We start from the raw sequence: 261,444 nt of genomic DNA on the forward strand, positions 1-261,444 counted from the left end.
AGTTAGGATGCTGGAGGCTGGCCCAAGTTCTGGTCTCTTGGATAACCTCGGGCAGGGCCTTTCTACAACGCCCTTGGGCTCAGTGTTTGACAGGGGAATGTCTGGCAGAAGATTCCAGACAGAGCTGCACATTTTCCAGATGACAGAACTCCTGATGCCATGGAGCGAGGCTCACTGAGGTCTTACTGTTCCATCTGGGAAACATCCCCGTGAAAGTCAAGATAAGGCCTAGATATGCGGAGATGGACTCCGACAGAGTAGCCACAGTCGTGGGGCCTTTCCTCCTGGCCTGCCAGGGATTGGCAGAGGCTTCCTGAAGGAGGTGGCCCTGAAGAGGAGTTTAAAGATGAGTCAGGGGCGGCTCACCTTCCAGGGTCTACCTCAAAGTAGATCAAGCATCTGGCTGCTTCACCTCCATGTCTACACTCTGGTACAAGCCACGTCAGATCATGACAGTGACCTCCAACTGGCCTTCCCACCTTCACCTGGGCCCCTAAAACTGCTTTTCTACAGAACCTTTAAGAAATTTTTTTTTTTTTTTTTTTTTGAGATGGAGTTTCGTTCTTGTTGCCCAGGCTAGAGTACAATGGCACAATCTTGACTCACCGCAATTTCCACCTCCCGGGTTCAAGCAATTCTACTGCCTCAGCCTCCTGAGTAGCAGGGATTACAGGCATGTGCCACCATGCCTGGCTAATTTTTATTTTTAGTAGAGATGGGGTTTCTCCATGTTGGTCAGGCTGGTCTCGAACTCTCGACCTCAGGTGCCTGCCTCGGTTTCCCAAAGTGCTGGGATTACAGATGTGAACCGTCACACCCGGCTGCCTTTAAGTAATTCAAAGAAAGAAAAATTATTAGGCCATGTCCCTTTCCTGCTGAAACTGTTCAATGTCTTCTTTGTCCACTCAGAATAAAACCCAGAGATCTACAAGGGTTGACATGTGTGGTTCCCAGCCCCAGGCTGCACGTTAAAATCACTGGGGCATTTCAGACGCGTTCAGAGGTGTTCTGATTGAGTGGGACTGGAAGGAGGATTCAGCCATCAATTTCTTCTTCTTCTTTTATTATTTTAATAGGCCCTTGCTCTGTCACCCAGGCTGGAGTGCAGTGGTGTGATCATAGCTGACTGTAGCCTTGAACTCCTGTGCTGAAGCGCTCCTTCCACCTCAGCCTCCTGAGTAGCTGGGACTACATGTGTGCAGTACTAGGCCCGGCTAATTAAAAAAATTTTTTTTGTAGAGACGGGGCCTACTATGTTGTCAAGTTGGTCTCTAACTCCTGGGCTCAAGCAATCCTCCCACCTCAGTCTCCCTAAGTGCTGAGATTACAGGCATGAGCCACCACATACAGCTAGTCATCAATATTTTAAATAACAATAATATAGTTCCCTGGCTGGGTGCTTCTCGTGTGCAGCGAGGGTTGCAAACTCCACTCTTCATGACTTAGCCTTACTAGATTGAACCCTGCTGGCTTCAAGTTGGTGCCTTCCTGCCCAGGGCTTTTGCACTGCTCTTCTGCCGTTGATACAGGCCCCCAGAGTCTCCTCTGATGCATCCCTTCCTTCCTTCAAGGTCTATTCAAGATTGCCTTCTCAGGAGGCCTTCCCTGATTTATTTTTGGTCATAATGGAAATATTATCTTGTCATAGGTTGCTGCGAAGATTAAGTGAGATAATCTAGGTAAAACATTTAGAACAGGGCTGGGTACATGGAAACCAACAAGTGGGAGGAATTTTCATTTGTGGTATTTACCACTTCCTGATATTGTATAGCTACTTGTGCATTTGATAGCTGTCTATCTGCTCCTGTGAACTATAAACTATGTGAGGGCTGAAATCATCTTGGCAAATAGTAGGAGCTCAATGAATAACTTTCCTTTTTATTTTTTATTTTTAGAGACAGGGTCTCACTCTGTCACGCAGGCTGAAATGCAGGGGTGCAGTCGTAGTTCACCACAGCCTCGAGTTCCTGGCCTCAAGCAATCCTCCTGCCATAACCTCCCAAAGTGCTAGGATTATAGGTATGAGCCAATGCACCTGGCCTCAGAGGCTGTAAAATAATCAATCATTCATTGTACAGGATTCCCACACCTGATTTAACCATTCTCTGCATGTGGGTGTTGCGGCTTTTTCCATTTTGGGCCAAATAATGTACAAATAATGCTGAGATGAGTATACTTGTAAGTGGATCTTTCTCCGCAATCTGATTACTGTATTTTCTGAGAATAAATTCCTGGACATTGAATTACTGGGTCAAAAGTATGAAATGTTTTAAAAGTAGCAATCCATTTAATAATATGTCTTTTGTATTCATAAGTAACAAAAAGGCCCTAAATTCTTCAAAGTTTAAAACTAGAATACAAAGCGGGAGGATCACTTGAGGTCAGGAGTTAAGAGACCAGCCTGGGCAACATGGTAAAATCCCTTCTCTACAAAAAATACCAAAAAACATTAGCTGGGTGTCAGGCCGGGCGCGGTGGCTCACACCTGTAATCCTAGCACTGTGGGAGGCCGAGGCGGGCAGATCACCTGAGGTCGGGAGTTCAAGATCAGCCTGACCAACACGGAGAAACCCCATCTCTACTAAAAAAATATAAAATTAGCAGGGCGTGGTGGTGCATGCCTATAATCCCAGCTATATGGGAGGTTGATGCGGGAGAATTGCTTGAACCCAGGAAGCGGAGGTTGTGGTAAGCCAAGATTGCACTATTGCACTCCAGCCTGGGCAACAAGAGCAAAACTCCATCTCATAAATAAATAAATAAATAAATAAAATTAGCTGGGTGTCATGGTGTGTGCCTGTAGTCCCAGCTACTTTGGGGGCTAAGGCAGGAAGATCACTTAAGCCTGAGAGGTCGAGGCTGCAGTGAGTCAAGATGGCACCACTGCACTCCAGCCTGGGTGACAAAGTGATACCCTGTCTCAAACAAACAAAAAGCCTGCAATACAATTCAGAGAAACAGGTGGCAACTTTAACTTATTCAAATAGCAGATTCTGTTTTTTGGGGAAGTTAAAACACCTCTCTTGGAGAATCTTTCTTTTTTTTTTGGTTCCATCACTTGGCTATAATATAGGGTATGAATTTTTATGTATGTATTTATTTATTTTGGGAACGAAATTTTGCTCTTGTTGCTCAGGCTGGAATGCAATGGTGTGATCTCAGCTCACCGCAACCTCCGCCTCCCAGGTTCAAGCAATTCTCCTGGCTCAGCCTCCTGAGTAGCTGGGATTACAGGCATGTGCCACCATGCCCAGCTAATTTTGTATTTTTAGTAGAGACAGGGTTTCTCCATGTTGGTCAGGCTGGTCTCCAACTCCCTACCTCAGATGATCCGCCCACCTAAGCCTCCCAAAGTGCTGGGATTATAGGCGTGAGCCGCCACGCCAGAGTCTCGCTCTGTCGCCCAGGCTGGAGTGCAGTGGTGCGATCTTGCCTCACCACAACCTTCGCCTCCTGGGTTTAAGTGATTCTCATGCTTCAGCCTCTTGAGTAGCTGGGATTACAGGCGCACACCACCACGTGGCAAATTTTTGTATTTTTAGTAGAGATAGAGTTTCACCCAGCTGGTCAGGCTGGTCTTGAACTCCTGATCTCATGATCCTCCTGCCTCAGCCTCCCAAAGTGTTGGGAATACAGGCGTGAGCCACCGAGCCCGGAAAACCCTCCTTTTTAGCGGAACAGAACTCACTTACCCTGAGAGGTGAGAGGATAGAAGGATTCAGAAAGCACATTCACAGCAACTCACAGATGAATGCACCACAAGGCTGGGCTTGAATGAATCCGGGTCCTTGGGGCAGCATATCCCTCCCGTCCAGATGCTGCCTTTAGAGACAGAGCCCTGGGCTGATATGGCAGAAGGTTCTGGAATTCAGGGACAATCTAGTCCAGTCTGTTCCTTGGATGGCCATTCTCCTCCTAGTTCAGACAAGTCTCTCCCAAAGCACCTGGCTCTCTGCTCAAACAGGCAGGCAGGGCTTCCTCGATGAGTCCTCTCCTCTCAGAGGGTTCACATAAGCAGAGAGGGGCACACTTGCCCTGTCTAAATGAGAGAACCTTTTATGGGAGGTAGCTGGGCATTCCATTTTGTGGCCTTGAAAATATGTGCCCTTGCCGGGCGCAGTGGCTCAAGCCTGTAATCCCAGCACTTTGGGAGGCCGAGACGGGCGGATCACAAGGTCAGGAGATCGAGACCATCCTGGCTAACACGGTGAAACCCCATCTCTACTAAAAATACAAAAAACTAGCCGGGCAAGATGGCGGGCGCCTGTAGTCCCAGCTACTCGGGAGGCTGAGGCAGGAGAATGGCGTAAACCTGGGAGGCGGAGCTTGCAGTGAGCTGAGATCCGGCCACTGCACTCCAGCCTGGGCAACAGAGCGAGACTCGGACTCAAAAAAAAAAAAAGAAAAAGAAAATATGTGCCCTGCCCAACACAACAAACGCACCTGTAGAAGTAATCTAGAAAGAATCAGGGATGTGGAAAATGATCTAAGGGCTAAAGCAGTGCACCACAGTGTCATTCATAATCACAACAGTGGGTGACCTGAATGGCCAATGGTGGAAGATCGGTAAAATAAACCATGGCACAACCACAAATGGCATGCTCTGCAGCCCTTAAAAACCGTGTGCTTGGCCAGGTGCAGTGGCTCACGCCTGTAATTCTAGCACTTTGGGAGGGTGGATCACTTAAGGTTAGGAGTTCGAGATCAGCCTGGCCAACATGGCGAAACTCCTTCTCTACTAAAAATACAAAAATTAGCCAGGCGTGGTGGTGAATGCCTGTAATCCCAGCTACTCAGGAGGCTGAGGTGGGAGAATCGCTTGAACCTGGGAGGCAGAGGTTGCGGTGAGCTGAGATCGTGCCACTGTACTCCAGCCTGGGCGACAGACAGAGTGAGACCCTCTCTTTCTTTTTTTTTTTTTTTTTTTTTTTTTTTGAGACGGAGTCTCACGCTGTTGCCCAGGCTGGAGTGCAGTGGCGCGATCTCGGCTCACTGCAAGCTCCGCCTCCCGGGTTCCCGCCATTCTCCTGCCTCAGCCTCCTGAGTAGCTGGGACTACAGGCGCCCGCCACCACGCCCGGCTAATTTTTTGTATTTTTAGTAGATACGGGGTTTCACTGTGGTCTCCATCTCCTGACCTTGTGATCCGCCCGCCTCGGCCTCCCAAAGTGCTGGGATTACAGGCTTGAGCCACCGCGCCCGGCAACCCTCTCTTTCAAAAAAATAATAATAATGTACTCAAACAATGTTGAGAATGTTTACATAAATGGGGAAATGCTTAGCGCGTAACACTTGGTTAAAACTGCACACACCAGTGCAGGCCGATACGACTGTGATGATGGAAACGTTCTGCACCTGCCTGGTCCCTTATTCCATAGACAATAACCATAGGCTACTAATGAACACATGATGTCTTGGGCTAGCACAACTGCAGAACTGAATTTTACATTTTAACAAATTTAACATTTGAAGAGCTGCATTTGGTTAGTGACTTCTGTATTGAATTGCACAGGTACACTAAATCCCAAGTATGTTATGAAAAGGTGTGGGTGGCTGGGCGTGGTGGCTCATGCCTGTAATTCTAGCACTTCGGGAGGCCAAGGCGGGCAGATCACTTGAGGCCAGGAGTTCAAGACTAGCCTAGGCAACATGGCAAAACCCCATTTCTACAAAAAAATACAAAAACTCGCCACGTGTGGTGGTGCACACCTGTAGTCCCAGCTACTCAGGAGGGTGAGGCAGGAGAGTCGCTTGAGCCAAAGTAGAGGACGCAGTGAGCTGTGATCACAGCACTGCACTGCAGCCCAGGTGACAGACCCCGTCTCAAAAAAAGAAAAGAAAAAGGTATGAAAAACACATGAAACACATAAAAAATGGCTGAAAGAGTATTCCAAAGTGTATACAGTAGTTTTCTCTGTTAGGCAGGTTATAGGAGTTTTAAATTTTCTCTCATTTTCCTGCTTTCAAATTCTTAGACAATGAACAGATTTCTTCTCCATCAGAACAGCAGAGGAATATCAGGAGGAGAAAAAAAGGAGGTAAGAGGAGTGCCAGTGGAACTCAGGTTGGCAGGAAGAGCCCAGCGGGGCTCCCCTGGCTGAGCTGGCAGGAGTGGGAGTGGGGAGAATCCGCCTAGCACAGGGCTTGTTTTGACAGGAGTGTGGTGCGTGGGAGCTGGGTCTTCTCCAAGAGGCAGGGCAACCTAGCGGACACGCTGCAAGCTCGGCTTCGTCGGTGTGAGTGCGCGTGCACGCAGGTCCTACCATCTGTTGCCCATCTGGCAGGAAAGTGTTGTCTCTTCAGCTGTATTTGTTGGGTCTTCAGTGGATTTTGTTGTTTGAATTTCTCACTTGCTTCCTAGCCTGACTTCAGCTGCTTCTCCCAGTTACCAACAACTTTTTCTTACAAAACACTCGAGGCAGTCTCACTGTGTCACCCAGGTTGGAGTGCAGTGGTGGGGCAATCTTGGCTCACTGCAACCTCCACCTCCTAGCTTAAGTGATCCTCCCACCTTAGCCTCCCAAGTAGCTGGGACTACAGGTATGTGCCACCATGCCTGGCTAATTTCTTTTTGAGACAGGGTTTCACTCCTGTCACCCAGGCTGGAGTGCAGTGGTGCGCTCTCGGCTCACTACAACTTCTTCCTCCTGGGCTCAAGCGATCCTTCTGCCTCAGCCTTCTGAGCAACTGGGACTACAAGCACATACAACCACACCTGGCTAATTTTTGTATTTTTAGTAGAGATGGAGTTTCACCATGTTGGCCAGGCTGGTCTTGAACTCCTGACCTCAGGTGATCCACTGGCCTTGGTCTCCCAAAGTGCTGGAATTACAGGCATGAGCCACTGCACCCGACCTAATTTTTGTATTTTTTTGCACAGACAGGGTCTCACTATATTGTTCAGGCTGGTCTCACAACTCCTGGGCTCAAGCGATCAGCCCACTTCCGCCTCCCAAAATGCTGGGATTACAGGCGTGAACCACCATGCCCGGACGCCGACCCCAACAACTTTTAGGAGACTTCAGCCAAGCTTTGGAAAGTAGGAGGAAGTTCCTACAGGTGAGTCTCAGCAGACATCGGGGATGGAACCTAGGCTAGCTTATTCTTTGTGGCTTTGCTGGTGCAGCAGTTTAGGAATTTGAGTTATTTGAAGTGGCAAGGATAAAGAAAGATGTAATTTTCCTAAATACATAGCTGGAGGCCTTTTAATTATTTTACTGCCAAGGAGGTCATAAGCAGTGGTTCTCAAGCTTTGGAGTGCCGAAGAATCACCTGGCCGCTTGTTAGAAGTGGAGATTCCTAGTGTTAAGCCCCAGGGATAATTTAATCAACCCCCTCATTTTAAAGACAGGCCAGGGGAGGCAGAGGGCCAAGCCATGTGCCCAAGGGCACCAGCTGGTCAGCAGTGCCGGGATTAGGATCTGGGCATCTGATGTGGGTGTCTTTCACTAATTGCCTTGCCTCTCAATTTGCCTGTGTCAGTTGTTTGCCTTAAAGGAAGTGTTAGACAAAAAGGGCTCCGAGGTTTTTTCCCACCACCAACCAATTCTCCATCACCAACTGGATGTCCAACAATTCAATTCTGACACTACCCAGAATTAGCATACACCCCACAGGCTAAGGACTTGGTCCTACAAGACTGCCCACACTTCTGACACCAGCTACAAATGGGGTGTCCAGGCTACCCATACTTCTGCCCAGCTGGGTATAAATTTGGAGGTTCCCATGAACCCTTCTTCCTATTGGGCTTTTTTGAGACAGGGTCTTGCTCTATTGCCCAGGCTAAAGTACAGTGGTACAATCTTGGCTCACTGCAACCTCCACCTCCTGGGCTCAAGCAATCCTCCCACCTCAGCCTCCTGAGTAGCTGGGACAACACAGCTACCATGCTCAGCTAATTTTTAAGTTTTTTGCTAGAGACAGGGTCTCACTATATTGCCCAGGCTGGTCTTGAACTCCTAGACTCAAACTGATCCTCCTGCCTTGGCCTCCCAAAGTGTTGGAATTACTGGCATGGGCCACTGAGCCCACACTCCTATCAAGTTTGATAATTTGCTAGAATAACTCAGACTCAGGCAAGTGCTCTACTCACCACTGCCGTTTATTATGCAGGATGAGAATGAACAGCCAGATGAAGTATATAGGTGAGGTCTGGAAGGGTCCTGAGTGTAGTAGCCTCTGTCCCCATAGACTTGGGGGGCAAGGGGGTTTGGGGTTTTTGTGAAGGTTTCATTACCTAGGTATGATAGATTAAATCACTGGTCCGTGGCGATTGAACTCCATCTCTGGCCCCTCTCCCCACCCTAGAGGCTGGGAGGGTAGGGCTGAAAGTCCTGTCCCTCTAATCATGTGGTTGGTTTTCTGGCACCCAGTCCCCATCCTGAAGCTATCTAGGGCTCCCCTATGATAAGCCATGGTCTCTCATTAGCACACAAAAGACAGTAAATTCCAAGGGTTTTAGGAGCTCTGTGCCAGGAATACAAAAGCCAAATAATTAATTAATAGTTAATTGAGACAGGATCTTGCTTTTGCACACCCAGGCTGGAGTGCAATGGCATGATCCCAGCTCACTCCAGCCTTGACCTCCCAGCTGTGATTCCCCTGCCTCAGCCGCCTAAGTAGCTGGAACCACAGGCACGCGACACCACGCCCAGCCAATTTTTTGATTTTTTAGAGATGGGATCTTGGTATGTTGCCCAGGCTGGTCTTGAACCCCTGGGCTAGAATGATCCTCTTGCCTCAGGCTCCCAAAGTGCTGGGATTACAGGGGTGAGTCATATTTTTTTTATTACAACACATGGGGTATTTGCAATTTTTTTTTGGAAAATACCACTGCACAGCAAAGACAAAATAAGCCTTTATAATGATAATGCTTATTCCGGTCGTCTCTAGCTCAGTTGTCTACAGACGGCTCAAGGGCACACGCCGGACCCTGTTGGTACAGGAGCGCTGGGATGTGGGGGGAATGGTGACTGGGAGATGGGCAGGTTTTCCTTCCCATGACTCAGGACCTTGAACTTCAAATTCAAGGAGCCAATAATGGAGCACAATTGCAGAGTGGTAACAAAACTGGGACCCTGCTAGAGACAACCTGACGGGGTGTTCGATACAGGGAGGGCTCAGCCTGCTGCAGACAGCGCCCTTAGGCATCCAGTGAGCTTAAAAAATGTGTTCCATTTGTCAGTTGGGGTGCCTCAAACTCTGGCAGGCCCAGGTTATAATGCAAACGTGTTCAGTGGAAGAAGGCATGAAATCATTCAGAGATGAACAGGGCTGCTCAGTGGGCCTGGGAGAGGAGGGCTCTGCCCAGTAAGACTCCTGCACACCCTCAGGAGATCTGGCCACACCTCCTACTGAGATAAGGCACTCACAGGAGGTTCAAGGCACAGCCTGGGCCTACCGGCCCAGGGACAGCTCAGCATATGGGGCAGTTTGAAGACAGGCAACTCCATAACTTCCGCCAGAAAATACAGACATTGAGTGTAATTCGTTTTGGTGTCTTCACATTTCAAGCTCATTTATCCAGGTCAGGAACCATTTATTTTGCATCTAACAAGTCGAGGCCTGTGCAGCATCCTTCTAACATATGGCCTGTTCATGCCCTGCCTCTGAGCATCTGTCATAGCCATGTTTTGGGAGGAGACTGACTCAGCCAGTTTCGCACTGTCAGCTGGCGGGGCAATCCCACTGTGCAGCTGCTTGAGGAGGGGCACGTGGCCTAGCCCAGCCCCCTTGGCTTCCCCGGCCCCTCAAAACCTGCTTTTTAGAGAAAGAAAGGGGGGCACCTGGCAGGCTACTTGTGAGTCACTCATCTCCTGGGAAATGTTCCAGACGCCACTTGGAGGAGATCACTCTGGAAAGCTCCCTGATGCCCAGCAAGCCCATCACCATGGCAACCTATCCATCCTGAGCTGCTCTTCCCTGGGGCCTCCAAAAAGGAGGCTGACTGGGGTGACGCACGTTTCTCTGAGGTGAGGCTCATCTCTCATCGAAACAAAGCTATCTTGAAATATTTCAGATAAATAGATATAATGAATAATATAAGAAATACCTGTGCCACGGCTGGGCATGGTGTCTTATGCCTGTAATCCCAGCACTTTGGGAGGCCGAGGCGGGTGGATCACTTGAGGTCGGGAGTTTGAGATCAGCCTGACCAACATGGAGAAACCCTGTCTCTACTAAAAATACATAAAATTAGCCGGCCGAGGTAGCGCATATCTGTAACACCAGCTACTCGGAAGGCTGAGGCAGGAGAATTGCTTGAACCCGGGAGGTGGAGGTTGCGGTGAGCTAAGATCGTGCCATTGCATTCCAGCCTAGGCAACAAGAGGGAAACTCCATCTCAAAAAAAAAAAAAAAAAAATCTGTGTCACTACCTCCCAATTTAAGATATAAAACCACAGCTGTAAATAAAGCTCCTTTTTTGTTTGTTTAACAGAGGGTCTGGCTCTGTCGCCCAGGCTGGAGGGCGGTGGTGTGATCTCAGCTCACTGCAACTTCCGCCTCCTGGACTCAAGCCATCCTCCCACCTCAGCCTCCCCAGTAGCAGAGACTACAGGCACACACCACCATGCCTAGCTAATTTTTTTTTGGTATTGTTTTTAGCGATGGAGTTTCGCTGTTACCCAGGCTGGTCTCAAGCTCCTGAGCTTAAGGGATCCTCCTGCCTCAGCCTCCAAAAGTGCTGGAATTACAGGAATGAACCACTGCGCCTGGCCCAGAGCTCCTTTTTTTAGGGGGGGGACAGGGTCTTGCTCTGTTGCCCAGGCTGGAGTACAGTGGCGTGATCTTGGCTCACTGCAACCTCCACCTTCTGGGCTCAAGCCATCCTCCCACTTCACCCTCCTGTACCTGGGACCATAGGTGTGCACCAGCATGCCCAGCTTATTTTTTGTTTCCTACTTTTTTGCAGAGATGGAGTTTCACTATGTTGCCCAGGCTAGTTTTGAACTCCTGAACTCAAGGGATCCTCTTGCCTCGGCCTCCCAAAGTGCTGGGATTACAGGCATGAGCCACACACCTGGCCCAAAGCTCTTTTTTGATCTCTTATCATATGGCCTTCCTTACCCCACAAGAGACTTCCTCTATGCTGAGCTTAAGGTTTATCACTATATATATACATACATGCATGTTCTGACCCACAGAACATAAAACCATTTTAAAGTGTATAGAATTATACATCACAAGGGTGGGCAACCAATACCTTTATATTTGCATGTTTTAAAATCTGTACAACTGGGATTGTACAGCAGGTCTTTCACAATTTGATTTTTACATCAATGCTGCTTACAAGGTTCGTCTGTGTTGATGCACATCGCCGCCAGCTTGTGCGTTTCACTGCCAAATCGTATACCATTGTGTGACTGCTTTACAATTGACCCATTCTCCTGGCAGGCATTGGGCTGTGAAGGTGTTCACAACATGCCACCCCAAAATATGCCACTCTGGCCTATTGACTATTTTGAGTTAAAGGCACCTGTGGCCTGGTGAAGTGGCTCATGCCTGTAGTCCCAGCACTCGGGCTGAGGTGGGAGGATTGCTTGAGTTTGAGACCAGCCTGGCCAACATGGTGAGACCCTGTCATTAAAAAGAACAAAAAAATTATCTGGGCGTGGTGATATGTACCTATAGTCTTAGCTACTCAGGAGGCTGAGTGTGAAGATCACTTGAGCACAGGAAGTTGAGGCTACAGTGACCGATGATTGCACCTCTGCACTCCAGCCTAGGAGACAGAGTAAGAACCTGTCTCTAAGAAAAGGCACCTGAAAAACAGGTGTAAGGACACTCTGACCGTCCTTCTTTTTCTTTAAAAACAGATGAAATTGTCATGTGAAATGAAACCTTTTTTTTTTTTTTTTTTGAGATGGAGTCTCACTCTGTCACCCAGGCTGCAGTGCAGTGGCGTGATCTGGGCTCACTGCAAGCTCCACCTCCCGGGTTCACGCCATTCTCCTGCCTCAGCCTCCCGAGAAGCTGGGACTACAGGTACCCGCCACTACACCCGGCTAATTTTTTGTATTTTTAGAAGGGGTTTCACCGTGTTAGCCAGGATGGTCTCGATCTCCTGACCCTGGGATCTGCCCACCTCGGCCTCCCAAAGTGCTGGGATTACAGGCGTAAGCCACCATGCCCGGCCTATTTTTTTGATATGGAGTGTGTCACTCTATTACTCAGGCTGGAGTGCAGTGGCATAATCTCAGCTCACTGCAACCTCTGCCTCCTGGGTTCAAGCGATTCTCCTGCCTCAGCCTCCCGAGTAGCTGGGATTGCAGGCGTGTGCCACCATGCCAGGCTAATTTTTGTGTTTTTGGTAAATATGGGGTTTCACCATGTTGGCCAGGCTGGTCTCAAACTCCTGACCTCAGGTGATCCGCCTGCCTCAGCCTCCCAAAGTGCTGGGATTATAGGCATGAGCCACATGCCCAGCCAATGTATCCTTCTTTTTTTCTTTTGAGATGGAGTGTTGCTCTGTTGCCCAGGCTGGAGTGCAGTGGCATAATCTCGGCTCACTGCAAGCTCTGCCTCCTGGGTTCACACCGTTCTCCTGCCTCAGCCTCCTGAGTGGCTGGGAATAAAGGCGCCCGCCACCACGCCTGGCTAATTTTTTTGTATTTTTAGTAGAGACAGGGTTTCACCCTGTTAGCCAGGATGGTCTGGATCTCCTGACCTTGTGAACCACCCGCCTCGGCCTCCCAAAGTGCTGGGATTACAGGTGTGAGCCACAGCGCCTGACCCAATGTATCCTTCTTATACCAGAAGGAAAGAGACGCTCTTATCACCGAGGAGGGGAAGTTAAAGGCTGAGAGAAATCTGTACGAACCTTGTTAACAAACCTGTATCTTCCCACTTTTCCAACCAATGTAACTCCCCTAGCTCAGGCCCTTTCACCTTGTCACACTTACTACTCTTTGCCCAACCCAGTATATGAGCTTTCAACTCTTGTTTCTTTGGGTCTTCATGTTTCTTGTGAGGACACCTATGTACATGTAAAATAAATAAATAAATAAATAGAGTAGAAGAAAAATTTTTCCTCCTCTACAGTAGTTGCCAAGTTTTTATAATTATCAATACAGGTTAAGCTTTCAAATCCAAAATGCTCCAAAATATGAAACTTTTTGAGTGCCAACATGATGCTAAAAGGAAATGCTAATTGGAGCATGTTGGATTTCAGATTTTTGGATTTGGGATGCTGGATCAGTCTAATGCAAATATTCCAAAATCCAAAGAAATCTGAAATCGGAGACACTTCCTGTCCCAAGCATTTCAAGTAAGGGATACTTTTTCTTTTTTTAAATAGAACGCTTCATGAATTTGCATGTCATCCTGTATTAGTCCATTTGCACGCTGCTGATAAAGACATACCTGAGACTGGGAAGAAAAAGAAGTTTAATTGGACTTAACATGGCTGGGGAGGCCTGAGAATCATGGCAGGAGGCGAAAGGCACTTCTTACACGGTGGAGGCAAGATAAAATGAGGAAGATGCAAAAGCAGAAACCCCTGATAAATCCAACAGATCTCGTGAGACTTATTCACTACCATGAGAACAGAATGGGGGAAACCGCCGCCATGATTCAAATATCTCCGACCAGGTCCCTCCCATACACATGGGAATTATGGGAGTACAATTCAAGATGAGATTTGATTGGGGACACAGCCAAACCATATCACATCCTTGTGCAGAGGCCATGCTAATGTTCTCTGTATCATTCCATTTTTTTTTAGTATATGTGCTGCCAAAGTGAGCACCAGACGAGGGGTACTTAACCTGTACTCCTGTCTCTTTGTGCACGTGCTGATGCTTCTCCAAGATGTATCTCGGGAGTACAGTTGCTGCATCCGGGGTCAGGTACAACTTCGGATTTATTAGACATTGCCAAAGTGCTCTGTAAAGTGGCACTAATTTATACTCCTGCAAGTTTGGCTGTCTTGGGGAAGGAGGACTCACAGGCACAATTTAATTACAGTAACGTGGATGGTGTATTTCACTTAATAAAGTGTTGTGAGCTAGGCAGAGCAGGATTATTCACCATCCTCAGCAACCTTTCCAAGGTGAGGAATCCAAGACGCAGGGGTGGAGGGATTTAGCTGGATCCTGGAGATAGGAGGGTTAGAGGCAGGATGTCAAGTCATGTGTCTGACCCCACAGCACTCTCCTTATGTTAGTTTCTCTCCCTCCTCCTCCCTAGCACAGCCACCTTGTACCTTATATGAGCACAGACTCAGTCTATGCATCAGCTTTCTGAGACCACAAACAATGAAAGCTGGCTGCATAGCAGGGAGAGAGGCCCAAAGGAGGGGCTCTGTGGTGTGACCCTGCTGGACTTCTCCATCCCAGTTTCCTTGTTGGGGTCAACTTGCTGTGCACGAAGATTGCATCTGGTAGTATTTTTGGACTTAAGTTGCTCTAGGAGGGCATAAACAAAAGCAATAGTAAAAAAGACTTAGCAGACTGGGCGTGGTAGCTCACACCGATTGCTTAAGCTCAGGAGTTGGAGACTAGCCTGGGCAACATGGTGAAACCCCATCTCTACCAAAAATATAAAACTTAGCCAGGCGTGGTGGTGCATGCCTGTAGTACCATCTACTCAAGAGGCTGAGGTGGCGGGATTGCTTAAGCCCAGGGAGGCTTAGGCTGCAGTGAGCTGAGATCGCCCCACTGTACTCCAACCTGGGCAACAGAGCAAGACTCTGTTTCAAAAGAAGAAGTAGCAGAAGAGGCCAAGACGGGAATCTCTAGCTCAGAGAAGGCGGGGCAGGGGAGTGGCACTCAATGTCCCTGAGTTGCTGAACCTCCCACACACCAAGTGGCTGCAGTTATCTGAGCATCTCCTCTCTTCACTCCCTAACCCCAGGTAGTGTCTCAAAGCGAAGAGGGCAACACCCTTCACTCAGAAACGCTCAGCACAGAAACGTGACCATGGAGCAGAGCTTAGACGTGGGTGACACCTGGCCACTAGGCCTGTCTGAAGCAAGGCTGGAGTCCTAGGTAAGGACTTCTCAGCAGCACCCTCTCCTCTGCAGAGAGTGGGTCAGAAGCTGCCCTAGACTGGGCAGTACCAGAGCTGAGGCCAGGGTGCCTCAGCTGAGCTCATCTCAGTGAACTCTTGACACAAAAATTCGGTACCAGCAGGGAGGTGCCATTCTCTTCATCTGCAAGAACCTTCTCAACCTTTGGTTTTTCTCTCTCCTTGAGCTCAGGTCTTTCCTTCCCAACATGGCGCTGGGATCCAGGGGGTGAAGAGAGGCTGTTTAATCTTGCTCCCTCCCACATCCTGCCCCCCAGCCATGCCATGTGTGTGCAGCCCTGGCTGTGTTACCGGATGACCTCAGGAAAGTTTCCTCCTCTGAAAGGGCAGAGGATCTAACAAGATAGCGTGCCAGGAAGCACCTGGCACGCAGGACCAACCGATCATTTGCTGATGAAGCTAAAAGCTTCTGATCCTTCCCAGGAGCCCACCATTCTCAGCCCAATTCCTGTTTGTTCACCTGTGCTTTTTGGTAATTAAAAAAGTCGTTAAGTCTTACCCAATATGCCTGAGCATTTCCAGATCTGGCTAAGGACTGATACCAAAAAGCAGAAGACTGCTCTTGAAAGCCTGTTCTAGGCCCTTTCCACCACCCCGTGTCAGACCGCAGACCACATCACACCACACCACATTAACTACGCCACACCACACACTCCCATCTCGCCACACCAACCACACCGCCTCTGTTCTCCTGCCACGAGGCAGCATGGCACCTGGAAAGCCTGTCACTGGCCTTCCTGGTCCCTGCCCAGATGCCAGAAGCACCATCACTCCACTCCTGCCCGGGAGGTCTCCTGGCCTTTGCAGTGCCAGCCACTCAGTAACCTGCACTGCCCAGTTCTGAAGTCAGGTACCAGCTAAGTGTCTGTCAGGCCTTAGTCCAGCACCTTTTTATGGGCGCTGACAGTGTACAGCTCACTCAGGATTTCCTTCTTAATGTGTCCCCTTTTGCCCCTAGAGACCTTATGCAGAGTTCCTAATTAGAGCACTGCGTTCCTCAGAAAATAGGTGAGCAGAGCACATCAAGAGGCTTATTTTATTTTTGACATTATCCTGTTTTAGGACAGCTTTTTTCAGTAATGAGAAGGTGCCAGATGCCCTGGAAATCTGACACACCCATTTGGGACTTGAAGAGGACAAGAGCAATGCCAGGAAAGTCAACTCCAGGGGAGTCTCTGGACTCCGCAGGACCAGCTAAGGTATCCTTGGACTGTCGTTGTCAGCCATTCACACCACAGCAGGGGACAAGCACTGTGCCTTGCAGAAGGCTGCCAAACACCTCTTAGCACTGACTCACTCTTTCCACTTCCCACTTCCTGCAAACAGTTTCCTTGACAATTTCCAACTCCTGGATAAAGGGACATCACTTCCTTTGGGAGTTAGATAGATGAGTTTTCACTAAATGTGGATGTGAGAGCTAGATAAAATATTAGTCACTTTGGGCAGGATAGTGTCTGTCATGGTTCAAATCAGACTTGTAATTAAAAAAAGGTGTTTTTTTTTTTTTTTTGAGACGGGGTCTTGCTCTGTCGCCCAGGCTGGAGTGCAAGGGCACAATCACAGCTTACTATAGCCTTGAACCCCCGGGCTCAAGTGATCCTCCCACCTCAGTCTCCCAGGTAGCTGGGATCACAGCCACGTACCACTATGTGCAGCTAATTTTCAATTTTTTTTTGTAGAGATAGGGTCTTGCTATATCTATAAGTATATAGCGCCCAGGCTGGTCTCAAACTCCTGGCCTCAAGCAATCTGCCTGCCTCAGCCTCTCAAAGTACTGGGATTACAGGTGTGAGCCACCGTGCCTGGCTGAAAAGGTGATTCTTGATTGAAGGCAAACACACTTTAATCAGTCCCACCCATCAGCCTGGTCTCAGTGGGTCCACTGAGAAAGGCTAGACATTTGCTGAGGAGGCTCAGTCCTTTGAGCATGAGGTAGGAAGAGGGTGGGACAGGTAGCAATGCTGGCAGAGAAGGTAGGTCCACTGAGGGCACAGATGGGCTCAGGCAGCACAGATGACCAACAGGAATACCCAAGAGTGGCCCATCCCCATCTTGGCACCCCCATGGACACCCACCTGCTTGGTCCTCTGCCTGGGTCACTGGCTGGTGCCAAAGGCCTGCTCCATTCTGCAGCCACAGCACCCAGCCCTTGGGGATGGTCAGGCAGGGCTTGAGAAGACTCCTGCCTCCTGGGGCCTGGCTTACACGTACAAGAAACAGCCACCCATTTGCAGATACCCACTGCCAATGCCCAAGGACCCTGTCTTGCTGGCCAGTTCCCCTGTCCCTTGAACTTGATCCACACCAGTAAGGAGTAAAAAGAAGGGGCCAAAGGAAGTCCTTCAGAGTCTGGGAAGATGAGGTAACATAGAATTTGTAAAGCTTGGTTTCCAAGTTGTTAAAACAGGCATAGTTAAGACCAGCCTGGGCAACACAGTGAGCCCCCATCTATACAAAAAATTAAAAAGTTAGCTGGGTGCAGTGGCGTGTACCTGTGGTCCCAGCTGCTTGGGAAGCTGAAGTGAAAGGATCTCCCGAGCCCAAGATGTCGAGGCTACAGTGAACCACGATCATGCCACTGCACTAATTGGGCAACAGAGCAAGACCCTGTCTAAAAAAAAAAAAAAAAAAGAAAGAAAAGAAAAGAAAAAAGAAAAACAGGCACAGGATCTTAGGAGCCAGAGAGGACCTCCTTCCTGGACCAGGGTCCCCTCTACCACACTCATGGCCATTGTGAGACTTGCAGGGTGGGGAGGTGAGCCCTGGGAGGCTGCCCACACTCTCCTAGAACAGCCTGAGCACATCAAAGTCCTTCCTTAGAGCCTCTAACAATCTTTTTTTTTTTCCAGATGGAGTCTCACTTTGTCACCCAGGCTGGAGTGCAGTGGCGCGATCTTGGCTCACTGCAGCCTCCATCTCTCGGGTTCAAGTGATTTTCCTGCCTCAGCCTCCTGAGTTGCTGGGATTACAGGCGTGCAAACCACATCTGGCTAATTTTTGTATTTTTAGTAGAGATGGGGTTTCACCATGTTGGTCAGGCTGGTCTTGAACTCCTGACCTCAGGTGAACCACCCACCTTGGCCTTCCAAAGTATTGGGATTATAGGCGTGAGCCACTGTGCCTGGCCTCCCTGTGACAATTTAAAAAACATGAAAAATTCAATCTATATAGAAGTAGAGAGAATAGTATAATAAATCTAAAATACTCCTCTCTCAGCTTCAATAAACCCCACCCACTCCTCTGGGGACAATTTTATTTATTGAGATGGGGTCTCACTCTGGGACCACCTAATCTAATCTAACCTATCTAGTCTAATCTTATTACCTACGTATCTACCTACCTAGTTACCTATCTGCCTCTCTGTGACCATTTTTTGTTTGTTTGTTTTAGACGGAGTCTTCTTTGTTGCCCCGGCTGAAGTGCAGTGGTGTGACCATGGCTCATTGCAACCTCTCAACCTCCTGGGCTCAACTGATCATCCCACTGCAGCCTCCCGAGTAGCTGAGACTACAGAAATGTGCCAGTGCAACTGGCTAATTTTAAAAAATTTATTTTTTTTAGAGATGAGGTCTCACTATGTTGCCCAGGCTAGTCTCAAACTCCTGGGCTCACGTGATTCTCCAGCCCTGGTCTCCCAAAGTGCTGGGATTATAGGCATGACCCACTGTGCCCAGCCTGGGACAATTTTAAAGAACAAATAGAGAAAAGCCCGTTGGTTTATAACAAAGACTTGGGTGTGCCAGGTACACTGGTTGGCTGACCTACTACATACTCCTAATTACCCCCATCCTTGCCTGTTTTCCATGACACTCACTTTTCCAGCCTTTCCTACAGGTAGAGGTAGTTCAGTGACCCAGCTATGGGCACTGAGACATAAATGAAAGTCTGATATGAACTCTCATTGTAAGATGACACACGTGTACATAATACATACACACAGATGCATATGTATCAGCCAGAGGAAGCAGTTCATTAGTGAGATGAAGTGAGGTCAGTACAGGAGGCTTTTAAAGAGGTTCCATGTAGATCAAGAGAGTGACAGCTGAAGTCAAGGCAAACAGCACAGTTTAAAGTGGCAAAGTGTGAGACTCTGAAGTAGGGATCTACAAATTGGGAAACAGGGCACCTGTAACAGGATTGATGCAAATAGCCATGTATTCCCTGACAGGCAGCCAGAATCTGTCAAAAAAGATTAGACTAGAGGGGCTTTCTAAAAGACTCATGGAAAGGTAATGGGTGATTGTGTGGAAGTCAGATGTGGGCAGCAACCCTGCTGGGAAAAGGGGCACCAGTCAAGAGACAGCAGAAAGGAACCAACATTTCTCCAGAATTGTGACATTAACTGAACACAGGTACAGATGGAGAAACCTGTGTGGGGGCTGGATCCTGAACAAGACAGGCAGGGCCCAAGCACACAGCTATGACTTTCACTGACACACCTGACTTCTCTCTTCATGGCTTGGAGCAAAACAGGAATAGCAAACCCACCTGTAAGAAGAACCCAGCAGGCTTTGCAGCTTTTGTCTTAATCCCTTAGGCTTCACAGGTGTTAACACTGGCTAAAAAGAAAAACCCTAACTTACCACGAACTCAGCACCATTCATTCTATTGGATTCCAGATCATTTTTCAAACAGGGAGAGCGCCAGCTCACGTGTTGCTGAGATACTGGCTGCTAAGATGAAGAACTTTGTGAAACGCAATGGAAGAGGGACTCAGAACTCCAGAGAAAAGTTAGGGAAACAGTTGCCAAATGGTGGTGAATGACGGATGATAAGCCAGAGAGTACCATATGGGAGGACGTTCACATCAAATCTTGGCTGCTACCTCCTGAAGGTCTGGATGTCCTCTCATCAAAATACTGGCAGCTCTTAGGTTATTCTTTTTTTGTTTTTGAGACAGGGTCTCACTCCCTTTGCCCAGGTCGGAGCGAAATGGCATGATCTTGGCTAACTGCAGCCTCAACTTCCAGGGCTTAAGTGATCCTCCCACCTTAGTTGCCTGAGTAGCTGGGACACAGGCACGCACCACCATGCCTGGCTAATTTCTTTTTGTATTTTTGGTGGAGACTGGGTTTCATCTTGTTGCCCAGGCGGATCCTGAACTCCTGAGCTCAAGCAATCCACCTGCCTCAGCCTCCCAAAGTGCTGGGATTACAGGTATGAGCCACCTCGCCCACCTTCCTCTGTTATTCTTATGTCCCATTTGGGACCATAACTAAGACCTCTCAGGCTGCCTGTTGTGACGCTGGCCTGAAATGCTCTATAATCACTTAGAATTATTTATCAGAGGGGATGTGAATAGACACTGTGTTCAAATTTAACTTGTCAACTACCTTTCTGAGTAATAAGATCCATAGCCCATAACCATCTACTGTTGACAGTCGGGTCTTTGCTGCTATGAATTCTCACCACATTAGAGGCCTAGAGTGGGAGACCTGCCATAAACTAGCACTCATACCCGCCGGGTGTGTTGTTAGCTTACGCCACCCGTTGGAGGTACTGGTGTTATTCATGCCATTTGCAGACCAGAAAATGGAGGCACAGAAAAATGACCTGTGGTCAGGGCCACAGAGCTGGTCCAGCAAGAAATGGAATGCAGTCTTAGGGATCCTGTCATCACTCAAACCTGTCATGTTACTCGAGTAACACACGTGCACATGCAGGCACACACACCAGGAGCAGGTTGTGGGGTTTCCTGCTTTATTAATATGAATGCTCTCTATCACCCTTTCCCTCTTCACTGAAGATTTGTTACTCTCCTCCCTGCTGTTCTGCAAAGAATGTCTGACTCTAAGCAGGAAGTCTGGAATTTACATTTTCTTATGAGTATAAAAAAGAAAATCCTTCAGAATATTCTCCGACAAACTAAAAACTAATGAACTATTGAAGTGGGAGCGTATCTGAATTTAACTTTTCTTTGGGAAAAGGAAAAAGGCTGAAGGGAAAAAACAGCTAATTCAGCAATACCATATCCTTCTTTTCAGCCTTACATGCCATCAGTAGGAATCCATTCAGGAGACAGACAGATCAGGAGAGAAGCCCGAGTGGAAATGAGAACAAGCTGCAAAGGGGCCTGGCATTCCAGTCACTCTAGTGAGCCACCTCCTCTAGCTCTTCGGGACAAGGCTGGCTGCAGAAAGAGCCTCTTGGTCCCAGAAAATTCACACCCGGGTTGGTCAGCTCTCTTCACCATGCCTGGCAAGACCTCTGCCAACCTGGACAGACCTGGAATGTGCTGTCTTGAACTGGGTGGGACTTTGCAGCAGAATAAAAGGAAGGTGAGTGAGGTCGTCATCTTCATCATCCTCTCACAGGACCAACTTTTATTTTATTTATTCATTTAAGGACAAATTTTTAAAAGTAAAGTGAATGAAACCATTTGTGATTAAGATACATAGACAGAACTTCAATGTAGAAAAAAAAAAAAGACCTTGCTGGGAAACAGATGATGAGAAACACTGGAAAACATTTCACAGACGCACAAAAAGCTCACATTGTAAACAGGATTAAGCTGCTCTTGATTTTGTCCGTAACATCAAGGTTTCATTTTGCTCAGCCTGAGATCTCGCTCAATTTCAAACTGCCTGTGATCCACTCGGTCGAGGAAGGCTTTCCGTTCAATGTACCTAGAAGAAGATGAAAACAGTGTTTGTCAGTAGAATCCAGTAGGAGAAACTCCTTCTCTGCATGGTCCCGTGCCCCAGGGATAAACTAAGTTACAGTAAATGGTGCCGAGAGTGACCACCCATGACTCTTCCAGTACAATCCAAACCACTCACATTTGGTCTAAACAAGGATGGTGAAAATAAAAGGAAGGCAACAGCTTATCAAAGGGAAAGTATATCAGAGGCTGGGTGGCAGGAAGATGCTGCAATTTTCTAACAGGACTTTAAGGTAAGAAGAAAGAATACAGGTTTACACAAGCATGGGTTCAAGTCCTAGCTCTAGCTCACTTATTAGCTGGGCAAAGGAATGAACATCTTTGAGCCTCACTTTTCTATACAGCAGCATGGTGATGCTGTATTTCTTGGCTTTAGTGGTGTGTTGAATTGGTGGGTAAGAGAAAGCTATGCCTCTTGCGTACATACATCAAAACGTGAAAAGGGGGCATGTGGTAATGAAAGAAAGAAGACAGTAAAAATGACCTCACAGGGCTGCTGTGAAGATGAAGTGAGCTGAGGTTCATAAACTGCACACTTCAGAAGCGATTTAACTGCTCTGAGCTCTTTTCTTCCCCCCTCACCCTTTTCTCCTCTCCGTGGTATCCCCTCCACCCTGTTTGGATCTAGGTTGCTTCTGCTAAGATGACAGGAGAACTCTTTCCCTAAATTCCTCTAAGAGAATGAGGTTAAGGGCCTCTGTGGCCTGTAGTCCACATACAGGATCCCCTTGAAAGGTGGACACTCTGCTCCCGAATCTGGTTGGGTTCAGCAAACTTTCCCTCTGTCCTCCAGGCAGGACGGGAAAGCAGCAAGGGCTGAAGCACAGGCGTGCTTGCTGGGAGCGAGGCTGGCTGCTTAATGAGACACAGCTGCATCTTAATGCACCTCCTCGCCATAAAGTGTGCTGCGATTTGCCTGGGGGGAGGAGATCTCTGCCGCTAATTAATCTATCGAGAGAGCAAAAATTGCCATCGAAAATGGGAGACATAATTGAATCTCTGCACTAATTTTTCTTTTGTTGCACTGTGGAAAATGTGCATCTGTCATTACAAAGTCATTACATTTATAGTGAGAATGCTACTGGGTTCAGGAACCTGTGTTCCCCTGCTGAGTCCAGGGCCTTGCTTTCCCTCCTGGCGGCATCCTGGGAAGTACTATCCATCATCCGACCTCATTTCCAGCTAGGCCTGACTACTTTGACCCTTCTGGAGGGCTGGCCAGAAATGTACAGGCTCTGAGGCCAGAGGGCTGGAGGTTTGAGTCCTGTCATTTGCTGTCTGTGTGACTCTGGACAAGTCACTTAACCTTGCTAGTTCTGTTTCCTAATTTGTAATAATGATGATAAATAATGGCTAGTCGACTCCATTCTGAAGGACTGTTGTGTGGATTAAATAAAATAGTGTCTACATCACACTGGGCACAGAAAAGATGCTCAATAAAATGGTAGGTAATGTTGTCACCATGGTTTTAGGAAGCCAGCTTCCAACAGGCTCCTGACGATAGTAGATGGCCCAAGTCTGGACTTATGGTTTCAGCAGTGAGTAACCAAAATACCTGGTCTGGCTCAGATATTAAGCTGCTGTGTCAAAACCATCCATGAGGCCAGAATGGCTGGAAACACAATGACAGGGCCTGCTCTTAGGTTTGATAAAAGCCCCTGGGGTCAGGGTTGTCAGATTCAACAAATAAAAATACAGGCTGCCTGGTTGAATTCGAACTTCAGAGTCCCTGGCAGTCAGGGAAGCTGCAGACAGTGTGGACCCCTTTAGATAAAAAGAGAAAAAGAGGAGACAGGTAGGGAAGTGTAGACATCTAACAACAAACTCACTTCCCACCTCCCACTAAGAGACCTGTGATTCTCAAGTGGGGGCTGCTAACCAAAATGGCCTGAGAGGCCATTTTGAGGTTCACATTTTGAGGTTCACTACAACTGGTCATCTTTCCACCCCAGCCCCACCAGCCCCAGGGAGGCTCACTACCATGGGGACCAGGATTTTGACAGCACTGAACTTTAACTGTCCCTTGGAAGTGCCAGCAGAAAAAAGAGAGGTGAGCCTCAGCATGAGATCTTGCTGTGCTGTTGTTGGCCCAGGGGTGTAAGAGGAATTTAGGGTATGTTTCAAGAGCCATCTTCCAGTGCTACCTGTCTGGGAGATCAGGTGGAGGAAAGGAGTAAGTATGTGGCTTTAAGCATTTGGGGTCTTTCTTCCTGACTTTATTTTTTTGAGACAGGGTCTTGCTTTGTTGCTCAGGCTGGAATGCAGTAGTGCAAACACAGTTCACTGCAGCCTTGACCTCTCAGGCTCAAACAATCCTCCTGCTTCGGCCTCTCAGGTAGCTGGGACCACAGGCACATACCACCTGGCTAATTTTACTTTATTTTATTTTATTTTATTTTTTTTTGAGATGGAGTCTCGCTCTGTCACCCAGGCTGGAGCGCAGTGGCCGGATCTCAGCTCACTGCAAGCTCCGCCTCCCGAGTTGACGCCATTCTCCTGCCTCAGCCTCCCGAGTAGCTGGGACTACAGGCGCCTGCCTCCTCGCCCAGCTAGTTTTTTGTATTTTTTAGTAGAGACGGGGTTTCACCGTGTAGGCCAGGATGGTCTCGATCTCCTGAGCTCGTGATCTGCCCGTCTCGGCCTCCCAAATGCTTGGATTACAGGCTTGAGCCACCGCGCCCGGCCAAGGCTAATTTTAAATCTTTTGTAGAGATAGGGTTCTCTCCATGTTGCCCATGCTGGTCTCGAACTCCTGGGCTCAATCGATCCTCCCACCTTGGCCTCCCAAGTGCTAGGATTACAGGTGAGAGCCATCGGGCCCAGCCCTGACTTTCCTGAAAATCAGAAGTGACACTTAAATAAGGATGCTAACTGGGTATGAATAAAGGTCCTGCACGTTCCCAGAAGCTGTGTTGGGTCCAGCTAACCTTGACACTATCAAGAGTGAAGCCCAGGTTGGGTGCTAAACAGGCAGGTGCAGTCGGAGTTCAGGTTTAGGGAGGCCTCAGGCAGCAATGAGGGGCACATGTGCAGGATGCAACTGAATTCTCAAGGGCAACCCAGACAAAGGCCATCAAGTCAGGTCTGGCAACTATCCCCCGATTCACAGCTATCTGCAGCTGCTAACAGGATGCCTGTGACGGCCTTGGTTTACTGCCAAGAGCTGACCATGAACAAAACTCTTGATATACTCTCCCACTGCCAAGAGACAGAAAAGGTGCTAAGGATGACAGTAACTCTGACATTTAGTTTTTGTGTGACTTTGGGCAAGATACTTATTTTTCTGTGCCTTTTTTTTCCTTCTCTGTAAAACAGGAATAACAATTACAATAACCCTCTGGCAATACAATGAAACTGTGAGAAGTGCTTTGTATACAATAAAACAAAAAAATAGACATGGGATTTGTCACGGGCTTGGGGTTCTTGCTTCCCGTTTCTTCTTCTTCTTCTTCTTTTTTTTTTTTTTTTTTGGCATTTTTAGTAGAGATGGGGTTTTGCCATGTTGGTCAGGCTGGTCTTCAACTCCTGGCCTCAAGTGATCTGCCCGCCTCAGCCTCCCGAAGTGCTGGGACTACAGGCGTGAGTCATTCTGCCCGGTCTTGCTTCACATTTCTTCTGACTTGACTTTACCTCTACAGACCCTCAAAACCCAGGGCAACTGGAACAGAGACCGAGAGACTAAATGTTCCCAAAAGAGGAAGGGCTCATTAGGAAGGCCACCTCCTCAAAGGTGGCCACTGAGACTCAGGACGTTTTCATGCACTTTAAGTGGGTCGTGGCCCCAGAACAGACCCACCTGAGGACAAGTGCAATGGGAATCATGGCTCTTGCTCTTCATGTGTCCAGGTGCTTTTCTGGCCTGTGAGCAGCCCTTTTGGGGGCCCAGCATGACTCAGCCCAGTCCACAGGGAAGCCCAGTGGTGGGGGGTGCATCATCCCTTTCTGCTCCCATTGCCTTCTGTGGCCCAATTAAGAGGCTCTTCACTTTCTTTAATAAAATATGCTAAGAACCTAAGGGATTTTCTAGTTTTTCCTTTTAGAACCAGGTTAGGCACAAAAGGCTCTGACATCTTTTGAATCTTTCAACCCAAATTATTTATCTGCCACCAATTTCCCTGAGATCTAGGCCAATGAAGAGGGAGGGAGAAATGGAAGAGGACAAGAGAAGGGTAGAAAATGCTACTAGCGAACATGTCAGTACAAGGTGAGCATCCCAAATCCAAAAATCCGAAATCTGAATTCCTCCAAAATCAGAAACTTTAAAGCACTAACAAGACACAAGTGGAAAATTCTACACCTGACGCCTTTGCTTTCTGATGGTTCAATGTACACAAGCTTTGTTTCAAGCACACAATTATTTAAAATACTGCATAAAATTACCTCCAGGCTTTGTGTATAAAGTACATATAAAACAAATGAATTCTGTGTTTAGACTTGGGTCCCGTCCCCAAGATTGCTGATGATGTAAAAGCAAATATTACAAAATTGAAAAAGGTATGAAATCCAAAACACTTCCAGTCCTAAGCATTTCAGATAAGGGATATTCAACCTGTATCTGGGCACCCACACTGCAGGAGGACAAAGGGCCTCTGAGGGTGGTAAGGTCCAAGAGAGTGCTGATCAGATGTAGTCACCCTGGCTGAAGTCCCTGAGATGCTTCCTGCACTGCTGGTCAGGAAAAGGGAGAGCACAGGGAAGCGGAGGGAAACCTGAGGCAGTCACTAAGGACACACTAAGGCTGCATTACCATCACGCTGCCCAAAGCTAGCATTCTGTTCCCCAAGTGAGTATTCAAGGCAGCACAGACACAGGACAAAAAGTGGGTAAACGCATTTTCCAACACCACAAAGCAATGGGCTATGGAAGCACGCCGAGGCTAGAATAAAGCTCTGGGAATGATGTACAGAGATACAGACTTTGCTATCCTGAGAAATGCAATTGAAAGAAGCAGTTTGCCCAACAGTACATCTCCCCCCTTCCGGAGGATTTAACTTGCAAACATCTCAAGGGTTAGACTGGAAGGGCGGTGATTCTAATTAAGTTTCTTCTCCACTGCCTTCTTCCCCTATCACCTCCAGGTTGTGCTGGTTCTGAAAGAGTAACTCTGAGGGGTCATGAAAATAGGTTTTTTTGGAGAAAGAAAATTATTTTCTCCAGTCCCTCCTTCATGCCTCTCCAACTCACAAAAACACCTGGTCTCCAATCGTAACTTCAATCGATTGGTCAGACAGCAGCAGCTGGCATTAGCCAGTATTTCTCTTCTCTGTGCATTGATTCCTCCCCCTAAGTCAGTCGGCCCCTGCCTTAGCACTGCTAGATGCCAAGCTGCTGCTGCTGATCACAACCAAGATACCTGTGTAATGGGTTACAGGACTGCAGGGCTGACTCTGATCCTGGAATGCTGTACTGGGCCCTGGGAGTCTGGAGCTCAGAGGAAAAGCAGCAGTTCTTTGCCGGACAGATGACTGTCTCCAGTACAGGGACTTCAACCATCTCTGCTGACTGAAATGACGCCTGGATGGAAACATCATTCTGATGTATTATGCTCTTCTTTTCTGGGCGGTTAATTCTAATCCTACTAGACTGCCAAACAAAAGCCATGACTATTTGCTAGCTAGTGGGATGGGTGTTTAGACACTGCCATGGTGCAGCACCTGCTCTGGGCTGGTAACAGAATAGGGAACAAGATGTTGCCCTCAGGGGCTTACCATAGATGAACAAAACATGACAACATGCATCAGATGATAGTAAATGTCACGGAGAAAACCAAACAGGGTAATGTGACTGAGGGTTCCTTGGGTTGGGGTTACTCTAGAATGCCACCCGTGTAGAGCCCTGGATGACAAACCAGAGCCTCCCGGGGGAGGAGCACTACATAGAGACAGTGAGGATGGCCTGCAGCGAGCTAGGGGAGAAGAGGACAGAGGTAGGCAGGGGACAGCTGGGAGAGGGCCTGGCTAACACTGATTTGAAGGGCTACCGGGGGGCGTTCCGCAGGGAAGAGATGAAAAATGGTATTTTTAAATGACTGCTTCTGCTGCTGGGTGGAGAATGGATGAAAGGGTACAGAGGTAGAAGCAGGGAGCGGAGGAGATGTCTGCGGCCTGTACTGGGGTGGCGGTAGTGGGGCTGCACGAATATAAATGAGCTGAAGTATTTTGTGATGAAACCATCAACTGGAATTGTGGGACGTTGGTGGAAAGACAGGAAATCAAGGATGAAGCCCAAGTTTTTCTTTTTTTTTTTTGAGACGGAGTTTCGCTCTTGTTGCCCAGGCTGGAGTGCAATGGCATGATCTCGGCTCATTGCCACCTCTGCGTCCTGGGTTCAAGCAATTCTCCAGCCTCAGCCACCCGAGTAGCTGGGATTATAGGTGCCCACCACCATGCCCGGTGGCATGAAATACAAAAAAAAATAATTTTTGTATTTCAGTAGAGACGGGGTTTCACCATGTTGGCCAGGATGGTCTCAAACTCCTGACCTCAGGTGATCTGCCTGCCTCGGCCTCCCAAAGTGTTGGGATTACAGGCGTGAGCCACCATGCTCAACCCCAAGTTTTTCTTTTAACAGTAGGGTACACAGTGATGTGCCATTTTCTAAGAATTCTGAGGAGTGAGGGTTCTGTTTATGGAGGGAAAGCAAGTATTTGGTTTTGAAAGTTAAGTTTGATGTGTCTTGGACAACCAGAAGGAGATGTCAACTAACAGCTGAAATGTAAGTCCGGACCTTAGTGGAATGGTCAGAGCAGGGGATACTTTTTTTTTTTTGAGTCTTCTGTTAAGAATGGTAGCTGCAACTTGCAACTTGTGAGCTTTCCTGGGGAGGAAGAGATGGCTGCCCAGGGCCCAGCCCTGGGACTTTCCAAGTTTAAAGGCCCAGGGAAGGAAGAAAAGCCAGCCAGGGAGTCTGGGCGGAGATGCCACCAAGCTCTGCTTCCCACCACTGTGGTAAATATTCCTGAAGAGTTGGCAGGAACACATCAAGAAGAAACTTAAAGGAATAAAGCATCTAGTTTTCCAGTAAGGCCCGAGGTATGGTGGGGTCAGTAATGGCAGGTGGGAGAAAGAAAAGTGAGCACAGGACTCATGGAAAAGGGAGAGGACTCCTATTGAAAAACATGCCCGGCCTTTCCTCTACTTATATAATTCCCACAATAATCATGAGAGGTATATTAAAATGTTTCTACTTTACAGATGAAGAAAATGGGGCTGGTACCCATGGTATGGGAAGACCCAATATTTGAATTGCTTATTGTAAAACATACATACAGAAGAGTGCAAGAACTGGGCAAGGGCAATGAATCATTATAAAACAAGTGCTCGCGTGGCTCTGACTTGGTTAGAAGTAGAAGGCTGGAGCCCCGAGGAGGTGCCTGTATAATTCTTCCCCAAAAACCTGCAGCTCACTCAGGTGACAGCCTGCCCAGAGCCTGTGTCTGTGTGTTCATTTCCTTGCTTTAAGTTTCTTTTTTCTCAACATTAGAGTTTCGTTGTGTCTTTTTTTTTTTTTTTTGTAAAGAGACAGGACCTTTCTCTGTTGTCCAGGCTGGAGTGCTGTGAGTAGCTGGGACTACGGGTGCATGTCACTGCACCTGTCTTATGCCTCTAGAATTTTGAACCTGTGGTCTTGTGATTCTCAACCTTGGCTGTGCATGAGAATTACCTGAGAAATAAAATTTAAAGATGCAGATATTTGTGACCTACCTGTTCTAGACTCTTGATTCAGCAGCTCTGTACAGAGGTGGTCACCTGAACTTTGGAAAATGTCACCAGAGGATTCTCATGCTCAGCCAAGGTGAGGAACAGAGCTCCAGTCCCTTCACTGGCCTAGGGGCTGGGCTCCCTTAAACCATCTGCGGGAGCCAGAAAAGGAGAGTGAGTGGAGGTATGGGGCTGGGCACTCAAGAAAGCAGATGAGAAGGGCTGAGGCAGAGCACAGAGCCAGTAGATCTGCACTGAAAACACAGTCACATCTGTGGAATCTGGCTGGGTGAATGAGGGGAGAAGCCTCAAACAAAGGAGGGAAAAGCAGAGCATAAAGGAGAACAGTATTAGTTAGTTGTTCCCTAACCCAATTGTGTGACTTTCCCCTCCTGAAAAGTTCTCACTAGGCAGATGTTATTTTTAATCTTGTCTTCTCTTCTAGTCTACATTTTGTTAACTCTTCCTATCTTTAACAGCACCACTCCTTACCTTTTTTTAATTGAAAATTTTTATTTTTTGGGACAGAGTCTCACGCTTTCACCCAGGCTGGAGTGCACTGGTGCGATTAGAGCTCACTGCAGCCTCGATCTTCTGGAGGTGAGCGATCCTCACACCTCAGCCTCCCAAGTAACTGGGACTACAGGTGTGCACCATGCCCAACTAATGTTTTGGATTTTTAGTAGAGGCGAGGTCTTGCTATGTTGCCTAGGCTTGTCCTGAGCTCAAGCAATCCTCCTGCCTTGGACTCCCAATGTGCTGGGATTGCAGGAGTGAACCACTGCTCCCAGCACTCCTTACTTTTCTAAGACCGCTATTAACTCAAGCAGAGTCAACACTGTCCAACTCAAATAATCAATATTCAGAAAAGCAATAATGTGTAGCACACACTGATAGTTCCTCTGCTGTCTCAGATCACCGTGCAAGAGTGGAGAACAGGACGGAGCTGCAAGTTACTAGAGCTGAATCTGAATGGAGAGGTTTGGGGTGCATGTCAGAGCTGCCACTCGTGAAGAAACAACACTGCACTTTATGCGGAGCCTTCCCCTGATCACTCTGGCTCCTTCTCCCTGTCCTGTAGCATTCCAGCTTAGACTGACCTAGAAGTCTGCTAGTTAAACAAGCTCATGAAGCTGTTTAAAATGTTTTTTTTTTTTGGGCTGGGCGCTGTGGCTCATGCCTGTAATCCCAGAACTTTGGGAGGCCGAGGCGGGTGGATCATGAGGTCAGGAGTTCGAGACCAGCCTGGTCAACATGGTGAAACCCCATCTCTATCTACTAAAAATACAAAAATTAGCAGGCATGGAGGCGCATGTCTGTAATCCCAGTTACTTGGGAGGCTGAGGCAGAAGAATTGCTTGAACTCGGCAGGCGGAGGTTGCAGTGAGCCAAGATCGCGCCACTGCACTCTAGCCTGGGTGACAGGGTGAGACTCCCTCTCTAAATAAATAAATAAATAAATAAATAAATAAATAATGTTAAAAAAAAATACTGGTCAGCTTCCAGGTTCATTTAGATAATCTTGAAGCCTAATTTAGAAATATGACCCCTCCCAAAATAAATCCTTTGCCTATCATTAATAACCTGAATGAGCTAGGTGCAGGGATGTGCCCCTGTGGTCCTAGCTCCATAGGAGGCCAAGGCAGGAGGATTGCCTGAGCCCAAAAGTTTGAGACCAGCCTGGGCAACATAGTGAGACTCTCTCTCTTAAAAAAAAAAAACTTGAATGACTTGGACTTAATGCAAGCCTTTATGTGACAGGTGTTCCGTAAAGTGCTTTATGCATATTACATATATGTAAGCAATACATGTATTATCTCATGAGATCATCACAACCACATAGCGAGGATGGTATCATTATCCCAATTTTATTGGTGATGGAGCTGAGCCTCAGAGGTGTCCAGCATGCTGCTGGAGAAGAGCTTACTGGTGAGGGCAGAGCTGCTGAGCAGCCAGGGCTCTCTGAGTGGGACACTCAACATTTCCTTTCATGGCTAGGGGTGAGGACTATTGATTTTGAGCCATGAAGTCACTTCTGTGGTAACTTCCTTGGTGCCTTCTGAGGTCCCTAAGTACTTATGAACACCATTTCTTTCTTTCTTTCTTTCTTTCTTTCTTTCTTTCTTTTTGAGACAGAGTCTTGCTCTGTCACCCAGGCTGGAGTGCAGTGGTTCAATCTTGGCTCACTGCAACCTCCGTACCTCCCGGGTTCAAGTGATCCTCCTGCCCCAGCCTCCCAAGTAGCTGGGATTACAAGCGTGCACCACTATGCCTGGCTAATTCTTGTATTTTTAGTAGAGATGGGGTTTTGCCATGTTGGCCAAGCTGGTCTCGAACTCCTGACTTCAAGTGATCTGCCTGCCTCAGCCTCCCAAAGTGCCGAGATTACAGGTGTGAACCACCATGCCTGGCCACCATTTCTTTCTTGATGTTTTGTTTAATCACCAGTAAGACAAATATGACAAGGAAAGGACCCTTTTTACAACTGAATACATAGGTTATGAACATCCTCTTTGTATTCCACAGTGAAGAGAAAGAGGTGCAAGTGATGGCCTGTGGTGCTGTCTGAGGGCCTGGCCTATCACACAGGCTATAGCCAAGGGTAAAGCCCCACCCTGGGCCATGATGACACAGACCAAAAAAAAATGTCACAATAATGCAACATCTAGGCACTCCAGTGGCTCTGTTTTTGAAAGATTTGAACTAGTTTGGCTTCTCAGAAGGACAAATGATTCAGATAAGGCCAAGGCTGCTACCATGGGCCAGATCCAACCACTAGGCAACTTATAGTTCACTGGAGCTGTAATTCAGCAAATTCAGCTTGGCAGACGTGACTGGCCCTGAGAGTACTCCTCACATGCCCCGCCTTCCCTCCATCTGCAGTGGCCTTCCCAGTGACGGGCCCTGCCCCACATTGGAACAAAGCCTTACTGACAGAACAAAGTGCTCACATTTTTAGTTCCATCATGAGAAGCTCCTGCTTGCTTACAGTGGGCAGTCTGTCTCCAATAAATCATTTGATTTCAGGGTTCTGAGGATTTTTCAAGGCATATAACCTACTCCTTCTTACCCCTCTTTCCCTCGATTATGGATGGCCAGTTCTTCACCAATCCCCTCTTCCTCCTTGAAGCTCTCCCAGTCCAGTTTGGACTTCTCGAGGGTGCTCATTTTCTGTTTCTTGGCACCAATTTTCCCCAAAAGGTTGCTCATGCCACTTGATCTTTTTAACCTAAGGAAAGAAAATATGAAAGAGGTAGCAGGTAAAAACTCTGATCTCTAGATTAACACTTTTTCTGCTGCACATGGGAATCCCCTAGATTGTAGCCATTTATCTTAGTGGAAGTCATGTTCATATTTGGGGCATTTCCTTCCTGGTGTGGAGAGCACTGTAAGTAAACTGGAATTCTAATGTGCTTTTCCTGCTTAACACCACTGTCTGCTCTCCTGAGCTGCGAACAGGAAATCCTGCCTCCTTCAGACCTCTGTGGGCTCTGTGTGGCAGGTCTCTGCTTGCAAGGAGGGGAGGAGCAGCACTTCAGGCAGGGCTTTGGAGTCACATGCCAAGGTCCAACTTCCAGCTTAACTGTGCGACTCTAGGCTAGTTATTTACTGCATGTTCCTTGGTTTCCTAATCTACAAAGCGAATGCTTACTCACAGGCTGTGGTGTATTTTACATGTAAAGGGCTAAAATTGCACTTGGCACAGCGTCAAGGTGCAATAAGCATGAGCCACTCTGAGTCACTGTCATCGTTTAAGCTTAAAGCCCCAGGGGATTCTTTTAACAGAAAGAGAACCAGTTCCCAGCACTGATGAGTGAAAAGTCCCAGTACTGTAAAAGGGTTCTAAAATCAGTTTCCTTTCAACTCCTGTGAATTGGGCCCTGGTTTTTCCCAGGAGGTGGAGAACATTCCTCACTCTGAAAGCTCACATGCGGAATGTACAGCCTGTGCTCCACTTGCTGGTGATGCTATCATGGACAGTGGGAGAAACCCCAGATGCCCAAATTCAAGTCTTGGCAAGTCAAATATTTCCAGTCATTGTTAAACATATGAGATAATGTAAGAAAAGCAAAATGCAGTTAAGAAGATGGTATGAGGGAAAGTTTGGTCTCTTTATGAAATGAAACGAAATCATCTACCAGCATGTAGGAACTTGGAAGTTATTTTCTGCCTCATGGGGATATGCAAGAAAGTTAAACATTTAAAAACTATAAGCTAATGTCAAATGGTCTACTGATAATAATACCTTTACTTGTCTAGAATGTTTGTTCTCCAAGTGCTTTTGTAGCCATGATCTCATCTAACTCTTACTAAGGCCTGTGACACAGGACCCAGTCTCAGAGTTGGAAGGGATCACCTTTGAAATAACCTAGTATCACCCTAACCCATTCCGAAACCCCACATCCCTGCCGCACAGCACGGTGAACAACCACTCACCCCCTGTGCCTGGGGTGAGCCAACAGGCCAACGTCCACACTGAACACCAGACTGCTGGGACTGAACAATGACCCTAAGCATTCTCATTCTATTAACTTTAGTAGAGAGGATGTCAGCTTCCCTGCTTGGGTCACACCCCAGTACATGCTGAGCTTAAGATCAACTCAGAATAGGCTGGGCAAGCTTCATCATCTTTGTATTAAGTTGGACAAATAAACAAAGTTCAGAGAGGTTAAATGAAAAAACACGGGTCAAAGCAATAGACAACAGAGATCCGGGACAAAGCAAGACCTCTCCTGACTCTCAGTCTGCACTGCACTATCTCACCTCCAGATGAGAAGTGACTGGAGAGATTTTCTCTTCAGTTACTTTACTTCCCAGTGTGCTTAAGAGAACTCCAATAGCTCTTTATGAGCTTTCAATTCATATCTTCTAAGCGCTGTTTTCTAGACAACTCAACTCCTACAATGTCATGTGCGCACACACACACATACTCTTTCTCTTTCACCATTTTACCAGGAATGGACCATGAGTGGGGATATGGAAACTTACTGTGTCTCAAATCTTTTTCCTTCTCATCTTCCTTACTGCTACTGCCCGACTTCTCATTCTTATATCACCTGGATAACTAAACAGCCTCTTTACTGGTCTCCCTAACCTGTTTTTCCCCATCCTCACTCAGTGGTCCTATCCTGATATCTACTGACATGCTGTAATTAGACTGAATATTCCAAAACACAAAGCTTATCATGTCTTTCTGCTTAAATGTCTCTTCACTGACTCCTTTTTATTTTATTTTTATTTTTTGAGATGGAGTTTCTCTCTTGTTGCCCAGGCTGGAGTGCAGTGGCATGATCTCGGCTCACTGCAACCTCCACCTCCCGGGTTCAAGCAATTCTCCTGCCTCAGCCTCCCAAGTAGCTGGGATTACAGGTGCCCTCCACCACATCTGGCTAATTTTTTGATTTTTAATAGACAGGGTTTCGCCATGTTGGGCAGGCTGGTCTGAAACTCCTGACCTCGGGTGATCTGCTCACCTTGGCCTCCCAAAGTGCTGGGATTACAGGTGTGAGCCACTGAGGCCAGGCCCATTGACCCTTTTTAAAAATATAATAATTAAAATAAATTTTTATGTATTTACTCTTTTAGAGACAGGTTCCCACTCTGTTACCCAGGCTGGAGTACAGCAGTGAAATCACAGCTCACTACAGCCTCAACCTCCCCGGGTCAAGTGATCCTCCCACCTCAGCCTCCTGAGTTGCTGAGACTACTGGTGTGTGACACCACGTTCAACTAATTTTTTTATGTTTTCTAGAGCTAGGGTCTTGCTATGTTGCCCAAGGCTGGTCTCAAACTCTTGGACTCAAGCAATCCTCCTGCCTTGGTCTCCCGAAATACTGGGATTATAGGCATGAGCCACCATATCAAGCCTTATCTCAGCTTTAAAAGAGGAAGCCTTCCCTAATCTCTGGGTTAGGTGCCCCTGTTGGTATTTCTATCACACCAGTTCTTTTCATATGGGAACACTGATTTCTCTTTAGATGCTTGTGAACTCTTATTTCAGCTGCAGCTGTACTAGATGGTTCTGGGCAAGTGCAGGTTCATTCACTGTTGACAACACCCCACCAAAAGCACATGCCTGAAGACTTTCCATTTCTGGCTGCAGGATCTCCTCTGAGCCTGCCTGCATGCCACAAGTACTGCCTGCACAGGTGGTAGAGCTCAAGCCATTGGGGCTAGCCAGAAAGAACACAAAAGCTGGTGGTTAAATGGCCAGCCTCCTACCCCTCACAAGGTAGTTGTAGGAGGTGCCCTGAATGCTTCTCAGAAATTCTGGTGCCATCAAGTCCTTGTGGCCTTGGAATTGTACTCTTATATTAACTTTTCCTTCTTCCTTATCTCATTCTTTCCACTACTTACACCTGCTCCCTGGGATCATTTCCCAAATAAACTCTCTGCACTCAAAATCCTTGTCTTACGTTCTGCTTTGAGGGGAATCTAACTAAGGCTGTTAGGAGAAAAATTATTTTCCTCGTGTAGTCTTTATCTTTCTGTGGCTATTTAAGTTCCTGGGTCTCCAAACCTCTCTAACCATTGACAGAGTTCTGTGAACAATGGGCACTCAATAAAGTCAACCATGTCACCTGGATTACAGAACCAATTCATGGAAGAGAATCAGATCTTTGTAGAACAAAATATTTTTTAGAGCACTTCTACACTGAAGATTTTACAGGGAACAATTCACTTTTATTCTTCCATCAGCTCTCAACAGCCCAGGGTTTGCCATTTAATTTGGGCAGCACCACAGGCCATGTATGCCACCTCTCCCATTCAGCCTACAGCTCCAGTGGTATTCCTGGGTTAGGCCATCTTTTTGACGAATTACTTTGAGAAGTCTATGAGAAACTTGATTTTTTGATGGACAGCAGTGAGAAGGTTTCCAGAAAGGAAAAAAACCATAATACCCCTTTGGCTTGCTCACCATAAAACATCAGTAAAATGTCAACTGTGCTATTATGCTTTTGGGGAAGGCTTCCAGCTCTCCTTTCACTGGGTCATCAACATGGTGTAAGATGTCCTAATGTGATAGTCTCTAAAGCAAAACGATATGTCTTTTATTTGAGGCTAACTCAAAATGAATGACACACTGATAGCAGCAGCCAGAACACACAGGGGGGCTCATCATAATCAGGAGACCAGCAGCTTCTTCCGAGAACCTGGTGTGTGGGCTCCCTCAAGATTCTGAGCCCTCCCACTTACCCTCCCACCCTGACAGGGGTTTCAGTGTCCTAATCCTGGCGTCATTTCAGCACAGCTTTCAGAAAGGCAGATTTACTATGACCTTGCCCCTTTCTCTGCCACAAAGGTACATCAACTAGGCTTTCAGGAAGCCAAGGCAGGAGAGAATCAGTCTCTGGGCAGGGGCCGCTGACCTTACTCTGAGAAAGAACACAGGAAAACCTACTTCAGCCACGTACTTAACCTCTGAGAACTGTGGCTAGCAGGGGACAAACCAGCATTGGCTCTCCAGGCATCTGGCAGCTGTGTATATTGGAATGGGGAAGTCAGAATTCCCTTGTAGATTTGTTTTCATCAAGAACCAATCCAGTTCCAGACCAACAGAACCACTGGTTTCTTTGTTCTGGATCCTAAACCGTAGGGCAAGGTACTGCCAGAAAGTCTGTTTTAACAGACCACCCTTCAGATGACGGTACTTCATTGAGTCAAGAGACTCCTCACCCACCTGTTGCAAGTCAAAGTTCAAAGAAATGCACCATGCACTTGCTCACCCAGATTACATCCCGAATGTTATGCTGAGGGACTCTGGAATGTTATTACCAAGATGTTTCCAATGTCACAATGACATTGCAACCACCTCCTCCTGAACATAACGAGACTTTGTTGACCTTACTACCATAAATTTGATGTAAAGACTAATCCTGGGCCGGGCGCGGTGGCTCAAGCCTGTAATCCCAGCACTTTGGGAGGCCGAGGCGGGCGGATCACAAGGTCAGGAGATCGAGACCACAGTGAAACCCCGTCTCTACTAAAAATACAAAAAATTAGCCGGGCGCGGTGGCGGGCGCCTGTAGTCCCAGCTACTCAGGAGGCTGAGGCAGGAGAATGGCGGGAACCCGGGAGGCGGAGCTTGCAGTGAGCCAAGATCGCGCCACTGCACTCCAGCCTGGGCAACAGCGTGAGACTCCGTCTCAAAAAAAAAAAAAAAAAGACTAATCCTGTTCAAGGAATGTGGCCTTTGCTTTCACCAGCCAGCTTCCATGCCGTAAGAGAGCGTGGCTGAGTGCAGCTCATACTGGTGAAAGAGACACTTATTTTCCAAGCTTATCTTTCTTGCGTATTTTGTTCAGTTATCCATCAATCAGCAATTATCTTCAACTCCCTTCCCACCATGCCAGACCAAGACCTACCATAACATCAGACACCAACCAAGACCTTGATTAAGAAACTAAGAAAAGTAAAAGAGACACAGAATGTAAAATGACAAGTCATGTTTTTCCCTTCTAGGTTCAAAGTTTATAATGATAATTTTCTAGAACTTACTCTGCTTCTCTTTAGCAAAAGAAATGTAATTTTAACAAAAATGTCATTGTAACTAAACAATAAACTTCATCCTGTTGAGTCTGTCACAGAGATATTATGGTAACTTGTTTACTTTGTTCCACGTCCATTAGCATGGACTTGGATTTGTCCAACCGACTGATTTTGTAGCAAGAGCACTGTTCTATCTGACCACCCTCAGCAATGCCTGCTGTTTGCTTAAAAGAGGCAGTGGAAAGGAGCTGGGAGAGTAACTTGCCAAGTGGAAAGGCTGACAGGGCTTACCAACTGTTTGTGAAGGACGGTAGGAAGATCTTTCCTGGTGATCTTTAAAATCATCCCCAGGTACCCAGCCATCTCACAGAATAGAAATTTAGGTTTGGAAAGGAATTCAGAGTCATTCATTCACTGTATTTATCCAACAGAGATTACTGAGAACTTACTCTCTACCAGACACTGTGCTCAGAATGGGGATATAAAAATATATAAAGCTTAATTTTCGGCTTCAAAACAAAAATCCAGTGGAGGACAGATCAACATACAGGCAAACTGTAACCACATATTATAAGGGCACAAAAGAAGAAAAGCTGAAGGGATGTTTAGTCCAACCTCCTTATTTTATAGATCAGTCAACTAAACTCCAAAAGGTTAAGAAACCTGCCCAAGTTTATAGCAGGAGACTTGGGATTAGTACTCAGTGTTCTTGATGCCCAGACTACTGTCTTTTCTACCTTGCCTGGTGCTAGATTTAAGTCCAAGTAGCTGGGACTATACACATATGTCACCAAACCCAGATAATTTTTTTTTTTTTTTGAGACGAAGTCTCGCTCTGTCGCCCAGGCTGGAGTGCAGTGGCCGGATCTCAGCTCACTGCAAGCTCCGCCTCCCGGGTTTACGCCATTCTCCTGCCTCAGCCTCCCGAGTAGCCGGGACTACAGGTGCCGGCCACCTCGCCCGGCTAGTTTTTTGTATTTTTTAGTAGAGACGGGGTTTCACCATGTTAGCCAGGATGGTCTCGATCTTCTGACCTTGTGATCCACCCGTCTCGGCCTCTCAAAGTGCTGGGATTACAGGCTTGAGCCACCGCGCCCGGCCTCAAACCCAGATAATTTAAAAAACATTTTTGTACAGACAGCGAGCTTGCTATTTTGCCTAGGCTGGTCTTGAACTCCTGGCCTCAATCATCCCACTTTGGCCTCTCAAAAGTGCTGGGATTACAAGTGTGAACCACTATGTCCAATCTATTACATTTTTAATGGACTAAATCCCCATGATTTGACAATGGACTTACCCAAACACTATTTTTCTCATAACAAAATATTCAACACTACACTTGAACTGACAGACCAGTACCAAAAGTGGACCGCAAGGATAGGGTTAACACGTGTACAGAAGCACCACTGACCTTTACTCTAAACTTCAACAAGTGAAGGCTGGATTAAGTCTATGCCTTCCATCTAATAGCCTGGATAATTACTAAAATGCAACTTATTTGGAACAAAAATTCTTTGGCAGAGATACGCAGTTTCCCTAGTATTTGTCATCTGCTTACAATGTAGGAATGGACCTTTACAATTTTTTTTTTTTTTTTTTTTTTTTTTGAGACGGAGTCTCGCTCTGTCGCCCAGGCTGGAGTGCACTGGCCGGATCTCAGCTCACTGCAAGCTCCGCCTCCCGGGTTTACGCCATTCTCCTGCCTCAGCCTCCCGAGTAGCTGGGACTACAGGCGCCCGCCACCTCGCCCGGCTAAGTTTTTGTATTTTTTTTAGTAGAGACGGGGTTTCACCGTGTCACCGTGGTCTCGATCCTCTGACCTCGTGATCCGCCCGTCTCGGCCTCCCAAAGTGCTGGGATTACAGGCTTGAGCCACCGCGCCCGGCCAATATTTTTTTTTTTTAAAAAAGAAATAGAGTCTTGCTATGTTGCCCAGACTGGCCCCGAACTCCTGGGCTCAAGCAATCTTCCTGCCTCAGCTTACTAAGTAGCTGGGACTATAGGCTCACACCACCGTACTCATCAGGAATGAATCTTTTTGTAGCTCATTCATGAACTATTAATATTGTCCAGAGTCATGGAAGGTCTGACACTGGCCTGGAACTCTCTGAGAAACAGGAAGAAAGCAAGCTTATGAAGCTAATTCTTCGTTGAGTGTTGTCTGTCTGGAACCAAGGTTTCTCTTTCACATTTTCTCTGGAATTAGCTAAAATCCGTAAGACTAAAAAGTACAACTCAAAGCCCTGGGCAAATTTCACTACCCACCTGTATAAATCTCTAAGTAATCTCCCCAAAGCCCAAGATTAGACCACTCAAGGAAATGGACTGGAAGCCACTGATGGCATATTAGGGAGCTAGTTTAACTCCTGTTCACTTCTCAACACTGTATTGACAGTACTCTACGGGCCAACGGCCTCAGGAAAGCAGAAAACCAGAAGTATGACAAGTTCCAAAGATTTTAAACCTCTTATGGCTTGAAAAATTGTCAGTACTTTTAAATCTATTAATAAAGTTGATAACAGTGCCAGTAAAAAAAGTGCCATCTATCAGCAAAAGGCAAAAAGAAAAGCTGGCAAATAGCAACAGCTTTACTGTTTTTATACAAATAGAAAAGGATTTATTCCTCAGTTCTATTGTTCTTTGCTAAGCCAATAATGAAGGGCACTTACATTTGTCTGATTTGATTTCAGCTGCTCTACATCTTTATAACGTGTGTCTGAAACATACCTATTTTAGTGACAGAAGTCCTGAATTCTAATATCTCCTGAAACACGTTACAGAAAGCCCTTGCCAACCCTTCCTTCCATGTGTTGTTGAGCGGAGGTGTGTTTTGCCCTGTTCTGGCCTCTCAGCTGACTGCCAGGGAGAACTAAGAAATTTTAGCTGACTTTGGTTCTATTTAAATGAAGAGCTCTTCCTATATAAGATACCACCATCCGTTTGTAATTACTAAGACAAGGACTGTTTTCCCAAAAGCAGTAAAGGTACTCTAAATGCACAGACTCCTGGTCTCTATTATAATCAAGGGCATTCATTTTGAGAATGTCAGATGGGGATTGGGGCTCTCAAGTGACACTGAAATGGAGTTTTTCTCTGGGACAAGCTAACTGACCTGCTGGGCAGTCTCAGTACAAGGACCAAGAGAAAGCTAACATTCTTCTCTATGAAGAACAGTCCTTTACTGGTCTATTGTTCCACTGCAACCAACCAACTCAGTGGCTTTGGGTCTCTTGCCACAAACAATAATGTGTTGTTTGTGTTTATTACTCTGTTTATTTCAGAACTTTCAGAGACGCTCTACATTTGATAAGTGTTAGGAAAGTGCAGATCCTCTTCCACACCCTTCCTTGGTGCATGTAAAACATCTGTGATGCTTGGTTCACACCATATAATGCAGAGAGAAATGCTGCAGGAAGATGTAAAAGAACTTGTGCTACCAGGTAAACATGTGAGAGTTTTTTTGTTTTTTTTGGGACAGGGTCTCGCTCTGTCATCCAGGCTGAAGTGCAGTGGCGTGATCTCGGCTCACTACAGCCTCTGCCTCCTGGGTTCAAGCGATTCTCCTGCCTCAGCCTCCTGATAGCTGGGATTGCAGGCACCCACCATCACAGCCAGCGAATTTATGTATTTTTAGTAGTGATAGGGTTTCACTATGTTGGCCAGGCTGGTCGCCATGAGGCCTGGCCTCAAGTGATCTGCCCGCTTGGGCCTCCCATGGTGCTGGGATTACAGACGTGAGCCTCCCTCCGTGCCCAGTTGGCATGTGAGTTTTAATGTGTGCGAGTGTTCATTCCACTCTTGCCTCTGAGGGAAGTTATATGGTGAAACATGCCTTAGTTCTTCAGAAAGCAAAATATCATCAAGCCGTCTTCTCTCTTTGCATGTATTCCCTTGAATTACATAAAATAAATTCCACAGAGAATCTCACGTTGAAAGTTTGAGTTGCTGCCCCTAACCAAAGCAAATGAGATGTCTTAAAGTCAAATGAGTGTTGTTTTTGTTTTTTTTTTTGTTTGTTTTTTGTTTTTTTTTGAGACAGAGCCCTGCTCTGTTGCCCGAGCTAGAGTGCAGTGGCATGCTCTTGGCTCACTGCAACCTCTGCCACCAGGGTTCAAGCAACTCTCCTGCCTCAGCCTCCGGAGTAGCTGGGGTTACAGGTGCCCGCTACCATGCCTGGCTAATTTTTGCATTTTTAATAGAGATGGGGTTTCACCATGTTGGTTAGGCTGGTCTCGAACGCCCAACCTCAGGTGATCCGCCTGCCTCAGCCTCCCAAAGTGCAGAGATTACAGGCGTGAACCATCGCACCTGGCCTTGTTCATTGTTATATTTGTCTATTTGAACAGAAAGAAAAGGAAGTGAATAACTACCTTCAATGGCAGTAAGATAAGTTACTTAATGGGCTACAACAAGGAATACCAATACATGGAAGTGCCAATACATGCTACAACATGGATGGACCATGAAAACATTATGCTAAGTGAGAGAAGCCAGGAGCAAAGGACCATATATTGTGTGATTCAATTATATGAAATGTCCAGAATAGACAAACCTACACAGAAAGTAGTTTAAGGGTTGCCAGGGTCAAGGAGAAATGGGGTTAGGAGTTGGGGGTGGTAGCTGCTGACAGCTAATGACAAATAAAGGGTGCAGGGTTTCTTTCTGGAATAATGAATATGTCCTAAGTTGTAGTGATGCACAATTCTGCAAATATACTAAAAGCCATTTAACTGTAGACTGGTATGGGAATTATACCTATAAGCTGTTTTGAAAGATGATAAGTGACTATTCTTTCTCTAGGTACTGGATTTATACGCTCAATTTATCTTTTATTATTCAGGAAAAATAAAAGGAAATAAAGGAAATTTTTATTTTTATTTTGACACGGAGTCTCGCTCTGTCACCCAGGCTGGAGTGCAGTAGCACGATCTCGGGTCACTGCCACCTCTGCCTACTGAGTTCAAGCAATTCTCCTGCCTCAGTCTCCCACATAGCTGAGATTACAAGCACCTGCCACCATGCCTGGCTAACTTTTGTATTTTTAGTAGAGATGCGGTTTCACAATGTTGGCCAAGCTGGTCTTCATCTCCTGACCTCAAGTGATCCGCCTGCCTCAGCCTCCCAAAGTGCAGAGATTACAGGTGTGAGCCACCATACCCGGCCAGGAAAATGTTATTAAAGCAAAAATGTGTTTCCTGGACTCACAAAAGCATCACATAATTGGGCCATCGTTTGGCCAACCTAAAGAAAGGCTTTAGCCTAGGCGACATGGCAAAACCCCGTCTCTACAAAAAATTTGCCAGATGTGATGGTGTGCGCCTGTAGTCCCAGCTACTTGGGGGGCTGAAGTGGGAGGATTGCTTGAGCCTGGGAGGCGGAGGTTGCAGTGAGCCGAGATCATGCCACTACACACCAGCCTGGGTGACAGAGTGAGACCCTATCTCAAAAAAAAAAAAAAAAAAAAAAAGAGAAGAGTTTCCTAGCAGAGCAATTTATAATAATGATATTCAATAATGAGAAATGGGTGCTGGCATTAATCAGCCTTGAGGCTGGCTCTTGCTTTTTCTTCTTTGTTTTTGTAACCTTAAGGTGGTATCTCGGAAGGGTTATGTACAAGAATTCCATTATCGTCTGGTGAGGAATTCCAGTATGGTCTGGTTCGAAATTCCCCCCAACTTTATAGTTTGAAAAATGTCAAACTGAAAGAAAAGTTGAAAACAGAACCACTATTTATCTAAATATGCTTCACTTAGATTCAATTGTTAACATTTTGCCACATATAACTTTTCTTTCTATATATAAATTTACTTTTTAGCCGGGCGCGGTGGCTCAAGCCTGTAATCCCAGCACTTTGGGAGGCCGAGACGGGCGGATCACGAGGTCAGGAGATCAAGACCATCCTGGCTAACACGGTGAAAACCCGTCTCTACTAAAAAATACAAAAAACTAGCCGGGCGAGGTGGCAGGCGCCTGTAGTCCCAGCTACTCGGGAGGCTGAGGCAGGAGAATGGCGTAAACCCGGGAGGCGGAGCTTGCAGTGAGCTGAGATCCGGCCACTGCACTCCAGCCTGGGCGACAGCGAGACTCTGTCTCAAAAAAAAAATAAAAATAAAAAATAAATTTACTTTTTTGTGGCTGTGTACAGTCATTGCATCACTTCACCTCTACACACTCTAGCATGTGTCTCCCAAGGACACTTTCCAACATACACCCAAAAAATTTAACATTGATATAATGACACAATATATAGTCCAATATAAAGTCCAGGTTCAAATTTCCTTCAATGCACCTCCCAAAATGGCCTTGTCAGTTGCTCCCCATTCTCTCCCATCATGCATCACATTTGAAAGTTTCTTTAGTCTCTTTTAATCTTGTAATCTAGCGTCTCTTGCCTTTGGTTTTGTTGTTTTGATTTTTGGTCTTCGGTGTCTTGTTCATTTTTAAGAGTCCAGTCTGGCTGACCTACAGAATGTTGCTCATTGGATTTGTCTGTTTCCTATGACCAGATTCAGGTTAAATATTTTTGCCAAGGATGCTAAAAAGATGAGGTTGGGTACTTCTTACTGAACTATCATCAGGGGCACTAGTGTCAGGTCAGCCCATCCTGGCGATGCCAAGTGTGATCCCTTTGGTAAGGTTCTGACTGCCAGAACTCTCACTTGTAAAGGTATACTTTCCCTCTGTAATTAATTTGTAATTCATGTAAAATATGTGGGATAATACCCTCAGGAAGTTCAGGAAGTTCTGACCGCTTCTTACTTCTTACGCCTCACTCTATAACGTCTTTGGTTATGTCTACAGACAGACTAGAGTGAATTAATAGTAAAGAATCCTATTTGAAAGGCCAGGCAGTGTGCTGGCTCACACCTATAATTTGAGCACTTTGGGAGGCCAGGGAGGGAGGATCGCTTGAGCCTAGGAGTTCGAGACTGAAGAAAGCTGTTATTGTGCCACTGCACTCCAGACTGGGTAACAGGATGAGACCCTGTCTCAAAAAAAAAAAAAAAGTCCTATTTGAAGGACAAATATACAAATATTCAGGAAATCCCCAAAGGAGAGTAAAGCTCTAGCTGTAAAAAAGTCTTTAAAAAGTAAAAGAGCAGTTAACTAGAGAAAAGGCAAAGGGCTATGGGATCTTCAGCAGAGTCCTAGATTGGACAGGCAAGTAGTGAGGACAGAGGCCTCTCTGGTCAATATGGAGGCCCTCACCTAGATGAGTGGAGACTCTTCTCAAGGCCTGGTGCCTGGTACGCATGAGGGTTAAATCACATGAAGTCAGCAGCAAAGAAAACCTCTTCTGACCTGCCGCCAGACCTCTAAGGAAATAATACTTCTGAATTTCCCTTCCCCTTTGTCCACTCAAATGTGGTTTCATCTCCTCCCCGGGAAAGAGATAATGCTGCAAACCCTTCCCGCCTCTGCTCTAGCAATTTCCTTCTTTGAACCACTCCCATGGTGGGGGAGTCCTGGCAAAGCAGAGAAGGACACTCCACCATTTCACAGCAGTGTGGGAGTAAAGAAGGCCGGGGGCTCTCCAAGGAGGAAATGTTGAGTGTAATGGAAACTAGATTCTGCCTGGGGAGGAGATGCTTTGCCCCTGAGGTGCAAACTGCTGTCGCTTTAATTTGTATGATTAGACACAGCTGGGAAGAATAATTTACTGACCAATACAGACAATTTACATTTCTGAGACACAATTTTAAAGGAATTATTAAATACAGCTTCTAACAAAGACCATAATGACATCTTTCTTTATGCAGAACCCTGGGAGCTCAACAGAGGAAGACACAGCTTATTTTCCAGATACTGGTTCCATATGGGCTACCACCAGTTACAGTTGCAGAGGCCAAAAAAAGCTGAGGTGTAGTGAGCATCTGGCATTAAAAGTCAATGACCTGGCCAGGTGTGGTGGCTCACCCCTTAATCCCAGCACTTTGGGAGGCCGAGGTGGGCGGATTACCTAAGTTCAGGAGTTGGAGACCAGGCTGGCCAACATGGTGAGATTCCTTGTCTCTACTAAAAAAATACAAAAACTTAGTCAAGCATGGTGGTGCCCGCCTGTAATCCCAGCTACTCAGGAGGCTGAAACAGGATAATTGCTTGTACCTGGGAGGCAGAGGTTGCAGTGAGCCGAGATTGTGCCACTGCACTCCAGTGCACCACTGCACCCCAGCCTGGGCAACAGAGCAAGACTTCGTATCACAAAAAAAAAAAAAAAAGTCAATGACTCCTTTCAAGGAGAACTGTGCTGTGCTGTGCTGTGCTGTGACTGTGACTGGTCTGTGCCGGTCTGGAGCCACACATTCTCATGAACACTCCCCTGATCGTTCCCATCAGGGACAGCATGGCCAGGCAAATAGCACATCTCTCCAACTAAGTCAACAGGACAGACAAAGCACTGGGCAGAGGATCAATGTGCCTCAGTGGTGGGTTGTTTGGCTGACTGCTGATTAGGGAGTTGGCATGCTTTCTTAAACATCAGCATCCTGCTTTTAGACATTCAGCTTTCTTTTTTCTCCCACGGATGCAAGTCTCTGTCTCTTCATAACGAAACCTGAGGATGTTAACATAAATTTTCAATTCTTGGGCACCTCTCAGGTTGAGACCAGGCTAAAGTTTCAGGACACAGGGGTGTCCTCAGTCAAATCAGAAATAATTCCTTACATCATAGACACCTCTCTTAAAACGAGCCATGCCTGCCCCTTTCTAGAAATGAGTAGGCACATTAAGCACACGGTTTTAAATGAAACTCATATGAGCTGAACACATTTTGCAAAATTACTCCCTCTCAATACCAAACTTATTTATTTTTTTGAGATGAAGTCTCTGTTGCCAAACTGGAGTGCAGTGGCGCGATCTCGGCTCACTGCAACCTCTGCCTCCCGGGTTCAAGCGATTCTCCTGCCTCAGACCCCCGAGTAGCTGGGACTACAGGCACATGCCACCATGCCCAGCTAATTTTTTTGTATTTTTAGTAGAGACTGGGTTTCACCATGTTGGCCAGGATGGTCTCAATCTCTTGACCTTGTGATCTGCCTACCTCGGCCTCCCAAAGTGCTGGAATTACAGGTGTGAGCCGCCATGCCCAGCCCCAAACTTCTCACTGCTACTAAATAAGCATGCAAAATTCCAAATGAGGACGAGAGATAGACATTGGACACAGCTGTGATTCTTGACACCTCAAAGTTACGTCTGGGGTTGGAGGGGAGCGTGCTTTATGGTCCTTGCATTACAGGAGGCTGAAGTGGTGAAGGTCATTTTTAAGCACTTGGCACTCCTGCTAGGGTCCTGACTCCCAAGTCTATTTTCTCAGTGGCATCCACAACATCGCTTGCTCATTCAGTTGCCAGGGTAGCATCTCTGGCTTCCTACAGGCCACAATTCTACTAACATCAATGGGAAACTTAATGAGGCTCAGATCCCAATCTGCCTCTCTTCCTCCAGAGGCAGCTCCCACCTCTCCTTACAAAGCTGGGATACGGCATCATCAGCGTTCCCCCTGTGGTGCCACGCCTTACAACCCAGGATTTAAAGAGCCCTTAGGAAGCAATCTATACAAGGGTGATCACAAGAATGGGGTTACTTAAGCATTTGAGCCCTAAGTGTCACTACGCTAAGGCAATGCAAGGGATTTCAACAAAGAAATATTCGTTCTCACGTAGTTTGATACTGAAAGCAGAAAACTTTCTTTTTACTGCATACAGGAAATGGTTTTCATAGATGCTAACCACAGCTGAGCCATCTGTAAACCACAACATTGTTTCTCTTTAACAAATGAAAGATTTTTACCCATGGCATCACTGACCATCAAAAAGAATTCCCATCCTCCATCTCTAGAGCAAGAAAAAACAGTAAGTAGAGTTTCTTTCCTTAATCTGCTAGCCAGGGGTTGCTAAAACAGCCTTTTCATTCAGAAATGTAGTTTGTCCTCCAAGGTTCATGTCACCCATCCCTACTGCTAGGTGATGTACAAACCCTTGAACAAGTCCAGTTTCTTTGCATTCTGAGAACCCCTCGGAGCATGCGCTTTTATGTGACCATGACTCACACTGGGTCATAATGTAAAACGTATAACTATGATTGAAGGCCAAAAAGTTTGAAAGAGATGCTTTAGCATTCACTGGCTGGCAGACGAAGGTCTGTTGAAACAAAGCTGGCTGGCTCTGCCAGCATAGACTGAAGGAATACTAGTTAAAAAAAGAAAAAAAATCAAGTGCAATCAACGAAAGTAGGGCAGACCCTTCTATTCCTTGATTCTTCCCTGTGTATTATTCATTTGTTTTGGGAAACTTGGCATCACAATCTCCCTGCTGTGAGAGCAAGGCCTCTGACCTGGCGCTCCTCACCCCAAACTGTGAGACTGTGTGACTAACACCCTCTCCTGGGGGACCAGTGGCTTTGTTATGGCCTTCCAGTCACAGAGAGGCTCAGCTGGTAACTCTGCAAGGATTGCATGAGCGTGTTCATTGTTCTCAGTGTTCAGATGAAGGAACGGGGCTCAGAATATGGGACACTGATGGTCTCATGTGAATGAAACAACTGAAAGGAGGGAGACTCATGCAAATAAAAGAACAAAATCCAAAAACATGACCTCAGTCACACCAAGGAAGAGTTCCCTCTAAGAATGAAGAGAAACAAGAACCTAAATATAAGCTACTAAATTTACTTGTACTCTGGAAGAATGCTGGAAAATCTGATGACTTATTATTTCTTATTCTCAGCTAGCATTTTTTTTTTTAAGAGATGGGATCTTGCTGGTTTTGAACTCCTGGGCACAAGTCATCCTCCTGCCTCAGCTTCCTGAGTAGCTGGGACTCACAGGCACATGTCATCATGCCTCACTCAGCTAGCAGCTAATACTTTAATATTTTAATTTATTATTATTATTATTATTATTATTATAAGACAAGGTCTCACTCTGTTGCTCAGGCTGATCCTGAACTCCTGGGCTCAAGGGATCCTCCTACCTCGGCCTCCCAAAGTGCTGGAATTACAGGTGTGAGCCACAGCGCCCAGTCTGGCTAATACTTTTATAATAGCTTTACTGAGATGTAATCCACATTCTAAAGATTTCACCTATTTAAAATGGTACAACTCAGTGGTTTTTAGTATATTCATTACCACAATCTCATTTTAGAAAATTGTCACTACTGCCAAAAAGCCCCTTATATCCAGTAGCAGTTACTCTTCATTCCCCCAACCAACTCTTGGCAACTACTACTTTCTGCTTCAACAGATTTACCCCTCTCTCAGGCAATACTTTAAACCAACCTTGTCCAACTTGCCTTATTCTGTTGTTATTGTTTTGGGCTTTTAGCAGCCTGAAGCCATGTTTTTTAGTTTCTGTCTGTAGTGATAAGCGGAAAAGAGGGGTGAGGAAGGGGCTTTATTGGCCCACCCAGATATAGAAACTAAGAACCCATGACTGGTCTTATTTTCTCCCTTGGACACCCCTGTTTAAACCATAAATTTAAGATTATATATAAGCATCCAGAAGAAACAACACATCTCTCAATTGGTATCTATCACAGCCTCCTATAGGAAACACATTTAAACTTTCCTAATTTGTTTTCTACATGATGGTCATGCATACATTTTGTAAGAAGAATCAGAAATCTAGTTTTTACACAGGAATATTAGAATATCTGAGCATTGCTTGAAAAGTGAAGTCCCAGATATCACCAACAGTATTTCGGATCTGTGTTTTTAAAGCACTTGGGTACAGTGGCTTTGCAGTCAGTGTAGAAACCTGTCCCTTCTGCTTAATCAATTTTTATTTATAGTCATGTGTTGCTTGTGTTCTGAGAAATGTGTTAGGTGACTTCATTGCTGTGCCAACATCATAGAGTGTACTTACACAAACCTAGATAGTATAGCTTACTACACGCTTACATTGTATGGTAAAGTTGATTGCTCCTAGGCTACCAATCTGTATAGCATGTTACTGTACTAAATACGGTAGACAACTGTAACACAATGGTAAGTATCTGTGTGCCTAAACACATCGAAACCTAGAAAAGGTACAGTAAAAATATGGTACAGTTGAGCATCCTAAACCCAAAAATCTGAAATCCAAAATGTTCCAAAATCTAAAACATTTTGAGCACTGACATGACACTCAGAGGAACATTTCAAATTTTGAATTTCCAGATTTGGGACGCTCAACCACTAAGTAAAATACAAATATTTAAAAAAAAAAAAATCCCAAATCTGAAATGTTTCTGGTCCCATGCATTTTGGGTAAGGGATACTTAACCTGTGCATAAAAGATTAAAAAAATGGTACAGCTGTATAGGACGTTTACCATGAATGGAGCCTGCAGGACTGGAAGTTGCTCTGGGTGAGTCAGTGAATGAGTGGTGAGTGAATGTCAAGGCCAAGGACATTACTGCACACTACTGTGGGATTTTATAACCTCTGTACACTTAGGCTACAATACATTTATTTAAAAATTTTTTTCTTTCTTCAATAAAAATTTAACCTTAGCTTACTGTAACTTTATAAATTTTTTAATCTTTTAAAACTTTTTTTTTTTTCTTTTTTTTTTTGAGACGGAGTCTCGCTCTGTCACCCAGGCTGGAGTGCAGTGGCCGGATCTCAGCTCACTGCAAGCTCCGCCTCCCAGGTTCACGCCATTCTCCTGCCTTACCCTCCGGAGTAGCTGGGACTACAGGCGCCCGCCACCTCGCCCAGCTAGTTTTTTTTTTTTTTTTTTTTTTAGTAGAGACGGAGTTTTACCGAGTTAGCCAGGATGGTCTCGATTTCCTGACCTCGTGATCTGCCCGTCTCGACCTCCCAAAGTGCTAGGATTACAGGATTGAGCCACCGCGCCCGGCCCTTTTAAAACTTTCTGACTGTTTTGTGGTAATGCTTAGCTTAAAACATAGCACAGCTGTAGAAAAACTTTATATCCTGTTTCCATAAGGTTTTTTCTATTTTAAAATGTTTTCATTGTTTTTACTTTTTAACAAAAAAAAGGAAAACTAAGACAAACACACACATTAGTCTAGGCCTACACAGGGTCAGGATCATCAATATCACTGTCTTTCACCTCCTTACTTTGTCCCATTGGAAAGTCTTCAAGAGCAACAACAGGTCTGGAGCTGCCATCCCCTATGACAACAATGTTTTCATATGGAATCCTTCCTGAAGGACCTGCCTGAGGCTGTTTTATGTTAACTTTTTTTTTTTTAACAAGTAGAAGGAATACACTCTAAAATAACAATTAAAAGTATACTATAGGGCCGGTGCGGTGGTTCACACCTGTAATCCCAGCACTTGGGAAGGCTGAGGCAGGTGGATCACCTGAGGTCAGGAATTCAAGACCAGCCTGACTAACATGGTGAAACCCCATCTCTACCAAAAATACAAATTTGCCGGGCCTGGTGGCACGTGCCTGTAATCCCAGCTACTCTAGAGGTTGAGGAAGGAGAATTGCTTGAACCCAGGAGGTGGAAGTTTCAGTGAGCCGAGATCATGCCATTGCACTCCAGCCTGGGCAACAAGAGCGAAACTCTGTCTCAAAAAAAAAAAAAAAAAAAGAAGAAGAAGAATAAGTACACTATAAATACATAAAACAGTAACACAGCTGTTTATTCTATTTTATATGACTGGCAGCATGGTAGGTTTGTTAACACCAGCATCACCATGAACACACGAGTGGTGTGTGGCTGTATTTATTTTTACTCTGGGCAAGTTAATTTCTCTGAGGCTCAAATAAGTAACCAATTAGTAAAATGAAAATAAGAACTACCTTGCAGGGTGATGATTAAATGAGATATTCATCAACTCAGCCCTTATCCTTGAGTGCCTTCAGTGTGCCAGACTCTTTTTTGGCCACTGGAGATAGACAGATTTCTTGTCCTCATTTAATTTAGTCACAAGAGACAGATACACAAACAAGCAATTACATTAGGAGAAAACCACTACACAGGAAGTGCAGTAGAGCATGAGTCTGAGATGGGGAAAGCTATAGAGAGGGTGGGGGAGGTGTCTGAGAGTTGAACGATGAGAAAGAATTTGCCACAGGGACAAGGTGGGATAGAGAAGTCCGGAATAAGGCAATAGGCACTGAGATGTGTGTGAATGCACTTAGCATAATGCGTGGTGCACAGCAGATCATCAATACCTCCCGTCGTCCTCACTCTTATCCTCGTGTTATGAAAAAAACTCACTCTAGAATCCAGAAAGAAATTTTAAAAATTGCTGTTGCTGGCCAGGCACAGTGGCTCATGCCTGTAATCCCAGCACTTTAGGAGGTCAAGGCAGGTGGATCACCTGAGGTCAGGAGTTTGAGACCAGCCTGGCCAACATGGTGAAACCCCGTCTCTATTAAAAATACAAAAATTAGCCAGGAGTGGTGGTGGCAGGCGCCTGTAATCCTAGCTACTCAGGAGTCTGAGGCAGGAGAATCACTTGAACCTGGGAGGTGGAGGTTGCAGTGAGTTGAGATCATGCTATTGCACTACATCCTGGGCGACAGAGTGAGACTTTGTCTCAAAAAAAAAAAAAAAAAAAAAAAAAATTGCTGCTGCTAGGAAAGATTAGTGCATCTGGGACTTAGAAGTTGCTTGTTCTTTTTCTGAGGCTAAGTCATCTTTGGCAGCAAAGTGTATTTTAAATTTAGATGGCTTCTTTCCCCACAAACTTTTAATTTTGAGAAATTTCAAGCCAAGAAAAGCTGATGTCCTTTAATCAAGAATAGTCCCCCTACCTGTAAAATGGCCTGCTATTTGGACTTGTCTGATTGTTAATTTGAGCTTCTTTGACGGCATCTGGGAGTCTTCTAGCATGGAAAAAGTCCTTGAACTTTTCTCCATCTATACCCACTCTTTGGGTGACTGCATCCAGTCCCATGGTTTAAATACTATTTGTATGCCTATGACCCCCAAATGTCTTACCTTCAGCCCAGACTCTAACTCCAGCTTTATATATATACCCAACAGCTTTGAGTGCCGTACTCTGCTCTGCTTATAGCCTTGCACATCTTAGTTGTGGGGGACAACATCTGTCCAGTCCTTACCTCCCAGACCCCCTCTCCTAGTACAGCCCCTTGTACAGTCCCCTTCAAGCATGCATCCACCTTACAGGCCTTGCCTCAAGCTACCCCTTCTCCCCAATGACTCTCTGCCCAGTTATCACCTTGGCTAACTTCCTGACCTCCTTCAAGTCTTTGGTCAAATCTCCATTTCTCAATGAGGCTTACGCTGACCATCCCATTTAATACTGCAAGCTTCCTCTTCATCCCACATACCTGATCCTCCTCCCCTCCTCTGATTGTCTTTTCTCTGTCACACTTAGCATTTTCTAATGTACCCCATGATTTATTTGTTATGCTTATTCTTTTACTGTCTATTTCTCTGCTGTAGTGGAAACTCTACAATGGCTGGAACAAATGTCTATTTTGTTCACTGATATAACCCAAGCACCTGGCATGGTGCCTGGCACTTGGTAGGCACTCAAAAAATATTTGTTGAAAGAATGTATGGATCTTGGGAAACCATATCAATGTCACACATAAATCCCAGTGAAGTGATACTGATTAAAGTAACAACTCCGCATTGGCTAACCTCTTAGTTGCTACTCAAGCTAGCTAGGTTTTCTACAGGGGAACTAAGTATTTCAGAGCAAGCACAGGGAACCATTTATTAATTGCAACAGACATTCTTGAATGGCTGTCAATAGCCTAGAATTTGTCCTAGGCTGGCTTAGGCACCTCTCATGAGAGCCTGCAGAATGTTCAATGATTTTGTCATAAACCGTAATCTGAGGTACAGGGTATAAGATATCTTAGTTGACAAACAAATAAGGAACAGAATTAAGGAGAAGTCTGGACAAATTTTTCTTTGTTTTTTGGTCCATGAAAACAGAATCTTGTGATATTGGAGTCATTTTATGACTTTTTATGATCAAAAAGTGATATTGGAGTCATTTTACGTGAAAATGAAGCTCTATAACAACCAAATCAGGGGATCTACTGAAAGACTCTGGTGTGCCAAATGAGTTTTTCCCCTTGTCACTGGCTACACTGCAGCCGGGTTGCTTTTGTTTGTTTGGTTTTGGAGGGCTAGTTTTAAAGTCATGTACACTACCACGTTATCAGCCAAGAGCAATGCCTTAGTCCACTCTGGAAGCTAAAAACCAACAGTGGATGGACATAATTGGAGCAATTATCTCACTCAATACTCAGTCAACTGAACAACTCCTTGTCAGAATCTGCCAGAAAGAATTAATTTAGGTGTACAAATTTGCTACAGGCAGCAAGCTAAGCTGCAGAAAAGATGGCCACTCCCTAAAGCTGTCACATCCTGCCATGGCAAGGTAAGAGAATTATGCAGACACAAACTTCCTCTCTCGTTCAGTGGTCTGAGCTGGGAAGCACAGTGAACAGGTAAGGCGACTAACAGCAGCTGGAAAAAGATGCAAAAAGGAACTGGTGCTTCTTACCGCTGGGGACCATGGTGCCTGGTAGGAATGTCAGGGGTAAAAAGAAGAGCCTAAAATCTTCCAAAGAGAGGGGTAAAATGAGGTCATATATACAGATTCAAGACATCCAAATGGCTTCAGATTTCTCAACATTAGAAGCTAGAAGACTGACGAAAGCATTTTCCACCTATAACGCTATACCCAGAAAACCACAAATAACATGTGAAGGGAGAAAAAAATCATTTCCAGACATGCAAAGTTTCAAAAATTTAGCTCCCATAAACCTTTTCCTGAGGAAGTTATTAGAGGATGAGTTCTATCAAAACAGGGGAATAAACCTGGAAGAGGAAGACATGGAATCCAAGAAACAGAGCTCCACAAAGAGGAAAAAAAGGCAGTCCCAGAACAACAGCTGTACAGAAAGCAAAGAGAACAAAGAGCCCAGACTTGTGCAGGAGGATGGAAGGCTCCAGAGGGATGTTATGGGAAATGGGACAGAAGGGGAAGGATGGGACTGACAAATTATAGAATATAGTAGAATAGTATAGACTATAGTCGAATATAAAGTATGGTAGAAAGAGTATTCGGAAGGATTTTATGGCTTTGTTGAAGAGTTTGGAAAAAAAATTTGTGATAGGGACAGAAAATCATCCAGCCAATCAAATATACACATATATACATAAAAGGAAATATAAAAATAGTCCATGCCATGGCTCAGTAGTGAACAATACCGGATAATCAGGTCAATGCCAAATTATTATTATTATTATTATTTTGAGACAGAGTCAAAATACTCTTGTCACCTAGGTTGGAGTGCAATGGAGCATTCTTGGCTCACTGCAACCTCTACCTCTAGGGTTCAAGCGATTCTCCTGCCTCAGCCTCCCAAGTAGCTGGGATTACAGGTGCTCGCCACCACGCCCGGCTAAATTTTTTGTGTGTATTTTTAGTACAGATGGGGTTTCACCATGTTAGCCAGGCTGGTCTCGAACTCCTGACCTCAGGTGATCCACTCGCCTTGGCCTCCCAAAGTGCTGAGATTACAGGCATGAGCCACCGCGCCTGGCCTTTTTTTTCTTTTTAAGAGACGGAGGTCTCACTATGTTGCCCAGGCTGGTCTCAAACTCCTGGCCTCAGGCAATCCTCCTGCCTTGAACTCCCAAAGCACTGGGATTATAGGTGTGAGCCAGGAATTAGTACATTTTAAAAACTAGAGTGATGGCCAGGCATGGTGGCTCACGCCTGCAATCCTGGCACTTTGGGAGGCCAAGGCAGGTGGATTGCCTGAGGTCAGGAGTTCGAGACCAGCCTGGCCAACATGGTGAAACCCTGTTTCATAGAAAAATACAAAAAAAAAAAAAAAAAGATAAAAAATTAGCTGGGCGTGGTGGCAGGTGCCTGTAATCCCCGCTACTTTAGGAGACTGAAGCAGGAGACTCGCTTGAACCCTGGAGGCGGAGGGTGCAGTGAGCCAAGATCATGCCATTGCACCTCAGTCTGGGTGATATGAATGAAAGTCTGTCTTAAAAAAAAAAAAAAAAAAAGCTAGAGTGAAGAGGAAGTCAATAAATAATGATAAATAAAGAAACAGCAGTACAATAAGCACCTTTTTTTTTTTTTTTTTTGAGACGAATTCTCACTCTGTTGCCTGGGCTAGAGTGTAGTGGTGTGATCTTGGCTCAATGCAACCTCCACCTCCTGGATTCAAGCGATTCTCCTGCCTCAGCCTCCCGAGTAGCTGGGATTACAGGCACATGCCACCATGCCCAGCTAATTTTTTTTTTTTGAGATGGAGTTTCGCTCTTGTTGCCCAGGCTGGAATGCCCTGGCGCAAACTCGGATCACCGCAACCTCCACCTCCTGGGTTCTGGCGATTCTCCTGCCTCAGCCTCCCGAGTAGCTGGGATCACAGGCATGCACCACCATGCCTGGCTAATTTTTTGTATTTTTAGTAGAGACAGGGTTTCTCTATGTTGGTCAGGCTGGTCTCGAACTCTTGACCTCAGGTGATCCGCCCGCCCTGGCCTCCCAAAGTGCTGGGATTACAGGCGTGACAGCCACTGCGCCCGGCCAATTTTTGTATTTTGTGGAGACAGGGTTTCCCCATGTTGACTGGGCTGGTCTCGAACTCCTGACCTCAGGTGATCCACCTGCCCCAGCCTCTCAAAGCACTGGGATTACAGGCATGAACCACCATGACCAACCTAAGCACAGAATTTTACAATATGGACAAAAATACCAAAAGAAACAGCTAAGAGTTTAAAGTGAATGCCCCTGGCAAGTGGACCCTGGACTGAGTCAGGCAATTGTATAGTACATTCTGACTTTTCAAATTATGCATCTGCATGATTTTGATGTTAAAAAAAAATCCCTGATAACCAATTTGACTTAATCAATATCAGTCTCTTGGCTGCTGCTGCTTCTTTTTTTAAGAGACAAGGTCTCACTGTAATTAGGCTGGAGTGCAGTGGCATGATCGTAACTCACAGCACCCCTGAACACCTGAGCTCAAGCAATCCTCCTGCCTCACTGACTTCCCTAATTTTGAACATGTGCTGTTTTATCTCTGCTACTGTTGTCACTTAACATGTTTCTTATTTATTCATAATAAAGATTTTCTACATGTGCAATCCTTTTTATAACATCAAAGTACCTGAAGAGAGTTGTATTTGATAGCATCCTATGTGTAGGTCATTTATCCATTTGTTTTAATTAATTTACTCACTCAAAATGTCTTACATTCTTACTCAGTACTAGCAACCATGCTGATGCCAGGGATACAGAGAGTAAGCATGGTTCCCGTTTTTGGGGAGCTATGGCCCCTGACAGTCCCTGATAAATACCAAGAATGAATTCCTCTTTCCTCCTTCTCCCCCAAACACCTGCTATATTTTTTAGTGTTTTTCAGTGCTAAGAACCACTTGCTTTAGAATCCCCAAAGGTTATTAGAAATGCAAACTCTAGGGTTACTTCCCTGACCCCAAGATTCTCAGGGAACAGGGTCCCAGTATTTGCATTTCACTAGCAGCACACTAAGGGTTGAAGGCCACTGTTTAAGTTCCTGATATTCCTCAATGACCCACATGACCACTTCAGTAATTATCCACACATTATGGCTTGGATATAAACTGAAACAGGCAAGGCTGTGGACTCAATTTAGGTCAGCTGGACCTAGTCATTAAGACAGCCTGAGGCTAGTTTTCAAAAATAATGATCAGCCTGGGATGGTGGCTCATGCGCATAATCCCAGCACTTTGGGAGTAGGCAAAGGCGGGTGGATCACTTGAGGTCAGGAGTTCAAGACCAGCCTGACCAACACGGTGAAACCCTGTCTCTACTAAAAATACAAAAAAATTAGCCAGGTGTGGTGGCACATGCCTGTAATCCCAGCTATTCGGGAGGCTGAAGCAGGAGAATCACTTGAACCCAGAAGGCGCAGGTTGCAGTGAACCAAGATAGCACCAGTGCACTCCAGCCTGGGCAATGAGAGTGAAACTCTGTCTCAAAACAAAAACAAAAACAAATGATGAAAGTCTGGCTTTAGGACAGAGGGAAGGCCAGGATGGAGAAGTTTTTCTTCTACAGCTGGTTTTGAACTCTCTAAAAAACACTCAATTTATTGCTCTTTTCCATTGGAAAAGCTGATGCAGAATCATATTTATTTCTTGGTAATTCTGTATGCTGTTAACTAGACATGAAGAGTTTACAACTCTTGTAAATGAGAATGTCCTTCATTTTACTAATTATCAAGTTCCACTGTACATCCCCAAGTACACTGAGTCCAAGTAGCACAATTTGCTATTATTCTGAAGGCTGCCTCTGAGGCAGACAGGCCAGTCCTTATGATAAAATGAAGCAAATTCCAATTATTTAAAAAAAAAAAAAATGTGAGCCTTATTCACCAGGGATACTTCAATGGGCAATGGGACTTATTTCACAGCTATTCAGGACAGGCCTCCTCTGCCACAAGGTGCTGCTTGCTTCTGCACCTGCCCTGTTCCAATGGGGGCTAAATGCAGTTTGTGTCCCTCTCTCCACATCAGGATTCGTGCATTGACAGCAGGGGAGAAGGATGAGTGGCCAATGGCTCAGTCATTTCCATCTTTCCCAGGGTACTCTCCTCCCTTGACTTGGCATCAAAACTTACATACAGTGAAATGCACAGATTTTTTAAAATTTTGATTTTTATTTTTGTAGAGACAGAGTCTTGTTATGTTGCCCAGGCTGGTCTCAAACTCCTGGACTCAAGCAAACCTCTCACCTTGGCCTCCCAAAGTGCTGGAATTACAGGCGTAAACCACCATGCCCAGCCTGAAACTCACGGATGAAAGGTACTGTTTATCTTCCATCAGTTTTGGCAAATGTATACCCCTCCACAGTCAAAATACAGAACATTTCCACCATCACAGAAGTTCCCTTCCCAGTCAATTCCCCACCCTCCAGCAATGACTATTCTGACTTTTATCATCATAGGTAAGTTCTACCTTGTTTTGAACTTTATATAGATGGAATAATAGGGTATTTTTTCTTTTGTGTCTGATTTCTTTCATGCAGCACAATGTTTTTGAGTTCATCCATGTTGTGTGTATAATGGGTTGTTCCTTGTTATTGCCACACTTTGTTGATCCATTCTCCTATCGATGGACACCTGGTTGTTTCCAGTTTTACACTATCAGGCTTGTATAGCTTTTGTAGAGATGTTTTCATTTCTTTCAGATGAAAACTTAGAAGTAGACCACAGCCTGGGCAACAGAGCAAGAAAACCCTGTCTTGGGGGAGGAGGAAAAAAAAGGTTGGCTATATTTTTTTATTACTAAGTCAGTTCTATATATATATATATAGATATATATATAGATAGATAGATATATAGATATATATAAATATATATAAATTCTTTATATATTTATATATTTACAATTCTATATATATATATTTATATAAACATACTTCAGATATATATTTTACAATTTTTTTTCTGTCTGTGGCTTGCCTATTCATGTTTTTTTTTTTTTTTTTTTTTTTTTGAGACAGAGTCTCGCTCTTTCGCCCAGGCTGGAGTGCAGTGGCACAATCTCGGCTCACTGCAACCTCCGCCTCCCCGTTCAAGTGATTCTCCTGCCTCAGCCTCTGGAGTAGCTAGGATTACAAAGGCCCCCCACCATGCCTGGCTAATTTTTGTATTTTTAGTAGAGATGGGGTTTCACCATGTTGGCCAGGCTGGTCTCGAACTCCTAACCTCAGGTGATCTGCCTGCTCTGGCCTCCCAAAGTGCTGGGATTACAGGCATGAGCCACTGCGCCCAGCCAACCTATTCATGTACATTTTTTTTTTTTTTTTGGAGACGGAGTCTCGCTCTCTCACCCAGCCTGGAGTGCAGTGGCACGATCTCAGCTCACTGCGAGCTCCGCCTCCCAGGTTCACGCCATTCTCCTGCCTCAGCCTCCCGAGTAGCTGGGACTACAGGCTCAGGCCGCCACGCCTGGCTAATTTTTTGTATTTTTAGTAGAGATGGGGTTTCACTGTGTTAGCCAGGATGGTCTCGATCTCCTGACCTCATGATCTGCCCACCTTGGCCTCCCAAAGTGCTGGGATTACAGGCATGAGCCACCATGCCCGGCCTATTCATGTGCTTAATGACATCTTTCGATGGGCAGAGGAGAATTATTTGCATGGCTACCAAGTCAACAAACAAGGAAAAAAGTAGTAATGTTACAGATTTGAAGAAACAAAACGATCAGCATTTCTTCTTTAAACTATTTGCTTTTAGAAGCCAATTCTCTATCTTAGCAAATGCAGAACCATTATACTTACTGCAGGCTAAATTTTAAAAGACAAAAATATTTGATGGATGCCCCTTTCAGATATACGCTGTGCTGCTGAGCCAACGCCGATCCCAGGAAATGGCTCTGTCAAATGAGAATTAGGAAGGGAAGTCCTGAAATGCCACAGATTGTCATCAAACCAGAAAGCTGTTATTTTTTGAAATAGAGGGAAGTAAAAAAATATGAAGAAGGAAGTCTGTAAAGCCTTTCATACCACATTCTGGTTTTTAAGACAGCCCATTACTTTTTTTGCTCTCTCCACAAGCAATTCAAAAATAAGGAAGGAAGTTATGGTGGTTAGAGCAAGGCATGAAGATGCCAAGACTTCTGGGCTGCACTCCTAATTCATCTGCTGTGTGGGCTGCCCCCACCCTGGATATATCACTCCTTCACATTTTCTACTTCAGTGACTGAGACACAGAGAGGCCAGTGTAACTCTGTGAGAGGCTGTGAGCATTATTAATCATTAATGTTTTGCCAGAGCCTTTGTGCAACAGAGGTATGGAAATACCAGCTACCTCACAATCATCTGCAAGGGCCAGTCATTGCCAGCCCCACCCCCTCCCACACATTCATGACTTGACTTGCCTCCTCCTCACAGCACCTTACCCCCTGCAGCTAAGCAAACGTTTGCCTCTTTTCCCTTCTGTAATTAATCACAACAAAACCCTTTAAAACAATGGGTGAAAAGGACCGGGAAAGACGATGGTTAATGAAGATAAAACTGCACAGTCCCACCTGTCGAGACAATCCGGCCAGCCCGAAGTGCTCTAGAGAATATCTGCACTTCCCTGGGATGCAAGCCCCAGAAATAGGCTACTAGATGGCCAGCTGACCTAGAACCAAGCAGAAGCCATCAGTTGGAGGCAGTGCAGAGGGTGGAGGAGGTTTCTATCAGAATAAAGGAGGAAGGAAGGGAGAAAGGTGACTTAGGCATAAACCCCTTGCCCCTCTTTTACTATTCATGTTGAAATCTGTCAAGACAAGACTTACGAAGAAACCAAAGCACAAGCTAAACCTTGTGAAATTGAAGTCTAGAAGCCAGGTGCAGTGGCTCACATCTGTAATCCCAGCACTTTGGGAGGCTGACAGAGGCAGGTAACTGGAGGTCAGGAGTTCAGGACCAGCCTGGCCAACATGGCAAAACCCAGTCTCTACTAAAAACACAAAAATTAGTCAGGTGTGGTGGTACATGCCTGTAATCCCCGCTACCTAGGAGGCTAAGGCACAAGAATCGTTTGAACCCTGGAGGTTGCGGTTGCAGTGAACCGAGATCATACCACTGCACTCCAGCCTGGATGACAAAGCAAGACACTCTGCCTCAAAAAAAAAAAAAAAGAAAAGAAAAGAAAAAAGAAAAAAAGAAAAAGTCTGGAGACAAAGCAAAACATCTATTCGGCAGGTCAACTGATAGACTAAGGGCATGTGTATGGAGGCAGAGAAATGGCTCATGTACCCCTAAAATTATTCTTCATGTGGGTTACAGTCCATGGACCTACCTAATCCTGTGATCATTCTATTTCAGGTTAGTCTTGCCAGCTCATAAATGTGGTAAGTTGCCTCCTGGTTGGGCTTCAAATGCCCTCAGGTATCTTGATTTACAATTACATGTTTGAGCTATTAGAACATGACACAGTAACTTGTTAGATGTCTTGTCAGTGCCCTTTTGCCCTTAGGGGGGAAAAAATAACTTAAACCTTAGGGGGGAAAAAGAACTTAAACCTTTATTTGGCTTATGCTCATGGTCAAAATTCAAAATGATCAAAAAAGGACCCACTGAAAAAAATCTCCCACCTGTTTCCTTCCCCACCAAATTATTTTTTCTCAAAGGCAACCACTGTTACCAGTTTCTTATGTGTCCATCCAGAGAGATTTTCTGCATACATAATCATTAACAGTTCATAGACTATCTCCCCTTCAATTGATTTCCTACTTGATCTATAAGCATTTGTGACAAATCTCCATATATTTAGCTTACATTTGTGTTTGGAAATAAAGCTCTGCAAGCAAGAATAAAAAATACCAACGATATAGTAGGGGCTTGATCTAACACAAAAAATAGATGACTGACTTCAAAATGATGACAGAATTGGGGGGAAGACAATTAGAAGGGGATGAAAATCATCTAAATGAAATTAATATAAGCCTCTCCCAAATAAGTGGGGGAAAAATTGCAGCTGCCCCTCTGCCCTTTTCTTGTCTTCTTTCCTCCCACCATCATCAGAATCACTATCACTTAGGATTTTAGTTTTTATTAAGCAAACACTGAGCACTTTCTCTGAGCCAGACACACTGTGCTAGGAGGTGGAAATACAGCAGAGAACAAGACACTTTGCCCTCAAGGAGCAGAATCCTTGTGGTGCAGACAGGTAGCACAGGAACCTGTGTGAAGATGCTAGACCCTGGCAGGCACACGAGTTAAGGGGGCAGGGAAGTTGTGCTGCAGCTAGAGTGCTTGGGGAGGCCTCTCTGAGAAGGGACAGTTGAGAGCTCAGTGATGAGAGGTAGGTAGGGAGCAGTATGGAAACGAGAGAGATGAACATTGTAAGCAGCAAGAACAGGCAGTGATCCTGAGCACAACCTGGTCAAAAACAGAAAAGAGAGTTTGGCTTGAGCCAGGAGAAGGCCCTCCACTTCTTCCTTTCCTGCACATACAACAATGCATATATGCCTCTTTAACAACTTAAATGGCTGTATGCCCCTTCACTATTCTGCTCCTAGCTTATTCAATTATCTACTACGTATTTCAGGGATCATTCCTGATCAGCACAGAAAACATGTCCTCATTCTGTTAAAGCTTCATGTTATTCCATTGTAGGGAAGAGCCATAATTTATTCAACAGCGGTTACTGCTGGACTGCCAATGGCAATCCTGTGCCACTACAAACATGGATAGCCACACCCTTGTCAAAACAGTGTTATTGTAGGATTTCTGCCAATAGGTGAAAAATGGCACATCCTTGTCATTTAAATTTGTCTTTTTATTTGCAAAATTTAAGCATCTTTTCTAATGTGTAAGAGTCATTTGTATTTCCTTTCTTTCGAGCTTTTGGTCCCTTGCCCTTTAAAAACTGGACAGTTCCCATGTTTACTGATTTGCAGGGGATCTTATGGAAATCTGCACCTTGTTTGGCTCTGAGTTGCAAATAGTTTTCTTCTGGTTTGCTGTCTTTGTTTATGGCGGTCTTTGACATGCACAAGTTTTAAAAAAAATTTATGAATGTATCATTGTTCTAAGCCTTTGAAGGATGTTGTCTCAGTTGAAATGAACTTCCTACTGAGGCGGTGGAATCTGCTCGCTGATGCGAATAATCCAGCTGAAAGGGAGAAGACAGCAATGTGAGAGGGACTAAGTGCAGGAATGACGACACTGGGAGAGGGAGTGAGTCCCGGCACAAAGGTGGAGCAGTGGCCACAGGCAGTACCACAAGGCAGGCAGGATCCACGGGTACTGGCACTGTAAGGATGGTGGAGTCGCTGCTTCCAAACTCTCCCTCCTCTTTTCTCAGCCAAACACAGAGCAACTTTGAGGCGCAGGCCATTAGGCTTTACTGCCCTTTGCCCCTCCTTATTGCTGCCACAACTAACTTCTCCAGTCACTCAATCCCCTGTCACTGACTGTATTAGTCCGTTCTCACACTGCTATCAAGAACTACCAGAGACTGGATAATTTATACAGAAAAGAAGTTTAATTGCCTCATGGTTCTGCAGGTTGTACAGAAAGCATGGCTGGGAAGGTCTCAAGAAACTTTCAATCATGGCAGAAGGGGAGGCAAGCGCGTCTTACATGGGTGGCACAGGAGGAAGAGACAGAAGTGGGAGGTGCCACACACTTTTAAACAACCAAATCTCATGAGAACTCACTATCATGAAAACAGCAAGGGGGAAGTCCACACCCATGATCCCACCAGGCAACTCCTCTAACACTGGGGATTATAATTGGACATGAGATTTGGGTGGGACACTAATCCAAACCGTATCACTGACTGACGACTTCAGCGCTTGGGAGGGGTTTGCTCTTGTTTTCCTTTTTCCTCTTTCAAGTGACTTCAGCATCCACAGATGATCCAAACCTGGCCTCAATTTTTTCAACCTTCTCAGAGCCAATCAACTTTGTCTTTCACCCAGCTCAGCCACTTATTCACACAGCATTCTCTCATACCCAATGAAACTGCTGCAACTTTTACTTCAAAGGTTCTGTTCTCTGTTCATTTCCTCATACCCTTCTTAGCTTGGATACTTTTGTACTTCCACTGAACTCAATGGCAAATCCAGGAGAGAGAGAGAATTTGTAAGCAATGATGGGTTACAAGGGAGACATTTACTTCACCTCTCACTCTTCGGGAACGTGAAGCATGGGAGAAAAAAGAGCCTCTGCCTGAGGCTCTTTTTCTGAGGCAGGTGGCAGTGTTTCCAGGGAACCACTGGGCCATTTCAGAGAAGGCAAGAAGGTAAAGGGATCATTCATCAAGGAAGCAGAAACTGAAAGGAACCAATGGGTTCTAGTGTGTACACAGAATGAGAGGATAGGGAGGGGTCGATTCAGGGAATGTTCAGGACAGAATACAGATGACATCTTAAAGATGAGCATGATCTGGAGGACTGGATTTCTGGTGACAACTGCGATGGATATCAGAGCACAGCACGGATGAGAACTTCTGGGTGGCTGTTTCTACGTGTGTCTAGAGATGTCACTGCTGTTGAGAGCGTGCAGCTGCTCACCTTCCAGACGGTTACTGACCTAATGCATTTTCTGGTTTTTTGCTCATCAATTCTTTTTGACCCCCCCTTTCATTTTTCTGGAAAACATCCCTTTGATAATTCTATAAAATAGGGATTATGAGTGAGAAATTGAATTCCTTTACACCTGAAAAATGTCTTCATTTGCCCTTAATACCTAAGGGATAGCTTCTGTGGGTACAGACTCCTGGGTTCTGGACTGTGCTGTTTCAGAACTCTGAATATGTTATTTTATCATCCTCTTGTGTGTTGCCAGAAGACTCTGATGCCCGCTTGATCCTTGATACTTTATAGGCTGGCCAGTTTTCTCTCTCTGGAAGCTTCCATTATATGTGTACAATTTGAGTCTTCTTAAATTCATAACTTCACAGTGGGCACTCAGTGGTCTCTTTCAATCTACAAATTCTTGCTTTTCTTTTTTTTAATTATTATCATTTTTTTTTTTAATTTTTTTTGAGACGGAGTCTCGCTCTGTTGCCCAGGCTAGAGTGCAGTGGCCGGATCTCAGCTCACTGCAAGCTCCACCTCCTGGGTTTACGCCATTCTCCTGCCTCAGCCTCCTGAGTAGCTGGGGCTACAGGCGCCCGCCACCTCGCCCGGCTAGTTTTTTGTATTTTTTTAGTAGAAACAGGGTTTCACGGTGTTAGCCAGGATGGTCTCGATCTCCTGACCTCATGATCCGCCATCTCGGCCTCCCAAAGTGCTGCGATTACAGGCTTGAGCCACCGCGTCTGGCCCAAATTCTTGCTTTTCTTACGTTCTGGGAAATTTTCTCCCATTATTTCGTTGGGTTATTTGCTCCTTCCTCCACTGTCTCTGTCTCCTCCTAGAAGTCCTACTAGATGAACACTGGAACTTCTGAAATGAGCCTCCTTATTATATTCACTTTTCTGTCAGCCTTTCTATCTCTTTGTCTTATTTTATATTCTAGGACAATTCTTTGGCTCATTCATCCTGCTCACTTACTTCCTTTAGTTGTATCCGTTCTGCTACTCAACCCTTTAACAAGGTTCTAACTAAAGGATCACGTTTTATTTCCAAGGTCTAGGAAATAAAAATCATTCTTTTTTCTTATTTCATGAGTGCAGCATTCTCTTTTTATCCCTTTCAGGGATAAATTCACTTCTCTTAAAGTCTTCTTTATGTTCTACTTATAAGGATCCTCCAATGTGAGCTTTTCAGTTTCTTCAGTTTGGTGTTTCTTTTATGATGATGATTTCCCGCTAATGTTTGGTGACTGTTATGTGCTTGCTCATGGCTGTCTAGATTCTCGGTGTGTAAATGCTGCATTACTTCACCACCACCAATCTCCACTGGTTACAGGGGAAGGGCAGGATATGCAGGGCTTCTGGACTCTGACTTCCACCTTTAATCTGATTCCCTCAGCCTTCTGCCCTTTAAGAATTCCTCAGATTTCTAGACTTCTCAGGATGCTTCTTTTCTTCTAGCATTGCTAGGACATACACCTAATATATTAGGGATTTGGGGCATACATATGACATGTCTTCAGCCTGCCAACTCGAGAACCATCTTAACAGGAGCCCTTTAGCACTCACCAGGTAGAAGCTGTTCTAGATATGAACCACTAATACCAAGGATCTTACAGTGGAAGACAAAGATTCCTTAAAAATCTTTAAATGGCACATGGAGAAGATGTCTTCAATCCATTTTCTTTGCTTTGCTTACCAAACAAATCTTCCTGTTACTTTTTATGATTTTTCTGGTTTTGTTTCTTTATGATTTTCTCATACTAGTTTTGGGATGCCTCAATAGGACAAACTCCTCTAGTTAGTGAAATAGTAATTATAAGTTAATAAGCAAGCATTTGAGTTTTCTAAAACAAATGTAACATCAGCCTTATGATTGTCATGAATCAACCACAACCTAATCAACTGATAAAATCACATTTCCAGAACCTCAATGTTCCTATGATGATCCTGTAACAGAGATATGGACAACAACCCTGGAGCCTCCTTCAAATTATGGGACATCACCAACAATCAATCACTAAGAGAAGAAATAATTTGGAAGAAGAATTCATTTTTGGTTACTCAAATATAACCCAATTTAAAGGAGATTGTTCTTTCTTTTCTCTAGTAAGCTACAGACAGGATCTGCTTCCTTTAATAAGATGCTTGGTTAATAACACTTATTTACCAAAGTAAAAATTTCTCTTTATTTCCCTCCACACTAAAATATTTACATAAACTCAAACCACTTATGTTGCTCTATTCCAAAAAGTTTCTTGTCAGAGTGAGGGGAAAATTCTTCAATAAATGTCATTGCCTTGAGGGTAAATAGAACATAAATGAAAAACCAGTTTTATTAAGGTTCTGCAATAAGAGGAACTATTTTTTGGATGAAATTTGTTTCTGCAAGTGAAGTTAAAGTTTTAAAAAACTTAAGAAAGAAAAGCCCATTGATAGACACTCTACTTCTCTGTCACAGATTCTTTTCTGTTTTTTGTTTCTCATTTGCTGAGTAAGAAAAGAGTTAACTCATAAATGAGAGGAATGTTGTTTCAGCTCTACAGAAAGCTTTTAAGGATGAGGTCAATGCGAGGACCAGCTTCTTCATTAACTCATTAATAAGACAGGTCACTGTGGCCTCAGGGTTCATTTATCAGCAGGAAAACCTCAGCTGGTAATGGCTGGTTGTTTCCTGCACATCTCAAAATTCCAAGCAGAGAAGTAGACTCCATTGTGAGTCTGTTTCCTGACTTGGAAGAAAAAAAAATATTTTCATGATGATCATTCTTTTCTCAGGCCGGCGTTACATTTGGCCCAAAGACACACTGGGCATGCACAGTGCTTCCAATCCCAGAGCCCTTTCTAATGCTTTTTTCCCTCTCCAGTTAATTATTCCTAATGATGTTATGTGTATCTCATTGCGTTTTACTGACAAGGCACCAGTTTTTAAATGAATTTTTATGTAAATATTAATGGATGTAAATTAGGCAAGTTGCAATAAATTAGGCAAGTTGCAGCAGTAATGGCCCACCCGTCCACCTGCACCACATACCACCAGCTACAATTCTCCTTGACGGCTGCTGTTCTTCTCTGGGACCTACTATTCCTAGTCCACAGTGGGATTCAAAGTTATTAATAACCCTATGGCAACCCAATTGGCTTTGCTATAATGTTTGGAAAGGTTTTCTTTTGTAATCTTGTTCCTAGCATCTACCATGGAGGAAGGAAACTATGAATAGATTATCTTGAGGCTGTCAAGAGAAGATTGGTAGTTTTTCTCCAAATAAGAGATTGGCAGATTAACAGAGAGTTTAAAGCAAACCTTCGAGGGAACCCTCTCAGTGAGGGGATTATAAATGGAAATCCTATGTTTGCCATTGCTCTGGCAATTTGGGAAGGCTTCTTTGACAGCAGAAGGTTTCAGCAGAGTATAGAAGAAAACAAAAGGCCTGACCCTGCAATGCTGACACACTTTCCACAGCTCCAGCCATAGCATTTCTAGGGGAGGCTAAGCTGTCCTGTTCTCTTTCCCCTTCCTGTTATGGCATTTTCCACCGTTTCTAGGACTCCCTTTCTGTGCTTAGTTTATTGCTGTAGTCAAGCAGCCAGGTAACGAGGCAGCGTGGTTCCACAGAAAAATAACTCTAACTGGAGCAATCAAAAGACCTAGGTCTTTTGACGCTCTTCTGGCCCTTTGCCTCTCTGAACTTCACCTTCTGGCAAAAGAAGCAGGTCCCTGTGGTCTCCTTCTCTTCTAAAACTCCAATGGCATTTTATTAATTCCAAATATTTGTATAGTTCACACATTCCATGTTAAATGCTTTAAGGATGTACCTCATACCTGAGTATCACAGGCCACACCAACAGATGTTTCCAAAGGCCAGCACACTGCCAAAACTTCACTGTCAGGATTGATTTGTGGTTTCTGCTATGCCAATGATTTTATAACCCTCTGTTAACATTGAAGTTTACTTTTTACTTTAAGATGTAGAGAACACTGGTTCTTTTGAATGATCATTGCTGGAAAAATCTGGGATGCATTGTTTTAAAAAACTACTACTTGCTACAGTCACAAATCCTTGCTGGCACTCCTGTCTGCACTAGTGTCCTTCCTCATTCGCCAGGAAGAAAAGGTCAGTAAAACAGGAACTTATGTGTCCAAAACGCTGCCATGTCTCAGCTTCAGAATAGCTTTGGAAAAGGAGATTGTTTTCTTTACCAGCTGACTCATTAACAGAAAGGCTGTAAAAGTTTGTTTACTTGGAACAAGAGGGGCAGGTAGTAAGGAGGTCACTGCTGGCTCATCACTTCCCATCCCTAGTGGTAGCCAAAGCCAAATGCAGAGTTAGAGTTCTGCCTGGTCCTGTACATCCACACATGTGGGCTCTATCTGCACACTACAGTGGAAAAGACATCCTTTTTCTAGGTTCTGACTTGGGGGAAGAACAAATATTTTGAGGTTAGGTGGCTAGGTTAAGAATCAGGAATCTTCCTCTTGCCTTTGGAAGAAATCAGAGGGCAGTGATTCTCAACCTTAGGTGATTCTGCCCTCAGGAAACATTTGGCACTGTCTGGGGAAATTTTTGGTTGTCACAATTTGGGGAAGATATTACAGACATCTAGTGGGTAAGGCTAGGGATGCTGCTCAATATGCAGTAATGCGCAGGCCAAAGAATTATCCAGCCCAAATATCAGTGGTGCTAAGGTTGAGGAGTCTGCCCTAGGTGAGATGGCATACACTCCATCCAATGGGGTCATTGCCGATCTGCTGCAAGAAGGACGGCAGTCTCCCTAGTAAGGCACTCTGAGCTCCCTGGAAGAAAACAACTAGATTTAAGGTCAGGACCATCAGTGAACAAACCCCATAGGTACCAACTTCTGGTTGTTCTTGGGGAAGACAGAGACTTGCTTAGTCCTCAGAAAAATGGACAAAAGTCCCTGGGCTAAACTGAAAGACTCTATTACATGACACTAAACATGTTAAAAAATGTTCCAGCAAAAACTCCTTTACATTTTAGCTGTCTAGAGAACAAAATGCTGCTGGCACTAGATAGCAGGCTTCTCCACACACACATGTTCTCTCTTGCTTAACAGCAGTTCCTTTGTTGAGGATTCCACCTCTGAGCAGTCCTCAAGGGGTCTGGGAACAGCCAGGCTATGGTTTCTTTACACTAAATGTGTGGACTCCATTTTTTTCCAGCAAAAAAGGTGCAGTTCCACATGATGTAGATGAGGAACAAATGCTAATGGAACAGTTCCAAGATGGAAAGGAATTGTAGAAAAAATGTATGTATATGACAAAACAGCTAGGTCAATTCCCAGTCATTTGGCGGGTTGGGGGACACAAGGCCCCAGGGCACCTAAGGAAGCCTGGGAAAGAATTCATGACTTCATCACTAGCTCAATTATTTTACAAACTTCCAAAAATAAACTAGGCATTAAGTTTCAGAACCGCCTTGGCCAGTAAACTGAAAATTGTCAATATCCTAGTACTGACTAGCCCTAGTCTCTTTCCTGCCATACCATTCACTGTAACTCAGTTAATCAATGCAGGGTCATCTCGTGCATGAAAGACTGATTTCCTAAGAAGGCAAAGAAAAGGAAGTAATTCTGTAGATGATTTGATAGTTGAGTAGACTGGGCAATACATAAGCATGCAACATTTTATGCAGAATTTTTAAAAGGCATTTGCAGCCGGGCGCGGTGGCTCAAGCCTGTAATCCCAGCACTTTGGGAGGCTGAAGTGGGCGGATCACGAGGTCAGGAGATCGAGACCATCCTGGCTAACATGGTGAAACCTCGTCTCTACTAAAAAAAATTTTAAAAAAATACAAAAAATTAGCCGGGCGCGGTGGTGGGCGCCTGTAGTCCCAGCTACTCGGGAGGCTGAGGCAGGAGAATGGCGTAAACCCGGGGGGCGGAGCTTGTAGTGAGCTGAGATCTGGCCACTGCACTCCAGCCTGGGCGACAGAGCAAGACTCCGTCTCAAAAAAAAAAAAAAAAAAGAAGGCATTTGCTTCTAACATTTTAAGAATCTCTAGTAGGGTACTCGCTTCAGCAGCATGTATACTAAAATTAGGATCTCTAGTAGGAATGAGTTTCCCCCCATTCCCAAATTAAAGCAGCATGAATAATTTTAGAGGTCTTATTCAGTGCAATTACTGTATGACAACAAGCTGTAATAAACCAGTTACTTAAAACCCAACCGATGAATTGCTTGGCTGCTGGATGAAACTAACTTTGGCGGTAGTGCATAAATTCTGAAACTGATGAAAAGCTTGCTCTGTCAGTGCATACAAGGCTTTGAGGGACTATGCATGTTTTTTCACTGCTATACACAAACATAAAAAGGAACCAGAGTGATGGCTACACAACGTTGTGTATGTACTAAATGCCACTGAATTGTACACTTTAAAATGGTTAATTTTATGTTAGGTGTATTTCACCACAGTAAGAAAACAAAGGAAATCAGGAGTCAAATCACTTTAATTGCTTTAGAAAACAAAATCGTGGGACTTATGCCCATTAGAAAAATATCTATAAAATATAGGTACAATTCACTGAACCACCATATTATAGCTTATGTTCAGTAGACGTGTATTCACCTAAGAAAAACTAAAATAAGAAGAAAAGCTGAATGAAAAGCTACTCAAAACAAATCTTCAGAAAGGGAATAATAACCCTTATGAAGAGCCCAGAAGTAACATAATTTAGAAAGAACATCCTGGCCGGGCATGGTGGCACACACCTGTAACCCCAGCACTATGTGAGGCCAAGGTGGGTGGATCACAAGGTCAGGAGTTTGAGACCAGACTGGCCAATATGGTGAAACCTTGTCTCTACTAAAAATACAAAAATTAGCTGGGCGTGGTGGCACATGCCTGTAGTCCCAGCTACTTGGGAGGCTGAGGCAGGAGAATCACTTGAACCCAGGAGGCGGAGGTTGCAGTGAGCTGAGATTGTGCCACTGCACTCCAGCCTGGGCAACAGAAGGAGACTCCATCTCAAAAAGAAAAGGAAGAAAGAAAAAAAGAAAGAACATCTTCAGGCTGGGTAAAGTGGCTCATGTCTGTAATCCCAGCACTTTGAGAGACTGAGGTGGGAAGATTACTTAAGCCCAAGAGTTGGAGACCAGCCTGGGCAATCCCAGCACTTTGGGAGACTGAGGCAGGAGGATCACTTAAGCCCTAAAGTTTGAGACCAGCCTGGGCAACAAAGCAAGACCCCATCACTACAAAAATAAAACAAAGGCTGGGCGCAGTCGCTCATACCTATAATCTCAGCACTTTGGGAGACTGAGGCAGGCGGATCACTTAAGGTCAGGAGTTTGAGACCAGCCTGGCCAACACAGCAAAACCCTGTCTCTACTAAAAATACAAAAATTAGCTGGGCATGGTGGTGCATGCCTGTAGTCCCAGCCACTCAGGAGGCTAAGACACGAGAATCGCTTGAATGTGGGAAGTGGAAGTTGCAGTGAGCCCAGACTGTACCACTGTACTTCAGCCTGGTTGACAGAGTAAGACTCTGTCTCAAAAACAAAACAAAAAACAAAACATTATCCGGGCATAGTGGCTGTGCACCTGTAGTCCTGGCACTTGAGAGGCTGAGCAAGAGGAAGGAGACTTGTTTAAACCCAGGAGTTCAAGGCTGCAGTCAACTATAATCATGTCACTGTTCTCCTCCCTAGATGACAGAGACTCTGTCTCTTAAAAAAGAAAGAAAAGAACATCCCAAAATCTGTGAGAGACTTTGGTAGTAAGAGATCAAGATCATGTGTTTTTTTTCATGCCATGAGTTATTAAACAAAACATCATTTGTTTTCTTACTGTGATCAATTAGACCACCATGAGGAATATAATTAAGTCAACTTTAAAACCTTGAAAAATGCTGAAAACCTTGAAAAATGTTCAAGGCACATGATAATGGGTCCTACGTTGGTGCTCATTTGCTGTAAGACCTGGTCATGTCATTGGTGACTAAGCTGAGGCTGCACCAGAGGATATAATCAAGGTCTTCTAGATATGAGCTCTGAGGCTTCCTAGTCTCTACTCAAGAAGAAATCTGAATGTATGCAAAGTGAAAAATAATAGAATTGGATGGCAGTGTGAGCAATACGGAGTAATGACTCAAATGTCAACGTTCAGTACTTCTAATGCATCTCCCATTAGTACTTCACCGTGCTTAAATTCTGCTGAATCCTCAGTGCTTACTAGCACACGCGTAATGCTAGTAACAGAAAGGTGTCCTGGATTCTGACACCAAAGCTGTAGGTAAATGTAAATGAAGTAGCCCAAGGACCAGGAATGTCAATGTGCTGAAGTTCTCTAGGGGTAAACTCTCCACTGTACAGAGTATCAGGTGGACAGACAGGATGAAGGAAGCAACAACAAACTAAGTTTTATATAATCAATACTGCATATACTTTGATTTTCCAAGATAGCTCTAAAATCTTCCACTAAAAAAAAAAAAAAAAGTCAACACCTATTATAAGGAACTGATATGCCATCCAAACTCTGAAAATAACCCTGCCCTATTCCTCTCCTATGAGCTACCTAATCAAAACTTGAAAATCTATTTAGTCAACAGGACTCGCCCACCTCACTCCTGAAAAACAATTCTGCTTTGCTTGGGAAAACAGAGATGGTCTCGTCTGTCCTTCCATGTGACAGCAAGTAGTTGCTGCCACAATGCATCCTGGGAGCTGGAGTTCAGTAACAAGGGTCTGCATTTCTTTATTAATACCATGAAAATGCATCCAAAGTGACCTTAAAAATAGAAGGAAGAACAGGCCAGGTGCGGTGGCTCACACCTGTAATCCCAGTACTTTGGGAGGCCGAGGTGGGTGAATCATGAGGTCAGAGTTCGAGAACAGCCTGGCCAACGTGGTGAAACCCCGTCTCTACTAAAAATACAAAAATTAGCTGGGCATAGTGGCGGGCGCCTGTAATCCCAGCTACTCAGGAGGCTGAGGCAGGAGAATCATTTGAACCCAGGATGCAGAGGTTGCAGTGAGCCAAGATTGCGCCACTGCACTCCAGCCCTGGCAACAGAGCGACACTCCGTCTCAAAAAAAAAAAAAAAGAACAAAGCAATATAAAACCATAAATTTAAAGGGAAAACTTTACAGTGGTGACATCTGACAAACTCCATCTTGCCAAATGATTAAAGCTAACATCAGTAATACATCAGTAATACATTGATATATGAGATAAGAAGGGCAAGTCCCCTCTCTGGTGGTCTCTCCAACATCCATAACCTCATTCTAATGCGAAATCACGAAGCAAACCCAAATGAAGAGACATTCTACAAAATACCTGACCAGCACTTTCCAAAGGCAATATCATGAAAAATATAGGCTGAGAAACTGTCATGGGACGGGAGGAGACCAAGGAGACATGACAATTAACTAAAGGTGGAAAATGGGTTTGGGTCCTGGAACACAAATGATTATTAGTGGAAAAACTGTCAAAATCTGAAGTCTATCATTTAGTTAATGGCACTGTACCAATGTTAATTTCTTTCTTTTTTAGAGACAAGGTCTCGCTCACTATGTTGCCCAGGCTGGAGTGCAGTGGTGATTCACAGGAGTGATCACAGCACACTGCAACTTCAAACTTCTGGCCTCAAGCATTCTTTCCTTCTCAATCTCCAAAATAGTCAGGACTGCAGGTGTGAACCATGCTTGGCTCCCAATGTTAATTTCTTAGTTTTGATAAATGTACTAAGGTTATATAAGATGTTAGCGTTAGAAGAAGCTGGGTAAAGCGGTTATGGGAACTTTGTGCTATCTTTACAACACTTCTGTAAATCTAAAGTTATTTCAAAATAAAATTTAAAAACAAGAAACAAAAAAATCAATTTTAAGCCCAAAGCCTAAAATTTCCTGGGCTCTGCTTTTGTGGCTCATCTTGAATGGGAAAGAAATGCTCATTTAATATTAAAAACCTGCAGTAGACCATAAGTTGTTTTTTCCTCTTTCGGCTCACTTTATAATTTTTTTTTTTTTTTTTTGAGATGGAGTCTCGCTTTGTCACCCAGGCTGGAGTGCAGTGGTGCGATCTCAGCTCGGCTCACTGCAAGCTCCGCCTCCCAGGTTCACGCCATTCTCCTGCCTCAGCCTCCCCAGTAGCTGGGACTACAGGCACACACCATCACGCCTGGCTAATTTTTTGTATTTTTAGTAGAGACGCGGTTTCACCGTTTCAGCCAGGATGGTCTCGATCTCCTGACCTCGTGATCCGCCCACCTCGGCCTCCCAAAGTGCTGGGATTATAGGCTTGAGCCACCGCGCCTGGCCCTATATTTTTAAAATTCAAATTTTACTGCAGTAATTATTTACTGCAAGCTTTTTTTTTGTATTGATATAATTTGCACATCATAAGATACAGCTCTTATGTGAATCATGTCTGTGTTGCCATATTATCTTTCAATTCATGAACATTAAATGTCTTTACTCAGATTTAATTTCTTTGAACAGTATTTTGTAGACTTCAGCAAACAATCGTGCACATCTATTGTCAAACTAATTCCTATTCTTTTTGATGCTTTTGTAAATGAAACTGTCTCCATTTAATTTTTGTTTTCAGAGACAGGGTCTTGCTGTCTGCCATCCAGGCTGGAGTACAGTGGTACGATCACAGCTCACTGCAGCCTCAAACTCCTGGGCTCAAGCGATCCTCCTGCCTCAGTACCCTGAGTAGCTGGGACTACAGGGGCATGCCACCACACCTGGATAACTTTGTTTTTTTGTTTGCTTTTTGGTAGAGTTGGAGTCTCACTCTGTTGATCAGGCTGGTTTTAAATTCCTGGCCTCAAGCAATTCAGCCTCTTAGAGCCTCCCAAAGTGCTAGGATTACAGGCATAAGCCACTTTGCCAGGGCTGTCTCCTTAATTTCATTTTTGGATGGTTCACTGCTAGTTTACAGAAATATAGTTCCTAGGCTGGGTGTGGTGGGTCACACCTGTAATCCCAAGGCACTGTGGGAGGCCAAGGCAGGTGGATTACTTGAGTGCAGTTCAGGACCAGCCAGGCCAAAATGGTGAACTCCCATCTCCACTACAAATACAAAAATTAGCCGGGCGTGATGGCAGGCGCCTGTAATCCCAGTTACTCAGGAGGCTGAGGCAGGAGAATCACCTGAACCTGGTAGGTGGAGGTTGCAGTGAGCTGGGATCGTGCCACTGGACTCTAGCCTGGGTGACAGAGCAAGACTCCGTCAAAAACAAACAAACAAAAGACATATAGTCCCTAGCACTTTGGGAGGCTAAGGCAGAAAGATTGCTTGACCCCAGGTTGAGGCTGCAGTGAGCTGTGTTTGTGCTGCTGTACTCCAGCCTGAGTGACAGAGCAAGACCATCTTTAAAAAATATATATAGTTGATTTTTACATATTGATCTTGTATCTTGTAACTTTGCTGAATTGTTTATTAGTTCTAATCATTATTTAGTGGATTGTTTAGGATTTTCTACATATTAGATCATGTCATCTGTGAATAGTTCAACTCCTTTCTCTCCAATTTGGATGCCTCTTGTATCATTTTCTTGTCTAACTGCCCTGGCTAGAAGCTCCAATACAAAGTTGAATAGAGATGGCATGAGTAGACATACTTGTCTTTTTCCTATCTTAGTAGAAAAATATTCGGTTTTTCATGATTAAGTATGATATCGTGGTGGATTTTTCATCAGATTGAGGAAGTTCCTTCTATTCTAGTTTGCTAAGTGTATTTTGTTCCTTTTTATAGCTGAATAACATTCTACTGTTTGGACATATATTTTCTTCATCTGTATTTATCAGTTGAAAGTCATTGAGTACTTCTACTTTTTGGATGAATAATGCTGCTATGAACACGTGTGCAAGTTTTTGTGTGGATATATGTTTTCATTTTTTGTGAGTATATGCATAGAATTGTTAGGTTTAACTTTGAGAATCTGCCAAACTTTTTTCCTGTGTGGCTACACCATTCTCCATCCAACCAGCAAGGTATGAGAGTTTCAATTTCTCCATACCCTTGCCAACACTTGCTATTTCCATCTTTTAAAACTATAATCATCCTACTGGGTGTGAAGTATTATCTCACTGTGGTTTGATTTGCATTTCTCTAATGAATAATTATGTATTATAAGCTCTTTTAAATTAAGTATTGTTATTTTAAAATTATTACAGACATTTAATCAGACACTTAATTGGCCATAACTTAAGTAGAGGATAGCCTTAAATTACACTGAACTCCTTGCCAGAAACCACAAAAACATACAAGCATAAGACTATTCATTGCAAGACTGTAATAACAAAAGACTAGAAGCAACCCAAATGTTATCGAAGAAAACTAATTGAACAAACTCTGGTAATTCATACAATGAAATACTTTGCATCTGAAAACGAAATAAATGAGGAAACTCTCAAATGAAATAGAGAAAACTATATATGCTCTACTACCGTTAATCCAAGATACGCAAGACAAATAAAAATTTAAATGGAAACAAAAGCAATTCCCAAAAATAAATGAATCTAATGTGTCCAACTGGTAACATTACTACAAACAGAAAAACTACTTCAAGTGACTTTAGAACACAGAAATTTGACTATACATTTCTAATGAAATAAAATCTAATGACAAAAAAAAAACTGCAAAAAAAAAAACAACAACAAAGCACAACAAGCCAATTTAAACCATTTGTACTAATCATACATAAAACAGGTGAGTGTATGTATTGTGAAATAAAATAAATGGATATTTATGTGACATTTCGTCATTCCAGTGTTTTATTCTTAGGAAGGTAGAAGCTGCAGATTTAAGATAACCTGAGAGTTCTAAACTTGACTTGGAAGTAGCTGTACTGTTTCTAAAGTGAAGAAATAAACATAGGACAAAGCAAAATATAATTCTTTGCTCTATGTATTGATAAATCTTTGAAACAATGACCAACTCAGTAGCAACTGGCACTCTTATCCCTAATGTCTTGAAATAATGTTTCCCACAGAAAGAGAGCAGGGCTTCCAGATTAGATGACTAATGCCAGGTCTGGGACAGGAAATGTACAAAAGGAGCCTGGAATGTTTTGTTACGCCATACAGGCATGGAAGCTAGCAAAAACTATTAAGGTCACTATCAAAATAACTTACTAATTTGAAGAACTTATTTGTCAAATATAAAACAATTTGAGAATCAATGAGGATAATGACTGCAATGGACTGAAACAACATCAAATGTTTAAATTCATGAGTTCATAATAAAAAAATACAAATTGGTTACTACGGAGGTTAGTGTACCAACTCATTTTGAAAATGAAAGGAAAAATATTTATCTTTCCTAAATGAATTGGGAAAATAAAAGGATACGAAGGCCGGGCGCGGTGGCTCAAGCCTGTAATCCCAGCACTTTGGGAGGCCGAGACGGGCGGATCACGAGGTCAGGAGATCGAGACCATCCTGGCTAACACAATGAAACCCCGTCTCTACTAAAAATACAAAAAAATTAGCCGGGCGAGGTGGCGGGCGCCTGTAGTCCCAGCTACTCGGGAGGCTGAGGCAGGAGAATGGCGTAAACCCGTGAGGCGGAGCTTGCAGTGAGCCGAGATAGCGCCACTGCACTCCAGCCTGGGCGACAGAGCGAGACTCCGTCTCAAAAAAAAAAAAAAAAAAAAAAAAAAAAAGATACGAAAAGGTAAATGTCCAAGCTTGGTTGCTCACTCCTATAAGCCCAGCACCTTGGGAGGCTGAGGGAGGTGCATCATTTGAGGTCAGGAGTTTGAGACCAGCCTGACCAACATGGTGAAACCCCGTCTCTATTAAAAATACAAAAATTGGCCGGGCGCGGTGGCTCAAGCATGTAATCGCAGCACTTTGGGAGGCCGAGACGGGCGGATCACGAGGTCAGGAGATCGAGACCATCCTGGCTAACACAGTGAAACCCCGTCTCTATAAAAATACAAAAACTTAGCCGGGCGAGGTGGCAGGTGCCTGTAGTCCCAGCTACTCGGGAGGCTGAGGCAGGAGAATGGCGTGAACCCGGGAGGCGGAGCTTGCAGTGAGCTGAGATCCGGCCACTGCACTCCAGCCTGGGTGACAGAGCGAGACTCCGTCTCAAAAAAAAAAATAAAAATAAAAATAAAAAAATAAATAAATAAAATAAAATAAAAATACAAAAATTAGCCGGGTGTGGTGTCATGTGCCTGTAATCCCAGCTACTCAGGAGGCTGAGGCAAGAGAATCGCTTGAACCCAGGAGGCAGAGGTTGCAGTCAGCCGAGATCACACCACTGCACTCCAGCATGGGCAACAGAGTGAGACTCTGTCTCTCAAAAAAAAAAATAAAATAAAAAAAATAAAAGAAAAGAAAAGGTAAATGAAAGTATTTATTCGCTGGGCTCTGTGGCTCATACTTGTAATCCCAGCACTCTGGGAGGCTGAGACGGGTGGATCACTTGAGGTCAGGAGTTCGAGACCAGCCTGGCCAACATGGTGAAACCCCCTCTCTACCAAAAATACAAAAATAAGCCACGCATGGTGGTGCATACCTGTAGTCCCAGCTACTGGGGAGGCTGAGGCAGGAGAATCGCTTGAACTCAGGAGGCGAAGGTTGCAGTGAGCCGAGACCATGCCACTGCACTCCATCCTGGGCAACAGAGTGAGACTTTGTCTCAAAAAAAAAAAAAAAAAAAAAAAAAAAAGAACTTAAAAATCAACAAAAAGACCACCCAATTAAAAAAAAAAAAAAAGAATTTTTCTTCCTATATGAATTGGGAACCAAACAGAGGAGGAGATGAGATTTATTATCTTTAGAAGCATTATAACAAATAAATGAAGAAATGATAAAATTAGACTGCCATCATTTCATAACCATAAGTGTATCTAGGATCATCAACAGCTACTAACATCACAGAAAAAGAAAACCAGACTTTATGTGTCCCAAAATAGAACATCACTCTAATACAGTCTTGATAAGAAAAAATATGTATGTGAAACTGAAATCTAGTCAAGTCTTTAGATAAAACTACCAATTTACAAGAAACACACAGGACAGAGGAACATGTTAAACTCTACCATGAGGATGTAACCAGCAAAACCCATGAGGATGTGGGCAACATCCTCAGTTTCTTCAGCTCAGTTACTTCAACAAATACATTCCAAGTAGAAAAACAAAAAAAAGATGGAATAGAAATCTGATGATTAAAAAGGACTGAGACAGTGTCAACCAACTGCCATGTATGGACCATAATAGATCCAAACAAACTGTAAACAATTAACCAAACGTATTAGACTAATTAGATATTTAAACACTGACTGGGTATTTGGTCATATCATGAAGACATTATTTTTTCTGGGGTATGCCAATAGTATGTAGTTATGTTTAAAAAGAAGAGATACATACTGAAATGTTTATGGGTAAATATTTTTAGATATATATCAAAAATACATGGGTAAAATTATATACAATATCTGAGATTTGCTTCAAAACCATATGGCTGGGTAGGTAGGAATTCAGGTGATAGTCATAATGGTTAATTACTGAAGTAGATTTTAAAAATGGACCATGGTATTAAAAGAAATAATGACAAAAAATTCCTTAGCAGAGTTTTCAAACCATTTTCTCCTTCAGTTTTAAAGCTTTTTGTTATTTTACTGAATCTCTGTTCTAAGCCCTTTTCTGGGAACAGAAAAGACTATGTCCCTGACTATGGTTTGACTTACAAATTTTTGCCTTTATCGTGGTGTGAAAGTGATATGCATTCAGTAGAAACTACTGTGAGTACCCATATACCCATTCTGGTTTTCACTTCCAGTACAGTATTTGATAAATTACATAAGATAATCAACACTTGATTATAAAACAGACTTTGTGTTAGATGATTTTGTCCAACTACAGGCTAATATAAGTGTTGTGAGCACATTTAAGGTAGGCTAGGCCAAGCTTTGATGTTTGGTAGGTTGGGTATATTAAATGCATTTTCAACTTACAATGCATTTATTGGGACATAATCCCATCATATGTCAAGGAACACGTGTAGTTACTTGCTGAGTACCTGCCACATACTCGCACATTCTCTCACGGCTCTGCATTTGTTCATTTGTGGAGAAGGAAGTTGAAGGAGACCACACAGCAGTATATGGCCAGGGACGAATGTGAAGTCCTGGTCTGCCTAACTCCAGCCTTATAGTCATATGAGCATGAGTCTCACAGCCTTGGTGTTCCAAAAAAAAAAAAAAAAATCCAAGACGTATCTCCAAGAGAAGTGTCCTCATGATGTATAAAAATGTGGTGGCACTGTTAGTCTCTCAGTTGTGACAAATGCACCATGGCTATGCAAGATGTTGGGTAAAGGTACATGGCACTCACTGTTCCATCTTTCCAACTCTTCTGTAAGTCTAAAATGTACTTGTTTTCTTAAATGTGGTGGGGAAAGGGAAAAAGTGCTGTTTTAAAAGTTACTGCTTAAATGCAACAGGGTATCCTGAACTGGATCCTGGAATAACATGCTAAAAGACACTTGTGGGAAAAAGGGAAATTATAATAAAGAGTGGAGTTTGGATAATAGTACTGTCTCATTGTTAATCTCTTAATTTTGACAAATGTACCACTGCCAAATATAAGATGTTAACATCAGAGAAAGCTGGGTGACACATGCAGGCAGGCACACCTAGGAGATATTTTGGGTTCAGTTCCAGACCATAGCAATGAAGCAAATATCACAGTAAAGTAAGCCACACAAATTTTTTTGATTTCCTAGTGTATATGTAAGTTATGTTTACACTGCACTGTAGTCTATTAAGTGTGTAACAGCATTATGTCTAAGAAAAACAATGTACAGATCTTCATTTTAAAATATTGCTAAAAATGCTGATGATCATCTGAGCCTTCAGTGAATCAAAATCATTTTGTTGGTAGAAGGTCTAGCTTCAATGTTGATGAATGATGACTGATCAGGGTGGTGGTTGCTAAAGGCTGGGGTAGTTGTGGCAATTTCTTAAAATAAAACAACAATGAAGTCTGTCACATTGACTCTTCCTTTCATGAAAGATTTCTCTGTAGCATGCAATGCTGTTTGATAGCATTTTACCCACAGTAAAGCTTCTTTCAAAACTGAATTCAATCCTCTCAAACCCTGCTGTTGCTTTATCAACTAAATATGCACTATTCTAAATCCTTTGCTGTCATTTCAACAATGTTCACAGCATTTTTACAAGGAGTAGATTCCATCTTAAGAAACCACTTTCTTTGCTCATCCATAAGAAGCCACTCCTCATCTGTCAAAGTTTTATCATAAAATTGAAGCAATTCAGTTAAATCTTCAGGCTCTGATATGGTTTGACTCTGTATCCCCATGTAAATCTCACCTTGAATTATTATTATTTTTTTTTTTTTTTTTTTTTTTTTTTGAGACGGAGTCTCCCTCTGTCCCCCAGGCTGGAGTGCAGTGGCCAGATCTCAGCTCACTGCAAGCTCTGCCTCTCGGGTTCACGCCATTCTCCTGCCTCAGCCTCCCGAGTAGCTGGGACTACAGGCGCCCGCCACCTCGCCCGGCTAGTTTTTTGTATTTTTTAGTAGAGATGGGGTTTCACCAGGTTAGCCAGGATGGTCTCGATCTCCTGACCTCGTGATCCACCCGTCTCGGCCTCCCAAAGTGCTGGGATTACAGGCTTGAGCCACTGCGCCCGGCCACCTTGAATTATAATAATCTCCACGTGTCAAATGCAGGACAAGGTGGAGGTAATTGAATCATGGGGGCAGTTCCGCCATGCTGTTCTCGTCATAATGAGTGAGTCTCCTGAGATCTGATGGTTTCATAAGCCTCTGGCATTTCCCCTGCTTGCACTCATTCTCTCTACTGCCACCCTGTGAAGAGGTGCCTTCCGCCATGACTGTAAGTTTCCTGAGGCTTCCCCAGTTATGCGGAACTGCGAGTCAATTAAATCTCTTTTCTTTACAAATTACTCAGTCTTGGCTATTTCTTCATAGCAGCGTGAGAATGGACTAATACAGGCTCTACTTCTCATAGTAGCTCTCTTGATATTTACATCATATCTGCAGTTACTTCCTCTACTGAAGTCTTGAACCCCTCAAAGTTACCCATAAGGGTTGGAATAAACTTCTTCTAAACTCCTGTTCCTGTGGATACTTTGGCCTCCTCCCGTGAATCACAGATGTTCTTAATGGCATCTAGGATAGTGAACTCTTTCCAGAAGGTTTTCAATAAACTCTGTCCAGATTCATCAGAGAAATCACTATCTATGGCAGCTATAGCCTTATTAAATATATTTCTTAAGTAGTAAGACCATCACAGTTTGCCAGGAGTGAAAATAAACAAATAAACAAGTAACACTTGAAAGCTGAAATTACTCCTTGATCCATGGACTGCAGAATGGATGTTAACAGTAAACAACACAACATTAATCTTCTTGTACACATCCATCAGAGCACATGGGTGACTGGGTACATTGTCAATGAGCAGTAACATTTTGAAAAGAATCTTTCTGTCTGAGCAGGATGTCTCAAAAGTGGGGTTAAAATATTCAGGAAACTATGCTGGAAACAGATGTGCTGTCATCTATGTTTTGTTGTTTCACTTAAAAAACACAGAGTAGATTATAATTCTTAAGGGTCTTAGGATTTTTAGAATGGCAAATGAGCACTGGCTTCAACTTTAAGTCACCAGCTACATTAGCCCTTAAAAAGACAGCCAGCCTATCAGTTGAAGTTTTGAAGCCAAGCATTAACTTCTCCTTCCGAGCTAACAGAAGTCCTAGATGGCATCTTCTTCCAACAGAAAGCTGTTTAAAAAATATAAGAAGAAGAAAGGAAAAAGAAAAGGCTGTTCCATTTACACTGAAAATCTGTTGTTTAGTGCAGCCACCTTCATCAATTATCTTAGCTAAATCTTCTGAATAACTTACTACAGCTTCCGTATCAGAACTTGCTGCTTCATCTTGTACTTCCATGTTATGGGAACAGCTGCTTGCTTGCTTTCTTTTTTTTTTTTTTTTTTTTTTGGAGACAGAGTCTTGCTCTGTTGCCCAGGCTGGAGTGCAGTGGTATGATCTCGACTCACTGCAACCTCCGCCTCCCAGGTTTAAGCAATTCTCCTGCCTCAGCCTCCCAAGTAGCTGGGACTACAGTCGTGTACCACCATGCCTGGCTAATTTTTGTATTTTTAGTAGAGATGGGCTTTGCCATGTTGGCCAGGCTGGTCTTGAACTTCTTGCCTCAAGTGATCCACCCGCCTTGGCCTCCCAAAGTGCTTGGACTACAGGCGTGAGCCACCTCAACCAGCCCGGAAACAGCTTCTTTCTTTTTTAAAATTACTTTATTTATTTTTAGGTTTTTTTTTTTTTTGAGACAGAGTTTCGCTCTTTTTGCCCAGGCTGGAGTGCAATGGCGCGATCTCGGCTCACCGCAACCTCTGCCTCCCGGGTTCAAGCGATTCTCCTGCCTCAGCCTCCCGAGTAGCTGGGATTACAGGCATGTGCCACCACCCCGGCTAATTTTGTATTTTTAGTAGAGACGGGTTTTCTCCATGTTGGTCAGGCTGGTCTTGAACTCCCGACCTCAGGTGATCCACCTGCCTCGGCTTCCCAAAGTGCTGGGATTACAAGCATGAGCCACCGCGCCCGGCTAGTTTTTATTTTTTTGAGACGAAGTCTCACCCTGTCACCCAGGATGGAGTGTGGTGGCGCAATCTCAGCTCAGCGCAACCTCCACCTCCCGAGTTCAAGCGATTCTCCTGCCTCAGCATCCTGAGTGGCTGGGATTACAGATACATGCCACCATGACCAGCTAATTTTTTGTATCTTTAGTAGAGATGGGGTTTCACCATACTGGCCAGGCTGGTCTCAAACTCCTGACCTCAAGTGATCCACCTGCCTCGACTTCCACAGTGCTGGGGTTACAGGTGTAAGCTCCTGCAGCTGGTGAAACAGCTTCTTTCTAAGGGAAGAATCTCATGAACAACCTCTGCTAACTTCAAACTTTTCTCCTGCAGCTTTCTCTCCTCCCTCAGCCTTCACAGAATTGAAGGGTTAGGCCCTTACTCTGAATTAGGCTTTGGCTTAAGGGAATGTTGTGTGGTTGGTTTGATCTTCTTATTCAGACCATTCAAACTGTCTTCAGATCAGCAATAAAGCTGTTTCACTTTATCATTTGTATGTTCACCGGAGTAGCACTTTTAGCTTCCTTCAGTAACTTTTCTTTTGCATTTACAACTTGGCTAACTGTTTGGTACAAGAGGCCTAGCTTTTAGCCTGTCTTGGCTTTCAACATGCTTTTCTCACTAACCTTAAATCATTTCTAGCTTTTGATTTAAAGTGAGAGATGTGACTCTTCTTTTTACTTGAACACTTAGAGGTCACTGTAGGGTTACTAACTAGCCTAATTTCAATATTGTTTTGTCTCAGGGAATACAACATTTACCAATTAAGTTTGCTATCCTATGTGGGTGTGGCTCATGGTGCTCCAAAACAATTACAATAGTACCAGTAAGGATTACTGGTTGCAGATGGCCATAATAATAATAATGACAAAATTTGAGATATTATGAAAATTACCAAAATAGGACAGAGACATGAAGTGAATACAAGCTGCTGGAAAAATGGCACTGGTAGACATGCTCAACTCAAACCTTCAATTTGTAAGAAACAGAGTATCTGTGAAGCACAGTAAAGCACAGTGCCATCAGATGAGGCACGTCTACATATGGGAACTCTCCATGTCATTTTAGCAGCTTTTCTGACATAATAATCTCTTCAGATATTCAATACAACATTATTCTAAAGTTTTTTATTAAAAAATGAAGCAGCAAGTTATTAAGTAAAATAAATATTTTACATAAAATGAGGTAATTTATTAAATCTTGATTCTTAACTAGGTATCTTGTAACTATTTTTTATGAAAATGAAAGTGATCATAAGCACTTCTGCCAAGAGTGGGAGTCTCCAGGACTCCATTTGCACAACTGAATTGCAAGTTGAATTATCTACTTTTCCTCATGAATACCATTTTTACCTGAAAAAATGACTGGCAGATAAACTATAGTTATTCATACTTAAGTATTTGACAGACATTTTCTCTTTTCTCGAAACTGAACAATGTCTGTCTGTCCAAGACCTGACAGTATCTGTTGGCAGTGATAAATTCTGAGCTTTAGAATTTTGGAAAACTTGTTGCCTACCACCGTGAACTAAACAGCTTCCCTGTAAAGACGTTTCTGATTGGCACTGATATTAATGAATGTGACTTGTTGAGAAGGTCTAATGAAAGTAGTCAACGTTAGAAGAGCTGTATAACCCAGTAACCAGTAGTTTTGAATGCATGCTGTTACATCACTGTTCACATTTTGGTGTAGTATCACTAAAGGATAATCAAAATTATCAAAAACAGCTATTAAAATACTCCTTCTTTTTCCAACTACATATCTGAGTGAGAGTAAATTTTCTTCATATAATTCACCCAAAACAACTGATTAAAACAGACTGAATGGAAACGAAGATCTGACACTCCAGCTATCTTCGATTAAGCCAGACATTAAAGAAATTTACAAAATCACAATGCTATTCTAGATTTTAAAAATATACTAGTTTATTTTAATTTCTTATACTATAAATAACAACAGTTATAATCCAGTCAATAATTTTGAAGAGTGTAAAGAGATCCTGAGAACAAAAAGTTTGAGAACTACTGAGTCAGAGTAACATGCACATGAGCCTCTTTTCCAATAAGAAAAGAAAGCCAGATTCTTATTAACAGAGAATAATTCACACCTCTGGTTCCAAAATAGCAAAGCTCTGCAGAGGTTAATATGCTGTGAAGCAGATTAAGTGCTGAATTTTTAGTCAGTCTATTCAATGATGTTGTTTTCCCCTAAGACTCTTAAAGGATGGAAAAATAAGACAAAACAACAAAACCACCCAAAACTCATGCCTCGGATTTGCCAAATCAGTAAACCAATCTTTCCTGAGACTCCAATGTAGTCATAACCTGTATGCAATTGTCCTAACCATGATCACCTCCACCTTGCACTAAGTACCAGTGCTCGCCTTCTATCAGATTCTATTTTCCAGGATAACAGCCCTAAGCAAATTTGGAGACATATCAGGTTTTGAATTCAGAGCAAAACGATAACAGCCTCCGGCCCAACAGGGAAACATTTCACTGTCTTCTTGACCAAACTCAATTTCTTTGAGTACCAGTGTTTTATAAGTAACATCTATAGTTTTCAGTGTTTTATTTGTTGTGCTATCAAACTTAACATTTGCATTGCTAATGGCAACTCTCCAAAGAAAGCTGAAAATGATCCACTGAGAGACAACAGCTTTCTGCTTGGTTGAATCATGTATACTTTCTACCTGTTAAAACACTCCCAATAGAGATTGGAATACTTAGTTTTGTGACTTACCCACACATACCTCTTAACAAATCAAAAGATCGCTTCTGGAGGGAGGTAATGTCAGAAAGTGAACACAAGAGTCCTTATAATACAGCTTTATTTCAGACTTGTGGACTCAGCTGGAAGGTGGGGAAGAGCTAGGGGCATCTCAGAAGACAGTATTGCATCTAATTAAGTGTCATGCCCTGACTGGGTATTGAGTCAAACTGCTTGTAGTGAATAAAGTTCCTTGGACCAAAGCAGTGGGACAGACTCTAAAACCTGGCATGAGATGAATAAAAGAAGCCTTAGGGAAAACAGCTGAAAGATTCTTGTGGCAGATAAAGAAAGCATAAACAAATTTTGTTTTAAGATCAATTTACAGATGTGAAATTATAACCACCTATTAGCTGTATCAGTAGCATGGACAAATTAGGTTGTGTATATCTGGAGTCCACGTAACTCGTATCAGTTACCAAGGTGTCACCAAGGCCTCAAGGCTACTGGATTAATCTGTCCATTAAGACATAAATAAAATTGGTTCAATCTACCATTTCATACGTAGGGAAAACAAGCATCCCATCTACTCTATCTGGGTGGTCTTAGGGTCTTTCTTTTGCTAGTTGCTTCCAGCTTCATTTTTGTTGGTTGTGACAAATTCCTAATGTTAGCTCTGTGACTCATGGCTCTGTGACACATCGCTCTCTATGTTGGGGACCCATGATGGACACCAACTCTATTCTGCCACCAATGCAAAGCTGCAGGCCATATGGAATGTCTATGGAAGGTTACTACGTTGAGGGGTGTGGGGGCAGAGGTCTCAAGCCAGCAGAGTAAATAACCCAGACTTAGATATAACAAAGTAATAGCCGTCTCTTTTGTTAAGAGTCCTTGGGAACTTTTCATTGACTATCCACTCCCTGGAAGGTCCTAGAATGACCAAGAACATGCTGAAATTTTATGTCAAATTTACACAAACACAAACACAAACAAACACACACACGCACAATATTTTTCTGGGAGGCAAGTCCATAATTTTCATCAGATATTCAAAGACCTCTCTCAAGATCCAAGAAAAGAGTTCCAATTTACCTTGTATTAGATAAACACCACAGAATACTCTAATAGTAGAAAGAATTTTACCTAGGAAGAACTCAGGTCAGAAATGACTTCTGAAATTCTAAACGCCTTCTTATAGCAACCTTCTGAAAGCCCTTATTTGTAGAACTCTCCCTGACTGCCCCAGGATCAGGGAGATGCTTTAATCTCTAGTTTTCACAAACACCATGTGCGTACCTCTACCACTACACTGTAATACCACCTGTGCTTCCTGTCTCCTCACTAGCTAATCCAACTAGTAATGGGAAAATACAAATTCAAACTCTAGGACATGCCATTTTATACCCATGAGACCCTCAGAACAGCCTGCCAACAGCAAGGATCGGGACAATAGGAACTCTCACCTGATGTTAAGACTAGTTCAACCACTTTGAAAAACAAATCAACATAATCTTTTTAGGTTAACATTTAAACGTATTCTACAGCCAGCAACTTCGTTCTTTTTTTTTTTGAGACGGAGTCTCGCTCTGTCGCCCGGGCTGGAGTGCAGTGGCCGGATCTCAGCTCACTGCAAGCTCCGCCTCCCGGGTTTACGCCATTCTCCTGCCTCAGCCTCCCGAATAGCTGGGACTACAGGCGCCCGCCACCTCGTCCGGCTAGTTTTTTGTATTTTTTTTTAGTAGAGACGGGGTTTCACCGTGTTAGCCAGGATGGTCTCGATCTCCTGACCTCGTGATCCGCCCGCCTCGGCCTCCCAGAGTGCTGGGATTACAGGCTTGAGCCACCGCGCCCGGCCAGCAACTTCGTTCTTACAGTAGTTTTGCACATTGCTGGTTGTTACTCAATGGGTCCCAAATCAATTTAGAGGATCATAGCCATATTTTAATGAAATAGTGTTATATTTTTACCTCATTACACTAAGTACTGCATTTCATTTTATTATACATTAAGTATAATAAAATTTTTGTTTCAGTCATGTGTAGGTTAGTGTGTGTGGGTATATTGGAGTCATGATGAAACTATATTTCTTACTATGGGCTCATGTAAAAACACTTTGCAAACATGGCAACCTGGAGAAACCCCTACACATATGCACAAAAAAGCATGTATGGGAATGTCCACAGCAGTATTTTTCCAATAGCAAAAAACTAGAAATAATGCAGGAAAACACAAAAATTGTGGCATATTCATACAACAAACTATAATAAAGCAGTGGATGCTACTGTGCTACTGCATCAACATAAATCTCAAAATAACGTAAAGTGAAAAGTCAGTCACAGAAAAATACATGCTGCGAGATGGCATTTATTTCAAGTTCAAAAACAAGCAAATTCAAATAACAACTATCTAGGGGTACTCGCATAAGTGGTAAAAAAAAGAAAAAAAAAAACTATAAAGGAAAATAAGAGGCCGGGCACAGTGGCTCATGCCTGTAATCCCAGCACTTTGGAAGGCCGAGGTGGGTGGATCACTTGAGGAGTTCAAGACCACCCTGACCAACATGGTGAAACCCCATCTCTACTAAAAATACAAAATTTAGCTGGGCGTGGTGGCACACACCTGTAATCCCAGCTACTTGGGAGGCTGAGGTAGGAGAATCTCTTGAACCCAGGAGGCAGAGGTTGCAGTGAGCCAAGATTGCGCCCCTGCATTCCAGCCTGGGTGACAGAGCAACACTCTGTCTTAAAAAAGAAGAAGAAGAAGAAGAGAATGATAAAAAATTTAATATGGTGGTTACTTTCCTCTTTCGGGATGAAAGGAGATGTAAAGAAGGCTGGGTAATAAGTGCATGGGTGTCTGATTTATATTTTTTGCATGTAGGAAATATCTTGTAATTAAAAAAATAATAAAGTTGTCACTAAAATTAGTTTAACAGCAACAACAGAAGTTTTACTGATCACCACCCTTCGTGAGTTTCCTTGAACCCAGATTTTGTGTGTTTTTCTTTTTGAGACAGGGTCTCACTCTGTCACCCAGGCTAAAGTTTGGAGTGCAGTAGCACCTTCTTAGCTCACTGCAGCCTTGAACTCCTGGGCTAAAATGATCCTCCTGCCTCAGCCTTCCTAATAGCTAGGACTACAGACGTGTGCTCGTTTTTAAAATTTTGGTAGAGAAGGGTGTCTCACTATGTTGGGCAGGCTGTCTTGAACTTCTGGCCTCAAGCAATCCTCCCATCCTGGCCTCCCAAAAAGTGCTGGGATTACAGGCATGAGCCACTGTGCCCAGCCCAGATTTTGGTTTCCAATATTACCTACCACTAAAGGAACCAGGAACCTAGATGGGAGATGACTCCATGTCTTGGGCAAAAAAACCAATAAAGACCATTCTGGTATTTTCTAGTACCGCCAGAAAGTAAGAATACTTTTCAAAAAAAAAAAAAAAAGAATACTTTTCAGACTGCCAGAGTCAGTGTCAAAAGGACAAAGGAATCAGCTCAAAGATAATGCCATTAGCCAATCTATGACAATCTGAGCTTCAAAAAGAAAATAACTATGGTTAACTGAAAGAAACCGAAACAAAACTAATTTTGTAAAAATAATTTAGCACCAGAGGGTCTAAAATGGGTTTTTGCACATGGAAAGGAATACTAGCCCTCTTCTTACATCTCAGTAACTCCCAATGGGAGCACAAGTTAAAGACAAAAACAGAGCATACATAACAATAACCTTTCTGTGGCTGAATAAAATCCCTTCTAGTAGAAATTGTTGAAAATCAAGATAACTGGAAATCTGCCACTAGTTTACCCCAAACCACACAGAATAAGTCTTATTAATAATTGTATTTATATTTTTATCTGTTAAGATGTTTAAAGTGCTTAAAAGAACAAGCCACGTTAAATTAATTTGTATGTAATATTTAAGCAACGTTAATTTTCAAGACAAATTCAACAACTGACCATTAAACAAACCATAAAAATATTACAGGTAAGATGTTAAAAAGATTCACATAAGAATTCTTTTTTAAAAAGAAATAGTAAGAAACAGCAGTTAATCTTCCACACCATCTCTAGAAACGTCACCCAATGTTAAGACACATTTTTGGCTATCCTTTCAAACATTCCACCCATTCACCAATTTTCTTTTCTTTTCTTTTTTTCTGAAGCAGGGTCTTACTCTGTGGCCCAGGGTGGAGTGTAGTGGTGTGATCTTGGCTTACTACAACCTCCACCTCCTGGGTTCAAGTGATTCTCCTGCCTCAGCCTCTGCAGTAGCTGCGAATACAGGTGCGCACCACCACACTCGGCTAATTTTTGTATTTTTTGGTAGAGATGGGATTTTGCCAGGTTGGCCAGGCTGCTCTTGATTTTCTGGCCTCAAGTGATCCACCTGCCTTGGCCTCCCAAAGTGCTGTGATTACAGGCATGAGTCACTGCACCCAGGCAAGCCAGACACTGTTTAAGCTTAAAGCCGGGTGCAGTGGCTCATGCGTGTAATCCCAGCACTCTGGGAGGCTGAGGCAGGTGGATCACTTGAAGTCAGGAGTTCAAGACCATCCTGGCCAACACAGTGAAACCCCACGTATACTAAAAATACAATAATTAGCCGAGCATGGTGCCGCACGCCTATAATCCCAGCTACTCAGTAGGTTGAGGCACAAGAATCACTTGAACCTGGGAGATGGAGGTTGCTGTGAGCTGAGATTGTGCCGCTGCACTCCAGCCTGGGCAACAGAGTAAGACTCTGTCTCAAAAAGAAAAACAAAACAAAAAAACACAAAAATCAACTTAGGAAGGGATAACCATGTAAAAAGCTCAAAGAATAAAAAAAATTGTTTTACAACACACAATAGAACTGTCAAAAGGCACTTGTACCCTCCATAAATAAACTGTAGAAAACAACTCTGAACACATGAACATGTTCTCTCCTTGTCTGGTTTCTTTTTGAATTTCTCAATGTCTGTTTCCTCTTTGGGTCGCAGGTTTCCTTGTATTTGTTTTCAGAAGTATTTTTTATTATTTTTCGCTCTCTTCCTTCTCCTATTCTGCAGTAAGCAGCTATGGCATGAGCTGAAAGCATGGCCTCAGGAAAACAAAGCAAAAGAGCCTATCTTGACCAATAATTCCCATACCTACAGGAAGTCATTTGTACAAAATGAAGGAACTCAGAAAAACCCAAGAATTCAATGAAGTTATTCACTGGGAGATGCTTTTCCCGCAATCGAATGCTTGCTAGTTCCTAGACTGCAAGATCTACACAAATTGGGTAATATGTCAGATGGGACAGTCCTGGGTCAGTACTGTCATCTCCTTTTCCATGTCTGCCCTACAGTCTTCAAGGCCAGGCAAAAAATATCCTTTATACTAAAAATCAAGTCTCCATACAGATCAGTGGTCTTGCCTATGGCCTATGGTGTTGCATCCTACTTTAGGCAGAGAGGCGGGGCCCAGCTGCAGCTGTAGGAGGGCTGATATCAACACTGTGCTCAAAGGCCAGTGGAGTGAAGTTTAAAGTTCAGCATACTCCTCCTTTAAGGAGTCAAATTCCTGTCTTCCAGGCAAGGCATCCCTATGTTCTGGGTTTTCCTGGACAGTCTCAACTTTTAATTTTACTTCTAAATGTATAATTACATTTGACTTTAAAAAATATTGTCAGAATAGGTGTGTTGATTTTTGGTTTGGAAAATATGCTCACCATAGCTCAAGAAACCATGTAACATCATAATGCAGCCAATCTCGACCTACAACACAAGCTGTAAGTTAAGGTACCCTCTAGAACACTACTCTTTGCTCTTCATTCCTTGAGTTGTTTTTTTTTTTTTTTTTTTGACAATTGTTACTTAGTTTTTATTTCATAATCATGAACTTAACTCTGCAATCCAGCTAGGCATGGGAGAGAACAAGGAAAACATGGAACCCAAAGGGAACTGCAGCGAGAGCACAAAGATTCTAGGATACTGCGAGCAAATGGGGTGGAGGGGTGCTCTCCTGAGCTACAGAAGGAATGGTCTGGCGGTTAAGATAAAACACAAGTCAAACTTATTCGAGTTGTCCACAGTTAGCAATGGTGATCTTCTTGCTGGTCTTGCCATTCCTGGACCCAAAGCGCTCCATGGCCTCCACGATATTCATGCCTTCTTTCACTTTGCCAAAGACCACATGCTTGCCATCCAACCACTCAGTCTTGGCAGTGCAGATGAAAAACTGGGAACCATTTGTGTTGGGTCCAGCATTTGCCATGGACAAGATGCCAGGACCTGTATGCTTTAGGATGAAGTTCTCATCTTCAAATTTCTCCCCATAGATGGACTTGCCACCAGTGCCATTATGGCGTGTGAAGTCACCACCCTGACACATAAACCCTGGAATAATTCTGTGAAAGCAGGAACCCTTGTAACCAAATCCTTTCTCTCCAGTGCTCAGAGCACGAAAATTTTCTGCTGTCTTTGGAACCTTGTCTGCAAACAGCTCGATGCAGACGCGGCCCAAGGGCTCGCCGTCGACAGCAATGTCGAAGAACATGGTAGGGTTGACCATGGCTAGTAGTACAAGACTTTCCTCGGCGGCAGCGTCTGCAAAGCCCCTTCAGTTGTTATAAAAGCAAGCTTAAGTTAAATTTCTATTTCCTAAGAGGGAAAAGAATTTGCTTTACAATGAAACTGTAGTTCGCAGTGGCCCCTCTTACTACTGACTGCAAAGCTTCTGCCCCACAGTGTTGTTTTACACAGAACAGATGCTAATTCTTTTTATAAACAATATTACATGGAACCAGAAGCGAGAGCAGGAGGTCTACGAACAGACCTCAATGGCTGCAGCACAAGTTCCAGCTGAGGTTTTGTTATTATGGCAGTGGCAGATCTTACGGCAATGGAGGGCCTTGCAGCTTAAAAGCAAACTGTTGGCTCTGAAATCCAGATACTTGTCTTCTGACGACCCAGTGGTATGTGAACTGAGAATACTGAAAGAATCACCACCAGGAAACAGATGTAAGCATTTGGCCAACTTCATTCAGACACAAGTAAGTGTTGTTAGTATAATGCTCTTTATCCTGGCACTGGAGTCAGGTTTGACAAATCCAATAGGGTCTTAAGAAAAAAATACTATTTTGTTTTTCTACAGAAAAATGGAACAACCAAAGAATGACAAAGAATTCTTTGAAATAGTAAAAAGACTTAATGTATGAAAGTCTGAGCACCCAAAAAAAAAAAAAAAAAAAAACAAGCATTTTGCCATCCCCTCTCGTGACACTCCTAAATGGATTATTAATATTTACGGATCGTCTAGTGCACAGTCTAAGAGGAATGAGAACAAATGCAAGAAGCATCTTTTCTTTTTTTTTGAGATGGTGTCTTGCACTGTCACCCAGGCTGGAGTGCAGTGGTGCAATCTCGGCTCACTGCAACCTCTGCCTCTTGGGTTCAAGGGATTCTCCTGCCTCAGTCTCCCGAGTAGCTGGGATTACAGGTGCCCGCCATCACACCAGCTAATTTTTGTATTTTTAATAGAGATGGGGTTTTACCATGTTAGTCAAGCTGGTCTCAAACTCCTGACCTCAAATGATCAACCCACCTTGGCTTCCCAAAGTGCTGTGATTACAGGTGTGAGCCACCATGTCCGGCCAAGAAGCATTTTTATCTACGCAAAAAAAGGTGTTTGGTCAAGAACTGTCTTCTGGCAACTGTCCAGAACTGCTCAGTACTGACACAGGAAATTGGTAGGAGTTTCCCAAAGATCCTCATTCATTAATTCAATAAATACTTACTAACAAACTATTATGAACCAAGTACTGAACTGAGAATAGTGAGCAAAACAGATTTGATTCATGCCCTCAGGTAATAGTTTAGTGGGAGAGAAAAGAGGTGACACACACACACACACACACACACACAAACACACAGCCATACAATTATAAGTTGAGGTAAGTGCTACAGAAAATAATTAGGGGCTATGAAGGTTCATGCCAGTGGGAACCTAATGTAGATTGGAGATGTGTCCTCTGAGGTACTTCTCCCCTCTAGATCTATGTGTCTAAAGTGAAATTAAAAAACAAAAACAAAAACAATTACTTTAAGCACCTTTCTGCCAGAAGGAAGATAAGGGCTTTATTTAACAATTCACTTTCAATGTACCAAGTAAAATACTCAAAAGGTATTTTAAAATAAGCCTCCATTCTACCCTTTGCTGTCTTTTAACTGCCAAATTCCCCTTTCCCCAAGACAAACACTGTTCTTAGTTGCTTGAGTATCCTTCCAGAGATATGTTAAACCTGCAGTTCTCAGTGTGGTTCAGGGACCCCAGAGAGACGGGAGATACTTTCAGGGAGCTGAAAAGGTTAAAACTATTTTCATAACAACACGAAGACATTATTTGCCTTTTTCTCTTGTATTCTGTCACAAGTGGATTTTTCCAGAGGCTACATGGTAGGTGATGGTATGGTATTATTGCTCTGACAGCTAATGCAATGTGAGAAGATGCAGAGTCGGCTATCTTCAATTAAGACAGATATTTAAAAGATTTGTAAAAATGTAAAACAATGCCACTCTTCTCACGACATTTTTTTTTTTTGGAAAATATACTTATTTTTCACAAAAATATGCTATTTATGTTAACATGTAATGAGTTTACCACTGTTATTTGAAAATAAGTTAAAGTTTTAAATTTCTCAGTTTTAATTTCTTTTTTTTTTTTTTTTTTTTTTGAGACAGAGTCTTGCTCTGTCGCCCAGGCTGGGGTGCAGTGGCCGGATCTCAGCTCACTGCAAGCTCCGCCTCCCGGGTTTAGACCATTCTCCTGCCTCAGCCTCCCGAGTAGCTGGGACTACAGGCGCCCGCCACCTCGCCCGGCTAGTTTTTTGTATTTTTTAGTAGAGACGGGGTTTCACCGTGTTAGCCAGGATGGTCTCGATCTCCTGACCTCGTGATCCGCCCGTCTCGGCCTCCCAAAGTGCTGGGATTACAGGCTTGAGCCACCGCGCCTGGCCTAATTTCTACTACTGTAAATATCAGTAGGTATTAAGAGCTCTTTGGAGTCCTCAATCATTGATATGGATGTAAAGAAGTCCTAAGACCAAAGAGTTTGAGAACCACTAAACATTTATAAATGTATGTCAAGTGTTAAACACTGGTCATTAACTGTATCATTTTGGGAGATGTTTTTTAGTGTATTTTAAATAGATGGATGCTGATAAGGAAATCAAGTTACTTATCGGTGGCTATAATGTGTTGTGGATTATTTGGCTATCAACACAAAACAAATTTCACCATGGTGAATGGCTAGTTGTTTTTCCATAGCATCTTAAATATTTGGTATATTAATATGTGGAGTTACTCCAAGCCCATAAACATCTTACAAATCAGAAAGTAATTATAACTTTTATGTGATAACTGAAGTTGAATGGCAAGGTTAAACACATCTGTATTGAGTCAAAAGAGAAGCTATTATTAAATGAAATAACATAGTAACAAAGCAGTTTTTGGGACTAACCCTCCCTCACACAGATAACAACCATATACTCTGGCCAATATATAGAAAATTCTTGCCTATTTGAAGGCACTGGAGAGCAACCAAAGCCAGGCAGAAATTGGAGTGGATTCAACCTTTGAGAGAAGGGGACGGACTGTGTGAGATTAGTCAGTCTCTGTGGCACAGAGGGACTAAAACTTAAGCAGAAAGATGCTTCTCCATGGGTTAAGGAGACGACTAAGTCTGGCTGTCAGAACAGCTGGAAAGTGAGGGAGGAAGCCCCAACTCAGTAAGATACACAGTCAGGCATAGTAGCCTGTGCTTGTAGTACTAGCTACTCAGGAGGCTAGGGTGGGAGGATCACTTGAGGCCAGGGGTTCAAGGCCACTATACCTCACTATACTCCAGCTTGGGCAATACAGTGAAACCCTGTCTCAAAAAACAAACAAAAAAACAAAGAAGATATACAACTCATAATTCATCAGAGAAGATCCACAAGTGGCCAGTACGCACATGAAAAGTTACTCAACATCATTTGGCATTAAGGCAATGCAAATTAAATACAATGAAGTACCACTACCCATCTGCTAGATCAAAAAGGCCAACACTACCAGCTGTTGATGACGAAGTGGACAAATGGGAACCCTCATGCACTGCTGGCAGGAATGTAAAATGGTGTGACCACTTTGGAAAACAATGAGCAATTCCTTAAAATTTATTTGAAAATAATTTACCAGTCAGCATATTTCATTCCTAGGTATTAACCCTAGAAAATGAAAACATGTCCACATAAAGACCTGTACACAAAATGTTCACAGCAGCATTATTCAAAAAGCCAAAAAGTAAAAACAACCCAGTGTCCATCAACTGATGGATGGGATAAGTATAATGTGGTATATCTATAAAATAGAATATTTAGCCAAAAAAAGGAATGAATTATTGATATATACTACACAAGAAGACATCTGTCTTCTGGCAATTGTCCAGAACTGCTCAACACTAACAAATGGGAAACTGATGAGTTCCCCAAAGATCTTCATTCATTCATTTTTGGAAGAACTTCAAAAACACCTTATAGGGAGCACAGTCGCTCACACCTATAATCTCAGCACTTTGGGAGGCCGAGGTGGGCAGATCACTTGAGGTCAGGAGCCCGAGATCAGCCTGTCCAACATGGTGAAACCCTGTCTCTACTAAAAATACAAAAATTAGCCAGGTGTGGCGGCACACGCCTGTAAGCTACTGGGGAGGCTGAGACAAGAGAATCACATGAATGTGGGAGGCGGAGGTTGCAGTGAGCTGAGATCATGCCACTGTACTCTAACCTGGAGTGGACAGAGTGAGTGAGACTGAGTGAGTGAGACTGTGTCTCAAAAACAAACAAACAAAAAAACCATTATAGGAAAAATAGACACTGAAACACTATATAGTGAAATTTCCAGACAAGACGAATCTACAGAGACAGAAAGCAGATCAGTGGTTGTCTGGAGGGCTCCCATCTTTTGGGGCTGAAGATGGGAGCAGGAACTGACTGCAAATGGGCAGCACGGAACTTTTCGGGTGACGGAAGTGTTCTAAAATGAAATCGTACATGATGAAAGTTACTACTTTAAAAAATTTACTATAGGCTGGGCGCAGTGGCTCATGCCTATAATCCTAACACTTTGGGAGGCCGAGGCAGGTGGATCACCTGAGGTCAGGAGTTCAAGACCAGCCTGGCCAACATGGCAAAACCCCGTCTCTACCAAAAATACAAAAATTAGCTGGGTGTGGTGGCGCATGCCTGTAATCCCAGCTACTCGGGAGGCTGAGGAAGGGGAACCACTTGAACCTGGGAGATAGAAGACAGAAGTTGCAGAGAGCCTGAGGGACAGGAGCGAAACTCCACCTCAAAAAAACAAACAAACAAACAAACAAAAAAAAACTGTAAACTATTAAACTATACATTTGCATTTGGATGAATTTTATGGTATGATAAATCCCCACCACCACCCAAAAAAGCTGTTTAAAACAATAGAAAAATTTAGGGAGAGTATTAACAAAAATAGCTAACGCATGCTGGGCCTAATACCTAGGTGGTGGATGGGTTGACAGGTGCAGCAAACCACTATGGCACACGTTTACCTATGTAACAAACCTGCACACATACTCCAAAACTAAAAAAAAAAAAAAAATTGCTAGGGATGAGGGGGCAGGGTGGGAGAGATAAAATGAGACTTAAAGACTTAACAGTCAGCTGGGTGTGGTGGCTCACGTCTGTAATCCCAGCACTGTGGGAGGCCGAGGTGGGCAGATCACCTGAGGATAGGAGTTCAAGACCAGCCTAGCCAACATGGTGAGACCCCATCTCTACAAAAAATACAAAAATTAACTGGTCGTGACGGCAGGTGCCTGTAATCCCAGCTACTTGGGAGGCTGAGGCAGGAGAATCACTTGAACCCAAGAGGCAGAGGTTGCAGTGAGTCAAGATCCCGCCATTGCACTCCAGCCTAGGTGACAGAGTAAGACTCCATCTCAAAAAAAAAAAAAACTTAACAGCCAGACCGGATACAGTGGCTCATGCCTGTAATTCCAGCACTTTGGGAGGCCAAGGCAGGTGGATCACTTGAGGTCAGGAGTTCGAGACCAGCCCGGCCAACATGGTGAAAACCCCTCTACTAAAATAACAAAAATTAACTGGACATGGTGGTGGGCACCTGTAATCCCAGCTACTCAAGGGGCTGAGGCAGGAGAATCGCTTGAACACAGGAGGCAGAGGCTGCGGTGAGCCAAGATCGCACCACTGCCCTCTGGCCACAGAGAAAATTTCATCTCATACAAACAAAACAAAACAAAAAGATTTAACAGTCAAATGGAGTATGTGGACCTTGTTTACATCCTGACTCAAAGAAAGTAGCTATAACAAAAACTTATGATACAATTAAGGAAATACGAACAATGACTAAATACTTGATATCAAGAAATTACTGTTATTTTTAGATGTAATAATGGGAATTGCTTTTAAAAGAATACTTACTTTTAAGGGATATACACTTGAATATTTACAGCTAAAATGACATCACGTTAAAGTTTTGCTTCAAAATATTCAGTGGAGGTTTTGGTGGTGGAGTGGATGGAGAGCTATCATAGATGATGTAAAATGGGACATGTGTTAAGTACTGAAGATGGGTTACATGCATATGGAGATTCATTATGCTAGTCTCTCTATTGTATGAAATTTTCCACAATAAAAATAAAAGGAGTATAGTAATATCTACCTGCAAAGATTTGAGTATTCAACTTGATAACACAAAGGACTTAATATAAAAGACTGGCAAAATACTGATAACTGTTGAAGTTTAGTGATGGGTACAGGGATTGGATTCATTATACCTTACACTTTACTTTTGTGTGTATGTTTGATATTTTCTTTTCTTTTTTTTTTTTTTTTTTTTAAGACAGGGTCTCACTCCAGCCGAGGCTGGAGTGCAGTGGTAACATCTTGGCTTGCTGCAGCCTCAACCTCCTAGGCTCACACAATCCTCCCACTTCAGCCTTCTGAGTACTACAGGCACATGCCACTACGCCCAGCTAATTTGTGCATTTTTTGGAGAGATGTAGTTTTGCCATGTGCCCAGGCTGGTGCAATTTTTCATAATAAAAAGTTTTTTTGCTTTTTTAAGGAGTCTGATACTTACACATTTTCATTACGGGTATCAGCACTTTCCTTTTTACATTTTTCAACAATTTAAACGAAGTAAGGATAAAATGGAATAAAATATTCCAATATTAGCACAAACATGTCTTGCTTTATGAAGACCCAAAACATTTATGTGGCCAATCAGCTAATGTATCAAATTCAAGATTTGGTTAAAAATAGGCAGATCAGAAATGTAAGTGTAATATGTGTAAGTGAGTCGCTCAAAAGTCCAAAGTAAATACAGTCCTCCTCTCTTCAGTATAGTTTTTGAACGTAAATAAGACTGATTTCATCAGGCATAGGAGAAATTCTTTTTATTTAGGGAATAATAAAAAAAGTAGCTTAAAATACATATTGCAGGCCAGGTGCAGTAGCTCACGCCTGTAACCCAAGCACTTTAGGAAGTCAAGGCAGGATTGCTTGAGCCCAGGAGTTCAAGACCAGCCTCAGCAATATAGCAAAAGTTTGCTTCAAAAAAAACAAAAACAAAACAACCCACAAAAAAACAAAAAGCCAAAAAACCCACATATTGCTATGTAGAATTCTAGCTAGATGCAGGCTTCTGCTTTAACTATTATATACATGTAGATACAAGGTTTTGCAGTGGGCTGCCTATTTATTCTCCAATAATCTAAACAGACTATGATAGAGATGTATGTGCCCACACTTATTTCTTCTGATGAAACTGGAAAAGCAATTTGCAAACCTGTCTACCAGAAACAAAGAAAACTAAGTAAGACCAGGTTATTCTCTACTGCTCAGAGTCTCAACAATAGGTTAAGGAACCAGAGTTTCCAAACTGGCCTCCTTTTGTTTGACCCACACTTTACTTACTGTATTTATTTATTTATTTATTTATGAGACGGAGTCTCACTCTGTCACCCAGGCTGGAGTGCAGTGGAGCAACCTTGGCTCACTACAACCTCCGCCTCCCAGGTTCAGGTTCAAACGATTCTCATGCCACATCCACCCCAGTGGCTGGAACTACAGGCCTGCACCACCAAGCTCAGCTAATTTTTGTTTTTTTGGTTTTTTTTTAGTAGAGACAGGGTTACACCATGTTGTCCAGGCTGGTCTTGAACTCCTTACCTCAAGTGATCTGCCCACTTCAGCTCTCAAAAATGCTGGGATTACAGGCATGAGCCACCATGCCTGGCCTTGAATTTTTTCCATTATTTACTATTTTTTTCTTTTTTTTGAGACAGAGTTTTGCTCTTGTTGCCAGGCTGGAGTGCAGTGGCGTGATCTCAGCTCACTGCAACCTCTGCCTCCCAGGTTCAAGCGATTCTCCTGCCTTGGCCTCCTGAGTAGCTGGGATTACAGGTGCCTGCCACCATGCCCAGCTAATTTTTGTATTTTTAGTAGAGATGGGGTTTTGCCATGTTGGCCAGGCTGGTCTCGAACTCCTGACCTCAGGTGATCCATTCACCTCGGCCTCCCAAAGTGCTGGGATTACCAACATGAACCACGGCGCTCAGCCAAATTTTTTCTATTTAAAAAATAATGAAGGGGGAGGGATAGCATTAGGAGATATACCTAATGTAAATGATGAGTTGATGGGTGCAGCACACTAACATGGCACATGTATACATATGTAACAAACCTGCATGTTGTGCACATGTACCCTAGAACTTAAAGTATAATAAAATAATAATAATGTGTGGCAGGGTACAGTAGCTGACGCCTGTAATCCCAGCACTTTAGGAGGCTGAGGAGAGCGGATCACCTGAGGTCAGGAGTTCGAGACCAGCCTGGCCTACATGGCAAAACCCCATCTCTACTAAAAATACGAAAATTAGCTGGCATGGTGGTGTGTGCCTGTAATGCCAGCTACTTGGGAGGCTGAGGCACAAGAATTGCTTGAACCCAGGAGGCAGAGGCTGCAATGAGCCAAGATCATACCACTGCACTCTAGGCTGAGTGACAAAGCAACGCTGTCTCAAAAATTTAAAAGAAGAATTAAACAAAAATTAAAGGTCCATTTGCAGAAATCAACTCACTTGCAAAAGGACTTGTTTACTACAAAATTCAGGTTGAGATCTATCTTACTTTGTTAGTTTATTCATTCATCCAATATGCCCTATATGAGCATACACTGTGCCAAATGCAGAAAAAAGCCAATTCCAGAACTGTAAAAAACAAACAATCACATGTTCATGTGGACTTCACTGTAGTGTTTCGCAGGGCTTCTTAACTCGGGAACTACTAACATTTTGACCAGGACAATTTTTTGTTTTGAGGAGCTGTCCTTTGTACTGCAGGATGTTTAGCAGCATCTCAAACTTTTTACCCCCTAAATGCCAGTAGCATCCCCTGCCCTGCCCAGGTTATACAACCAGAATGTCTCTAGACACTGCCAAATGTCCCCTAGGACAAATACAAGTTAAAACATTTTAAGTAATGTCAACATAATATGATACAACTTCATAATCAATTATGTATCTCTCTAAAGATGATTAAACACTGGCTAATGTCTTAAGTAAATAAAACTGCGGACATTAAAAAAATAGTAATGTCAAAGCAGACTAAGAAACTTGAATGGGGGCAGGGTTAAAAAAAAACTGAACAAAGTTCTTACATATTCATATGTTTTTTAAAAACTAATCTCTAAGCCCTTTGGTTACGCTTCGTTTGTAGTTGGGAAATTCCTGTTCTGCTAATTCAGGCTCTTTTCTGAATACAGATTTATATATTTTAGTGCATGAAAATATTACTATAGCCTAACATTCATAGGAAGAATCTCTTGGTCTTTTTTGAGAACCTCTCAAGTGTTTTGTTACATACTAGAATAATCAGAGGAAAGAAAAGTAAGTGAATTTCAGTCTTGGTATATTCTCCTCTAATTCAAAGGTTTCATTTAGTAGGAAGAGGATGAAAATATTGATTAAATCTATACAGGTTTTTAATAGTTTTAAGTTTCATTTATTTGTTAAGTCTGCTCTCTGTTTCCTTGATGATTTCATTTCTTTGTCCTAATATGAACTAGTAAGTGAAGATTAACTTTGTTATTTAAAAAGGGGAAAAAGGGAAAAATTACTAATTTTCATTGTGTCCTTCCGTACCAGGAAGTGTAGTAAGACACCTTATTTCATGCTCAAAACAGCTCTATGAAGTAGGAATTACGATCCCTATTTTACAGCTAAAAGAATTAAGTAAAACTATTATTTTGCACCAGGCAAGCCTGTTCAAGTTAAAGGTATACATAATACTCTACCTATTTCTAAAACAGGAGCCAATAATATCCATGACAGCATTCTCTTCCCTATACTGTAAACTAGAAGAAGTCCAAAGTAATAGCTATAAGAAGGGTTTTAATCTGAAGAGTTTGACAACAAACTAAGAATCCCCAAATAATCAAAAAGAAAAACTCATCACATCTAGTGGTAACAAAATTTGAATATACATGGTTTTCATATCTGTTCATGAATAACTCAACAATGGGCAGCAAAAACACACCCACACAATTTCAAGACTCTGGCCAGGAGTGCTGACCAGCCTCAATAAAATGTCAGCTTGCTGCCAAAGGATCCAGATCAGTGGAATTTTCCAGTTCTCTAAGGAGACAATGCAGAGTTGCCTGCAGACTGGTTCTGAAATCGAACCAGAACTAGAACTTAAAACCAAAAAAACAGACCAGGCTCTAGGCATCAAATTTCTTCTTCCTGAAAGAATCAACAGAAAACCTAAGTGAATTACTCTAGATGTACTTAATCCAGGGTTTCGTCTGGAAGCCAATTTACTTGCTCCACTGCTTGCAAAGTTCATTCAACTGTTCCTCCCAGGTTTTGTTTCATGAGAGAAAAATAAAACCATCATCTTTTGGCAAGATGAAGTATTAACTTTTCTCGTGGTATTGCTGTCACTCACAGAGGTAAAAGAAAACGCACACACACACAAATACATACCCTTCGAATGTCTAATTTAAATCCTAAATAACCCAGAGTACATGTGAGGGAGGGGAAAATAAAAGCCTTAGCAAGGAATATTTTAGTTCCAAAATTCTAAAGGCAAACTGCTAACTGAAAAGGGAAATTAACTTTATCAACTGTAAAAGAAAAAAATTCATCATCTTCTTGTTTTAAAGGAGTTCCCGGCGTGGAAGCAGATCATACACTTGATTCCTGGTGTAGGAACTGAAACAACTCTGGCCCAGAGATAAAAGGGTGACAGTTTGCTTGACACACCTATGCTCGAGCAGCTACTCCCATCTGTCTACTTTCCCTCCTTCCCCTAAAAGCTACTTAAATCTCAGTTTATCCAGTTACATGTGCTAAGTGAAAAGAAGGCATAACTCCCAAGCCACGTTTTTGGAAGTAACATGGTGACCCATTTCAACACTTACACACACAGATGTTAAATTGGCCAAAGTATATTTAAATAATCTCATCTCATTCACTCTTGCTAATGCTCACAGATTCATTCTCTTAGTGGACTTTCTTCCCACAAAATGACTGGCCTTATACCAAGTTTTATAAACATGAAAAAGGTTGTTTTGTACTAAAAAAGAAGATAACTGCAGGAGAGGGAAGCTTTTCAAAAGAACTTTCACATAGTGGGCAATAAAAATGTCTCCAAGATAAGAAACAGAACACTGGGATCTTTTTCTCTATGACTCCTGCCCACCCCCCTTCTACCTAAACTCACTGAGTATCTAATCATGAACAAAAGAGGGGCACAGTTTGAATTTCAGCTAGAGGTATACACTACATTCAAAGGGTTTGCTTCCCTAAAGACTGTATTTTTTTTTTTTTGTATGAATGGTATCTCCCTATGTTGCCCTGGCTGGTCTGAAACTCCTGGCTATGAAACTGTATTCCGCTCTAGATATGAAGCCATTTTGTCCCTTACGAGGGAAGCCTTGACTTCCTCTACACAACTTACTCATCCTAGTTGTAATAAGCATTTTCATTTGAGAAAAAAATTCTGATAGGCATTGTATCATCTTTCTTAACATGAGGCAATCTTTATAAACATACTGTTTCTCAGAAAGAAAATGATAAATAACCTAAATGTCCCCATAGGGAGTCAGTTTTGAAAATTACAGAACTGGCCAAGCTCAGTGGCTCATGCCTGTAATCCCAGCACTTTGGGAGGCCGAGCCAGGTGGATGACCTGAGGTAAGGAGTTCAAGACTAACCTGGCCAACATGATGAAATCTCATCTCTACTAAAAATACAAAAATCAGCCAGGCGTGGTGGTGGGTGCCTACAATCCCAGCTACTTGGGAGGCTGAGACATGGGAATCGCTTGAACCTGGGAGGTGGAGGTTGCAATGAGCCGAGATCACACCATTGCACTCCCGAGACTCTGTCTCAAAAAAATAAAATAAAATAAATTGTAGAACACTATGCTAGCCATTAACAAGAATCAGATAAATGTATAGGAAATAAGATGAAATACGTTAATATACATTTTTTTTTGTATTTTCAAGCAAAAAATACAAACTTCAGGAAAATAGGCTTAGATGACTCCATTTATATAAATTAAAAACACTTATATGTGAACATAAAAGTAGCTCATACAGATACACATTCATATACATAGATTACTAAATGCTTAGGGAAAGGTCTAGAACGGAGCTGTCAAATAGAAATAAAATGGGCGGGGCATAGTGGCTCATGCCTGTAGTCCCAGCATTTTGGGAGGCTGAGAAGGCAGAATCACTTGATCCTTGGAGTTTGAGACCAGCCTGGGCAACATAGTGAGACTCCATCTCTTAAAAAAAAAACATGGAAATAAAATGGGAGCCACATACATAGTTTAAAAATGTATTGTCGCCCTATTAAATATAAAAATAAATCAGTGAAATTATTTTTAATACATTTAACCCAATATGTCAAAAATGTTACTATTTCAACATTGTAACTGAAATAAAAATTGACTGATTTTTTTCTTACTAATTCTTCAAAATTTAATGTGTATTTACACCTATAGCACATCTCAATTCAGACCAGTCACATTTCAAGTGTTCAACAGCCACATATAGCTAGTGAATACTCTACTGAACAGTGGTGACCTTACAAAAACCCCACCAAATTATTAACTTTCATTTTGTCTTCTATATCTCTGTGTTGTTTGAATTTTTAGAAGAACATGTATATATTACTTCTATGTTTCTAAAAAAAAAAAACCTAAATGTGTCCATATATGAAAATTAATTCAAGGTAAAACAAAAACCTATGCATCAAAGCCAGGACCATTAAAAAAAGGCAAAATCTTCTCAACTTTATAGGCAGATTTCTTAGGACACAAAAAGCACTAACTGTAAAAGACGAACTGAACATCAAAATTAAAAGCTTTGCTTATCTAAACACACCACCAAAAAAAAAAAAAAAAAGGCAAGATAAACACTAAGAAAAAATTCACAGCATTTACATCTGACAAACTATCCATATTCAGAATATACGAAGAACTCCTACAAACCAATAACAGAATGAAACAACCCAATAAAAATGGGTAAGACTGAAAAGTCACTTTACACATGAAAAGATGTCATTATTATTAGTTTTTAGAGCAATGCAAACTAAAATCAGAGGAGATACCATTTCACACTTACCAAAATAAAAAAGACTGACAAGGCTGGGCACGGTAGATCACGCCTGTAATAATCACAGCACTTTGGGAGGCCAAGACAAGTGGATCACCTGAGGAGGTCAGGAGTTCAAGACCAGCCTAACCAATATGATGAAAGCCCATCTCTACGAAAAATACAAAAATTAGCCAGGTGTGGTGGCATCCACCTGTAGTTCCAGCTACTCCAAGGCTGAGACAGGAGAATCATTTGAACCCGGGAAGTGGAGGCTGCAGTGAGCTGAGATCACGCCACTGCACTCCAGCCTGGGCGAGAGAGCAAGACTCCGTCTCAAAAAAAAAAAAAAAAAAAAAAAAAAAAAGACTGACAACATTAAATGTGACCAAGGATATGGACGGACCAAGTAGAACCCTCATACGTCACTGGCAGAAATATAAAATGGTACAACCATCTTGGGGAACAGTTTGGCAGTTTCTTATAACATTAAGACTGAGCATTGTGGCTCATGCCTATAATCCCTGCAGTTTGGGTGGCTGTGGCAGGAGGACTGCTTGAGCTAGGAGTTTGAGACCAGCCTGCAACATGGGGAGACCCCATCTCTACAAAAAAAATTAAACATTAGCCAGGCACAGTGGTGTGCACCTATAGTCCCAGCTACTCGGGAGGCTGCGGTGGGAAGATCTCTTGAGCCCTAGAGTTCGAGGCTGCAGTAAGCCATGATTATGCCACTGCATTCCAGTCTGAGTGACAGAGCAAGATCCTGTCTCAGAAAAACCAAATCAAAACCCAAACAAAAACATTAAACACATATCTACTCTATGACCTAGCAATTCCATTCCTAAGTATTTAGGTACCCAAGATAAATAAAAATATATGTCTTCAAAAAGATTTGGAAATAACCCATATGTTTATCAGCAGGATAGATGGATAAACTGTGGTATATATGAACAATAAAAATAAAAAGCAATGAACCACTGACATACACAGCAACATGATGAGTCTCAAATACATGTTCTTCCACTGTAGGTAAAAAAAATCCAGGCACAAAAAGTTTAAAAATGTATGCTTTGATTTCCATGGCGTTCTGGAAAAGCAAAACTAATCTATCATAATAAAAATCAGTAGTTGCCTGGGGCAAAGAGCATAGGGCAAAAGCAACTGGAAAGGGGCATGAAGGAACTTTCTGGGATCATGGAATCATACTATACCTTATCTTGGATAGTGGCTATGAAGTAGTAGGCAGGACAGGACTCCGGAGGCGGGGCTTGGACACCAAACCAAATTGATGACTAGCTAAAACAGGTATGGGGCAGAAGCAGCTTTCTGCAAGACACACCCACCAGTGTGCCATGTTTACCATTGCTATGATAACACCTGAGAGTTACCGCCCCTTCCCATGGCAATTACTTGATGATCCATAAGTTACAACCCTTTTCCTAGAAATTTCTGCATAAACTGTCCCTTAATCTGCATGTAATTAAAAGTAGGTACAAATATGACTGCAGAAATGCCCTGAGCTGCTACTGCTACTCTCAGCACAATGCCTATGTGGTAACCCTGCTCTGCAGGAGCAGTCAAGGAGCTGTAACACTGCCGCTTCAATAAAGCTATTTTCTTCTACCACCAGCTAGCTCTTGAATTATTTCCTGAGCAAAGCCAAGACCCTCCAGGGCTAAGCCCCAACTGGGGGCCTGGCTGTGCCCTGTATCAGTTATACAGATGTAGGCAATTGTGAAAACTCATTGAATTGAGCACTTAAGGCCCCTGTGAAAATGAACCTACCTACTGTCATAAAAGTCAAATGCTATGGAAACCAAAAAACAGTACTTAATGAATGCTGTTTGATACATGATGAATAGATGAATACATGAAGACTGAGAAAATATTGAAGTGTGGAGTATAATTATTATTAAAATGCTCTCCATCATTCTTCTACCACTATATTGGTGTGAGTCCACACAAATCTCTTCAATTTACTTGACCAATCACAATTAAGATGATATCCTTGTCTCTCTGAAATGCTGCTCTATTTATAACTCATCTCTTTCTCGAATATTTCCAATGAATGTCCATATAACAAGGTTTCCAGCTGAAGTAACAAAAGAAATAAAAGAAAATGGTGGCAAAGAAGACACTAAGTGTGAGAGAAGATATGAAAAAGACTCCTTGTGTTCAAGTACAATCTAGTCAATTTAGTTCCAAAGGAAGAAAAACATGAAGTCACTAAATATGCTCCTAGTTGAAGGTCAGGGAAACCACTCAGAAAGGCCAACGGTTTGCTTCTCCACTTCTCCAGATTCAGTCAGTTCTACTGTGTTCTCACAGGCAGTAAAAACCATAAGAAAATCCTCCAAAGCAACAAACAGGCAATTGCCCCAAACTGCCTTAGCAATAAATAGAATTCCACGCTGAGTGGCAGAATGTTTAGCTCACATTCCTGTAATGTCCCCTACATCTATTCCATGCAGCAACTTTGCTAGCAGTCACCAGCCACAGCCTGAACACTGTAGTAACAGGGTATATTATACATCAAAATCCCTTAGATACATTTTAACCCAGCATCTATGGTAGAAAACAACCAAGAGTTTCTTGTTATCCACAAGGCAACCCAAAGTTAAGTGCAGGAAAGGCTGAGGGAATACCATGTGCTTCCTTTCTGACTGGAAAACAAAGCTTCCAGGCAACATAGCAGGGTTTCTGCACACTCTGACAGGCATGTGCATTGTAAACTGCATTGCTATAGAAACAACACTTCCACAACTAGAGGACAAGTCAACCTGAAATAAAGGAAATAGCAGGAGTTGCAAAATAGGTCTTGTGGAATGAGTAAGGAACTTCTCACATGTCTCTACTTGAACTATGGCATGATTAAGCCGAAATAAAATGTCATTCCAATCATATAACAGACATTTACAGTCTGTTTCTGGGGTCAGTTACTTGCTGAACACAAGCTATGAAACCAAAACCACCCTGCTTTTAAGATGAAAACTGACAAAATACACAAAACTAAAAGGATAAGAATTAAATCTCCACAGATCAAAGTTTTAAAAAACGGTGATCATTAAAAAAAGCTATTCATTTACTCCTTAATCAAATACTATAAATTATTTGCCACGTAGCAGGCGGGACACATACCAAAAAGACAAAATCTATGCCTTTAAGCTCACAGTGTAGTGATCGAGACTAGGGTGTAAACTGACGATTAGAGAGTATGGGATAGTTAGTGCTACAATAAAGGCTATTAAACAAATGCAGTTGCAAAGGGGTAGTAATTAGAGTTTTTAGATACAAGATACAGACACTGACTGGATGACAGAAAAAGAATTTATTTAAAAGATATTGGGGTAAAAGCAAAGATACTGGTCTTTCCAAATGTCCATAGAATATACAAGACATAAAATTAACATCAATGGCCCATTAAATTAGTATCAACAAATTTAAAAGAGTTGAAATCACAAAGAATGTATTCACCAACAACGTGATCAAACTAGAAAGCAACAACAGAAAGACAACAGAAAACTCTCTGAACACTTGGAAATGAAACAATACACTTCTAAATAATGCATGGGTCAAAAAGAAAGTCTCAAGGGAAGTAAAAAATAATGAACGGGATAAAATCATACACGTATCAAAAATTGTTGGACATAGCTAAAGCAGTGTGTGAGGGAAATGTGTAGTAATAAATACATACAGTGTAAAGAGGAAAAGTCTCAAATCAATTATCTAAGTTCCAACTTCAAGAACCTAGTAAAAAAAAAAGGGCAATATACAGGCAAACCAAGCAGAAGCAAGGAAATAATTATAGAAGTGAATGAAATTGAAAACAAAGACAATAGGGAAAGATCAATGAAACAAAGAGCTGGTTCTTTGAATGGATCAATAAAATCAACGAATGTCTAGCAAGACTGACCAAAAAAAAAAAAAAGAGAGAGAGAGAGAAGGCACAAATTACCACTATCGGAGGGAATGAAATGGGATATCACTACAGGTATCAAAAGGATAAGAGAATATTATGCAGAATTCTACCCAAATAAATTTGACAACGTAGACCAATTCCTCAAAAATGACAAACAATAAGACACTCAATATGAAAGAGCCCTGTAACTATTAAGGAAACAATTTGTCATTTAAAAACTCCCAAAAAGGAAATCTCTAGATTAGTGATTACCAGAGGTTAAGGAGGGGGTGAGGGCAGGAGGAAAGTGTATGTAACTATAGAGAACATGAGGAATCTCAGCAGATATGAAAATGTTCTACAACTTGACTATATGTGTCAATGTCAATATCCCAGTTGTAATATTATAAGATAGTACCATAGGGGGAAACTGGGTCAAAGGTACAAGGAATCTCTGCATTATTTTATATGACTACACATGAGTATACAACCTCTCAAAATGAAAGGTTTATTTATTTGTTTTTTTTAAAGTACCCTTTAAAAAAAGGGATCGCTGGGCATAGTGACTCATGCGTGTAATCCAAGCACTTCGGGAGGACAAGATGGGCATATTACTTGAGCCCAGGAGTTTTTGAGACCAGCCTGGGCAATATGGTGGAACCCTGTGTCTACTAAAAACACAAAAATTAGACAGGCGTACAGGTACACATTGGTAGTCCCAGCTACTTAGGAAGCTGAGGCGGGAAAATTGCTTGAACTCAGGAGGTGGAGGTTGCAGTGAGCTGAGATAGAGCCACTGCACTCCAGCCTGGGCAACACAGTGAAACTCCACCTCAAAAACAAGAAAGAAAAGCTACATAGGGTATCTGCACTTAAAGCCAAAGAACTTCTATTTTAGGCAAGATGAATGCTTAAGATAACCGAAACATTTTCCAGATAAAGATCCAGAAATGCTAGATAAAATATACCAAAAATTATTTTAAGTGTATTGCTAAACTCATAAGGAAGAACGGGCAACCCCCGGGTGTTTGGATCAAAGAAGGAACTGAAAACCACAGTAGAGGACATGAGCTGATATAGTGGTTACAGCGGGCGGATGGGGTGGGGGAAGACAGTTTCAATAACTTCCAGTCTGGGTTTTATTTGCCACGTGATAATAAAAATGGTCTTGAGCTTACAGGCAGTAGAAAACTAGAACTAAGACTGAAAGTGGAAAGTCTACGCATCCTCAATGAAAGGATCGAGTTAGAAAAAAAAAATAATAATAATGTAACAGCCCAAGGAACAGAGAAGAAAGTGCATCTAAGCTTTGGGCTGTAGGGGGTAGGAAAAAAGGTCTCTCTTAAGAATCAGAATGATGCCGGGCGCGGTGGCTCAAGCCTGTAATCCCAGCACTTTGGGAGGCCGAGACGGGTGGATCATGAGGTCAGGAGATCGAGACCATCCTGGCTAACACGGTGAAACCCCGTCTCTACTAAAAATACGAAAAACTAGCCGGGCGAGGTGGCGGGCGCCTGTAGTCCCAGCTACTCGGGAGGCTGAGGCAGGAGAATGGCTTAAACCCGGGAGGCGGAGCTTGCAGTGAGCTGCGATCTGGTCACTGCACTGCAGCCTGGGCGACAGAGCGAGACTCCGTCTCAAAAAAAAAAAAAAAGAATCAGAATGAAACCTTGGGCCTGCAACCCACATAGATTTGGGCTTCAAAATTATACTTTCAATTATAATATCTGAATGTTCCAGGCACTCCAAACCAAAGAATTAACATAAAAATCGGCCCAGGCAAGAGCATCTAGAAGAAGCAAATTCATCCCCACTTTTAAGAAAAACAAGTTTAACCCCAGGTCATAAAAGATCACACCACAGATAAAACCTCGCTAAAGAGTAAAAACATATTAAACATAAAAGGAAATACTGACAGTGAACTGAAGGATTTTTTTGAGAGTTAGCAAGACAGTAGCAGCTAAATCAACTAGAACTTACAGACAACAAAGATAAAATTTTTGAGCATGTGACACTATCTAAGCTAAATCTCTGCCAAATTACCCTAGCAGTGGCACGTAGAGAGAGGAAGAGTGACTACAGGCTTTATGTAAACTTAGGAAATGATTACAACAGTCCAAGCCTTTCAAAAGACTTTAGAAAATATTTTAATTACATAGCAACAGATGCTTCAGAATGTAAGACCCAGGGCCAGGAGCAATGGCCTATACCTGTAATCCCAGCACTTTCAGAGGCCAACACGGGAGGAATGCCTGAAGGCAGGAGTTGGAGACCAGCCTGGGCAACAAAGTGACCCTGTCTCAATAAAAACAATTAAGATTAACATAGTTTTTTTAAAAAGGAAAGAAAGAATGTAAGACCCAGAAAAAGGCAATGAGAGAGGAGAGAGAATGAGAGGAGGGGATATGAATGAATACTTAGAGGCATCTTGAAAGTAGAGTTAAACTCACTGGATTGGGCAGTTAGGGGCTAGGGCGAGAGACAAGAAAGGGAAAAACTAAAGGTGACACTGAGGTTGGGACTCAACTACTATTGAGGAAAATAGTGGTACATTCTCCCTTCACCGACAATGGCAGTTTTGGCCCAGCAGATGAGAACACTAGACTGGAAAGAAGCCTCAGATTCCAGTCCAGGTTCTCTTTCTTTGGCAAGCTACTTAATTTCACAGGTTTGGTTTCTTCACTTCTGTAATATGGGAGGATTTAGGGAAAATGAGTTAAATATTGGACCAGTTGTGGATCAAGGGGTTTCAGAATAAATCGCTTGCAAGCAGCAAGAGATATGGGTCTGGAGCTCAGGAGAAAAGCAATACTGAAAGGACAGAGCAGAGAGAGAATCATCAATGTTGAAAAAATGGTTAAAGCTGCAGCAGGAGATGACTTTTTTTTTTTTTTTTTTTTGAGACGGAGTCTAGCTGTGTCGCCCAGGCTGGAGTGCAGTGGCCGGATCTCAGCTCACTGCAAGCTCCACCTCCCGGGTCCACACCATTCTCCTGCCTCAGCCTCCCGAGTAGCTGGGACTACAGGCGCCCGCCACCTCGCCCGGCTAGTTTTTTGTATTTTTTTTAGTAGAGACGGGGTTTCACCGTGTTAGCCAGGATGGTCTCGATCTCCTGACCTCGTGATCCGCCCGTCTCGGCCTCCCAAAGTGCTGGGATTACAGGCTTGAGCCACCGCGCCCGGCCGATGACATTATTAGATGCATAAAGACAAGAGGCCTGTGAATCTTGAGAAAACCCTAGACAAATACAGAAAAGGCTCAGAGGCAATAAGGCAGGCATGGTGGTGCATGCCTGTAGTCCCAGCTACAAAGGAGGCTGAGGCAGGAAGATCACTTGAGTCAGAATGCAGAGGTTGTAGTGAGCTGAGACCTTGCCACTGCACTCCAGCCTGGGCGATGGGAGTGAAACCCTGTCTGAAAAAAGAAAAAAAGAAAAAAAAAAAAAAGCTCAGAGGCATACCAGTCTTACCGAGAAGGGGTATTCTGAGATAGAGTACCACAATTAGATGACATACTATACTGGCACAGAGTTGTGTTCCATTTTCCATTGCCAACTAATTTCCTGAGTGATTGATAAAATATAAGCAAAATAAAAGCCTTTGTCACAAACCTTCCCTAGTATCCCTTGAAAATACTGATTTCATTATGGTGTTAAAAGTTCTTTCATTGTGGTGTTAAAAGTTCTACTTCAAAGGGTTTAAAAAATATATTCTATAAAGACAGATAGATACTTCATAATCTAAGCCTTTACACAGCTGAAATTCTGCCTGGCTTAGGCTTGCAGGATACTGTGAAACACACAGCTGACCCAAGTTAGCCCAACAGGAAAGCTGGTTTCACCACATCTAGACAGAGAAATCGAGGTCACATTGGTCCAACACAGGCCAAATCAGTGTGCCCTTCTAAAATGGTATCAAAAACTTGGATTTAGTTAACCTCATAGCGCAAACAGAAACATGGCTGAAAAGCAGACGTGATGCTTGTGGTTACTGTTCTAAAGGAAACTTCCTCCAAGTTTTGCTTTGAAGCAAATAACACTATACTAGAGACCAAGATCAAGAGCGTTTTGTACATGATATTCCTTGGACCTTCCTAATTCTCACTTCTGGCCAAACAAGTCATGTCATGCTGTATCTGACTGTAGGGAAAACTCTTCTCCTTTTGTTTCCACTTCCTACAGGGACATCATCTCACAAGCAGCTAGGACTATAGGATCTCAGTTTAAAGCAGAAGCCGATGCAAAGCATGAGTTTTTCCTGTGCATTCTCAAATTAGCAACTGTTGAAATTGTACTACATTTCAAATTCAAGGAAATGCTAATAATCAAAAGGTTATGTTTTATGGTCTTAAGCATCCAGAATTACTAGGTCTAAAGACGAGTGTTTGATTAGAATCTTCCATTTCCTCAATGATGGGAAAATATTAGCCTGGCTTTAAATTATTTCAGCTTAAATTTATCATAAGTTCGCTTGGGTAATAGGGTTGTGGCACAATCCAAAATTCAAGTAACTGAATATAGTTAAGTGCTGGACTTCAGACTAGCCTGATTTTCAGTCCTTGACCAAAATAATTAAAACACAGCTGCTCAGCCTCTCCCAAAAGAAAAATTCCTCAATCCAAATTAAAGTATTTATCTAATATGAATCTTTCTGTACAGTTAGAACCACTCAGGAAATGGCAGCAAGTTGCCTTTATAAGAACCTTAATCAGAACATAAAAATCACTGATTGCTATGATTAGGATGAATGACATTCTTCCCTGATGTTGAAACATTTTGAAATAGTACCTTCCAACACAAAGAACCTAAGAGTGAAGCAGCACATAGCATTTGCAAAGGATCAATAAGATACAGCCCCGGCTGGGCACGGTGGCTCAAGCCTGTAATCCCAACACTTTGGGAGGCTGAGGCGAGTGGATCATGAGGTCAAGTGATTGAGACCATCCTGGTCAATATGGTGAAACCCTGTCTCTACTAAAAATACAAAAATTAGCTCGGCGTGGTGGCAGGCACCTGTAGTCCCAGATACTTGGGAGGCTGAGGCAAGAGAATTGCTTGAACCTGGGAGGTGGAGGTTGCAATGAGCCGAGATCGTGCCACTGCACTCCAGCCTGGCGAAAGAGCAAGACTCCGTCTTAAAAAAAACAAAGATACAGCCCCAAATTTGGCTCACAATTTATCTCAGTGTTTATAAAATTTAGATTTTTTTTAACCTGATCTCTTAAATGACTGAGGATTAATTAACCTTGATAATTTGATACAATATGGAAACTACCTACAGGTAATATGCAAACCTTAATTTATTCATTCCATAACATTTGACAAATGCACAAAATAGTATTACTTTAATAAAAAGTCTGTTTTGATAACGGTTTTCAAAAGACGAAAAATTTTGGCTGGGTATGGTGGCTCACACCTGTAATCCTAGCACTTTGGGAGGCTGAGGCAGGCGGATCACCTGAGGTCAGAAGAGCAGCCTGGCCAACATGGCGAAACCACATCTCTACTAAAAATACAAAAATTAGCCGGGCGTGGTGGCACATGCCTGTAATCCCAGCTACTTGGGAGGCTAAGGCAGGAGAATTCCTTGAACCCAGGAGGCAGAGGATGCAGTGAGCCAAGATCACACCACTGCACTCCTGCCTGGGTGACAGACGAGACTCCATCTCAAAAAAAAAAAAAAAAAAAAAGAGGAAAAATTTTAAACCACCACACAAACCAACAGGTTATAAAGATACAGTTACTACAATTATTGTGGAGAAATGCAAATAAATACATATTGGTAATTGTATGGAAACTGGTCTTCTCACATAATACTGGCATGACTTCAAATTGCTACTGCCTATTCAGCAGCAGCTATTAGAATTTAAGATGCACATACCCAATGACCCAGCAATCCCACTTCTAAAATTCTGTCCTTCAGAAATAACAGCCTGAGAACATGAAAAACTTACGTGTAAGAATTACCACAGAATTATCAATAACTGTAAAATTTGGAAAACTAGTAAATGTTCATCAATAAGAGAAGGGGCACTCAAATTATGGAACAGTCACAAAATGGAGTACCAGGCAGGCATAAACAAACATAGATGTTTATACTGAACCTGGAGAGATGCACAAGATAGACTGTTAGGTAAAAATATAAGTTGCAAGAAGAAACCAAATATATGTGTGTGTATATATACTGCAGACCAGTACAGACAGGGCAAGTCCATTTTTGTTTTAAGTATATACGAATGCAATACATATGTATGTATACAATATATATGTATATATTCTTTTTCCTGATCATTGATTTTAACTTCTTAATTTATTTTTATATAAACCTTGATAGGTATTGCAGGTACAGCGTATATAGATTAGAAATTGAATAAGGAAAATAATTTTTAAAAGATGTTCCCATGAATACTTGGAATATTTTGAATGTATTAAAGGGAATTTCATTCACATTCTTGATTCAAAGATATTATCCCAGGCCAAGCTAGCTAGTAACTGAGATAAGTATGAATGGAGAGTCTTGTGACTAACATTAATATATATGAATACAATATATTATCATAGCACAGGGAAGGATCTGCACAAAACTGATCATCAGTTAACAGCTATCAGCTTCTAGGGATGAGAATTAACAACTGGACAGGCAGAAAGGAACTTTCACTGCTTTCTCTCTGAAAAAATTTAAGTGGTGGGACTACAGGTCATTGTTACTTTCTTATTTGTAATTAAAAAAAAAAAAAAACTGAAAACAACAAGAGTTTTTGTATCCCAAAGAAAAAAATGAGAGAAGAAAAATCATTTCTCATTTTCTAAGCACAATGGTAGAGTTGAAAAAAATAAATTCTAATAAAAGAAAAAAAATAGAAACTGCAGAGTACATAGAAATCTCATACCAAGAGACTAATCTAATTAGGCAAAGAAAAATGTACAACACTCTTTCACCCAATCTTAAGAATGCTGCTTAATGCTTCCTGGGATCTTGGCCAAGACGAGCTATCTTTTCAGGTGGAATTCTGCCCTCTAGTGTACACGAAAAGAAGTTAAAGTCCTATGAAACAATAATAAATTACTGTTTTAAAGTTAACCAAAATATTTTCACTTCATTCCTAGAGTACCATAATCATCTTCTTAAATGAAGGTCTTCCTTTTCTTGTTCCCAAATCAATTTATATTATCATACTAAGTAAACTGTATGACTATCGTAACTTCACATACCTATTCTATTCTTCCCTACACTTCCAAGAAGAACCTAAAGCATTTAACTGACTCATTTTTCTCACCAAGACAATTTGGCACAACCAAGGGTACAGGAATATGAGAAAATAAAGTTTTAAAAGTCTGTGATCCTAGCAAACCACCATGGCACATGTATTCCTATGTAACAAACCTGCACGTTCTGTACATGTATCCCGGAACTTAAAGTAAGATTAAAAAAAAAAAAAAAAAAAAGTTTGTGATCCTGATAGACATCTGGGTCTTAAAATCACAGATGTTTGAAACTTACTGGCACTATAATTTGAGGCTAAGAGCAAAGGAAAAAGGCTGCTGTGTGTAATAAAGTTCATCTCTTCATAGAATTTTCTAAGAACACTAGAATTTATTTAACTCCAGGCAACCTTGAAAATCACTATAGATAATTCCTAGGTTCAGAGTATTTGCTGTAGGTATTCAATCCAAACTGACAGAGGTTATGTCATCCTGGTGACCATAAATGAAAAAAGTTTTTGCTTTGAAAACTTTTTGGGCCGGGCGCGGTGGCTCAAGCCTGTAATCCCAGCACTTTGGGAGGCTGAGACGGGCGGATCACGAGGTCAGGAGATCGAGACCATCCTGGCTAACACGGTGAAACCCCGTCTCTACTAAAAAAAAAAAATACAGAAAACTAGCCGGGTGAGGTGGCGGGCGCCTGTAGTCCAGCTACTTGGGAGGCTGAGGCAGGAGAATGGTGTGAACCCGGGAGGCGGAGCTTGCAGTGAGCTGAGATCCGGCCACTGCACTCCAGCCTGGGCGACAGAGCGAGACTCCACCTCAAAAAAAAAAAGAAAACTTTTTGGCCGGGCACAGTGGCTCACGCCTATAATCCCAGCACTTTGGGAGGCCGAGGCAAGTGGACTGCTTGAGGTCAAGAGTTTGAGACCAGCCTGGCCAACATGGTGAAATCCCGTCTCTACTAAAAATACAACAATTAGTTGGGCATGGTGGCGGGCGCCTGTAACTCCAGCTACTTGGGAGGCTGAGGCAAGAGAATAACTTGAACTTGGGAGATGAAGGCTGCAGTGAGCCGAGATCCCGACACTGCACTCCAGCCTGGGCAACAGAGCGAGACTCCATCTCAAAAAAAAAAGAGAAACCTTTTCTACGTTTGGAGTCTCATTTAGATGCTCAGATTGGCAAGGACTTTATTTCATGATCCGAATTGTCAGATATCCTCTTCCCTCCCAAAAGGATATCACTAGACTCTCCATTCATACTTATCTCAGTTACTAGTTTAGCCTGGAATAACAGCTTTGAATCAACAATGTGAATGAAATTGCCTTTAAAAGATTCAAAATACTCCAGATATTCATGGGAAAAATCTTTAAAAAATTATTTTCCTTATTCAATTCCTATTTACTCTGTACCTGCAATACCTATAAAGGCTTATTTTAAAACAAATCAAGAATAAGTTAAAAATAAATGAAGCAGGGTATTAATATCCACTGAAGAACATGAAGGCGAGCTAGGTACAGGATATTCTTACTTCTACACAAACCACATCATTCTGGAGTCGATAAGTAAGATAACAACAGTACCACCAGAGCTGCTAAAATCAATCATTTCCATTGTCACCACTAGTTTCTGTAACATCCTATTAAAAGCTATCTCTAGCTAGTCCTATCCTGGAACAAATGATCACTAGAAGAAATGCACTTGACACAAGCTGGACAAAGATACTCCTACCTGGCTCTCCATCAACATATAAGTTGCCCACAACGTAGGATTCACACCTCAGTAGGAGATGATTACCCTCTAGAAACAGTAATAGCCACTATTCCCCACATCACATCTTGTCCACAGCTTCACTGTTGCTGCTGACAGGTATCAATGTACAAACACACTGGAACTCTTTTTTTTAATGTGCTAGGCCTTCACTTTCTTGAGACAGGAATGAAACAAAAGTATAGAAAATGGTTATATTAATGAGGAAAAGCTTACAAAGGAAAAGGGGAGAAACAGTCCTCTCACTTTCTTCAAAAATAACAAAATAGCTTTCAAAGAGTCCCTCACCAGTTATGAAACTGAGGAGAGATTCTTTTTAACAACAACAACAACAACAAAATCTATCAGGAGGATAAGAAAAAGCAGTGGCAATGGCAAAGTGGCTGAGAGCCCAGGCTTTGGTCTCAAATAGATTTGGGCTGAAATCCAAGCTCGACCAATCATCAACTATGTAACTTCAACAAGTGAAGGGTGCCTCTCTGAACCTCAGTGTCCTGATCTGTGAAATGGGCACAAAGTTAGTGCCTACATCTTGGAATGTTTATGTGGGTTAAGTGAAATAATATATGTAAAACATTTAGAATTGTGCCTTAAATGTGGTGAAGCAGTCAATAAATAGGAGTTATTTATTCTTTCAAAAAGGGTAAAGAATATTTAACCCGCAGTCTGAGAAGATAGTAGGTTTGGTATTTAATCCAGAGAACAAATTGTTTCCAAAAGGAAATTGACATGGTCATCAAAGGGAAACATGTTACCCTAGAGTGGGAAAAACAGTTGCCTACAGGAACCATGCAGGTAATATAAATGAGTAAAGCCACTGAGTAGGGACCACAAAAGGGCAAATCTCATCTACTCTGTGTCAACCCAGTGTTACCATAGGTGAAGAGGGAAGGTAGTGGCAGAAATTTTCATTTCTCAAGAAAAGCCAGTAATCCAGATTTTTATGTCAACTTTCTAGAGTTTAAAATATTGGCCAAATGAGGAGACCGGGAGAGATCACACCATTAGCTGCTCAGACAGGAAGACTCTGCTCAAAAACCAAAGATTGCTGGTGACTGATTACATACACTGAATTTTGGCAAACCACAATGGTCAGCATTACTGTCTTCTCAGTCCTTAGTCTGGGTCTTGTATCTTCAGGATGGTACTGTGAGGGATTCTGTGTCTTCCATCTTTGGGGAAAACATTGCTACACTGACATCACCTATGATGTTGTTTGAGACTCAAAATGAAGGCCTTCTTTTTTTTTCACTCCATAGATCAAGAAGGCTAAAACTACACGGGAAAATGATATCTTTCCCTCTTAAGTTATATTGCTTTAGGTCATTCTCAATCTATAAAGAGGCAGCTAAACAGCAGGCCCTTAATTAAACAAGTCAATGCCTAAGGGTAGGATTACAAATTTTAATGACACTGATGGTGGCCTGCTGTTGGAATAAAGTAAATAGTAAATGTTGGCTTGAAAATAGATAGCAAATGTGGGGTTGAAGCCTGGCCAGCCAGATACCAGCAAATGTTGAGAAAACTGGATGCAAGTAGCTAACAGTACTGGTAGTAAGGACTGGGGAGTGAGGGAAGAGGCGGATCAAGAGCATGGAACGACAAGACCATGAGAATTTAGACACACTAAGCTTTGTGCTTTACTACCAAATGTAGGAGAGTAATTTTTGTAGTCTCATTCCTGCCTCTAATTAAAATTGGGCTTATTCCATTCCCAAAACATAAACTTTGGCTTTTTATAGCCTAAGCAGTGTGCTATTTTAAACACATGGAGGAAATGCATTTTCAGTTATAAACATTTGCTCCTCTAAATCTGTTCTTATTTCTGAATCTGTGCTTATGTTAGCAAAAGATGTGGGACAGGATGTTTTACTCTCCTGCTCTGGTTTTCCTATATTGCTTAAATCTGTTTAGAGGAAAATAAACAAATAAAGTGTTTCTTTAGGACAATTTCTATAAACTGAAGCAGCTCCCAAAATGAAAAAAACTCTGTGGGAAAAAAATTTGACTGCATTAAGATAATTTTCTTTTAATATACTAGATTATTCCTGTAGATCCTTCCCTTGAAAAGACTTTCTATACCCTGCATGTGGAGTGTGTTGACAGATACTAATATTTACACTGATAAAATGTGCCCACTCAGTTACCCTAGATCAGCTGATTTCCTCTTGGCCCCGTCTTTTCCCAAGCACAATTGTAATTGTAAAGCTTTCTGAGATGCATTTCATAAAAATGAGCATACCAACCTTGAAGGTCATTCTGGATTTACTCGGAAATCCAAGGTTCACAGTATCATACTTAAACATGTACATTTTAATGTACAACTCTGAAGACTTTTACTCAGGCACTTGGCAGACATATCCTTGTAATGTGTTATGTTCCATCAGGGCTTTCAAAGAAACTGATTTTGGTCAAATTTCACTTTACCCTGTTTATAAGGGAGTCAGCATTCTTTACTGAAAAATATTTCACTTGTATAGCTCCTGAGATAGCTCCTGGTTGGCCCCTAGATTCCCTCTATACCCTTCCCCACATGGCTCTCTGCTCTAGGAGCTGTTCTGTAAGGACGGCCTGATGAAGACTCTCCTTAAACCAAACTTTAGTCAGACTCCAATGAGCCTTCTTCTCAACCAAGGCTTGAAATTGGCCCCTGCCCTTGCTGGGCCTGCACGGCCCAGTTTTAGAAATAATTCTGCACGGCCGGGCGCGGTGGCTCACGCCTGTAATCCCAGCACTTTGGGAGGCCGAGGCGGGCGGATCACAAGGTCAGGAGATCGAGACCACGGTGAAACCCCGTCTCTACTAAAAATTACAAAAAATTAGCCGGGCGCGGTTGTGGGCGCCTGTAGTCCCAGCTACTCGGGAGGCTGAGGCAGGAGAATGGCGTGAACCCGGGAGGCGGAGCTTGCAGTGAGCCGAGATTGCGCCACTGCACTCCAGCCTGGGCTGGGCGACAGAGCGAGACTCCATCTCAAAAAAAAAAAAAAAAAAAAAAAAAAAGAAATAATTCTGCGCTAAGTCAGTTTAGAGAGAATCCCCTACCCTTGATATCTGATCACACTAGACTGCCTTGAGCAAGAATACCCCTATCCTTGATGTCTCTTAGTAATTTTCCATCCACTGACCACCTGCCTCCCGATTCTGCTAAAAATCCCCAGCTGTTTTTGCTGTATTCAGAGTTGAGCCCTCTCTCTCTACCCTAGAGATAGTCTTGACACCCACTGCAATAGTTTTGGATAAAGTGTTCTCACAGTTTCAACAAGTGTGGGAATATTCTTTAATAAGTCTCAGAGGGCAATGGGCTGCAGAGAGAGAAGAAACAGATCTGGGTATTTATTCCCTTGGCTTCCCTCTGGGGGAAGTCCATTACTGAACAGAAGGTCTCAGCTCCTGTCAGGAGGTCCATTCTACCTAACCCTGTCTTCCCCTGCCATTAACTGTTCCCATTCTTGCCCTTTCAGGCCTAGGGTAGTAATAGAGTCTCATTATTACCAGCCCCAGGGAGGCCACACCAATATTTGTATCCCCATGGTTTTCCACCACTTTGTGAGTTATTAAACTCTCCTCAAAGTACTGTATTTGAGAATGCCATCTGTTTCCTGCTGGATCTCCCTAATACAGATATCATCTCAGCAGATTTCTTATTCTAAAAAGGCTATTAGCTCTAAGAAAGGCAGGCACAGATGTGACAAGCAGTGAGATTTCTATATGAGTGACTTAAATAAGCTGATTTTAAGCTGCCATTTCTCCATTCTCTAGTTATTTTTATAATTATAGTAGCAGAGTATTTTCTGAAACATATAGTTTCCAAGTAGAATCTCTAAGCATCAACAGGGATTATTTTAAGAAGAAATATCCAAGGAAACTAGAAGTAAAAACTGTGTTATCGCCGGGCGCGGTGGCTCAAGCCTGTAATTCCAGCACTTTGGGAGGCCGAGACGGGCGGATCACAGGGTCAGGAGATCGAGACCACCCTGGCTAACACGGTGAAACCCCGTCTCTACTAAAAAATACAAAAAACTAGCCGGGCGAGGTGGCGGGCGCCTGTAGTCCCAGCTACTCGGGAGGCTGAGGCGGGAGAATGGCGTAAACCCGGGAGGCGGAGCTTGCAGTGAGCTGAGATCCAGCCACTGCACTCCAGCCTGGGGGACAGAGCGAGACTCCGTCTCAAAAAAAAAACAAAAAAAAAACTGTGTTAGCTAAAACTAACCAGAAACCTAAGAAGAGCTTCTTTGCCTTTATTTCCAGCTGGTGGTTATATCCAGCGGTAATGTTCATAGTAATACTTTTAATAAGTGCAAGAAACACCTTAATAATACCACATACAAACCTGGCAACTCTTAATCACCTGCTGAAGGCTAATTCCATACATAGTCTAGAGCAGTATTTGTCAAATTCAGGTTGTAGTTGATTGTGAAATCAATTCAGCAGGTCCTAACAGTTTTTTAAATGACACCTCTATACACAATAATGTAAAACAGAAAATCAGAGCATATTATACATAGTAAGCATAAATATTTCACCAAATTTTTATCTCACCTTTTTACATACCTATTTTTATAGGTGTACAAGGGCATAATGTAAAATGTATTCCTTATGATGGGTGGCAGTCAAGAAAGTTTGAAAGCTACTGGCCTGGGCGGCCAGTCGTGGTGGCTCACACCCGTAATGCCAGCACTTTGGGAGGCCGAGGTCAGGAGTTCAAGACCAGCCTGGCCAACATGGTGAAACCCCGTCTCTACTAAAATTACAAAAATTAGCCGGGCATGGTGGCGGGCGCCTGCAATCCCAGCTACTCGGGAGGCTGAGGCAGGGAACTGCTTGAACCCAGGAGGTGAAGGTTGCAGTGAGCTGAGATCCTGCCACTGCACTCCAGCCTGGATGACAGAGCAAGACTCTGCCTCAAAAAAAAAGTAAATAAATAAAGGTACTGGTCTGAAGAGAACCCCCTTCAAACAATACAAAAAAGCTAAAAACATGTTTCAGCCTACAGCTTCAAATTTTAAAAATCCGAATCTTTATTAAAAATACAGCTTGCTGGATGGGCGCAGTGGCTCAGGCCTGTAATGCCAGCACTTTGGGAGGTCGGGGGAGGGGGGAAATGGATCACGAAGTCAGGAGTTCGAGACCAGCCTGGTCAACATAGTGAAACCCCATCTCTACTAAAAATACACAAAATTAGCCAGGCATGGCGGCGCGCACCTGTAATCCCAGCTACTCGGCGGAAGGCTGAAGCAGGAGAATCACCTGAACCCGGGAGGCAGAGGTTGCAGTGAGCCAAGATCGCACCATTGTACTCCAGTCCAGGCGACGGTGTAAGATTCCAATTCAAAAAAACAAAAAATAAATACAGCTTGTTGCCAAACATAAGCATATCAGTAACTGAAATAAAAGTTCTATAAAACAGTATTTATTTATTTATTTTTCTTTTGAGATAAGGTCTCCCTCTGTCACCTAGGCGGGAGTGCAGTGGTGCAATCTCAGCTCACTTCAACCTCTGCCTCCTGGGTTCAAGCGATTCTGCTGCCTCGGCCTCCCAGGCAGCTGGGATTATGGGTAAGTGCCACCAACGCCCAGCTAATTTTTGTATTTTGAGTAGGCATGGGGTTTCACCATGTTGGCCAGGCTGGAAAACAGTATTTACTCTTACTACATGTGATGTGCTCTGATATTTTCTCTTAATTGATGATTCCAAACCACAGTGTACAAAGTACTTGCCTAGAGTAGTAACAGGGCAGGTCTGTAGAATTCTGTTCTGCATCTGCCTTCATCTGATTTTATGTCATTTCTATTGTGGTAGCAAGCAATCAAATCCTCTTCCTCCTTAGGTTTCTGTGTAACTACTACATGACTTCTGCTCAGTGGGAGAGAAATATCTTGAGTATGAAGCAGATAAAGATGTAACAGTTGAGGAACTAGCCCCATCCACATGTCCTGGCATTCAGTGCCATGGTACATGCTGAGAGCAGCATCTTACTGCAAGCACCTGCAGCTCCCAGCCTGAGGACATAGGGCAAGGAATGTGTGGAAGCAGCTCTGAGCCAATGTCCGATGAGCAGTGGAGGTTAAACATTCCACCCTCCTCAGCCCTCACTGTGTTCTTTCCAATCTCTAAGTTTCCCAGCAGGAATGAGTGCCAGCCACAACTAGCAGTCACCTGCTTGATAACTCAACATTTACTGGCTTCTTTCCTCTCTTGTACCTCTCTACTGGGGCTTCCTGGAATCACCTCTCATATAAACGACACGCACTTAAACCTTTATCTCAGGGTCTATTTCTGGGTATATGCAACCTAAGAGAGTACACTAGTATAATTCTGTTGTTTAGAGCCAGGGCTGCAAAGATGGGGAGGGCCCACCCTAAAAAAGCTCACGCTCCAATAGGAAAATCAACGCTCTTTTTAAAAATGTGGGGCCGGGCGCGGTGGCTCACGCCTGTAATCCCAGCACTTTGGGAGGCCAAGGCGGGCAGATCACGAGGTCAGGAGATCAAGACCATCCTGGCTAACATGGTGAAACCTAATCTCTACTGAAAATAAGCTGGGTGTGGGGGCCTGCCACCACACTCGGGAGGCTGAGGCAGAAGAATGGCATGAACCCAGGAGGCAAAGCTTGCAGTAAGCCAAGATTGCACCACTGCACTCCAGCCTGGGCGACAGAGCAAGACTCCACCTCAAAAAAAAAAAAAAAAAAAAAAAAAGAAGTGAAACAAAACTTTACTGCTCATAGCAATGACAGGTATGCTCAAGGAGGGAAGGAAGAGGGGACAATATCTGACTGAAGGGCCACAGAAGCCGCAGTGTAGGAGACTGCAGAATTCCCTACAGGAGTCAAGATGGGTAGTCAGGGCTATCCATAGTATGGGTCTATGTTCACTTCCCTGTGGTAAGTCTTAAAGCCTCTCTGATTTAGTGTAATACTTTACTTCTCACATTTAGGTTAAGAAAATAATTTTTACTTCTTCCAAAAAGAAATAATTCTACCCTTCAGCTAAAAATAACTCAAGTAATATGAAAAATATGAAAGGAGAAAAATGATTAAGTTCCTGACAATGTGTTAAGAAAATTATTTGTAAATCATCTTTGATCTTTTTATGTTCCTCTGAAATCATAGACGATGGGAGTGAGTGTTCAACCCAAATCTTCATGAAAAGTTCTAAAGAAGGCTGATATTTTCATTTGAAAAGCATTATTTTTAAATGTAAAGTTTACATGTTCAGCTTTGTGTTCAATCCTATAAACCAGGACTTCTTTAAGGCTGGCAACAAATAAGAAAGCTACAGCTAATTTTCTCCCTTCTTTTTTTTTTTTTTTTTTTAAGAGACAGGATCTCTCTCTGTCACCCAGGCTGGAGTGCAGTGGCACAATCACGGCTCATTGCAGCCTCAACCTTCTGGGCTCAAGTGATCTTCCTGCTTCAGCCTCCACAGTAGCTGGGACACAGGTGCAAGCCACCATGCCCAGCTAATTTTTTTTCTAAGAGACAGGGTCTTAATGTATTGCCCAGGCTAATCACAAATTCCTGGGCTCAAGCAATCCTCCTGAGAAAGTTATGGCTAATTTTCCTTTGCATCTTCCATTCTGGTAAACATTGCAGCAAAGGCAAAGCAGCATCATAACTCTCTCTCTCTCAGGCAAGGAGTTTGATCTGCAGCGAAAGCAGGTATTTGCACTGAAAGCTTCTCCAACATGCCAAGTACATCAGGGACTGAGACTCAAATACTCACCCTGACCCAGCAGGGAGTGACGGCAGAGCTGAAGGGACATTAGCTGGTGGTTTTTCTTTCTCATTCTGCTTGAAGAAGGATTTGGCCTCTTTAGATGTAGCATCCACTTCCTTAGTCACCCTGTGCCAAGGAAAAAGACATCAAGCTTACAAGAAGAATAAAGGCAAAGAAACAAGCTAGAAAAGGAAATAAAGACAACTAGAAAAAGATCCACTGGGCTTTCAATAAATTCTGGATGCTCAGCGTTATGATAAAAGTTTACTACAATAACTTTCAATAAAGACATTTTCCCGGCTGGGTGCAGTGGCTCACGCCTGTAATCCCAGTACTTTGCGAGGCCGAGGCAGCCGGATCATGAGGTCAAGAGATCGAGACCATCCTGGCCAACATGGTGAAACATAGTCTCTACTAAAAATATAAAAATTAGCTGGGCATGGTGGTGGGAGCCTGCAGTTCCAGTTACTAGGGAGGCTGAGGCAGGAGAATCAGTTGAACCCAGGATGCAGAGGTTGCAGTGAGCCAAGATTGCGCCACTGCACTCCAGCCCTGGCAACAGAGTGACACTCCGTCTCAAAAAAAAAAAAAAAAAAAAAAAAAAAAAGGAAGAACAAAGCAATATACAACCATAAATTTAAAGGGAAAACTTTGCAGTGGAGACATCTGACAAACTCCACCTTGCCAAATGATTAAAGCTAACATCAGTAATACATCAGTAATACATTGATATATGAGATAAGAAGGGCAAGTCCCCTCTCTGGTGGTCTCTCCAACATCCATAACCTCATTCTAATGCGAAATCACGAAGCAAACCCAAATGAAGAGACATTCTACAAAATACCTGACCAGCACTTTCCAAAGGCAATATCATGAAAAATATAGGCTGAGAAACTGTCATGGGACAGGAGGAGACCAAAGAGACATGACAATTAACTAAAGGTGGAAAATGGGTTTGGGTCCTGGAACACAAATGATTATTAGTGGAAAAACTGTCAAAATCTGAAGTCTATCGTTTAGTTAATGGCACTGTACCAATGTTAATTTCTTTCTTTTTTAGAGACAAGGTCTCGCTCACTATGTTGCCCAGGCTGGAGTGCAGTGGTGATTCACAGGAGTGATCACAGCACACTGCAACTTCAAACTTCTGGCCTCAAGCATTCTTTCCTCCTCAATCTCCAAAATAGTCGGGACTGCAGGTGTGAACCATGCTTGGCTCCCAACCTCTGCCTCCTGGGTTCAAGCAATTCTCCTGCCTCAGCCTCCCAAGTAGCAGTGAGCCGAGATCATGCCATTGCACTCTAGCCTGGGCGACAGAGCAAGGCGCCATCTCAAAAAAAAAAAAAGACACTTTCCCTCACTAAAATTAACAAATGAAACAACAATGTGTATAAATTGTATCTCCCTAAAACAGCCCAAAGATGAAACAAAATCCCTTAAAACTGGCTAAATTAGCAATAATTTGGGAATGGACAAAAGCAACATGACTGAGAATTTTGTCTAATTTCAAATCTGAAACAATTATCTTCATTAAAACTGAGTCCTAAAGGATCAAATAAAGGTATTTATGGTACCTGAGAATTCAGATAAAGAGAGAAGGAGAAATGTCTAATCTCTCCCTAGGTTTTCCAGGTTAACAAAAACACCTGAGGAATGTTGTTTAAATGTAGTCTATCTCCCCTCCATGACTTCTCAGCATGAAATACACTGCAGCAGTCAATACTAAATCTCCATGCTGGGTTACTGACGTGAAGGCTGAAAAACGCCCTCACACTGCACCCCACATGCAGATTAGCACTCAGACTTAAAGGTCCAGTGAAAGCTGAGATGGGGAGATGGAATATTGGGAATGTGGGTGATAGAACTGGGAAATGCCTAGGCTGGCACTATTTCAAGGAGAAAAATAAGAGTTTAAGAAAAAAAAAAAAGAGGCCAATGCAGTCTATTATGGCCAGCAGCGGTGGCCTCTTTTGTAGCCCTCTGATAAGTTTTTTCTTGTTTTTTTTTGTTTGTTTGTTTGTTTTTGTTTGATACGGAGTCTTGCTCTGTCTCCTAGGCTGGAATGCAGTGATGCGATCTAGGCTCACTGCAACCTCCACCTCCTGGGTTCACGCCATTCTTCTGTCTCAGCCTCCCAAGTAGCTGGGATTACATGTGCCTGCCACCACGCCTGGCTAATTTTTTTGTATTTTTAGTAGAGACGGGGTTTCACCGTGTTAGCCAGGATGGTCTTGATCTTCTGACCTCGTGATCCACCTGCCTAGGCCTCCCAAAGTGCTGGGATTACAGGCGTGAGCCACCGCACCCAGCATTTTTTGGTTTTAAAACCAGGTCAGGTACAGTGGCTCATGCCTGTAATACCAGCACTTTGGGATGTGCTATAATAGTGAGCCCAGGGCCAGGCACGGTGGCTCACGACTGTAATTCCGGCACTTTGGGAGGCCGAAGTGGGCAGATCATTTGAGGTCAGGAGTTCAAGACCAGCCTGGCCAACATGATGAAACCCCATCTCTACTAAAAATACAAAAATTAACTGGGTGGTGCGTGCCTGTAATCCCAGTTACTTAGGAGGCTGAATCGCTTGAACCTGGGAGGCAGAGGTTGCAGTGAGCTGAGACAGCATCACTGCACTCTAGCCTGGACAACACAGCAAAACTTCGTCTCAAAAAGACAAAAACAGGCTGGGCGCCGTGGCTCACGCCTGTAATCCCAGCACTTTGGGAGGTCAAGGCGGGCAGATCATGAAGTCAGGAGTTCAAGATCAGCCTGGCCAACATGGTGAAACCCTATCTTTACTAAAAAAAGTACAAAAAATTAGCCGGGCATAGTGGCAGGTGCCTGTAATCCCAGCTACTCGGGAGGCTGAGGCAGGAGAACCACATGAACCCGGGAGGTAGAGGCTGCAGTGAGCCGAGATCCCACCACTGCACTCCAACCCAGGCGACAGAGTGACACTACATCTCAAATAAATAAATAAATAAAAATAAAAGGACAAAACCAAAACAAAACAAAAAAAATACTTCCCTACTCCACTGATGCTGAGCTTGGATACATGACTTGCTTCAAAGGCCAATGAAGTATTAGCTGATCTGAGAGGAAGAGAAGTTTAAACATGTTTGTGCTGTTTCTCCTGCCCCTTGAATTCGTCCCTTGAGTCATAAGGAGAATGAATACACCTCAACTAGCTGCTGGTCCAAAATGGCAGAAAGACATGCTGCAGACCTGAATCCAACAAACAAGCAGCTTGGAGCTGAGCTGAGCCGAGTCTAAATCACTCAATCTCAGATACTTAGAGGAACACAGGCAACAAGTAAACGCTTATCATTGTATATCACTGAGTTTTGGAATGGTGTGCCACACAGCACTAGTGTAGCAAGAGCTGACTGACACATTTACATTTTGTGAGTAAGAAAACCGAAATATAAGGTTATGTTACTTATTCAAGGCTATCCTGAGATTAAGCAGCAATGCTAGAGAGAACCCTATAGCAGAGAGTATATTCCAAAGATGGTTGCCACAAATTTCCCATCCCCACATGCTCTTCCAGAAATCTGATACTACCCCAGTTAGAGGGGGAGTCTGTGTCATCACCCCTTGACAGTGAATGGGCTTTCGTGGCTGTCTCAACTCAAAGAGTTCTGTGGAAGTGGCACGACATGACTTCTGAGGCTAGCGAATAAAAGATGATATAGTTTCCACCTGGCACGCTCTGTCTGTCTGTCCCTGTCTCAGTCTTTCTCAAGAATGTACCTTTGAAACTCCAAGCTACCACAAAACAAGTCTGGTTACTCTGCAGCCACTATGTTGGAGAGATCATATAGGAAGATCACACAGAGACAAGACGTCTGAGAAGCCTGTACCAACCCCCAGGTGTTTGACCTAGCTCTGGCATCAGACATGGGAGTAAGGAAACTTGTGAAGTGGTTCCATACTTAGCCACTATCTGATTACAACTGTACAACAGACCCCGAGTAAGAACGGCCTAGCTGAGCCCAGCTACCCCTGGAATCAAGAGAAATTAAAATAAAACAATTAGGCCGGGCACGGTGGCTCAAGCCTGTAATCCCAGCACTTTGGGAGGCAAGACGGGCGGATCACGAGGTCAGGAGATCGAGACCATCCTGGCTAACACGGTGAAACCCCGTCTCTACTGAAAATGCGAAAAACTAGCCGGGCGAGGTGGCGGGCGCCTGTAGTCCCAGCTACTCGGGAGGCTGAGGCAGGAGAATGGCGTAAACCCGGGAGGCGGAGCTTGCAGTGAGCTGCGATCCGGTCACTGCACTGCAGCCTGGGCGACAGAGCGAGACTCCGTCTCAAAAAAATAAAAAATAAAAAATAAAAAATAAAAAAAATAAAACAATTATTTTTTAAAGTCACTAAATTTTGAGGTGCTTTCTTACACTGTTTTAAAAATTACAAAATAGGCCGGGCGCGGTGGCTCAAGCCTGTATTCCCAGCACTTTGGGAGGCCGAGACGGGTGGATCACGAAGTCAGGAGATCGAGACCATCCTGGCTGACACGGTGAAACCCCGTCTCTACTAAAAAATACAAAAAACTAGCCGGGCGAGATGGCGGGCGCCTGTAGTCCCAGCTACTCGGGAGGCTGAGGCAGGAGAATGGCGTAAACCCCGGAGGCGGAGCTTGCAGTGAGCTGAGATCCGGCCACTGCACTCCAGCCCGGGCGACACAGCGAGACTCCGTCTCAAAAAAAAAAAAAAAAAAAAGAAAAAAAAAAATTACAAAATAAACCCACATCCAAATCTCCGGCTTAATGCAGTGTTCCAGAGTATTAAACTAGAAAGGGTACCTTTAAATTTCCTTGCTCTGGGTAGAATCTGGGGCAGACCAGCTAATGAAGAACAAGCAGAAGCTGCCATTTACATATAGTAATCTGAACACATGCTTTATTCCAATCCTGCCAAAACCCTACTAAATAGTGGCAAGTTTAAAAAGATGAAACTACACAAGGATAATGAGAAGAAATGTAACAGAAAAGGGATGTCAATAGAATTTTCTTCTTTTTTTACGTTTTAAAGACAGGGTCTCACCATGTTGCCTGGGCTGGATTCAAACTCCTGGGCTCAAGCGGTCCTCCTGCCTTGGCCTCCCAGTGCTGGGATTACAGGCGTGAGCCACCGTGCCCAGTCCAAATTTTCTGACAGTAGAAAGCAGCCAGGTGCAGTAGCTCGGGCCTGTAATTCCAGCACTTTGGGAGGCCAAGGGCGGGAGGATTACCTGAGCCCTGGGCAACACGGCAAGACCCTGTCTCTACAAAAATTTTTTAAAAATCAGCCGGGCGCAGTGGCTCATGCCTGTAATCCCAGCACTTTGGGAAGCTGAGGTGGGCGGATCACCTGAGGTCAGGAGTTCGAGATCAGCCTGATCAACATGGAGAAACCCTGTCTCCACTAAAAATACAAAATTATCCAGGCCACCGTGGTGGCACATGCCTGTAATCCCAGCCGCTTGGGAGGCTGAGGCAGGAGAATCGCTTGAACCCAGGAGGCGGAGGTTGCAGTGAGCCGAGACTGTGCCACTGCACTCCAGCCTGGGCAACAAGAGCAAAACTTCATCTCAAAAAAAAAAAAAAAAAAATTAGCCAGGCATCATGGTGTGCACCTGTAGTCTCAGCTGCCTGGGAGGCTGAAGCAAGAAGATCGCTTGAAGCCAGGAGTTCAAGGTTACAGTTGGCTATTATCGTGGTACTATATATAGCCTGGGCAACAGAGTGAGACCCTGTCTCAAAAAAAAAAAAAAAAAAAAAAAAAGAAAGTAGAAAGCAAGTAGACAAGTAATAACTAGATTTGGTTTTTGTTTTCTCTGATCTCCTAAGCCTATAGCCATGTGGAATGGCCAAAAACAGGCAAGCCAATGTGTACTACTGTACCCTAGAAAGGCTCATTAAATTGAGATACCAGGAACCTTTCGAGGTAGAGGAAAGGAATAGGGCTAAAACCAGTTAGAATTCTCCATCAGGAGCAACTAGGTCCCAGATCTCCTTCAGCAGCACCTCATACCATAGGCTACTGCTCTACCCCATCCCCAATTCAGCAGAACCCATTACTCTGGAGAAATGAAAACCACAGAAGTTCCAGACTCAGAAGGCATGGCTGAAGTCTATTCTGAAACCAGAGGAACTACATGAAAATCTATGTATTCATGCTTCCTTTGCCAGAGCAACCCTGAAGCCTAGGTGTTCTATACAATTGAGTTACAAGATAGAGTGCTACCCACCTCAAACTGGACTTTACACCAGTAAGAAATAATGTACTGTATTATGCTACTGAGTTGCTGAGTTTGTTACCTCAGCCTAGCCTGCCCTGGCCTGTCGTATCAATTCTACCAATATGAATTTCACAAAAACAGAAAATACGGGGAAGTTAAAAACAATAAAAGAAAACATCCTAGAAGTGAAGGATGAGCTTCCATAAAAAGAGCCATAGAACAATGGATGCAGCCAATTTAAAAGCATCCGGCTGGACGTGGTGGCTCACACCTGTAATCCCAACACTTTGGGAGGCCGAGGTGGGCGGATCATGAGGTCAGGAGTTCCAGACCAGCCTGGCAACATGGTGAAACCCTGTCTCTATTAAAACATACAAAAATTGGCTGGGCACGGTGGCTCACGCCTGTAATCTCAGCACTTTGGGAGACCAAGGCAGATGGATCATGAGGTCAGGAGATCGAGACCATCCTGACTAACACGGTGAAACCCTGTCTCTACTAAAAATATAAAATATTAGCCGGGCGTGGTGGTGGGTGCCTATAGTCCCAGCTACTGGGGACGGTGAGGCAGGAGTATGGCGTGAACCAGGGAGGTGGAGCTTACAGTGAGCCGAGATCATGCCACTGCACTCCAGCCTGAGCAATAGAGCAACACTCCGTCTCAAAAATAAACAAACAAACAAAAATTAGCTGGGCGTGGTGGAAGGCACCTGTAATCCCAGGTTCTCGGGAGGCTAAGCCAGGAGATGTGTTTGAACCCGGAAGGCAGTTGTTGCAGTAAGCTGAGATCGTGCCATTGCACTCCAGTCTGGGTGTGACAGGGTGCGACTCTGTCTCAAAAAAATAAAAAATAAAAAGATTCACATCAAGGCAAATCACTGTGAAGTTTTAGAATGTCAGTGATAGAGAAGATGAAATCCAATGACCTAAGTGATAGCTTAAGGAAAAGTAGCCTCTATGTAATTCATGTTTGGTTTTGTTTTTTTACTACCTTTATAGAAATGACAAACCTGGAAAGAGTCACCTAAGACAATCAGGTCAACATTTTCTGAAAAGTGACCTAGCTCCAAGCACTGTTAGATGTTGAACATAGGCCGGGCGCGGTGGCTCAAGCCTGTAATCCCAGCACTTTGGGAGGCCGAGACGGGCGGATCACGAGGTCAGGAGATCGAGACCATCCTGGCGAACACGGTGAAACCCCGTCTCTACTAAAAAATACAAAAAACTAGCCGGGCGAGGTGGCGGGTGCCTGTAGTCCCAGCTACTCGGGAGGCTGAGGCAGGAGAATGGCGTAAACCCGGGAGGCGGAGCTTGCAGTGAGCTGAGATCTGGCCACTGCACTCCAGCCTGGACCACAAAGCGAGACTCCGTCTCAAAAAAAAAAAAAAAAAAAAAAAAAAAAAAAGATGTTGAACATATAAAAAAATACAGCATAACCTTTGTTTTTAAGGAGCTCACAGTTCAGCAGAACAGTCAACCATGAAAGCAGGTCATGGTAATACATGATATATAGTAAGTGGCATAAAAACAGCATGGAAAAAGTATAAACTGTGGGAGTATCTCTCATAATTTCTTAGTGCCAAAGTCCCATCTATATTCACTAGGAAACTCTGGTATATTTATCTCAGGAACTTCAGTAATTGACACCAAGTAATACTAGCAGAGGCTACTATTACTAGTATTGCTAGTATGCCTAGAACAACTCCACTTTTAACAAGCAATAAGGGATTCAACTATCAAAATATCTTCACAGTTCTTTTATAACTGTGAACACTTAAATTATTATAGACCACCTCTAATGCACAAGAGGGAACCCTGAAAGGAAAAGGCCTATTATTAGCAATAGTTAATTCAAGTGTTCTCAGCAGAAATTCCATTTTAACTTTATTTTCTCTTACTCAGAACTTCCTGAAAGTCTTTATTTGGGCAGAAACTTTCCATGACTGGCTTTTTCCAAAAGGTGAATCATTTAGGAAAGTCTGAGCTAACTGGCTCAGCTAGTTATGTGATAGGGCAGAATACAAAATACTATATTCCCCCATTCCCCTAGGTTAATAAGCTAAACATTTTTCAAGTGGGGACAAAAACAAAACGAAAAGACCAAAGCCCAAAATTTAACATTAAAATACAGTTAGAAAACCCAAGACTAACTTTCTGCTAACACTACCTTACACTTAGACCTACAAATTCCTTCCATCATCACTAGCTCTTCTCACATTTCTTAAAGATGTAGTAATGTTCTTAACTTGATACAGACACAAAAATAATTACATGAAGAAATTAAAACGTAAGCTCAAATCCATACAACAAATTTGTATCTGGTTATCAATGAAAATTCAGATCTCATAAGTCCCCTCATGAGAATTCCTTATAATGCCTAAATTTAAGTGTAAATAATTTAAGTTAAAAAAAAAAAATCCTGTCAACATGCCCACTATTAACAGGATTTTTTTTTTTTTTTTTTTTTTGAGACGGAGTCTCGTGCTGTCACCCAGGCTGGAGTGCAATGGCGCGATCCCGGCTCACTGCAAGCTCCGCCTCCCGGGTTCACACCATTCTCCTGCCTCAGCCTCCTGAGTAGCTGGGACTACAGGCACCCGCCACCGCGCCCGGCTAATTTTTGTATTTTTAGTAGAGATGGGGTTTCACTGTGGTCTCGATCTCCTGACCTTGTGATCCGCCCGCCTCGGCCTCCCAAAGTGCTGGGATTACAGGCGTGAGCCACCGCGCCCGGCCGGTTTTTGTTTTCTTTAGGGGAAGGGAGTTACAGAACTTTCACTTTTCATGTTATATATCTCTGTAACGTATGAATTTTAAAGTAATAAGCATGCATCATTTTGAAATATAATGTAATTTATATGAAAAAACGTGCTTCCATACTCATTTGTTTTTTTATAGACATGGTGCTGCCCTCTCCTGGCAAATTATGAAAACAGCCAACTCCCTGAATACCCATCAAATACATTTAAAATTACCATCCACTTGTTTTCAAACCTGAAATAGGAAATTTATGGCACAAAACTATCTTAGTATTTATTAACAAGTCCACAACATTTAATTTGACTGAAAATTTATGACTTTTTTTTGAGACAGGGTCTCACTCTGTCACCCAGGCTGGAGTTCAGTGGCACGATCTTGGCACACAGCAACCTCTGCCTCCTGGTCTCAAGGGATCCTTCTACTTCAGCCTCCCGAGTAGGTGAGACTATAGACACACACCACTTTTGTACAAATGGAGTTTCTCCACGTTGCCCAGGCTGGTTTTCAACTACTGGACTCAAGCAATCCTCCTTCCTTAGCCTCCCAAAGTGCTGGGATTACAGGCATGTGCCTCTGCACCCAGCCTAGTGACTTCTTACAGCAACAGTTATTCACCAGCTTTTTGTACACTCTGTGTGAGCGCCACTGGTGAAGTTATAAATAAATATTTCTTAGATAGTCTACATAACACATAGAAAATAATTCAAGCCAAAAAAGACTTAACTTCAAAAAAACTTTTAAACCTATATTCCTAATGGTACATTAATATACTTTCTATATTATGTTTATAGGACTTTCAAACTATTAAAAGTTTATACTGTCAGTGTTCTGTTGGTCCCCTACTGGATGGACAACTCAATAGCTTCCGGAATGATTTCAGGCAGTAAAATACATTACTAATTCATATCATCAATAATTATTTATGGGGCCAGGCGTGGTGGCTCACGTCTGTAATCCCAGCACTTTGGGGGGCCAAAGTGGGTGGATCATTTGAGGTCAGGAGTTCGAGACCAGCCTGGCCAACATGATGAAACCCTGTCTCTACTAAAAATACAAAATTTAGCCAGGCGTGGGTGGCAGGTGTCTGTAATCCCAGCTACTCATGAGGCTGAGGCAGAAGAATCGCTTGAACCCAGGAGGCGGAGGTTGCAGTGAGCCGAGATCACACCACTGCACTCCAGTCTGGGCAACAGAGTAAGACCTTGTCTCAAAATAATAATTATTATTAATATTTATGGATCATGAAAACAACTAATTACCAAGGAAAAGGATGCCTTACAATGAAGAATTCGGGAAGGTACTGTCTTAAGATACTAGTGGCCTAACTTATCCCCATCAATGTTGAGTCTCTTTTTTTTTTTTTTTTTTTTTGAGACGGAGTCTCGCTCTGTAGCCCAGGCTGGAGTGCAGTGGCCGGATCTCAGCTCACTGCAAGCTCCGCCTCCCGGGTTCACGCCATTCTCCGGCCTCAGCCTCCCGAGTAGCTGGGACTACAGGCGCTGCCACCTCGCCCGGCTGTTTTTTGTATTTCTTAGTAGAGACGGGGTTTCACCGTGTTAGCCAGGATGGTCTCGATCTCCTGACCTCGTGATCCGCCCATCTCGGCCTCCCAAAGTGCTGGGATTACAGGCTTGAGCCACCGCGCCCGGCAATGTTGAGTCTCTTGATGGATGACAAGCATCATCAATGTAGTGTTTTTGTCTAACATAATTAATCTGAAGCTCATCATAAACAATGCAGCAATCCAAATTGAGGGACATTATGCAATACAAATGGCCTGGACTCTTAAAAAACAAAAAACAAAAAGTTTAAAACCAATGTTGTGAAATACAGAAAAGGCATGAAAAACAGTTCTAAGTACAAGGAGTTTAAAAAGACCAAAAGCAAAAACAACAACAAAAGACCAATTACGGTTTCCATCTTAGATTGGATCTTAGAGGTGGCTCCACAGCGCAACGGATAGCACATTGGACTTCTAGATTGGATCTTGGATTGCACAAGAAATACAGCTATAAAGTATATTATTGGGATAACTGGGGAAAAACTGAATGGAATCATTTGCATATAGTGCTATTCAAGTTTTGACTGCAAAACTACCTGTTATTGGTCCAAGATGAGATGGGCACAGAAACTGGGAGTATTTAGAAACTTGTACAGCAATTTGACAATGTCACAATACTCAAGACATGAGCAGTCGGCCCTTCCATTAAACAGAGTATAAATTCAGTTATGTCACATTTGTAAGGTGAGTCACATGTGATATGAATTATCAATCACATGCAGTAGGACATTACAATGTGTGTGATATTTTAGAATTATTTTGTCAACTAAAGCCTAAAAATGTAATAAAATGTAAGCATTTATTTTTATAACTTATTTTTACAATCATTTCAATTGTTAATCAATTGTAATTTTTTAAATTTATACAGGTGCCAGGCGTGGTGGCTCACGCCTGTAATCCCAACACTTTGGGAGGCCGAGGCAGGCAGACGGCTTGAGCCCAGGAGTTTGAGACCAGCCTGGGTAAACCCAGCTATACAAAAAACACAACAGGCTGGGCATGGTGGCTCATGCCTGTAATCCTGGCACTTTGGGAGAATGAGGCAGGCAGATCATTTGAGGTCAGGAGTTCCAGACCAGCCTGACCAACAAGGTCAGAGAAACTTCTTCTCTACTAAAAATACAAAAAAAATTTAGCCAGGCATGGTGGTACATGCCTGCAGTCCAGCTACTCAGGAGGCTGAGGCAGGAGAATTGCTTGAACCCAGGAAGTAAAGTTGCAGTGAGCTGAGATTGTGCCACTGCACTTCAGCCTGGGTGACAGTTAGACTCCATCTCAAAAAAAACCAAATGAGCCAGGCGTGGTGGTATGCATCTACAATGCTAGGTACTCAGGAGGCTGAGGTGAGAGGATTGCCTGAGCCCAGGAGGCATGGGCTGCAATGAGCCAAGACTGCACCACTGTATTCCAGCCTGGGTGACAGAGCAAAACCCTGTCTCAAAAAAAAAAAAAAAAAAAAAAAAAGAAACGAAAAGAAAAGAAAAAAAAATTTATGCAGATAGTCAGGTGCGATGGCTCACACCTGTAATCCCAGCACTTTGGGAGGCCAAAGCAGGAGGATCACTTGAGGACAAGAGGTCAAGACCACCTTGGGCAACACAGCAAGACCCCATCTCTACAAAAAAATAAAATAGGCCAGGTGCAGTGGCTCATGCCTGTAATCCCAACACTTTGGGAGGTTAAGGCAGGAGGATCACTTGAGCACAGGAGTTCAAGACGAGCCTAAGCAACATAGGGAGACCTCGTCTCAAAAAAATAAAAACAAATTAGCTAGGCATGGTGGCCAATACCTATATTCCCAGGTGTTGGGAGCAGGTCCCCCGAAATCTGGCCATAAACTGGCCCCAAAGCTGGCCATAAACAAAATCTCTGCAGCACTGTAACATGTTCATAACGGCCCTAACGCCCAAGCTGGAAGGTTGTGGGTTTACAGGAATGAGGGCAAGGAACACCTGGCCCGCCCAGGGCGGAAAACCACTTAAAGGCATTCTTTTTTTTTTTTTTTTTTTTCCAGTTTAGAGAATTTATTACGAAATTAGTTCTTCATTTATACATTGTAATTCACTTGTTCATGAAAGGCAAAACAGTGGGTTACAATGAATAACTTTTGAAAACAAAATGGCATCCTAGTATTTCCAATGTTAAGATAATTGGTTGCCATCTATTGTTCAATTTCTGCAACTCTTAATCTTACACATTCTGAATTACTACTCAAAACTGCCACACTTTAAAAACTGTGTTGGATATATTCTTTTTCCTTAATAACTAGTGCACAAAGGACAAAAACAATTTATAAACTATCAATGTTACTATAAAAATATATATGGTTAGATATATATGAAAAATGTCAATTTTTTTTCTGATTCTAAATGGAGATTTCTGTATTCAAATTTTATCAGAAACCTTACGAGAACATGTAAGTAACTGAAACATACAGAAAGACTATAAACAGATTAGCTGGAAGTAGGGCTTATTAGAACCCAGCATGATTATAAGGCAGAAATGTATTCAAAATATCCAATTACTTGAAGTTATTAGAGTAGGAAAGGCATTCGTTTATTTCTTTTAATGGTAAATATTATGGTCTTTTATTCCTAAGTTCCATTACATCGAAACAATAAAGTATTAACATTTAACAAGATAATTCAGGGTCATCAGCTTCCAAAGAAATAAATACTTTAAAACATTGAAAATAAATCAGTTTGCTTTCAGAAATGACACACTAAATGAATTTCTCTTCTTAACTGATGACGGCCAAAATCCCAACTGTAGAACAATCCTCAGAAAACTTGTCATGTAAAAACACTCAGTTCAATTTAGATATCATCAATGTCTTCATCGTCATCTCCAATATCATCAAATTGGATTTCATCATCATCTCCAGGACCAAATGTGTCTGTTTCATTGATTTTAGCATGCTCTGGAAGCTCGCCATATACCTTCAGGCTTCTAGCTTCATCTGCATTGTACTTTAAAATTACATCAGTTTTGTTATCCTGATAGTCTCGTAGACCAACCAATATAATGTCTGAAGTATTTATCCAAACCTTTTTTCTCAATTTCCCTCTGATATGGCATAACCTCTTTACACCATCAAAACACAGTGCTTCCAACTGTCCATTTCCCAACATTTTGATTACCTGAGCATACTCTTGTCCATCCTCTTTAAACACCAGCTCTCTTTTTTCAGATTCATTCTCATTTTTACCCCTGCGCCTGTTTTTACCTCCTTTACCTTTATTCTTGGGCATAGCGGTGAAGACAGCCTCGTGGGACCTCTTCCGACTGCTTTCTGGCGGTTACTACTACTCTAAGAGCAGGCTGACCTAAGATGCCTCAGGTGGGTGCGCACAACAGACTGGCCACAGAGCTCTCTAAAAGGCATTCTTAAGTCACAAACAATAGCATGAGCAATCTGTGCCTTAAGGACATGCTCCTGCTACAGTTAACTAGCCCAACCTATTCCTTTAATTAGGCCCATCCCTTCGTTTCCCATAAGGCATACTTTTAGTTAATCAAATATCTGTAGAAACAATGCTAATGACTGGCTTGCTGTTAATAAATATGTGGGTAAATCTCTGTTCAGGGCTCTCAGCTCTGAAGGCTGTGAGACCCCTGATTTCCCACTTCACACCTCTGTATTTCTGTGTGTGTGTCTTTAATTCCTCCAGTGCCACTGGGTTAGGGTCTCCCCGACCAAGCTAGTCTTGGCACCAGGTAGCAGGGAGGCTGAGGTGAAAGGATCTCTTGAGCCTGGCAGATCACGGCTGTAGTGGGCCATGATGGTACCACTACACTCCAGCCTGGGCAAAAGAGTGACACCCTGTCTCAAAAAATTAAATAAAATATGAAAAATAAACAAATAAATAAATAGGCCAGGCGCAGTGGCTCACGCCTGTAATTCCAGCACTTTGGGAGGCCAAGGCGGGTGGATCACAAGGTCAGGAGTTCAAGATCAGCCTAGCCAACATGGTGAAACCCCATTTCTACTCAAAATACAAAAATTAGCTGGGCGTGGTGGCGCGCACCTGTAATCCCAGCTACCCAGGAGGCTGAGGCAGGAGAACGGCCTGAACCCGGGAGGCGTAGGTTGTGGTGAGCCAAGATCACACCACTGCACTCCAGCCTGGGTGACAGAGCAAGACTCCATCTCAAAAATAAAAAATAAATAAATAAACAAAAATAAACAAATAAGCCGGGCACGGTAGCTCACGCCTGTAATCCCAGCACTTTGGGAGGCTGAGGCGGGAGCATCACTTGAGGTCAGGATTTCAAAACCAACCTGGTCAACACGGTGACCATCTGTACTAAAAATACAAAAATTAGCCAGGTGTGGTGGCAGATGCCTGTAATCCCAACTCCTCGAGAGACTGAGGCAGGAGAATCACCTGAACCTGAGAGGCAGAGGTTGTAGTGAGCCGAGATCATGCCACTGCACTCAAGCTTGGACAACAGAGACTCCGTCTCAAATAGACAGACAGACAGACAGATAGATAGACAGACAGAGAGACAGATAGATAGATAGATAAACAAGCAAACAAATAAATGAAATAAAATAATTAGCTAGTTGTGGTGATGTTCACTTAGAAGGCTGTGGTGGGAGGCTGAAATGGAAGGATCACTTGAGTCGGTGAGTTCAAGATTACAGTAAGCAATGATTGCACAACCACACACCAACCTGGGTGACAGAGTGAGATAGCTCCTGTCTCTAAAAATCAAAAAATAATCCTAGTAGTTCCAGGCAAGAAAGTAATTTAACATGTTTTTCAGTAGCAAATAAATTATATGGGTAAAAATGAAAGTTAGAAAACTAGTGTTTCTATAAATTAATATGTTTCATAGAATGTTTTGAATTGTATTTTCTATTAAAAAAATATTCACACATGGCTGGGTGTGGTGGCTCACATTTTGTAATCCCAGCACTTTGGGGCCAAGGCAGCAGGATCGCTTGAGCCCAGGAGTTCAAGAGCAGCCTGGGCAACACAGTGAGACGGCATGACTACAAAACAATTTTAAAAGTTAGATGGAGGCCGGGCGCGGTGGCTCAAGCCTGTAATCCCAGCACTTTGGGAGGCCGAGGCGGGTGGATCACGAGGTCAGGAGATCGAGACTATCCTGGCTAACATAGTGAAACCCCGTCTCTACTAAAAATACAAAAAACTAGCCGGGCGTGGTGGCGGGCGCCTGTAGTCTCAGCTACTTGGGAGGCTGAGGCGAGAGAATGGCGTGAACCCGGGAGGCGGAGCTTGCAGTGAGCCGAGATCACGCCACTGCACTCCAGCCTGGGAGACACAGCGCGAGACTCCGTCTCAAAAAAAAAAAAAAAAAAAAAAAATAAAATAAAATAAAATAAAATAAAATAAAATAAAAAAATAAATAAAAGTTAGATGGAGGCCAGGCGCGGTGGCTCAAGCCTGTAATCCCAGCACTTTGGGAGGCTGAGACGGGCGGATCACGAGGTCAGGAGATCGAGACCATCCTGGCTAACACGGTGAAACCCCGTCTCTACTAAAAATACAAGAAAATTAGCCGGGCGAGGTGGCGGGCGCCTGTAGTCCCAGCTACTTGGGAGGCTGAGGCAGGAGAAATGCGTGAATCCGGCAGGGCGGAGCTTGCAGTGAGCCGAGATCGCACCACTACACTCCAGCCTGGGGCACAGAGCAAGACTCCGTCTCAAAAAAAAAAAAAAAAAAAGTTAGATGGGCACGGGTGGCATATACCTGTAGCCCCAGTTACTCAGGAGGCTGAGGTCGGGGGAAATCAATTGAGCCTTGTAGTTGGTTGAGGCTAGCGTGAACGACAGAGCAAGACCCTGTCTCAAAAAAAAAAAAAAATTCATGTATAGGAAATTCGGGCTTCCAGAATTCCTTTTTTCTTTCACTAAAATATAACTTAAATTTAATTATAACTTGATGGGATAAATTATTGAAAATGGCTACTAATGAAGCATTTAATATAAACTTTGAAAACACAGTATCACAGGCAGGGTGCAGTGGCTCACACCTGCAATCCCAGCACTTCGGGAGGCGAAGGCAGAAGGATCACTTCAGCCCAGAAGTTCGAGACCAGCCTAGGCAAAATGGTGAAACCCATCTCTACAGAAAATACAAAAATTAGCCAAGCATGGTGGTATGTGCCTGTAGTCTCACCCACTCGGGAGGCTGAGGTGGGAGAATGACTTGAGTCCTGAAGGTTGAGGCTGTAGCAAGCTGAGACTGTGTCACTGCACTCCAGCTTGGGTGACAAACAGAGACTCTGTCTCAAAAAAAAAAAAAAAAGAAAGAAAGGAAGGGAGGGAGGGAGTCTGAAGGAAGGAAGGAAGGAAGGGAGGGAAGGAGGGAGGGAGGGAGGGAAGGAGGGAAGGAAGGACGGGAAGGAAAGGAAGGAAAGGAAACGAAACACAGTACATTTTTTACTTTTATCCAGATTCATTCTGGATAAAGGCAAAAAACGAAAACTCTGAACTAAATGAAACTGCTTTAAAATGTATACTTCTGATCCCATGAAAATATCTCTGTGTTACACCCTGGCAGATCCCACGTTAAAAAAAAATTGTGTGAAAGATGGAATGGTGGACAGAAGGCAGGAAGGAGAAAACCAACAAAGAAATAATTTACATATAAATTATCCACCAGGAGGAGCAGAGTCATCAATACAACTTAGATTAACAAGAAAGAAATAAGGTCTTTCATCACAATTAAAACTTTAAATATTAATATAAACAGTGGGCCGGGTGCAGTGGCTAACGCCTGTAATTCCAGCACTTTGGGAGGCTGAGGAGGGTGGGTCATAAGGTCAAGATTTCAAGATGAGCCTGGTCAACTCGGTGAAACCCCATCTCTACCAAAAACACAAAAATTAGCCAGGCATGGTGGAAGGCACCTGTAATCCCAGCCACTCGGGAGGCTGAAGCAAGAGAATCACTTGAACTGGGGAGGCGGAGGTTGCAGATAGTCGAGATCATGCCACTGTACTCTAGCCTGGGTGACAGATCAAGACTCTATCTCAAAAAAATAATAATAATAAAAACAAAATAGTGCTCATTCAAAGTGTGTGTCTGACATTTAATACTGAGAATTGATATTTTACTCAGCTTTTTGTTTTTTTGTTTTGAGACAGTCTCGCTCTGTTGCCCAGGCTGGAGTGCAGTGGTGCGATCTCGGCTTACTGCAACCTCTGCCTACCGGATTCAAGCGATTCTCCTGCCTCAGCCTCCCAAGTAGCTGGGATTACAAATGTGCACCACCACACCTGGCTAATTTTTGTATTTTTAGTAGAGATGGGGTTTCACCATGTTGCTCAGGCTGGTCTCGAACTCCTGACCTCAAGCGATCCACCCACCTTGGCCTCCCAAAGTGCTGGGATTATAGGCATGAGCCACCATGCCAGGCCAGCTTTTTGTCTTAATAACAGAATAAAAGGTAACAGTCATTCCCCGTATATTAACACTTTCAATGAACAGCCTGTATAGTTACATAATTCTTTCCTTTTTCCTGTCTGCGGTTTGTTTTGACCACATGCATTGAAATGTAATGTTATGTCTATTAAATCCTTTTTCCCCCCCACACCCGTCGACAGAGGTTAAAAGGCCCACACTTGGAGGGGGCAGGTGGCCCCAGTTATACGCACACAGTGCTGTGGTGCTGCAGCCTGAGCCCCATGGCCACAAAGACAGGTAGTAGGGTAACTGCTGAATCTTAGTAAAACATTAGTTAACTTTTATATTTGTTCTTCTAATAATTCCTTTGTATTGTGTTTTTAGAAAAGTACTGGTCTGCAATAGATTGAAAATTTTAAGTTGGGGTCCTTCATCATAGATAGCAATCTGCTCTAATGTTAACTTTACTGAATATGAGAGTTATACTGTGTTACAATGGAGAATGCCCTTGGTTGTAGAAGACATGTGCTGAAGTATTAAAGGCTGAGGTGTCACAATGTCTACAAGTAAATTTCAAATGGTTCAGCCAAAACAAAAGAAAAACCCAGATACAAATGGTGAGAGAGAGGCAATACATTAACCAGTGGTGAATCCGGATGATAGGTATGTAGGAGTTCGTTATAACACTATTCTTGCAACATTTCTATAAGTGTGACTTTTTTTCAGAAGAAGATGTCAGAGAGAAATTTTTAATAATAAAAAGTTTTGTTCCATACCATTTATAAAAGTGATAATGGCCAGGGAGAGTAGTTCAACCCTGAAGTCCCAGTTACTTAAGAGGCTGAGGCTGGAGGATCGCTTGAGCCCAGGTGTCCAAGAACAGCCTAGGCAACACAGCAAGACCCTTTCTCAAACAAAAACAAAAACACAAAACAAAAAAACTGATAGTCAATTTTTTCATAAATATACCTTCACTAGATAAATAATTGTTGAAAACATTATTTTTAAGAATAACAATTTTAGGGAAAATTGTATTTTCAGAGAGCCTACAGGTCTAATTAATTACTGCCAATGAAAATCAATGTGACCGCCTATAAATTTATTGATTGGCACTTTCTCTGTTCTCATTTAGTTCTAAATTACAAATCTGCTATTTTCACATAATAAAATTGAAATAAATGGGGGAGGGGAAATTAGAGGTATGTGGCTCTTACCTAACAACCAGGAGGCTAACCTGGTCAAGGCATTAAGCCCCTACTTAACCTATGGTAAATAAACCTTATTACTCAATCAGAAAAATATCATTAAGGTAAGAAAATAATATTGAGGCAGGGCACGGTGGCTCACGCCTATAATCTCAGCACTTCGTGAGGCCGAGGCAGGTGGATTACGAGGTCAGGAGTTCAAGACCAGCCTGGCCAACATGGTGAAACCCCGTCTCTACTAAAACTACAAACAAATGGCCAGGCACTGTGGCTCACGCCTGTAATCCCAGCACTTTGGGAGGCCAAGGCGGGCCTCGGTCAGGAGATCCAAAATCATCCTAACACAGTGAAACCCCGTCTCTACTAAAAATATTAAAAAATTAGCAGGGCACGGTGGCAAGCACCTGTAGTCCCAGCTACTCGGGAGGCTGAGGCAGGAGAATGGCGTGAACCCGGGAGGTGGAGCTTGCAGTGAGCCAAGATCGCACCACGAGCCAAGATTGCACCACTGCACTCCAGCTTGGGTGACGGAGCAAGACTCTGTCTCAAAAAAAAAAAAAAAAAAAAAAAAAACAAGGCCAGGCGTGGCACCAGGTACTCGAGAGGCTGAGGAATGAGAACTGCTTGAACCTGGGAGGTGGAGATTGCAATGAGCTGAGATCGCACCCTGCATTCCAGCCTGGGCAACAGAAGTGAAACTCCATCTAAAAAAACACAAAAACAAAAACAAAACAAAACAAAACAACTACAAAAAAATTAGCTGGGTATAGTGGCGTGTGCCTGTAATCCCAGCTACTCGGGAGGCTGAGGCAGGAGAATTGCTTGAAATGGGATACGGGAGGTGGAGATTGCAGTGAGCCGAGATCATGCCACTGCATTCTAGCCTGGGCTACAGAGCAAGACTCCGTTTCAGAAAAAGAAAATAATACTGAAACCAAATTTGTCTCCTTGCATTTTCTTATCTGATTTCAGACTTCAATGGGGCTCAGATTGCAGTCAAGGAAAGTAATAAAGGGAAACATGACTTACCAAAAGTCACAAAACACGGCAATGATCAAGTGGAACAAAATACTTAACTCTTATATTCCCTTGCTTCTGTTCAGCTGACCACTTCGTAAAGCTCAAAAACTACACTGCTATATGTGAAAGGACCTTTCTCATGCTCCCTGATAATTTATAGAGCCAGTTTTCCTTGAGTTCAAATATAACTCTCCCAAAATATTATGATGGATTGAAATGAGGATAGATGGCTAACACCAGTTAGAGAGAGATGCTCACACTAGTTTCAAAGTTTGCGAAACTTACCGTACTTCTTCACCAGCAAAATCAAACACCTTGGTGATTTTAACTTTTTCTGTTTCTTTAGGTTTCTCTAGCTCTTCTGCTTTTACCAACAATTTACTTGAACTTGTCTCTTCAGTCTCCTCTCCTTTCTACAAAAAAAAACAAGAAACGTAATCAGTTTCACCAAAAGATGAACCATATTGTTTATAGCTACTTTTTATTATTTTTTTTCTTTGAGACAGTGTGTCACTCTGTTGCCCAAGCTGGAGCACAGTAACACAATCTTGGCTCACTGCAACCTTCCCACCTCCCAGGTTAAAGCGATTCTCCTTGCCTCAGCGTCCAAAGTAGCTGGGATTATAGGCAACCGCCACCACACCCAACTAATTTTTGTATTTTTAGTAGAGACAGGGTTTCGCCATGTCGACCAGGCTGGTCTCAAACTCCTGACCTCAAATGATCCACCTGCCTCAGCCTCCCAAAGTGCTGGGATTGTTGGTGTGTGCCACTGCACTCAGCCTATAGCTACTCTTAAATGTTTCATCTCTAATTAGTTAAAGGCCTATTGGAAATTTATATGATTAGAGAAGCTTATTCTCCTACCATAGGAAATGCTTTGCTTTTCACTTAGTACAATTGTTAACAAAAGGCATCTGGTCGATTTCCGTAGGCTTCAAATGTCAGTAATGTAGGGTATTTCTGGAGAGGCATTCACCTTATTAATCTCTCAACTTACCTTAACTTGTGTACTTGGGGGCACTTTTGATTTTGGTCCCACATCATTGAGGAAGCTGGCCCACAGTTCGTCTTCCTTCTTTTTCCTTGCATCCTCTGATCCAATGCCTTTTTCCTGCTCTGCAGCTTCATCTTCTTCCTCACTACTGCTTCCCTCAGATTCTGAATTGGCATCCTCCTCTTCCTCTTCTTCTAATGAGAGGCCACCTTGTTTTCTCTTCCTAATCACCAGCAGCCACAGGCAAAAGGAAAGACAGACAGCACAAAATGATTTCAGTTATCCCTCTCCCAATCCCAAACACAATCTTGTAAACCCGAGAACATTTTAAATTCTGGGACTACTGATTAATGAGTACAAGAGGTGAGTGGAAGAAGTAAGCTGAAATTTTGTAGAAGAAAAAAAAAAAATTGGAAAAAAAAAAAAAAGAACTGAGCTCTTATTGCTAACTTTTCTCCAGTCACTTAAAATCAAAGTATGGCGTTCTCCTTCTAAATCAGGACCAGCTGTTTTCACAACGAAAACATCCAAATCACCTAATCACATAATTAATCTGCCCGGGAGGAACATTCTAAGAACATACTTTATGTGCCAGACATTGTTGACTTTTTAAAGCTACTCCATTTGTAGAACAAGTTCTATTGAGAAGAGCCTCAACTTTATTTGCACTATTTCTTCCAAGAGTTCTCAAGGAAAAAGAAAAAAATCCATGTTTCTTCCCACTTTCGGAAGACATGAGAGCTGGAATACAGAAAAATTCAAGGACAGGCCAGGCGAGGTGGCTCACGCCTGTAATCCCAGCACTCTGGGAGGCCAAGGCCCACACAGATATTCCACTACCTTTTTTCTCTTTTTCTTCATATAAACTTTCATCACATCAAGATGAGACAAGGTCAGCACTTCAAGACCAGCCTGGCCAACATGGTGAAACTCCGTCTCTGCTAAAAATACAAAAATTAGCCAGACGTGTTGGTGGGTGCCTATAATCCCAGCTACTCAGCGGCTGAGGCAGGGAATTGAACCCAGGAGGCGGAGGTTGCAGTGAACAGAGATCACACCACTGCACTCCACCCTGGGCAACAGAGCGAGACTCTGTCTAAAAAAAAAAAAAAAAAAAATTCAAGAACAAAAAAACTGGGCCCAAGACTTATAAGAGTACATTGCTTCTTAGACTATTTTGACTTTAGGCAAATCCATCTAATATCTACAATTCTTTTTTCCTTTTCATAAATGATAATCTGCTTTTTGCTTCAATGCCCAGGAAGACAGAAACACCCAAGTGAGGTAAAAGACTTCTATGGAAGATGCCCTTATCTAAGTTAAATAGCCTGTCAGAATTTTCATAATTTTCATGGGAACATAAGCCCATACCAGGCCTATGTGAGGCAATTTGCTAAATCTGTATTTTTTAAATTTAATTGCATATATAACCTTAGATCAAACAATTCCACTTCTAAATGTTTCATTTACAGATATATTTATACATGTATACATTATATACATTTATGTATTTATGTATACTTTGTATACATGTATAAAAAGAATATTCACTGCAGTCTTGTTTGTTGTAGTAAAGACTAGATACAATCTAAACATCCCTCAATACAGGAAAGCCTAAATAAAGTAAGGCCTATTCATATACTGTAATACCATGTAAAAGAGGAGATACTGCCATGGTACCATCTCTGAGATGTGAAATAAAGAGAAATGAAAATGAGAAAATGAGTATGCTACTATTTATATTTTTTTCTTAAAAAAAAGGAAGAAAGAAAATATAGACATATATGCTTTTACATGCAGACTATCTCTGGTAGCATAGTTCTTCAGAGGCAAAGCAACAAGGGCTAGGAACAGGGTAAACATCTTTTTAGGGACTGAATTTTCTGTTTTAACCATATATACATATTACCTATAAACATGTTTTTTACATTAAAGCTCAAAATGTTTAAAGCTTTCCAGAGACCAAGAAGTTAATCCTAAAATAACAGCAAATGTTTCCCTCAAAGAGAAAAGGATTAGAAACTCTGGCTTCATTAAATCTATCATCAGATAAATCTTAGCAATCAGGATGGTTGTGACAATAGCCCCTAACTTCTAAGGGCCTTGAGGGCAGCATCACCTGGCTGGAATGCTCTGGGCCTTTCTTTTTTTCCCTTGGGTTTTCTGTGTCTGCTCTTCACCATCCACTTCATCTTCCTTCACTAATTCATTTACATCATCTTCACTATACTCTCCACCTGAAATCACATTAACAGGGTGATCAGACAGGAATAAAGGTTTTCACATCAAGATGAGACACTTTCATCAATACAAGCTTTCACACCAAGATATTTTCATTAAGAAAAAGTGAATTTTCCCCTATTCTTCCATTCTTCACCTAACGAAAACATCATTTCCTTGGGGAAGTCTTCTCTGCCCCTGAAGACTACCCTATGTTCTTCTATCCTAGGCTTGCATGGCAGTCTCTATTTCCGCTCCATAACTCATCCCACTTATATTTAATGTTGGTAATTTCTGCTGTGCTTTATATACTCCAAGAGGACATAAACCCTGTTCAACTTGACTTTTAAGTATTCGCTGAATGAATGAGTGAATGAACAGAAATTCCAATTCTACTAATGTGTTTCTCAAAGAAGATGCACTACCTCATCTTGGGTATCTTTCAAATCTAATTTAAAAAACACTTTGTCGGCCGCGCGCGGTGGCTCAAGCCTGTAATCCCAGCACTTTGGGAGGCCGAGACGGGTGGATCACAAGGTCAGGAGATCGAGACCATCCTGGCTAACCCGGTGAAACCCCGTCTCTACTAAAAAATACAAAAAAACTAGCCGGGCGAGGTGGCGGGCGCCTGTAATCCCAGCTACTCGGAGGCTGAGGCAGGAGAATGGCGTAAACCCGGGAGGCGGAGCTTGCAGTGAGCTGAGATCCGGCCACAGCACTCCAGCCTGGGCTACAAAGCGAGACTCCGTCTCAAAAAAAAAAAAAAAAAAAAAAAGGCCGGGCGCGGTGGCTCAAGCCTGTAATCCCAGCACTTTGGGAGGCCGAGACGGGCGGATCACGAGGTCAGGAGATCGAGACCATCCTGGCTAACACAATGAAACCCCATCTCTACTAAAAAAAAAAAAAAAAAACAAAAACACTTTGTCTTCTCAATAAAAGAGGTTTAAAAGAAAACCTAAAGACTTCCAGTTAAACATAGCAGAAAGAACAAAAACACCCATGTCCCATCTTCAGACACTGACATTCAAGGGTCCCCAACAAAAGAGTGTCGCTTGGATGTCTGACCACATGCTGTGGTACCAGTCAATAAACCAACCCTGCCCACAAAGAGATTCCACTACCTTTTTCCTCTTTTACTTCATATAAACTTTCATTTGAAGTGTACACACCAAAAAGCACACAAATCTAGTATGTAGTTCAATGGAATGACACACAGTGAACACGCTTGCATAACCAGGGCCCCAGCTTGAGGAACTGAACATTATCAGCATCCCAGAAGGCCCCTTGTGCTCCCTTCCAGTCACTAACCACTAATCTACCCTTAAAGGGAACCAATATCCTGACTTCTAACGTCACGGGTTAGTTTTGCCAGCTTTTCAACTTTCAACAGGAGCCTGCGGTGTGCACCCTTCTGTGTCTGGCTTCTTTCATTCAACATTTTGTTTGTGAAAGTCATCCACATTGTTGCAATGTAGCTGTAGTTTATTCATTCTCACTCCTAAATAGTAAATAGTATTTCATTGTATGACTATACCACCATCTGTTTATTCATTCTCCTGTTGATGCACAACTAGGTTGTTTCCAGTTTGGAGTCATTACAAACAGTACTGTTTTGATACTCCTGTACATCCAATCAGCTTTATTTATTTATTTATTGAGACGCAGTCTCGCGACCTCAGCCCACTGCAACCTCTGCCTCCCAGGTTCAAGTGATTCTCCTGCCTTGGCCTCCTGAGCAGCTGAGATAACAGGAGTGCACCACCATATCCAGCTGATTTTTATATTTTTAGTAGAGATGGGGTTTTACCATGTTGGCCAGGCTGGTCTGGAACTCCCAACCTCAGGTGATCCACCCGCCTTGGCCTCCCAAAGTGCTGGGATTACAGACATGAGCCACCACACATGTCCTACAACCAACTTTTAAATACTTCACTCATAACGTACCAAGGACCACCAAACACTTGAGAAAAACCTCCAATATGAAAGGCAAGTTTCAAGATAAACAGAAAGGAATTCAGAGGAAACAAAATTAGTGCAGAAAGAGGGGGTGGGGAGGGGGACAGACTAAAAACTTAAGGAAAAAGGCTTTGTAATTACTATCCTTAAAGATATAAGAGAGACTGTGGTACCCATGGAATAAAAATAAGACTTTTAAAATAATTAAGAAAAACAACAAAACAAACAAAAAAGCTCGTGAAAACTAAAGCAATGATAAAAGAAATTAAAAAAAAAAAAAAAAGACCAGTGGCTCACGCCTATAATCTCAGCCTTTTGGTAGGCCAAGGCAGGTGGTTAACCTGAGCCCAGGAGTTCAAGACCAGCCTGGCCAACTATGAAACCCTCTCTCTACAAAAAAAATACAAAAATTAGCTGGGCTTGGTGGTACACACCTCTAGTCTAAGCTACTCAGGAGGCTGAGGTAGAAAGATCACTTGAGCCTGGGAGGTCAAGGCTGGAGTGAGCCAAGATCACACCACTGCACTTCAGCCTGGGTAATAAAGCAAGATCCTGTCTCAAAAACATAAATACATAAATTCAAATTTTTTTAAAGGCAATCAGAAGGAGCCAGCTGTGTAAAAATCTGGAGAATGAGCATTTGAGGCTGAGGTGGAAACAATCAATATCCAAAATGGAATTCTGTTTGATATCCCAAACACCAAGGACTAAGTGACAGTGTTTCATGAAGAGAGCAGTGAGTTCCTGGTTAAGACAGCAGTCTGAACACACAGATGTTAATTTTACTTCCTCCAGAACCTCAAGTAAAATCATCAGCACAAGGCCGGGCACAGTGGCTCATACCTGTAATCCCAGCACTTTGGGAACCCAAGGAGAGCGGATCACTTGAGGCCAGGAGTTCAACACCAGCCTGGGCAACATGCTGAAATTCCATCTCTACCAAAAATACAAAAAATTGGCCAGGCATGGTGGCGTGTTCCCGTAATCCCAGCAACTCAGGAGGCTGAGGCAGGAGAATTGCTTGAACCCAGGAGGCAGAGTGTGCAGTGAGCCAAGATGGCACCACTGCACTCCAGCCTGGGCGACAGAGTGAGATTCTGTCTCAAAAAAAAAAATTAAGCAGCACAAAAGGACTTTTGAAACATGTAAACCTATAATGCTGGAAAGAAATGGTAAGGAGACAACAGCAACACATCTCCGGAACCTGGAGAGTAAGCAGCAATTGCTTACAGACTTAGGGAAAGAAAAAGCCTAAGTTGATATGCAACGCAAAATCCTCAAAAGGCACTGGGACCAGAGGTAAAGGTGAGTTCCCCCAAATCAGGGGAAAGCTGTAAGAGAGGCAGTTGGCTCTCCACAGGTCTAAGCCATGGGCAACTAGTTCTACCACAGCACCCACCCCTAGCCCCCACCCCCAAGCAAAATCTGAAGGTTGTATCCTGGAGGAGTGTGGATGAGGGAATGCCAAGCATAGTTGGAGGACATATAGGTACTTTAAGGAAATCAGGAATATTAAGTGACCAACATAAATACTAAGGCTAAATACTAAGATTCCCAGCACTACTACCCTTTCCTTACATAGCTAGTTTTGCTTGCTACTCATATTTTGAAACTGTATTTAGGTAGGTGGTAAATCTATAAAGAAAAGCAAGGCAGCCGGGCGCGGTGGCTCATGCCTGTAATCCCAGCACTTTGGGAGGCCGAGGCAGGCGGATCACGAAGTCAGGAGATCAAGACCATCCTGGCTAACATGATGAAACCCTGTCTCTACTAGGAAATACAAAAAAGTAGCGGGGCATGGTGGCGGACACCTGTAGTCCTAGCTACTTGGGTGGCTGAGGCAGGAGAATGGCATGAACCTGGGAAGCGGAGCTTGCAGTGAGCCGAGATCGCACCACTGCACTCCAGCCTAGGCGACAGAGTAGACCCCATCTCAAAAAAAAAAAGAAAAGAAAAGCAAGGCACATGTCAATGTCAACAGTACAAATATTCTAGTTATTAAATTGGGTGGTAGGTACATAAGTATCATTTGATTAGTATTCTTTAAACTGTACATGCGATACTCTGCCATATATATATATACACATATATATATATATTTCACATTTTTATAAATATAAGAAAAGCTCAGAGCTGGGCAAGGTGGCTCATGCCTGTAATCCCAGCACTTTGTGGGGCCAAGATAGGAGGATTTCTTGAGCTCCGGAGTTGGAGACCAGCCAGGGCAACATGGTGAAACCCTGTCTCCACAAAAAATACAAAAATTCAAAAATTAGCCAGGCCTGCTGAACTGTGCCTGTAGTTCCAGCTACCTGGAAGGCTGAAGTGGAAGAACTGATTAAGCCCGGGAGGCTGAGGTAGCAGTGAGCCATGTTTTCATCACTGTACTCCAAGCCTGGGTGACAAAATGAAACCCTGTCTCAAAAAATAAATAAATAAAGAAAAATAAAGAAAAAACTCAGGGCCAGGCACAGTGGCTCATGCCTGTAATTCCAACACTCTGGGAGGCTGAGGTGGAAGGACTGCTTGAGCCCAGCAGTTTGAGACCAGGCTGGGCAACAAAGTGAGACCCTATAACTACAAAAAATTTTTAAACATTAGCCAGGCACGGTGGGCATGCCTATGGTCCCCACTACTTGGGAGGCTGAGGGGAGGATCACTTGAATCCAGGAGGTCAAGGCTGAAGTGAGCCATGAACATGCTACTGCATTCCAGCCTGGGTCACAGAATGAGACCCTGTCTCAAAAACAAAAACAAAAACAAAAACCACCCCAAAATACAAAGAAACACAAATGTATTTACCTTTTTATCCAGCAGTCCCACTTTTATCCCAGAATATATAATAGGTTATTCACTCAGCACTGTTTGTAATAGCAAAAAATTAGAAACAGCTCAAGTTGTCTCACAGTAAGTGACTGGCTGAAAAGACTATGGTCTATCTAAAGAATGGAATACCACATATTCATTACAATGCAAGGTGTAGAATTTCTATGTATTTACCTCAAAGATATACTCTTAAGTTAAAGAGAAAAAAAAGGAGAGGAAAAGCAAAAGAACAATGTATGAAATATGTCAGCTTTGGATGAGGAAAAAGGAAGAATTAAGAATATGCTTATATTTGTTTGTATACGGAAAAATCGACACTAGAAGGATAAACAAGAAACTAATGAAAACAGCTCCTATGCCGGGCGCGGTGGCTCACGCCTGTAATCCCAGCACTTTGGGAGGCCGAGGCGGGCGGATCACAAGGTCAGGAGATCGAGACCACGGTGAAACCCTGTTTCTACTAAAAATACAAAAAATTAGCCGGGCGCGGTGGCGGGCGCCTGTAGTCCCAGCTACTCAGGAGGCTGAGGCAGGAGAATGGCGTGAACCCGGGAGGCGGAGCTTGCAGTGAGCCGAGATTGCGCCACTGCACTCCAGCCTGGGCGACAGAGCGAGACGCTGTCTCAAAAAAAAAAAAAAGAAAAAGAAAACAGCTCCTTATAAGGGTCAGGATAAAACAGAGTACAAGCAAGAGTTCACTATGTTTATCTCTCTACAGAACTTTGAAAATCCCTTAAATTCAAAAGTTTGAATAAATAAACATAACTGTATACCAAAATAACATAACCACATAAACAAAAGATTCCCAGGACTTTAAAAACAGTATTCTGACTATACATCTTCATCAAGATGCATTCCAAAGACAAAAAAAAGTTCTACTCTGTGTAGTAACATCAATGTTGGTATTTTGAAACTATTTCCTTTATATCATAGGTTAAAGCAAGTAATCAAACATGTTAGGAATCTAGATCTTCAGAATAAGAGAAATGACACAATTATAAAATCAAAGAAATAGGACGGGAGTGGTGGCTCACGTCTGTAATCCCAGCACTTCGGGAGGCTGAGGTGGGTGGATCACTTGAGGTCAGGAGTTCTAGACCAGCCTGGCCAACATGGCAAAACCCCATCTCTACTAAAAATACAAAAATTACCAGCCGGTCACAGTGGCTCACGCCTGTAATCCCAGTACTGTGGGAGGCCTAGGCAGGCGGGTCAAAAGGTCAGGAGTTCGAGACCAGCCTGGTCAGTATGGTGAAACCCCATCTCTACTAAAAATACAAAAATAAAAATAAAAATAAAAAAATTAGTTGGGCGTGGTGGTGTGCCTGTAATCCCAGCTACTTCGAAGGCTGAGGTAGGAGAATCGCTTGAACCTAGGAGATGGAGGTGGCGGCAAGCTGAGATCACCCCATTGCACTCTAGCCTGGGCAACCAGGCTAGACTCCATCTCAACAAGGCGAAACTCCATCTCAAAAAAAAAAAAAAAAAAAATTACCAGGCATGGTGGTGCACACCTGTAATCCCAGCTACTCAGGAGGCTGAGGCAAGAGAACTGCTTGAACCCGCGAGACAGAGGTTGCAGTAGGTCAAGATCACACCACTGCACTCCAACCTGGGCAACAGAGCAAGACTCCATCTCAAAAATAAATAAATAAGTGAAAACACAGGCCGGGCGCGGTGGCTCAAGCCTGTAATCCCAGCACTTTGGGAGGCCGAGACGGGCGGATCACGAGTTCAGGAGATCGAGACCATCCTGGCTAACACGGTGAAACCCCGTCTCTACTAAAATACAAAAAAAAATTAGCCGGGCGAGGTGGCGGGCGCCTGTACTCCCAGCTACTCGGGAGGCTGAGGCAGGAGAATGGCGTGAACCCGGGAAGGCGGGGCTTGCAGTGAGCTGAGATCCAGCCACTGCACTCCAGCCTGGGCAACAGAGCTAGACTCCGTCTCAAAAAAAAAAAAAAAAAAAAAAAAAAAGAAAACACAGATGTTAAATTAAAGGCCGGGCATGGTGGTTCATGCCTGTAATCCCAGCACTTTGGGAGGCCAAGGCTGGCAGATCGTCTGAAGTCAGGAATTCAAGACCAGCCTGGCCAACATGGTGAAATCCCATCTCTACTAAAAATACACAATTAGTTGGGTGTGGTGATGCATGCTTGTAATTCCAGCTACTGGGGGGCGGGGCGGGGGGGGGGGGGTGGCTGAGGCAGGAGATTCACTTGAACCTGGGAGACGGAGGTTGCAATGAGCTGAGACGCATCATTGCACTCCAGCCTGGACAACAAGAGTGAAACTCCATCTCAAAAAAAAAAAAAAAAGAATTAAAAATATCAATATGAACTTGAACCCTTTTTAAGATAAATATTTCCTAGTTTTGTCCACTAGACAAACGGCATACAAACTACATCATTCTGGTAACATCGAGCATCTCTAAAGTTCAAAGTTGAGACCATTTACCACAAGAAGGCTCCCTGAGAAAAAAAAAACTCATTTCAGGTCTGAGGCAAAGAAAGCACAAGGTAAAACCAGACATTTTTCTGTGCCAGAAAGCCAGGAAGCTATTTAAAAATAATAGATCAAGGCCAGGTGCAGTGGCTCATGCCTGTAATCCCACAACTTTAGGAGGCCAAAGTGGCTGAGTATGGGGTGGGAGAATGCTTGAGCCCATGAGTTCGAGACCAGGCTGGGCAACAGAGGAAGAGCCTGTTTCTACAGAGATTTTTTAAAAATTAGCCAGGCATAGTGGCACACACCTGTAGTTCCCATCTACTGGGGAGCCTGAGGCAGGAGGATCACTTGAGCCCAGGAACTGAAGGCTACAGTAAGCAAGACGCTGACTCATAAAAAATAAATAATAATAAAAAAGATCAAATTAAAAGGATACAGGATCCAGCTTGAAAGAGCTCCTACTGCCGGGCGCGGTGGCTCAAGCCTGTAATCCCAGCACTTTGGGAGGCCGAGACGGGCGGATCACGAGGTCAGGAGATCGAGACCATCCTGGCTAACACGGTGAAACCCCGTCTCTACTAAAAATACAAAAAAACTAGCCGGGCGAGGTGGCAGGCGTCTGTAGTCCCAGCTACTTGGGAGGCTGAGGCAGGAGAATGGCGTGAACCCGGGAGGTGGAGCTTGCAGTGAGCTGAGATCCGGCCACTGCACTCCAGCCTGGGTGACAGAGCAAGACTCCGTCACAAAAAAAAAAAAAAAAAAAAAAAAAGAAAGAGCTCCTACTGGCCAAAGCAGTGAAGACTTGAACATTAAAACAGGTAATTGTTAGAAAATGAAAACACACTGAATCAATAAAAATCTGTGAGCCCCTCATGATATTAAAAGACAGAAAAAAAAATTGTACCATTTTAGACTGCTATTAAAAATTACTACCTATTTTGAAAACTGTAATTTAGGGAAAAGAATTAAACATTTATACTGTTCCAATTGATAAAGGAAAGCTACACTTTACAGAAAAATGTCAACTAATAAATATACAAGAACACAGAATTAGAAAAACACTTCTCAAACTCTAATGACAGTAGTAGTTTAGGCAAGGGTTATCAAGTGATGTCAAAAAGCAATTTAAGAAGCTGGGTGTGCCAGAGGCGTGTGAACCAGAGCAACTCTATCCTGAATAGCGACTGGATAAAATGAGGTTGAAATCTGCTGGGATGCATTCCCAGGAGGTTAAGGTATTCTAAGTCACAGGGTAAGCTAGAAGGTTGGCACAAGATACAGGTCATAAAGACCTTGCTGATATAACAGCCTGCTGTAAAGAAGCCAGCTAAAACCCACCAAAACCAGCGCCATGACAGCTTACAAATGCCATGGCAATGTCAGGAAGTTACTCTAAATGGTCTGAAAAGGGGAGGCACGAATAATCCATCCCTTGTTTAGCATATAATCAAGAAATAACCATAAAAATGGACAACCAGCAGCCCTTAGGTCTGCTCTGTCTATGGAGTAGATATTCTTTATTCCTCTACTTTCTTAATAAACTTGTGTACTTTTCTGTATGGATTTCCCTTGAATTCTTTCTTGTTCAAGATCTAAGAACCCTCTCTTGGGGTCTGGATCTGGACCCCCTTTCAGGTTAACAGGTAGTCTCAGCTGCCTGAGAGGCTCTCTTGAGCTCAGGAATTTGAGTCCAGACTGAACAACACAGTGAGACCTCCAACTCAACAACAACAGCCGGGCGCGGTGGCTCAAGCCTGTAATCCCAGCACTTTGGGAGGCTGACATGGGCGGATCACAAGGTCAGGAGATCGAGACCATCCTGGCTAACATGGTGAAACCCCGTCTCTACTAAAAAATACAAAAAACTAGCCGGGCGAGGTGGCGGGCGCCTGTGGTCCCAGCTACTCCGGAGGCTGAGGCAGGAGAATGGCGTAAACCCGGGAGGCAGAGCTTGCAGTGAGCTGAGATCCGGCCACTGCACTCCAACCTAGGCGACAGAGCCAGACTCAGTCTCAAAAAAAAAAAAAAAAAAAAAAAACAACAACAACAAAAATTAAAAAGCAATTTAAGTTTTAACCATTAAGTATACTGTCACATGGAATACTTTCCAGTTCTAAAAGTTCCAAAGGAAAAAACAAGTATACAACATAGGGATCAGACAGACTGTCATCACCCTGATTTAGTAGTCACCACTATAGTTATCAACCTGATAGTATGTCTTCTGACGCTATTCAAACATCAGACATCCATCAATAATGCATTCTAGCCAAAATATTTCATTGGAACCCATCGAGCATTTAGATCTAACTTCTGATTTATAGAGAACTAAAGGAACAAAGGAACAACTAAAACAACACCATGAGAGAATAACTAGACAAATCCAAGAGGTGAGATATGCTGCAGGACGTATGGCTTGATCTTTTCAGCAATCTATGTCATTATAGACAGGGGAGTGTGCTAGATTAAAAGAGACTCAAGGATGGAACAACTGGATGATATGTGTAGTCTTGAACTCAACTGTGATTTGAACACACAAGCTATAACCATTTTGGAAAATTTGAGTATGATCTGTATGTAAGATAAAACATTTACTAAAATAAATGGGTAGAGACTGTCCACTGAAAAGAGCAGGTTGAAAAGTGATATGAGTAAACACAAGTGCAGGCTGAGGAAAAAATACAAATATCTATACCTAGGTGTACAAAAAAAATCAGAGTGAGTATTCACTAAGGGATTGACACTGATGGTCTCTAGGTAGTTCAACTGTAATTATTTTTATATTTAACTGCATTTTCTAATTTTGTACAAAGCTCTGCACTAGTTTTGAAAACTTTTGCCTGTTTTCATCATAAAAACAGGCAAATGTTGTAGACAGTTCAGTCAAGTAGATGCACAAGGCTCTGGATCTTAAACATGTAAAAAGATGCTTAATCTCATTAATAATGAGACAGCCATGTGGGAGAGGGTCTCCAGAGAGTCCCCAGCCAGCCAGCAGACTGGGAGGAATGCACCCTGGGGTGGAGCCACAGAGGTTCCTGCTCTTTGTAGCGGGAAGAAGCCTGGCCCCTCTTCTTCCTGTGTGGAACCTGGGATTCAAAGCTGTGAGGCAGGAAGCGCAGCAGCAGGAATTCTAGCCTCGCAGAGTCTGTTTCCCCTTTTTTCCCTTGTCACCCAATAAAACCCTGTTTTACTCACGCTTCAAATTATCTGCGAGCCTAAATTATCGTGGCTGTGAGACAAGGACTCCATCTTTAGCTAAACTATGGAAAAGTCCTGCAACAATAAGAGATAAGCAAATTTTAAATTATACACACAAAACCCCCCAAAAACTCAAGATCAAATTCCATGCAGTTACTATGAGGGGAAAAAAGACAGTAAGAAGCAGAATAACATCCCTGCAGACAATGTAGGCACAAAAGGGACAAATCTTGTCCAAAGACTCAGCACTTCCAATCACCTTTTTAGTGCCCCAAACGTAAATATGAGCCAAAACAGCTAAGAATCACTATAAATCTGAGAAAGCCTCTTACATAATAAAACCCTAAACAAGCATACAGGGTGAATAAAAAATCACCCTAGAAGAAACAAAGACTATATTTCCTTATTTTACGAGGCTTGCATTATCTGATACTAAAACCACACAAGGAAATTACCAAAAAACTACAATCAATATCCCTCATAGGCCGGGCGCGGTGGCTCAAGCCTGTAATCCCAGCACTTTGGGAGGCCGAGACGGGCGGATCACGAGTTCAGGAGATCGAGACCATCCTGGCTAACACGGTGAAACCCCGTCTCTACTAAAAAATTACAAAAAAACTAGCCGGGCGCGGTGGCGGGCGCCTGTAGTCCCAACTACTCGGGAGGCTGAGGCAGGAGAATGGCGTGAACCCGGGAGGCGGAGCTTGCAGTGAGCTGAGATCCGGCCACTGCACTCCAGCCTGGGCGGCAGAGCAAGACTCCGTCTCAAAAAAAAAAAAAAATATCCCTCATAAACATAGATGCAAAAATCCTCAGCAAAATACAGCTGTCCCTCCATATTTCTGGGGAATTGGTTCCAAGATCTCCCCCACCCCAAACCAAAACCCACAGATGTTCAAGTCCCTGATATAAAATGATGTCATATTTACATATAATCTAGCATACTTTAAGTCATCTCTAGATTACTTACAACACCTAATATAACCTAAGTGCTATATGAATAGCTGTTCTACTGTATTGTTTAGGAAATAATGACAAGGAAAAGTTTGTACACATTCAGTACAGATATAACCACCCATTTTTTTCCCAAATATTTTCTTTTTTTTTTTTTTTTTTAGACAGAGTTTTGCTCTTTTTGCCCAGGCTGGAGTGCAATGGTGCGATCTCAGGTCACTGCAACCTCTGCCTCCCAGGTTCAAGCAATTCTCCTGCCTCAGCCTCCCAAGCAGTTGGGATTACAGGGGCTTGCCACTATGCCCAGCTAATTTTTTGTATTTTTAGTAGAGACGGGGTTTCACCATGTTGGCCAGGATGGTTTCGATCTCTTGACCTCGTGATCCACTCATCTTGGCCTCCCAAAGTACTGGGATTACAGGCGTGAGCCACCGCGCCCGGCCTCTTTTTTTTTTTTTTTTTTTTTTTTGAGGCCAAGTCTTGCTCTGTTGCCCAAGCTGGAGTGCAGTGGAACGATCTTGGCTCACTACGATCCTCCCTGGTTCGAGTGATTCTCCTGCCTCAGTCTCAACAATAGCTGAGACTACAGGTATGCACCACCACTCCCAGCTAATTTTTGTATTTTTGGTAGAGACGGGATTTCGCCATGTTGCTGAGACTAGTCTTGAACTCCTGGCCTCAAGTGATCCACCCACCTCAGCCTCCCAAAGTGCTGGAATTACAGGTCTGAGCCACCACACCCAGGCTCTTAGAGAGTATTAAAACTGTGAATAAAAAAAAAACATGTTTTCGGAGGTTAAGGCAGGAGGATTGCTCGAGGCCAGGAGTTCAAGGCTTCGCTGAGCTGTGATCTTACCACGGCACTCCAGCCTGGGTGACAGAGCAAAACCCTGTTTCTTTTAAAAACAAACAAATCCAGGTTTTTCTTACACCTGTAATCCCAGCACTTTGGGAGGCTAAGGCAGGAAGATGGCTCAAAGCCAGATGTTTGAGACCAGCCTGGGCAACATGGTAAGAGACCTCGTCTCTACAAAAAATAAAAAATTAGATGGGTACGATGGTGTGCATCTGTAGTCCCAGGTACTCGGAAGGCTGAGGTGGGAGGATCACTTGAGCCCAGGAGTTTTAGGCTGCAGTGAACTGTGATTGCACCACTGCACTCCAGTCTGGGTAATCAAGCGATTCTCGTGCCTCAGCCCAGTAGCTGGGACTAATTTTTGTATTTTTAGTAGAGACTGGGTTTCACCATGTTGGCCAGGTTTGTCTTTAACTCCTGGCTTCAAATGATCCACACTCCTTCGCCTCCCAAAGTGCTGGGATTACGGGGGTGAGCAACTGCAGCCAGCTTTTTTCCAAATATTTTCTACCTGCAGTTGGTTGAATCCATGACTGTGGAAACCACAGATACAGAAGGCTGACTACATTAGCAAACCAAATCCAGCTATGTATAAATATATCCTAACCAAGTGAGCTGTCTCCCAGAAATAAGTCTGTCAGAAATTTGAAAATCAATCATTGTAATCCACCATATTAACAGACAAAAAAAAAAGGAAAACCACACGTAATTAAATCAATAGATGGAGAAAAAGCATCTGACAAAATTCACCTCTCTGAAAACTGGGAACAGAGGGGAACTTATTTAACATGATAAGGAATCCTGAGGGACTATATATGCAGACTGCCAAGGTTAACATTCCAGCTCAGTTACTATCTAACTGGATGAATTCCAGCAATTTGCTTAGACTTTGTGCCTCAGTTTTTTCATCAGTAAAATGCAGAGCACAACTGGCACATACCACATAGTGTTAGGTGACTGAGTTAGTAATAAGTTACTCAATGCTAAAGTGCTTAAATGGCAGGCAGACAGACACACACGGCATCTATGAAAAACCTATAACTAACACCACATGCAGTGGTAAAACACTGATTTCTTTTCCCCCTTAATATTGGGAAAAAGGCAAAGATGTCTCCTCTCGCAACTCTTATTCAACATCATACTGGAAGTATAAAATATAACAAGGCAAGCAAAATAAATATAAAAGGCAAACATATTGGAAAGGAAGAAATAAAACTGTTTCTATTCACATTTGACATCACTGTGTGGAAAATCCCACAGAACCTACAAAAACCTCCAGAACTGGTAAATGAGTTTAGCAAGGTTGTAGAATACAAGGTTAGTATGCAGAACCTGTATTGTATTTCCATATGCTAGTTACAAACAACTGGAAATAAAAACTTTTTTTTTTTTTTTTTTTTTTTTGAGACGGAGTCTCGCTCTGTCGCCCAGGCTGGAGTGCAGTGGCCGGATCTCAGCTCACTGCAAGCTCCACCTCCTGGGTTCACGTCATTCTCCTGCCTCAGCCTCCCGAGTAGCTGGGACTACAGGCGCCCGCCACCATGCCCGGCTAGTTTTTTGTATTTTTTTAGTAGAGACGGGGTTTCACCGTGTTAGCCAGGATGGTCTCGATCTCCTGAACTCGTGATCCGCCCATCTCGGCCTCCCAAAGTGCTGGGATTACAGGCGTGAGCCACCGCGCCCGGCAATAAAAACTTTTTAGACAAAAAAAAAAGATACAGACTGTATTCATAGTGTAAAAATGTAAGATTGTTAAACCGTCAGTTCTTCCCTAAATGGTCTACAGATTCAATGGAATTCCAAACAAAATCCAAGTAGGATACTTTTTGGAGAGATGAACAAAGTGATTCTACAATGTATATGGTGGCCAGGTGTGGTGGCACATGCCTGCAATCCCAGCTACTCAGGAGGCTGAGGCAGGAGAATCGCTTGAACTCAGGAGGCCGAGGTTGCAGTGAGCCAAGATCATGCCATTGCACTCCAGCCTGGGCAACAAGAGCAAAATTCCATCTCAAAAAATAAATTAAAAAGTAAAACTATATAACTTTTACATAGGAAAATACAGTTAGGCAAAAAAGAGTTCTTAGATATGATTCCAAAAGCACAATCCATAATAGAAAAATTTGACAAACTGGATTTTACCAAAGTTTAAAAATTTTGCTCTGCAGGCCAGGCATGGTGGCTCATGCCTGTAGTCCCAGCTACTACAGAGGCTGAGGCGGGAAAACTGCTTGAGCCCAGGGTTGCAGTGAGCTGAAACCATGCCACTGCACTCCAGTCTGGGCAACAGAGCAAGACTCTGTTTCAAAAAAACCAGTAACAAAAATTGCTCTGCAAACACTATTAAGAGAATGAAAAGACAAGCACAGAAACAAAACACTGCAAAACAAATATCTGACAAAGCAGCCAGGCGTGGTGGCTCACCTGTACTCCCAGCACTTTGGGAGGCCAAGGCGGTTGGATCACTTGAGGTTGGGAGTTTGAGACCAGCCTGACCAACATGGTGAAACCCCGTCTCTACTAAAAATACAAAAATTGGCCGGGCGGGGTGACTCAAGCCTGTAATCCCAGCACTTTGGGAGGCCGAGACGGGCGGATCACAAGTTCAGGAGATCGAGACCATCCTGGCTAACACAGTGAAACCCTGTCTCCACTAAAAAACACAAAAAACTAGCCTGGTGAGGTGGCGGGCGCCTATAGTCCCAGTTACTTGGGAGGCTGAGGCAGGATAATGGCATAAACCTGGGAGGCAGAGCTTGAAGTGAGCTGAGATCCGGTCACTGCACTCCAGCCTGGGCAACAAAGCGAGACTCCGTCTCAAAAATAAATAAATAAATAAATAAATAAATAAATAAAAATACAAAAATTAGCTGGGTGTGGTGGCAAGCACCTGTAATCCCAGCTACTCGGGAGGCTGAGGCAGGAGAATCGCTTGAACCCGGGAGGTAGAGGATGTGGTGAGCCAAGATTATGCCACTGTACTCCAGCCTGGGGGACAGTGAGACTCTGTCTCAAAACAAAACAAATATCTGACAAAGGACTATATCCAGAATATGTAATTCCAAAACTGAAAACAACCCAATGTTTTAAATGGACAAATAATTCAAAAGACACATCACCAAAGAAGATAAAATGATGGCAAATAGGCACATGAAAAGAGAATCAACATCCTTAGGGAAATGCAAACTAAAGGAAAAATTAGCTAATTTTTTTCTTCTTTTTTTTTTTCGAGACAGTGTCTCGCTCTCTTGCCCAGGCTGGAGTACAGTGGCGCGATCTCGGCTCATTGCAACCTCCGCCTCCTGGGTTCGAGTGATTCTCCTTCCTCAGCCTCCCAAGTAGCTGGGACTACAGGAGCACACCACCACGCCCAGCTAATTCTTTGTATTTTTTAGTAGAGACGGGGTTTCAACATATTGGCCAGGCTGGTCTCGACTCCTGACTCTGTGATCCGCCCCCTCGGCCTCCCAAAGTGCTGGAATTACAGGCGTGAGCCACTGCGCCTGGCCCGAAATTAGCTAATAAAAAAAAATAAAAAATAAAAAAAAAACCTGACCACCCCAAGCGCTGTTGAGGATGAAGCACTTCGAGAGTTCGAGAGTTGCTACTCGAACTCTCAAACATGTTGCCAACAGTAATTACACCACAAAAATTTTAGCAGTTTCTTGTAAAGTTAAACATACACATACTACAAAACCCAGTAATCCCACTCCTAGATATTGACCCAAGTGAAATGAAAATCCATGTTCACAGAAAAAGCTGTGTGTAAATATTTACGAACAACTTTATTTGTAATCATAAAAAAACAGGAAACAACCCAGTGTCCTTCAAATACAGAATAAACTGTGGTATATTCATATAATGGACTACCACACAACAGCAGAAGGAGCTAATTATTGACATGTGCAACAACACAGGTGAATCTCAAATGCATTAGGCTAAACGGAAGAAGCCAGACACAAAAAGCTACCTACTGTTATGGTTCCATTTAGATTATATTCTGAAAATGGCAAAACTATAAAGATGGAAAACAGACCAGCGGTTGCTAATGGCTGAGGCCGGGGGTTAGGGAGAGTTGTCTGACCACAAAGAGTAGCAGGGGGAATTTTTTTTTTAGAGGGTTGGAGGCTTGAAACTGTTCATTTTGGTGGTGGTTACACAATTCTAGGTGTTTGACAAAAATCAGAGAACATTACATTGAAAACAGTACATTTTATTGTATGTAAGTTAAAAATTGTATGTGAAATGCTGATACTGCATTTCCAAAAGAAGAAAGAACATAATGCTATAAAAATATTCAAAGTTGGTTGGGCTTGGTGGCTCACACCTGTAATCCCAGCACTTTGGGAGGCCGAGGCAGGTGGATCACGAGGTCAGGAGATCGAGACCATCTTGACCAACAAGGTGAAGCCCCATCTCTACTAAAATACAAAAAAAAAAAAAAAAAAATTAGCCAGGTGTGGTGGCACGCGCCTGTAATCCCAGCTACTCAAGAGGCTGAGGCAGGGGAATCGCTTGAACCCGGAAGGTGAAAGTTGCAGTGAGCCGAGATTGTGCCACTGCACTCCAGCCTGGGTGACAGAGCTATATTCCATCTCAAAAATAAATATATAAAATAAAATAAGAGAGAAAAAGAAGGGCGGAGAGGGAGAGAGAGACAGAAAGAAAAAAAAGAAAAGGAAGGAAAGAAAAGAAAAGAAAAAGAGAGAGGAAAGAAAGGAAAAAGAAAAAAATTCTAGGAAAAAAAGTTCTCAGAAGGCTCAGCAAAATGGCTGAAAACACTCATACCAAGATATATCATGGTGATATATTAGAAAATGGGAACAGGCCAGGCATAGAGGCTCACGCCTGTAATCCCAGTACTTTGGGAGGTCGAGGCAGGCGGATCGATCATCTGAGGTCAGGAGTTTGAGACCAGGCTGGCTAACGTGGTGAAACCCCATCACTACCACAAAAATACAAACATTAGCCAGGCGTAGTGGTATGCACTTGTAGTCCCTGCCACTCGGGAGGCTGAGGCAGGAGAGTCACTCAAACCTGGGAGGTGCAGGTTGCAGGGAGCCTAGATGCTGCCACTGCACTCTAGCCTGGACAACAGAGCCAGAGTCCATCCCAAAAAAAAAAGAAAAAAGAAAATGGGAATAAAGAGAATATTCTACCAGCTTCCAGAGACAAACAGACCTTATACATTGAGCAGAAATCAGTAACAAAACATTTATTAACAGCAACTTGGGAATCTAGAAAGTAATGAAGCAACACCTTTAAAGTTCTGATGGAAAATTATTTCCAGCCTAGAATTCTGTACTAAACAGACAATCAATCAAGCCTGAGGGGCATGGTTACTTTTAGACATTCAAGGTCTCAGAAAAATGTTCCTGACCAGGCATGGTGGCTCACGCCTGTAATCCCAGCACTTTGGGAGGCTAAGGAGGGCAGATCACTTGAGGTCAGGAGTTCCAGACCAGCCTGGTCAACATGGTGAAACCCTGTCTCTACTAAAAACACAAAAATTAGCCACGTGTGATGGCGGGCACCTGTATCCCACTACTTGGGAGGCTAAGGCAAGAGAATTGCTCAAACCCGGGAGGTGGAGGTTGCAGTGAGCCGAGATCACGCTACCGCACTCCAGCCTGGGCAACAAGAGCAAGGCTCCATCTCTAAATAAATAAATAAATACACTGGAGCACTCATAGAAGGTAACCAAGACAAAGTGGAGGCCAGAAGGCAAAGACCGTTTCAAAAGATTAAAGTGAAAATCTAATGAATGTAAATATTTTGGGAGATGATTTAGACAATTCTAAAAGTTTAGAGTCAAATTAGTAGAGTTTGACAAAAAGAGTCAAACTCTGTAAAATATTTTAAGAGACTTATTCTGAGCCAAATATGAGTAACCATGACCTATCACGCAGCCCTCAAAAGGTCCTGAGAGCATGTGCCCAAGGTGGTCGGGTTGCAGCTTGGTTTTATATATTTTAGGGAGGCATGAGACAGCAATCAAATACATTTGAGAAATACAGTGGTTTGGTCCATTAAGACGGAACAACTGGGGGTGGGAGTGCTTCCAAGCTATAGGTAAATTTAAACATTTTTTGTTGGCAACAGATTGAGTTTCTCTAAACAGAAAAGAATATCTGGGTTAAGATGGAGGTTGTGGAGACCAGAGTTGCTGTTGTTGTTGTTATTGTTGTTTTCAAGACAGACTTTCACTCTGTTGCCCAGGCTGGAGTGCAGTGGTGCAATCTCAGCTCACTGCAACCCCCATACCCCTGGTTCCAGCAATTCCCCTTCCCCTCCCGAGTAGCTGGGATTACAGGCGCAGGCCACCATACCCGGCTAATTTTTTTATATCCTTAGTTGAGACGGGGTTTCACTATGTTGGCCAGACTGGTCTCGAACTCCTGACCTCAGGCAATCCACCCACCTCAGCCTCCTAAAGTGCTGGGATTAAAGGTGTGAGCCACCGCGCCAGGCCACTTTTATTTTTTAAATGGAGTCTCACTGTGTTACCCAGGCTGGAGCGCAGAAGCATGATCTTGGCTCACTGCAACCCCCACCTGTTGGGTTCAAGAGATTCTCGTGCCTCAGCCTCCCCAGTAGCTAGGATTACAGGTGCCCGTCACTACACCTGGCTAATTTTTATATTTTCAGTAGACACGGGGTTACACCACGTTGGCCAGGCTGGTCTTGAACTCCTGACCTCAAATGATCCACCAGCCTCTGCCTCCCTAAGTGATGGGATTATAGGCTCGAGGGCTCGGCTGAGAACAGAGGTTTTTTTTTTGTTTTTGTTTTGAGATGGAGTCTCGCTCTTTCACCCAGGCTGGAGTGCAGTGGCCGGATCTCAGCTCACTGCAAGCTCCGCCTCCCAGGTTCACGCCATTCTCCTGCCTCAGCCTCCCGAGTAGCTGGGACTACAGGCGTCCGCCACCTCGCCCGGCTAGTTTTTTGTATTTTTTTTTAGTAGAGACAGGGTTTCACCGTGTTAGCCAGGATGGTCTCGATCTCCTGACCTCGTGATCCACCCGTCTCAGCCTCCCAAAGTGCTGGGATTACAGGCTTGAGACACCGCGCCCGGCCGAGAACAGAGTTTTATCATACAGATGAAGCTTTTAGCTGGCAGGCTTCAGAGAGAATAGGTTGCAAAATGTTTCTTATCAGTCTTAAAGTCTGTGTCTATGTTAATATCGGAGATGTATAATGAGGCAGGTTCAGCCCCCACTTCCCATTACGGCCCAAAACAGCCTCACAGGTTAAATGTTAAGAGCCCTGGCTAAGGAGGAAGCCCATTCAGATGGTTGGGGGGCCTTAGAATTTTATTTTTGGTTTACAGCAGTAAGTACATAGGCAGCTACGTAACAACAAAAAAAGGCAATTATTAGCACCAGAGAAAACAAGAAGTGCAGGAAAAGTAATCTGTATAACATACGGTTCAGCTGTAACAGGATGTTTATTCACACTATCATTAGGAAAAAAAACACTGGGCCTGGCCCGGTGGCTCACGCCTGTAATCCCAGCACTTAGGGAGGCCGAGGTGGGCGGATCACTTGAGGTCAGGAGTTTGAATCAAGCCTGGCCAACATGGTGAAACCCCGTCTCTACTAAAAATACAAAAAAATCAGTCGGGTGTGCTGGCGGGCGCCTGTATTCCCTGCTACTCGGGTGGCTGAGGCAGAAGAATGGCGTGAACCCGGGAGGTAGAGCTTGCAGTGTGACGAGATCCCGCCACTGCACTCGGCCTGGAAGACAGAGAGAGACCCTTATCTCAAAAAAAAAAAAAAAAAAAAAATCAGTCGGGTGTCCTGGCGGGCACCTGTAAGCCCAGCTACTTAGGAAGCTGAAGCAAAACTGCTTGAACCGGCGAGGCGGAGGTTGCATTAAGCAGAGAGTGCGCCACTGCACTCCCGCCTGAGCAACAAAGAGACACACTGTCTCAAAAAAAAAAAACAACCCTGCATACTGATCTAACCAAAATTGAACACAGGTACAATGGCAGATTAGGGAGCTGGGGAGGCCCCGAAGGTGGAAGTCTGTGGGTGTGTTGGGGGTGAGGGGAAAGAGGTCAGGAGGTAATAAAAATGATACCTACTATACATGGGTTAAATCAATAGACCACAATAGTACAACACCAAATTCACAAAGTGGAAAGAAGTTTCTCCTGAGGAATATTAAATTAAATAGGGATGAGGGGTGATGGGAATGCATAGCTTTTTTTTTTTTTTTTTTTTTGAGATAGAGTCTCGCCCTGTCATGTCACCCAAGCTGGAGTGCAGTGGCGTGATCTCGGCTCACTGCAACCTCCGCCCCCCGGGTTTAAGCGATTCTCCTGCCCCAGCCTCTTGAGAAGCTGGAACTACAGGCGCATGCCACCACGACATCCAGCTAATTTTTGTGTTTTTGGTACACACGGGGTTTTACCATGTTGTCCAGGATGGTCTCGATCTCTTGACCTCGTGATCCGCCCGCCTTGGCCTCCCAAGGTGTTGGGATTATAGGCGTGAGCCACCGCGGCAGGCATGGAATGGCTAGTTTTCAACGTGCCTTTTAGAAATACTTCACCAGCCGGGGCGCGGTGGCTCAAGCCTGTAATCCCAACACTTTGGGTGGCCAAGGTGGGAGGATCACTTGAGCCCAGGAGTTCGAGACTAGCTGGGCAACATAGTAAGATGCCATTTCTACAAAAAAAAAAAAAAACTTTAAAAAATTAGCCGGGCGCGGTGGCTCACGCCTGTAATCCCAGCACTTTGGGAGGCCGAAGCGGGCGGATCACAAGGTCAGGAGATCGAGACCATGGTGAAACTCCGTCTCTACTAAAAATACAAAAAATTAGCCGGGCGCGGTGGTGGGCGCCTGTAGTCCCAGCTGTGGAGGCTGAGGCAGGAGAAATGCGTGAACCCGGGAGGCGGAGCTTGCAGTGAGCCGAGATCGCGCCGCTGCACTCCAGCCTGGGCGACGGAGGGAGACTCCGTCTCAAAAAAAAAAAAAAAAAAAAAAAAATTAGCCGGGCGTGGCAGCCTGCACCTGTAGTCCCAGCTACTCCAGAGGCTGAGACGGGAGGATCGCTTGAGCCCAGGAGTTTGAGGTTGCAGTGAGCCAAGATCGTGTCACTGCACTCCAGCCTGGGCAACAGCAAGACCCTGTCTTTAAAAACTAAATAAAACAGAACATAACGAAATTAAACAAAGAGAATAGGGACGACTCTTGGGTTGGGTTTTGTTAGTCTGTTTGTTTCTGGTTTGTTTAGTCTTTCAACTGAGGATCTGAATGGGTGAAGATACTTTCAATGAGATGGGTATGTCTGGGAAAGACCAAGAAGGGGTAACAGGTAGGTTTCTTCAGTTAAGATTCATTGTCGCCCCGTTCGGGTTGAGATCCCTAAGGAAAGAAAGTTCTGAGAGAAGAGGATGGGTGGACGTCACAATAAGGCAAAAAGCATCACAGGGGGAACTTCCTATCAGAACTTTCTAACAATCAGGCGGGGAGCAGACAGCTCCATCTTGGACGGGGTGGTGGCCAGCAGCTCTCTCGGGCCAGGGCTGAAGAAAACCTCCAACGCTCGGACTGCCTCCCCGACTTCCGAAGCAGCGGTGTCGTTCGGGGCTGACCGACGAGCATCCCTAGGGACAGGGCCATGTTCAAGTGCCGGTTCCCGCGCTGCAAGAGGGGGCGGCGGCCGGAGCTGGCCCAGGGGGAGGGCGGCACGGAACCGCCACGCGCACACGCCTCGGGCCGGGGCGGCCGAGGATAAGGGGCCTGAGGGAGCGGACGCTCGAGAACGGGCGCCCCCGGGACCACCTGGGCCACCGGGCCGACGCCCGTGGGGGCAGAGCGCGCCTCACGTGAGGCGAGGGGCGGGGCAATCCGCTCCTCGCCTCAGGCGGAATCGCTCACCCGACGGCACGTAGTCCTCGTCCTCCTCCGACGTGGAGAAGTCTTCGGAGTCGAATTCCTCCATGTTGCTGCCGCTTGATGCCGGTCAAACTCGCAGGACCGCAGCAGCTGCCTCCAACGGCAAAGCTCTAGGGAGAGACCATAGAGCCCCGGCAGCGACGACGGCAGCTAGGGCGGCCCCGACAGCGCTTTGCACATGCGCAGAGAGTACTACGTGGTTTCCTTACGACACTTCCGGCCGATGCCTGCGGGCTGGCGTCCCGGAGCCCCTCACTGGGAGCCCGAACCCGCCCGGACGCGGTGCATGCTGGGACTTGTAGTCTTCGGCGCTGCCTCGCCGCCTTCATTTACTAACTCTGCTTAAATAAAATTACATATCTGTGGAAATACAGGTGACCTTCATTAATCATTAGTTCGTAATGTCAAATTCACTTACTTGCTAAAATGTATTTGTAACCCTAAAATCAATCATCACGGTACTTTCTGGGGTTCTTCCCGGGCATGCGCAGAGGGTGAAAATTTGGACTTGGCGGAGGTACAGGTTCCCAGCTGAGGTTTGAACTAGGCAGAAGCCCCGCCTTCTAATTGCACCTCCCGTGCTGTAAACAAAGAGTCCTTTCTGCAATCTGTTTACTGACACTTTTTTTCCTGCTTTTTGTGGGTGCTTTTGCTGTTTAAAATGGCCCCCAAGCGTAGAGCTGAAGCTCTGGCCGGTGTTCCTAAGCAAAAGGAAGACTGACGTGCCTTACGGGAAAGTCCACGTGTTGGATAAGCTCCGATCAGGAATGAGTTACTTTGCTGTTGGCCATGAGCTCAATGTTAACGAGTCGACAATCCCGTACATCAAGAAAAAGGTAAAGGAAATTCACCGATCTGTCCGTGAGGCCGCTCCGGATAGTGCGGAAGTGACCTACATCGTGCGTGATGAAGCTATGGAAAAGATAGAAAAGCGGCTAAATTTGTGGATTCATGAGATGTCGACGGATTAAAAACAAACAAACAAACAAACAAACAAACAAAAACGTAGTGGACCGCACTGTTGTGAGGCTGAAAGCCAAAGTTATCTATGGTCACGTTACCCAGGGTCAGAGAAATGCTAAACCTTTCTCGGCGAGTGCTGGCTGGCTCGCGCGTTTCCAAACGGCGATACGGGTAAACAATGTTAAACTTGCTGGTGAGGCGAGTTCTGCAGATCAGAAGGCTGCGGAAGAATTTTTAAAATACTTGCTAAGTGTTATACAGGAAAAGCGTTATGTGGAAGAGCAGGTTTTCAATGACGATGAGACTGGCTTATTTTACAAGGATGTTGGCAAACGAACCTACAGAATGCAAACGGCCTCCAAAGCCCCTGGCTTTAAATCATGCCAGGATCATGCACCCTTGTTATTGTGCGCCAATGCCAAGGGCGACTTTAAGTGCAAACCCCTAATGGTGTACAGAACCCTAAATCCACAAGCGCTTAACGGGAAATACGGGAACCATCTGCTAGTCCACTGGAGTTGGAACAGAAAAGTGTGGATGATGTCCAATTGGTTCCACAGCTGCTTCATCCCAGAAGTTGAACACTATCTCCAGGGCAGAAACCTTGCCTTCAACGTTTTGTTTGTTTGTTTGTTTTTTAACGGAGTTTCGCTCTGTCACCCAGGCTGGAGTGCAGTGGCGCGATCTCGGCTCACTGCAAGCTCCGCCTCCCGGGTTCACACCGTTCTCCTGCCTCAGCCTCCCGAGTAGCTGGAACTACAGGCGCCCGCCACCTCGCCCGGCTAATTTTTTGTATTTTCAGTAGAGATGGGGTTTCACCGTGTTAGCCAGGATGGTCTCGATCTCCTGACCTCGTGATCCGCCCGCCTCGGCCTCCCAAAGTGCTGGGATTACAGGCGTGAACCTATAATCTGCGCCCGGTGCCTTCAAGGTTTTATTAATTTTGGATAATGCGACAATCCATTGCTGCAAAGAACTTGAAAATGCACAACCCAACATACAAGTTCTTTTTATGCCCCCAAACACTAAGTCTCTCATTCAACCCCTCAGTCAGGGCATAATAAAAGTGTTTAAGGCACACTACACAAGGGAGCTTTATACGAAGGCCTGTGAGGCTCTCAGGACCAACAAGGAAACCGCCATGCTGGACTATTGGAAGTCGGTCACTATACTCAACGTTATTCATTATGTCGGCACAGCCTGGGAGCATTGGTCAGGCTACTATCAATAACTGTTGGGAAAATGGCCAGACTGCGTGGAGAATTTTGAAGGCTTTTAAGGTGTTACACAAAGTATAAAGAACAGTGTCAGAGACATAATGCATATGGCACAGCAGATAAGTGGAGAGGGCTTTGATGACATGAAGGAAAGAGATATGGAGGAGATTTTGGCAGAGAAGGCAGTGGAACCAATGAAGATCTGGATGAGATGGCAAAACAAGGCATTGGAGTTGACGAAGAGGATGGCCATGAAAGTCGGCCCGAGACTTCCAGAATTGTCCCTCTCACAGCAGGCAAAATACTGGAATGGAGTTCTGCCTTGGAAAAAACTTTTATCGACATGGAAGAGTGTGACTCTATGCTTGATCGAAGCCTCAAATTTAAGCGCCTGGCCTCCACTGCGTTTGCCCCTTATACCGAGATGCTTAAAGATTTCAGGCAGAAAAGCCAAGCAGGTGGCCGGGCGCGGTGTTTCAAGCCTGTAATCCCAGCACTTTGGGAGGCTGAGACGGGCGGATCACAAGGTCAGGAGATCAAGACCATCCTGGCTAACACGGTGAAACCCCGTCTCTACTAAAAATACAAAAAAATTAGCCGGGCGTGGTAGCGGGCGCCTGTAGTCCCAGCTACTCGGGAGGCTGAGGCAGGAGAATGGCGTGAACCCAGGAGGCGGAGCTTGTAGTGAGCCAAGATCGTGCCACTGCACTCCAGCCTGGGCGACAGAGCAAAGACTCCGGCTCAAAAAAAAAAAAAAAAAAAAAAGCGCCAAGCAGGCAAGGCTAATGCAATTTCCCAAGCCAGTTTGGGAGGGAAGATTGCCCACTCCTTCAACAAGTGTCAAGAGCCGACTCCTAAGGTAGAAATGCCAGAGTTTCACCTGCCACCCTCTTCCTCTTCTGCAGAATAAATTTCACTCACCCCTCCCCTGGTTTCTGTGGCACAAGCCAAGGTCGAGAGGTTTAACCACATTGTGCAGGTCCATCAACCATAAGATTTTAGTTGATATTTTTATAAAACTTAGGATGCTCCGTCTTTTTCACTTTATTTGTATTGCTGTACTGTAGCGTATACAGTATGTGTGCGAAGTAGTGTACGTGTTTACTGTGGGAACTGTACGGTATGTTATGCTGTTTACTGTATATGGGTACTATATGTGTGTACTCTGTGCGTGACAATGAAAAGGTAGTACAGGCCGGGTGTGGTGGCTCACACCTGTAATCACAGCACTTTGGGAGGCCAAAGTGGGCGGATCACAAGGTCAGGAGTTCAAGACCATCCTGACCAACATGGTGAAACCCTGTCTCTACTAAAAATACAAAACTTAGCTGTGCGTGGTGGCAGGCGCCTGTAATCCCAGCTACTCGGGAGACTGAAGCAGGAGAATCGTTTGAACCTGGGAGTCGGAGGTTGCAGTGAGCCAAGATCATGCCATTGCACTCCAGCCTGGACAAAAGGGCAAGACTCTGACTCAAAAAAAAAAAAAAGTAGTACAATCTCAGTATACTAGAGTACATTACACCAAACTACTGTCATTGAAATTTTATTGTAAATACTGCAGATTATTTCTAAGAAAAACATATTAAATAAGGTGTCCTTGAACGGAAACACACATAAAACAAAGTTACATACTGATCAGTTGACACAAGTGTTGACCAGAGGTTCACAGGAACCTAACCCTGTATTTCACCCAGGAGCCATGGTTCAGTTTTTGCTAATTCAATGTTCTCGACAACTTTATAGACATAACTACTGTGAATACAAAGAATGGACTATTCAGGAATGCAGTTATCATCCACACGAACTCTTCAAGTTAAATCATATGTAAGTGCAACCATATATAATCTTTACCATTTCTTCAGATTAAAACATTTTAATGATCTATTTATGAGGTAACAATCAGAAGCAAATTCAGAAGAGACATCAATGACTACCATACTATTTGGTTTTGTTTGTTTGTATTTGAGATGGAGTCTCGCTACCTGGTTCAAGCAATTTCCCTGCCTCAGCCTCCCAAGTAGCTGGGATTACAGGCACACGCCACCACGCCTGGCTAATCTTTTTGTATTTTTAGTAGAGAGGGGGTTTCATCATGTTAGCTAGACTGGTCTCAAACTCCTGACCTCAGGCAATCTGCCTGCCTCGACCTCCCAAAGTGCTGCGATTACAGGCGTGAGCTACCGTGCCTGGCAACTATTTGCTTATCCTATATACAGATAGGAGTTTTTGTCAGCAGAAATTGCTCCTCATTGATACTCTGGACTAGACTGGGTCTGTAAATCCAGGAAATCAAGAAATAAATCTTTTGTGAATCAAGGCATAGACGAGACATGCATGTGATTAATAAGACATTACAGTGGCTCTATACCAGCAAATTTAAAAAAATAGCCTTATTGAGACACAATTCACACACCATAAAATGTACCCATTTAAAGTGCACAATTCAGGCCAGGTGCGGTGGCACTCTAGCCTGGGTGACAGAGTGAGACTTCGACTCAATAAAATAAAATAAAATTTGAAAGTGCACAATTCAATTGTTTTTGGTATATTCAGACTTGCACAATCATCACTAAATCCATTTAGAACATTTTCATTGCCCCAAAAATAAACCGTTTCTCACTCCCCATTCATGCTCATTCTTCTCCTCAAAGACCATCCTCTATAGATTTGTTTATTCTAAACATTTATTTCATATGAATGGAATCAGACAATATGTGGTCTTTGAGGCCTGGTTTCTTTCACTTAGCATGACATTTTCAAAGTTCATTTCTCTTAGGTATATTGTATAATTAGCCTGATCATATAATTGCCTTACGCCTGTAATGCCAGCACTTTGGGAGGCCGAGGTGGGCGGATCACCTGAGGTCAGGAGTTCAAAACCAGCCTGGTCAACATGGTGAAACTCCATCTCTACTAAAAATACAAAAATTAGCCGGACGTGGTGGCATGCACCTGTAATCCCAGCTACCTAGGAGGCTGAGGCAGGAGAATTGCTGGAACCTGGGAGGCAGAGGCTACAGTGAGCCGAGATTGCACCACTGCACTCAAGCCTGGGCAACAGAGCAACGCTCCGTCTCAAAACAAAAAAAAACCTTTTGAAGAACTGCCAAAGTGTTTTCCAAAGCAGTTGTACCATTTTATATTCTCACCAGCAGCATGTGAGGGTTACAATTTCTCTATCCCCTTGCCAATGCCCTCTTCTATTCTAGCCATCCTAGTGGGTATGAAGTGGCATCTCACTGTAGTTTTGATTTGCACTTCCCTGATGACTAATGGAGTTAAGCATCTTTGCATGTCCTAATTGGCCATTGTATATGTTCGTTGGAGAAATATCTTTTGAGATGTTTTGCCCTTTTTATTCATATTTATTTTTTTGCGACGGAGTCTTGCTCTGCTGCCCAGGCTGGAGTGCAGTGGTATGATCTCAGCTCATTGCAAGCTCCGCCTCCTGGGTTCCAGCAATTCACCTGCCTCAGCCTCCCAAGTAGCTGGGACCACAGGTGTGAGCCACCACATACGGCTAATTTTTGTATTTTTAGTAGAGATGGGGTTTCATCATATTGGTCAGGCTAGTCTCGAACTCCTTACCTCAAGTGATCTACCCACCTCAGCCTCCCAAAGTGCTGGAATTACAGGCATGAGCCACCATGCCTGTTTTGCCCATTTTAAAATTGGGTTGTCTTTTTGTTGATTTTTTTTTTTAATGGGGGCTCACTGTCGCTCACGCTGGAGTGTAGCAGTGCCATCATGGCTCACTGCAGCCTCGACCTCCCTGGTCTCAGGCAATCCTCCCACCTCAGCCTCCTGAGTAGCTGGGACTACAGGTGCACATCATCATGCATAGCTAATTTTTTTTTTTTTTTTTTTTTTGAGACAGAGTCTCGCTCTTGTCGCCCAGACTGGAGTGCAATGGCGTGATCTTGGCTCACTACAACCTCCGCCTCCCAGGTTCAAGTGATTCTCCTGCCTCAGCCTTCCGAGTAGCTGGGATTACAGGCATGCGCCACTACGCCCGGCTAATTTTTGTATTATTAGTAGAGACCGGCTCTCACCATCTTGGCCAGGCTGGTCTCGAACTCCTGACCTTGTGATCTGCCCGCTTCAGCCTCCCAAAGTGCTGGGATTACAGGTGTGAGCCACTGTGCCTGGCCACGCCTAGCTAATTTTTATACCTTTTGTAAAGACGGGGTTTCACCATGTTGGTCCAGTTGGTCCACCACCAGGCTGGTCCAGTCCTTTGTGACTTGAACATATTTCCTCGTATTTTGTGAAGTTTGCACTTTTTTTTGAAAGACAGCATCCTGCTGTATTGCCCAGGCTGGAGAGCAGTGGTACATAGCCCCACTGAAGCTTCCAACTCCTGGGTTCAAGCAATCCTCCCACCTCAGCCTCCTGAGTAGCTAGAACTTCAGGTGCACACAACCACACCCAGCTAACTTTTAAAAATATATATATTTTGTAAAGATAGGGTCTTGCTGCCGCGAGCAGTGGCTCATGCCTGTAAGCCCAGCACTTTGGGAGCCTGAGGCAGGCAGATTACCTGAGGTCAGAAGTTGGAGATTAGCCTGGGCAACACGGTGAAACCCCATCTCTACTAAAAATACAAAATTAGCTGGGCGTGGTGACACATGCCTGTAACCCCAGCTACTTGGGAGGCTGAGGCAGGAGAATCGCTTGAACTTGGGAGGCGGAGGATGCAGTGAGCCGACAAGAGTCAATCTCTGTCTCATCACAAAAAAAAAAAAAAAAAAAAAAAAAAAAGAGTCCTGCCATGTTACCCAGGCTGGTCTCAAACTCATGACCTAAACCAGTCCTCCCACCAGGGCTTCCCAAATTGCTGGGATTACAGGCATGAGCCACCGTGTCTGCCTATTCACACTTTCTTGAAGGATCCTTCAAAGTCGTTTTTAATTTTGATGAAGTCCAATTTATCTATTTTTATTTTCCCTTGTGCTTTTGGAAATGTATCTAAGAAAGCTTTACCTAAGCCAAGATCATAAAATTTACCCTTGTTTTCTTCTAAGAGTTTTAGTTCTTGCATTTAGGCTTATGATCTATTTAAGCACACTTTTTTTTTTTGAGACAGAGTTTCGCTCTTGTTGTCCAGGCTGGAGTGCAATAGTGCGATCTCGGCTCACCGCAACCTCCACCTCCTGGGTTCAAGCGATTTTCCTGCCTCAGCCTCCCAAGTAGCTGCGATTACAGGCATACACCACTACATGTGGCTAATTTTGTATTTTTAGTATAGACCAGGTTTCTCCATGTTGGTCAGGCTGGTCTTGAACTCCTGAGCTCAGGTGATCCACCTGCCTCGGCCTCCCAAAGTGCTGGGATTACAGGCATGAGCCACTGCACCCGGCCTAAGCACACTTTTCTTATGGGAGAATAATAGAAAAATAGATGTAAAATTTGAACCCAGTATTTGAGAGTTGACCATTCTTGGCCTCATTTACCTTGGACAGCATAAATGGTGTCCTACAGCAACAAATCAGAATGTAGCCTTTTGCCCCGTCACTGTGAGTCTGGGGAACAGGAGCCATTGCCTTCTCTGGCAGACACTCCCCAGCCCCCATTTCTCCTAGCACTCCATGTGATTGTTCAGATTTACAACTAGAGTTTCTGACCACTTTAAGGGTAATCAGAGTGGGAATTATTTTCTAATAGTTGAGATGAAAAAAAAAAAAAAAAAGATGGCAACCAGGTCAAATCCAGCTTAAAATCATGTATTGTTTGACTTAAGTGTTTTACAGCCAGGCCCACAATTACAGGTGGCTCCCAGCTGTAATCCCAGCACTTTGGGAGGCCAAGGTGGGCGGATCATTTGAGGTCAGGAGTTCGAGACCATCCTGGCCAACACAGTGAAACCTTGTCTCTATTAAAAATACAAAAATTAGCTAGGTGAGCAGGCGCACATCTGTAATCCCAGCTCCTCGGGAGGCTGAGGCAGGAGAATCGCTTGAATCTGGGAGGTGAAGGTTGCAGTGAGCCGAGATAGCACCACTATACTCCGGCCTGGGCAACAGAGCGCGACTGTGTCTCTAAATAAATAAATAAATAAAGTGTTTTACACAAGTTTAAATTAGTTGCTAACACTTAAAAATGGAGAGATTTCAAACAGTAACCTAGATTTCCAGCTTCTCTTGAAAATGAGTATCTGGCAAGATTGGGTTAATGACTGAACAAAGCAGAAACAGGCTGGAGCCAAGCAACAGCTGACTCCCTGGGACAGAGCTCTCCACTTGGCCACAGCACAAATCCCTCCAACTCCCTAAAATTCCTGGCTCACTGTTCTGTTTTCTTGGCAATTTAGGGTATCCTCCCTGCCAAGCTCAGCACCTTTGGTCCCCATCTTCCACTGTCTCTTTCCACTGTCCAACCTTAGGTTATCACCATTTTTTGGAGACAAATTCCTCCTCTTTCGGGTCCCAGATACATATACAGTCTTGGGGGCTTCTGGCTGAACTCTGCACGTATCTTTCTGGGTGCTACAAACACTCTGTCTCTTGATCTGTTAGTCACATAAGCATATATATATATGTAAAATACATTAAGCTATACATTTTAAGATTTGTACACTTTACTGCATGTTAAACCTCAATTTTAGAAAATTAGAAGGAATGAATGGGCAATCTCCTGCCAGACATTCACTGTATATGTCTGCAATGGCTGAAACTGCAGCAATCTTGTGACCATGAGGTAAACTACCCAACTTAGTCCCATTTGTTGAAAATGGCATACTAGTGAGATTTATGATGTCACCAAGGGTGTTAAATTAACCAAACATGAAGCTTCTCTTCATGTGGACTTACTATTAAAATAATACATTTTCACACCCTGTATCAATACTCACCTATTCCTGCATAGAATCAAACAAAAGCTTCTTGATGGGAATATACGGCCCAGCAAGCAGTTAATAAAAATTTCACGTTCACATGTAAGTACTGTTTAATCACAACTTTGAATAAGAATTTTATCATAAATTAGTAAGAAGTAGAACATAAAAAAAAGTTAAACATGTTAGACATTATTTAAAAAATGAAAACTGAAGTCAATTTTATTACAAAAGATTAAATTCATTAGCCATCAAAAAAGAAATATAATTCCAACTCAGAATTGAAAGTAATTTTTTATTGATAAACATTTACACTAGAATTAGAAATGTCAGTAGAAAAATAAAATTTAAATAATTTTCTATTGTACAAAGATTTGATCATTTTGACTGTAGCAATTAGTGAAATAACATAATATAAAAAGTTAAGCTGATTTTAGTCACAACCAGCCTTACAGAGTGCACAAAAAATAAATGCAAGTACAGGACATTTCTGCGTATGGTCTGCTAATGGCACCGACGCTTCACATTCCAGGAAATGGTCACTTAGGGAAGGTTGATGTGTCCTGCAGCATAATAGGAACTTAATTCAAACCAGAGCAACCAGAAAGGATACTGGAGGCAAAAGCCAAAATACAATTTAAAATCTTAAAAAAAATAAGGAATGGTTTAAAGGTAATTAATGAACTTTTCCTCACCTAGTGTAAACATTTCATAAGAAGTAATATTTTGTGGCCAAAAAAAAGCACAGACACCTCTCTTAAAATATTCATGATGCTCTTGTGTATGAACTTAAGTTTTCATGAAATGCTTTCACTACAAAACCCCATATTCAAGAATCAAGGCCAAGCATGATGGCTCATGTTTGCAGTCCTATCACTTTGGGAGGCTGAGGCAGGTGGATCACTTGAAGTCAAGAGTTCAAGACCAGCCTGTTCAACATGATGAAACCCTGTCTCTACTAAAAATACAAAAATTAGCTGGGCCTTGGGATGGGTGCCAGTAATCCTAGCGACTTGGAGGCCAAGGCAGGAGAATCACTTGAACCAGGGAAACAGAGGCTGCAGTGAGCCGAGACCAAGCCACTGCACTCCAGCCTTGGAGACAGAGCAAGACTGTATCTCAAAAAAAAAAAAAAACAATCAAGAAATCAGCTTTTATGGTTAGAAGGCTGCCTCCCTCCCTCTCTTGCATTTATTTTTTAAAAAACAAAGCATAGGCTGGGCGTGGTGGCTCACGCCTGTAATCCCAGCACTTTGGGAGGCCGAGGCAGGCGGATCACGAGGTCAGGAGATCAAGACCATCCTGGCTAACACGGTGAAACCCCGTCTCTACTAAAAATACAAAAAATTAGCCGGGCATGGTGGCACGTGCCTGTAGTCCCAGCTGCTCGGGAGGCTGAGGCAGGAGAATGGCGTGAACCTGGAAGGCAGAGCTTGCCGTGAGCCAAGATCACGCCACTGCACTCCATCCAGCCTGGGCGACACAGCAAGACTCCATCTCCCAAAACAAAACAAAACAAACAAACAAACAAAAAGCATAGCTGGGGGAAGGATGTTTCTAAGAAATCAGTTTTTGGCAAAAATTTTCAAAACTATATAAGGTAAAATGTTCAACACAATTGCCGATATTCTCCCATCTGAGTGACCACCCCCAAATAATTATACATTTGAGACATGAAAAAGAAAATCAAAGATATTCCCTATCATTCAAATAGTCTCTCCCTGAAAACATTTCAAGCTACACTGCTCAATCTATTTAAAGTCTATATATTTATTTATTCACTGGAGAATATTTCACTTACTGGGATGGATGAAACATTCAATAATTTGAAGATACCTTTTATATGTGAAGTTTTTAAAAAGAATAGATAATCAAAATATATCAAACAAGAAACAGAAACAAAGACACCTTTCAAAATGCCCTAATTTTTGGTCTTACCTCCAGTGAAAAATGTCTAACATTTTAATCATGTATCAGTATTTCAAAACTTAGCACTTAAGAGGAGGTGCCCACTACCTACTGGCCCATATATGTAGTGTATGAAATTATACCCAAAGAATGTTTTAGGCAAGAACTCCTTCAACAGGCATTTTTCAATAAGAGGCATCCTTCAGTAGAGATGATGGAAATCGTTTCCCATAAGAAAAGATATCAATTCCCCAGACTTCTTAAACTGAAGGGATACTTTTGAAAATCACAGCTCTTTAAACAAAAAACTAGAATTTTTTACAATTTGCTTGGAAGAAAGATTTGAGCTTCTTGTTAGGGAATCTGTAAGAATATTTGGCTGCATTATAACTCATAAGTTTCTGCCTGTGTATATGTCACTATAGTTTTGATAAGTTAATTACCAAAATCAATATTATTTATTTATTTAGAGACGGAGTCTTGCTCTGTCACTCAGGCTGGAGTGCAGTGGCGCGATCTCAGCTCACTGCAAGCTCCGCCTCCCGGGTTTACGCCATTCTGCCTCAGACTCCTGAGTAGCTGGGACTACAGGCGCCCGCCACCTTGCCGGGCTAGTTTTTTGTATTTTTTAGTAGAGACGGGGTTTCATCACGTTAGCCAGGATGGTCTCGATCTCCTGACCTCGTGATCCGCCCGTCTCAGCCTCCCAAAGTGCTGGGATTACAGGCTTGAGCCACCGCGCCCAGCCAATAATATTATTTTAAGACAGGGTCTTGCCCTGTGGCCTAAGCTGGAGTTCATTGGCGTGGTCTCGGCTCACAGCAGCCTGAACCTCCCAGGCACAAGTGATCCTCCCACTTTGGCCTCCTGAGCAGCTGGGACCACACCCAGCTAATTTTTTTAAATTTTTCAGTAGAGTCGAGGTCTCACTATGTTGCCCAGGCCAATCTTGAACTCTTGGGCTCAAGCAGTCCTCCCACATCGACCTCCCAAAGTGTTGGGATTACAGGCGTGAGCCACTGTGCCCAGCCATAAGTGGTCTAATTAGTCAAAAGAAAATGTCCAGTTTTTGTGATCTCTTCGTAATTCTTTTCTATGAGTTTCCCTGGCAAATTGGTCCTCCTGACTTTAGATTCGGAGACTCTCCTACTGGCTATTTTTAATCAGAAGCCAGAGTGCATACTGCTTTAAATGGAATAGATATGTTCATGTGCATATGACCTCATGGGCTGTTAAGCCTTAATCTCACAATGAAAACTTTCCTTTAAAGATGTCAGATTTATGGCCAGGTGTGGTGGCTCACGCCTGTAATCCCAGCACTTTGGGAGGACAAGGCGGGTGGATCACGAGGTCAGGAGTTCAAGACCAGCCTGGCCAAGATGGTGAAACCCATCTCTACTAAAACTACAAAAATTAGCCAGGCGCGGTGGCAGATGCCTGTAATCCCAGCTACTCAGGAGACTGAGGCAGCAGAATCACCTGAACCCGGGTGGCAGAGGTTGGAGTGAGCTGAGATTGCGCCACTGCACTCCAGCCTGGGCGATAGAGTCAGACTCCGTCTCAAAAAAAAAAAAAAAAGTAAGATTTAATTACCAGAAACTATTTTGAAGACAGATAACCACCACCACTACCACCACACTGATTGTATTCCATACAAAACAGTTTAGGTGGTAAGGATCACATTAGATACTTAATTTCTGTGATCCTTTCCCTTTCAAAAAGTCACAGTTTTCAGGCCTTTTAATGAAAAAGAAAGTTAGGCAGTAGAATAAAAATTTAAATAGCTAAAATTAAGTTTTAAAAAACTCTTGATATTTAAATCTCTTTAAAGGTATAAATTCTTTTGAATAAAAATGTAAAGGGGAGAGGGGTGCGTATCTGAACATTAAATTTTAGGCACTTTCTGGGAGTTGATACCCAATACTGTAAAAGTGGGCTGAAGAGTCACCACCAGGTAAACACATTAAGCTAAAAAATCAATAACCACTACCTCTAGTTTCTTTTTTTTTTTTTTTTTTGAGACGGAGTCTAGCTCTGTTGCCCAGGCTGGAGTGCAATGGCCGGATCTCAGCTCACTGCAAGCCCCGCCTCCCGGGTTCACGCCATTCTCCTGCCTCAGCCTCCCGAGTAGCTGGGACTACAGGCGCCCGCCACCTCGCCCGGCTAATTTTTTTTGTATTTTAGTAGAGACGGGGTTTCACCGTGTTAGCCAGGATGGTCTCGATCTCCTGAACTCGTGATCCGCCCGTCTCGGCCTCCCAAAGTGCTGGGATTACAGGCTTGAGCCACCGCGCCCGGCCTCACTAACTCTAGTTTCAGATGCACTTCTATAGTTTCTCAAGGGTCATTAGTATACCAAAGTCACTAAGAAAAACTGTGATAGAATGCTTAAAGTATCTTATTTGTGCCTCAATGTCCAAACCAATCTGGCTCAAAATTTCCAACTTAAGCCATTTAATAGGGTATGAATGTTTCCAATTAAATGGAATAAAATTAAGAGAAAAGGGATAGGGAAAGGTGGTACAGAAAATCTTCTAAAAAGTCTAAATTAGCTAGCTTATTTTGATAAAACATACAAAATAACAAATTCACATCTCTTAAAATATCTTAATCAGAGGTCAAGACAGTTGTCCAGAAAATGTCACATTATTCATTGTTATCTACTTTTTCTTTAAACAGTGGAACCAAAGCCTCTACTTGAGTTATACTTAAATTTTTTTTCCTGTTTTATTTCACCAAATTTGTTTTTAAAACTATACTTAACTATTTGGCATTTACTGTCACTAAGATTTAGTAAAGAAAAGAGTTTGCCAAATTTTAATCAAGATTAGGTAAGATTTTAATACAACATACTCTGCTCATTTGAAATAAACCAGTATCTTCCATAGTTTCTTTAAAATATACAACATCTCACAGAATACTGTAAATTTCAGTGCAAAGGATGCCACCCCAGAGACACTGTTGACTTGGCTTGGGTAAAGGTACATGTGAAAACTGCTTAAATTAAATATCTACAAAAAAGAAAGCCAAAAGACTTGTTTTGGTTGAGAACGATAGGAGTCCACATAAGTCTTCAATTCCAGGAGCTTCAAAATGAAGAAAAGGCTGAGATGTTGTTCTTCACGTTCCTGTTCATCCAAGTTGCTTCCCTTTGAAGAACTAAGAAAACACTACACTCCATAATGTATTCTTCTGGAGGATTCCATAAAGTTTAGGTTCAACATCTCAGCATAAGGATGTATGCTAAAGAGTAGCTAAAATCCGTAAAAAGGAGACCACCACGACGCAAAACGTCTGTCCAGTGCCCAGAGTGAGGGCTTCAAATGGTATCATTTCCTTCCCTGCTGCTCGGTAAACTCCAGCAATAGCTGCACCTGATTTAAAACGCAAGAATGTTAAACAAAAACAAAAAGCCAAGATTAACAAACTCATGAAAATACAACATTTAAAATACTACTGTAAGTAGAATGTTCTAGATTTTTATATTGAAATCTAAAACTTACAGAAATGTTAGGTCTTCCCTATTCTTTCTGTGGACTACTCTAGGCTTTGAGTATTCATTACATGGCTTGCAGATCACTTTTAGATGCTGACTCCTTAAAACCAAGAGTCTCCTAGATTTATTGAATAAAATAATCTAGAAGAAATAATCAAAATCACAAAGATAGCAATTCCCACATGACTGGATTATGAACTCAAAAATATCTGTGTATTCCCCTACCAGTTACCCCATGCCTAGCCTTTAACAGGGATCTACTACATTTTTGGTAACAAATGAAAAACAGTCTTTTGAGTTACACTAAGCAAGAAATGTTTCAGGCCACAGGGAACCCCCGCGCCACCTTCTGTCATACTCATAGTTCCCTTCAAGAAATGGATGGAGGAGGGAGTAGAGGGGTGAGAAGGGAAGACAGGAGGACTCTAAGTCATATTGTTATTAATTCACAGGGCATGAGAGGAGAGATTCAGGGATTCCTTCCTGTTTCCCAAGTCATTAATTGTTTTTATTATGTTAGTCACTATAACTTCCCACAAATTGAGAAAACAAAACAAAAACCCCTGTATCTATGTAGATACCCATCTAAGTTACTACAGGAGTTCAGCATTGTACCAAGAAAGTTAACATTTCATTTGTTTGAAAAGAACAGATCCGGCTGGGCGTGGTGGCTCACGCCTGTAATCCCAGCACTTTGGGAGGCTGATGTGGGTGGATCATCTGAGCTAAGGAGTTTGAGACCAGCCTGGGCAACATGGCAAAACCCCATCTCTACTAAAAATACGAAAAATTAGCCAAGTGTGGTGGCATGCGCCTGTAATCCCTACTACTCGCGAGGCTGAGACCGGAGAGTTGCTTGAACCCAGGAGGCTGAGGTCACTGTGAGCCGAGATTGCGACACTACACTCAAGCCTGGGCAACAGAGCCAGATCCTGTCGCAAAAAAAAAAAAAAAAAAAAAGATCTGGCCAGGTACAGTGGCTCAAGCCTACAATCCCAGCATTTTGGAAGGCTGAGGCAGGAGGATCACTTGAGCCCAGGAGTTTGAGACCAGCCTGGGCAACATGACAAAACCTTGTCTTTACAAAAAATAGAAAAATTAGCTGGGTGTGGTGGTACGTGCCTGTAATCCTAGTTACTTGGGTGGCTGAGGTAGGAGGATCACTTCAGCTTGGGAGGTCAAGGCTGCAGTGAGCTGTGACTATGCCACTGCACTCCAGCCCAGGTGACAGAGCAAGACCCTGTTCTCAAATAAAAATACATAAATAATAAAAATTTTAAAAAGAAAAGAATAGATCCAGATTTCCCATATGACCTTCCCCCCAAAATGCACCAGATAAAATTCTCCTTGGTCATAGCGTGTTCATTCACTCAAATTTTCTTCTGCAGATCACTTCTGTGTTTTATAAGGTATGATCCCTTTTCTCTAGGTACTTGGAATCTAGCTGGGGACACAAGACAGAAACAGATTTGCAATAATGCAAAATAACATACAGTGTCTCAATCACATGTTTACAATTTTTTTTTTTTTTGAGACAGTATTTCACTCTTTCGCCCAGGCTGGAATGCGGTGCCATGATCACAGCTCCCTGCAGCTTCAATCTCCAGGGTTCAAGTGGTCCTCCTGAGCAGCTGGGACTAGAGGCACATGCCACCATGCCTGGCTATTTTATTTATTTATTTTTTTGTAGATACAGGGTCTTACTATGTTGCCCAGGCTCGTTTTGAACTCTTGGACTTAAGCGATCATCACAAGCTGGCCTCCCAAAGTGCTGGGATTACACGCATAAACCACCATGCCTGGCACATTTCATAAATGTGATATGAAGGTATATTAACATATTTTAACAAGAAGAAAGAACAGTATTAACCAAAGGTTGGCTGCCTTGAACATTTAGTGATTTAAAATGCCCACCAAGGCCGGGCGCAGTGGCTCAAGCCTATAATCCCAGCACTTTGGGAGGCCGAGACGGGTGGATCACGAAGTCAGGAGATCAAGACCATCCTGGCTAACACGGTGAAACCCCGTCTCTATTAAAAACTACAAAAAACTAGCCGGGCGAGGTGGCGGGCGCCTGTAGTCCCAGCTACTCGGGAGGCTGAGGCAGGAGAATGGCGTAAACCCGAGAGGCGGAGCTTGCAGTGAGCTGAGATCTGGCCACTGCACTCCAGCCAGGGCGACAGAGCAAGACTCCGTCTCAAAAAAAAAAAAAAAAAAACAAAATAAAATAAAATAAAATAAAATGCCCACCTCCACTGGCAATGCATACGTTTTGTTACTAACATCTGAAAGACATGTTTCATTGGGCCCCTCCAAAATTTAGGACACAGAAAGAGTGGGTTGGGTAGAAAGAAGCTTAAGGAACTTGAACTGGGCCCTAAAGTGGGATTGCGATAATGAAGTGAAGAAAGGAAAAAGTATATCCAAGGGAGCAGCAAATGGAAAGGGAACAGATTATTCATAGAGCCTTAAAGACAGAAATGAATACAATATGTATTTGACAATTACTATGCGTCAGGGATCATGTTTAAGTACATCATATACACATTGGCTCAATCATGCAAGGGTATGAGTGGGTAGTTTCATCCCTATTTTACTAAGGAACAAACAAAGACAGGCCCTAGGAGCCAGTCATCCTGGGACATAAAGTCTCCAAAGAAGCAGTAGGTGACACAGAACACAAAGAAACTAGGCCACTTTCTCTCAAAAAAAAAAAAAAAACCTCAAGTCAAAGACACAGAAGGCAAATGATTTCTGCTTGACGCTAAGGTTTCAATTCACGGTGAAAAAAAGTTACAAATCAGTAGGAATATTACATTTCTGTATTATAAGAATATATTTATATTTACATCTATACCTAAAAAAAAGAAATACACACCACGATGTAAACTGTGGCTATTATTTAGGGATGGGAAAATGGAGGATTTTACATTTTAATTACTTAGAAATGTTAGTTTATATAAAATACACATTTATATTTATGTATGAGCTTTAAAATGATTTAAACTTATTGTTCTCATTTCTGTAACTGTGTCTTATCCCATAAGCAAAAGCCGTAACAAAACAAATGCCCCAAAAACAGGCCTGAAAATAATTAATAACATCATGTTACTCCAATTCTTATTCAGAAAATCCTAAGGGGAAAAAAATAACCAGAGCACTAACCAGGTACTTTTCTAAACAAGAATTCTTTTTTTTTCCCCTCAGGTCTTGCTCTGTGGCCCAGGCTGACGTGCTGTGGCGTGATCACGACTCACTGCAGCCCAGCCTGGACCTCCTGGCCCCAGCAATCCTCCCACGTCAGCCTCCCACGTAGCTGGAACCACAGGCACACACTACCACACTCAGCTACATTTTTTATTCTTATTTGTAGAGATGGGGTCTTGCTGTGTTGTTCAGGCTAGTCTCAATTTCCTGGGCTTCAGCAAGCCTCCCACCTCTGCCTCCCAAAGTGCTGGGATCACAGTCATGAGCCACTACATCTAGCAAAGAATTCTTGTCATCAGAATTTGTCTCCTATCTTTATAGCAACCACACCCACATGTATGGAAGTAATTCACCAACTATATTGCAGGGCCAACGCTCAAGTGCTAGCTGATCAGAAAGGAGAAGTAGCTTCCGAAAAGATATATTTTCCTCTTGCTGGTGGCGTCTCTCACAAGATATATCTCACAAAGTTTAACATGACTTCCCTGAAGCCACTGAGATGAAATCTGACTAAATAAGTCAAAGATGTTAGCCAAGTAATAGGGCCTTGAGGGTGGAAAAAAAAATCAATACATTAAAAAAACTGGGCCAGGCACAGAGGATCATGCCTGTAATCCCAGCATTTTGGGAGGCTGAGGTGGGCAGATCGCTTAAGCTCAGGAGTTCTAGACCTGAGCAACATGACGAAACCCTGTCTCTAAAAAAACACAAAAAAATTAGCCAGGCATGGTATGGTGGCACACCCCTGTAATCCAAGCTTCTTGGGAGGTTGATATAGGAGGATTATTTGAGTCCAAGAGGTTGAGGCTGCGGTGAGCCAAGATTGCGACCACTGCACTCCGGCCTTGCTGACATAGGGAGACCTGTCTTTTAAAAAAAAAAAAAAAAAAAAAAAGACTTGTGGTTAAACGTCACTCTTTCCTTCATCCTACTCAGATATGTTTCTAAAATAGGTCCTGAAATTGACTAGTCATATTAAACATTTTTGACTGGTATTTTAATGTCTAACATACTTGTCAAGATTCCAGCAGTAATTGGTCCCACGATGCCCATCAACAGGATGCTTACAGACATGAACCTACCATATTTGTGATGTCTGAGGGTGAAGAGGGCCAGTAATCCAGCGGGGACATGGAAGAAGAGAGAAGACACCAGTGCCCACAGGAACACACCATACCACATCTCTACGAGGGAAGACAAAGAAAAGTTGTGAATCACTGCCTTTCCCAGGACAATCATTGCAGAGGGTACTCATCATACTCATGATTTCATTTTCAACACCATTTATTTTTTCTTTTTGAAAAAATTTTTTTAAAGACAGGGTCTCACTCTGTCATCCAGGCTGCAGTACAGTGGCACCATCATGGCTCACTGCAGCCTTGACCTCCTAGGTCTGGGTGTTCTCCCACCTCAGCCTCCAGAGTAGCTGGAACTACAGGCGTGTGCTACCATGCCTGGCAAATTTTTTTTTTTTTTTTTTGTATTTTCTTTTCTTATGAGACAAGGTCTTACTACTCTGTTGCCCAGGATGGAGTGCAGTGGCACGATCTCAGCTCACTGTAACCTCTGCCTCCCCAGTTCAAGTGATTCTCCAGCCTCAGTCTCCCAAGTAGCTAGGATTACAGGTGCATGCCACCACCCCTGGCTAATTTTTGCATTTTCAGTAGAGATGGGGTTTCGCCATCTTGGCTAGGCTAGTCTCAAACTCCCGACCTCAGGTGATTCGCCTATCTTGGCCTCCCAAAGTGCTGGGATTACAGGCATGAGCCACTGCGCCTGGCCTGTATTTTCTTTAGAGATGCGGTCTCACCGGGTTGCCCAGGCTGGTCTTGAACACCTTGGCTCAAATGATCCGCCCACCTTGGCCTCCCAAAGGGCAGGGATTACAGGTGTGGGACCACCGCCCCCGGCCTTCAACATCATTTACTTGCAAAGTAGGGTTCATCAGTCAAATATCCAAATATTGATGGTTTTAGAGGGTTCAACAAACTACTGCCCACAGACCTACCACCTGTTTTTTACACAGACTTATCTGAACCCATTCATTAATACTTTTATACATACACACTTATCTGAAAGCATTTACTTTTGTACACATATACTTATTCAACCCATGCCCTTTCATTTAAGTATTGTTTATGGCTGCTTTCCAGCTTCAAGTGCAAAGCTGATAACAGTGACACAGACCACATGACCCCTAAAGCCTAAAATATTTACTATCTGGCCCTTCACAGAAAAAGCTGACCAATCCCTGTACCCTCAAACTGAAAAAAAAAAAAAAGGTTCACCTAGATTTCAAAATTGACCTAAATAATGTCCCCCGACCATGGCTGGGCACGGTGGCTCACGACTGTAATCCCAACACTTTGGGTGGCCAAGGTGGGAGGTCGCTTGAGCCCAGGAGTTTGAGACTAGCTTGGGCAATACAGGCAAACCCTGTCTCTACAAAAAATACAAAAATTAGCCTGGCATGGTATTGTATACCTGTAGTCCCAGCTACTCGAGACGCTGAGGTGGGAAGATTGCTTGAGCCTGGGAGGCAGAGGCTGCAGTGAGCTGAGATCATGCTACTGCACTCCTGCCTGGGCAACAGGGTGAGACGGTCTCAAAAAAAAACCCCCAAAAAACAAAAAGCCCAAACAAAAATAATCCCCCCATAAGAGGCACAAGCCCAACTGCCAATTGGTAGGGTACTATGCAATCAATGCCTGTTGATCTTTCCTGACTTTTTGATCACTCAGCCTTCTACAATGGATAGCTATACAATTACATTCATTCCACAATCATTTTAAAGACAATGCAGTAAACATCAAGCCATCACCTCCTATTAGGATTTCAAAGCTCTTTAGGATATGAAATAAATACCAGAAAATATAAAAGTTTGGCTTGAAGACAAATGGCAGGTAAACAACAGGGCAGGTTAGGAGAGCTGGCTCCTACAAAACTCTAATCACTGGTAAGGTGTCTGTAATTCAAGCAACATTAAGATTCATATAATCAACTATGTATGAAAAACTATGCATGAGGCACCCTGGAAAATACAAAGAAAACAAAAGCGTCCTGCTGGAATGTGACTTTACAATTTGTTAAATGGTCCGTGTAGCATTTCCCCGCAGTGAACCCAAGGCAAGGCCTTAGAATCCTCAAGGTAGCTCTCTAGCTACCCATAGGGAGGGATTGGCGGTGACATGTTAGATAAAACCCACTGTCCATCCTTGGCTAGAGGCAGGCAAGTAGCAACTGATTTTTGAGATCAGTGAAGAGCTTAGCTCAGCAGGGTTTCTTGACCACCGCCCTCCGCCCTATTGACATTTGGACCAGATAACTTTTCATTATGGGGGCTGCACTGTGCACTGTAGGATATGGAGAGGCACCTCTGGCCAGCAGCACTCTCTTCCCAGTCGTGTCAACCAAAATATTTCTAGACATTGTCAAATGTCCCCGGGGGGGCAAAACTACCCTGATTAAAAACCACGGGCTTTACCAAAGCACAGAGGCTTTATAAGAGCAATGATGGCCGTGCATGGTAGCTCATGCCTGTAATCCCACCACTTTGGGAGGCCCAGGTGGGTGAATCACGAGATCAGGAGTTCGAGACCAGCCTGGCCAACATAGTGAAACCCTGTCTCTACTAAAAATACAAAAAATCCCACAAAAACTTAGCCAGTCATGGTGGGCACCTGTAGTCCCAGCTACTTGGGAGGCTGAGGCAGGAGAATTGCTTCAACCCATGGGGCAGAGGTTGCAGTGAGCCGAGATTACACCACTGCACTCCATCCTGGGTGACAGAGAATGACACTCCGTCTAAAAAAAAAAAAAAAAAAAAGAGCAATGACAGTTAAAGCTATAAAGACAGATGAGGGACACCCTTTGGGGAATCTGACACCAGACTAAGGACTTAACAAAAGATCTGAAGTGCCAATGAAGGTTTTAAGCAGTAAAGGGCTGTCACAGCATTATTCCATAGGCCCCACCTGACACTCCTAGTTGGAATACAAACTGGAAAACCACCTTTTTGCAGGGTAATTTGGAAGTCAAATGTGCATGGCCCTTGCTGCAACAATTTTACTTCCAGGGATACCCCCTACAGAAAAGCATAGGTAGGCAAGGACAGACGTAACAAGAAGGTCCCAACAGCATTGTCTATAATAGCAAAAACTAGAAGTCACCTGCATGGCTATCACTGTAGGATTTGGAAAACACATTCTGTGCACGCACGTAATAGAACACTACACAGTTCCATTAAAATATGCAACAGATGTATATATACTGAAAGGGCAAGATGCCCAAGCCACATTGTGAAGTAACAAAAGCCAGCTGCATGTAGAATAAGATCCTGTTTTTGAGAAAATAAACACAACAAACACGCATGTGGAAATGCTTCTATGAACTGAGCATGTTTACTTAATAAATATTTATTAGATAGGCCAGGCGCAGTGGCTCACGCCTGTAATCCTAGCACTTGAAGCCAGGAGTTTGAGATCAGCCTGGCCAACATGGTGAAACACCGTCTCTCCTAAAAATACAAAAAAATTAGCTGGGCGTGGTGGCGAATGCCTGTAATCCCAGCTACTCCGGAGGCTGTAGCATGAGAATCGCTTGAACCCTGGAGTCAGAGGTCGCCATGAGCCAGGGAAAGAGAGCTAGACTTTAAAAAAAAAAAAAAAAAAAAGGTAAGAAAAAACAAAGCTTTTGTTTTCACAAGAACTGCTCAGGAAGAATGAGCCTATTGGGATGAACAATTTAAAAGAGACCAGTTAGGGGCATCAATCGGCTTGAGGGGATTAGAAAGGGGGAGGAGGGGAGGACCAGAGGCTTTACTGGAAGCTGTATTAGGGCTGTAAGCACACTGTTAGGGTGTGTGTGTTTTTCCCCAGACCAATGAAAACCACAGTTTTACGAAGGTATTTTTATTCCCTTTACACAGGCTTCTTAATCTTGTTGGGAAGCTGGATTTAAGGGGCTATTGGAGATAAGGGGTGGAGCCAAATCCCCTTAACCCTCCCTTGGCATTTTCACAGATGACTGCTCAAATTCTTTGCTCATTTTGAGTTTTAATAAAGCTTCAATTCACAGCATATTCTGAATACTTTCAGTGAGAGTGCTCAGGTCTTGTTTTGGATAAATGGTTCTCAGGGAAAACATCAAGGATGCCCCAATTAAGTCTCAATGCTTATTAAAAATAACAAATGAGGCCAGGCACAGTGGGTCATATCTGCAAGCCCAGCACTTTGGAGGCTGAGGCGGGTGGCTCATCTGCGGTTAGGAGTTTCAGATCAGCCAGGCCAACATGGCGAAACCCTGTCTCTACCAAAAAATATAAAAATTAGCGAGGTGGGGTGGCGCACGCCTGTAATCCCAGTGATGCGGGAGGCTAAGGAACGAATCTTCCTCCACCAATGAAAAAAGTCACCTTTAGTCAACAGTGTCAATCAGAAATTGAGGGCAGGATTCTTGGTCCTCAGGGTTTCAGGCCTCACCTCTTCCACAACAAACCCATATCCTCCTGCACTGCAGTTTCTTTTCTGGCTGCCATTAGGCCAGGAGCTATTCCTGCCTTCCACTGCCAAGAGACTCGCCCTCCCTGGCTGGCAGCAGCTCCAGAGGGGGAAGTGCCTGGGTCTGGATACTGCTTCTCCCTAACAAATGTGCACCCACCAGAGCTGTGGCACCCACAAATCCCTCCTGCCTGGGCAGCTACTGTGGCTCCTGGCTCAGTCAAGAGCAGCCTGGCCTCCCAGCTGAGGCCTCCTGTCCGCCACCCACCGCCAGCTCATCCCCAAGCCCCAGCACAGCACCATGCCTCTCTTCCAAGGCAGAAAGACCATCTTCTATCCCGAATCCTCACCTGCCACTCCCAAATCAATCTGACCCTCTGACCACCCAAACACCTAGTCTGCAGAAAGTTCTAGGATGGCACCAGGAATTCACTGGTCCAAAGTGGACAAATGAGATGCAAACCTGCCTCCAAGAACTCAGAACAATCTTCACCTGGCTGCTGTCTGCCCCTACCGACCTGAGACCAGCCCTGGGTCCCCGCTATCCAGGGCTTCTGCTGGAGATGCCAGAGTTTTAGAGATAAGCTCTGCTTTCTGCAGTAACTCAAGGCACTGCTGGAGCCTGGCTTCCTACCAGCTGCCCCAGAACCACTGAGGCCTTGAACTGGGAGGCAAAGCCTTAATATGCCAGAAACATATAAAGCTGGTAATTTCCAGGAAGGCGGGTTGGAACACAGGTGTGCCATCCAACTGCTAAGGGCTGAATTATGTGCCCCTACTATTCATGTGTTAAACCCAACAGGACTATGGTCTTATGAGAGGAAGAGATTCTCAGTATCTTGATACCTGTCTCTCTGTGACATGTGAAGACATGGTGAGAAGGCAGGTCAAGAAGAGGGTCTTCACCAGAACCCAACTATCCTGGCACCCTAATCTCAGCCTTCCAGCCTCCAGAACTCAGGAGACGATGTCTGCCATTTAAGACAGCTAGTCTATGGTACTGTGTTATGGCGGTCCATGATGAGACAAAAATGTCACCCATCCCCACTTCCCTAGGAGCACAGCCCCTGCCCCAGGAGGCCCGCTCAGTCACCAACCCACATCTCAATTTTCCAAAAAGCTTAAAGGCCAATTTGTAAACAGTGCCTGGCATACATACCAGGCCAACACCTCTCTGTGGTTCTGAGAAAGGGATGCACACTGCACCCCCTACAACCCTGAGCTATATCCATTAGCTCCTTCACTATGTATTTTATACAGCATCACTAAAGTCATTTCAAGTAGGAAAAAAAGGTTTTATTATAGATGAGTAGAGGAGTATGCTTATAAAACACTCTCACATGAGGTTATTACAGGACTCTAAATAGCAAAGGCAAACCTGGATCTAAAAGGCTTCTTAAAAAACTAAGTGATTTCCCTTTAATCTACTGCACCTTAATTTGCCATCTATTTAATAGCTGTTTATCGATCGTCATACAGTACTTTTCATTTCGCTGGCTCAAAACTCTCTCAGAAATCTTTGTCTACATATCTTACAGTATTTATTTGTTCACTGCTTTAAAGTAAGTATATTGCTTCGGGTTTGTTTACTTTGGCAGCTAAAGGCACATCATCTCCCTATGGTGAAGTTAAATCAGGTAACTAATCTGTAATACAATATGATATTGGAAAATGAGATTAAGCATTGTGGTAGAATGGGCTCCCAAAGGTGTTCGCATTCCCATCTCCAAAACCTGTGAACAGATTACCTTTCATAGGTAAAAGGACATTGTGGTGACTAAAGTAAGGATCTTGCAAAAGGAGATTGTCTTGGATTTTCCAGTTAGGTCTAATGTAATCACAGGATCTTTGTAAGAGGGAGGTGGGAGATGAGAGTCAGAGAGATTTGAAGATGTTATGCTGCTGGCTATGAAGAAGAGGAGGAGGCCAAGTATCAGGGAACGTAGGTGGCCTCTAGACGCTGGAAAAGGCAAGAAAAGAAATTCTTACTAAAAGCTCCAGAAGGAACACAGCCCTGCTAAACCTTGGTTTTAGCCCACACGCACCCAATTTGGACTTCTGACCTTCATAATTGTAAGACAATAAAATCTGTATGGCTTTAAGCTGCTAAATTTGTGGAATTAATCACAGTAGCAATAGCAGAGTCATAAAAACACTAAGAAGTTAATTGCTGATCAGTCGAATACATATTGACCTTATTCTATATGCTGACATATCAGTAAAAAGACTAAGATCCCTACCCTAAAAGATATTTGAGGATTTCCTTGAGTATATATTTTTAGACAGATATATCTTTTTTTTTTTTTTTTTTGAGATGGAGTCTCACTCTCTTTTCCAGACTGGAGTGCAGTGGCATGATATCAGCTCACTGCAACCTCCGCCTCCCGGGTTCAAGTGATTATTCTACCTCAGCCTCCAAGTAGCTGGGACTACAGGTGCGTGCCACCACGCCCAGCTAATTTTAGCATTTTTAGTAGAGATGGGGTTTCACCATATTGGCCAGGCTGGTCTTGAACTCCTGACCTCAGGTGATTCACCTGCCTTGGCCTCCCAAAGTGCTGTGATTACAGGCGTGAGTCACTGTGCCCGGCCTAGACAGACATATCTTTAAGATAGATATTCAGAGAGATATTGCAGTGAAAGAGAACAAACAGCAGAATCCTCTAGTGGACTCTGTATTAACAAAAGGGGTCTATAATGGCCGGCTCCCTGGCCTCTAACCGCCACAGCAGAGTCACCTAACTTCCAACCAAGGCCTCAAGACCAACCTGGCCCCAAATGGCAGCAATGGAAAGAACCCGAGCCAAGTGAGCAGCGTGAGGCTCAGCACTCAGCCCTCCTTCCAGCTGGCCCCACTCTCATCTTGTGTTCCAGTGAACAACTGGGTCAACACAGCCCGTTCCTCTGGGGTTCTAAGCAGACCACATGAGTCCTCCTCAGGATTAAGAGTCTTATGCAGTCTGGGCAGGGCTCAGTGGCTCATGCCTGTAATCCCAGCACTTTAGGAGGCCGAGGTAGGTGGACCACCTGAGGTCAGGAGTTCAAGACCAGCCTGGCCAACATGGTGAAACCCCGTCTCTGCTACAAGTACAAAAATTGGCTGGGTGTGGTGGCGCCGGCCTGTAATGGCGCCGGCCTGTAATCCCAGCTACTCGGGAGGCTGAGGCAGGACAATCACTTGATCCTGCAAGGCAGAGATTGTAGTAGGCCAAGATCACACCACTGCACTCCAGCCTGGACGACAGAGCTGAACTCTGTCTCAAAAAAAAAAAAAAAAAAAAAAAAAAGTCTATGTAGTCCTGCAACTCCAAGCTAAAGTTGGGCTATCTTGATACTAATCACCCATCAGCCTACAGCTCTGCACGTTGTGCTCTGGGAGGCTCCTCTCTTGCCAAATCCCACCTCCCTGCCTGGAGGTCCAACTGTCCCCTCCACTTCTTCCTAACAAGAGGATGTGCCCACTGAACTACCAACTGTAGTCAACCACCTATCTCTGGATACTGCCTGCCTGCTCCTCCCTGGTTCCTGGGTGTGCCCCTGGCCTGCCTCACCTCAGTCCTAGCCTGACCAGACCCTGTCCGTCCTGATGGGGCCTTCTATCTATTCTCCATGCAAAGCCATTATTTCCTAAGTTTCTTCTTTGTACAAAGAAGGTTTCTTCTCAAGATGATGCAAATATTCTCAAACTAATTGTGATAGTTGTATAACTCTGTAAATATACTAAACACCACTGGATTGTACACTTTTTTAAAAAGTCAGAATCATCCCATCTCTGCTCAAAACTCCCCAGTAGAGCTCTCCAGGATCTGCCCTCCCCTCCTCTCCCCCTTGCCCACATAGTCCCTCCAGGCACCCTGGGCTCCTCAGTGTTTCTTCTGCAAGCTCCTGTTCCAGGGCCTCTGAATCTGCTGCTCCCTGGCCTAGAATACTTGCTCTTCCTCCAGTAGCTGTTGGCTCATTAGCTCACTACTCACTTTCTTCAGATTTTGACTCCAATATCATCACCATCCAGGGCCTCCCCATCACTTTACAGCAAACGGCATTCCACCTGAGCCACACAGGCCCTGCCCCCTTCCTAGGCCCCTCACCACCAGCTGTTTTGTTTGTTTTCTCTCTCCCCATTTGAATGAAAGTTCCACGTGGGAAGGGGCTTTGTTTTGTTATGATGGCATCTTGACTTGGTGCTTAGAAAACAACGGGCACACAATTAACACGGAGCAAATATTTTTTGAGTGAATGAATAAATGACCGGTTCAAGTGTGACCAGTCTTGACTTCCGCAAGGACAACACAAAAATATTACTGGGTTTTTAATTATTTTAATAAGATCTAATTTGACTCTGATTTAGTGAAATCTGTATCTTCCGAAGATGAATGTCATTCCTGATACAAGATAAAGATCTCGGCCGGGCGCGGTGGCTCAAGCCTGTAATCCCAGCACTTTGGGAGGCCGAGACGGGTGGATCACGAGGTCAGGAGATCGAAACCATCCTGGTGAACACAGTGAAACCCCGTCTCTACTAAAACTACAAAAAACTAGCAGGGCGAGGTGGCGGGCGCCTGTAGTCCCCGCTACTCGGGAGGCTGAGGCAGGAGAATGGCGTGAACCCGGGAGGCGGAGCTTGCAGTGAGCTGAGATCCGGCCACTGCACTCCAGCCTGGGCAACAGAGTGAGACTCCGTCTCAAAAAAAAAAAAAAAAAAAAAGATAAAGATCTCAGTTTCTCGGTTTTGAGGTTAAAAATGACAATGGTAAAGGAAAAAATTTTAACTGCATTTGTAGTTTAGCCATTTACTTATAATTATTTATTTTTGAAACAGAGTCTCACTCTGTAGCCCAGGTTGGAGTGCAGTGGCATGATGTCGGCTCACTGAAATCTTCCCCTCTCAGGTTCAAGCTATTCTCCTGCCTCAGCCTCCCGAGTAGCTAGAATTACAGGTATGCACCACCACGCCCCGCAAATTTTTGTATTTTTAGTAGAGATGGGGTGTCACCATGTTGGCCAGGTTAGTCTCGAACTCCTGACCTCAGATGATCCGCCCGCTTTGGCCTCCCAAAGTGCTGGGATTACAGGTGTGAGCCACCGCAACTAGCCGATTTAGTCATTTAGATGTCTACCTAACCCTCCCTAGGTAAATGGCTAAACTGCAAATACAGGTAATAAAGAAAAAATCAGGCCGGGCGCGGTGGCTCAAGCCTGTAATCCCAGCACTTTGGGAGGCCGAGACGGGTGGATCACGAGGTCAGGAGATCGAGACCATCCTGGCTAACCCGGTGAAACCCCGTCTTTACTAAAAAATACAAAAAATTAGCCGGGCGTGGTGGCGGGCGCCTGTAGTCCCAGCTACTCGGGAGGCTGAGGCAGGAGAATGGCGTGAACCCGGGAAGCAGAGCTTGCAGTGAACTGAGATCCGGCCACTGCACTCCAGCCTGGGCGACAGAGTGAGACTCCGTCTCAAAAAAAAAAAAAAAAAAAAAGAAAAAATCAATTCAGTGCTTCCTCATATACATAAATACGTCAGCATACTTCAGAATAATGATTCTGCCATAATGAGTTGGCATAAACTGCAAGTAACCTTTTCTGTGGGGCCAAAATAGCAATACACAAGATTCAGGATAATGAATGCCACTCCCGTTAAGCAGACCTAGTAGTAAGAGAGGATGCAGATACCCTTACAGTAGAGTTTTCAGACACCATCTTCACCAAATGATCAAACTTAGTAGTACTATCAATGAAGATACAAACTGACATTAAATGTCTCTTTTTTTGTTGAGACGAAGTCTCGCTCTGTCACCCAGACTGAAGTGCAATGGCACAATCTTGGCTCACTGCAACATCTGCCTCCTAGATTCAAGAGATTCTCGTGCCTCAGCCTCCCAAGTAGCTGGGATTACAGGTACACATTGCTACGCCTAATTTTTGTATTTTTAGTAGAGTCAAGGCTGGTCTTGAACTCGTGACCTCAGGTAATACGCCTGCCTCAGCCTCCCAAAGTGCTGGGATTCCAGGTGTGAGCCACCGCGCCGGGCTGACATTCAATGTCTCTTGATGTGATGTACTGGTTAGTGGACATCACCTAGCTAGGTGGCTTTCTGACCAAAAATGTTTAATCTACATCTAATCATGAAGAAAATCTAATGAACCTAGATTGTAAAACAGTCTATAAAACAATTCACATGGACTCTTCCAAAATGTTCATCTGAAAAAAATTCAAACAAGGAAGGAGTTGCTTCAGCTAAATGAAACTAAAGAGATGGGACAACTTAATGTAATGTGTGAACCTTAGATCATGGAATATATATATATTTTTTTTTAAGGAAAAAAAATCTATGTGGACAATTGGGGAAATTTAAACAAGGCCCATACGTTAGATAACATTATTCTATCATGTTCAATTTCTTGGAAGTCATATGGTTTTGTGGATGACAGAAAATGGTTTTTAGAAGATACATGCTAAGATTACTAGGCATCAAGTGTTATGACTTCTGCAACTTCCTATTGAATAACTCGAGTTTAAATGGGACATGTGACATACATCTAAGTGTTATAGGTAATACATGTGATTAGATATATATGGAAAGAGAAACCCGAAAAACCAAAACATTACTGAATCTAGGTAAAGGGTACATGGGTATTTGTTGTACTGTTCTCTCAACTGTTCGGCAGGCTCGAAATGTTTCAGGAAAGGGGAAAATTAAGGAAACAAAAATTAATCTGGTCCCAGTAGTGCCTCCAGATTGCAAGAACATTTCATTTTTCACACAGCGTCCCCAGAATACCATCAATTTTTTGATATCACTGTCTAAAGGGATCCCAGCACCTTCTGAAATGACGTGAGCTGCCAGACTCTCATTTCAGGCATGACCACAAGCGAACATCTGCATCTGACCCCAACCTGCCTGATGACCTTTACCTGCTACTTCACAATCCCTCCAGGAAAATCTCTGGGCACATTATGACACTGCAAGTCCCAGGTGTGCGCTGAAAGGCACCTGGCAGTCGCTGCCCAGGGGAGGAGAAATCACAGGTGCCTTGTTTGGAACTAGAGGCTGGAATCTCGTCCTCCTTCCCTCTGCTCTGGTCCCTCATTGTTTATGAAGATCTCAGTGCCCTCTACTGGGAGCCCCACCTCCCCTTCCAGGGCCAGGGGCCCCAGTCTTCTTGCCTTTCAAGGTCTACATAAATAACTGTGCCTCCCCTCAAAACCTTTCTCCTCCTTCCCAGGTGAAGTCCTCTCTCCTCCCTCCAGCTTTCCGCGCACGGAGACTTCTTCCAGGCGTCAGAAATCTGAGCAACCCTCCTAGCAGGCCCACCTCACGCCGCAGCGGGGAGGAAGAGTTCAAAGGAAGCTGTGCCAAAGATCTGGAAGGCTTAGTGGGAGAACCGGCAACAGGTGGCACCAGGTCTGGGAGATTCCTAGAAAGCGGAGCGGGTCTTGGAGCGGGTGGATTTGGCCCGAGGCGCCAGCGATCAGCGAAGGCAAGGGGAGCGCGAACTCTGACCCCTCAGCCGAGCCGGGCCGGGCCGCTCCGAGGCACCTCGAAGGAGGCCGGGCGCCGTGCGGCAACCCAGGCAGGGCAGGAATCACCGCCTCCCGGGCTCGTGGGGTGCAGCTCTGAACCTGAGACGCTCGGGTGACGGCCGGGCGCCCTCCAGTCCCGGGCCCACCTGCGGCCGTTCCCTGCACCTCACGCCCAGCGGGACTCCGGGGCCCGGCCTCAGGGACTGGCGAGGAAGTGACGGGGAAAGGGGCTCCGGACAAGGAGCAGGACCCAACTCCAGGAGGACAGCGCCCACCCAGCAGATCAGCGGCGCACCAGGGACCCCGCCCAGACTCGGGGCGCCCACAGCCTTGCCGAGGCGACGGCGGGGCGCGCAGTGCGCAGGCGCGGGGCGGGCCGTACCTGGGAAGGAGCAGAGGGAAGTAGAGTTGGGGCACAGGGTCGCGTTGCCCACCCGCGGCACAACCTTCAGGCTCAGGATCTGCTGCAGGAGCCCGGCCGACCCGCCGCTGCCGCCGCTCCCCTCGCGCTCCATCCCGTCGCCATTCACCACAGAGAAATGAGGGATGAGCACCCGAAGTGCGGCAGCGGCCGGCCCCCACTCACCCTCGCCGTCTCAGCGTCACCTCCAGCCGGGGCCCTCTTCCCCCAATCCCAACGGCGCTGCCAAGTGACCGTTGCCTCCTCCAATTACGAGGCTCCGCAGCGCGCGGGCGCAGGGCCAGGGTTGTTCCCGCCCCCAACGTTGCGCAGGGCTCGCACAGATCCAGCCACACGGACGCGCCCCCTCCTGGACGGCGCTCTCTGGGACCGCGCGCCCAGCTCTGCCCTTCTCCGCAGCGCCCCCTGTGACAAAGTATGGAATTGCATGCGCCCCACCAGACCCGAGATATGGATTTACCAGGGATCTGGAAAAATACAGTGATGGAACGGATATGTTAAGTTCTAGTTATGACTGAACTCCAGCATTTATGAAACCTTCATGAACAGAACAAGAACGTTCTCTATTTAAAACTGATAGTAGAAAGGGCCCATGCAAAGGCTGGTGTTGGACTGGAATGGGAGGGAGGCTATATAGCCTCTATAGTTTTAAATAAAATAAAATTTAAAGAGATTCGGTTCAGAGCAACAAAATTGGATCACAGTTTTTTTGTTTGTTTTTCTTTTTTTTTTTTTTGAGATGGAGTCTTGCTCTGTAGCCCGGGCTGGAGTGCAGTGGCCGGATCTCAGCTCACTGCAAGCTCCGCCTCCCGGGTTTGCGTCATTCTCCTGCCTCAGCCTCCGGAGTAGCTGGGACTACAGGCGCCCGCCACCTCGCCCGGCTAGTTTTTTGTATTTTTAGTAGAGACGGGGTTTCACCGTGTTAGCCAGGATGGTCTCGATCTCCTGACCTCGTGATCCGCCCGTCTCGGCCTCCCAAAGTGCTGGGATTACAGGCTTGAGCCACCGCGCCCGGCCTTCTTTTTTTTTTTTTTTTTTTTTTGAGACAGAGTCTCGCTCTGTGGCCCAGGCTGAAGTGCAGCGGCGCGATCTCAGCTCACTGCAAGCTCTGCTTCCCGGGTTCACGCCATTATCCTGCCTCAGCCTCCCAAGTAGCTGGGACTACAGGCGCCCGCCACCACGCCTGGCTAATTTTTTGTAGTTTTAGTACAGACGGGGTTTCACCGTGTTAGCCAGGATGGTCTCGATTTCCTGACCTCCTGGATCACACATTTTTGTCTCACCTCCCTTCAGAGAGCCTGTTAACATGAAGGCAGAGAAATCGTAAAAAGGAATAAGCTAATGTTCCGTCTGTTTGCACTGCTGTAACAAAGTACTTGAGACTGGGCAATTTATTAACAACAGAAATGTATGTTCTTGCAGTTCTGGAAGCTGGGAGGTCCAAGATCAAGGTCGCAGCAGGTTCCATGTCTGAGGACCGCCCGTTCCTCACAGATAGCACCGCCGAGGCGTCCTCACATGGTAAAAAAGGGAGCCACTCTCCGAATCCCTTTTATAAGAGTCCTAATCCCATAATGGGGACTCTGCTCTTCTGACTTAATCGTCTCCTAAAGGCCCCTCCTCTCAGTACTATCGCATTCCCATGAAGTTTCAGGACATGCATTTGGGGGAACACATTCAGACCATAGCAGCCAATAACAATGCTGTTCTGGAAGGGAAGTTACCAAGGATAACTGATGTCCACAAGGTTCCAGGTGATGAAGAGGCTTCTGACGAATAATAATGTTTTTGTTTGTTTGATCGGTTTGTTTTGAGACAGAGTCTCACTTTGTTGCCCAGGCTGGAGTGCAGTGGCAGGATCTCAGTTCACCGCAACCTCCGCCTCCCAGGTTCCAGCGATTCTCCTGCCTCAGCCTCCCCAGTAGCTGGGATTCTAGGCGCATGCCACCAGGCCCGGCTAATTTTTGTATTTTTGGTAGATACAGGGTTTTGCCATGTTATCCAGGTTGGTTTCGTTCCTGACCTCAAGCGATCCGCCTGCCTCGGCTTCCCAAAGTGCTGGGATTACAGGCGTGAGCCACCGTACCTGGCTGATAAAAATTTTTTTTTTGAGACAGAGTCTTGTTCTGTCGCCCAGGATGTAGTGGAGTGGAGTGACGCAATCTTGGCTCACTGCAACCTTTGCCTCCCAGGTTCAAGCAATTCTCCTGCCTCAGCCTCCCAAGTAGCTGGGATTACAGGCACATGCCACCGTGCCCAGCTAATTTTTGTATTTTTAGCAGAGACGGGACTTCACCATATTGGTCAGGTTTGTCTCAAACTCCTGACGTTAAGTGATCCATCCATCTCAGCCTCCCAAAGTGCTGGGACTACAGGCGTGAGCCACCGTGCCCACCCTGAAAACTTCTTTAAGAATCATTGAATCGTACAGTTAAAATAAATGAATTTTATGCTACATAAATCATACCTTTTAAAATCTTTTTAAAAAGTGACCAATTCACTAATCTGCCAAGCAAGGTGGCTCATGCCTGTAAACCCAACACTTTTGGGAGGCCAAGGCTGGAGGATTGCTTGAGCCCAGGAGTTTGGGACCAGCCTAGGCAACATAGGGAAACCTTGTCTCTACTAAAAATTCAAAAATTAGTCGGGTGTAGTGGCACACACCTATAGTCCCAGCTAACTCCAGAGGCTGAGGTAGGAGGATCCCTTGAGCCCCGGAGGTCAAGGCTGCCGTGAGTGATCATTGTTCCACTGTACTCCAGCCTGGGCAACAGAAGAAGGCCCTGTCTCAACAAACAAACAAACAAACAAGCAAACAAAAAAACCCACAAGACTTTAAAGATGGCTCAGGAATTTGGTAAATAATTAAAGCTGAAACTTGTTGTCATATCAGTTGAAATGGAAAGACCTGTGATTTACAGGTATTTCCCAGTGGAGCTGGACTTCTCGTTGGCATTTCAGATTCTGTAGGATTATTTTTGTGACAGTGATTAGTGCTGACAGCTTTTTTCCATTCACTGTGTTATATCCAGTGCTGGTCCTGGAAATAAATGGTGTTGCTCCACCAAATTAATCATAATAAAGAAAGAAAGAGAAAGAAAAATAAATAGAACAAGAAGAAAAAGATAGAAATAAGAAATTCCACCAAGCACAGTGGCTCACGTCTATAATCCCAGCACTTTGGGAGGCCAAGGTGCGGATCACGAAATCAGGAGTTCGAGACCAACCTGGCCAACATGGTGAAACCTGTCTCTACTAAAAAATAGCCGGGCGTGGTGGCAGGCGCCTGTAATCTCAGCTACTTAAGAGGCTGAGGCGGGGGAATCGCTTGAACCCCGGAGGCAGAGGTTGCAGTGAGCCGAGATCTCGCCATTGCACTTCAGTCTAGGCAACAAGGGCAAAACTCCATCTCAAAAAAAAAAAAAGAAAAAAAAAAGAAAGAAAGAGGAAATTCCTAAAACAAAGGGAATCTATAGGTCACCTACAAAGAAATGAGAATCAAATGGTTCAGTTGCCAAGTGAAGAAGGCTGGATGACAATGCACCAACACCTTCAGTATTTGCAGAGAAAATGATTTTTTTAAAGCTTTTAAAAAAATTTTTTTTAAGAGACAGGGTCTCACTATGTTGCCCAGGCTGGTCTCAAACTCGTGGGCTCAAACAATCCTCCCGCCTTGGCCTCCCAAAGTACTGGGATTACAGATGTGAGCCACTGCATCCGGCCGTTAACTTATTTTACACTCAAAAGTATTGTGTACAAAATACATATTTTTCTTTTTTCTTTTTTTGTTTGAGACAGAATCTCGCTCAGTTACTGAGGTTGGAGTGCAATGGCACGATCTCAGTTCATTGCAACCTCCACCTCCCGGGTTCAAGCAATTCTCCTGCCTCAGTCTCCTGAATAGCTGGGATTACAGGCGCCCACCACCACGCTCAGCTAATTTTTGCATTTTTGATAGAGACAGGGTTTCGCCATCTTGGCCAGGCTGGTCTTGAACCCCTGACCTCGTGATCCACCCACCTCGGCCTCCCAAAGTGCTGGGATTACAGACATGAGCCACCACACCCGACCCATATTTTCCTTTTAATTCAAGAACATTAGCAAGACTGTTAGAATTTTCTCTTGAGCCGGGCGCGGTAGCTCAAACCTGTAATTCAGGCACTTTGGGAGGCCTAGGCAGGCAAATTGCCTGAGCTCAGGAGTTCGAGACCAGCCTGAGCAACATGGTGAAACCCCATCTCTACTAAAATAGAAAAATTTAAGTGGGTATGGTGGTGCATGCCTGTAGTCCCAGCTACTGAGGAGGCTGAGGTAGGAGCATCGCTTGAACCCGGGAGGTGGAGGTTGCAGGGAGCCAAGATTGCACCACTGCATTCCAGTGTGGGCGACAGAGCCAAACTCCGTCTCAAAAAAAAAAAAAAAAAAAAAAAAAGAAAAAAAGAAACACAATTCTCTCTTGAGACCTCCGTTTAGGAAGCTTCCTTATGCCAGTTCCCTACCACTACAATTGACATTTTGCATCAATCAAGAAACCTATCTAAAATAAAAATAGGAAGTATAAAAAGGGTCATGAAATACTGACCTTTTAACCATGCTGTCTTTTTGGTGCATTTCCCAGACTAGTAGAGTCTATTAGAAGTGGAAGAAGGCTCATGCCTATAATCCCAGCACTTTGAGAGGCCAACTTCAGGAGTTCGAGACCAACCTGACCAACATGGTGAAACCCCGTCTTTACTAAAAATACAAAAATTAGCCAGGCATGGTGGCATGTGTCTGTAATCCCAGCTACTCAGGAGGCTGAGGCAGGAGAATCGCTTGAACCTGGGAGGTAGAGGTTGCAGTGAGCCGAGATCGCACCATTGCACTCCAGCCTAGGTGACAGAGCGAGACTCTATTTCAAAAAAAAAAAAAAAAAAAGGCCAGGTGCAGTGGCTCACACCTGTAATCCCAGCACTTTGGAAGGCTGAGGCGGGCGGATCACGAGGTCAGGAGTTCGAGACCAGCCTGACCAACATGGTGAAACCCCGTCTCTACTAAAATTACAAAAATTAGCCGGGCCTGGTGGCGCACGCCTGTAATCCCAGCTACTCCGGAGGCTGAGGCAGGAGAATTGCTTGAACCCGGGAGGCGGAGCTTGCAGGAGCCGAGATCGTGCCATTGCACTGCACTCTGGGCAACAGAGTGAGACTCCGTCTCAAAAAAAAAAAAAGAAAAGAAAAAATTAGCTGGGCGTGGTGGCAGGCGCCTATAGTCCCAGCTATTGGGGAGGCTGAGGCAGGAGAATGGCGTGAACCCGGGAGGCGGAGCTTACAGTGAGCAGAGATCGCGTCACTGCACTCCAGCCTGGGCGACAGAGCGAGACTCCATCTCAAAAAAAAAAAAAAAAAAAAAGAAGTGGAAGAAACCAATTATTGTAGGGTTACATAATCAATTATGTATTACATTACGAAACATTATTTTGAATTTAGAATTCTATCTTTAGTTCAATTACGAATTGACAGGTTAAAAAAAAGACATTTAGCCTTGCAGTACTCAGAAAATGTAAGTTTCCTGGGCCCTAAGGAAGCTGACGAGATGGTCCAGCACACCAGACCCCCTGGCCCCTTGCTGCTCTTCCAACAAGCCAGATGCCTCCCCTTCTTAGGACTTTAGTGTTAGCTCTTTTCGCCTCCCAGACAGGCTACCCATGATTGCCCTTAACATAATCCCTCACCTCCCGTAAGACTTCCCTCAAATGTTGCTTTCTCACTGAGACCTACCCTGATCACCCCATTAAAAAGTACAACTCACACCCCTACACACATACATTCCTAATCCCCTGATCCTTCTCCACTTTAATCCTTGGCACTTTCTAATATGCTAAATAAGGTAGCCATTTATTAAGCTTCTTTTTCGGCTATCTCCCCACCATCAGAATGCAAGTTCGTGAAGGGCAGGGTTTTTGTTGTTGTTGTTAGGGTTTTTGTTGTTGTTGTTGTGGTTTGAGTCGCACTCTGTCGTGCAGGCTGGAGTGCAGTGGCGCGACACTGCAACCTCCGCCTGCCAGGTTTAAGCGATTCTCCTGCCTCACCCTCCTGAGTAGCTGAGATTACACGTGTGCATCACCACCACCATGTCCGGCTAATTTTTGTATTTTTAGTAGAGATGGGGTTTCACCATATGGGCCAGGCTGGTCTCGAACTCCTGACCTCATGATCTGCCTGCTTTGGCCTCCCAAAGTGCTGGGATTACAGGTGTGAGCCGCTGTGCCTGGCTGGTTTTTGTTTTGTTTTGTTTTGTTTTGTTTTGTTTTTGAGATGGAATCTCGTTCTGTTGCCCAGGTTGGAGTCCATTGGCGCCATCTTGGCTCAACGCAATCTCCGCCTCCTGGGTTCAAGCAATTCTCCTGCCTCAGCCTCCTGAGTAGCTGGGACTACAGGTGCATGCCACAACGCCCAGCTAATTTTTATATTTTTAGTAGAGACCGGGTTTCACCATATAGGTCAGGCTGGTCTTGAACTCCTGACCTCAGGTGATCCACTTGCCTCGGCCTCCCTAAGTGCTGAGATTACAGGTGTGAACCACTGTGCCCAGCCTAGGGCAGGGGTTTTTGCTTTTTGTCTGCTTTTGGTCCTGCTGTGTCTCCAGCTCCTACAACAGCCTGGTGTCTGATTGGTGCTCAACCCATAATGTGTGTTGAATGAATGAGTGGAGTTCTTGAGGACTGGGAGCAGAATAACATAAGACTTGCAGGACAGGCCAGGTTTTCTGGTCTTACCCCCAAAGGAGAAAATGCTCGATTGGCTGGAATGAATTGCCATCTTGGAAAAATGGATAGTTCGCCAATCCTTTCCATTTCATCAAAACTTTAGCTCTGGTTCTTTTGTTTTTTGTTTGTTTGAGACAGAGTCTCACTCTATCACCCAGGCTGGAGTGCGGTGGGGTGATCTCGGCTCACTGCAACCTCCACCTCCTGGGTTCAAGCAATTCTCATGCATCAGCCTCCCAAGTAGCTGGGATTTCAGGCACACACCACCACGCTTGGCTAAGTTGTTTTGTTTTGTTTTGTTTTTTGTTTTAGTAGAGACCGGGTTTCGCCAAGTTGCCCAGGCTGGTCTTCAACTCCTGAGCTCTAGCAATCCGCCCACCTCGGCCTCCCAAAGTGCTAGGATTACAGCTGCGCCCAGCCTAGCTCTGGTTCTTAAGGAACATGGTCCGAATTGAGTCACTCACAGAATAAGGATTTGCGCTGTGAGAGGATATCTAAATTGTAAGAGAATCTGCTGGGGGAGGGCGGTGCTTAAATCTAAATCCATTAACTTGTGAAGGTAGGGGGGATAACCTACTGAACCTCAGCATAGGGGTCATTCGACCTAAAGAAACTGCTCACCTGATCCACTGGTGTGGAGTGGGCCTGTGGGTGAGGGACAGATTCCAGCCCATGGTAGTTTGAGTGTGTGATGAGCGAGATAATTCAGTAGAGGGCGCTGGGAGAACTGATGACTCGCACCGATCAGGAATATTCCATGCAACTTAGATCCAAACACTAGACTACTGAAGTACTGGAAGCCAGTGTGAAGACCATTTTTATCATCGTAGGAGGACAAAGTCGTTTGAACAAGACATAAAATCCACTGACCATAAGGAAAGGATTCACATCCAACAATATGATAAACTAGGTGAAACTTTTTGGAATTTGTGATGAGGTGGTGATTTGATTTCACAGGTATATACAAATGTTTAATCAAACTACACTTTAAGTGTAGATGTTGTATATCAATTATATCTCGAAGCTTTTCTTTCTTTCTTTTTTTAAGAAGCCTGAGGGGAAAATGCCATAAAGTAAGTTAAAAAAAACAAAACAAAACAACAATAACAACAACAAAAAACAGATGACAAGTTAGGAGGAACCATTTGCAACAAAAATAACAAAGCACACTCAAAAGAGCCTGCAGTAAGTCGACAGAAACATGGGCAAAGGCCTCGAACAACGAAAGAGGAATACAGCTGATTGGCCGGGCGCGGTGGCTCACGCCTGTAATCCCAGCACTTTGGGAGGCCGAGGCGGGCGGATCACGAGGTCAGGAGATCGAGACCATCCTGGCTAACACGGTGAAACCCCGTCTCTACTAAAAATGCAAAAAATTAGCCGGGCGAGGCGGCGGGCGCCTGTAGTCCCAGCTACTCTGGAGGCTGAGGCAGGAGAATGGCGTGAACCCGGGAGGCGGAGCTTGCAGTGAGCCGAGATCGCGCCATTGCACTCCAGCCTGGGCGACTAAGCGAGACTCTGTCTCAAAAAAAAAAAAAAAAAAAGGAATACAGCTGATTAATAAGCATGAAAAAATGTTCAGGTGCCCCAGGAATTAAAGAAGTACAGATTGAAACATCGAGTAATATTTTTCACCCATCAGGTAGGCAAAAATTAAAACAATTGATTTAACCCTGTAGAGGTGATGGGGCAGTTGTGGCGGGGGCGGTCTGTAGGAGTGGGTGACAAAGGCACTGCAAAGGCAAAGCTAGGGGACACAGGGTCTGTGGTGGCCATGAGGAGTTGACACAGTGTTGATGTGGATAATATATCTTCTTGATTGCAAGATAACAAAAATAAGGCCCACCATTGAGGCCCCAACAGCCTCTTGATAGTGGGTGGGTTCTCTACCTATTCCAGGCAACACTGTTCCTATGCACCCATCAGCACATCTAGTGCTTTGATTGCCCCTCCTGAGCTCCCACAGCCACAGCAGAGGCAGCAAGCATGCCTGCCCCTAATTGTGGGTGGCTGCTGGGCCTAGACACTTCCAGCTGCATCACAGGGCCTACAGGTAAAGGGAGAGACTAATTCCAGCCCTACCAGTAGGGAGGGAGCCTGGACCCTCGTGGAAAATTGGAAGCTGCACGTGCCAGGAGCCCTCTGTTCTCAACTGTATGGGTTAGGCAATGCTTTGTAACAAACCACCGCAACACTCAAATGATTGAAACACAATAAGCACTTTTTATTGCTCCTAAAGTCTTCGACTTGGCCGGCAGTGCTGGGCTCAGCTGGTCTCGCTCATATGTCTTTATAGCTATTCCTCTCAAGTGGTGGACTCAGTTTCCCCACCTCTGAACCTGGGTGAGCCCTGGGACTCGCTTTGGCCAGTAGAAGGTAGCCGAAGTGGCTGCATGCTGATCAGCGGGGGCTGGTGAGGGGCTGGCGGGTCTAGGATGGCCTGGATTGGGACACCTGAACTCTCCCTCCCATAGTCCCTGCTTGTCCAGCAGGCTGGCCGGGGCTTTCTCGGGGCAGAGGTGGAGGTCCAAAACAAAGGAGCACACGCGGGTTCTCTTCAGGTGGAGGAAAGCGGAGGCGTCAGCTCAGATTATGCCTTTTTCACGTTAAAATGATTTTCAGCTGATGGCAATTAAGAAGCAGAAAGTGCAGGAAAAGGTCAGGTTTCCCTCCCCTTTTCTGCCTAAAGGCACAATATAAATTCTCCATCACTGGAGACAGCCATTAACTCTGCCCAGCCAGAGGCGGTACCGGAGGCTGCTACAGACAAATCCTGCTGCATCAGCTTCCTCTCGGATATTTACCATCCCATAGTTTACTACCTTTGGAAGCCTAAAACTGTTGTCCTTGGTTGTCATTTCTCTACAAATTTACTTTTTAAAAAATGCTGTGTAAGACAGTGTTCCAAGCCATCACTTTGTTACTTTTTGTTGAGGCTTATCCCGAGTGATGTTGGCTGCCTGTGTAAATAAACTGTTTTTCGCCGGGTGCAGTGGCTCATGCCTGTAATCCTAGTACTTTGGGAGGCCAAGGCAGGTGGATCACCTGAGGTCAGGAGTTCCAGACTAGCCTGATTGACGTGGTGAAACCCCGTCTCTACTAAAAATACAAAAAATGTAACCGGGCGTGGTGGTGTACACCTGTAATCCCAGCTACTCGGGAGGCTGAGGCAAGAGAATCGCTTGAAACTGGGAAGTTGGCTGGGCGCGGTGGCTCAAGCCTGTAATCCCAGCACTTTGGGAGGCCGAGACGGGCGGATCACGAGGTCAGGAGATCGAGACCATCCTGGCTAACACGGTGAAACCCCGTCTCTACTAAAAACTACAAAAAACTAGCCGGGCGAGGTGGCGGGCGCCTGTAGTCCCAGCTACTCAGGAGGCTGAGGCAGGAGAATGGCCTAAACCCGGGAGGCGGAGCTTGCAGTGAGCTGAGAGATTCGGCCACTGCACTCCAGCCCAGGCGACAGAGCAAGACTCCGTCTCAAAAAAAAAAAAAAAAAAAAAAAAAAGAAACTGGGAGGTGGAGGTTGCAGTGAGCCAAGATGGCTCCACTGCACTCCAGCCTGGGGGACAAGAGCAAGACTCTGCCTCAAAAAAACAAAAACAAAAAAATTGTTTTTCTTTGTGAATCTGTCTTTTCATTAAAAAGTCTCTTAATCTGTTTTGTTTTGCTATAACAATACCACATATGGCGTCATTTATTTAGAGACAGGTGTCTTGCTCTGTCACCCAGGCTGGAGTGCACTGGTATGATCATGGTTCACTGTAACCTCAACCTCCTGGGCTCACACAATCCTCCCAACTCAGTCTCCCAAGGAGCTAGGACTACAGGTGCACGACACCATGCCCCACTAATTTTTTTTTAACTCTGTAGAGATGGGGTCTCACTATGTTGCCCAGGCTGGTCTTGAATGCCTGGTCTCAAGTGATCCTCCTGCCTCAGCCTTGCAAAGTATTGGGATTATAGGCGTGAGCCACTGAACCCAGCATGGGTCATATATAATAAATAGAAGTTGGCAGGCCGGGCGCGGTGGCTCAAGCCTGTAATCCCAGCACTTTGGGAGGCTGAGGCGGGCGGATCACAAGGTCAGGAGATCGAGACCACAGTGAAACCCCGTCTCTACTAAAAATACAAAAAATTAGCCGGGCGCGGTGGCGGGCGCCTGTAGTCCTAGCTACTCAGGAGGCTGAGGCAGGAGAATGGCGTGAACCCAGGAGGCGGAGCTTGCAGTGAGCCGAGATCGCGCCACTGCACTCCAGCCTGGGCAACAGCGTGAGACTCCGTCTCAAAAAAAAAAAAAAAAAAAAAAAAAAAAATAAATAAATAAATAAATAAATAGAAGTTGGCTTACAGTTCTGGAGGCTGGGAAGCCCAAGATCAAGAAGCCAGCCTTCTTGCTGTGTCCTAGTACAGTGGAAGGCATCATATAGCAGAAGGGCAAAGTGAGGGCGAGAGAAAGACAGAGAATGAAATCCTTCATTTATAAGGCACCACTCTCACGATAACCAACTCACTCCTGAGGTAACGTTTTTTTTTGAGATGGAGTCTCGCTTTGTTGCCCAGGCTGGAGTATAGCGGTGCGATCTCAGCTCACTGCAACCTCCGCCTCCTGGGTTCAAGCGATTCTCCTGTCTCAGCCTCCCAAGTGGCTGGCATTACAGGCATGCGCCACCACACCTGGCTAATTTTTGTATTTTGAGTAGAAAGGGGGTTTTACCTGCTTGGCCAGGCTGGTCTCAAACTCCTGACCTCAAGTAATCCGCCCACCTCAGCCTCCCAAAATGCTGGGATTATAGGCATGAGCCACCATGCCTGGGCCCAGAAATAATGTTATCTACCCATTCACAAGGGCATAACCCATGTGGCCTAATTACTTTTCATCAAGCCCCACCTCACAACACTGGGGATCAAGTTTCCAACTTTGGGAGACACGATCAAACTGTAGCAGAGCCCCAGCTGAGAACCTAAGACAGGTGGAGGTAAAGTTTTGCTTCCAAGGCCTATGCTTGAAACTGGCTCACAGGAAGTTGCACTACATTCGTCTACAGGACAAAGCAAGTCACAGGACCAGCCTGGATTCAGAGGTGGGGAAACAGACTCCACTTCTTGATGGCAGGAGCCATGGTCACACAGCACAGAGTGTCAATACAGCAAGCCACTAACCGTGGTCAATGCAGTCACCCCCACAGCAACCCAGAACTCTGTGCCCCGTCACAGCACTGGGCAGTCCCCAGCAATTAAACTTTCCTGTTGGGACTGCACTCTTTTTTTTTTTTTTTTTTTTTTTTTGAGACAGAGTCTTGCTCTGTCACCCAGGCTGTGGTGCAGTGGCCGGATCTCGGCTCACTGCAAGCTCCGCCTCCCGGGTTTACACCATTCTCCTGCCTCAGACTTCCGAGTAGCTGGGACTACAGGCACCCACCACCTCGCCCAGCTAGTTTTTCGTATTTTTTAGTAGAGACGGGGTTTCACCATATAAGCCAGGATGGTCTTGATCTCCTGACCTCATGATCCGCCCGTCTCGGCCTCCCAAAGTGCTGGGATTACAGGCTTAAGCCACCGCGCCCGGCCAAGGGACTGCACTCTCACAGAGAAATGAGACATACGTGATCAGCACCACAAGTATGTACCTACCCAGCCTTGGCTTTACTGTGCCTAGTCAGCCAGGCCACTTTCTTTGTCCTGAAAGTTAACCTGGGTTCACTCTGAGGCTTGATGTACTGCCCATGTGCAGACAGCAAATTCGGGAACCAGTCAAGCATGTCCTGACACCTTGGCAGTCAGGGGAGAATGGGTGGGTCATATGGCAGAGGACTGGGATACAAAGAGGCCATTAATTGCAGCCATCAATAAAATGTGTGACTTAAACAGGGGCAAATGAAGGGATGCTACTGTCTGGCTGGGCATGAGATGGAGTCTCACTCTGTTGTCCAGGCTGGAGTGCAGTGGCATTGTCTTGGCTCACTGCACTCTCCACCTCCTGGATTCAAGGGATTCTCCTGCCTCAGCCTCCTGAGTAGCTGGGATTACAGGCGTGCACCACCACACCCGGCTAATTTTTTGTATTTTTAGTAGAGACAGGGTTTCACCATGTTGACCAGGCTGGTCTCAAACTCCTGACCTCAAATGATCCGCCCACCTCAGCCTCTCAAAATGCTGGCATTACAGGCATGAGCTACCACGCGTGGCATGTGGTTGAAATCTTAACCCACAATATGATGGTGTTGGGAGGTGGAGCCTTTGGGAGGTGATTAGATAATGAGGGCGGAGACCTCAAGAATGGGATAAGTGACATTCTTAAAAAGGCCCTGGAGGCTGGGTGCAGTGGCTCATGCCTGTAATCCCAGCACTTGGGAGACTAAGGCGGGCAGATCACTTGAGGTCAGGAGTTTGAGACCAACCTGGCCAATATGGTGAAACCCAGTGTCTACAAAAATACAAAAATTAGCTGGGCATGGTGGTGCATCCCTGTAGTCCCAGCTCCTCAGGAGGCTGAGGCAGGAGAATTGCTTGAACCCAGGAGGCAGAGAGAGGCAGAGGTTGCAAGTGAGCCGAGATTGTGCCACTGCACTCCAGCCTGGGCAACAGAGCCAGACTCCGTCTCAAAAAAAGGCCCTGGAGAGCTGCCTCCTATCTTCTACCATAAGAGGACACAGCTAGAAGACACTTGTCTGTGAAAAAGTGGGCCCCCATCAGACAACACCGGTGGCTTGGACTTCCCAGTCTCCAGACTCGTGAGAAAAAGGTATGTTTATAAGTTACCCAGTCTTTTTTTTTTTTTTTTCTTTTTCTTTTTTGAGATGGAGTCTTGCTCTGTCACCCAGGCTAGAGTGAGATGGCATGGTCTTTGCTCACTGTAACCTCCGCCTCCCGGGTTCAAGCGATTCTCCTACCTTAGCTTCCCGAGTAACTGGGATTACAGGTATGTGCCACCACACCCCGCTAATTTTGTATTTTAAGTAGAGGAAGGTTTTTGCCATGTTGGCCAGGCTGGTCTTGAATGCCCGACCTCAGGTGATTCACCCACCTCGGCCTCCCACAGTGCTGGGATTACAGGCATGAGCCACTGCATCCAGCCAAGTTACCTACTTTTAAGGTATTTTGTTATAACCACCTGAACAAGAACAAAGAAAGATACTCTCCAAGCCACGTAGTAACCATTCATAAATCTGGGGTTTTAAATACCTTCCTCCTATTGTTGTCACGAGAGATAGATTCAAGTTTCATTTGGTTGAAGCTTCTAAGGCTGGAAGGAACCTAAAATGAGCTTCAACTTCAAGGCTAATGTGCCTCTGCTCCCTCCACGTAAAGCAGAAAATGTCAGATCTCCCTTGCCCTGCCTGCTTTGCAGGGAGGATGTGGCTCCACAATCCAGGTTCCCCCCATCTGTGGCCACAGCCAGGATGAGGATCAGAAGCTGGTGACCACCTGCATCCCTCCTGGTAGCTGATGGCAACCGTGAGGGAAACTGCCTCATTTCACAGGTAACAGGGTCAGAAGCTCTGGTGGCATCCAACCCAGTTCCCAGACCAGCTCTGTGTTCCAGTGTGACTTGGGTTCATTTATGTGGCTAACTCAGCCTCCCCGTCCTTTCCAGAGGTTCCGTGAGCTTTTCTTTTAAACAGGTACCGGATACTTATTGACTCTCATTTCCTGAGCTTGGGACTAAACCCTCTACACATCCAGCATTCCTTTACTAAGCCCTTTTGCCCCCAGAGCTAGGAAGTGTGGCTCACAGGCAGGGATCATCCTCTGCTCTCCTCCAAGGCCTGGCCCAGAAGGACCAAGGGAAGACAGATCCAACCCAGAGCCATTTCCCTTCCAACCTCTTGGCAAGCCTGATGAGTTCCACTCCCCCCTGTCGGGCACACCTGCCTTCCAGGCACTGATCCTGCTGTCCCTGTCTTGCTCTGCCACTCACTATGCCTGGCTCTCTGCCCAGCCCTCCCCAGCCTTCTCTCCCCCTACCTTTCCCACTTACTGCCTCCCTCCAGGCCTGTCCAGGATGATAAGCTCTGGTCTCAGCATTCAAAGGCTCCTCTATCTGTTGTGGGTGGCAAGCCACCCAGGTGCCAAGGCAAGAGACCGAGGGCACGAGCTGTTCCAGTATAATAAAATATATAAAATAAGAATAGTTCTACTAGATAGAGATCATAGATATGATTATATACGAATATCATTCATCATGAGTTTGTAGCAATTACTCTTTATTCCAATATTATAATAATCCTTGCTCTACAATTATAACCTAGGAAAATCCAGGCCATACAGAGAGGAGCTGAAGGGGCATGGTGAGAAGGGACCAGAAGACAAGAGTGTGAGCCTCTGTCATGCCCAGAGGGGGCCACCAGAGGGCTCCTTGGTCTAGCGGTAATGCCAGCGTCTGGGAAGACGCCTGTCACCAAGCAGACCATGGTCTAGTGGTAGTCAGAGCTAGACATCAGTCAGGCCCGCCCACAGTTATCGGGAGGCCTAACCGTCTCCCTGTGATGCTGTGCTTCAGCGGTCACGCTCCTGTTTCACTTTCATGTACACCTGGCTCTGCCCTCTAGATAGCAGTAGCAAAACTAGTGGAAGTATTAAAGTCTTTGATCTTTCTGAAAAGAGCATAGGAGAAATAATGATGTAAGCTGTCCTCTCTCCACCTCCGCTACCTAACAGGGAAGGGCCCCCTGTCCCGTGGACACGTGACTCACCTGACCTCATCAATCATTGGAGATGACTCACACTCTTTACCGTTGAGCTTTGTATCCAATAAATAACAGCGCAGCCAGGCATTCAGGGCCACTTCCAGTCTCTGCATTTTGGTGGTAGTGGTCCCCCAGGCCCAGCTGTCTTTTATCTCTCTGTCTTGTATCCTTTATTTCTACCATCTCTCGTCTCCGCACATGGGGAGAAAACCCCACAGACCCAGCAGGGCTGGCCCCTACAATCTCTCAGCTGTGTCCCTGGCCATGACTCTGCTTGCTCTTCCCGAAAGCAATTAAAATGGGAAAATCTGACCCTTCTCACCCAGGAGGCAGGGCCTCTCCTCCCACCTGGAGCCCCAGAGCAAAAGCTCTCTCCTCCCTTCATCCTCCTTCTCACCATGTGATTTTGGACAAGTCTTTTCACTTCTGAGTTTTGCCATGTGTGCACGTGTGCATGTGTATGTGATGTACAGACCTTTGGAGTCTTATCACCACAGTGCCTCTCCACTCCTGGCCAGTGCTAGGGCACCCCCTCAGCTGCTGCAGGATGTATCCCCAGAAGGAGAGAGTTAAAGGGGAAGAAAGCCCTTGAGTCGGAGCCAAGTCATCTGAACGCACACCCTGTGCCCAGAGGAGGTAGGGGCAAGTGTTGCTTTCCATGAAGAGTGAACCTGATGAGAAGGCAGCTCCAGAGGACTCAGGAAAACCAAGAATCAGGAGAGAAAGAGACGTGCAGTCCTTGCCTACTTCAGGGGGGTACCACGAACTCCTTGGTCAATATAGGGACCTGCTTCTCCGTGCGCCCCAGCTCCCTCTGCACCATGCACTCTCCTCCCGGACCTGGCACCCGCTACAACTGTGGCCTCCACTAATGCCGGGGGTGCGAGGAGGTGGACGATGCCCAGATGAAGCCGTTCAGGCCTCGTGGCAGCACCAGATCAAGGGCGAGGTTGCGCTGCTCGTCCTCAGAGTATACAGGCCGGTAGCCCAGCAGCTGCAGGGCACCAGTGCACAGTTCCTGCACGCGGCGGATCTTGGCAAAGGGCAGCGCGTGGCGCCAGGCCTGGGAGACGTTGAGCGCATTCCTGGACGAAGTCTTGAAGGCTTCGCGGCGTGCACCAGGTCCAGATCCGTGGGTGATGTTATGGATCCAGGCCTCGAGCTGTGGTGTGAGACTCAGCCCGGTGAAGGCGTAGAGCGCACGGATTTCTGCCAGCGGCTCCCGCGCCAGGTCCTCGAAGCGCACTAGGCGGTAGCGGCCGCGCAGGAAGGGTGGCGGCTTGAGTGTGGCGGCCTCGGCGATGCGTACGTGGCTACGGCACACCTCGCGTACCACGCGCAGGCCGGGGTCGGCCTCCACCCACGTGCCATTGGTGCCCAGCACGATGCCGTTGTCACGCGCCAGAGCCTTGGCTGTCTGCTCCCGGGAGCGCAGAACAGCCCGCGGGTCACGCACCAGGTGCACGATGCGCAGGTTGAGCGCGGGGTCACTGAGCAGCGGGTAGAGCACCTGCAGGTTGAAGAAGCGCACCTCCTTGAGCACCACGTGGCTGTAGGAGCGGCAGGCCTCCTGGGCCAGGCTGAAGGGCTGCCGCGTGCACAGTGGCTTGCACACCGCCTCGCTGCTGATGGCGCCTCGGGCAAAGGCACTGCAGGCGGGTGGCGAGCACAGTGCACGGCTCACGGCCCACTGGAAGAGGTCGGACAGGTTGCGGCGCCAAGGCAGATAGGCATCAAACACGTCCATGTCGCACAGGAAGACGGAGCGCACCAGGTCACGCACAGCCATGTGCAGCGTTGCGGCGCTGCCCTGCGACAGAGTGGTCCACACGTGCCACGCGGGCTCCATTAGGTAGAAGACATCGGGATGCTGGCTGAAGAGTTGGCCCACGAAGGAGGAGCCCGAGCGCCACGAGGACAGCACCAGCACATGCACGCGCTCCTCGCCGCCTGCTGGGGACGAGGGCCCTGGCCGGGAAACCAGAAAGAGGAGGAGGAAGGTCTGCGCCAGGAGGAGCGCGGTCACTGCTGTGCTGGAGACTCGCGGCAGCCACATGCTGACTGCTGGGGGCCTTAGGGAAGAGAGCGCAGCGGTTAGGGGCTGCAGCCTGCACGCCCATCCCGTGCCCCACTGCCCAGTGCCTTCAGGGAGCAGATTCGACCACCAGACCAGAGCCTCCCATGAACATGATGGTCTCAGTGGGACGCTCTCCCGGAAATGTGGCCTTAAGATATAACTCAGGATCCAGTCTAGCTGAGAGCAAAAGTACAAATGCAGAATGCGGTCAGAAATCTGTCTGTATGTGAGTCCTACCTTCTGAGCTACCTACCCACATTACCATTGTCTATTTGGAGAGGGAAATATATTTCAAACGGAATTCCTGTCTTTTGCTTAAGAATTCCTGTGAGGAAACTCTTTTAGGTTGTTGAACTGATGGGCGCTCTGGTGGACGTCACAGCACCGCCAGGCTCCCTGAGGCTCTTCCACTCCGTAGTCTGTGATCTTTCTTCTAACTTTCCACACTACACTGACATACATAGCCTGTGATCTTGAACCAAATACTGGATTGCTCCATGACTCAGTTTACCCATCTGTAAAAGCGGGATGATAGCAGCACATAACACAGGATTTGGGTGGATTATTAGGCAATGGGAAAATGTTTGAATATCCTGGATGGACAGGAGGGACACGCAGTAATGTCCCTAACTGAAGAGTGCCCTTGCTACAGTGTGTGCTCTGCATTGTATGATTTTTTTTGTTTAAAAAGACAGGTATAACTTTTCTTATGGAAAATAACTTTTCTTATTGAAAATAAGCAAACAGGCAGGACGCGATGATTCAAGCCTGTACTCCCAGCACTTTGAGAGGCTGAGGTGGGAGGATACCTTGAAGCTAAAAGTTTGCGACTAGCCTGGGCAACATATGGATAGCCTTCCTGTCTCTACAAAAACATTAAAAAAAAAAAAAAAAAAAAAAAAAAAGAAAGAAAGAAAGAAAGAAAGAAAAGAAAAGAAAAGCCAGATGTGGTGGTGTGTGCCTGTGGTCCCTGCTACTCGGGAGGTTGACGTGGGAGGACTGCTTGAGCCCAGGAGTTTGAGGTTGCAGTGAGCTTTGATCATGCCACTGCACTCCAGCTTGGGCGACAGAGTGAGACTCTGACTCAAAAAATACAATACAATATCAAAATGAGCAAATAAGGCCAGGCACAGTGGCTCATGCCTGTAATCCTAGCAATTTGGGAGGTTGAGGTGGGCAGATCACCTGAGGTCAGGAGTTCGAGACCAACCTGGCCAACATGGTGAAACCCCATCTCTACCAAAAACATACAAAAATTAGCTGGGCGTGGTGGCGCATGCCTGTAGTCTCAGCTACTTGGTAGGGTAAGGTGGGAGAATTGCTTGAACCCGGGAGGCAGAGGTTGTGGTGAGCTGAGATTGCGCTACTACACTCCAGCCTGGGCAAAAGAGTGAGACTCTGTCTCAAAAACAAAAACATGAGCCAATAAATAAAGTGGACAAAGAACACCAACTGTTGCCATCACTGGTGGGGGGTGAAGTGCTGAAGGCAGCATGGGCTCCAGAGGGAACGTGTCCTGAAGCCCCGTGGGTTTGCAAGGAGACCAGTTGAGGCGGAGCTGGGATGGAGCCGGAGAAGCAGAGGTGAGAGCAGAGTACTGTTCTGGCCAACTGAGGGGACTCACCACTGTCCAGGGCTGCTGGGAGAGCTGCAACGCTGATCACAAATCCATGGGAGATGATGAGAGGCTCCTCAGTACCTGGTAAAGCAGGAGGGCAATGGAGTCACACCCTACAGGGAAAGATAGCCCCAAAAGTGACATAACTTCTCTGAGGCTCGATTTCCACTTCTGTAGAGTGGGATTTGCAACATTTAACCTCTTAGGGCTGTTGTGAGATGCTGCTGCAAACACCTAAGAAGAGGGGGCCTGGGAGAGCATTCCTTACACACATGCCCCCATTACTGTTACTGTCCCTGTGCTGAGCTACTGTTTGCAGAGGAGGAACCCCCTCCACCTGGGGAGTCTCCCCCAAGAGGAGACACCCATAGGCCACCTACTCTTCCAATCCCAATATCTCACAGGCCATCCTCTGGCCTCCAACAACCAGCCCTTTAGTGGACCTTAAGAATGTCGCATAGGTCGGGCATGGAGGCTCATACCTGTAACCCCAGCACTTTGAGAGGCGAGGCAGGCGGATCACCTGAGGTCGGGAATTTGAGACTAGCTTGACAAACATGGAGAAACCCCGTCTCTACTAAAAATACAAAATTAGCCAGGCGTGGTGGCGCATGCCTGTAACCCCAGCTACTCGGAAGGCTGAGGGAGGAAAATCACTTGAACCCGGGAGGCAGAGGTTGTGGTGAGCCGAGATCATGCCATTGCATTCCAGCCTGGGCAACAAGGGCGAAACTCCGTCTCAAGAAAAAAAAAAGGAATGTCACGCATGTCTCGCAGGGTAGAAGGAACACTGGGCCTGCCTCCCGCATTCCAAGGTCCCAAAGTGTTCTTCTCTTTGCACCTGTTGCTTCTGCAATGATCTCAAGACCGGGTGACTTTGGAAGGGAGGGGCCTGGAAGTTTTCTCCTCGCTCCTGCAGCCTTTGCTCCCTGCCTTCCCCACTCCCCTGTCCAGGTCACCACTGAGAGAAGCCATGGTCTAACTTGGGAGCAGATCCCATTTCTGCCCCTTCCCCTCATCAGGAGGCAACAGGGGTGGGTGGAGGATGCCCAGCAGCTCTGTCAGCAGCCGACTGCACAGCCTCTCTGGGAAAACCTGGAAGACGGGGAGAGTAGCCACTCATCTGCTTTGCACATGATCAACGCTCCTCCAGTGCCAGTGGGCTGACGATGGTTGGCTTCCTGCCAATGGGGCACCGAAAGAGAAGGGAACTCATTTTCTGACTTCAAGTGCTAGGTGCTTCAAGTCCACAGGATGACTTAACTCAACAGGCCCTGAGGGGGGCATGATGATGTCAGTTTTTCAGGTGAAGGACTCAAGGCTTGGAGAGACAGCAGGAAAGCTGGGACCCCAGGACTCCTGTTCCTAAGCTCCTGGCACTTCTGATCCCAGGCTGTGGGCCTCTCCCACGTGTGATTGCTCCCTGCAGAGTGCAGGACCCTGCTGCTCTGGCCCAAACACAGTTCTCCTGGCCAGCCCAGCCCTTCCCTGGGTAGGGAGGATCTTGATCCCAAGCCAAGGTGTTTGTTACCTGTGTTCCAGGAAAGCCAGAGGTCTTTTTAAGTGACTCACACACTACAGGAACTGCTATGAGATCCTATTACTGAAACTCAAGAACTAGGAAGGTGCTTGAATCATCCTATGCCACAGAGTCTCCAGAAGACCAGTTCCCAGCTGGGAGCTTTCTGGTAGAAGCCTTGCACTCAGCACAGTGGACATTTGGGACAAGGGTTCGACATGAGGAAGAAAAAGTCAGGCAGGCCCTGTGATAGGTACTTTTGTCTTCAGGATTAAATGCTATCATCCCAAGTCCCTAGGAGGCAGAAATGACCATCCCTGTCTGTTTTAACTGAAGCAGTGGGGCTCAGAGATGTGAATACCCAGTGAGGAGGAAGGGCAGGGGCTTAAATCCAAGAGCCAGCCGGGTATGGTACTTCATGCCTGTAATTACGGCATTTTGGGAGGCTGAAGTGGGTGAAATGCTTGGGCCCAGAAGCTCAAGACCAGCCTGGATAACATGGCCAAACCCCATCTCTACTAAAAATACAAAAATTAGCCTGGTGCAGTGGTGCAGACCTGTAGTCCCAGCTACTCAGGAGGCTGAGGTGGGAGGATTGCTTGAGCCTAGGAGGCAGAGGTTGCAGTGAGCTGAGATTGTGTGACTGCACTCCAGCCTGGGCAATGGAGAGAGATTGTCTCAAAAATAAATAAATAATAAATAAATCAACAGGCCGGGTACGCGGTGGCTCACACCTGTAAACCCAGCACTTTGGGAGGCTAAGGTGGGTAGATCACCTAAGGTCAGGAATTCGAGACCAGCCTGACCAAATGGTGAAACTCCGTCTCTACTAAAAATACAAAAATTAGCCAGGCGTGATGGCAGGTGCCTGTAGTCCCAGCTACTCGGGAGGCTGAGGCAGGAGAATTGCTTGAACCCGGGAGGTGGAGGTTGCAGTGAGCCGAGATCACGCCACTGCACTCCAGCCTGGGTGACAGAGTGAGACTCCGTCTCAAAAAGTAAACAAACAAACAAACAAACAAAAATAAATCCAAAAACCAGACTCTCACTGCAGGGCTCTGTAGTGGGTGTCACAGTCCTGAGCCTTTGTCCGGTACCATTTCCCATCCTGGAAGGCCTATCTCCCCCTTGAAAGTCTTCCCTTGATGAGGGGCACATATTTATTATAGTTTAATTTTTGGAAAAGATAACACATAGATGTTGTATAAAATTCTAAGCCAGGCATGGTGGCTCCTGCCTGTAATCCCAGCCCTTTGGGAGGCTGAGGCGGGCAGATCACTAGAGGTCAGGAGATCGAGACCAGCCCGGCCAACTTGGCAAAACCCCGTCTCTACTAAAAATACAAAAATTAGCCGAGTGTGGTGGCAGGTGCCTGCAGTCCCAGCTACTCAGGAAGCTGAGGCAGGAGAATCATTTAAACCTGGGAGACGGAGGTTGCAGTGAGCTGAGACTGTACCACTGTACTCCAGCCTGGGTGACAGAGCGAGACTCCATCTCGAAAAACAAAAAAAAAAATTCTCAAGGTACAGATGCGGGCATTGTCAGCTCATGTTTCATGTGTGAAGACAGGAAAAGAGGCCACACTGCCTGGGCAGACACAGCCCCACACCAGAGCACAAAGCTAGTCAGGCAGAAGGAAGTGACATTTCCTATCTCTCATGCCCTCTCCAGCCCTCCAACCTCAGAGGCAATTCTGCTTTAAATTTCCAACAAGTAATTAGTGGTGATGATGGTGATGATAACGATGATGAAAATGATCATATGTTTTTCAGGAGGAGGGTGGAACTAAAAAGTACAAGAGGTCATAAAGGGAATAGAAAGTTCTGTTTCTTGTTTTGGTACCCAGGAGCACCCTAAGCAGTGGTCCTTCTTAAGTCACAGAAACTTTTTTTGACATTTACTCTTTTTAAAATTTATTTTTGTCAAAATACTACACATAGCTTGAGAAAGCATAAAATATGCCTGGAGGCCAGGCACAGTGGCTCATGCCTGTAATCCCAGCACTTTGGGAGGCCAAGGTGGGAGGATCTCTTGAGCCCAGGAGCTCAAGGTGGAAGTGAGTTATGATCGTTCTACTGCTCACCAGCGTGAGCAACAGAGTGTGACCCTCTTTCTTAAAAAAAATCAAAAACCTAAAGCCACAGCAAAACACGCCAGCTCACAGCTGAAGCACTGAGAGTACATTTCCTTTCTTGTTTTTTCTTGTTTCTCTTAGTTTTCCTTGGGGCTAATTGCATTAGATATTAGAAAGGTTGAAAGAAAAATTTAAAAGATGTGAAAAGTAGAACAAAAAACATAAATGACAGATAAAGGCTGCAAAATAGAGAAAATATAAGATCAGCAAAAGATTCAATCCAGGAAAGTCAGTGCTCAGGATCCCGATCCCGGTGGAGCTGACAATCAAGTTGGGGACATTGAAGACACATCTGGCTATGTGACAGTCAAGGGACCTGATGGTGTCCCAGTGGATGGCCTGGACATTCAGTTGCGGGAGGGTCACGTTGGTCCTGGCTGCATCCTTCTCTCCTGGATTCTAGCAAAGTCCCCACCTGGTCTCCCTTCAGTCCATCTTGTACAGTTGCCCCCAGAGGTGCCTACACCACACATCTGATCCTGCCATTCTCCTACTCAGTAACCTTCAGCTTTCCAACCGTATCTCCCATATCCCAGGCTTCAGACGACCGGGAATCATCACTGTTCATCAAACAAGCTCTATCTCTCCCAACTCCCTAACTCATGCTACGAGTGCCCAGCCCTGACTCCCATTGGGAGGCATCTCAGCCTCGCCTGCAGCCGCCCCCTCTGCAGCTGTCAACGCATGCCCCACTCTGCCCTGCATTGTACTTTGCTTTCTCTTCTAGACTGTGAGCAACCTGGAACTTTGGATTGTGGTTTTTTGCAAGTGAACACCTGTTCTCTGGTGACCAGGGTGAGGATCGGCACTGCACAGGTACACTGGACATGCTTGGTTCTGTCCATTCAGCACCTGTTTTTCCTTCTCATAACAGTAGCTAGGCTTTTCCCTGGGGAACCCCCCTCACCCACTCAAAAGTACCTGTGGCTCAAATGGGGTTGATCCACCACTCCCGGCTCCTAATGGTCATGTGTCCCAAGGCAGGCTCACGTCTATATTCCACACACTGACCCTGTCCCCCCAGCCCACACAGAACTATTGGCCTAGGAATGGGACATCTGCTCAACTGCAATTCTGGAGTTTTGCTGATCACAAGGGAAGAGGAAACTGTCTGGGTGTAAAAGTCAACACAGAAGATAACTCAGCAGAGAAAGTTCACAGGCAAGCCGACAGCATCATCTAAGCATTTGGATCCGGTTGTGTAAGGTTCACCCATGGACCCCTCAGCTGAGGGATGCATTCGGTTTCTGCTTAAGTCCCTGGGAGATGAGTTTCTGTCACTTACACCCAAGAGTGGTGATCAGATAGTGATAGTGAAACCCTTGGTGGGGTGAGGTGAGAAGGGTGCAGGGGCGGAAATTCTGGGGGCTGGCCCTGCTTTGTTTCTCTTGGACAGTGCTAATTACATGGGTGTGTTCAGTTTGTGAAAGTTCACCAAGCTGTGCTTTCATTATCTATACTCTGATGAATGGCATACTTCAATAAAAAGTAAAGAATCCTGACTGAAGAAGATAGTAAGAGTCATGTTAAGGAACGTCCCAAACACCGAATGAGTAGAGGATGTGAATAAATACTTGCCATTGCAATCAGATACCCTATGGTCCACATACAGAGGGAGGAATTCCCCAACAGCCCATATGGCTTTCTGCCGAGCACCTTAAAGTCATCTTCTTCTAAACATCCCTTACCATCTCTTGGTCTGAGAGACCTAGGAAGGAGCTATGGTTCTCCCCGATTTGCAAATGGGAAAAGCAAGACACTGACCAAGGATGGTTGTCCACAGCAGGGTCGAGCTGGAGCCCAGGAATCCTGGCTCTCTGGGCAGCACTCACTCCCAGCCAAGCTCTGCCTGCCCTTGACACAGCAGCTCCAGGCCGGGCGTGGTGGCTCACACCTGTAATCCCAGCACTTTGGGAGGCCAAGGCGGGTGGCTCACCTGAGGTCAGGAGTTTGGGACCAGGCTGACCAACATGGTGAAATCCCACCTCTACTAAAAATACAAAAATTTGGCCAGGCGCGATGGTTCACGCCTGTAATCCCAGCACTTTGGGAGCCCGAGAAGGGCAGATCACGAGGTCAGGAGATCAAGGCCATCTTGGCTAACACGGTGAAACCCCGTCTCTACTAAAAATACAAAAAACTAGCCGGGCGAGGTGGCGGATGCCTGTAGTCCCAGCTACTCGGGAGGCTGAGGCAGGAGAATGGCATGAACCTGGGAGGCGGAGCTTGCAGTGAGCCAAGATTGCGGCCACTGTACTCCAGCCTGGGCAACAGAGCGAGTCTCTGTATTAGAAAAAAAAAAAGAAAAAATACAAAAATTAGCCAGGCATGGTGGCGGGCACCTGTAATCCCAGCTACTCGGGAGGCAGAGGCAGGAGAATCACTTGAACCCAGGAGGCGGAGGCTGAGGTGGGAGAATGGCGTGAACCTGGGAGGTGGAGCTTGCAGTGAGCCAAGATCATGCCACTGCACTCCAGCCTGGCAACAGTGTAACACTCCGTCTCAAAAAAACAAAACAACTTCAACAACAATAAAAAACCCAAAACCAAAACCAAAACAACAACCACAACAACAAGACACAGCACCTCTTCCTGTTACCAGCCTGTCCCAGCCCTGTTCATAGAATCTAAAGGAAAAAAATGTAACACTAGGTGTAGATCCCAGGTTTAGATTTCTCTGTTTAGAGTTGGCTGGAGGCCATCCCTGTTCAAGAATCCCAAAGGCACCTGGGCACGGTGGCTCACGTCTATAATCCCAGCACTTTGGGAGGCCGAGGTGGGTGGATCACCTGAAGTCAGGAGTTCGAGACCAGCCTGGCCAACATGGTGAAACCCCATCTCTACTAAAACTACAAAGATTAGCTGCCATGGTGGCAGGTGCCTATTTGTAACCCCAGCTACTCCGGAGGCTGGGGCAGGAGAACTGCTTGAATCCGGGAGGCGGAAGTTGCAGTGAGCAGAGATCATGTGCCATTGCACTCCAGCCTGGGCAACAAGAGCAAAACCGCATCTCAGTGGCCTTGAGGCATCAACAGCTACCACTAGGGCCAAACTGCTCTAGTGGAGCCCTAGGCATTTGGAAGGGGGAAGGCTAACAAGGAGCGAAAGAAAGAGGAAGAAAGAAGAGAGAAAGAAAACAGAAAACGAGGCAAAACATAAAGCAAGGAACATAAAACATAAAACATAGGCCGGGTGTGGTGGCTCATGACTGTAATCCCAGCACTTTGGGAGGCTGAGGTGGGTGGATCACCTGAGGTCAGGAGTTCGAGACCAGCCTAGCCAACATGGTGAAACCCCGTCTCTATTAAAAATACAAAATTAGCTGGGTGTGGTGACACACACCTGTAATCCCAGCTACTTGGGAGGCTGAGGCAGGAGAATCACTTGAACCCAGGAGGCAGAGGTTGCGGTGAGCCTAGATCGTGCCACTGCACTCTAGCCTGGGCAACAAGAGCGAAACTTTGTCTCCAAGAAAAACAAAAACAAAACATAAAACATAAAGATGGAAGATGAGTGTTCATGGGGGACAGAAACAAGGAACCCCTGCAAACACCATCTATGAGGGTTTCCTACATGCCCAGTCTTTCCCATCCATTTTCTGATTTAATCCTCACAGCAACCCTATGACATGGACCTGATGATCATCCCTATTTTATAGATGAGGAAAGTGAGGCGTAGAAAAATTAAGGGAGGCAGGGCATGGTGACTCACCCTGTAATCCCAGCACTTTGGGAGGCCGAGGCGGGCAGATTACCCAAGGTCAGAAGTTCGAGACCAGCCTGGTCAACATGACGAAACCCCATCTCTACTAAAAATACAAAAATTAGCTGGGCATGGCGGCGCGCGCCTGTAATCCCAGCTACTTGTGAAGCTGAGGCAGAAGAATCGCTTCAACCTAGGAGACGGAGGTTGCAGTGAGCCGAGATTGTGCCACTGCACTCTAGTCTGGGCAACAAAGCAAGACTCTGTCTCAAAAAAAAAAAAAAAAAAAGGAAAAAAGAAAAGGGACTTGCCTGAAGAATTCACACAGTGGCTGTTGAGTCAGAGTTGGAAGCCTAGCAGCGTAACCTTGGAGCTCTTCTATACATAGTGTCAAGTGAAAAACACAAGTAACAAAGCTGACATACATATATACTTTTCTCCCATCTGTGCATGTTCTTAGATGTGCGTGTATTTTTCACACAGTTGGCTGGGTGTTAAAAATACACGAATATCAAAGAACACCCACAGATGGGAGAAAACAGTTGCAAATCATGTCTATAAATTGGGACTTGTACCCAGAATATAAAAAGAGCTCTTACAACTCAACACGAAATGGGCAAATATTTAGTTTTTTAAGAATGAGCATTTTTTTTTTTTTTGGGGGGACGGAGTCTTGCTCTGTGCCCCAGGCTGGAGTGCAGTGGCGCGATCTCAGCTCACTGCAAGCTCTGCCCCCCCGGGTTCACGCCATTCTCCTGCCTCAGCCTCCCGAGTAGCTGGGACTACAGGCGCCCGCCACCTTGCCCGGCTAATTTTCTTGTATTTTTAGTAGAGACGGGGTTTCACCGTGTTAGCCAGGATGGTCTCGATCTCCTGACCTCGTGATCTGCCCGTCTCGGCCTCCCAAAGTGCTGGGATTACAGGCTTGAGCCACCGCGCCCGGCCAAGAATGAGCATATTTAAAAAATATAAGAATAAGTAAATTTAAGAATGAATAAAGAAAAAAATTAAAATGAGTAAAGGATTTGAGAGACGTTTCTCTGAAGAAGATACACAAATGGAAAGATGCTCGGCCAGGCACGGTGGCTCATGCCTGTAATCCCAGCACTTTGGGAGGCTGAGGCAGGTGGATCACCTGAGGTCAGGAGTTCGAGACCAGCCTGGCCAACATGGTGAAACCCCGTCTCTACAAAAAATGCCAAAAGCTAGCCAGGCATGATGGCAGGCGCCTGTAATCCCAGCTACTTGGGGTGCTGAGGCAGGAGAATCGCTTGAACCCGCGAAGTGGAGGTTGTGTTGAGCTGAGATCGTGTCATTGCACTCCAGCCTGGGCAACAAGAGTGAAACTCCAACTCAGAAAAAAAAAAAGGAAAGATGCTCAACATTTTAAGGCAGTGGGGAAATGCAAATTAAACCACAATGACATGTCACTTTCCACCCACCGCGAAGGTTGCAATTTTAAAAAGGTAATTATAATAAATAATAAATAATTACAAGTGTTGGTGAGATGATGGAGAGGTGGGGAAGATCATAAAGTGGGAATGTCAAATGGTGCATTTCCTGAAGAAACAATTTGGTGCTTTCTCAAAAGGTTGAACAGAGTGACCATATGATACAGCAGATCCACTCCTGGGTATACACCCTAGAGAACTGAACATATAAGCCCACATGAAAACCTGCTCATGAATTTTCACAGCAGCATTATTCATAATAGCCAAAAAGTAGAGCCATCCCTAATGTCTCATACATATTATACATATACACATATATACATATATAATACTTATATATTATATATGTACATTTTAAAATATATTTATATATTATGTGTATATATATTTATTTATATATTATATGTATATTATATATATAAACTTCAACATACATGAATTCTATCTCAATAAAGCTATTATTTAAAAAAAATACGAAGTATGGGAGATGTACACTGAAGTTTGGTGTTTTTCTATGGCCAGTTTATAGGTAATTTATTTTCTTATTAGTGCTTTGGTGCATTTTCCAGATAGTCTATGTCAGATTTTTATTACAATGATAAAATACAATTACAAAGATTATTACAATGATAAAATCAGAAATTTCTAACTGGTTAAAGGAGGCTTAGGTGAAGTTTGTCTTTCTCCAGCTATCACTGCAGAGAGACACGTGCCTGCAAATCCATCTCCCAGCCGACCTGAGTACCCAGTTAGCCAGAGAAGGCCAGGGGCATGAATTACCCACTCTGCACTAAAAGTTGTCAGAGCCCCCAAGCACACTCTTAACCCCAGGACTGTGGGCTGGGCCAGGCTGTGGCTGAAGCTGTGCCTGGCCCCCAAGCCCTGGCCACATCTGCCATCTCTGCCAGTCCTGGTGATGCGGCTGCATGGCATCCCCCAGAGGCAGGGGGCTGGGACTGCAAGGCCCAGATGCTGATGGAGAAAACAGATCTGCCTTCAAGAATCTACTGGGAAATGAATTCTAATTAGCCTGGGAAGCAAGCCTCAAGCCTCCCTGGCTCAGAGCCACTGCCCTGGGGCATTTCTGAGCAGATGACCAGATAGCAACACACGAACCCTTTTCCCTGGCTGGGAGCTTTAGGGATTCTCACACTGCACTTCACACAGCACCTGACTTGGTCTAAATTGTAGTACGTTACAGCTGGAGGCCATAAAGTCTGAGGGCTCCCCACTTCTTCTCTGCAGCAACACACGCAGGGTATGGAGTGGGATTGTACTTTTAGCACATTCGCCTGTTTCCCTAAGTAGTGACAGAGCCCTCTCATTACAGGGATAATCTGGAATGTTCTCTGGTTTATTAACCATTTATTTTAATTACCTTATTTTTAAAAAGAAAATCATTCTTTCAAATCAATAACAGAAAGAAAAAGGAAAAGACTATTTTAGAAGAAAATAACAGGCTGAGGGCAGTGGCTCGTGCCTGTAATCCCAGCACTCTGGGAGGCCAAGACGGACAAATCACCTGATGTCAGGAGTTGGAGACCAGCCTGGCCAAACACAGTGAAAACCCCGTCTTTACTAAATACACAAAAAATAGCCGGGCCTAGTGGCATGTGCTTGTAATCCCAGCTACTCAGGAGGCTGAAGCAGGAGAATCACTGGAGCCCGGGAGTCCGAGGCTACAGTGAGCTGAGATCACGCCACTGCACTCCAGTCTGGGTGACAGAGCGAGACTCCTTCTCAAAAAGAAAAACACACAAAAAAACAGTAAAATGCAACATGTGGACCTTGTTTGGATTCTGATTTGAAAAAAACATCTGCCAGGAGATACCCTAGAGGTAATCAGATATATTTCGATATTGACTAATAGGTGATATTGAGAAATTATTATTAATACTATTATCACTATGCAGGACAATCTTGTTCATGTATTTCTGGACCCATCTCCCCTCCTAAGACACTAGAAGCAGAATGGTTTCTGTCTCATTAAAGACAGTAGGTATAGAGTACTGAGGTTAAGAGTGTGAATCCCACTTGACCATTTACTGCGTGATCTTGTGCAAGTTACTTCTCTCTGTGCCTGCTTGGTTAAAAAAAAATCTGTAAGGCTGGGTGCGGTGGCTCACACCTGTAATCCCAGCACTTTGGAAGGCGGAGGAGGGCGGATTACGAGGTCAGGAGTTCGAGACCAGCCTGACCAACATGGTGAAACCCTGTCTTTACTAAAAATACAAAAATTAGCCAGGCGTGGTGGTGGACGCCTGTAATCCCAGCTACTCAGGAGGCTGAGGCAGGAGAATCTCTTGAACCTGGGAGGTGGAGAGGTTGCAGTGAGCCGAGATCATGTCACTGCACTCCAGCCTCGGTGACAGAGCGAGACTCCATCTCAAAAAAAAAAAAAAAATCTGTGAAGTGGGGGAAACAACATAACCCAACTCATGGGATTGATTAAAAGAGTGAGTGAGTGGATATTTGTAAAGCAGAACAATGTCTGGCGCACAGTGCATTTATGAGTATTTGCTTAGGAATCTTCCTGGGCCACACTTATATTCTGTGAATCCAAGGGAAAGTCTTTGAACCAGGAAAACCCAAGGACAATGGCTCTACCAGATTCAGGTGCCCCAGTGCCCCAGCAACAGAATGTGGCAGGCACAGGCAGGGGCCCCACAAGGACAAACAAAACAGAAGACGCTGGACAGTCATGGCTAGAGGCCTGGCTTCTTTTCTTGCTGAGATGGAGTCTCACTCTGTTGCCCAGGCTAGAGTGCAGTGGCACAATCTTGGCTCACTGCAACCTCCGCCTTCTGGGTTCAAGTGATTCTTCTGCCTCAGCCTCCCAAGTAGCTGGGATTACAGGCACTTGCCACCATGACCAGCTAATTTTTGTAGTTTTAGTAGAGATGGGGGTTCACCATGTTGGCCAGGCTCGTTTTGAACTCCTGACCTCAGGTTATCCAGCTGCCTCCATCTCCCAAAGTGCTGGGATTACAGGCGTGAGCCACTGCACCTGGCTTTAGAAGCTTGGTTTCTGAAGCCAGATTGGGTTCAGTCTGTCTCTACTACCAATGAGGGGTGTGACTTTGAGCAAGTCACCCTCTGGCTCTCCGTGCTCCAGTTGACTCTGTTTGTAGGACAAAGCCAGAAAAGTCCCGGCCTCCCAGGCTGGAGAGGAGCCCAGCCCCGGCTCCCCCAGCAACACAGCACCCTCAGAGGCCCTCATACTTGGCCCACGCGCTTGTGGGTTTAAGTCAGTCGAGTCCTTTCTGGTCTTCAGGCCTCAGTTTTCCTACCCTCAGAAATGGGAAACTTGACTGCCTTGCCTCTGTGAAAGAGGGAGGAGAAAGGAAAGTCAACATTTGCTAGGCACCTGTCCTGAGGCCCAGAGGGCCTGTCCTGAAGCCCAGGATGAAGCCGTCAGAAGCAGTGACGCAGGACTCCAACTCCCCTGGGTCTGGTTCCAAATCAACCCACCAAGCTACTGTTTCTAAGTAATTCTATTGAAAAAGCCGTTGGAAAGCTTTTGAAAGTCATGTCCTTTGAAACTCAAGTATCGAGACAAAAGGGGTTCTCCCCTCGCAGTGAGGATCCCCCTGAGTAGCCGAAGCCCCAGCAAGACTCTTCCAAACCGGCACCAACAGTGGCGATGCCCTTTCCACTTTGCTGATGGAAAAGCCACCCCTACTTCTTCCCTTCACCCCAGGTCTCCGGTGCAGGCCAGAGGAGCCCGCCCCCCAGCCGACCTGAGTGTGGGGACATCCCCCGTAGAGAGTGAAGAACCAACGCACCTCAAAGCTTGGCGGCTCTGCCCGAGCAGGAGCGGCACGGTGGGGGACGCCTCCCTCCCTGGGCTCAGCAAAGGCTCCCAGTCTCTTCCAAGTTCCACCGCACAGCCAGCTTTTTCTCTTCACTGGGAGAGTCCGCAGGGGCTGACTTGCTCCTTAAGGTCCCAAGACTATTAACGGTCACCCGGTGAAGCCGGGAAAGGGGCTCTAAGAGGCATGGACGAGAGTTGTGGGGGGGGTGGGACCAATCCACTGGAAGCTCCTGGAGACTAGAGGCAGAGCCAATCTGGGAACAGGGCAGGAGTCCCAGAATGGGATGTTAAGGATGGGGGGTGCCCTAGGGCTACCACAGGGAAGGACGCGGCGCAGAGCTCCTTCCGAAGCCCGGCACTGCGGCCCGCGCCCTCTACTCCCCGCGCGCCGGCCAGCAACCCTCGGTGCTGCCCTGCGCAGCGCGCCCGAGCGCACACAATGAGAAGCTTTCAGACGTGGCTGCGGTCCCGGGGTGGCCGGCGGGAGCTAGCGAGCTACGGGAAGGAAGGAGCCGGTTGGCCCACCTCCCCGACAGAGGGGCCACGCCTCGGGGGAGGGGCGCTGACCAAGGGCGGGGCATAAGGGCCCAGTGGGGCTGGGGCCCTGAGAGGCGCACCTTTTAGGCGAGGATGTCAAGGGGCGCTGGCAGGGTCACCTCTTATCTGACTACAAATGAATTTTGTACCCCATCCCACCCTAAATCCCCAGAGAAGGGAGACTCCTGGGAGGATAAAGGTCCTAGCGAAGGAAGTCGAATCTTAATCTTGGCCCTCCTCACTCTCGGGGGCATCCTTGAGGGGAGGTGACTTGGAATCCAAACCCTTCCCAAGGCCACGGCACCTGGATGACACTGGATGACACAGGGACCCGGTGCAGTGTCCCAGCTGGGAGGGGCGGATAGACCAGGTGATCTTAGCAGCTGGACCCGCAGCTTTTCCCCTCCTCCTGCACATTCCCTGCCCTAGCCTAAGCCCAGAGGCGCAGGCTTCATAGCAGGTCCAGATGAAGAAATGATACGTTTCAACAAATAAGATATTTCCAGCCAGGGCCGGGCGCGGTGGCTCACGCCTGTAATCCCAGCGCTTTGGGGGCCATAGCGGATAGATCACGAGGTCAGGAGTTCGAGACCAGCCTGGCCAACAGGGTGAAACCCCGTCTCTACTAAAAATTCAAGAATGAGCCGGGCGTGCTGGCAGGCGCCTGTCATCCTAGGTACTTAGGAGGCTGAGGCAGGAGAATTGCTTGAGCCCGGGAGGCGGAGGTTGCGGTGAGCCGAGATTACACCATCGCACTCCAGCCTGGGCGACAGGGCGAGACTCTGTCTCCAAAAAAAAAAAAAAACAAAAAAAACAAAAAAAACTCCCCCTTACAAATAACGGCAGAGCCCAGGCATCTGAAAAGGATGACACATTTCGAGGTCTTGTTAAATAGTGATGGGATCTTACGAACTCCCTGCTGCTGGCAGAAGAAATGAGCAGTCTTTCTCGGTTGTGGTTTGACACGATAAATTAAGATTCTTAACAATGGTCATAAGCTTTTTGGATTGGTAATTCCTTTCTAGGATCTATCTTAAGGAAATAAACCAGAAACAAGGATTTATGTACAGGGTTCACGTAAGTGTTGCTCATGATTTTGATATTCATTTTTTTGAGACAGAGTCTCTTGTAGCCCAGGCTAGAGTGCAATGGTGGGATCTAGGCTCACTGCAACCTCCGCCTCCCAAGTTCAAGTGATTCTCTTGCCTCAGCTTCCTGAGTAGCTGGGATTACAGGCGCCCACCTCCATGCCAGGCTAATTTTTGTACTTTTAGTAGAGACAGGGTTTCACCATGTTGTCCGGGCTGGTCTCGAACTCCTGAGCTCAGGTGAGCTGCCCGCCTCTGCTTCCCAAAGTGCTGGGATTACAGGCATGAGCCACCGTGCCCGGCCTGTTCATGATTTTTAAAAAGTTAGAAATAGTGTGCAGAACAGAAAGATATGTGCCAGAAGGCCAACCATGATAACTCTGGGTAGGAGATTGGCCAGTAATCATTATTCTCCTTAGGATCATGTAATTTACATTTCCTTAATCTGCATTTAGAAGTTGTCTGGCCAGAAAGATCCAAAACCTCTTTACAAAGCATGAAAAAGGAGAGGGGAGAGGATGTGGAGAATAGGGTAAGAGGGAGGCAAAGAGATAGAATTGCTTTAATAAGCTGCAAGATGGGCACTCAGTGGGGCATTAGACAACTCACCTGCTTTGGCAGAAACTGGACTAATCATTTGGAAGAATTAGGGATTTCTCTCCCACAAAAAAAATTCAATAATTTTCTCAAATATGACTGATCTATGGCTTCAGCTCAGTTGACAAAATCCTGTATATTTCTTACCTTTCTTCCTCCTGCAACTATGCTGTGTGGTTCAGTTTCAGAAGCTACCAACATATGCTCTGTAAATAATTTGATATTCACCAGACACAGTTGTAATTTTCCAACTCGTGGCTTCCATATGCCATGTGGATTCCACTAAAACCTAATATACTTGGGGTTGGACCAGGAAACTTTTGCCAAGGAGCTAACAAAAGCTCCAAGGTCTTTGGGCAGAGCCCTGGCACAGCAAGGCTGTTGGTGAGTAACTCGGAGAAGTGTGCTCAACTTCAGCCTTCCCTGTTCTTCCTCCCTCCAAAGCCCTGCTTCAAAAATAGCTAATACAACCTTCCATGTTGAACATTTTAATTAGAAAGCTACAGAACATAACGGATTCTTCATACAAGTTTTGCATTCAAATAATTTAATAAAATGCAAACCAAAGTTTATACATCTCTTTAGTCATCTTTCCATGTTTCATTACCTTTTGGGGATTTAAACCACAAACAATTTTTCATTTCAGTCTTAAGAGATGGGGCACACTGGCTCATGCCTGTATTCCTGGCACTTTGGGAAGCTGACACAGGAGGATTCCCTGAGGTCAGGAGTTCAAGACCAGCCTGGGCAACATAGTGAGAACCCCATCTTTAAAAATAAATAAATATCGGGGACCAGGCGTGGTGGCTCAAGCCTGTAATCCCAGCACTTTGGGCGGCCGAGACAGGTGGATCACGAGGTCAGGAGATCGAGACCATCCTGGCTAACACAGTGAAACCCCGTCTCTACTAAAAAATACAAAAAAACTAGCCGGGCGAGGTGGCGGGTGCCTGTAGTCCCAGCTACTTGGGAGGCTGAGGCAGGAGAATGGTGCAAACCCAGGAGGCGGAGCTTGCAGTGAGCTGAGATCCGGCCACTGCACTACAGCCCAGGCAACAGAGCGAGACTCCGTATCAAAATAAATAAATAAATAAATAAAAATAAATAAATATCAAGAAAAAAATTTAGCCATCTAAAATAGCCTGAATATTAAAAAAAGGTAACGGGGACAGTGTTAGGGAATTCCTCTGCTTGAATACTTCAAAATAGCTTTGTTTCCAAAATTGTTTTTAGTCAGCCTAAAGGAAATGGGTGCTGGAGATGGATAATGATCTCCAAGGTAAACTGAGACACACACTGAGGGGTATGTTTCCGGGTGAACATGAAGCACGGATCACAGGGGCCACGTCCTCCCCATGGTAATGACCTGCTTGGGATCAGAAAGCAGCTCCGTCTGTCCTTGGAGGAGACTGCACGTGTCCTCAGGAGATGAATGGGCTGAACAAGCCGTCTTCCGTGTGCACAGGCCCCTTCCAGCCATCTCTGCTCTTGCAGACACTTGCTTAGCCACGAGGGTAATCCACTGAACTGCTTGGCATTCTGCTAGTGGCCAGGCTGGACTGGCCTGCCCAGGCCAGCATCTTCTTTACTCCCTCACTGCTTCTTGTGTCCTTCCCAAAGCTGCCTGCCCTACCCTGATGGGCACTGTGGTCCTTAGTCAAGGGAAAGGCCAGCCGCTGGGCTTCCCACTAGCCTTCCAAATAAACTTGTGGTTGTCAGGCAGTGGGAGCCAATCCCAACACCAACTCCTGTTGCCCCTGTCCTTTGCAGGAAGGGGGACAGCTGTCAAGGAGGAGGAGGGCCAAGTGCCCAGGCTGTTGGGTGAGGGCCAGAAAGAACCTGCTGTGACAATCCTTCCTTCCCTCAGTGCTGCTGAGGGGGCTGGGAATGAAACAGCCCCTCTGACTTTAGCCTGCCATCAGGGGCACAGACAGAGGGCAAAACAGGGCGAAGAGCCAGCCACAGTTGGGCAGGGATCCAAGGCTGCTCAGCTGAGCTGATTACAGATGACTGACTGTTGGGCCAAGGGAGATGGACAGTCCAAGTGTCCTTCCAAGTGTCCAAGTCGCCTTCAGCAGCCCTCCCTCATGCCTGTGCTAATGCGGCCCTTGCCCTTGGGCCCTGCCCCTCCAGGTCTCCAGTTAGACGCCTCAGCTCTGGAAATCAAAGCTCTGAATGGGAAATGGAGATGCCCCCAGGTGCAAAGTGCTAGTGATTGGCATGTTTGTCACAAAAGAGCCCTGGAAAGCGTAAGAGTGGCTCACAGTAGAAGGAAGAAATGCACAGTGTGTTTCTCAGTTCAACAGAGGAAAAGTCTCTGCTTGACCAGAGATGGGACTCTTTCCAAGATGTCTGAACTGCCTGCCATTTTCTCCCGAAATTCAACTCTAAGGCAAGGAAGAAAACCCAAAAAGCTAATTATAGCCTCCAGGAACTCTCAGACCTTTCCACAAACTAGTCCTTGGTGATTCTGCAGGAGCTCTGAAGATACGGAACTTGTGTAGAGCAAAACTGGAAAGAACTGTTGTCTCTGAGGGGAAAAGCACACGAGCCCGCACGTGTCCTCTGGGCTCTTTCAAAGGGTCCTAAGATGTTCCCAGGAGATGACAATGAGGCAGCCACGGTCCTGCTGAGTCTTCAGAAACGGCCTTCCTAGGATAAGTGCTCCTTACACATTTCTCCCCGGGGCGTCGCTGTCACAGGGATGGTGGTCACTACCTGATTCTGAAACACGAAGATCTTGATTCTTTCAAACACCCAGAGGAAGATAAGCAGGATGCTGACATACTGCACCCAGGCGAACTTTACCATCTCCCAGAATCCTGGCTGATAAGAACAGATGGTTAAAGAGTTGAGGACCACATGGTATAAGTCAAAGTAAACTAAGGTTTAGGCCAGACAGGAAATGGCAAGAATATTTCAAATACTCTTAAGATGAAAGGAATAATGAAAGATTATTAAAAAATAAATATGGATGATTCTGACTTAGAAGAATGGCTCAGAAAGAAATACGAACAGGAAATGATTTCCTCCCCTGTATAAAGAGCAGACTCAGTCATTTATGTGGAGATACAGTGCTATAGCAATTTCCAATCAAAGGTTCCCACATCTGTTTCTGCTGGCGACAAGTTTGGAATCTTTCCTTTTTGGAAGCTGAGTTACCACTGCCTCTCTAACAGAAAGGATATGATATGGTTTCCACAGGATATTGGATGACAGCATTAATCACAAATGGAGTTTCATGGCTCTGCCCACCAGCCAGAGGAAGCTGGAGTCATTCAGGATGGTGGCAACTGCAATACAATCATTAACCATTAATCCATGTTGGGGGCAGCCTATCGGCAAAATATATTGAGGGCTATAAAAATATTTTTTTTTTCTTCTTTTTTTTTGAGAAGGAGTTTCACTCTTGTTGCCCCAGGCTGGAGTGCAATGGTATGATCTTGGCTCACTGCAACCTCCGCCTCCCGGGTTCAAGCAATTATCCTGCCTTGGCTTCCTGAGTAGCTGGGTTTACAGGCATGCGCCACCACACCCAGCTAATTTTGTATTTTCAGTAGAGACGACGTTTCTTCACGTTGGTCAGGCTGGTCCCAAACTCCCAACCTCAGGTGATCTGCCCACCTCGGCCTCCCAAAGTGCTGGGATTACAGGCATGAGCCACCACGCCTGGCTATAAAAATATTATTTTATTCCTGTGGGATATTCTGTACTTCAGAACTGAAAGAAATCATTCGAAAGCATTAAAAATTGTGTGTATAAAGTAGATTAACATATAATTTGTTAAGATACTTGTCAAAAAAATATTTGATATGGTTTGGCTCTGTGTCTCCATCCAAATCTCACCTTGAATTGTAACAAACCCCATGTATCAAGGGCAGGACCAGATGGAGATAACTGAATCATGAGAGAAGTTTCCCCATGCCGTTCTCGTGATAGTGAGTTCTCACGAGATCTGATGGTTTTATTTGGGGCTTCCCCCTTAGCTCTGCTCTCATTCTCTCTTCTGCTGCCCTGTGAAGAGGTGCCTACTCCCAGGATTGTGAGGCCTACCCAGCCATGCAGAACTGCAAATCAATTAAACCTCTTTTCTTTATAAATTACCCAGTCTCGGTATGTCTTTACAGCCGTGTAAAATGGACTAATATTTATATTAAAATACGTCGGCCGGGTGCGGTGGCTCAAGCCTGTAATCCCAGCACTTTGGGAGGCCGAGACGGGCGGATCACGAGGTCAGGAGATCGAGACCATCCTGGCTAACACGGTGAAACCTCGTCTCTACTAAAAAAAATACAAAAAAAAACTAGCCGGGCGAGATGGAGAGCACCTGTAGTCCCAGCTACTCGGGAGGCTGAGGCAGGAGAATGGCATAAACCCAGGAGGCGGAGCTTGCAGTGAGCTGAGATCCGGCCACTGCACTCCAGCCTGGGCGACAGAGCAAGACTCTGTCTCAAAAAAAAAAAAAAAAAAAAAATACGTCAAAAACTTGGAAATGGTCATGTGATCATCTACAATTGCTGAATGGCTGACTGAAAGAATAACATGTTGCCACTCTAAATAATATGTTTGGCTGGACAAAGTCTCGCATTCTTGTAATCCCAAGGATCTGGGAGGTCAAGGTGGGAGGGTCACTTGAGGCCAGGAGTTTGGGAACAGCTTGGCTAACATATTGAGACTCTCTCTCTACCAAAAAATAAAAAAATTAGCTGGGCATGGTGGCACGTGCCTGTAGTCCTAGCGGCCCAGGAGGCTGAGGTGAGATGATCACTGAACCCACAGCAGTTCGAGGTGACAATTGGCTATGATTACAGCACTGCACTCCAGCCTGAGCATCAGAACATGACCCTGTGCCTCTTCAAGAAAAAAAATTAGAACTTTGTAGCAGTGTGGGGAAATACTTCTATTACATAGAAATACAAATAATTGCCGGGCGCGGTGGCTCACGCCTGTAATCCCAGCACTTTGGGAGGCCGAGATGGGTGGATCATGAGGTCAGGAGATCAAGACCATCCTGGCTAACACGGTGAAATCCCATCTCTACTAAAAATACAAAAAATTAGCCGGGCATAGTGGTGGGCACCTCAGCCTTCTCCGGAGGCTGAGGCAGGAGAATGGTGTGAACCTGGGAGGCGGAGCTTGCAGTGAGCCGAGATCGCGCCACTGCACTCCAGCCTGGGCGACAGAGCAAGACTCCATCTCGAAAATAAAAAGAAAAAAGAAAAAAGAAATTAAAAAATAAAAATCCACATAAGAATAAAGAGTGAAAAAAGTAAAGAAAAACATCAGTTTCTTGGGCCGTGCTTTTTAGTTTTGTTTTAGAATTCCCTTTATTATTAGAAAAATGCTAATGTATGACATGAAATCAGAAAGCAATACTGGATTTGCAATCGTCTCCCTTGTGAAATGTTTGTGTGTCGTCTCCATGACGTCTGCTTGCCAAGTAACATTGTAGATGCCTTTACAGAAAACCTCAGTCACTGACCAGCCAAACGAGCCGAGTCAACACATGCCCTGGCCTAGAGCTCTGTAAGGAATGAGCACACTGTGCCTTCTGGCAGGAAGCAGGGGCACTCCTGTTCTCCTGCCGGACTGCTAATGTGGGGAGAGTCACCCACGTCCTCTGCTTCTCTCTGAAAAACATGAACAGCAATTTGTCTTTGGCATCTGTTATAGGTGTGGTATGGGGAACAACTCAATTAGGCTTACATTTTTTAAAAGGGAAACTCATCAAGCCAGTGGTAGGAAAATGATGGCATTTAACTATCACTAACCTTCTGGACCATGGGATGCTGGAGGGGTGGGGGCGGTCCCAGGTCTGAAGATGAGGACGAAAAGGACAAATCCTGGACAGCACATTTGCTCCCATCGTTGAGCATTCACAGCTTTTCACATTTTTATCACAAGGGTTCCAGTTCTGCTTGTCTCTGTTGCCCCCACCAACCTTGAAAGTCCTGAGCAGCGGCTGAATGCGCTCTACCTGTGACTCACCGTTCCTCTCCTGGTAGGCAGCAACAACATGGGTGAGGTCATAGTCATAGGCAAAGGGGCTGGTCCCATTGATCACGGATACCTGGGACACAGGAGGATGTGGTGTGAGCACCTGGGAGACTCCTCCTCTCTTCCTTCTACCCTTCTGCCCACCCAGGCTGGTCCCACAGAGCACCCTCTCGTTCTTGGTGGCCTACTGCAGTATCAATAATCTTCTCTTCAAAGGTGAATAAACTCTCTTGCAACAATTTAAGTTCATTTACTCTGTCCTTCCTTCTGTGGGGATGAAAATAAGTGGTCAGTGTCCATGTTTCATGGGTTTTAAAGCTACTTATAAAATCTCTCTCTGCTGGATGTCATGGCTCATGTCTGTAATCCCAGCAATCTGGGAGGCTGAGGCAGGAGGGTCTGCTTGAGGCCAGAAGTTCGAGACTAGCCTGGGCAACATAAAGACCCCATCTCTACCAAAAAAAAAAAAACAAACTCAATAAAATAGGCATTGTGGTGCCTCCAGGAGTATGAGGCACAATGAGTCATAAGTAGGCCACTGCACTTCAGCCTTGGCCACAGCGTGAGACTCTAGTTTTTTTATTAAAAAGGTGGTACGAGGGCAGGCACAGTGGCTCACACCTGCCAGCATGTTAGGAGGCCAAGGTGAGTAGATCACTTGGGTCCAGGAATTTGACACCAGCCTGAGAAACATGCCCCATCTCTACAAAAAATGTAAAATTTAGTCAGGCATGCTACCATGCACCTTAGTCCCAGCTAGGTGCTCAGAAGGCTGAGGTAGGAGAATCACCTGAGTCTGGGGAGGTCGAGGCTGCAGTGAGCCATGATTGCGCCACTGCACTCCAGCCTGGGTGACAAAGTGAAACCTTGTTACAAAAAATAAATAAAATTATAAATGAAATTGTTTTAAAAAAAGGTTAGGTGCGGTAGCTCATGTCTGTATTCCCAGTACCCTTGGAGGCTGAGGTGGGAGGACGGCTTATAACTGATAATTTCCCTTTTTCATTTTCCAAAGTACAGCAGCCCAACTTCTATGGTCCCCACTGTGATAAAATAAAGGTGAAGAATGAGTGATTACATGCATGAGTTCCGGACACAGAAAGTTCCTGGCTCTGTTATACTTTCAAGATGTGAGTCTTTGGGAAAATTAATCACTGTAAGCCCCAGTTTTGTCTTCTGCAAAATGAGTTCATTCTTTAAACAAGTCTCTCTGTGAGCTTATCATGTAACATGATAAGCTAGGCACAGACGTGACAGTGTATGAGATGCCACTGCTGTCAAGCCTGAGGGAGACAACAAATAAACACATAAACACGTGTCCTGAGTAGGCCAGGCGGCAGGAGGGAGAGAGTGGCTGAGAGATGGTGGAGGGAGGGGCTGTTGCTGTAGAAGCAGGTCAGGGAAGGACTGTGCTCCGCGATATCTGAACAGGGACCTGAATGGCATGGTCAGATAAGCCGCACGGATGCCTGGCAGGGGAAATGGCAAAAGCAAAAGCCCTGAGGTGGCAGCTGCTTCTCGGGTTTGAGGAACAGCAAAAAGGCCAAGGTGGCTGCAAGGAAGCAAGAGGGACAGCAAAGGGACCACCGGCTGGAGTGCTGGGAAAGGACATTGCAGGCAGCTCAGAGGTTGCTGTGATGATTAAAGGAGACGATACAGGTAACCCCCCGCACTCAGGGGTGGCATATGTTATGGGTTCAGTAAACTGTCTAGTAGTATTTCTGAAATACTTTACATGAGCATTTTACATCATCATTTTACATAATCTCTTGGAAACACATACTCCAAGTGTGTGTATGGAAGAGAGAATATGTGTGTGTGTGTGTGCACGCACATGTGTACCTAAAAACAATAAACAATTTAGTTATTCAACAAACACAGATTTTTTTCTCTGTCTCCCTCTAGGTGTAAATACATGTGTATCTTCATAGCCTGAAAAGACTTCATGGCAAGAATTCCTCAGAAGGCCCCTTGAAAGCCACCCACAGAGAAATGTTTCTATTTTTTATTCCCCTCTTCAAAGAACTCGATGAACAGTAACACACAGAAACAAAGGAGCTCGACGATGAGAAGCGCCCTTACGTTGTATCGGGCATCTAGGCCACCACAGCTCAGCAGCTGCTTCTGCTGCAGCCTCAGGTCTCCGTTCACATATAATTGGGATCCCGGGACAGGAAAGGAGGACTGGAGAAACGCCATGCTCTGCATCACGAGGGTCACCATCCTCTGAAATCATTAGAAGGACCAACATACCAACCGCCATCAGATCTGAAGGGCTCTGGGTGCTAAGAGTCACCTGTCTTGGCTGAAACCTAAGGGGCCCTCACATACCTAGCGTAGCCATGCAGGAAACACTGCCTAGAACCTTCTGAGCTATTAACAGCCCATATCAGTTAACATGACTTTAGTGAAAACCATGCGATTGGCCTAAGTTAAATCCCAAGCTACGTGGGGAAGAGGGCCTGCTACAGTGTGGGTCTTCTAGAAATCAGAAGAAGGGTTCTGGTCTATTAAAAATACACAAGGGAGGCCGGGCGCGGTGGCTCAAGCCTGAATCCCAGCACTTTGGGAGGCCGAGAAGGGCGGATCACGAGGTCAGGAGATTGAGACCATCCTGACTAACATGGTGAAATCCCGTCTCTACTAAAAAATACAAAAAACTAGCCAGGCGAGGTGGCAGGCCCCTGTAGTCCCAGCTACTCGGGAGGCTGAGGCAGGAGAATGGCGTGAACCCGGGAGGTGGAGCTTGCAGTGAGCTGAGATCCGGCCACTGCACTCCAGCCTGGGCGACACGGCGAGCCTCTGTCTCAAAAAAAAAAAAAAAAAAAAAAAAGACACAAGGGAGAGGACAGCCTCCCAGTGGACTGAATCACATGTAATTAATTGATAGGAGAAAGTCAGGATGAGCTACACACCGAGAACGTGCTCCGTGGACTGCTGGGGAAGCTCCAGCTTAAAATGTAACATGTCCATCTTCCCATCCTGGTTCCTGTCTTTTTCTCTAGTCTAGGAAACCCAAACAGGGCCAGCAGCCCCGGTCACTAATGAGTCTGGGAGGAATCCACATCACTTTTGTACATACACAATGACCCACTGTCTTGCTGTACACAACAGGCATTCTCTCCCCCACCAAAAGAAAAAGAAAAATAGACAGGTGTAAATGCATTAATACTGGGGTAAGAGACACAAAGTGCATGGCCCTTGAACTTCATATCTGAGTCTTTCAAACGATCACTGGCCAAAATAAATGGGAACTTGAAGTGGCAATAACAAGACAAGAAACATGTGAATAGCATTTGTCTCGTTTGATCTTTTTTAAAATTTTTAAAATTTAAAATTTAAAATTTATAGTTGTAAATTTTATTTTTTAAATTTAAAAATATTTTTAAGGCAGGGATCCTCCTGCCTTGGCCTCGCTAAATGCTAAGATTATAGGCGTGCACCACTACGCCCAGTCAGATCAGATCTTATTTGTTTTGTACTGGTGTTTTTTTCTTTTTCATAAACATGCCTGGATTTGTATGGAAAATTTAAACAGTGTATCAGAATTGTCTTCTATGCCTCTAGAAGCAACTTTTTAAAATAGAAAAACACCTAATCCTAATCATTATGCATTCCCCCAACAAACTCAACAGAAAATCACCAAGCTCTATTGACACATTCCGAAACCACAAGTGTCTCTGCTTCGGATTCTTGATGTTGGATCTCATCTCACTATTCATGTGAGGACCTGAAAGCCTTGTGCATCTTTTAGTAGCGATCAATGAAATGGAAAAGGAATCTATGTCAAATCAACAAAGCATTAAACCACATGTGTATGATAAATTATGGGCATGAAAGTAAGGAAAAGAAACAGAGATCTGTGGAAGAGAAAAAGACAAATTATAGCTCATGAAGCATATGTAGGCAGTAAAAATAAATTGGTATCCACTCCCACCATCCAATCTGACCTCACAGTGATCCTAAAATGATCAGCAGGAAAGGACGGTTACTGAAAAGTGATCACTGCTGACATGATCCCTCCATACAACTCTGGATCTTTCTGCTACAAGTGATCCTTCCCCAATGTAGGTTCCCAGAACGATTCTACTATGGTGTAGCAGCATTCCCACCTGGATCCCCCATCTACTGATTCATTTTGATTCCCACCATTACTATTATGTGAGGAAAATAATTGTTGTACTTTTTTGGGCTAATAAGGTCATTTGAGACGAAGAAATCCCAGTTTTCAGAAACTTTCAATTATTTATTTCCTTCTAGACAATAATATCCTTATTGTAGGTCTTGTTTTAGAGAAACCTCCCTCCCTCTTCTCTTGTATACTTTCTCTCTGCCCTGTTTCATCAGCTTCGGGGAGGGATATCTGCTACCAGGGCTGATGATCAAGTTACTGAGGTAATGATGGACTAGTCATTACGGGTAGGATGAAAAGAGCCTGCCTTGTCTTCCTGTGGATTTTCTTCAATTGGGACTTGGGTAGAAAATGTTGTGTAACTCTCTGTGACAGATCCACGCCTTCTGGATCTCTAGGGTTGGACAGGAAACAAAGATCACATTTCTCAACTTGCAACAGAGGATAGTGGCCAGGAGACAACTGCCAGACGCCAACACACTGTGGGGCACGGGGAGAAATTCATTTCATTTGATCTTTACAATAAATGTTAAGCCCCAGGCAGGCAGAACAAGTATTTTCCCATTACATAGTTGAGAAAACCACGGGTGAGGGAGGTTAGGGCATTTATCAGAGGTATAGCAAGTAACCGTGAAGACAGAATTTCAGATCAGGTCTTTGACTTCAAATGTGGTATCCTTTCCAGGACTAAAATATCCAGACTTACTTACTTACTTGCTTACTTATTTATTTATTTTTGAGACGGAGTCTTGCTCTGTTGCCCAGGCTGGAGTGCGGTGGCATGGTCTTGGCTCACTACAACCTCCGCCTCCTGGGTTCAAGCAATTCTCCTGCCTCAGTCTCCTGAGTAGCTGGGATTACAGGCATCTGCCACTTCGCCCAGCTAATTTTTTGTATATTTAGTAGATATGGGGTTTCACCATGTTGGCCAGGCTGGTCTTGAACTCCTGACCTTGTGATCCGCCCGCTTTGGCCTCCCAAAGTGCTGGGATTACAGGTGTAAGTCACCACGCCCAGTCAGATTTATATAAAAATTCAGGCCGGGCGCGGTGGCTCAAGCCTGTAATCCCAGCACTTTGGGAGGCCGAGACGGGTGGATCACGAGGTCAGGAGATCGAGACCATCCTGGCTAACCCGGTGAAACCTCGTCTCTACTTAAAAAAATACAAAAAACTAGCCGGGCGAGGTGGCGGGCGCCTGTAGTCCCAGCTACTCGGGAGGCTGAGGCAGGAGAATGGCGTGAACCCGGGAGGCGGAGCTTGCAGTGAGCTGAGATCCGGCCATTGCACTCCAGCCTGGGTGACAGAGCGAGACTCCGTCTCAAAAAAAAAAAAAATAAATAAATAAATAAATAAAATAAAAATAAAAATAAAAATTCAAAAAGAAGACAGTGGGTTGGAAAAGTCTTTTTGCAAAACGCCAGCACCAGGCATCAAAGTCTGTATACTTGCCTGTGTGCATAATTCCACTCTAAGTTCAGAGAGGGCAGAGATGTGGCTCAGCACCATCAATAGTGTCTACTTGTTAAATTCACTCATTAATGTGTTAGGAACTTTTTGAGGCCCTACAGGCACTATTCCAGATGACGAGAATATAACCTAAACAAAACAGACAAAGTCTCCATCCTAATGGAGCTTATGTTCCTAACCAAGAAGACAGAAAATAGATTAATAAATATGCAACAATATGAAATAGTGATAAGTGCCACAGAGAAAAATGAGGCAGGCTAAAATGAAAGAATAATGAAGGTAGAATTTAACAAAAAGTTTTAAAGAAAATATTCAGGATGACCTGACATGTTGGAGACCTGAAGGAAGTGAGGTGATGAGGTGATGGGGTGCAACAATGTCTCAGGGATGAAGGATCTAGACTCAACAAGTGCATGTGCTCTGGGTACCCATGGGGCCAGTACAGCTGGCAGAATGGGTGAGAGGGAGAGCAGGGTGGACACAGGGGACAGAGAAGTGAGGATGCAAAGGGTGTATCTCCCAAAAACAACCTGTCACTAAGCTAGACTCTCACCCCTATGGGCTAACAAGGGTTGGCTCTGTTATCACTTGGACCACTGAAGAAGTCAATTAATTAATTCCATTTAGTTGAAAGTAAGCCTAACATATGTGCAACAGCTACAAAGGCAGGCATTCAAAGGTCACTACTTCCTCAACACAAACTCCAGGTCACTATCTAACCTCCCACAGGTGCCTGGCCAAGAGAATTCACAAATGACACAACCACTTCACACCTATGAGGTATATGCAGGATTTGAAACAATTATTATATCCATTGATTGTCCCACGTGATCCCTCCACATATCGGAGGAGAGAGGTGGGTACTCTCATGCCCAGGATATGGATAGATAAATTGAGGCTGAATAAATGAACTACTGCCCTTCCTCCACCAATGAAAAAAGCCACCTTTAGTCAATAGTGTCAATCAGAAATTGAGGGCAGGATTCTCGGTCTTCAGGGTTTCAGGCCCCACCTCTTCCACAACAAACTCATATCCTCCTGCAGCTTCTTTTCTGGCTGCCATTAGGCCAGGAGCTAATCCTACCTTTGCTGCCCAGAGACTCGCCCTCCCTGGCTGGCAGCAGCTCCAGAGGGGGCAGCGCCCGCATTTGGATACTGCTCTTCCCTGACAAATGTGCACCCATCAGAGCTCTGGCGCCCACACAAATCCCTCCTGCCTGGGCAGCTACTGTGGCTCCTGGCTCAGTCAAGAGCAGCCTGGCCTCCCAGCTGAGGCCCCCTGTCCACCACCCACTGCCAGCTCATCCCCAAGCCCCAGCACAGCACCATGCCTCTCTTCCAAGGCAGAAAGACCATCTTCTATCCCGAGTCCTCACCTGCCACTCCCAAATCAATCTGACCCTCTGACCACCCAAACACCTAGTCTGCAGAAAGTTCTAGGATGGCATCAGGAATTCACTGGTCCAAAGCGAAAAAATGGGATGCAAACCTGCCTCCAAGAACTCAGACTAAGACCTGGTGTGGTGGCTCACACCTGTAATCCCAGCACTTTGGGAGGCCGAGGCAGGTGGATCTCACCTGAGGTCAGGGGTTCAAGACCAGCCTGGTCAACATGGTGAAACCCCATCTCCACTACTACTACTACTACTAAAAATTGGCTAGGTGTGGTGGCGTGTGGCTGTAATCCCAGTTACTCGGGAGCCTGAGGCAGGAGAATCACTGGAATCTGGGAGGCAGAGGTTGCAGTGAGCTGAGATTGTGCCACTGCACTGGAGCCTGGGCGACAGACTGAGACTCTGTTCCCCCACCAAAAAAAAGCAAATAACAACAAAAACAAAAATTAGCTGTGCATGGTGGCACGCTCCTGTAATCCCAGCCACTTGGGAGGCTAACGCAGGAGAATTGGTTGAATCTGGGAGGCGGAGGCTGCAGTGAGCCGAGATCACACCACCACTGCCCTCCAGCCTGGGCGACAGAGCAAGACTCTGTCTCAAAAAAACAAAAAAAAGAACTCAGATTAATCACCACTGCCTGCTGTCTGCCCCCATTGACATGAGATCACCCCCTGGACCCCTGCTGTGGAAGGCTTCTGCTGAAGCCATGATAAGCATAGCTTTTAGTAGTAATTCAAGGCACTGCTGGAGCCTGGTTTCTTACTGACTGTCCCATAACCATCAGGGCAGTGACCTAGGAGGCAGGACCCTGATCTGCCAGAAACACACGAAGCTGGAAACTTCCAGAAAAGTGGGTCTGGACACAGGTATGCCAACCAACTAAGGGCTGAACTGTGTGCACCGCAGATTCCCGTGTTAAACATGATAGGGCTGTGGCCTTACAAGAGGAAGAGATCTCAATCTCCTGATACCTCTCTGCTCTGTGAGGACATAGAAGGCACCCAACTTCAAGTCAGAACCCAGCCATGCTGGCACCCTTATCTGGCACCCTTATCTCACACTTCCATCGTCCAGAACTGAGGAAACAATGTCTGTGTGTGTGTGTTCAGAGACATGGTCCCTCTCCGTTGCCCAGGCTGGAATGCAGTGCTCAATCACAGCTCACCGCACCCTTGAACTCCTGGTCTCAAGCAATCCTCCCACCTCGGCCTCCCAAAGTGCTGGCATTACAGGTGTGAGCCATAAGGCCAGCCAATGTCTGTTTTTTTCTTTTGTTTGTTTGTTTTTGAGACAGAGTTTCACTCTTGTTGCCCAGGCTGTAGTGCAGTGGTGCCATCTCGGCTCACTGCAACCTCTGCCTCCCAGGTTCAAGCGATTCTCCTGTCTCAGCCTCCTGAGAAGCTGGGATTACAGACATGTGCCACCACGGCCGGCTAATTTTTTGTATTTTTAGTAGAGACGGAGTTTCGCCATGTTGGTCAGGCTGGTCTCGAACTCCTGACCTCAGGTGATCCGCCCGCCTCAGCCTCCCAAAGTGCTGGGATTACAGGCATGAGCCACTGCGCCTGACCCCAGTGTCTGCTTTTTAAGACAAACTAATCTGTGGTATTTCATTAAGGCAGCACAACCTAAGATACCAACACTCAACCCTTCCCACTTCCCCAGGAACACAGCCCCTGCCCCAGGAGGTCTGCTAGGTGTCTGACCCACATCTCAATTTTCCTTTTTTTTTTTTTTTTGAGATGGAGTCTTACTCTGTCGCCCAGGCTAGTGCAGTGGCACGATCTTGGCTCACTGCAACCTCTGCCTCCCGTGTTCAAGCGCTTCTCCTGCCTCTGCCTCCTGAGTAGCTGGGACTACAGGCACATGCCACCTAGCCCAGCTATTTTTTGTATTTTTAGTAGAGACAGAATTTCACCATGTTGGCCAGGCTGGTCTTGAACTCTTGACCTCAAGTAATCCACCTGCCTCAGTCTCCCAAAGTGCCGGGATAGCAGGTGTGTGCCACCATGCCCAGCTAATTTTTGTATTTTTAGTAGATACAGGGTTTCACTATGTTGGCCAGGCTGGTCTTGAACTCCTGACTTTGTGATCCACCCACCTCAGCCTCCCAAAGTGCTGGGATTACAGGCATGAGCCACTGCAACTGGCCATCAGTCTTCTTAAAAGCTTAAAGGCCAATTTGTAAACAGGATCTGGTGTAGCAGGCCAGAACCTCCCTCAGGGTTTGAAAAGGGGAGGCACACTGCACCCCCTACAAGCTTGAGCCAAATTCATTAGCTCCTTCAGGGCCTACATATATTATATAGCATCACTAAAGTCACTTCAAGTAGGAAAAAAAGGCTTTATTAAGGTAATATATAAAGCTGTTTCAGATGGATGAGATTATTAAAGGATTATAATAGCAAAGGCAAACACAGTTCTATAAAACACTTTTTAAAAAGTGATTTCCCTTTAATCTACTGCACCTTAATTTGCCATCTATTTAATAACTATTTGTCGATTGTCATATAATACTTTTCATTTCCCTGGCTCAACACTGTCAAAAATCTTTGTCAAAGTATCTTGTAGTATTTCTTTGTTCACTGCTTCAAATCAAGTGTGTGCATTATCTTCAGTTTTGTTGGCAGCTTTACTTTGGCAGCTAAAGGCACATCAGTTTCCTATAAGGAAGTCAGACAACTAATCCATAATAAAAGACGGCTGGGCACGGCGGCGCATGCCTGTAATTCCAGCACTTTCAGAGGCCAAAGCAGGAGGATGGCTTAAAGCCAGTAGCTGGAGACCACCCATGTGTGGGAACATGTATCTGAGGTCCTGGCTTCTCTGTAGTCCTAGCTACTGGGGAGGCTGAGGCAGGAATTGTGTGAGGCCAGAAGTTCAAGGTTATAGTGAGCTATGATCACATCACTGCACAACACTACACAACATCACTACACAACAGAGCGAGACCCCATGTCTTTAAAAAAGAAAAAAAGAAAAAAAAAAAAAAGGCTGGGAGTGGCGGCTCACACCTATAATCCTTGCACTTTGCGAGGCCGAGGTGGGAGGATCATTTGAGCTCAGGAGTTCAAGACTAGACTGGGCCACATGGGGAGACCCTATCTCTACAAAAAAATAAAAATAAAAAACTAGCTGGGCATGGTGGCTCACACCTGTGATCCCAGATACTCAGGAGGCTGAGTTGGGAGAATCATTTGCGCCCAGGAGGTGGACACTACAGTGAGCCATGACAGCACCACTGTACTCCAGGCTGGGCAACATAGTAAGACCTTGTCTCAAATGAATAAAAAAATAAAAGAATATAAGGGGAAATGAGATTAAGCACTGTGGTAGAATGGGTCCCAAAAGGTGTTCAAATTCTCATCCCCAAAACCTGTGAATAGGTTACAAGGCAAAAGGTGTTGAAGACATGGTTTGCTAGCCTATTTAACAAAATGAAGAAAATAACTTTTAAAAATCCTGTGATTAAATTAAGGATATTTAATCACTTCTGATTAAAGATCTTGCAGTAGGGGGTTATTGTAAATTTTCAAGACGGGTCTAAAGTAATCATGTTTGTTTGTGAGGAGGAGACAGGAGGTCAGAGTCAGATTTGAAGATGTTACGCCGCTGGATTTGGAGAAGAGGAGGGGACCACGGGCCTAGGAATGCAGGTGGCCTCTAAAAGCTGGTAAAGTCAAGGAAAGAAATTCTTCCTAGAGCCTCTAGAAAGAACATAGTCCTGTTGACACCTTGGTTTTAGCCCAGAGACATCAATTTGGACTTTTGACCACCAGAAGTATGAACTGTAAGATTACAAAATCAATATGGTTTTAAGTAGCTCAATTTGGGGAATTAATTACAGTAACAATAGCAAACTTATACAAACATTAAGAATTTAATAATCTGTGAATATTTATTTATTTATTTTTGAGTCTCACTCTGTCACCCAGGCTGGAGTCGAGTGGCACGATCTCGGCTCACTGCAACCTCCACCTCCTGGGATCAAGAGATTCTCCTGCCTCTGCCTCCTGAGTAGCTGGGACTACAGGCACACGCCAACATGTCCGGCTAATTTTTGTATTTTTAGTAGCGACAGAACTTCATGTTGGCCAGGCTGGTCTTGAACTCTTGACCTCTAGTAATCCACCCGCCTCAGCCTCCCAAAGCGCTGGGACAGCAGGTGTGCACCACCACGCCCAGCTAAGTAGCTGGGATTACAGGCACAAGCCACTATGTCGAGCTAATTTTTTTGTATTTTTAGTAGCAATGGGGTTTTGCCATGTTGGCCAGGCTGGTCTCGAACTCCTGACCTCAGGTGATTGCCCACCTTGGCCTCCCAAAGTGCTGGGATTACAGGCATGAGTCACTGTGCCCAGTCCATCTATGAGTATTTACAGAGTTTGTTCTATATGCTGGCAACATTGGTGAAAAAAAGAGTCTAAGATGCCTGCTCTCAAAGAGTTTATTTCTTTAAGGATATATTTTCAGAGAGATATTGCAGTGAAAGAGAACAGACACAGAGAACATAAACACAAGGGGTCTATAATGGCCCGCTCCCTGGCCTCTAACTGCCACAGCAGAGTCACCTAACTCCCAACCAAGGCCTCAAGACCAACCTGGCCCCAAATGGCAGCAATGGAAAGAACCCGAGCCAAGTGGGCAGCGTGAGGCTCAGCACTCAGCCCCCCTTCCAGCTGGCCCCACTCTCATCTTGTGTTCCAGCGAACAACTGGGTCAACACAGCCCGTTCCTCTGGGGTTCTAAGCAGACCACATGAGTCCTCCTGGGGATTAAGAGTTTTATGTGGTCCTGCAACTCTATGCTGAGGCTGGGCTGCCTTGATACTAATCATTGCCCATCAGCCTGCAGCTCCACGCGTTGCCCACTGGGAGGTTCCTCTCTTGTCAAAGCCTGGACGTCCAACTGTCCTCTCCACTCCTCCCTAACAAGAGGACGTGCCCACTGAACTACCAACTGTAGTCAACCACCTGTCTCTGAATACTGCCTGCCTGCTCCTCCCTGGTTCTTGGGTGTGCCCCTGGCCTGCCTCACCTCAGTGGTCTCTGGGTCCTAGCCTGACCAGACTTTGTCCTGATCAGGCTTTCCATCTATTCTCCACGCAAAGCCAGTAAGTCAATGCCACTGAGTACGGGATTTCTTCTCGGGATACAGCAAATATTCTCAAATTGATTGTGACAGTTCAAAGGAAGCTGTGCCAAAGATCTGGAAGGCTTAGTGGGAGAACCGGCAACAGGTGGCACCAGGTCTGGGAGATTCCTAGAAAGCGGAGCGGGTCTCGGAGGGGGTGGATTTGGCCCGAGGCGCCCGCGCGGAGGGGCCGGGCTGCAGCCCCCGGGCAAAGGGAGCGCGAGCTCTGATCCCTCAGCCGGGCCGGGCCGCTCCGAGACACCTCGAAGGACGCCGGGCGCCGTGGGGGCAACCCAGGCAGGGCGGGGACCACCGCCTCCCGGGCTCGTGGGGTGCAGCTCTGAACCTGAGACGCTCGGAAGCTCCAAAGGCCAAGACCCGCTCGGGTGGCAGTCGAGCGCCCTCCAGCCCCGGGCCCACCTGCGGCCGCTCCCTGCACCTCACGCCCAGCGGGACTCCAGGGCTCTGCCTCAGGGACCGGCGAGGAAGTGACGGGGAAAGGGTCTCCAGGAGGACAGCGCCCACCCAGCAGGTCGGCAGCACACCGGGGATCCCGCCCGGACTCGGGGCGCCCACAACCTGGCCGACCCGCCGCTGCCGTCGCTCCCCTCGCGCTCCATCAGGTCGCCCTGCACCACAGAGTTGAGGGACGAGCGGCCGAAGGGCGGCAGCGGCCAGCCACCAGCACCCTCATCTCCTCAGGGTCACCTCCAGCCGGGACCCTCTTCCCTGCATCCCAACGGCGCTGCCAAGTGACCGTTCCCTCCTCCTATCACAAGGCGCTGCAGCCGGCGGGGGCAGAGCCGGAGTTGTTCCCGCCCCCGACGTTGCGCGGGGCTCGCACAGACCCACCCCCACGGACGGGGGCCTTCCCGGAGAAGCTGCCCCTGCCCGCCAAGTGCGCGCTCTGCCCTGCCCTTCTCTGCAGCGCCCCCTGTAAGAAAGAAGGGAATTGCAAGGCCGGGCGCGGTGGCTCAAGCCTGTAATCCCAGCACTTTGGGAGGCCGAGACGGGCGGATCACGAGGTCAGGAGATCGAGACCATCCTGGCTAACACAATGAAACCCCGTCTCCACTAAAAATACAAAAAAATTAGCCGGGCGTGGTGGCGGCGCCTGTAGTCCCAGCTACTCGGGAGGCTGAGGCAGGAGAATGGCGGGAACCCGGGAGGCGGAGCTTGCAGTGAGCCGAGATCGCGCCACTGCACTCCAGCCTGGGCGACAGAGCGAGACTCCGCCTCAAAAAAAAAAAAAAAAAAAAAAAGAAAGAAGGGAATTGCATGCGGCCCAGCAGACCAGGGCTGTGGATTTACCTGGGATCTGGCAAAGCAGTGATCAGAACAGATTTGTAACATTGTAGTATCTAGGCCTGGACCCCAATATTTACGAAGTCTTCATGAGTAGAATAAGAACATTCTCAGGCCGGGTGCGGTGGCTCACGCCTGTAATTCCAGCACTCCAGGAGGCCGAGGCGAGCGGATCACTTGAAGTCAGTAGTTTGAGACCATCCTGGCCAACATGGCGAAACCCCATCTCTTCCAAAAATACAAAAATTAGCCGGGCGTGGTGGTGCACGCCTGTATCCCAGCTACTCGGGAGGCTGAGGCAGGAGAGTCGCTTGAATGCGGTAGGCGGAGGTTCCAGTGAGCCGAGATCGGGCCACTGCACTCCAGCATGGGCGACAGAGCGAAACTCTGTCTCGAAAACCAAAAAACATACAAAAAAAAATCTTTTTATCTATTTAAACTGGATAGTAAAAAGCCTATTAACAGGCTGGTGTGGGACCGGAATGGGAGGGAGGTTGGCCTGTGGATATATAGTCTCTGTACAGTGCAACGTAGTTGTTTTTTGTTGTTGTTGTTTTGAGACAGGGTCTAGCTCTGTCGCCCAGGCCGGAGTGCAGTGGCACCATCTTGGCTCACTGCAGCCTCTGCCTCAAGCAATTCTCGTTCCTCAGCATCCTCAGTAGCTGGGATTACAAGCATGCACCACCATGACCGGCTAATTTTCTAATTCATTCTCATTCTCTTTCTCTCTCTCTCTCTCTCTTTCTCTCTCTTTCTCTCTGTCTCTCTCTCTCTCTCTCGTGTGTGTGTGTAAGAATAGGGTCTCACAGAGCGAGACTCCGTCTCAAAAAAAAAAAAAAAAAAAGAATGGGGTCTCAGCTGGGCGCAGTGGCTCACGCCTGTAATTCCAGCACTTTGGGAGGCCGAGGCAGGTGTATCACTTGAGGTCAGGAGTTCGACACTAGCCTGGCCTGCATGGTGAAACCTCCTCTCTACTAAAAATACAAAAATTAGCCGGGCGTGGTGGTGTGTGCCTGTAGTCCCAGCTACGTAGGAGGCTGAGGCAGGACAATCGATTGAACCTGGGAGGCAGGGGTTGCAGTTAGTGGAGGTTGCAGTTAGCCAAGGCGGCGCCATTGCACTCCAGCCTGGGCAACAGAGCAAAACTCTGTCTGATTAAAAAAAAAAAGAAAGACAAGAAAAGAAATTAAAAAAAGAACGGGGTCTCAATGTGTTACCCCAAGTTGATCTCGAACTCCTGCCTCAAACAATCCTCCCTGCCCGAGCCTCTCAAAGTGCTGAGATTACAAGCGTGAGCCACCTTGCCTGGCTGCTACCTAGTTTTAAATGCAATAAAAATGGAAAGACCGGCCGGGCGCAGTGGCTCACGCCTGTAATCCCAGCACTTTGGGAGGCCGAGACGGGCGGATCACGAGGTCAGGAGATCGAGACCATCCTGGCTAACACGGTGAAACCCCGTCTCTACTAAAAAATACAAAAAACTAGCCGGGCGAGGTGGCGGGCGCCTGTAGTCCGAGGTGGCGGGCGCCTGTAGTCCCAGCTACTCGGGAGGCTGAGGCAGGAGAACGGCGTAAACCCGGGAGGCGGAGCTTGCAGTGAATTGAGATCCGGCCACTGCACTCCAGCCTGGGCGACAGAGCCAGACTCGTCTCAAAAAAAAAAAAAAAAAAAAAAAAAGGAAAGACCTTCTATTCAATATGACAAAACTGGATCACCCTTTTGACTACCTCCCTTCAGAGAACGTGTTAAAATGTAGGCAGAGAAATTGTAAAAAAGGAATAAGCAAGGTCAGGTGTGGTGGCTTAAGCCTGCAATCCCAGCACTTTAGGAGGCCAGGGCAGGAGGATTGCTTGAGCCCAGGAGTTCAAGACTAGCCTAGGCAATGTAGTGAGATCCTGTCTCTACAAAAAATAGAAAAGTTAACCAGGTGTGGTGGCATATGCCTGCAATCCAAGTTATTTGGGAGGCTGAGGTAGGATGATTGCTTGAGCCTGGGAGGCGGAGATTGCAGTGAGCAGAGATGGTGCTCCTTAACTCTAGCCTAGGCAAGAGAGGGAAACTCTGTCTCAAAAAAAAATTTTTTTTTAAGTAAACTGGGTAATTTATAAAGAACGGAAATTTACTTTCTCATGGTTCAGGAGACTGGGAGGTCCACGATATAGGCGCCTGTAGGTTGCGTATCTGGGGAGGGCCTGTTCCTCACTGCTGGCACTACCTGTGGGTCCTCACATGGAGGAAGAAAGTGAACCCACTCTCTCAAGTCCCCCCACCTTTTTTTGAAACAGAGTCTTGCTGTCTCGCCCAGGCTGGAGTGCAGTGGCATGTTCTCGGCTCACTGCAACCTCCACCTCCCCAGTTCAAGCAATTCTCCTGCCTCAGCCTCCCGAGTAGCTGGGACTACAGGCACCTGCCACCACATCCAGTTAATTTTTGTATTTTTAGTAGAGATGGGGTTTCACCATGTTGGCCAGGTTGGTCTGGAACTCCTGACCTCGTGATCCACCAGCCTTGGCCTCCCGAAGTGTTGGGATTACAGGTGTGAGCCACTGCGCCTGGCCTCTCAAGCCCTTTTATAAGGCTCCTATGCTCCCGAAGTGTTGGGATTACAGGTGTGAGCCACTGCGCCTGGCCTCTCAAGCCCTTTTATAAGGCTCCTAATCCCATACATAGGGGCTCTGCCCTCCTTATTTAATCATCCCCCGAGGCCCCTCCTCTCTTACTATCACATTGATGTTAAGTTTCAACACAAGGACTTTGGGGAACACATTCAGACCATGGCCACCAAGCGATTTCCACAAAGTTTCAGGAGATGGAGAGGCTTGTGATGAATAATAATAAGTATTAATTGAACGTTTTCTGTGTGTCACCAAACCAAATGCTAGTTATGGATTATGTTATGAATCCAAAGCACTGAGTGAAGTTATTATTTTTATTCTCATTCAACAGGTGAAATTTCTATTTAACAGAGATAAAATAATTTGGCTGAAGTCACAAAATTAATAACTGGCTAAGAGGGGATTTGAAACTTGGTATTGCTGGCCGGGTGCTGTGGCTCTCGCCTGTAATCCCAGCACTTTGGGAGGCCAAGGTGGGTGGATCACTTGAGGTCAGGAGTTTGAGACCAGCCTGGCCCATATGGTGAAACCCCCATCTCTACTAAAAATACAAAAATTAGCCGGGTGTGGTGGCGCCTGCCTGTAATCCCAGCTCCGGAAGCTGAGGCGGGAGAATCACTTGAACCCTGGAGGTGGAGGTTGCAGTGAGCTGAGATTGCACCACTGCACTCTAACCTGGGGGACAGAGCAGACGGTCTCAAAAAAAAAAAGAAAAAAAAAAAGAATAAAGAAAGTAGGTATTGTTTCCACAGCCTAGTGGTTAACCTTCAGACCACGTTTTGGAGAAAGAAGCCATAACCCAGAAGGAAGCTGCGATGGAGGAGGCACCCTCAGGGCTTGGTGGAGTGGAGAAGAAGGGAGGCTGGACACAGAGGGACCTACCCAGGGTCTAGGTGGAGCACAGCAGCTCTGCCAGCCCCTCCTCTCCTCCTCCATCCCCTGCCCCTCCCACAGGTAGAACAGGCTGACCAAATACTTCAGCTGACCCTGGAAAAAACAGAAAATTTTGGACGGACGCGGTGGCTCATGCCTGTAATCTCAGCACTTTGGGAGACCAAGGTGGTCGGATCACCTGAGGTCAGGAGTTCGAGACCAGCCTCACCAACATGGAGAAATCCCGTCTTTACCAAAAATACAAAATTAACCAGGCGTGGTGGCGCATGCCTGTAATCCCAGCTACTCGGGAGGCTGAGGCAGGAGAATCTCTTGAACCTGGGAGGCAGAGGCTGTGGTGAGCCAAGATTTCACCATTGCACTCCAACCTAGGGCAATAAGAGCGAAATTCCATCTCAAAAAAAAAAAAAAAAAAAAGAAAAGAAACAAAATTTAAGAAACAAAGATAAATAATGTGTTTCAATTAGCACATTCAAGAAGATATTGTATTTATAGAACCAAAGCATGATGCC

The 261,444-nt window shown here is 44.8% G+C and overlaps 5 protein-coding genes, 1 long non-coding RNA gene, 1 other non-coding gene and 1 pseudogene across 20 annotated transcripts; all 8 read right to left on the reverse strand.

Annotated features, from left to right (window-relative positions):
* Nucleotides 1-13,634: 13,634 nt before the first annotated feature.
* LOC123570781 (U6 spliceosomal RNA) lies at nt 13,635-13,746 on the reverse strand. The gene has a single exon (XR_006695024.1). It is a non-coding gene; the product is annotated as a U6 spliceosomal RNA (small nuclear RNA).
* A 7,571-nt stretch (nt 13,747-21,317) lies between these two features.
* On the reverse strand, nt 21,318-173,137 carry CFDP1 (craniofacial development protein 1). Of its 2 annotated transcripts, XM_045382217.1 has the most exons (7): nt 172,938-173,137; nt 150,711-150,828; nt 148,595-148,814; nt 147,880-148,007; nt 127,451-127,570; nt 32,458-32,616; nt 21,318-21,652 (listed from the first exon to the last, which is right to left on the reverse strand). In XM_045382217.1, exons 1-7 carry the CDS (start codon nt 172,999-173,001, stop codon nt 21,562-21,564), a joined length of 900 nt encoding a protein of 299 aa, XP_045238152.1. In that variant the 5' UTR covers nt 173,002-173,137; the 3' UTR covers nt 21,318-21,561. The 2 variants fall into 2 exon arrangements, with proteins under 2 accessions (XP_045238152.1, XP_065393812.1); XM_065537740.1 differs by lacking the exon at nt 32,458-32,616.
* On the reverse strand, nt 81,531-83,849 carry LOC141409298 (uncharacterized). The gene is made up of 2 exons (XR_012429162.1): nt 82,494-83,849; nt 81,531-82,167 (listed from the first exon to the last, which is right to left on the reverse strand). It is a non-coding gene; the product is annotated as an uncharacterized lncRNA (long non-coding RNA).
* LOC135968998 (peptidyl-prolyl cis-trans isomerase A pseudogene) lies at nt 92,854-93,764 on the reverse strand (annotated as a pseudogene).
* Nucleotides 140,526-141,789, reverse strand: LOC135968999 (eukaryotic translation initiation factor 1A, Y-chromosomal-like). The gene has a single exon (XM_065537742.2). It carries the CDS (start codon nt 141,240-141,242, stop codon nt 140,808-140,810), a length of 435 nt encoding a protein of 144 aa, XP_065393814.1. The 5' UTR covers nt 141,243-141,789; the 3' UTR covers nt 140,526-140,807.
* A 13,553-nt stretch (nt 173,138-186,690) lies between the features above and the next one.
* TMEM170A (transmembrane protein 170A) lies at nt 186,691-204,212 on the reverse strand. 11 transcript variants are annotated; one of them, XM_045382228.3, is made up of 3 exons: nt 204,185-204,212; nt 191,661-191,762; nt 186,691-187,249 (listed from the first exon to the last, which is right to left on the reverse strand). In XM_045382228.3, exons 2-3 carry the CDS (start codon nt 191,758-191,760, stop codon nt 187,119-187,121), a joined length of 231 nt encoding a protein of 76 aa, XP_045238163.1. In that variant the 5' UTR covers nt 191,761-191,762; nt 204,185-204,212; the 3' UTR covers nt 186,691-187,118. The 11 variants fall into 11 exon arrangements, with proteins under 11 accessions (XP_045238163.1, XP_045238157.1, XP_045238154.2 ...); XM_045382222.3 differs by having other exon boundaries at nt 191,592-191,762; XM_045382219.3 differs by having other exon boundaries at nt 203,981-204,202.
* A 14,745-nt stretch (nt 204,213-218,957) lies between these two features.
* Nucleotides 218,958-236,212, reverse strand: CHST6 (carbohydrate sulfotransferase 6). 3 transcript variants are annotated; one of them, XM_005592575.4, is made up of 3 exons: nt 235,743-236,212; nt 223,159-223,233; nt 218,958-221,529 (listed from the first exon to the last, which is right to left on the reverse strand). In XM_005592575.4, exon 3 carries the CDS (start codon nt 221,511-221,513, stop codon nt 220,326-220,328), a length of 1,188 nt encoding a protein of 395 aa, XP_005592632.3. In that variant the 5' UTR covers nt 221,514-221,529; nt 223,159-223,233; nt 235,743-236,212; the 3' UTR covers nt 218,958-220,325. The 3 variants fall into 3 exon arrangements, with proteins under 3 accessions (XP_005592632.3, XP_015298480.3, XP_065393667.1); XM_015442994.3 differs by having other exon boundaries at nt 223,159-223,265; XM_065537595.2 differs by lacking the exon at nt 235,743-236,212 and adding an exon at nt 223,635-223,691.
* Nucleotides 236,213-238,523: 2,311 nt separating this feature from the next.
* LOC141409300 (transmembrane protein 231-like) lies at nt 238,524-246,993 on the reverse strand. The gene is made up of 4 exons (XM_074027652.1): nt 246,906-246,993; nt 246,073-246,216; nt 243,765-244,063; nt 238,524-240,819 (listed from the first exon to the last, which is right to left on the reverse strand). The coding sequence occupies exons 1-4, from the start codon at nt 246,969-246,971 to the stop codon at nt 240,798-240,800; spliced, it is 531 nt and encodes a 176-aa protein (XP_073883753.1). The 5' UTR covers nt 246,972-246,993; the 3' UTR covers nt 238,524-240,797.
* Nucleotides 246,994-261,444: the final 14,451 nt, after the last annotated feature.

The sequence above is a fragment of the Macaca fascicularis genome, chromosome 20 (assembly GCF_037993035.2).
Source record: "Macaca fascicularis isolate 582-1 chromosome 20, T2T-MFA8v1.1".
NCBI lineage: Eukaryota > Metazoa > Chordata > Mammalia > Primates > Cercopithecidae > Macaca > Macaca fascicularis.

Bases quoted from the DNA above. Each gene is read 5' to 3' on its own strand.
- CFDP1 (XM_045382217.1), bottom strand. From the start codon at position 173,001: ATGGAGGAATTCGACTCCGAAGACTTCTCCACGTCGGAGGAGGACGAG. The intron at 148,815-150,710 runs GTGATGCTGCCC...GCTGGTGATTAG, and splicing joins GCCCAGAGCATTCCAGCCAG to GAAGAGAAAACAAGGTGGCC. The intron at 127,571-147,879 runs GTAAGTTTCGCA...TCCTTGGCACAG, and splicing joins TTTGCTGGTGAAGAAGTACG to GGTGACTAAGGAAGTGGATG.
- LOC135968999 (XM_065537742.2), bottom strand. From the start codon at position 141,242: ATGCCCAAGAATAAAGGTAAAGGAGGTAAAAACAGGCGCAGGGGTAAA.
- TMEM170A (XM_045382218.3), bottom strand. From the start codon at position 204,113: ATGGAGCGCGAGGGGAGCGGCGGCAGCGGCGGGTCGGCCGGGCTCCTG. The intron at 191,763-203,980 runs GTACGGCCCGCC...CTTCCCTCGTAG, and splicing joins TTCCCTCTGCTCCTTCCCAG to AGATGTGGTATGGTGTGTTC. The intron at 187,250-191,591 runs GTATGTTAGACA...GTTTTAAATCAG, and splicing joins TACTGCTGGAATCTTGACAA to GTGCAGCTATTGCTGGAGTT.
- CHST6 (XM_005592575.4), bottom strand. From the start codon at position 221,513: ATGTGGCTGCCGCGAGTCTCCAGCACAGCAGTGACCGCGCTCCTCCTG.
- LOC141409300 (XM_074027652.1), bottom strand. From the start codon at position 246,971: ATGGGAAGATGGACATGTTACATTTTAAGCTGGAGCTTCCCCAGCAGT. The intron at 246,217-246,905 runs GTGTGTAGCTCA...TAATGATTTCAG, and splicing joins GTCCACGGAGCACGTTCTCG to AGGATGGTGACCCTCGTGAT. The intron at 244,064-246,072 runs GTAAGGGCGCTT...CCTGTGTCCCAG, and splicing joins GCCTAGATGCCCGATACAAC to GTATCCGTGATCAATGGGAC.